This window comes from Vipera berus (genome assembly GCF_964194415.1).
Source record: "Vipera berus genome assembly, chromosome: 1".
NCBI classification, from domain to species: domain Eukaryota; kingdom Metazoa; phylum Chordata; class Lepidosauria; order Squamata; family Viperidae; genus Vipera; species Vipera berus.
Window position 1 is genome coordinate 157,859,747 of NC_138202.1, and position 222,850 is coordinate 158,082,596.

The 222,850-nt window shown below is 39.2% G+C and overlaps 6 protein-coding genes across 16 annotated transcripts; 4 read left to right on the top strand and 2 right to left on the bottom strand.

Moving 5' to 3' along the window:
- Nucleotides 1–4,998: 4,998 nt before the first annotated feature.
- Nucleotides 4,999–17,740, bottom strand: CFAP210 (cilia and flagella associated protein 210). 3 transcript variants are annotated; one of them, XM_081313589.1, is made up of 9 exons: nt 17,594–17,740; nt 15,606–15,823; nt 15,000–15,173; nt 14,709–14,902; nt 12,634–12,790; nt 10,317–10,456; nt 8,049–8,241; nt 7,591–7,755; nt 4,999–6,665 (listed from the first exon to the last, which is right to left on the bottom strand). In XM_081313589.1, the coding sequence occupies exons 2-9, from the start codon at nt 15,801–15,803 to the stop codon at nt 6,327–6,329; spliced, it is 1,560 nt and encodes a 519-aa protein (XP_081169715.1). In that variant the 5' UTR covers nt 15,804–15,823; nt 17,594–17,740; the 3' UTR covers nt 4,999–6,326. The 3 variants fall into 3 exon arrangements, with proteins under 3 accessions (XP_081169715.1, XP_081169714.1, XP_081169716.1); XM_081313588.1 differs by lacking the exon at nt 17,594–17,740 and adding an exon at nt 17,350–17,479; XM_081313590.1 differs by lacking the exon at nt 15,606–15,823 and having other exon boundaries at nt 17,594–17,710.
- A 113-nt stretch (nt 17,741–17,853) lies between these two features.
- PHOSPHO2 (phosphatase, orphan 2) lies at nt 17,854–22,817 on the top strand. 2 transcript variants are annotated; one of them, XM_081313591.1, is made up of 3 exons: nt 17,854–18,079; nt 19,441–19,531; nt 20,464–22,817. In XM_081313591.1, the coding sequence occupies exon 3, from the start codon at nt 20,486–20,488 to the stop codon at nt 21,209–21,211; it is 726 nt and encodes a 241-aa protein (XP_081169717.1). In that variant the 5' UTR covers nt 17,854–18,079; nt 19,441–19,531; nt 20,464–20,485; the 3' UTR covers nt 21,212–22,817. The 2 variants fall into 2 exon arrangements, with proteins under 2 accessions (XP_081169717.1, XP_081169718.1); XM_081313592.1 differs by lacking the exon at nt 17,854–18,079 and having other exon boundaries at nt 19,285–19,531.
- Nucleotides 22,818–28,955: 6,138 nt separating this feature from the next.
- On the top strand, nt 28,956–34,967 carry KLHL23 (kelch like family member 23; the record flags this gene model as incomplete). Its single annotated transcript, XM_081339877.1, has 3 exons — nt 28,956–30,168; nt 32,334–32,486; nt 34,615–34,967. 3 exons carry the CDS (start codon nt 28,956–28,958, stop codon nt 34,965–34,967), a joined length of 1,719 nt encoding a protein of 572 aa, XP_081196003.1.
- Nucleotides 34,968–40,291: 5,324 nt separating this feature from the next.
- Nucleotides 40,292–70,323, top strand: SSB (small RNA binding exonuclease protection factor La). The gene is made up of 12 exons (XM_081317417.1): nt 40,292–40,418; nt 46,521–46,595; nt 47,751–47,854; nt 50,102–50,276; nt 52,339–52,446; nt 52,534–52,634; nt 55,878–55,949; nt 56,036–56,078; nt 58,400–58,540; nt 59,333–59,519; nt 68,926–69,054; nt 69,789–70,323. The coding sequence occupies exons 2-12, from the start codon at nt 46,530–46,532 to the stop codon at nt 69,887–69,889; spliced, it is 1,227 nt and encodes a 408-aa protein (XP_081173543.1). The 5' UTR covers nt 40,292–40,418; nt 46,521–46,529; the 3' UTR covers nt 69,890–70,323.
- Nucleotides 69,909–79,229, bottom strand: METTL5 (methyltransferase 5, N6-adenosine). Of its 5 annotated transcripts, none has more exons than XM_081317434.1 (9): nt 78,766–79,229; nt 78,280–78,436; nt 77,311–77,420; nt 76,666–76,780; nt 75,137–75,318; nt 72,783–72,865; nt 72,402–72,453; nt 71,872–71,921; nt 69,909–70,542 (listed from the first exon to the last, which is right to left on the bottom strand). In XM_081317434.1, the coding sequence occupies exons 3-9, from the start codon at nt 77,417–77,419 to the stop codon at nt 70,438–70,440; spliced, it is 696 nt and encodes a 231-aa protein (XP_081173560.1). In that variant the 5' UTR covers nt 77,420; nt 78,280–78,436; nt 78,766–79,229; the 3' UTR covers nt 69,909–70,437. The 5 variants fall into 5 exon arrangements, 4 of the variants coding, with proteins under 4 accessions (XP_081173560.1, XP_081173559.1, XP_081173562.1 ...); XM_081317433.1 differs by having other exon boundaries at nt 77,956–78,436; nt 78,766–79,228; XR_014025082.1 differs by having other exon boundaries at nt 69,909–70,004; nt 71,872–71,948; nt 77,311–78,436; nt 78,766–78,976.
- Nucleotides 79,230–80,192: 963 nt separating this feature from the next.
- UBR3 (ubiquitin protein ligase E3 component n-recognin 3) lies at nt 80,193–199,446 on the top strand. Of its 4 annotated transcripts, none has more exons than XM_081317020.1 (40): nt 80,193–80,761; nt 89,680–89,819; nt 91,667–91,825; nt 93,200–93,343; nt 96,077–96,126; nt 104,079–104,145; nt 108,480–108,610; nt 109,504–109,732; nt 113,539–113,718; nt 114,125–114,258; nt 114,977–115,063; nt 116,359–116,424; nt 116,519–116,608; nt 117,281–117,409; nt 117,504–117,556; nt 117,677–117,810; nt 119,921–120,006; nt 120,768–120,909; nt 121,356–121,452; nt 122,437–122,578; nt 122,978–123,082; nt 124,912–125,085; nt 125,290–125,322; nt 127,673–128,133; nt 140,667–140,755; nt 152,606–152,755; nt 153,335–153,468; nt 156,531–156,641; nt 156,858–157,070; nt 158,027–158,163; nt 161,848–161,933; nt 187,797–187,902; nt 190,753–190,853; nt 193,433–193,557; nt 194,410–194,517; nt 194,663–194,788; nt 194,866–195,042; nt 195,847–196,056; nt 196,493–196,632; nt 197,000–199,446. In XM_081317020.1, exons 1-40 carry the CDS (start codon nt 80,295–80,297, stop codon nt 197,115–197,117), a joined length of 5,631 nt encoding a protein of 1,876 aa, XP_081173146.1. In that variant the 5' UTR covers nt 80,193–80,294; the 3' UTR covers nt 197,118–199,446. The 4 variants fall into 4 exon arrangements, with proteins under 4 accessions (XP_081173146.1, XP_081173147.1, XP_081173148.1 ...); XM_081317021.1 differs by having other exon boundaries at nt 156,858–157,058; XM_081317022.1 differs by lacking the exon at nt 125,290–125,322.
- The last annotated feature ends 23,404 nt before the right edge of the window (nt 199,447–222,850 follow it).

A 222,850-nucleotide genomic window follows, 5' to 3' on the forward strand; every position in this document is an offset into this window, starting at 1 on the left:
CGGTTCTGATCCAGCATAGGGTGCTTGCTAAACTTGTCTCACGCACTTGCTGGATTGGAAACGCCTTTCCTGCTATAGATTCAAATATTGTTCACCTCTTTGTTTTAACCAAATGCAACAGCATGTTTCTGCTAGTATTTATTTACTACCCAATATATCTGTATTCTTGTTTTCTTAGATTTTTCTTTGTCAGAAATAGGAATTAGATTTTTCCCCCCTTCCTAATGGAAAAAACGGATTCTGCAAAACTTTTACACATATCTTCTGTCATCACTCAGGCTTGCATAGGTCTCTTTTTTACGGCCATATTTACACATTGCAGAATATGTAGTATAGTGTTGATCACGGACTGTATTAATATCAAGCACAGTTAGATAATGCAAACTTGGAAAAGAATTTCCATGGTATTTGAAGACTGAATATTTACACTAAGATGATAACCTGTTTTAAAATTTGAGTTTTACTTTACCATACAGGCAGTTGCTATCTAAATTACTACAATAATGTTAAATACAAGACTAGATATTTTACTGTTTCAGTTGAGTTTTCTTATTACAAAAGTTCAAAGAATTAGTTTACTTGCCCAATAAAGAAGTGGATAAGAGACAATCGTAGAAATTTATTTTGAGATTAAATGCCATGTAATCAATCAAATAAAGGTCCTGTCAGATACATAATGGTAATATCTGTAGAGTAAAAATATTCTTATCATTTCAATAATCTTTTAGAGGAAGATACTGATATATTTACCATGTTCTTCCTTGTAAAAACCAAAATATTTAGGTTTTAAAGTGTTGGTGCATGATTATTTTCTATGATGAGGTACAAAATTATAGTTGCTAATTTTCATAAAAGGCCAATTAGTTTGAAGTGGTTGTTCCACAACTGAAATTCCTTCATACAGAGGTCAAAATGATACAATCAACATGCTATTAGGGTTAATTTTAAATTTTTTAAAAAAAATTAAACCAAATTTGTAGCTTAAATTTGTCACCAAAATCTTTTGGAAGAATACAATAGCAAACATTTCCGTCTGCTGCCTAGAAATTATGTGGTTATTTGGTCATTATATGCATGAAACTTCTAGATAACATTCCCTGGGTCTTCAACTTATTTTAAATTAATAGTCAAATATGTGTAGTCAAATATGTGTAAAACTTTATGAAGGTGCCCAGTATCTATGATAGAATAAAATTTAGTCTGATTTTATATCTGTATTTCTTTCTTGTATTTGAAAGGCCATAATTTACAATTTAATAGTCACTGCTAAGTATAATGTTTGATCCCAAATTTGGATTGGGACACCCTTATGACATTATTAGCAAGACTGATTGTCCTTTAAATTTGGTGGTTATTTCTTAGCTGTATGCAACGTCCATAAATATAACCAATCAATTATTCTTCAAAAAATGTCTATATAATCAATGTTTAATGCATTACATCAAGATCCCAACATTCACCTATATGTACTATAGTGCTTTATAAGAATGATGATGCAGGCCAAAAACAGCAAATAAGATGCAACCGAAGAAATGACATATTTGCTAAGTCTTTGAGATTAAAGAGTCTTTTATCCCATTTCTATATCAATTTGCACATTTTTAAAGTGTACTTGAAAACGTACACATTTTTCCTGATTATATATGTATTTTTGTAGTAGTTTTGCCTATATAAATATTTTTGCAAGCAATTTTACCTAATGTGCATTTTTGGTGTTTTCACAAATGCATATGCATTTTTGTATACTTACTTTATTATAGAACTGCGTTGCAGAATCCAACGAAGTACAGATAGAGAAGCAACTGCATTTTTTTTTCATATAATACTTTAGGAAAGCTTAATGCTGGTGTGTATTAAAATGTGAACTAAGGAAATTTCTTTGTCATACAATTCTGCAGTGCAACAGGAAAATCCTGACATTGTTTTTATGATAACATAGGGATCTGGAACAGCTTTATTAACTCTAATTGCAGCATCTTCGGCTATGCTTATATTGTGTTCATCAGTTTTACTCTAGCTAAGGGTTTTGGTTGCACCATAGTAACCTCCCCCCCAAAAAAAAAACAAATGGCAAGTTTTCTGGAACTGGTGCTGAAATCATGCAACCTAATACAGTGAACTGTTTCAGTGCAGCACTAATTCACAGGCTGAAGCTCAGAAGTAATTTGATGCTATTTCTTTCTGCAAAAAATCACATCATCTTGTAGAATCTTCCCTCAATTACTGAAGCCCTCCATATATGTGAAGTGTTTGTCTTACATTAGTCATGTCATTCACTAGTTGTGTATTTTAAAGTTACGTTGTTACTGATTAAGTGAAATCCTTGTGTACCACAAAGTTCCGACATCATTTATCAACAGATATTTTCTAGATTGCCCCTTCTCTAATAAGAGTTTGAAGTTTCGAGTAGAAAGCTGAGTCACTTGGCAAAGCACAAAAAGAAAAATAAATCTTATTTCCCAAAGCCAGTTTGGTGTTGCTATATATAGATCAGTCCAGGGATTAAGATACTTAATGGGTTAACAGGGGTCTCACTGGTAGCAACAACTTAGTGTCTTTACACCAGAGTTAAGGTGCTAGAGTTGTGAATGGGTAGCCGCAGATTCATTTCCATTTTTCACCTTGATAACTACTTACCTAAAGTCTACACTGGTGTTTTTGGCAATGATCTTAGAGGTGTCAAATTTCTGTTGCCTTCCATATTGTCATTGTCGTTGATTGATTTTCATAGATTGATGTGAAAGATGACCCCAGCTGTGATTCATATTCACCCATTCTGACTTTTCATCTGGAGCTGTTGGTTGCTTCCCAAAGATACAGTGAAAATCATTTTTTCATATCTTAAGATGGAATATATTTTCCATTTAAGTCACAGACTTGATGAGAATAGTATTCCTGTACATTCATTTGTAACAGGATGTCTGCATATTGGTAGGAAAGGGATTGATTGATTTGACTGAAGCCATCCAAACTGATCAGGCTTTACACTCTGCTAAAATGGGATGAGTTCTGCTTCTGGGTAAGTCTGCTTCCTGTTTTCCCATATGTTGGGATTGCACAGAAACCAGGAAGAATAAAGAGGTTACTTGTAGCTCGCCTAAGTAGCCACGTGATGCCTTCCCATTGCAGATGTCTTCTTGCTCAGTTTGTTAGACTAGAGCCTAGTCCAGGGGTAGGCAACCTCGGCTCTTTTATGACTCATGGACTTCAACTCCCAGAATTCCTGAGCCAGCTGGCTCAAGAATTCTGGGAGTTGAAGTCCATGAGTCATAAAAGAGCCAAGGTTGCCTACCTCTGGCCTAGTCTTTTCAGCATTCCTGATTGGGAGCTTAAAGGAAAGACCTTTCATCTTACAGGAAAATCCGAATGTGGTTTTGTGAAGGCACTTAACATAGATTACTTTCTTTTTTCTTATTCACATTTGCTACATTTTTTTTTCTTTGTATTTTTTTATTTATGTAAAATCTTTTAATAAAACTACTCTAACAATAGTTTACTGATGGAACAAATGCTTAATGTTCAGTTTTATAAGCAAATAAAGCACAGGCAAAAGGCTAGCATAAGAGTGACAATAAGTGTGCTTAAGTAAATAAATACATAAACAAATATTTAGAATTAAGAAAGCCAGTAACAAGCATTTTAGTTGTATGTCATAAAAAAACAATCTCTGCTTTCAGCAGAAGCAGATAGGTTTTCAAATAATTATTACAAATATTAGTTGGAAAAGCAGGCAATTTATTATATAGGGGACTTGCTTGCCTTCTCCGAGTTATTTCGTCATAGGATAGCAGCAAGACATGTCCACTGGACCTAGCGTCTGCCTAGATTTGCCATTTGTGTGTCTATATCTCAAAGGGATAAAGGTTTGCAGTCAGAGTTCTAAAGATGCAGAACACACGGGGGGGACTTTAAAATGATTGCAATAACATTAAAAAGTTGGTTATAGATTTTGCAACATGCAGTGCATGTTTGTAGCAGAGGTTTTGATTATTTTTAATTATATATAGCCCCTTTTGCATATACTTCTGTAAAATTGCAAAGAAGAAATGTATGTTAATTTTGGTGTGTTCACTTAAATGTATTTTTTACTGTAACTGAACCATGATGAGTTTGTATTTAGTCAACAGTGTACCAAGTGGCAGTCTGCAAGGCTATATGATCATTTTGTTGAAAGGTTCTTTTTCTGGATAACATAACTCTGTTGGTTTTGCCTGCAGAGTAATAAAATCATGCTTTTGGACCGTTTTATAGTTTGTAATTTTCATCTGGGAAAGATGTGAAAATGTGAATGCTTCATATGGAACACGTAACTTGTATATTAAAAGTATTTTGAGAATCTTAAAGCTGTTTTTATACTCTCTTTTATCATCATAGTTGATGTTTTTGAAGGAGAGGTGTGCTTCAGATATTTGCTCGTGAAGCAAGATCTATGTAGCAAAATGCTTGACATATCTATGCTCATTCTGCTTTTTTGTTTTATATTGCTTACAACTATCCATAATGTCAGACTTTTGCAGGTTAATTGTCAGGCTGGGGTTGCAGTCTAATAAGTAAAAAAAACACCTCTGAATTAAATGGGGCTTATTTTATAGGCATTAATAGGACTATACCAACATTCCTTAAACTGATCTTGAATTCACTCATCAGAAGGTCATTCTTACAGATGGACAATATCTTTCTCTTTTTCTGATTGGATTCTGGAGTCTTGTTGGCTGTGAGGAACTGGAATAGGTTAGCAGAAATTTGAAACATTTGAATGTAGTCTTTTTTCCCCCCAAGCTCAACTAGTCTTTAAAAAAGACCATAAATAAAATGGAAGATGGTAAGATTAATGAATACCCCAAGAACTCTTAATGTGAAAAAACAGCTGAAAGCCAACTGAAAGATCAGAGTACATTTTCTTCTAAATCTGATGTTAGCCAATGTCATCAAGGAGAGTTTATCTTGTAAGCTAGGAATTTCTGTTGCATAAATTATTTTGTTATACTGACAGAAAATGATCAAAGGACAACATACAGCATTAGTGGACATCCAATTTTACTCTCAAGTTTTAAAATCCAGCAGTTTCTCCCAGTACATTGCTTTCAACTTTTTTATTAACAATATTTTAATGGTTCAGATAACTTGGTATCATTGAGGTTGCCTAAGCTAAGAAATGGGTTGAATGAGGGAAAACATGCTAAAATTTGATTGAGGCAAGTTAGCAGTGCTATTGGACTTGGGGATTGAGGTTTAGCCTAGATTGTATTTGCTGCAAAAGAAAACATCATTTCGGACTACTTGATGCTCCACTGAAATGAAATTTACAGACCGTAGCTGTAGTTACTGTGATGCACAAGCTTCTGAGCTGGTCAAAGCTGACACGGTATCACATCCAAACTACTATAGTCCACTCTGCATGGGGCTACCCTTGGAAAACTTGCAAAATATTGCAATTAGCCTAACTATTGTGAGGCTCTGGGACAGGGGTGTCAAACTGCCGGCCCATGAGCCGGTTGCATCATATGGAGGCCGTGCCCAACCCAGCTCCAGCAATGCAAAAAAATGGTCACGATACGTCACGTGATATGACGAGTTTGACACCCATGCTCTAGGATCATATAATTTTACCAAAAGATCTGCACTGATGACCTACTGCTTACTCAACACTTTTTAAGGTAATGGTATTAAACATCAAGGCTTTTGGCTGTGCTGTTACAAATAGGTGCAGTTGTATGCAGGAGAGGACCTTTTGAAGCCACATTTTGTGGCATGAGAGAGACTGGAACACACTTCTGTATACTGTATCTCCCATGCAGTTGAATGCATTCTTTTGGGAGTTACATTAGTCCCACATCATTTAAAAAATATGTAGAATAATGTCTTTTTGCAGGTTTTTAATGACTGACGTACATTAGCATTTTGTTCCCTGTCCCGAGTGCTTGTTATAGTAGAAAATCAGGTACAAATCACACAGTAATACAAGGGAAGAATCAATGGAAGAACAAAAGATGCTAGTGAGGATCAACTACATTTTATTTCCAACCAAAAGGTTTAAAATAATTAGCAAGTAATTTCTTTCATAAGTTACAGATAAAATTTTAAGCTAGAATTGTGAATTGGAATTTCACTACAATTATATTCCTTCTTTTCAAACCTTGCATAGTTTTCATTCTGCTTGAAATTGTTGCACATTGTTTCACATCAATAGTTTTCCGAGCTTTTTGCAAAGACAGCCATATCAAGCTGCAATGTTTATTATAAACTTGTTTCTTTTTACTCTACTTTTTCACAATTTGGATTGTGATAAAGATATTACACTTCTATTTTATCCTTCCAAATGTTTTTTACCATGTAAATCCTAATCGTGCTTTAGTCTCATCATACTTTTGTTCATTTAACAGCTTCATTTCTTGAGCTGTTTCACCTGTGTAGGGTGGCTGAATAGCCTGCTTCTCACAGCACTGTTGACCTTCACTATAGCCTGGGCCACTGAAAGTAGGAATGCCTTCGGGCAGTCTTTTGTGAAGTGGGTAGAGATTCTGCGTGGTCTTAGATTGTTCATCAATTATTTTCTTTGCATATTTCTGGAACTCCTGCTCCCTACACAACGCAATCACTTCTTTCTGTCTAACATATTCAGCATCCTGCTGCTTCTCACTTTCTTCTCGTGCTATTTTTTCAGCCTGTATTGGGGGAAAATTAATTTTAAAAGTGTGTGTGCTAATCCTTGTGGAAATCTTGTTTTGCTTTGAACCCAAGCCCAACACATACCGTATAAAAAAAGAAATTAAGCAAAAGAATCAATCTGCATATGAAACATATCAGTGCAATTCATATTCTTACAAATAATTGCTTGTAAGCATTTGGAGATTAGCTTTATAGGCTGCAATTAAAATGTGTTCTTGCACAAATGAATGGAATTCAAGTTTTTTTTCCAAAATGAAAGTATTAAACTGCTAATTCTTCATGTCTTTCAGGATGCAAAATATGAGAAATTAAAGCTTCTGTATTAGGGTCTTAGATCTTGACATTTAAATCGCAAGGTTGTCCAAATTTGACTTCTGATGGATTGCCAGTAAAATTGTAAGCACTGTTAGTTTAAATAATGGGTATGCTTTGTTGTTTGTTTTAATGTCAGCCAAATTAATTCCCTTAAGATGATCAAAATATAATTTCAATATTTTAAAAATCTGTGTAATAACTAAATAATAAAAATGTATTGCTATTTAGAAATGATGTATGAATAATCTGCAAATATTTATAATGCTATAAAGATTACATGAAAAAGAGAACTCTTTATGGTAGATGGTTTGAATTAATTCAATCCTGGGATTCTTTGATGGGGAAGAAAAATATTTCTGCGATATCTTGCTCTGATATATGGAAGTGGTCTTTTTTACTGCATTGTACTATTGATGATTGTGGTCTTTTATAGCTATAATGTTCTCTGACAGGATGGGATGTTACCTTCTTTAATGTGTTTGCACAACCCAAACTGGAAATAAAACTTTCCTTGCTACAATACCCTGATACAGAAGTATCTTTTCACCCTTCTAGAACTGAACAGAAATTTTATAAGTTGAAATGCTTTCCAATATCTATACTTACTATCTGTGCGACATGAGCTTCTTGCAATTTTAAGCTTGCACAATAATTTCTATGTATTTTATCCTTCTCCAGTTCTTGATAGATCCGGTCTGCTTCCATCAGTTCAATAAGTGTTTTTTGACCTTCCAATCTCTCCTCTTTTTCTTTTTCCTCTTTCATTTTTATCTGAAATAATAGTTTTATCTGTAAGCCTTAATAATAAAATCTGAAATCTGATGACTGTGTAACTTGCTACAAAATAATTTACAGTTGCCCTGATTCTGTGATACCTTGGGCAACCCATTCTTAAGTACTTCTATTTGAAAGGAAATGCCATTATTTCAATTAAACTTGCTGCATACAAAGTGCTCAGAAGGACATGTCACTATACACTTGTAGAGTGTAATTTTAAAAGCTGATTACTATGAATAGTGGAACATGTCAAAAAGAATACAAGTAACCTGGATTTTTTTTCTTACCACATTGATTCTGTGTTCTGCAATGGATTTCAGATCGGCCTGGAGCTTTTCTTCTTTAGCTTTGAGCTCTTTAGCTTGCTCCTCTTCTATCTCTGCATTTTCTCTTGCAATACGCTCATCTTCATCACCCATCTTCTTTTTCATTTGTGCTAAAAGGCGGTTAGTAATCCTCTCCCTTTTCTCTTCCATTAATCTGTAACAGATCAGTATTTACTGCCTTGTATGCTAGCAGAGTCTGAAATATGACTTTGATTCTACACTGGATAGAAGGCAGTCGGAGATATACCTTAATTAAATTCCACACATAGAAGGCACTTCCTGTTAGAAGAGGGAAGCCCCATTTGACATAGACAGCTCCTCTCTCTTTCAAGAAATAGGGGTACACAAGGACACCATTCTGGGAATGACAATCCTTAGATACACAGGGATTCTTCACCCGCCAGTATAGATAACTGATGAAGTGCAGTCTATTATCTACAAAGCAGTCTCTTTTGTGAGTGCTTGCTTATTTTTACAATAATTATATATCAATGCAAATATCTCCAGTTTTAATCCAGAAATAAATTATGCTTCTACTGTACAAATCATGAAATGGCGCCGTAGAGCCTTTTGGATTTGAATCAGAAAATATGCTTTGGAATGTATGAATATTATAGCATCTTGTCTGAAACTCATTAAAGCAGCCATGTCTGTTTTCAGGCCTTCAAAGCTGCAATCCTAGAAATGTTCTTTCTTGTGTGCTCTGAAGCATGCATAGCTCAGATAGAAGAAACTGAATTAACAGTACAATTACTAAGAAGATAATGATTGGAAACTAATGGTTGAGAATATGAGCTTAACTAGTCCATTTTATTTTACTATCCCCACACAATTTTTTTATTATGAAGGTTGATCGTTGAGATACAACTTTACAGTTTACTTTGGGCATTTATTGGGCCAGCAAAGCCTTAGGATGGAAAGGAGTTCGCTTCCCTAATTTGATGTTCTTCAGAGATGTTCCCTGTGTACAGCAACTACCTTTCTTAGCCAATATCCAGGAGGATAAGGGTCATAATATATTGAAAGACCAAGGTTGAAGAAGAATCAGCTTAACAAAACAAATGATTCAGGAACTCCGTATTGATGCCCTAACTGAACAGAGCTTTTGTGCAACTCTCAATATTTATTTACTAGCATATACAATGCTATCCCCCTTCATGGATTACTGCCTTGTCGTGGCGAAGGGGCTTGCATAATTCAATGAAGCTATGAGCTATGCCGTGCAGGGCCACCCAAGACAGACAGGTCGTAGCAGAGAGTTCTGACAAAACGTGATCCACTGGAGAAGGAAATGGCAACCCACTCCAGTATCTTTGCCATGAAAACCCTATGGACAGTACCAAAAGGCAAAACGATATGACGCTGGAATTCAATGAAGGAACGTTGTCCATAGGGTCGCGATGGGTCGGACACGACTTCACAGCTAACAACAACAACAATGCTATCCCAATGCAGCTGATTTTGAATGGTATGTTTTTTGACTGCATGAGGTCCTTGCACCAATGAAATAAATTGCAATTCAATTTACATTTCTTCTGCAGTCCCTTATGCTATCACTACCATATTCCTTAGAGTTCCTCTATCATTCATAGACTTCCCAAAGGAGCAATAAGCAGGAGGGGAATCAATAATGCACTTAGTGAATGGAACTCCAAGGCAAAGGAATTTCTCAATGGAATCCAAGTCAATATCTGTATCATATCTTAAAAGGTTCAGAAAATTAATCTTTTATGTTTCATAAAATGAACTGAAAAGTAAAAACAACATTAGCTTCATTCCTGCCATGTTATTTTCTTTGCAACTGTAAAGAAAGAATTGGTCACTGCATTCTGGGACCACTTTTCAACTTCCCAGTCTAGTTTCCTGGTGTTCTCCCATCCCTGCTTAGGTTTTTCAACATTATCAAAGGTTGGCTACATGTGACCACCTTCAGTAAAAGAACCCTGTGTTCGGTATCCTTTGAAAGTCCAGATTTGCAGAAAACTCAACAGGTCCCCAGATAGCTACAAGAAGTATGGTGTGGAAGAAGAACAAAATGTTTTGAAACATCCTAGATGTTTTTTTCTCTAGTACAGAATATTTTATATAATTGTGGTCTTCAGTCTGCTAAAATGTTACATGTTTGTAATATCAAGGAGACTACAATAGAATCTCTATAGGTAGGTAATCTTGGAAAATGTATATTTATTTTTAGTCATGAATTTTAATTTAATCATTATTTTCATGTACCTGTGTAACTCTTCTTCTTTTGCTTTCTTCAACTTATCCATTGCTTGCTTTGCTCTAAAACATATCTGAATTCTCTCATCCTCTTCTTCTTGTTTTTGTGTTTCTATAGCTTTGAGAGTTACCTGGTCAGCAACGTATGCCTTTAAAATAATCAGACAAAACTGAACATTCACTTCATTGCCAAATTCTCTCTTTCCCAATTCTTAGGTAAAGACTTTCTGAATTGCAACTTCCAGTGGCATTGCTTTGTTGCTACATGCAGTTAGTTTATTCTTTGCTACTTCTTTAAGTCTTCCAGCACATTTAACCTAATCCTTCACTCTGACGGAGATAGAAAATTTGAATTCTTCTAAAACCAATAAGCAGAACTCAAAGACAAACTTCAGAGAAACGTTGCTGAACCAAAGTTGGAAACATTTTGGACAATCAAAGGAAAAGACAGGGAGGGGCAGAAAGAAGAAAGGATAAAGAATACTTGGGAGGGGAAAAATTGTAATTAAAAGACTTTTGGAGAGACTTAAAAAAATGTTATAATAGCAGAAGCCTAAAGGATAGAGAAGAGCTACAACAAACAGAGGAAAAGATTCTGGTCCTTAAAAATTTGTGCCAGAAAAAAAAAGATTTCTGCCCTGGTGAAGGGCAAAAAAGAACTGGAGATTGAGTCTATAAGAGCCATTGTGGTGCAGTAGTTAGAACGCCATATTGCAAGCTAATTCTGCCAGCTGCCAGCAGTTTGATTCTCATGAGCTCAAGGTTGGCTCAGCCTTCTATCCTTCCGAAGTCGGTGAAATGAGGACCCAGATTGTTGGGGGAAGAGGACTGTGAAGCAGTATCTAAGTCTAAGAGCTATTGCTATGGCCTCCACTATGATAATTGTTTTGATTAGGTGACCTTGCCTTGCTCAGCTAATGGTAATTTTTGTTATTCCGAGATCGAGGATGAGAAAAAAATTACCTTCTCACCCAGAAAATGAAATGGTACTAGGAGAAAAACTTGAATTTAGGAGCTGAAGGCAACAAGCAAATACATTTCTGAGGTATTCAGAACTAAAAGGCAGGACAGCAAACAAACTTAGCCTTTTATATGTGTAACAGGAGCTCTGAATGGGATCAAAAGGAAAAAAGCAGAATGCTTTACAATCTGATTAGCCCCATGCTGTGTCTCCACACTATTCTCACTTCTTAGAGTGTTTCCATGTCTGTACTTTCTTGGCCACAAGTTATTGGTACAGACCTTCACTAAGCCAGTATCTCTCCCTTTATGTTACATGCCTGCATACTGGTAAGATCAGATAGGCAGACCATTTCAGTCTGCCTACCTTTTCTGATTTCCATCTCACAACATGTTAAGAGATGTCAATTCAAATAAAATTCAGGAACATAAAACTGCTTGAAATAACTCTCCATGCTAGCTTAAGAATTAGGTAGAGTTCTTTTGGTGTACCAGAACAAAGAACCACGGTGATATAATGATGATACATTTTGTAGTTGGTAAAAACTGCTAACACTCCATGGCATTTGCTGATGCCCTTCTCAATTGTTCTTTTTGTTATGGAGGAAAAAACATGAAACATAGTATGCAGTTCTAAACTCAAACAGTTTAGAACTAAAAGCATGTGTGCTGCTTCAACAAAGTCTGCAAGGCATGCTGGCCCTGCAAGAAAGAAGCAAGAAGCAATAAATGTGCCATTTCACATATATATAAGATTTTTAGGAACTGCATTTGCAGGGCAAATCCCTGCAAAAATATAATTAAATGCTATTTTTCTCACTGGCAGCAAATCTAAAGCACCAGACAGTTCAGTCAGATGAAGAAACTATATTATCTTCTGGTCAAATTCCACATGAAGCAAACAGGTGGCAACATGAAGGTGAAACTACGTTTGCTAGCAGGGGATTGGATATTGTAGTTCAACGGCATTTCACACCACTTCATCTATAGCAGAAATTACTATTACTGTTAAAAGACACTCTGATTTTGAATCAGTGTCTGAAATTTCAAATTTCAAATCTTTCACTTGATCATGCACCATCAGCCCTTTCTCCAGTTCTAGAAACAAATGTCTGAATAACTTGAGAGTATTCAAAATCAGCACCCCTAAAATTCTTGAATATTTTAAAGATTGAGAAGTGTTCTTACACTTAGCACAGGGAGCCTATGATAACCAGATAATTTGGATTATGCTCCCATTATGCTCATCAAAGATTAACGAGGATTATGGGAATTGTCAGCCTAAATATCTGAAGGGCAGCAGCTTCTTATTTCTACTTTGGGTTTAACTTCCAAGTTATTTAGTTACCAGATTCTCAAAACATACCAGATGGGCTTGTCTTCGTTTAACCTTCGCTTCACGTTCTGCTTGCTCTTTTTCCTGCATTTCTGATTGATATAACTTGGTCAACGCCTGAATTTCTTCCCTTTCTTTTTTCTCTTCTAACTTGCTTTTGTTTGCTAAGCGTTCATGTTCCTTTATCCTAAAAACACATAAAGAGAATGAGCATTTATTGACTAAAGCAGGAGTGGAGAGTCTATATGATTCTCTAAATATTGCTGAACTTTCAGTCAAACTGTCACCAAGATTCCTTGTACTTCAAAAGACATCTCCAAAATTACTTAGTGCCAAATCTGTCCGATAGGCCAGAGCTTTTTCACTTCCTAGCAAGTTGTTTTTGGGAGAAAAATAATTTTTGGCAGGGAGAAAAAAGTGTGTGTGTGTGTGTGTATCAAAGTTGGCCAAAGCTATAATGAGCAGTTTATGTCATAATTCACTGACCTATCTGTAGATGTTCTGTAGAAGACTATAATTGGATATGTGAAAGGAATATAGAGTGAAGAGCATGAAGGCAAGGATGCAAGCAATCTGAATGAAGATGGGCTAATCTTTTGGAGTTGAGGAATGCAAGTATGGAGGTCAAAGTGTAGGTTAGTGAATGAAAAAGCTAAAATGTTTTAAACAAAATGAACTGGTATCATCTAGACTACTGTGTGTATATATATATGAAATAATGAAATTCATAGGCTGCTGATAACTGATTATTATGCTCCAGAGTATCATAATAACAACAGAATCAAAAATGAGTTTGGGGAACAACTATGCAACATTCTAAATGAATGTGATCCTGATGAGTCAGTTGCTGTGCAAGACAACATAATTAGATTGACGGAAACAAGGCCAGAATATAATAGTAATAATTGGGCCATTTGAAGATCCATTAATGAATGATGATTAATGAATATGTACTATTAAAAATAATTGTTCTGAATAAATGGATGAAGCATCAAACATACAAGAACACAGAATGAGTCTCGAAGCATAATTTGTTTATCACGAAAAACTGTTAGACTTAGAAGATGAGGGATCTGAATCTAAGAGTGATTAACCTGCCAGTGGTGAAACACTGAGAAAAAGGAAATTAAGGAGTTCTGAAGGAGAGGATCTTGGTGGAAAAATAAACAATATGTCAAGGGAAACAGAAAAGTAAACTGAATGCAGTGAGAATGGGATATGTAGGAAACATGTATGGTAAAAGAAAAGATGATATAGAAAAGAAAATTTAAAGAAAAGACAACATATAGAGCATTGTACAGGCATGGTGAAATTAAGCATGTTTTGCAAAGAGGGAAGACTAGGGATTGTTAATGATCTTAGATTTAATTAGCTAGATGTAATTAGTTTTCCTTTTCTCTCACATCCTGCCTTTAGTTTATTTACTATAGGTAGTCTTCAACTTACAACAGTTCATTTAGTGACTGTACAGTTACAATGGCACTGAAAGTGACTTATGACCATTTTTCACACTTACGACCCTTGCAGCATCCCCATGGTCATGTGATCAAAATTCAGATGCTTGGCAACCGACCCACATTTAAGACATGTACAGTGTCCCAGGGTCATGTGATCACCTTTTACAGCCTTCTGACAAGCAAAGTCAATGCAAAGAAAAGTCAATGGGAAGCCACATTCACTTAGCAACCGTGTTACTAACTTAACAAGTACAGTGCTTCACTTAATAAGTGAAAGGCAAGAAAGGTCGTAAAATGGGGCAAAATTCATTTAACAACTCTCACTTAGCAACAGAAATTTTGGGCTCAGTTGTGGTTGTAAGTCAAGTACTACCTGTACTTGTTAATTTTCTGCATTTCATCTAGTTACATACCCTGAAAGAGAGTGGTATGTACACAAGAGGAAGTTCCTGCTCACTGCAACAGCTGCTCCTTTAGAAGGTGCCCGAATGAAAGTTTGATTTAGTTTTTTTGTCATTAGAATTAGGAAAAAGGATATGCAGTCGTAAGGGGGGGGGAAACCTAAGTACTAAAACAGCTTATTTTTTATATATTTTTTGGGGGGGAAATAGTTTTACTTGGCAGATAATATATTTGTATTATATTTACTGTGCCAGTTGATCATTAGCAATCTGCAGTCTCTTCATGTGCTGCATTTTAGCTTTTTCTTCTTCTAACTGTACAGCTTTTAGACGTTCATGTTCTATTGCCTCATTCTTGCTTTTGTACAAATTCTTGTATTGCTTTTTAAATTCAATCTGAGCATCTCTTTCCTTTAAAACTTCAGAATGTAATAAGGCTCTCTGTAAAAAAATAAGTTTAATATTTAATAGTTTACACTTCTACACTACAATGTGGCCAAAAATTAAAAGGGAGGGGAAAAAATGTAATCTATATTACATGAAAATTTTTCACTCTATCATTTTCAAAATACTGTTGCAATTTGGCTTCTTCTATTTTCTCTTTTCGCTTCTGTGCTTGGTATTTTGCTTCTTCAAGGTCAGTCTTTCTTTTTTCTTCCTCCTCTCTCTCTTGCCGTACTTTCTTGGCTTTCAGTTTTTGTTGTGACATACCCTGTGATTAATGTATAAATAATCTTATTAGGCATATTGTTAAAAAAATAGGATAACTGGTACATTTTAAAGATGTGAACAATATTTATATAGTTTTAAATAAAATAACACCATTTTCCCTTGGAACTCTTTCTGAACTATTCCCTTCTCATGGGATAATTTTACTAGGATGTGGTGGGTTCTCTATTGTTCTGTTTCATAGAATGTTTGTCATCAGTTCTATTCCAACTTAGTATGTTACGTTCTACTTTAAAAAATTTCAACTCCCAAAAGGGCAGAGCTTGCTGTGAGATGCTGCTTTCGTCATTCTGATGAAAGTAGCAACAGCCCTCAGATGCCACTAGAGATAAACAGTAATATCCGTCAAAGCCCTGGTTGAACAGATATGTCTTAAGTGAAGTCGAAAGCATTGGCATTCACAAATTCTTCTTACTGCAATAGTGTGGGTCCAATTTTTCACAAGTGCTTGAGACTTTAAGTGCAAATCTTTTCGTGCTTTCTTTTCAGCAAGAATGCGGGCTGTTTCTCTTGCACGAGCAGTGAGGCTATCTTGAATTCTCTGCCATTCTGCTTTGGGCAAAATGGTTATATGGCGAAGATCTACTCCCACTGGAAGAAATATTCCTTCCATCACATCATCTTCATCATTTACTGGGCAAGAAAGAAAAATAAATTAAATAATGTGTTAGAATAGTGCCCAAACCTCTTGTAAGATGCTTAAGTTTATTAGGTGTTTATCTTTTTAAGCTAGACATATATTTGTTTTTAATTCTTATTTTATAGACTACTCAGCATTGTGACAGATTAGGTGGTTCATAAATTCCATACATATACATTAGAGCCAATTTGGTGCAGTGGTTAAGATGCTGGCCTAGAAACCAGCAGATTGTGAGTTCTTGTATTGCCTTATGCATGACAGCTGGCTGGGCAGGAGGTGAAAACTGTATTACATATGTTTGTCACCTTGAATTACTTAAAAAGAATCAAGGTGAGATAAAAATCAAGTGAACACATACATGCGTATGTATATAAATCCTTTGTTAACAATGGCTTTAATGAGCCTTCAACTATGCTTAAATTATGTATGTACTGCGTTTTAATTAAATATTAAATATTTTCATTCAGAAGCAACGATTTAATTTTTTGCCCCAAAAAATGTAATGAAAAACAGAATAGGAAAGGCTAGGACAGGTGACTGGGGAAAGAGAAATATGTCACGCTTTTCCACCCCAATGGACAAGGAAAATATAGAATCAACATAAAACAGAAATGGAATTACTTTCAGTGGCCTATTTTCTACACACTACAACAATTCTTCTCACTACTTACAACTGGGAGGCATGGCTGCAATATTATCTATTAGATGAAAAACCAAGCTTAATTCAACTGAGCTTACGCCAAAAAGGAGCTTATTCACTAACTCGTAGCTAAACAAAGTTGACTCACAACAGTGGTTTTCAAACTTGGCAACTTTAAGATGTGTGGACTTCAATTCCCAGAATTCCAAAGAAGGTAGGTTGAGAATTTCCCAGCTGACATGTAGGCTGGGGAAAACTGGGAATCGAAGTCCACACATCTCAAGTGGCCGAATTTTGAAAAACGCAGACTTAATCCCACGAACAGTATTAATTATCCGATATTCTGTGAAACAGTGTGTGAGCCTTTAAGACAGGGGTCTTCAAACTTGGCCCTTTTATGACTTGTGGACTTCAACTCCCATAATTCCTCAGCCAGACATGCTGGCTGAGGAATTATGGGAGTTGACGTCCACAAGTCATAAAAGGGCCAAGTTTGAAGACCCCTGCAGTTTAAGATCATCTTAAGGAAGTCTGACGGATCGTCGTTCTTTTTCTCACTCTGACAGAGCGAAGACTGAGGAAATCAATCAATCGGTGGACAGAGATATAACTGCGGCCGTTGAGCTCTGGCTCGCGCGCCCAGCAGTCCTCCCTCCAATAAAGGAGAATATTTGTAGCTCAGGCTTGAAATGAGGAATTCGAGCACTGCTTGAGCATTGATAACGTGACCCTGTTTGGGAAATGAGAGGTCTGCCAAAAAAAAACAAACCAACCAGGATCAGAGAGCACCAAGGACCCCTCGCTCCTCCCTCCCTCCCTCTCTCTCTCTCTCTCTCTCTCTCTCTCTCTCTCTCTCTGCTTCCCCCGCAAGCAACTCACGCGCAGCCTCTCGCATCTGCCCCTTGCGCCTGCCGAATCGCACCTCGGGCCGAAGCATCGCGCCCATAGCAGACGGGAGCGGGGAGGCCGCCGCGAGACGCCCTGACTAACCGAAGCAGCGCGAGGCACCAAGGGTGTTCGGCAGTTGCTAGGCGACCAGGGAACCGCTGCGCGGCGAAGTTACGCGAAGCTCTGCTGTCGGGTTCGGGGGTGGGGGTGGGGCGAGACTTGTTTGGGCGCTCACGTGATCTGGCTCGCAAAGACGTTGCGGGGCAGTCAGTCGGCTCTCGGGCGTTGAGCTAGGCGCCGGTAGGCCGCCTTCTCGGTTCCTCTCTCATTTGTGTTTTTTTTCGGGCTGCGGCCGGCTGGATTCTCTCTTCCGCCTACTCGCGTAGGCCGACAGCTTCTGCCCTCGCCGCCTTGCTCTCTCGCCCCGTCCCCAGGCTCGGGCCGAAGCCCGGGAGGGTGCACTGGGAAGACGGGCTGCCTCCGAGGGACGGGCTCGGTGCGGCGTCCCCAGGGCCGGCGGTGGCCCAGGCAAGTCCTCGGGCCGGCTTTGGCCTCCTGTCGGAGCTGTTCAGTTGCCTCGCGATGAGTGACTGCTGTGCACGCGAGGAGCCTTCGCGCGTCTTTCGCGGCTCGTTTTCCCACGGCGTCCCTGGCAGCTTGGCTTCCCTAAGACTCCCTGCGGAGGAGCGATCCGACGGGCTGATGGTTCGCCTTTATAGCGGTTGGTGGCTTTTGTAAAGATCCCGGTCGTACAAATAGAACCGTAAAACGTTTCCAGACTGCCGCGGGCAGTGGAAAAGCTTAGCGAAATGCGGGCTCCTTAATTAGCGTTTGCAAATGCGGCCTGTACTGCACAGATTCTCACCTGGCTGACCCCTTCTGTGCGCTAACGCTTGGCAAAAAGCTTTGAGCTATTTCTGACTTACATTCCGTTCTGGTCCCTAAGAGCAAGATGAATTGCTTCTCTGAGAGTTCATACTTGCCAGGCTGTCCGGGGCTTGCAAATAGAATGAGTACTTTTGTTGATCTTGTAACTAAACGTTTATTTTTAAATGGAAATGTATTTGCTCCGGTGACTGTAAATAATTTTATTTATTTTATTTTTATTCCATTTATATCCCGCCCTTCTCCGAAGACTCAGGGCGGCTTACAAGCTTAGCAGTAGCCTTCATTCTATGTATATGCCTGCTTGTTAGGGCTTTCACACACACCCCCAAGCGGCATTATTACAAAGTCACCTTAATTGCCCCCAACAATCTGGGTCTTCATTTTACCTACCTCAGGAGGATGGAAGGCTGAGTCAACCTTGAGCCTGGTGGGATGCGAACCTGCACTAATTGCAGGCAGCTGGTGTTACTTAAGGAGGCATTAGCCCACTGCTCCACCAATTACTCGGGAGAGTACAGATTTTTTATTCCGTTCTTTGCCTATTTCCAAAGAGAGCCGAAAGCAAGTCAGATTCAGTGCTACATTAATTGCCTGTACACTTCTTTTCAGGCATGCTTTGATCTTGTATGTTACAGTATTTTGAAAGTGATTCCATGACAGAATATGGAATTCACATGTTTGGTTAATTTCAAAGACAATTGAAGCTTTTCAGTCAAATCTTCTAGCCAAGATTTTTTTAAAAGTAAAATCCATACGAGATGTCTTCTAGCTCTAATAGTTGACATCCATTGTTATTCCAACTTATTTGGATGAAACCTGGTTGGAGGAAAGTACTAAGCTCTTTCATTTAAAATCCCATGCTACAAATGGATTCAAGGAGTTGATGTTTTGGAAATATCTGTAAAATCTATGTACTATATTCTTATGATGTGTAGAATCTGGCCTTTGTTTGATAATAAGAGTCCCCTTTGGTTCGTAGAGTTATCTCATTGTATTATTCTAAACTCTGAAATAACATGAGCTTTGTATTTTGTTTATCCATGAACTTCACAGGTTAAGATTAGCCTAATTTACGTTTAAGCCCAATCTTGTCTCACACAAGATTGTTGGTAAAATGCACAGGGAAAACCTCTGTGTCTTTCTGAGTTCAAGCCAGAACAGAATAAGACCATACATTTTCTTGTCTCTGTACAGTTAAGTGGCTTGCAGTCATTTTCTGGCAGAACTGAGATAAATTCACTCTATTTGATTTACTCCAATGAATTCAAGTTTCAAACATCATCCAGTGAGTATCATTGATGTATTGTTGATATTTTTTAAAAAAATTGCACATCTGTATAAATCTCTTTATCTGTGTCAGTTCTATACTTTTTGATAATGTAATCAAATATCCTGTCTTTGAATTTTTGTTTTGACTAATGATTACTTTATATGCTACATAGTCCTCACTTAATGACAACTGAGCCCAGAATTTTGGCCTTAAATTACTGTGATTGTTAAGCAAACCATATGACTTGTCTTGATTTTATGACCATTTTTACAATGGTCATAAAGTGAGTCACTGTAGTGGTTAATTAAGTGAACCACATGGTCATTAAGTGAATCCATTTTCCAAAATGGGCATTTTTTGCTGGAAACTGCAACTGGTCATAACTGTGAGATGGTTGTCAAGTATCTAAAATGCAATCACATGACCATGGTGTGCATGTGTTTGGGTGTGTGTTATTCATAACATCACGGATGGGTCATAATTAACTTTTTGGGAGTCATGATAACTTCAAATGGTTATTAAACTACTGGTCATTAAGTGAGACTACCTGTATTTTATAGTTTATTGTATATTCTTTGTTACTTAAGGTAAATCAATATAATATCACATACAGAGGACTAAAATGAAAACTTGAAATGCTTTGGGTAGCCTTAAATTCCTGCATTGTTTATAGTTTATACATTGTATAAAACATATTGTGGACATTATGTCTGAAACCTATGCCAGATTATGCTGCATGTAAATGATGCCCAGTTTAGATGCCACAACAAACTGATTTGGTATAACAGTATATAGCTTTGATTCTTATATTTTGAGAAGCATTCAGATGCATTTTTAGAAGTATCATGAATGATTTTTTTCTTGCTGAAAATTCTTTTTAAGACTATCAACATATGATTATATAAATGATTTTGTTCATAATTAAACTATTTTTTTCTCATTTTCAGGTTATACTTATATCCAACAACAATGAGATTTCTACTGGTTTTTGATTTTGATCATACAATTGTAGATGAGAACAGTGATACCTGGATTGTTAAATGTGTACCTGGTTCAAAACTTCCTGATGAAATAAAAAACTCCTATCAAAAGGGACACTGGACGGAATATATGGATAGAGTTTTTAAATATCTGGGAGATAATGGAGTAAGGGAAGAAGAGATGAAAAGGACTATGACAACAATCCCATTTACTTCAGGAATGATAGATCTTTTAGATTTTATTGGCAAACACAAAGGCTTTTTTGATTGCATAATTATATCAGATTCCAATACTGTCTTTATTGACTGGATTTTAAAAACAGCAAATGTTTTTCAACTATTTGATGAAGTGTTTACAAACCCTGCAAGTTTTGATAGCTTTGGCTATCTTTCTGTGCAGAATTGTCATATCCATGATTGCACAAAGTGCCCCATAAATTTGTGTAAGAGGAAAGTTTTAGAAGAATTTTTAGAAAGCAATTTAACATCAAGAGTTAAATACTCACAAATTGTATATATAGGTGATGGTGGGAATGATTTGTGTCCTGTAATGTGTTTAAAAAAGAGCGATGTTGTTATGCCACGCCATGGGTATATTTTGGAGAAAATGATTTCTCAATTAGCTCAGGATCTTGCTCCATTGGACGCATCAGTTCTTGTTTGGTCATCTGGTGTTGAGATTCTTGCCTACTTAGAATTGCTTATAAAAGAATAGTTCCCATTTAGCTTAAAAACACAGCAAATTGGTGCTACTGTCTTGACTTTCTCATAATAGAATCCTTTCTTTATAGATATTAGAAAAATCACATTTTGTTTACATAATTTTAATTGATTGTCTTCCCTTTCCTTGTACAAAATCAGTGTATGGTTAATTGAATAATTTAATGATGCAGATGCCAAAATTATTAAATATAATAGTCATCAATATCATTTCAGATGAGCTATTAAAGTCTGTTCTATGATATATGATAGTAGGTTCTGATTAATTATATATTGAGCAGCCATTTGACCTGTGGCTTGATAGCATACACTCAAATTAGCTCTTATTGGTAAAGAGGAAAAAGGCAAATCCCATTATGTGAGTGGAAATCTCACTCAAATAATTGCCAACATTTGCTGCTTTTTAGAAAAATAACATTATTTCTTAAAATTGAAAAATACTTTCATAGTCCTGTAAAAAAGTAGAGATCCAGATTATTTTCTGCTAACCAATTATAATACAACGGTTGCAGTTTAGTGGCATCAAATAAAAATAAGCTCATACCCATTTTTCTCCTATTTAACAAATATATTCTACATCAGTCAATCTGGTTAAAGGTAATGCACCGTTACAAATAAATGTGGGCAACACTGAATACTGTTTAATAATATCTGTCCATAAAAGTGTTGGTTTTATCTGCAAAAACTATAAGAATGCAAATGAGATGATGCAATGAAAGATACGTATTTCTTTTCATAAGCAAAATACATTCTGTGCATGTTTACTGAGAAATAATCCCTAATCTAGGCCAGTGGGATTTATTCCTAAATAAACTACCTAGAATTGAATCCTTTAAACAATTATGTAAAATGAAGAGTATAATGTCAGTGCAACAAATATAAAATTACTGCTTCAATCTATTACTAAGGCATCACATTTATCTTTGCAAATACCTGTGAGGTATGATCTTTCTTTTTATGTCATTTTGTTAGAAATATGAAGACACTGGAGGAGGAGGACTGTATTAGTCTATGTGCAAATAATAATTTTCCAACTAGTAAATGTTATTAAGAGGCATAAGCCTTCATAAGCTGAAACTCAGTTCATGACAATTTATGCCTTTTAATAAGATTGGTTAGTTAGAAAAGGTGCTGCCTAACTCCTCTTAATGTGAAAATTGTATCTGAAAGTTTTGAAAAAGGGCATAAATTGATAAGCAGTTTTGTGTTGACCTTTTAGCCTTTGCAAAAAGTGAATGTGTGAAAATTGGTTTAATATGTGGAATTGTATATATGGATAATGTATTTTTTTAGTTTAAAATTAGTGAAAGAAGATAAAGATTAGCTCAATATTAGCTTCCTCTCATATTAATTTATGTTGGTCTTAATGAGTAGATTATTTAACTATCTGCTAAAATTCAGATACTGAGTACATTTGATATAGTGAACAATGAATTTGCTTAGAAATCCGTATTTCACTTGTTATTCTTTGAAATACTATGTGCCTACTAGAACTTTTGGAATATGTGTGCTATTTAAAATAACAATGATTAATTTATCCCATTTGTAGTTTTTATTTATGTATGCTTATAAAGATAACAATTAAATATTTTATTACTGAATCTACCTGTTAAATATTTTGCCTTAACTGTAGAATATAGCGATTATATAAATCAACAGAAACAACATACTGTACTGGGACCTAACAGTTGTTTAGCTGATTAGTATAAAAAGAACATTGGTTTTCTATTTCTTCCTCTGATGGGGATACACTATATATTAAAGCTTTTTCTAACAAATTCTTCTCCCCTAGTTTTAATGAAGCTTAATTTGCATTCCTTCCCAACATAGATAGACCCTATTACATGGTCTAAAGATCTGCTTATTTGATAAATGTAAATGCTGATTTTAACAGTTATCTTGGCCCATGGATTATTGCTTATGCTTTCAACCATTGTGTTATCCATCTTGGGCTGATTTATAATTGAACTATCAGAGTTCTATGTATTATTTAAATAATTCATATGGCTGCCCTATCTCAGAGCAGTGACTGGATGGTGTAAAAGGTTAAAAACCAACAGTTATAAGTAATATCTAATGACTTGAGGGAAATAATACATTCTAATCTTAAAGTCATATCAGCAACAGTGCTTTCCTAGCCTTCTGGTCCAAATGTCTGAAGAAACAGCTGATCTTGAGAACCTTATGAAAGGCTAATAGGGTTGGGACCAACTATATCTCTGAGTATGCTGTTCCACGAGTGAGCACTGGCATTATGTTTTCAACAAGATGACATTGTTCAATAGAGGGGATCTGAAATATGCCCTCTTTGCCAGATCTAGTAGGATCAGCAAAAAAAAGGAAGAGATTGATACAATAGTATTATACAGAACAAAATCCAACCATCATTGTTTCTCTGGATGTTTTATATGATTTCTTGGAGATTTCTGAAACAAGTCTCAATCCAAAGGTGCTTTTTCAAAAGGCACTTTTGGGACAACCATGACCTGGATGACTGAGAATCTTCATAGACAAGTCTTAAGCTGCCATAGGTTTGTCCCAAATTTAATTCTTAGGTTCTTTTCAGTATTCATAGTATTTGGAATTTTTCAAGAATTATAGATTCTGATGATGGTGAAGATATGACAAAGAGAAGAAAAAAAGTTTCTTTGTGTTCTGCTCTTTTTATTACTATAATTAAAAAGCAAAAAAAATATGGATTCTGTGGAAAATAATGTTCCTACAACATTGAAGGAACAAATCTATGCCATATTTGCTAAGTGCATTTCTATTATATATACTATATGTTGCTTGTATTTTTTTCCAATTGTCTTTTCTGAAAAGAATGGCAAGGAACGGCTTTTCAGCAATATACTCAATTTTGTAAAGTACATTCTCCTGCTTATTTTTCACATTTCATCAGAGCTATATATTCATCTAGGACAGGGGTTGGCAACCGGAAAAAGCAAAAGAGCCACTCGGAACCAGTTCCATCACACACACAAAAAAGTGGGAGCCGCAAAAAGTGTGCGCGCGTGCGTCCACGCATGCGCAAAAAACAAAATGTTTTGCGCATTCAGGCACCTGCACGGTGACGGGTCTCCCTGGTGACGGGTGCTGGGTTGCGGTGCCGCCTTCAGCCCGGGCGCCACTGGAGCCACCCCTGGGACCTCCAAACCGCCGCCCGTTCGGGGAGGTGTGCGCGCAGCTCTCCAAACCTTTGGAGAGGTGCACACGCACCTCCACCCAAATGGGCGGTGGCGCCACCCATTTGCAGACGTGCTGCTGCCAGTTTGGAAAGCTGCCGCGGCCCATTTGCAAAGCTACCGCCTTCGGAGGAAGTCGGCAGCCTGCAAACGGGCCGCGGCAGCTTTCCAAAAGGGCGGCGCTTTGGAAAGCTGCCGCGGCCCATTTGCAGAGGTGCCGCCTTTGGAGGAAGGCAGCAGCTCTGCAAACGGGCTGCGGCAGCTTTCCAAACGGGCGGCGCCACTGCCCGTTCGGAGAGGTGTGCACGCAGCTCCGCCCTTTCGGAGAGGTGCATGCACACCGGGCGACTGGGAGCCGCAGGAGGCGGCTTAAAGAGCCGCATGCGGCTCCGGAGCCACGGGTTGCTGACCTGTGATCTAGGATGTGGGTGAGTGTGGGTCTAGTCTTCCTTGGACAGGAAAACCAGAAAAATAATGAATCGTGCCCTTCATTCTTGGTTGACAGACTCTACTTACCAAGGAAGGAGGCAATTAGGGGTGGTGATGGATCCAGGCCATTGCTTGGACTTTTTCTCAGCAAGATTTTTCAGAAGTGAGTCGCCATTGCCTCCTCTTTAGAGCTGAGAGAGAGTGAGTGGCCCAAGGTCATGCACCCAAACTGGCTAAAGACTATTCAGAAATGCTTTATAACCAGCATGTGATGCCCTCGACGTGATGTCCCGTTGTCTGGAAGCGGTACAGATTTGGATGGGAGAAAACAGGCTTCGACTCAACCCGGCCAAGACTGAGTGGCTGTACATACCGTCATCTCGTTTAGTCCAAGAGGTTCCATCTCTGACTATAGGAGGAGAGATGTTACCTCCCATTGATAAAGCACGCAATCTGGGCGTCCTCCTAGATTCACGACTCAGTTTTGAAGATCACATTGGAACCGTGGCTAGGGGGGCATTTGCCCAGATTCGTCTTATATACCAATTACGCCCCTTTTTGGACCGAGATGCCCTACGTACAGTCACCCACGCACTCGTTACCTCCCGTATTGATTACTGTAATGCTCTCTACATGGGGCTGCCCTTAAAGACCACCCGGAGGCTTCAGCTGGTGCAGAATGCAGCTGCGCAGGTTGTGATGGGAGCTTCCCGATACTCCCATATTACACCCCTCCTACGGGAGCTGCATTGGCTACCAGTTGCCCTCCGGGTGAGATTTAAGGTGCTGGTACTTACCTTTAAAGCCCTACATGGCTTAGGTCCGGGATACTTGCAGGACCATCTGCTGCCGGGAACAAATTCCCATCGTCCAGTACGCTCACACAGAGAAGGCCTCCTCAGGGTACCGTCAGCTAGGCAATGTCGGCTGGCGACCCCCAGGGGGAGGGCCTTCTCTGTGGGAGCACCAACCCTATGGAATCAGCTCCCCCCTGAGCTTCGGATAGCCCAAAACCTCCAATCCTTTCGCCGCGGCCTCAAAACACACCTGTTCCACCAAGCTGACCTAGACTGACAGGCATCTTAATTAATTTATATTTAGTATTTTTAATTCATTTTTAAATTCTCTAATTTTTTATTGCACTGATGTTCTCAATTTCATTTATCTTGATTTATGCACTTATTATATGTTTTATTGTGAGCCGCCCTGAGTCCTTCAGGAGATAGGGCGGGATATAAATCCCATCAATAAATAAATAAATAAATGTTGCTACCACGGCTTCTGCAGCATCTCTGGTAGCGGCTGGGCAGGGAGAGGAGATGGAGCAATTTTATACCCCACGAGTGTTCCCCAGCCCAGGCTGAGCTCTGGATAAGCAAAGCTATTGTTGCCACTTTAGATACCGCAAGCAAAGCGGCCACCATTCCTAGCCCAACAGACGCCTTTAAGGCAACCCTTCCTTTTGTCCCCCTGAGGCCCAGAAGCAGGAGGCAAAAGGTTTCTCTGGGGAGGAGAGGGAGGGGAGCTGAACGGCAGAAGCTGAGGATGGCCTTGTTGGGAGCAGAGGGGCCTGGCCGGAGGAGGAGGAGGGAGGAGGAGGAGGAGGAGGAGGAGGCGAGCCAGCTGAGGCACCAAAATAGGAACTCGGCTCTCCATCTGTTCCTTCTATAGCCTACAGCCGGTCAGCAGCGAATCTGAATTTCTTCTAAAGATAGTCAGCCGGGACGCCGAGCCCTTCCTCCCCTTTCCCTTCTAGAAAGGCTGGTGGAGGACTTTTATTCCTCTCACTTCTCTGAATAGTAATAAGCGGATTGCAGCCGACCTTGCCGGAGCCCGGGCGCGCGGCGAAGCTGCTTCCCTCAAAGTTTGCAACCTGCTCGAAAGGCCGCCCTCGCCCCCCCCCCGCCCCCGCGCTTTCTCTTTTGTTCCAAAGCCCGCATCGATTCGGACCGGGTTGGGCGGGCACGGAGTAGTTGGGCAGAAGGCGGGGAGGGGAGGGGAAACAAAACGAACACGAGCTTTGCGCCTCCTGGTCCCCGCTGCCCTGTTTAATAGGTTTTTTTCCCCCGCCCCCTTCATTTCCACGCGCGGGAAATAATAATAATAATAAAATGTCAAGGGTGCCGAGCGGCTAGGAAGGCGCTCCCACAATGCCCCACGACCAACCCTGGCCCGTGGGGGGCTTCGCTTCGGGCACTCGCCTTTTTATAGTGCCAAGGTCCTCCTCCTCCTCCTCCTCCTCCTCCCTCCTCCTCCCCTTTGTGTTCAGATTTTTGAAAGCGGCTCCTTTCCTTGCTCGAGCCCAGCTCTGCCTCTGCCTGTCACCCAGTTTGGAGAGCAGGTGGGTGAGTCTTTAGCAAATTCAGGGTGGCCGAACGACCCTTTGGAGAAAAGCATAGAGAGCATTGGTCGACGTAAATGACAGCCGCTGAAGAATGAGGACCTGCGGCTGACCGGACTCTTTTGGAATTGGGTGGTTGCAATTCCCAGGGCAAGATAACCGTGCTTAGAGCCTTATTAGGGTTAACCATAGTTTCTGGGCCGGCTCGATACGAGCCACAGAACTGGCTGGCGAACTTGGTGGCTCGCTAGGTCGGGCGACCACAGCTGCATAGAAGGCTTTTTAAAAGACAAGAATCTTTATCGTTTCGGATAACTACGCCGGTGTTGGTTTTTTTTATTATTATTATTCCCAAACGCAACATCGCCTCGCGAAATGACAGACAAATCGGTTGAGGGCATTTATTGTTCCTGCCGCTTTGGGGATACTTAATGTTCCAAATGTTGCTTTTCTGCTCTCAAACATATCTAATACCTACAAAGAGGTGGCACTGAACTACACTATTGTGTTTCTGTTGCGATAAATCTCCGGTGGGATTAGCGATGTGCCGCATGATCTAGTTTTATACCCCCTTTTTCCTGAAAATAAGGCTATTGAAGTCAGCGGAGCTTAATTTTGAGATGCATGAGAATATATTGTTACTCCTCAGAAGCAACATAATTAGGGCGCCTGTTTATCTGAAAGTAAACTGGACTGGACTACATGGTATCTACTCCTAGGTAAATGCATACCAGTAGTTAAATATATACATGGGAGAGAAGGGTTAATTTGTTCTTTTCACAGTCCTGCCTGATTGTTGGTTTTACAAGTCCTTTTATAGTGTATTTTAAATATTAGCACTAGAACCCCTTACATTGCTATATATTACTTTGAGGTTTGTGGAAGAATAATTGAATGAATAATGTTGATTAAAATGAGCAAATAAAATAGGATGACAATGATAAAGATGGAAAATACACTTTTCTTCTGGAACTCAAAATTAAAGTGCTTTTACATTCTTGCCGTTCCTGGATCTGATAATAGTGTGTTTTAACAAAATTACGAACAGTTTTACTAATAAGTCCAACTAAGTGGGATTTATATCTGCTTATTGTTCTGCTCAGAGGGATTTAAATACGATCACTATCTTGGTTTGCAAAATTTAAATTGAATTCTTTTGTACGGTAAGATGTTTGAAAGAAAAATCTTATATTAGAAATTGCTCACATAAATGTGTATTGTTTATAATAAGAAATCTGCACAGATCATGTACATGTAAAATATGATATACACATATGGGATCTGTGTAGAATTCTTATTATCAAAAAAATAAGAGGACTGATCTTTTCTCCAGTCCTGCAGGCTTCATTTAGGAAAGTTATGGAGACCAGTCATTGAAAATGTGAGCCTGACTGGAAGATAATTTGATGCTGGCGTCAAAGTCTGGGGGCAGATGAGGCACTGCTTGGGAGAGCAAGAAAGTTAGAGTTGTTTGAGGCAGTGAAAACCTTTGAAGAGCTGAGACCAGCAATGTTTAATAACTTAAAACAAATTATTTCTAGATGGTTTTATTTTAAGGGAGTATATTGCTGTCAGTGGCTTTGCATTTTCCTTTTTACCTGATGTGCTTCTTGATCTGATGTGCTGCATTTTTAAAATTGTTATCGTTATGTGAGCATTAGAGGTAAATTATTTACAAAAAGATTCCGCCATGGAAATCAGAAAGCCTTAGATCTGAATGGGTACTGATAGGAATGAGTACACGAACTTCACTGCCATGTTGTTTCTGATATTTTATTCCAGCGATGGCACTGACTGAGCAGGGGGACTATACCTATGGATACAAAGACCTCTGTCATCCTGTAGAGTTTTTGGATGCGTTCAGGATGTTCTATCTTGAAGGGTTATTCACTGATATTACCCTTCAGTGTGCACCCAATGTGCTATTCCGTTGCCATAAAGCTGTACTAGCTGCTTGTAGCAACTATTTCAAAGCCATGTTTACCTCTGACATGAAAGAAAAGTCAAAGGATCAGATTTATCTTTCTTTGTTCAGTCCTACAATACTAGAATCCCTGGTGATGTACACGTACACATCAGAGATCCAGATAACAAAACAAAATGTTCAAAGTCTCCTTCAAGCTGCTGATCATCTTCAGTTCACTTCTGTCAAAAAAGCCTGTGAGCAGTTTCTGATCAGACATTTAGACCCTGACAATTGTTTAGGAATGCACTCCTTTGCAGAATTCCATGTCTGCTCAGAGCTGGAGAAGGAATCCAGAAGGATAATATTGTCCAGATTTGAAGAAGTGTGGAGAAGGGAAGAATTTCTAGAGATTAGCAAGAAGAAACTCCAGTTCATTCTCTCCAGAAAGAAGCTTGATATACGGAAAGAAGAAGAAATGACAGAGCCCATTGCCAAATGGATTGCCTATGATGTGGACAGCAGGATCGAATACATTTATGATCTGTTGAGGTGTCTTGAAACTGATTTAGATGAAATGTACTTGAAATCAGCCCTCAGCTTGTACAAGAAATGCCAGTTAAAGGAAAATAAAATTAGATCTCTAATACGTAGTGTACTAAGCCCCAAGCCAAGAGCAGTTACAAAAAGATCTACCACTATTATGTATGTGATTGGCGGTTATTACTGGCACCCTTTGTCTGAAGTGCATATATGGGATTCAGTAAACAATGTTTGGGTCCAGGGAACAGATATGCCAGATCACACACGAGAAAGCTATGCAGTCACAAGCCTGGGACCCAATATTTATGTAACTGGAGGTTACAGAACAGACAATATAGAAGCCCTTGATTTAATGTGGATATACAATTTTGAAACTGATGAATGGACTGAAGGCTGCTCCATGCTTAATGCAAAATATTACCACTGTGCAGTTACCTTAAGTGGCTGTATCTATACTCTAGGAGGTTATCGAAAAGGGGCTCCAGCTGAAGAAGCGGAATTCTATGATCCTTTAAGAAAGAAGTGGTTCCCAATTGCAAACATGATTAAAGGTAATCAGCTTTCTGCATAACTTGTGAATTCAGTTCTGCATGTATCTTTAAATGAAATCGCATTGTTTCCCCGCTTCTATTTGGATAGGTGCTAATAAAATGTTAAGGTCTGGTTAGAATCAATCATTTGGGAGGCATGGTCACATTTGACATTTTGAAAACGATGTGAACAGCCTCAGAAAACGGATGTCACATCAAGTATAGTCAGACAGACGGTTCCAATGTCCTAGCATTTTTACAGTAGTTCATTCTCAAGGGATAAAAGCATTTCTTATAAGGAGAACAGGAAGTGAAAGTTCACTGCTTTGTCCTTCTGTATCCTGCCTCTATCTATTATCCATCCATCCGTCCATCCGTCTGTCCGTCCATCCATCTGTATCATGATTCTATCTAGGCAATGTGTAATTGTTAGAGAAAGTGTGAACTTTTTGACTTACAAGTTTTCTCTCCCTTCTCAAAATAACGTTTGTTTGTCTACCAAAGGAGGACACAAGAATAATTCAGGCTCCAAGCATTTTATGATAGGTTTACAAAGCCAGCTTAAGCACACCTGGACATGTTTAGTAACATCCCACGGCAAGACTCTTGACACCAATTCAATAGGTTGCATTTATAATTAAGCAACAAGAAATGCAGGCATCTAAAAATATGATTAGTTACACAGAAAAACCCAAAGACAAAGATAAGGTCTAACAACTTATATTCTGACTATGCTCAGTAGCTCCATGCTAAAACATTAATTAATTGCTTAAATTCTTCCACAATATATACCAGGAGCCAGGAAGTTATTATCTTCCCCTCCTCAGAAATCTCACCTCTGTCTTGTATCTCCTTTCTAAGGGATGTGGATACAATTACCACATCCAGTTCCACTGCTAATCACATCCAATGGTGAGGCTGGCATTTTCTTAAGATTTGCCTGTTTGCCTAAGTTAATATGCTTGCATTTAAACAATATGCTTAATCAGTTATGTTTAGTGTACCTTTGTGCCTAAATGATCATTGTTTTTATCAATTATATCTCTCCCATAAGAGCCAGTTTGGTGGTGTGGTTAACGCAGCAAGCGGGAGACTGTGTGATCAAGTTCTCCCCTTAGGTACAAAGCCAGGTGAGTGACCTTGCGCCAGTCAGTCAGTGACAAAGTCAATGAGAAAGCCAATAGGAGGTTGCAAGTCATGGTCACCAATGTCTCACTTAATGACTGTGGGTGATTCTTCTCTTAACAACCCCAACTGGGATTGTTGGAACTGCCATCACTAACGGATTGATGGTCACATGATATGTTACAAAATCGCTTCACTTAGAGATGGAGTTGCTGATCCCAGTTAGAAACATTAAATGAGGATACATATAAAGCACATGTGAGAATAAACAGAATGTTTAGGGAATAGTTCATCATTAATCAGGAAGTAAAACAAGGATATATTGATGCCTCCTTCACTGTTCATTATATTAATGTATTTCATATATGGCTAAAGGTATAAGAAATGCAGGCATTACATATTAGAGATATGAATGTTTGGGTACTTTGTATGCAGATCATGCTGTATTGATGGTTGAGACCTCACATTATTTGCAGCAATTAGTAAATAGATTATGCAATGCAACAAGAAGTATGGATCTGAAAAATAATGTATCCAAAAATGAATAAGGTGTTTTTGACACTAAAATTGCAAATTATATATGGCAAAAAACCCTGAGCAAATAGATAAATTAGTATACCATGATAGAATGTTTACTAAAAATGAAACATCTTAGGATGCACAAATGCTGGAAGATAGGTAATGCTTAGTGGTTGGCTGCAAAGAGTAAATATTGGAAGTGAAAGTAATTGTGTATAAGAACAAATGACAATGTGTTTGGATGTAGTGGACATAAGGCTGGTTGGCAAATAGAGAAAGATATGGGAAATTGTGTACATGCAAACTAAAATTAGTTCTTTTTCCTTTTCCTGTGTGTTTAATTTCTTTGGTTTACTATTTTTTACCCTTTCGCTGTGCTTTGCACAATATTGCTTATCTTAAAGGGTGGACATGTTGGATGATGGACATGTTTGTGCATGTATTATAATTGTGTGTATGTATCATATTAATGGCCTGTTGATGGAAATTAGGCTGAATATTATTTTTTAAAAGCCTTTTACAAATTTAGTATTACTAAATAGGTGTTGGAAATGCCACTGCTTGTGTCCTGAATGAAGTCATCTATGTCACCGGAGGCCATTATGGTTATCGGGGAAGTTGCACTTATGATAAAATACAACAGTATAACTCAGATATTGATGAGTGGAGTATAATCGCCACAAGTTCATATCCAGGTAAGTTTTGTTTCTACTAAACAACTTAAATAAATACTGTGCACTTGTTCTCCCATTGAAAGTATTTACATGTGAGTCATAGAGCTGGAAAAGGCCATTTAAGTAATTAGTCCAATTCCTACTCAGTTAATGCATTCCTGGACAGATGGCTGTCTAGTCTACACATAGAATAGCCAACCCCCCCCCCAATCCAAAATTCTGAAGCAAAATTCTTCCCCCTTCTAGTAAATCAATTTATTTATTTATTTACCCACTTATTATTTATTAACTTTAAAAGACATTCTGACTTCAGAATGTCTCTGGTGGCTTACACTTAAAATAGGAAAACCCATCTTTTTTGTTCCTTATTCTGTAAAAGGAATTATAACCACTCTACATCACTTTGGCACCTGTACAAAAAACTAGCATGCAGTACTGTGGACATGATTGTTGTTAGTTTTGACTCTCATACTTTCTTCTCTTCCAAAAGCCCATGACCTTAATATTAGTATTATTAATTTGATTAATATTAAAATTAATAATTAAAAACTGGCCTCAAGAATTAACATCTCCTGGCTATTAAGAAAGTCAATAGTTCCTCTGTGGGGGTCCTCCACTGACCTGAAATTTTCTTCCTTGCTAACATGCACATGATTCTGAAAGAGACATCCTTCTGGTGTTTTACAAGGGGAATCTGCCTAGATTTAGCTGGTATACTGGTTGCAAATCCTGCAGAAAAAGATCCTGATGACAGATACTGGTGTCCTCATTATCTCTTGTCTAGATTTCTGCAATGTGTTCTCCATGGGGCTCTTCTGAAGACTATCTAAACGTTTCCATGGACACAGAATGCAGCCATCCACATATTATTATGTGAAATTTGCTTCTCAAACCATACAGTAATGCTGAAAGGGTTCTGAGTACAGTTCGAAGTGTTAGTTTTGACCAATAAAGCCTTACGTAGCTTTGACCTGGCAACCTACAGAAGTTCCATTCCATCTGAAATCTACTTTTTCAATTCATGAGTTCTGTATGCGGTGGCTCAGTGGGTTAGGACACTGAGCTTGTCGATCAGATGGTTGGCAGTTTGGTGGGTTGAATCTCGAGTGCCACGTAACAGAGTGAGCGCCTGTTACTCGTCCCAGCTTCTGCCAACCTAGCAGTTCGAAAGCATGTAAAAATGCAAGTAGAAAAATAGGGACCACTACGGTGGGAAGGTAACAGTGTTCTGTGCGCCGTTGGCATCTATTCATGCCGGCCACATGACCACGGAGATGTCCTCGGAGAAGCGCTGGCTCTTCAGCATTGAAACAGAGATGAGCACCAGCCCCTAGAGTCGGAAATGACTAGCACGCATGTGCGGGGGAACCTTTACCTTTACCTTATAGGTATTTTGACAATTCCTCCCCTACATAGTATTCAGGAGTGCTAGAAATGGGTGCTTCCAGCTGTAGCACCAAGAAACACATCACACCCTTTTTTAAGTATTCAGAAGAGCTGTTTAGAAGAATTTTTAAGTGAAGATTTAGGTCATTTGGGGGAAGCTGTATAACAACTTTTCTGTGATTTTGAGGTTGATTATTTTAATATTTTAATATTGATAATCTGTTATTTTTTTCTTTTGTTTTCTGTTGTTTGGATGTGTTATGATGTTGCAAATCACTACATGTTCTTGGAATGTGGCAGGATAGAAACAGAGTAAATAAACATGCATATTTAAATTATTAGGATTTCTCATTATCACCATAGACGTAGATGTCCAACTTGTTTTTTCTGTTGTTTATTTCCCATTTTATTCTTTAGTTAGTAGTATTTGTACTGATGTTTCATTTTTTGTGCCCTCACTAATTATCATGTTCAACTTCTTTGCAATAACAAGTTATCCATGACTTTCCTGTACGATGCTGAAGAAGCCCTTTTTCTGAAGAATGTATCTGTACATAAGTAAATAGATAAACTTTCTTATCTCAGTTAAGCAAAATGTGGCTACAAATTATAATCTAAATCCAAAATTGTTGAAATCAACAGAGAACTTTATTAGAATGTTTAGATGATGATTCTATTTTTGTCAATTGGTAGGCCTTCTTTCTTTCTTTAAATTCTTCAAAATATAATGGACAATGTTAATAATTCATTTGTTTTTCTGTAGAATATGGATTATGTTCCATTGCACTGGGAAACAAGCTGTATCTTGTGGGCGGTCAGACAACAATCACAGATTGTTATGATCCAGACCAAAATGTGTGGACTCAAAAGGCTGATATGATAGAAAGAAGGATGGAAGGCAGTGCAGTCGTCATGAATGGATGTATCTATGTAACAGGAGGCTATTCCTCTTCCAGAGGGTCATACCTGCAGAACATTGAGAAATATGATCCTGAGTGTAATAAATGGGAAATTGTGGGGAATCTTCCTAGTGCTATGCGTTCCCATGGCTGTGTATGTGTATACACTGTGTATGATAAAGAATATGTCACTTCTGTGACTGGAACTACAAAATAAGCCACCACGTACAAAAAATTGCCTTACAGGAAACAAAAATGTCTTTCGGTAGCTTAGCAGTTACAGGTTAGAAGATCACTAACATCACAGTTCAATTTAATTAATATTACTAATTCACTCTGCTTTACATGTGACTCATATATCAGATTCAAAAATTGCCAAATGTTTATTGCCGCCCATCAAGGTGACTGTAGGTGGCTTATAATCAATCAGTAAAACATCAATGTAAAACATTAAAACAATAAATAGTAACATTAAATTTGATTTAAAATTGACAAAGATGGGGAGGGAGGGAGGGAGGGAGGAAGATACACACGGGGAAGAGGTGGGGTCTTGTCTTAGTCAATTAACCAACTCCAGAATGATATGCCCCCATTGGGGCCTCAAGCCAGTTGGCAGAGCCAGGTCTTCAGGTCCTTTTGGAAGGCCAAAACTGTGAGCATGGTGCAGATCTCACCTTGAGGAGCATGATGTTCCAGGGGTTATCCTTTCTGAGAAAAAGCTGCTATTGTTTGTTCCCCCCCCCCTGCAACGCAGTACCTTTTTGTAGGAGCACAATCTTTCTCAGCTTGGTCCTGTCTAGGTGTGATGGACCACAACATCTAAAATCCCTACTCTCTGGCTGTGGGTTCTTAAAGTGCATCACTCCTGGACAGCATCTACTTAGGAATATAGCTAGTCTACTCTAGTTAACTCTATGCAACAATGCTCACTTTCAACTTAGAATGGTAACAATTTTTATATTTTTTTTCTCCAGGAAAACACATATATAATTGTCCCATTCTTGAGTTACATTAAATCCTTTGAAGTTCTGATATTACAAGTTATGTGATGAAGCAGATATGGATTGATTTATGACCTGTGGTTCTATACCAATGCTAAAGAAGCACTAAAGAAGAACAGGAAGAGGGGAGAATCTTGTGTGTGTTTGTGTGTGTTCTTTTGTTGCTTCAAATATAGATATGAGGAGATACAAGCTATTCCCCTGTGAACATTTTGCCTTATCCTGCCTTTTAAACTTAAAGGAGATAAGTAGTAAATATCTCCTTGCCCTCCCCCCCACAATTAGTTATCCAGCTAAATCCTAGCCAGTGTAGAGTTTACTGGTTATTTTACTGAGGTTTTCACATGCTTGTGTTATTTAGAAGGCAACTTCAATCATAGCATGGGGCCAAATTGTTCTACCCTTTTTTTTACACCAATTTAATTCAGCGAATCCTGAGGAAATAGGAAATGTTCCTTCTGACATGTTATTTTGAGGATACCAAATTCAATTGGACAGGACTATTATTGGTCTAAATGGTAAGTTTATTTATTTATTTATTAAACAAACATATATATATATAGCTGCCGAACTCACACACACAGGTGACTCCGGGCAGCTTACAACAACACAATCAAATCAAGCACTTGATCTACGCCATCTCCATTGGTGGTGCCTAGGCCCTCTTGACAAAACCATGCTTTCAGGACCTTTCAGAAAAGCAACACAGTGGGGGCCAACCATGCCTTGGGTGGGGAACGATGCTACAGTATATAACTTAGATATGGGAATCCTAAATGGTTCTATAATAAGTGACCCATCTAGATTCTAAAGAACAATGTATTGTTTCAAAAGATGTGGTGAAACTGCGGGCTGAAAGGGAGGAAACCCCCACCACCACTAGGGGGAGTTAAGAGACATTCCCGCTTAGAATCTGTTTGGTGGAGGAAACATTGAGATCAAACCTTTAGGTCTATATTGCTGTTTCCCCAAGAAAAGTCAGACTGTCTGGCGAGATTCTTGTCATATAGATGGTCAACAATAAACTATATAATGTGGCCTTCTCACAGGTGGTTTTTATTGCTTGCGCCTGACAAGGTGCAGTTCTAATAACTTAAACTATATGATTATATTTAATCAATTTGGCCCTTGCATTTTAGGGTTTTGAAGTATGCATTAGGATGGATAATGACAATTTCCCTATTGTTTTATCTGTAAACGTAGGGCACCTAGAGGTATGCCATAGTGTACAATTGCAGAATGATAGGAAAACTGACTGCATGTCGCAGAAAACTAGTGGAGTAGATGAACTTGATTGGCTATTTACGAGGCATTTATGAGGCCTGGCAAAGTATGTGATCTTAAATTACTGACAATAATCCCAGCATTTAACGGAAAAGTAATTCCCCAGCTATTATATGGGGCACAACTACAATTTTGGAATTAATTCAAACTCAGTTCTTGCATGCTGTTTTGGGAGCCCCCAGGAGTATTTGCAATGTTGCCTTAAGTTAAGGATTGGGATTGCTAACAATGGATATTCAGGTTTAGTTAGTGAAAATTACACACAGTACTACCTCAGATTGAAATATCAACAGTCTGGCTTTATCCCTCTGGTTCTCCGAGTTGGTTATATGAAGTGGGGTAGAAGATGGTTATCATAGGCCTATCCTTACCAACTTTTGCTACTATCAGACTTTCAACGGTACCTATGGGACATTGCTGTCCAGACTGATAGACTTACAAAAGTATCATTAATCACTGACAATTTAGAGATGATGATAATCTGGCAAACTGTATTGAGTTGCTCAGGCCAAACAGAGGAGGGCAAGCACACTAGTGTGGTTTGATGTGATACCTTCAGCATTTTATAGGACCGATACACAAGCCTTCCTTTTTCAGAATTTCTTTCTCCATGTGGTCCGAAGAGATGGGATTAGATAACCGTGTCCTAATAGGCTGCCTATATTACAGGTAGGCCCATTTAGCATGTGTTATGCTGATTCTTGTATATTATCTGCCTCCTTTGCTACTGACTGGTATGAAAGAGGAAATTTTACATGGTTGCGAAATTTTGCTACCTTACTTACTACACAAGAAGATGTTAGGGGTTTAATTTGTATTGAGGATGTTCATTTATTTATGTTTTAATTTGAATTTTGTACAGAACTGTATTATTTTTGGCTGATCTTTGATTGTAATAAACCAAAACAAACTTTGTATGATTTATGTGTTGCTATTAATCACACAATAAAATATGAATATGGACAGTACACCAAGGCACTCTAGTTTTAGGTTTACATTTTCAGTTCTACCTGGAAAGGAATTCTTACTTATTACAAATAGTCCTTGATTTACGACCAAAATTAAGCCCAAAAATTTAGCTTGCTAAGTAAGACAGGTATTGAGTTTTGCCCCATTTTATGACCTTCTTACATTTGTTAAGTACCGGTAAATCATTTCTGTTATTAAGTTAGTAACACAGTTGTTAAGTGAATCTGGCTTCCCCATTGAGTTTGCTTGTCAAAAGGTCGCCAAATGGGATCACATGACCCCAGGACACAGCAATGGTAATAAGTATGAACCAGTTGCCAAACTTCTGAATTTTGTTCATGTGACCTTGTGGATGCTGCAAAGGTCATAAGTGTGAAAATCACAAGCCACTTATCCCAGTGATTTTGTAACTTCGGTCAGTAAGTGAACTGTTGTAAGTTGAGGACAGCCTGCATTTCTCATGGGATCATACAAGCAGAAGGATGCTCTCATTTTCAGACAATATTTTTGATAAAAAAAATATTTTCCATTGTTGTAATTATTTTTGCCATGCCAGCAGCCCCGACTAAAGGCCATGCACTCCAGCCTTGCACTACCAAGGAAGGGTGCGGTGGCCAAGGCTACAGCAGATCTGCAGCTTGTCAGCGGCGCTCAAAGGCTGCCCAACTTTACTCTGCAATTTCAGGGTTGGAAAGCGGAAGGGCAGTGCCGTGTTTGCAGGCCTGGTGGCACTTGCTGGAAAGCCTCCTGCTCCCCCCCCCCAGCTAGCTCCTTCGGAGCCATCCTGATGCTGACGGGTCTGCAGGCATAGATCCGCCAGCTTCGTCCTGCAAAGCGCAGCTCACTCAGTGCTCTTGCCTGCCACCATGCCGGCAGGCCCATTGGAATTAGGACGGCTCTGAAGGAGGTAGCTGCAGATCTGCTGTAGTCTCGGCTGCCATGGGCTGTTAGGCTCTTGAACAGGAAATAATTTTATAAACGTTATGTATGATTGACTTGCGAGGCCGGTGTGTTGTGCAATTAGCTCACATGGTGTAACAAGATGGAGGGTTTGTTGTCACTGTGAGTTGTGGTGGTGTGGGGGCACGAAGGGAGGCTCAGCCAATCTCAATGTATACACTGTTGTACTTTTGACAGTAAAGGTTCATTCATCTGTGGTGGACCACTAAAGTGGATGGTCTAACTTTTCATCAATCTGTAAACTGTTTAATCCTAGTTTATGATAATGGAAGTAGTCAAAATTAATCCAAGATGCTGAAGCCAGTTGTATAGCCTTATGCCAAGACATCAAGAGAAATAGAAACTGTTTATTGAAGGCAAAGTGCACATTTTCCCCTTCTAACAGAAAGGTTAAGCCATACTGCCTCACAAACTAGCTTGTACTTTAGAGCGGTGTGTTGGGAGAACTGATCTCAGTTTAGTTTGTAGCTCAGTGCCTAATGTGAGCCCAGATAACTGGGATAAGTAAAATATGCTTCACTACTTAAGTGCACGAAGCAGCTACTTAAAACTTTCAGTAGTTGAGCTCATACTAAATCACGATTTGTTTGACTATGATACACAGTATTGAATAAATCACAAATATCTGAACGTCTATGGAGATTCTCAAATCATCTGGGTCACGGTTGTGCCGAAGGTGCTTTCCCAAAAGGCAACTGGACTTTTGTCCCTTGGAAACTTTTCACTTTTCATCCAAGAACCTTCTTCAGTTCCACGAATAAGTCCCACAAATATCGGAGTACCTATAACATAGTCAGCCTTACATTGCTGTTTATACTCCGCAATGTAGGATTCACTCAGCACAGGAAAGGAAGGCAAACCTAACTAAATCGCATAGCGTCCATTGTCTTGATTCTGCAGCCTCTTTAATCGTGGCGCGATGACGGAATTAACTAATTGTGCGCGCGAGCCGTCCCTTAGAAGAGAAAGCAAAACTAAACATATGTGAATTCCCAGTTCAGAAGCTTCTTGGATGAGAAGCGAAACTTACGGTTGCCTCTGGAAAAAAGCACCTTGACCTGGATGACTGAGAATCTCCATAGACATTAAGATATGTGAACTTTCCCTCTCTCTCTCTCTCTCCATTCCTTCTTCCAAAAGAAGCCGGGCCTTTTCAAAAGTCCCGCGCGTGGCGGGAAGAACGCCGGCAGTGAATCCGGGGAGCGGAAGATTCGAGTGGGCGTTCACACGTTCCCCCGAAGGCGCCAACTCCTCCAGGAGGAGTAAAGGCGGAGACGAAACTCTACCCGCGTGGGTCCGGACGGGAAGGAGGTGTGGTTACTGCCGCACTGGCTGCTGGGCTGGCCGGCGAGGAAAGATCGGCGTTTAAAGATAGGAGCCTTAACTGCCGCCGCGGCCTGCCGCTGGAAGACGCGTGTTGGAGGAAGCAATCGCTCCTCCGACTCTGGGAGAAGGTTGGTTTGGGGGGGGGGGCACGCTGCAATTTTAGACCGTTTCCCGGCACGAGGCTTTCACCGCTACGTTGTCGTGTTGCACACCCTTCTCTTTCGAGGCTGCGGAGTTAACAAGATTTCCGCGTGCATCGTGGCGGTGCCTCTTGGTGTGAACGCGGAGGGGAACGGCTTGGAGGATTTTCGCCCGGGTGGTAGAGGGCAGCTCTCCCCAGTCATCGCGGTGGTAATATATAATTAGGGATATAGTCGTATGAGGTCCACCTGAATGAGATATCATCAGGGTAGCGATGGTAGGGGACGCCGTCGGTCGGTTTTTGCGGAAAGTCTCCCGGAATGTGGGGTTATGCAAAACGGGGAGTTTTCCCTAAGCATCGACCGCGTTCCTACGTTCCAAGGTGTATCTGAATGGATTCGCCAGTTTGCTCCTTTCCTTGGTTGGGGCCTGTACAGGCAGGGGGGCTGAAGGGAGGGTAACTGGAAAGGGAAGTTCATTGGAGTTGGCCGGCTAATAAAGTCAAATAAGTAAATAATAACTTTCGGGGTTCCTGAGATAATGGGATCCTCGGGTTCACAAATGACACTTAGTCTCCAGGCTCACGGCGTGATCGAGCTGCGCTAATACGGAGAGCCGAAGGAGGCGGTAGAATCCCGGCATAATTTTGGCCTCTACCACTTCAGATGGCAGGAGGCAACGGGATTGTTTTGGACCGTTCTGTGTTATTTGAGAGTATCTATCTCCAAGTAAGAGAAGGGAGGAATAAGGGCAACATTTTCCTCGGTTTAACTCTTTGTACACTCGGGGCATTCTCCACGGTAGAGAACGAGATCCACCTTGTTTGCATTGTGAGAACGTAGTTCTATGTCACATGGAGCGCCTAAGTGGCATATTAATCCCTTACTTGAAATGCTCATAGTTGTAGAGAACAGAGTACTAGCTCCTCTAGGTGCTGAGTTTTTTCTCTTTTTCAGTTCTGAGTAGTAATGAAGTGATAGCAAGTGTAGAAGATTTATTATAAAATGAACAGAAGTTAGTAACAGACTTTCTCTAACAGTAATACTAACAATCGCCCTTTTAAATAATTTTTCTTATGACAGCTGGTGGGTACCAGACTGGAACCTTGAGATAATCTTTGTAGCTAACTGGTAGGGGAATTCTGGGAGCTGTAATCCTACATTGGAGGAGAGTAAGCTGGGGGAAATTTTTTTCCAGACTTTTTCTGTTGGGTATGCAGGATTATTGTAATAGCAAAGAGTATTCAGAAACTTTATTAAAAGCTGTGTGTTGTTTGCAGAATTTTCTCTGCCACCTGCTGCTTTTGTAGATCCAACTTACATTGGAAATAATCAGTAATTTGCCTCAAAAACAGGTTGTACAGCTGACTTCTGTATGTTTTCAATTAAAACAATGATAAGGCCACACAATGAAAATAATAGCAGAATATCAGCAGATATGAGTTATTCCACTAATGTAATAGAAAATATGAAAAAATATCTACATGAATATTTGCATGTAAATTCTCTGTAGGGGAACAACCCTCACTTAGACAGGACTGTGAAGAGATCCTCTGAGTAGACTTAAGATGATAGTAGCAAGGTATTGGGCTAGGAGTGGGGAAACTCAGCCTGAAGTCCACTCTTAGCCATGGAAACTTATTGGTGATTTTGCCATGTCATATTCTCTTAGCTCACTTCTTACAGAGTAATTGAGGAAAAATGAGAAGAAGAAAAATGGTTTATGCCATGTTGAGTTCCTGATGAAAGACAAGTTATAAATCTAACAAACAATATAGGATTGGATTAAGTAGGTACTCTTCCACACGAGGAAAAAGAAGAACCTCATATGGAGGCCCCACAGCTTTAAGTGCTTTAATCAAGATCCAGGTTGCTTCCTCTGTGAGAATCAAAGTTCTGATGTTGATATATAGTTCAAAAGAATATGTATAGTGTTATAAATATGGGTAATCATAGTTTTTCAGTATTTTTTATATCTCATAGGTTCCATTATTATTTAAATGGTTGTAGTTGTAACTGATGGTGTTCTATACTGGTCTGACCAAAATAAAGATTTGAATTAATACTATTTTTAAATTTGTAGAAACATAATTTAACAGATGCCAATCTGACATTCTGTTAATGTGGATATGTTTGACATTCCATTTCTTATTCTGTGTCTTCCTATACTCTTGAATGTTAAACAATATAATTTAACACCTGTTTTATAAATAATGACAGGTTTATTTTTAGAAAGTTACTATATCTTTCATAAATAAGGAAAGTCTGAAGCCAGCTTTGTGGTCCAAGCTTCATTCCTCAAAGAGGATAATACATATATATGATTACAAATTATGCTGGAATGAGTTGGCTTCCCATCTCATGCAGTGTCATAGTTTATTGAGTTAGCCTCCAGGGAGTTTATACAATATAGTCAGACCATAGTTTACAAGCCATGGTGCCTGGTTTATACAACGTGACATGAAAACTGAACAGATTATACTTGTGTACCAAGAATCCTTTAGGATTGTGGCAGTCCATAAAAAAGATGAATAAATGGCTGTGTGTGATGTGTAAATTGTACAGTTCTTCCTGCTGGGCCTGTTTCATTCATTTTGAGGGCTGCCCATTGAGTGTTACCTCGCTTGCGTGTATCAAGTCTTTATTTAGTTTTTCTGGCCAAAGACCATTTGATCAGACACTGAGCTTTGCTCAAGGGACTTAGGAGAATGGAATAATAAGCATTTGTATTTCTAAAAAATCAATATCCCCTTGATTCCAGCTGAAAGATGTGACTGGGGAAATAGTCTTCTGGAAGGAAAAAAACAGATTTGAGTACTGCTTAATTGGGAATAAAACATAAGCTTTTAGTTTTAAATTTATAAAGCTTGCAAGGTGGGACTTAATGGAATGGCATGATTACTAATACAAAAAAAACAACAACAGAAGATGTAGCACGGTGTTCATATCAAAACATGATTAGCGAAAGCAAATAAAGGCATTATAACCCAAGCTTTTTTGTATATTGGTTGAATTCTAAACTGCTTTGAATATTATCTGTTAAAGACTTAATTCATTCTAAATTGAATAGCATTTTGTAAATTAAACTTTTTAATCAAAAAATATTTCATAGGTATCAGTCCGAGAGATCTGGTGATTCATTATCTTTTTGATGTCCTCCAGGGAAATGAAAGCCCTGCTTTTTGTACTGGTTAGATAAATATTGATCAGAGATGGGATAACTCTTAACAAAAATATGACATTCTGTTTATCCAGTTTTGTAAGGGAAACTGTGCTGCTTCCATTCTTTTTTAATTTACAACCCTTCTAACCATTTTCCCTTTTAGCATGTTTTCACAAGCAAATTTAATAGTTGCCAACTAGTTACAGTTAGAATGTGACAACAGACATGCAAAAAGTTAAATAGGCTGCAAACTTGGTTAGTATTTGGATGGAAGTTACCTAGAAATCCCACAGCTGCAGACTAGACTGGGAAGTTTAAAAAAATTCCAGAAGTTGGCAATGGCAAACTTTTTACTTCTGTCAGAAAACATGGATATATCCATGTAGCAATGAGTTAACTGAGTTAAATTTACTCATTCACATTGCATCTGAATGCTCAATTTGAAGCTATGCTTAGGTTATCTTTACCTATCTTATTCTGTGCAGCTGTGACAAACAAACATCATTACAAAACATTAAGATAACTGTGGTTCATAGTACAATAATGAAGTTAAGTAGATAAACTTGGCGCTGTTGGTTAATCCAGAATTCTGCAGCAAATATGTTAATATACAATTTTATCCGAGATTGTATTATTATGCTGGCGTAATACAATCTCATGCAACATATATTGTAACTATTGTGGTATGATGGTTATGGCTTAGATATGTCGTGGTTCAAGTCCCCCCTCAGCCGTGGAAACTGATTGAGAGATTTGGGGCCAGTTGTGTTCTTTCAGCCCAGTTTATCCTGTGGGATTGAGTAGAGAACCGTGGAGGAAGGAGTGCTGTGTAAGCTGCCTTGAACTCTTGGCAGAAAAAAAGGATATACAATGAACAAATAAATGTACATTCACCAATTACAGTTTTTGTTCCAATTACAGTGTAAACTATTGAGAATTGATTCCAGAATATCTTACAGATCATTGCCTCTAAAATTTGCCTGCCTGCATTTCCTATCCCTTGGAGAACCCTGCTAATACCATCCTGTAATCAGGTCTGAGCAAGAATTAGGACTTTCTCTGTCATAACAAATTGTTTGCCCCTGAAATTATTTTGCTCCAGTATCAGACCTGTAGGATACCGGTCCCTCCCTTTCTCCACTCCCTTTTTTATTATGTTATAAATCTTGATAACATTGCATAGTTTTAATACAGTGAGGTTTATAGACTATCGTTAAAGATGATTAACATTCTATTGTTTAGATTGCTTAGAATAATTTCCTCTATTCTAAATGCCATATCAATTATTTGTTATAATTTAGGATGTCAGATGTTATTGCTTGACAAGAGATGAAGTAGCCATTTCATATGTTAAACTTGTGTATTGCTTTAAGAGATTGAGATTAAGGTTGGGAGGGGGGAAGAGTAGGATTGTACCTTCAAGGCCATCTGAAATTAAAGAAGATAAGACCTCGGAGGGTTTTCTAATGGAAGGGAAACTGATTCTTTAACTTAATTGGAGAATATGATTGACAAAATTAGAAAGGTGGAGAATTGTGTTTTAATATATTGTGCAAGGAGCGGAGATTTCAGTTTCCAGCTTCCTTTGAGCAAGCATTTGCCGGTGTATTAGGCTAATAAAGGACTTTTAAGGTAAACAATGCCTCAGAGTCACTTGAAAAGCCCATACGTCGGAAACTTGACATCAGTATTACAAGCATAAAATTACTTGACTTTTTTTTATCCAAAGTTGAGTATAGCATTGAAGGAAAAAAAAATACTAAAATTCACCTCAAAAGTATTTGTTGTACAGGTAGTTCTCAACTTATGACCAAAATCGAGTCCAATATTTATGTTGGTGAGACATTAGTTAAGTGACTTTTGCCCCATTTTACAACTTTTTCTTGCCATAGTTAAGTGAATCACTTAACAATCACTTAAGCTACTAACCTGGTTGTCAAATGAATCTGGCTTCCCCACTTTGCTTGTCAGAAGGTTGCAAAAGGACACAGCAACAATCATAAATATGAACCATTTGCCAAGCATCTGAATTTTGATCACATGACCATGGGGATGCTGCAAAGGTTGTAACTATGAAAAATGGTCATAAGTCACATTTTTCAGTGCCATTGTAACTTTGAACAGTCACTAAATGAAATGTTGTAAATTGAGGACTATATAATAGAGATTTTGATCTTAAATTGATTATTTAATATTAAAGTTGCCATTGTATGGTCTCAGTCTCTAAATATACATGTTAATGAAGAAATATATAAACAAGCAAATTTAACAACATTTAAAATACCGTACTAAAAAGTAGAAAAAAAACCCCATTGGGTTTCTGACTCTTCCTTTTAATACATCTAATTTGTAATATTTTAGACATTTAGGCCACCTTAGAAGTCAGATTGCAAATGATTATATTTGTCATGTAGCATGTTTATTTTTTAACCAATGGTTTCATACTTTCCTGGGTCAGCAAACTGATTATTCTTGTGTGACAGTGTCTTAATTTTATATACCAAGGCTATTCTTATTTTTAGTTTTGCCTTAATGTGACTGGTTTGAGCAATGCAGGTATACTGGAAAATATCTTTCTAAAAGATTAAATATATACTAAAAAAGAGGGGTCTTATTGGTTTGAATGTGCAGTGTTTCCAGTGGTGGGATTCAGCCAGTTTGCACCAGTTCAGTAGAACCGGTGGCTAAATTTTGTTGAGTTCGGAGAACCGGCTGAACCTATGCTGCTTCGTGAAGTCCGTTCTGAGCCTTGGAGGCCTGGAGGAGGCCTCCCAGGCCTTGAACAGCCCACAGGAAGTGCATGGATGTCACTTCTGGAAGTCTATTCGAGGCCTCGGAGACCCAGTCCTGCATCCACGCAGAGAACTGGATGTTCAGGTATTTGAATCCCACTACTGAGTGTTTCTAATATATTGCTTTGATTGCAGGAAGTGAAAATGGCTGAAAACGGAGATAGTGAAAATATGTCTGATTTGGAAAAGAAAGTTTGTCAACAAATTGAGGTATGAATACTTCTGGTATGCATATTAAGATAATATGCAAATGTAAGGCTTTGGATAATAGGTCATATAATTCAATCTATCTGAAGTACATTAGACTGGGGCAGATTGATTTACACTACAGCTGAAGTGCTATAAAGGCAACTCTCTGGTAAAACTGTTAATATATGCACTATTTGATCAGAGGTGACTGTTGGGCACAATCTCAAAGCAGAATTTTCTATTTTAAAAAAGTGGAATTGATAATATAGCTCAATTTGTTATTCTCATACTTTTTATCATGTTTAAGTCTTCTAGTAGTGCTTTATAACAGTGGCCCCCAACCTTCATGGCTTGGCAGCCTGGCTTGGGAAGGGAGAAGGGAACTGGCATGTGCAAGTGGGGGCTGGTGCATCCGTGCATGCTGGCCCGCTGCTCGTGCGAGTCGAGCTGCACGTGCATGCACTCGCCCACCACTGACAGCCCACTTCCATACTGGCTACAGTCCAGTAGTGAGCTATGGCCCAAAGGTTGGAGACCCCTGCTTTATAATATAAAACAATCATTAGGAATAACTACTTCATGTCATTGTTTATATTTTAAGAACATGAATTTTTAAACTAGCCCAGAGTATCGGCCATCCAAACTTATTGATTGCAGTTGGGCCTGGCAAATCTGTCGTTAAATGGTAGCATTGTTAAGTGAAGCATTACACGACCGCACCTACATATATAACATCAGTTCTGGCGGTGGTCTTTATTCGAATCAGTGTGGGTTGTTAAGGGTGATGTCCATATGACAGTAACTTGCAGATTCCTGCCGGCTTCCGCATTGATTTTGCCTATTAGAAGCTGGCAGTGAAAGGCATAAATGACAATCAAATGACCACAGGACATGGGGACCATCGTAAATGCTTGCCTGTTGCCAAGTGCCTGAATCATGATCCTGGAGATGCTGTGATAGTTGCCCCTTTGTGGACAGGTCATAAAGTCTCCTTTTTCAGTGCTGTCATAACATTAATTGATGCTGAATGAGTTGTTAGTGAGGACTAGCTGGTACAGTCAAAAGATGCAATAAAAGCTTTTTACAGTAAGGGAACTGGAAGTGGATAATTGCTAAATGAAGCAGTAGAGTATCATAATTTGGGTTCTGATGTTTGTATTCTTATTTATTTCACAGTACTATTTTGGTGACCACAATTTACCCCGGGACAAGTTTCTTCAAGAGAAGATCAAATCGGATGATGGCTGGGTGACTTTAGAAACAATAATCAAATTCAATAGGTAATACTAATAGTGGGCTCATAGTTTCATAACAAAAAAGAACAGCTCCTCCTATTATAATAAACCTAAGTCCTAGGCTAGATTTGATTTTAAATCTCTGAAAAATAGCACTTTTCACTGTGTAAGTTTGATTATTGATTGATTCATGTTTATTGGTTGCCATAATGAAAATAGGCAATTTTTATTTTTGTGTGTGTTCTGCAGCATAATATGAAATATATGATCATGTATCCCCTGTGTCTTTTCTCCTTAAAAACAGTTATATCCACAGAGGAGAGTACTTGTTAAAGCAGATTTTTGTTCTGGCTTTTTTTTTTTTGGCACACACAAGAATAACTCTTTTCCCTCCATGGAATGAGGACATTTATTAAGACTTTATTAAGAATGCTATTCTATTTTATTTCAACACCCTATGATCTTTCAGGAAGCAAAAACATACTCAGTGGGTTTTTATATGGCATGGAAAAAAGTCCACATTTGATATATTTCTCATATTTCTACAACGATAAATACAGAAGTTTGACTTTGTAAATCTCAAAAGTTGTATGTCTTTCATTCTTTCGTATAAAAGTATAGGTTTTTACTTCTGTGCTTTTGATATTAAAATAAGCCTATTTAAGGAAACCTATGGAGGGAAAATGTGGCTTTCTGGAACAATTTGAAGTAGGACGTAGAAGGCTGCTGGTGGAAAGGTGAATGGCCTAATTCTGGGAAAGTTGGTAATAGCGGAGAAGAGGGCAACAGAATGTCAATCCATGAATGTTTTTAAACAGGATTTTTTTTGTCTATCAAATATTCTGATTTAATTTATGTTTGTGATTAGTTTACAATTTGGACACATAAATTGGAAGCTATAAAGAGACAAAGCCCCCCCCCTAGGTTTGTCACCTCTGAGGCTAGCAGAGAAAAATAATTAGGGATTGATAATTTCCCCCAACATTCATGCCTCCTGCAAAAGATTATATCAAATTCAAAATGGAATCCTAAAAATTCTGGGTCTGCTTGTTTTGGAGCCCCCTCAGCTCCAAGAAAAGTGACAGAGAGATCATTAGTAGGATATAGTTGTCAGTTTGCTGACAACCGGTTCTCTTAGAGTTTCTGGATAAGCATTCAGACAAAACAACACTTGGAAGGAGTAGATTGTGGACTGAGGAAGAAAATGGAGAGGAGACCTCCTGCTGCCCGTTAAGTGGCCAATATCCTGAATCTGGGGCAGTTCCCATGAGGGACAAGTAATTCCAGACGGGATAAGAACACGTTCAGGTCTGCTTTGAAAAGGGGTTCGCTTGTAAGGAGGAAAAACAAGTTGTAGACGGGGCATTCAGTAGATGAATAGAATCAGGGTCCATGCTGAGGCCAGTGTGGCAATAATTTCCCTAGTCTGCTCTTTAAAGTCCATTTGTGAGGAACTTCCACCTGCAGGATGAACATCTGGAGGGTTGTAAAGAGGTTGCGTTCCATCGATCAGCTTGGCGTTCCTTTCATTTGTTGGGATGAATTTTGGGCTTGAGCGCCTTTTTTGTTTTGTGGAAGTTAAGCACTCGGGAAGTGAACTTGTCAGCTTTTCAACAGGAGGACAGCTAGAGCATCGTAAAGTGTCAAGGGGTTCGTTTGCAGTAGTCTGCGTGTGATGGTTTCTTGGTCTGTAGGGAAGGTGCCAAATAACTGGACTAGTTCTTCCTCATCTTCCATAGGGTTGGCTGATGTCCGTATCTTCGCTTCAATTAAATCAAGGGCATTAATGCCTCCTGTGCTTCTCTGGACCTGATCTGGGAATATGGGCCCATTCTGCTGCATGGGTATTTGCCGGCGGATGTAATGAGCTCTGGAGCTTATACTATCCTTCCTTGGAGCTTGGCTCTCGTCCCGGAATTTAGCAGAGGCTATATACTGCTATTATGAAAGACACATACAGGTCTGCTTAGAAAACCCCTTAAGAAATGTTTACATTTCAAAACCATTGAAGGGAGTGAGAAATGGTTAAAAGTCAATGTTATTCTTTCATGACCTTGCCACCTGGGAAGCCAAGAGATTTTTTGGTAAGATTGCTGGAATGTTCTGATGAAGAAGCTGTGAGAGGGAATAGAGCACTACTGCTTTATTTTTCTACCTACCCGAATTGAGAGGATTAACTGCCGAGATTGCACAAATTTCATTTCAATGTCAGAAGATGTGTGACTATCAGAAGCCACACGTGACTCAGGCAACAAAAATAATAATAAAATCTTTTTACCTTCCATTTTGTAGGCTAAATCGCCTTACCAAAGACTTTGATGTAATTGTGGGGGCTTTAAAAAAATCAAAGACCGAACTTATGGAAGTGAGTGAAGATAGGACTAAAATCCGAAGATCTCCAAACAAACCGTTGCCTGAAGTTACTGAACAATATAAGAATGCAATTAAAAGCCGATCTGTATATATTGTAAGTGGAATGGCGATATCGGAATATTGTGAATTTCAGGTTTGAAATGACTGAATCTTGCCTTTTCCATCAGGGTTTTCTGTTTAATGGTCCCAAGAACATGCAAAAGATTCTAAATTCTATTTAGCTGACGTGGGGTGAAGCCCCTTATAAATTGAGAACACACTCCTTTGCTTTTTCAGTAACTCACATGACTTCTGGTTACTTGTTTGTTACCACAAAGCAATCCTGTCGTTCAGCAAAGAATATACTGTTTTTGACCTCAGGTTCTCAGTAATTCTATATACAATTACTACAATCATAATAATCTAAAATCATGCTAAAAAGAAATTTAAAATTTTATTTTTGGGGGGCTTCTCTATTATATATTAGGAAAAGGATCCAAATTGTTTAGCTTCATGTATGCACACACACATGCATACCTATCATTTCATTTCATTTCATTTCATTTATTATATTTGTATACCGCCCTTCTCCCGAAGGACTCAGGGTGGTGAACAGGGCACATATAAAAATACAGAATACAAAAAATAAAAAAGAATTAAATAAGAGCCCGAGCTAAAACAATAGAATAATATAAAAATCCACAATAAAAACCCCAGCACATCCCCCGTCAGGCCAGGCCGGCTTGCTCAAATAGATAGGTCTTCAGGCCGCGTTGGAAGGAGCGAAGGTCAGGTGCCATCCGGAGCTCAACCGGCAGCTGATTCCATAGTTCCGGGGCGCCCATAGAGAAGGCCCTCCCCCTGGGGGCCACCAGCCGACATTCTCTGACCGGAGGCACCCTGAGGAGGCCCTCTCTGTGGGAACGCACAGGGCGGAGGGAAGTTGACGCCGGCAGCAGGTGATCCCCGAGGTACTCCGGACCCATGCCATGTAGGGCCTTGAAAACCATTACCAAAACCTTGAACCTCATGCTATTCCTTGCAAGGTAAGTATGCAAAGTGCAGAAGGAGTGAGGAATTAAGGCACAACATAAGAAAAAGAAACATGGCTAACAAATTTTCTGACCCTATTCACTGTCTCTCTACCTTTTTTAAACGTATCTTTGCATTCACTTTCATACAGTGCTTTATATAGACTTTTGTTCTTTAAACCACATCTTGCTTTATTGGGGGGATTTCATCAAATCTAATCATTCTTAGTCTTCGCCTTCCTCATGACCCCTTCCTCTTTCAACTGCTTGTTTTGTTGGATTTTGATCTTTCATTTTCTGCAGCTGAACAAAAACGCCTCAAAACTATTTTTGCATGCATTCTGCACTCATTCATCAACCATTCATTTTCGACCTTATTTCTTCCTATTTGACCACATAAGGTTTATTAAGCTCCCCATTTCTCTCATATTCAACTTTTATGTTCCCCCTACCATAACCCAACTCTCATCGCCTTCTAAGAAAGTGGCAAGAAGCACGTTATTGCAAATAACCATTTTCACTTCTTGAAATAGGTACCCTAGTACCCTTTCACCGTTGTTTGCGTGTCTTAAAAGTTTTCCAGCTTTAATAAAGGTGTACCTTCTAGTACAGCAGCCCCCAACCTTTTGGGCACCAGGGACCGGAGAAAGGTTTTTCCACAGACCGGAGGGGGCCGTGGTTTTGCATGCTGCCTGCCTCCCATGGATGGGGCTTCGCTTGTTTGCACAGACCTGTTTCTGGCATGCCGTGGACTGGTGTTGGTCCACGGACCAGGAGTTGGGGACCCCTGTTCTAGAAAGATACGTACAATAAGTTTTTGGTCTAACTTGTAGCCCCTCCATTTTCCCTATCAAGCAGACCTATCTTGATCTTCAGTATACAGTATTTACTACCATTGTTGAGGAAGTTTTGTTTTTCTAAGCCGTGAGTTTTATTTAAATCTGAAGCCTTGCTGTAAGTTGCATGGTTTCTGCTCTTGCGTTAATTATTTACACACAAATTCGGTAATTGATTATGGAGGAACAAATCCCATTAAAAGAACTTAATTGCTCCCAAATAATAATAAAGCACTTTATTTCTGCATTGCCAAGATCTGTAAAACACTGAACTTAAAATATGAGAATTATCTAAACTTTCATTTTTCAGAAAGGTTTTCCAGTAGATACAACTTTAGATGATATCAAAGAATGGCTGGATTGTAAAGGCAAAGTAGAAAACATTCAGATGAGGAGAACTCTTCAGAAGACATTTAAGGTAATCCCTTTGAACAGAATAGCTCTAAACTTCCTAAGGCTGTATCGCATCCCAAGATAGATTCAATTCTACTTTTTCTTATTCCAGGGATCCATCTTTGCGGTATTTGATAGTGTTGAATCTGCCAAGGAGTTTGTTGGGACACCAAACCAAAGATACAAAGACACAGAGCTGATTGTGCTCTTCAAGTAAGTGTCACTTCAGTTGTGCATTTGAATTTTGACCTGAGCTTCATGCAAGGCTTCGGATGGGCAGCCAGCTTTTTTGTCTTCCAAGACTTGTTTTTAAATTCATGTTATTTATTTAAAACAACAGTTTTATTTTACAATGTTACTGTGTGGGTTTCGCGTACTTTCCTTCCCATAATAAGCTAGAGGGTTTTTTTTCCCTTGCATCAGAAGAAGACATGGCGATATTGATTCTATGGTGTCACAGTTCTTTCCGCTTATAAAGAGAACCACCGTAGCCCCCTTCCCCCTTTTAAACAAATAGAAAAGCATGTGGGAGAGAAAAATCAATAGAGTTGTGGGACCCAAGTCCCAAGAATTTACATTTGGGGGTGGGTGGGGGTTAGACAAAGTTTTAAAGAAGGAAATAGATAGCTTAAGCCAGTGATGGTGAACCTTTTAGAGGCCGAGTGCCCAAACTGCAACCCAAAACCCACTTGTGTATCGTCGGGTGCTGGGTGGGCTTGGCCCATTGGCTGGGTGTGGCCATTTGGCTGGGCGTGGCCCATTGGCTGGGTGTGGCTGCAGTAATAACAGCAGACTGGGTGGGACTAAAAAGTTCCATCAGTCAATTCCAACTTTGCAAGATCTTTCCCCCCCCCCCGTGAGAAGTTGAAATTGATTAATTGATTATTATTATTTTTTGCACACGGTGGTGGAGGCCTAAAGCGAAAAGGTTTTATAAAACCCAGCTGAAGGCCCAGGACTGGGGTGACAGTGCACGTGCCCACAGAGAGGTCTCTGCATGCTACCTGTGGCACACGTGCCATAGGTTCGCCACCACAGGCTTAAGCTTTGACCTGAATTTTGTCCCTGAAAATATAAAGAGGAGGATCTTGATTTGGGGGAAGGGATTTAGGGGGTGTAATGGGTGCCCTACATTTCTGCAAACCTTAAAGAACCTCCTTTCTTTCCACCAAGTATACGTACAAATGGGAGACAATTACACGAGACAGCCCATCATTTTATTCAATGGGGTTGGCCACCTTTTCTTCTTTTGAAGATCCTTTTCCCCTTGGAAGAATCTGTGGAAGACACGTAATAGACATGGATGGGGATATCTTATTTTTTCCCCCTCAACTTTTCTTTCTTTTGGACCTCCTCATCTCTAACTCGAGTTGTAGTAAAAGGAGAAGATCTAAATGGAAAGGCTTTGAATTAGTTGAGGTCATAAAATCTCTCCGGTTTTCTTTCAGATATTAATTTTTTTTGTTATTTGATCTTCATAGCAGATTCATCGCACGTGGGGGTCTTGAATGAACAAGTTATTCTGGGTCAGAATCATTTACTGAACAAGGGATACATTGAGTACTTTCTTATTTTACTTGCAGGTTAGGGCCAGACTGTCAGTAGCAATTGGCACTAGTTGCCAGTTGAGCTAAGATTGGGTATTAGAGCTCTGGTGGCGCAGTGGTTGGAATGCAGTTGTTGTTGTTGTTAGCTGTGAAGTCGTGTCTGACCCATCGCGACCCCATGGACGATGTTCCTCCAGGCCTTCCTGTCCTCTACCATCTTCTGGAGTCCATTTAAGCTCACACCTACTGCTTCAGTGACTCCATCCAGCCACCTCATTCTCTGTCGTCCCCTTCTCTTGCCCTCAACTTTTCCCAGCATTAGGCTCTTCTCCAGTGAGTCCTTCCTGCTCATTAGGTGGCCAGAGTATTTGAGTTTTAGCTTCAGGATCTGACCTACTAAAGAGCAGTCAGGGTTGATCTCCTCTAGGACTGACCGGTTTGATCACCTTGCAGTCCAAGGGACTCGCAGGAGTCTTCTCCAGCACCATAGTTGAAAGGCCTGAATTCTTTGGCGCTCAGCCTTTTTTATGGTCCAACTTTCACTGCCATACATTGCAACTGGGAAGACCATAGCCTTGACTATACGCACTTTTGTTGACAGGGTGATGTCTCTGCTTTTTAGTGTGCTGTCTAGATTTGCCATGGCTTTCCTCCCGAGGAGCAAGCGTCTTTTAATTTCTTGGCTACAGTCCCCATCTGCAGTGATCTTGGAGCCCAGGAAAATAAAATCTGTCACTACCTCCATTTCTTCCCCATCTATTTGCCAGGAATTGAGAGGGCTGGATGCCATGATCATGGTTTTCTTAATGTTAAGTTTCAACCCAGGTTTTGCACTCTCCTTCTTCACCCACAACAAGGGGCTCTTTAGTTCTTCTTCACTTTCTGCCGTTAGAGTGGTATCATCTGCATATCTTAGGTTGTTGATATTTCTTCCGGCAATCTTAATTCCAACTTTTGATTCATCTAGCCCTGCCTTTCTCATGATGTGCTCTGCATATAAGTTAAACAAGCAGGGCGACAGTATACAGCCTTGCCGGACTCCTTTCCCAATTTTGAACCAATCAGTGGTTCCGTGTCCAGTTCTCACTGTTGCTTCTTGGCCCACATATAGGTTTCTCAAGAGACAAATAAGATGGTCTGGTACGCCCATCTCTTTAAGAACTTGCCAGAGTTTGTTATGATCCACACAATCAAATGCTTTAGCATAGTCAATGAAGCAGAAGTAGATGTTTTTCTGGAACTCTAGCTTTTTCCATGATCCAGCGTACATTGGCAGTTTGATCTCTAGTTCCTCTGCCTCTTCGAAATCCTCCCTGTACTTCTGGTAGTTCTCGATCCATATACTGCTGAAGTCTAGCTTGTAGAATTTTAAGCATATCTTTACTAGCATGAGAAATGAGTGCAATGGTGCGATAGTTTGAACATTCTTTGGCACTGCCTTTCTTTGGAATTGGAATGTAAACTGATCTTTTCCAATCCTGTGGCCACTGTTGAGTTTTCCAAATTTGCTGGCAAATTGAGTGTAGCACTTTTACTGCATCGTCTTTTAACATTTTGAATAGCTCAGCTGGAATACTGTCACCTCCACTAGCTTTGCAGGCTAATTCTGCTGACTGGCAGCTGCCAGCAGTTTGGCAGTTCGATCCTGACCGGCTCAAAGTTGACTCAGCCTTCCATCCTTCTGGGGTCGGTAAAAGGAGGACCCAGATTGTTGGGAAGCAATAGGCTGGCTCTGTAAAACTGCTTGGAGTGGGCTGTAAAGCACTGTGAAGCGGTATATACGTCTTAAGTGCTATTGCTATTAATGCTGAGTAACATTTTCAGATCGTGACCTGAAGATTTGAATATTACCTTACATTTCAGTAGTAACCCCAAATGCATGTGCTTAACTGGGTTGTATTCTGTGCAGGGAGGATTACTTTGCCAAAAAGAATGATGAGAAGAAAAGGAATAAGCTGGAAGCAAAAGCAAAGGCCAAGCAGTAAGTGGCTGTGTGAACTTTGAAATTAACTTTTGGCTTTTGTGCCCAAGTTTTGTTGTCGTGACTTTCCCTCCTTTTTATGACAGGAAGAAGGAAGAGAAACAGAAGCATGCTGAAGAAGCTGAAATGGTACATTCCCTTTGATTTCACTGACCGTATAATCCATTCTGGTGGTGGCTACATTATTCCTTGCTGCAGTGGCTACATTTTAGGCTACGGTGGTAAAATAAAGAGGAAATTGCTGAGATGAACCTGAATCCGATTTCCTGAAAGTAAGGCAAATGAGAAAGCTTGAAGCTGGATACTTCAAATCAACAGCCTTTAATAGTGGTGTTTTTTACTCCTTACTGATACTAGGCACAGTCCTAAAACATATGCCCTGGAGGAAGTGAACCTCCTTGATAGACATGAACCTTGATAGATACTATTTTCTTTTAGAAATAGGGCTTTTTACTGGGCTTAAGATGAATCTAATGACTTATGTGAAAGAAGGACCTTAGAAGCAGCCCTGTGTTTTGTAGCTCACTCATTCTGTGGGAAAGGCTGTCCTGACAAAGGAAACCAAATTGCCTGCAGAAGGCTCATAGAATGTTTATAGGTAAATGAATAAGACCGTCTTCCCCAAATTAGCACCCAGAGACTGTTGAGCTACACTTTCCATGATGCATAGCTAGTATGTTGCATAAAACACTAATGAATGTTTTGCTACACTGTAATTTATCTGAAAAATGCCAGGTTGGGAAGCCATTTACTTCTTCAAATTTTAAAGACACTTAATGCAGAAAACTGTCTTCCCCGGCAACTACTAAAGTGCAAAATGTGCTCATTTTCATTTCTACCTTGGTATGACTTTGAGTAATAGCCGTATCTTCTGCTAAAAAAACCCCAAACCTATCAGTTCTCCTCCCACGCTGCCAAAACCTTGGAATATAAGAAGATGGTGTAAAAAATTTTTTTTTCAGTCTTTTAGAGCAATGGTTCCTAAGCTTAGGTCTTCAAATGTTGTGGGTCTTGAACTTATATCGTTAAGTTGGATGATCATCAGGATTCTACCCTAACAGTTGGAGATCCAAGGTTAAGAACTAAACCTTCAGGAAGAGGAATGTTTCATATAAGCCACGGGTCGGCTACCCACGGCTCTGGAGCCGCACGTGGCTCCCTTGCAGAGACAGATAGAGAGAGGCACTTGCACAGAAGATCGGAGAGAGGGAGAGAGCGGGGCGGGGAGAGAGAGAGAAGGAGAGCGAGGGAGAGCGAGAGAACTCATGCACAGCAGCCTCTTATTTCTTTTTAATTAAACTCTTCAGTCAAGCTTTCCCCCTTTGTGTGTGTGTGTGTGTGTGTGGGTGGGTGGGTATGGGTTTTGCAGCTCCCAGTGTTTTGTTTTTTTTCCCTCTGGGAAAGGAGTCCAAGTGGCTCTTTTGAGTATTTAAGGTTGCCAACCCCTGATATAAGCTATTAAATCATCATACGATGAACACAGAATTACTTCAGTGGATCTTCTGCATACAGTATTTTGTTTTCATTATAAAGGAAGGATGAAGTGTACCACCTAGAGGAAATAGCCATGTTGAATCACAAACGTATGGGAAATGGAAATATGCAGAAAAGCACTTTAGAACAGACTAGGGTTGTTCCTGCTACCTTCCATGGGATTTGGGGGGGGGGGAGAGAAACGAACCTACTCTGTGAGAATCTACTTCCACACATCTCCAGGCCACTTTCCCAGGAGGCAGACCGTATGAGAGAGTGTGGTCCCTAGGATTCAGCTCACATGGGAGGGAGCCCCTGAAGAGGGTATGTCTCGGGAACAAGACTATAAAAGATCTGTAAACGCAACCCTGGAAGAGAAGCCTGGAACTCTCTTTGGATTTTATTGATGCATCAAATTCAGATACCACCCATCTCGCGATCCGAATGGGCAGTTTACAGATACGATAGGACCATGTAAAAGAAATACAGTTAAAACAAGAATTAAAAGTGGTGAAAAAGTAAAATTAAAAAGACGAGTTAAAAAATGGCGAGAGCCCTCGCAAGGCACCAGCCAACCCCAGGGCTGCGGGCCACTCTTCGACCCCTGTGCCATTTGGCAAAGCCAGGTTTTCAAGTCCTTCCCGAAGGCTGAAATAGTTGGAGCCAACTTGACCTCTGAGAGCAAGGTATTCCATAGGGTGGAGAAAACAGCAGAGAAGGCCGTTTTCCTAGATTCCCCTCAATCAAAATTCTTGTAACAAAAGGGGTCTGCAACATAACACTCCCTGCCTGACTGGGTGGGCCAGGTCAATGTAATTGGGACAAGATGGTTCCTCGGGTGTACTTCTTGATTGGATACTTCTTTACTGATTAAGCACTGGAAAGATCTGAGGGCTTTCCTTTGACTGAAGTCCAGTAAATCATCTGGGATATAAATAAGTACCTTACCTGTTCTTTCCTCTTTTTGTATTCAAAAGAAATATCTGGCAGAGAAACAGGGATGCCTGCTGAAATTCTTTGGTGACTTGGAAGATCATACTTGTCGAGAAGACCTCCACGCTGTTTTTTCAGATCACGGTGAAATCAAGTGGATAGACTTTGTCAGGGGTGCAAAAGAGGTCAGAAGGGTTACTCTGATATTTCTAAATAATGAAATGTTAAGCAGATAGATGGCACGCTTTTCAGGACTAAATAGGCGTTATTTGAAGCAACGACTGTTGATTCTTTTACTCTTCTTGTTCATCTCCCTTAAATTTACTGGTAGAGTATGCATGAATGGCAAAAATCTTAATGGAAAAACTTGATACATTTTTCAACTCTTCTCTAGGGAAGTAATTCCTAGTAATATGGCAGAACACAAATGACATTCCTCCTTGTTAGAGTAAACAGTGATGGCCTTGAAAATCCTAGATTCCTCATAAGTTACTCCCTGCAACAATTTGTTCCCTGCCAATATATTCCTGGACGCCTAATTTCTTTCTGTAGTCCAAGAGAGGCAAGTGTCTTAAGGACAAGGGAGAAATGTGCAGATCGTGTGTTGCTTTCTTCAGCTTCTGGTTTCAGCTTTTGTCAGAAAATATCCTAAGACAGTTATCTATCCCCCAAATGAATTATACAGATATTCAGTTCTGTAGAATAGGATGAAGCTTATAGAAGACTTAATTCGCAGTGACTGTTTCTTCAAGCTGTGAGTCTCTGGGAAGATGCTGTTTCCTGGCTGATGGTTGGAAGCAGCCCAATAGGAGTTCAGAACTCTCCCATTGCCCAGGAAATTGATGATACAAATTTCTCTTCCCTCCAGTTCTTTCCCTGCATCACCCAAGATGAACCCATTTGCAAATATCCCATTGCGAGGATGAAAAATGGCTGGATGGTGCCTGCAGTGATTCAAATTATATTTCTGTGTACAGGGTACCATCCTGTTCAAGAGCAATGCCAAAAGTGCGCTGGATAAAGCCAAGGAAGCAAATGATGGGAAATTACAGTTGCGAGAGAAAGACGTCACGTGGGAAGTGCTTGAAGGAGATGTGGCCAAAGAAGCACTGAAGAAAATCATGGAGAGCCAGCAGGAGCTGTTAAACAGAAAAAGAGGAAAAGGTGATTTGTTCCTTTTAACTCATTTACGTATTCATTTAATCTTTCCTGGAAGTTGTACTTAAATTGTTGAAAAGGGCTGCTCTCTTCAGAGAGGAGTTCCAATCTAGCGAGGTGTTACACAGGAGTCATTGAAGGCTCCTTTCATCTTCAGCGGCTCTGGAAAGGTCCAGATTTAGATGCCTACAGAACAAACCATGAAGCCAGCCCGCCCACAGTGGTGCTCTCCAAGGAAAGGAAGGAGGGTGCTGGAAGACCAACTTTTATCGGGCTGAGGAAAAGGTTTGTGAATGCGATGAACTGAGCTCTGAGCCAAAGGCCTTGCTTTTGAGTAGCCTATGACTTTGTGGCATTGCAGGAGCTAATCCTTGACCAGCAAGCCAACTTTTTATGCTATATCAAGATATTAAAAAGCCTCTGATGGGCTTTTGGTTTTAAATGCCTCTTCCCTTCAGAAACACAGAAACGTTTCAGATACAGCCTTTTGATGATATCGTAGCTTGGCCCTCAGAGTATAATATTTTTTTTCTTAAACATATCCTCTGGCCAAAAAAAAAATGCCCATCTCTGTATTAGGAGAGTTCAGAAAAGTGAGGGGATGTATGCCAGGGTACGTTTGCATACTTAGAATCCTGGAACTCGTTCAGAATTGTGTGGGAACTTCTTGATCTTCTCTCTTTATAACCAAAAAATGGGCAAACTAACCCAAACACTCTTTTAAGTAGATGCTAAAGTTGAATGATATCTACTCCTTGCTTTGAAGACAGAATTCTGTATTTTACCTTTTTGTATTTTCTCCAGGAAGGCTTCCCTGGTGTTCTTTCCTTTCTTTTCTCAGTATGGCTAAAAAAAAGTCCTTTTGTCCCTCTAGAATTTTTCTTTTATCAAGCCTCTTTCTCTCAATAAACTATCCTAAAGTCTTTTTCCCCTTCATGGATTACTGCCTTGTAGTGGCTAAGGGGCTTGTGTAATTCGATGAAGCTATGAGCTATGCCGTGCAGGGCCCCCCAAGGCAGACAGGTCATACCAGGCAACCCACTCCAGTATCTTTGCCATGAAAACCCCATGGGCAGTACCAAAAAGCAAAATGATATGACACTGGAAGATGATCCCTCAGGTCGGAAGGCATCCAATATGCTACTGGGGAAGAGCAGAGGGCTAGTACTAGTAGCGCCAGAAAGAATGAAGCGACTGGGCCAAAGCCGAAAGGACGCTCAGCTGTGGATGTGTCTGGTGGTGAAAGGAAAGTCCGATGCTGTGAAGATTTTTTCTCCATAGGAACCTGGAATGTAAGATCCCTGAATCAAGGAAAGCTGGACGTGGTCAAACAAGAGATGACAAGACTGAACATCGACATCTTAGGTATTAGTGAACTAAAATGGACAGGAATGGGTGAATTTAATTCAGATGACCATCAGGTATACTACTGTGGGCAAGAATCCCTCAGACGAAATGGAGTAGCCTTCATAGTCAATAAAAGAGTAGGAAAAGGAATACTGGGATACAATCCCCAAAATGACAGAATGATCTCAGTTCGAATCCAAGGCAAACCATTCAGTATCACAGTAGACCAAGTCTATGCCCCAACCACCGGTGCTGAAGAGGATGAAATTGACCGGTTCTATGAAGCCCTACAGCACCTTATAGAACTAATACCAAAAAATGATTTCCTTATCTTCATGGGGGATTGGAATGCTAAAGTAGGAAGCCAAAAGATAACCGGAATAACAGGCAAGTTTGGCCTTGGGAGTACAAAATGAAGCAGGGCACAGGCTGACAGAATTTTGTCAAGAGAATACGATGGTCATAGCAAACACTCTTTTCCAACAACCCAAGAGACGGCTCTACACATGGACATCACCAGGTGGTCAACACAGAAATCAGATTGACTATGTGCTCTACAGCCAAAGATGGAGAAGCTCTACAGTCAGTAAAAACAAGACCAGGAGCTGACCGTGGCTCAGACCACGAGCTTCTCGTTGCAAAATTTAGGCTTAAACTGAAGAAAGTATGGAAAAGCACCAGACCTCTCAGGTATGAACAAAATCATATCGCTGACAAATATACAGTAGAAGTGACAAATAGATTTAAGGAATTAGATCTGATAGAGTGCCTGAAGAACTATGGACGGAGGTTTGCAACATTGTACAAGAGGTAACAACTAAAACCATCCCAAAGAAAAAGAAATGCAAGAAAGCAAAATGGCTGTCTGAGGAAGCTTTGCAAATAGCTGAGGAAAGAAGGGAAGCGAAAGGCAAGGGAGAAAAAGAAAGATACACCCAACTGAATGCAGAATTCCAGAGAATAGCTAGAAGAGATAAGAATGCCTTCTTAAATGAACAGTGCAAAGAAATAGAAGAAAACAATAGAATAGGGAGGACCAGAGATCTTTTCAAGAAAATTGGAGAGATGAAGGGAACGTTTAATGCAAAAATGGGCATGATAAAGGACCAAACTGGCAGGGACCTAACAGAGGTAGAAGAGATTAAGAAGAGGTGGCAAAATTACACAGAAGAATGTGCTTGATAACCACGATGAGGTGGTCACTGACCTTGAGCCAGACATCGTAGAATGTGAAGTGAAGTGGGCCTTAGGAAAGCTGAGCAACAACAAAGTTAGTAGAGGTGACAGTATTCCAGCTATTCAAAATCTTAAAAGATGCAGTAAAAGTGCTACACTCATTTTGCCAGCAAATTTGGAAAACTCAGCAGTGGCCACAGGATTGGAAAAGATCAGTTTACATTCCAATTCCAAAGAAAGGCAGTGCCAAAGAATGTTCAAACTATCGCACCATTTCACATGCTAGTAAAGTTATGCTTAAAATCCTACAAGCTAGACTCCAGCAGTATGTGGATCGAGAACTACCAGAAGTGCAGGCAGGATTTCGAAGAGGCAGAGGAACTAGAGATCAAATTGCCAACATACGCTGGATCACGGAGAAAGCTAGGGAGTTCCAGAAAAAGATCTACTTCTGCTTCATTGACTATGCTAAAGCATTTGATTTTGTGGATCACCACAAACTCTGGCAAGTTCTTAAAGAGATGGGAGTACCAGACCATCTTATTTGTCTCTTGAGAAACCTATATGCGGGTCAAGAAGCAACAGTAGGAACTGGACACAGAACCACTGATTGGTTCAAAATTGGAAAAGTAGTCTGGCAAGGCTGTATACTGTCGCCCTGCCTATTTAACTTATATGCAGAGCACATCGTGAGAAAGGCAGGGCTAGATGAATCAAAAGTTGGAATTAAGATTGCCGGGAGAAATATCAACAACCTAAGATATGCAGATGATACCACTCGTAACGGCAGAAAGTGAAGAGGAACTAAAGAGCCTCTTGTTTAGGGTGACTCGCTCACTTCTTAATCAGGAGGTGAGGGAGGATCCCTTGCAGGGTCGTGCCGAGGAATTTAGTCAACATCTGTCGGATAAAATCGCTCGGATTCGGACCGGTTTGGACTCCAGCTGGGCAGAGTCAGGCGGTCAGGACACGGGCGGTCTTGTCAACGTTACCTGGGAAGAGTTTGATTCTGTGACCCGATGAAGTGGACAGGATTATGGGGAGGCTGAGCTCCTCCACATGTTTGTTGGACCCGTGCCCTTCCTGGCTGGTTTATGCAGCTAGGGAGAGGACACGAGGCTGGCTCCAGGCGGTTATATCTGCTTCTTTGAGTGAGGGTTATTTCCCCACCGTCTTGAAGGAGGCGGTGGTGAGACCTCTGCTCAAGAAGCCTGCCTTGGACCCAGCTGTATTGAACAACTTTCGTCCAGTCTCCAACCTTCGCTTTCTTGCGAAGGTTGTCGAGAGTGTGGTGGCGCATCAGCTCCCTCTGGTCCTGGATGAAGCGGATTATCTGGACCCCTACCAATCGGGTTTCAGGCCTGGGTACAGCACAGAGACGGCATTGGTCGCTCTGGTGAATGATCTCTGGAGGGCTCGGGATAGGGGATATTCCTCTGTCCTAGTCCTATTAGACCTCTTGGCGGCTTTCGATACCATCGACCATGGTATCTTGCTGCGGCGTCTCAGGGGATTGGGAGTGGGAGGCACAGTTCTTCAGTGGTTCTCCTCCTATCTCCTGGGACGCTCGCAGTCGGTGTTGGCAGGGGGGCAGAGATCGGCCCCTAGGTCTCTCGTTTGTGGAGTTCCTCAGGGGTCGGTTCTCTCGCCTCTCCTGTTCAACATCTACATGAAACCGCTGGGTGAGATCATTCGTGGTTTTGGAGTTGGGTATCATCAATATGCCGATGATACCCAACTTTTCTTTTCGACCCCAAACCACCCCAGTGATGCCCTCGCTGTGATGTCCCGTTGCCTGGAGGCGGTTCGGGTCTGGATGGGGAGGAACAGACTTCAACTCAACCCTGACAAGACTGAGTGGCTGTACATTCCGGCATCCCGGGACATTCAAAATGTTCCATCTCTATCTATGGGGGGTGAGCTCTTACCCCCCGTGGATAGGGCTCGCAACTTGGGAGTCCTCCTAGATTCACGGCTTACCCTGGAAGATCATATAGTGGCCGTGACTAGGGGGGCTTTCGCCCAGGTCCGCCTGGTGCGCCAGTTGCGGCCCTATCTGGACCGGGATGCCCTGTGTACGGTCACTCATGCGCTCGTGACCTCTCGCCTTGACTACTGTAATGCTCTCTACATGGGGCTTCCCTTGAAGACCACTCGGAGGCTCCAACTGGTACAGAATGCGGCCGCGAGAGTTGTCTTGGGAGTTTCCCGGTACTCCCATGTTACACCTTTGCTCCGCGAGCTGCATTGGTTACCAGTTGTCTTCCGGGTGAGGTTCAAGGTTTTGGTTATGATCTTTAAGTCCTTACATGGCATGGGTCCGGGTTACCTCGGGGACCACCTGCTGCCGGCATCAACTCCCCTCCGCCCTGTGCGTTCCCACAGAGAGGGCCTCCTCAGGGTGCCGCCAGTCAGGGAATGCCGACTGGTGGCCCCCAGGGGGAGAGCCTTCTCTGTGGGCGCTCCGGCATTATGGAACCAACTGCCGGTGGAGCTCCGGACGGCATCAGATCTCCGAACTTTCCGTCGTGGCCTGAAGACCCACCTATTTGAATTAGCTGGTCTGGCCTGACGGGGGATTATGGGTTTTAAATTGTCGTTTTAGAATTGTATTACTGTTTTTAACTGGGCATTGGTTTAATCTTTTTTAATTTTTGTATTGTCTTTTTTATATATGCCCTGTGAACCGCCCTGAGTCCCTACCAAGGAGAAGGGCGGTATACAAATTAAATAAAACTTGAAACTTGAAACTTGTTGCGGGTGAAGAAAGAGAGTGCAAAACTTGGGTTGAAACTTAACATTAAGAAAACCAAGATCATGGCATCCGGCCCTCTCAATTCCTGGCAAATAGATGGGGAAGAAATGGAGGTAGTGACAGATTTTATTTTCCTGGGCTCCAAGATCACCGCAGACGGGGACTGTAGCCAAGAAATTAAAAGACGCTTGCTCCTGGGGAGGAAAGCCATGGTAAATCTACACAGCACACTAAAAATTAGAGACATCACTGTGCCAACAAAAGTGTGTATAGTCAAGACTATGGTCTTCCCAGTTGCAATGTATGGCTGTGAAAGTTGGACCATAAGAAAGGCTGAGTGCCAAAGAATTGAAGCCTTTGGATTATGGTGCTGGAGAAGACTCCTGCGAGTCCCTTGGACTGCAAGGCGATCAAACCGGTCAGTCCTAGAGGAGATCAACCGTGACTGCTCTTTAGAAGGCCAGATCCTGAAGTTGAAACTCAACTACTTTGGCCACTTAATGAGAAGGAAGGACTCACTGGAGAAGAGCCTAATACTGGGAAAGTTTGAGGGCAAGAGAAGAAGGGGATGACAGAGAATGAGGTGGCTGGATGGAGTCACTGAAGCAGTAGGCGTGTGCCTAAATGGACTCAAGAAGATGGTAGAGGACAGGAAGGCCTGGAGGAACGTTGTCCATGGGGTCGCGATGGGTCAGACACGAGTTTGCAACTAACAAGAACTTTTTAAAAATCGTGTTCAGATCCTTCTTTTGTTTTTGTTTTTTAAAAAAGAGGCTATTGGATTTTTCTTCCTTTGCCTGTACTTCTCATGCTACCAAGAAGAAATTCTGTTAGGCAAATTTGGGAAGATCCAAACATAGCATTCAGAATCAGGGGATACAATGACATTAGTAGTGCATTAATTTTTCCTGCCAGAGAGAGTTCTGTAGAGTAGCTATTTGAAGGAATTAACGTCTGACCTACGCTCACACCTTTCCAGGTTTCACAGCCTTGTGTTGTAAAGATAATAAAGGCAGAATACAAACAAACCAATAAAACATCTCAGGTTTTTACTAAAATGTTCCAGTTATGTGATTTAGCCTATTCTTGGAATTTTTTTTAAGAAAACATTCTTTGTAAAGGACCACCAGCGAACAGAAAAAAAAAATCATGGAAACACCTCTTATATTTTCAAAAATCTTTTTCTTTAGGCTGAAGATTATTAGTATCTTGCATTATTTAATTAAATAGTTATTATCACCAAGAATACCACCAAACTGCTGGATACCGAGAACAAGCATTTGCATAAAATGTCTGCTTCAGCTGAGTTTTTCTTTTATTTATTTAAGATGTGACATATCATACACGGACTAGCAATATAAAATAACATTTCAACTAGATTAGTAGAATGCAATAAAGCACAAATGTCAAAAGATCCACGTTCAAATTTCAATGTCTGGATCATCTAACCATTGAAGCGCAGCATTGTTTATATTAAAACAATCAGATACTGGAGTGTTGTATGTCCATGTGATCTATAATTTGATGTGGTGCCCTGAGTCACACTGAGGGGAGGATACTATGCCTTGCTTATACACAAGAGTCCCAGCAGGTGAGATGTGAATCTTACTGGATTATCCATTGCTGACAATGACCTTTTTGTCGGGTTATTTATATGTGTTCCTATAACTGGGTGTTCAGTGACCCATTTGGCTTTCCATTAAGATTTTCCTTTGGTTCAACCCTCTTGAGTACAATAAAACTAATTTGCTACCCATGTAGCTAATAGTTGCTCCTGCTAATTTGAATTGGGATGTGGTAACTATCCTTTGATCTAGTCTGCCCTCCATTCATTGCTAAACCTTTTCTAATAACCTGTGTATTAATAAATACACTAATAAAGGGCCAGAGAGGCTAACCTAACAAAAAAGGCTTAGATAGCAATCTTTTCAGGATGTTACTAAATTGCTTTATAGCTGTTTATAATTAAGGTATTGCAAGATTTAGTGTGTTCTCCATTATCAATGGAGTCTTTCAGTCTTTTCATGGGACAAATTTTAGTGCTATGGAACTTCCAATTGGATTAAGACTTTTTTCATCTGCCAATATAATATAGCATGAATGAAAGCTTCAGTGTAGGACATCCAATTCTTGGTAGTATCCTCATGCAGGAAAGAACTGTAGATTTTCTTTCACAAACTAGATAAGGACAAATGATTCACTTTTTTAAAAAAGAGCAGCCTAGCCCACACCCGATTCTTTGTGGCACTAGTGAGAAAAATGGATTTGTGGCTTGCCACTAATTCTGCACTGGTGACCCATATCTGCATTTTTGTACGGTGTTCTCCAATCATTGAAAATTGGTTGCTTCTTTACCAACAAAAGCTTTTTCATTACAGACACATCCCTTTTGGGTTTGTGAGTCTGGATTTTTTTCCAAGTTCTATATTTTCATCTTTCAAGGTTCCTTCCATTTCAGATACATTGCTGATCCAAGCATGTTCTTCAGTTGACCCAACAAAGATCTTGGAGCAATTGTTATTTACATCTAGGGCTTAGTTTTTTTCATACTAAAATGTGACCGTAACCACTCCTCTCTTTGTGGTTTCTAGAAATCTTTTGTTAGCAGTTCATGATAGCAATCAAATGCATTTGATTGAAATATAATTTGTTTACACACATCACCCAGAAAGTGGGGTTTTCCTATAAAACCTCTTCTATAAATCTCAGAATTGTTTAGTGCTGTGGTTCCCAACCTTTTCTATACCCTGCACCCCTAGAGCCCTTCTGATATATTCTCGTACCCCTTTACAAAAGTTCAAAATAACGGCAACTAATTATGCATATACACTATAATTTTGAAAACCCAAGTTTTTGCGCCCCTTGGAATATTGTCTCACACCCCCAGGGGGTTCAAGTACCCCCAGTTAGGAACCCCTAGTTTGGTAGTTTCAAAAGGGAAAAAACATGGCTACACTCACATCAACATGTCCACTAAACTGCCATAGTCCTGCCTCCTGCCAGAACCATTTTGTTGGTAGAATGCCTTGTGTAGGGTGTACATTGGAGTAGACTTGATTCATTCTAAAATTACTTCATTGATAATCCCAGTATCTTGCTAATAGTGCCCTGCATGTCACCAGCTGGAGCAATTAGAAATACACAAACCTTAGAGGAAAAATTCTGTTAACTCTAACCCATGCCAGATAGTGCATGCTTTTCATTGCCATAACATAGGAAAACATGTTTAGTATCTTAATATAAATTTATTCCTGTCAGAACTGCAGCTACCTCTGTAGTTAAATTAATAAATGAACTGGTTATAGGAAGAATCATTATATACACTAGGAGCTACAGTATACACTGGAGAAGAGCTTTCATGCATCTTGGATAATACACAAAATGAACAAATGGGAGTCAACCAAATCACCTAAAGCAGGGCTTTTCAACCAGTGGTACGGGTACCACCTGTGGTACATTGGCACCTGGCAGGTGGTACACGACCATCCTAGAAAAGTGGTAGTGGGGGAGGGGAATGAGCTGAACCGGTGGCAGCACCGCACAAGCCTAAGCGAGAGATGGCTGGAGCTGCAGGGCTGTCAGGGCTCAGCAGAAGCGCCAGGACCAGCGCTTCTTTGGGGCTGTCAGGGCTCAGTGGAAGCACCAGGATCAGCGCCAGGCTCCAGCTGGAGGTCTACCTGTACTTCATCACTTCCCCCCCCCCTTTTTTTGGGTCATCAAGTTTTTGACACCTTGCTAGGCAACTGGTGGTATTCGGATGTTGCCATATCCTAAAAGTGGTACAATGGGTGAAAAGGTTGCAAAGCCCTGATCTAAAGTAATAAACTAGTTCACAGAAAGCATCAGTGTTTCTTTATTATTCATGTATAATTGAAAATCACTAAATCCTTTTTTCCATGATGCACTGTGAGCACTTCCTTTTGATATAAAATAGACTAAGGGACTACTCTTTAAATTCAGCTATCATGGATACTGGCCACGTTGGCTGGGGATTGTGGAAACTAGTTCTATCTATGGTCCAAATTGAGAAGGGCTATTTTATGGCTATTTTATATGACTGCCTTCCCTCTTAATGTGAGGAATAAATTTCTAAAAGTGTGATGATCTTAATGATGTACATACCCTTTTTGCCAGGTCGCAAAGGCAAAGGTAAAGGTGGCAAGGGAGCACAAGACACACAAGACAAAAAAGTGAAATTCCAAGGCAAGAAAACAAAATTTGAAAGTGAAGATGAAGAGGAGGGTGAAGATGAAAATACCACAGGTGACTTATCTTTGTGGAGCAAGATACCAAAATGTTCATATGGTGTGCGGAAAAATTGCTATTAAGTTATTGTCAGAGCTTCTGTGTTAAATCTTTGTTAGCTGTTTGGAAATCTGCTCCCCCAAACAGAATTGTGCAGGCTATTGGAAATTTGCCAGCTAAAACTGTTTGTAGTATTCAGACCATTCTCTTTGGAGACCACATTCTGCATAAATGATGAATCAGAATGGAAACCTGAGTTTCACATCCATGGGTAGATTCACCATCCATTGGAGATTGGAGTGTCTTATCTACCCTGTTTCCCCGAAAATAAGACCTAACTGGAGAATAAACCCTATCATGGTTTTTCACAATGCCCGCAATATAAGCCCTATCCCCCCCCACAAATAAGCCCCAGTTAGGATTGTAAGCCAGACAGACCCATTTTGTACCATATTTACCCGAAAATAAGACCTAACCGGAAAATAAGCTCTAATGTGTCTTAGGAGCAAAAATTAATATAAAACCCAGTCTTATTTTTGGGGAAACATGGTAATAGTTACATTCCTTACTGGTTTTCTCAAGTTTGTTAATGTAACCAGTTTCGTAATCTGTTCTGAGAAACAGACCAAATTAAATGAGACTATAATGTCATTTAATATATAATATAAATTAGCTTGATATTACTTGGCTCATTACTGTAGGTCAGATTGTGATTGTTGTAGCCCACCATGACTGAAATGTCAATTTTACAGGGTCAGCAAGTCCCAAGAAAAGACCACTTGAAGAAGATAAGCAAGAAGAGCCTGCTGCCAAACAACTAAAAACAGAAAATGGTGCTGGAATTCAGTTGTAAAATTGCAAAAACCATTCAATGCTATTTTTATTATTTTAATACAGTTTTAAGTCATTCCTCCATCCATCTTTTTTTTTTCACAAGAGAATCTGATAAAATCTACTTTGATGTCTACCTGTAAGACAAAGAAGAAAATTACATTTTGAGATTCTTTCTTGGAATTGTGGCTGATTTAACATAGTTTTTTAAAAATATCTGATGAATGAGCCTATAATTAGGGTGAAAGGCTGAAAAACTGAACTATATCCTAATATCTGTTATGTACAAAACTTTTATTGAGTAGTGTATAACAAATAAGTATCAGTATCTTGTGTATTAAAGGTTTGTGAATCTTTGTGTTCGGTTACAGATGTATCAAATTGTATTGCTACTTTAGTTTATTGGAAGGAAAAAATCTATAAATAAAATAAAGCAACTATGTAGAGTTACCATGAGCACCTAGCTCCAATTTTGTACTTGTCTTCAATGCTGCATTAGAACTTTCTCAAAATATCTTTTCTTTGTACGGCAAGGACAGAAAGTGTCTTCTCCAATGAACAGATGTTGCTTTAGGTTTTAGTGCAAAGGTGACTGTAGCTTCTACAGAGGCTGCTTTTCATATAGCAAAATCCAATATAGATTATATTACATGATGAAGGAACAGGGGAATTGATCTAGTAAATAAATATACCCTGCTCATAACTTTTATTTCAGAGAGACTTAAAAAATAGTATTGTAATATATTATCAACAAAAGTTTTCCATCAATTCTGATTCTGTACATATGGAAAATCTCATTTAATTTTGATTTCTAACATGCACTCCCTGCACTAGTAAATGTGCTACTTTGAGAGTTTGTTATAATTGTGATCCAGCTTCTTAAATTTGTGGGCTGGATTTGTCTTAACCAAATAGCTAGATCCATATTATTCCTGTTTATCTTCTCCCCAACTATTCTACTAGCGGCAGACAAAAATCAAATTAAGACAGAACAGGTATAGAATTAGAAGGATATTTCTACAACAGAAGGTAGTCATCGGTCTGAAATATATTTTGTTTTGCTTGTTGACTGTTTTCAGCTAAAGAGTTAACGGTGACTTGAGAATTGCAGGTAGAATGGAACGTGTGTGTGCTAAACAGAAAGATTGCACGGCCCTTTCAATTTGAAGGCGACATGAATTTGGAGTTTGTACAGATGCTCAGTTTATACCTGTAGGCAGATGCTTAATATGGTTGTTGGCTTTCCTGTGATCACGTAGTTTCTTGGCACAAGATCCCAAGGATATGTGAGTTTGACTTAAGGAGTTTGAGACGCATACTAAATGTGCGTTCCTGTATACTCAGAAACAGTTTTTTTACTTTATGTACTAAAATCCTGCACAGCCCCAAACACAGAATTTTACAGTTTGTTTATGTGAACTGGTTTGATTCAGTCTAGTTGAACCAGTAGTGCCATTCTCTTTCAAGGGTGAATATCTGCCCTAGGCAAATAATACTGCGTTCTAATAATTCTGCTACCCATATGGATTTCACCACAGGGAAATTGCATGATTCTCCTCGTCGTTATTATGCACCTCTGCTTTGTGGTCCTTTTACAATATTCGTATAGTAGGTTTTATCTTTGATAAAACACCGTGATAACTTCAATCTTTTCTGAGTAGGAATTCTCACTTGTAAACCTTCCTTGTCTATCATACAACATATCAACCTGTCACTGAAAGGTTAGGAGCCACATTTGATTGCACCAGCCGGAGAATGGTGAATTGTTGTATGTAATAAAATAGGTCCCATGTTGTTGATTAGGATAAGGGACTCCTCTGGCTCTAGAAATTACATTTCTACGCCCTTTTGTTTAGATCTTCAATTTTGTTTTTAATACCAGATTATACTAGAGACCCAGCTCAAATGGAAACATTTTTGTCTACGATCATTTGCATACAGCTCAGTTATTCAGCAACACAATTAAATAGGTTTACTCCAAATTAAAAGCGGCCTAATACTTACCGATTTTTTCTTGTGGAATTTATATGATGCTGGTAGATCATATTTCAGTTCTAAAAGTGAATTAAAAAGAATTTAAGCTGTAATAGAAAATCATAAATATATTTGAGAAACGGTATATAACAGCTGGAAACAGTTAATGCACGTATGATCTGAATATCTGATACTGGGTAACTGGATATGCTTATGATTACATAAAAGTATCTTGTGTCTGGTTGAGTAGCAACAGTTCATTAGAGATCAACTTCTACAATGCAAATACTGCCTATATTTTGAGCATATTTAATTTAAGATAGCATTATAAAATAATTTTCACAATAGTTTTGGATCTGTGTATTTTAAAAAGCACAAGGGAAACAATTGCTATGAAACAATAGTATAAAATGATTAAAAGTAAAAAAACCCCCATATTTTATCATGCTATTTAAAGACAGCTTCTATAAAGGTATTTGGTATCCTATATAAAGAGAGACTAATATTTAAACGGGAACTCTGCCTTTAAATTGAATTCAACAATAACAACTTGTCCTTACCTGCTAAAACTTCCATCCCTATATTCCATTCATCTGCTTTTTTCTGAATATGCTGAGCATGGAAGGAATGTAAGATATTAGAGGTTCCCTTAATTTTGATCAATCTATATATCATCTGATGACAATGATTTTCCTGAACAAATTTTCACAAGGTTTTTCTGTTCCAAACACTGAAAACTAAACTACTACAGTAGATTTTGCACAAACTGATTGGTATTATAAAAATTTAATTCTGATATATATCTGGAATATGGTGTTAATAAAATGTCTCAGGCTATTCCAGGACACCTGATGTCAGCATCTTATGATTGTAGAACACCCAACATTTCTAATCTTACTGTTCCATACAAGAATGTGTATCAGCACAAACTTTAGACATACTTGTCGAGTTGATGTTTTATGTAAGGAATACACAGCTATTCTTGCCATTTGCACAGCTGTCTTGAGAAAAGCCACATCCATGCCTACAAAAATAAAAGTGTTGAGTTTTAAGCCTCTTTTACTCAGTCACAATTATCATCTGTCCTGCCTTTCTAATATCTCAGCAGCCTTGAGCAATGTCACCTACAGAAATAAAGCAGTCTTGCTGATGTTAAGAAAAGCTCAATAATGGTTAGCACTGTATATTATCTAGCTTTGAGAATACACCTTTTTCTTTCACTACTAGGTGCCCAACTGATTTGAATACTACAGGTAGTCCTCAACGTACGATCACAACTCAGCCCAAAATTTATGTTGCTAAGCAAGGCAGCGGTTAAGTGAGTTTTCCCCATTTTACGACCTTTCTTTCAACAGTTGTTAAGTGAACCACTGCTTAAGTTAGTACATGGCTGTAAGTGAATCTGGTTTCTCCATTGATTTTGCTTGTCAGAAGGTTACAAAAGGTGATAACATGACCCCAGGACACTGCAACCATCATAAATATGAGTCAGTTGCCAAGTGTCAAAATTTTGATCGTGTGACCATGGGGATGCTGTAATGGTCGTAAGTGGAAAACTGTCGTAAGTCACTTTTTTTCAGTGCTATTATAACTGAACAGTCACTAAATGAACTGTTGTAAGTTGAGGACTACCTGTATCAAATACTCAAGTGTTCCCCTGTTCTCAACAGACAGCAAATTGAATTTTATTTTTTAAACATTCCTGATTAGTATAATGTTTTAATGCTTAATCAGTTTAAACAATTCAATCATCTGTATTATGTAACCACCTTTGTTTAGATATATTGCTTCCAACTATTTCTTATATTGAATTAAAGTTCTAACATCAGAGTTTGTTTGATTTCTGTCAGATATTTTTGATTATCTCGCTAATAAATGTACTTATCAATAATAAACACATAATTGGTTAAATATCTGGTATGTGCTAAACTATCAAAAAAGCTTTTGCCTTAAATATAAAATGGAACGCACAGTCCACATTACACTAATGGTAGAAATGGTAGAAATACATTTATAAAATGAAAGCTATTTCTGGGTTATACTTGTTTCAAGACAGATTTATTTATTATTTATTTATTATTGGGACTTATATGCCGCCCTATCTCCCGAAGGACTCAGGGCGGCTAACAACAATAAAATACAATGATACAAAAGTTAAAAAAGAAATTAAATTAATAGCCCCAATAGAATAAGTTAAAATTAAAGTTAAAAATAAAAAACATTTTAAAATCCCTATCAGTCCAGGTCAGCCTGATGGAAAAGAAATGTTTTGAGGCCGTGGCGAAAGGACCGGAGGTCCAAGGCCATCCGAAGCTCAAGGGGAAGCTGGTTCCATAGGGCTGGCGCTCCCACAGAGAAGGCCCTCCCCCTGGGGGTCACCAGCCAACATTGTCTAGCCGACGGCACCCTGAGGAGGCCCTCTCTGTGTGAGCGTACTGGGTGATGGGAAATCGTTCCCGGCAGCAGATGGTCCTGCAAGTATCCTGGGCCTAAGCCATGTAGGGCTTTAAAGGTAAGTACCAGCACCTTAAATCTCACCTGGAGGACAACCGGTAACCAATGCAGCTCATGCAGGAGGGGTGTAATATGGGAGTATCGGGATAAAAGTAAGGATATGAAGGAATTGAATTTATGGACGATTGGTGGAATACAGGCTAACAAAAATTTCAGAGATAAGATATAAATTAACCTTGCTTACTACGAACCACAGAATGTAACAAATCCAGCACAAAGGTTTTAAGGTAGGGATGAAGAACTTTTAACTACAAAGGTAATATGGTACTGGAATACATGGCAGAGATACATGGTTACTTGGCAGGAATGGGCAAAACATCTTTTGCATGCAAGAGCTAAGTTTCAAATTTTCCATGAATTTAAACACCTGAATTCTGGTCAGATTGTTTGCAAGGAGACCAGAAAAAGCCAAGAACTTTGGTGGCAATGGCTAAGAGAAGGTAGGAAATAAAACGCTCTGGGGAGATTGGGTGAGGCTGACAGGGATTAGTTGGATATGTAGGATTGAAGTCAAATGATGCTGATGTCAAGAGCACACTAGACCAGTCTGCCCATCTATCTTCCATGACAAAAAGTGCCTACCTTTCCCTTAGCTGGGAAAGATGGGGTGGTGGTGGTCAGGGCAGTTTATATTATGTCTGAGGTGACAGACATCATGGCAGCTAAGAGAAGGTAAGAAAAGGAAGTATGGGTTTACTGGCATTATGGAAATGCTGTAAAATAAATAAAATTAGCAGCTTCTTCAGGAAGTTGATTCCCATTCAAGGAAAAAATGGCTAACCTTTATTGTGCTTAGTTCCAAAAGGAGGATTCATAATAACTGTATCAAATGTTTTGGACATTTTGTCAAGCAAAGAACATACGTTGCACTGAACCATGTCGACATTTGTGAGGTCAAATTCTTCAGTATTCCTGTTAAATACCTCCAGCGCATTGGCATCTATATCAAATCCTATACATAACCTGGGAAAAATAAAATTAAGAGAATTATAATAGCATATTACTATTACATATTACTTTTAAAATGTGTCAACTCCTACCGCTAATTTTAATACTACTGGCAGATCTGTTGTGATTTTTTTTTGCTAAAGGAAAAATGAACACTTAAGATTTCTAAATGACATATAAATTTTGAACGATTAGTCAATGTGATTTCATCTTCGAATGGTTTTTCAAGTGATGCTATTTCAGTAGCAGATGTTATTTATATAAAAGTTTGAAATATGGAGTGCGTATCCTATAATGTAGTCTCTGATGCAGTTTACTCATATGTAAACTACTAATTTATCACAAGCCTATCAATGTGTTTTAGATGCACATTTTGTTTAAAATAATGTGAGTACCTACACTGCATTCTTAAATTAGAAATATGTCTAATAAATCTGTATTTACAATACAGGTAGTCCTTGACTTACATCCAGAATTACAGTCTTAATTTGTTAAACTCATTAAATGTGATGTCAGTGTGAAGTGTGAAATCAGGCGCAGGAATGTGCCTGTGCCTGAATTCACAGCCTAAGTTGGTAAGCAAATGCCGCAGCCATTAACTGGTTTCTTCAATGGACATTTTTTGCCAAAATCCAGAAGTAAATATCAGAAAACAGCAAAATCCGCCAAAAATTGCAGTTGTGAGATGGAGGCATGATGCAGATGGCCATCAGGGCAAATCCAATAGTCAAAACACCCAAAATACAATCACTAGATGGAGATGTTTGTATATGGCCATCAGAACTCTGGAACTGGGTTGTAAGTAGCTCAGGGAGATCTGTCATAACTTTGAATAGTCACCAAGCAACCAGTTGTTAAGCAAGGACTACCTGTAGTTGGACTGAATGGCAAAGATCCAATTGGATTGCTGTAACCATATAGCTTTTCTTGGTGGCAATATAGTAGTGGCTTGTCATTACCTTTGTTTTATTTCAGGATGGTTGTTTTTTTTAACTTCGCAGTTTAGTTTACAGCCCAGGGATTTCCTAGTAATCTGATTCTGACTAGTTTTAACCATGACTAATTAAAAACATGCAACAAACATTTTCTAAAGCTACCAGGACCATTTAGATCAGACATGTCAAACTCACGACATCATGCAACATATCGGGACAGTTTTGCCATTGCCGGCAATGGGGTGGGTGCGGCTTCCGCATGATGCATCTGGTCCGCGGGCCGGCAGTTTGACACCCCTGATTTAGTTGGATTTATTTTGAGATAATATAGCTCGTTTTGACATTCTTGTTCTGAAGTACCTCTGGTTTTCAGCTTTCCTCATTTAGTTTAATATTAAAAGAGCAATAAGAAAATGAGATTCCTTACCCTGCTCCCAACATGGCACTTCCAATGCTCAGTATGCCACAACCACATCCAAGATCTGCCACAATCTTGTTTTCAATATCATCAAATGTATTATGAATTGTATAAAGCATACATGCTGGAGAATAAAGACATATAGGCAACAGGTTCAGAGCAAATACAAACTATACTAAAACTGGGATGAATAAAGGTCATCCGATCTGTTTCCTCATTCAAGCAACATTTTATTCATCCACAAATTAATACGTCAGCAAACTTTATAACAGTAATGAAGTATAACACCTATTAAGATGGCTACATACGTAAGGCAAATAGAAACTCACATAAGTGAAATACCAAAGTTTTCAAGGAAAAGCCCTCCTTAAATAAAAACATCTAGATTGAAAAAAGCACTGATATTTATAGGTAGAAAAAGTATAGGGGAGAATCTAATCAAGAAACAGGCATTAGTTACACAGGAGACTTTATCAGTTAAACTTAGCGAAATATTAACTTCCCAACTTCTAAGATTCTTGGAATTAAACAATCAGCATTATTATATTAGATAAAGAACATATAATTTAATGAAGATAATCTTTAGAATGAGCTGTTAGAATATGTACAATAGACCAACACTATATACATGACAAAGAGAAGAATAAAATTTACCTGCAATATGTGGCCGTGTCGGATATTGTTCAAGCAGGAGTTTTGGATTCTCAAAGACATCAACTTGTTGCAAACAACTCTCAAGTTCTTTAAGTTTTAACTTTTTCATGCTTAGAATTTAAGATTTATAATCAGTTATATAAAGGGAATGAATACATACAAATATTAATGCTTGTTTATACTGTCCTTTGTATAATCTCAATAAAAATGTTTTTTAAAAAAATCTGAGGCATACAATTTAAAATACAAGAAAACTCTAAATTTATTGACATTTATCTATATTTCATAATTCTTAGCCCCCCATCTCCCTTGAATGAAAAATGTTATCCAACAAATGAACTGGTTCATATTCCAACAGACTAATCCTCTGGATTTGCATTACATTAAGCCATAAATTATGCTTCACAAACCATAATGGCTGCACTAATACAGCAAACTAAACCAAATTTATACTAACAGATAGCATTTTGAAACGTAAAACCAGACTAGGAAAAAAACCTGTTAATTTTTATGCTCAAAATTTAGTGTTGCTTAACTTTAAACATGGCAGAAAAACTGATTACAAATCCAAAATAAATAAAAATGAAAGCATTATACAATGGAATATGTAGGGACATTTAAAATGTTCCAAAGTAACGACCTTACTTTTCTTCAGATGAACGTTAATGGAAAAAACTGGGGGAATGAGGTAGATACTTCTGAGCTTATGAACTGAAATTAATCCTGAGAAGCATTGTTGTATCCAAATCTTTTTCCAGTCGAGCTAGACTCCAAGTGTTTTAATTATTTTTCTTGCCTGTTTTTTCCCGAGTTTCCGTTAATTCTGGGATAAATTTGCAGAATATCCTTATACAGGAGGAAATGTGTTAACTATTTTATATGTTAATGCAAGTAGAGAAATTATTTATACAAATAATCGCAACATCTACTCTAACCTACACCTCCTAAAAACATAGAAAACGCTTTTACCTCTCTGCCCTTTCCTCAACGATCACGTATTTCCGCTTTGAGCAGCAACTTAAGCAACCCTCCAAACAAAGGAAACGAAGTTCCGTGCCTTCAGTTCCTATCCAGAAAACAGAACACAAGGAACCTTTTCTCCCCCATGTCCATTACTCTGGAAATCCTAGAAATAGAAAAGAAGCGAAGCTAATGGGATCTCAATTTGGACACGTCTATTCAAGAGAAAATAGTTTTAAAGTAAAGAAGTCCGGTTTTTGTTGATTGTTATGTAATGCTATTATCTATTTCCCCGGACTTTTAAAAAAAATAAATTCCGCAATGCCAAGCAGGAGAGTTTTACTTGCACATAAACGTAGAGTATACCATAAGGGGGTGAATACCTCACAGGTTTGATTCGATTCGGCTCAGTTCGATCCATCTCAATCCCTTGAAAATTTAAATGTGGTTCATTATGGCTCGTAAACTTATCTAAAAATACTAACAATACTTAACCTGCGTTAACTGCTGTTCCAGAGTTTAACGCCTCCTGTGCCATCAAGTCATTTTCGACTGCCAGCGATCACACAGACGAACGTCTTAGCAAACTCTTTATTTTTAATGGTTGCCTTTTCCACTTGAAGTAAAGATTATGCATTTTATTTCTGCTCACCTCATCAAGGCTTATGTTGCATTTCCACATTCTTTGGGTTCCCCCCCCCTGTGCATTTATGCACAGTATAAAGTAGAACTTGTCTTGCTCTGTGGGTATGTAACAGGCGCCTTTCTCCACCTTCGCTAGAAATTGATGACACTTGAGGACCCAGATTGTTGGGGGCAATTAAGCTGACTTTGTAATAATGCCGCTGGTGTGTGTGTGAAAGCCCTAATAAGCAGGCATATACATAGAATGAAGGCTACTGCTAAGCTTGTAAGCCGCCCTGAGTCTTCGGAGAAGGGCGGGATATAAATGGAATTAAAATAAATAAAAAAATAAAAAAATAAACCTTGGCTCTTTTATGACTCGTGGACTTCAACTCTCAGAATTCCTCAGCCAGCCATGCTGGCTGAGGAATTCTAGGAGTTGAAGTCCACGAGTCGTAAAAGAGCCAAGGTTGCTTACCACGGAGATAACCTTTCAGATCAGAAAGATCTTATTCTGGGGTGCCTGCTATTTGACTATTTAGCAACAGCTTTCTATGTAAGAAGACCGGGTAAGCGCCCTGCTTCATCCCCGATAGGTTTCTGGTCCTGCTTCCTTAAAGTTTCACCCAGCCATAATCAACGCCTAACCCAGGGGTAGGCAACCTCGGCTCTTTTATGACTCATGGACTTCAACTCCCAGAATTCCTGAGCCAGCCAAGCTGGCTCAGGAATTCTGGGAGTTGAAGTCCATGAGTCATAAAAGAGCCGAGGTTGCCTACCCCTGGCCTAACCGGATTCCGTTCGTTAAAGGAAGGCGGGCAAGAACTTGGTACCACGAGAAGAGTGCCGCTCGCTCCAAGTCCTAAGTGCGCGGGGGCGGGGCGATCTGAGCGGCCCCTTCCACGCGGACTAAAGTCTCCTCGGGGGCAGCTTCGGCCCCCGAGCAAGCACGCGGGGGTTGCAGCTCTTGGTTTTCCCCCCGAGGCCTTTCGCAGAAAGCGCCTTTTCAACCGGCTCTTCCAGCTGATGAGGGTCTCGTCCCGAGCCTTATACGGGCAGCGTTTATCAGCGCGGGCACCACCACCAGCGAGTCTCTTCACGGAGCGGGGTGGTTGGAGGGGAGACGGCGGGAGGCTCTCGGGAGAGCGCAAAGCAATAAAGGCGGCCTCAGCAGGCCGACCGCCCAGCGCTGCGGGCAGAAGGTGGAGGGGAGAGAGAGAGAGAGTACTGTAGGCGGCCCGGGTGCTGACTTTCCCGGCTATCGCGAGAGGCGCCGCTAGGAGGGAAGGGAGGGGAAAGGCGAGAGAGGGAGGCAGGTGAGGGAAGAAGCGCGGCGAGAGTCGGAGGGCTGCGCCGCCCTTAGCGGCTGCCTCGGGGGAGCGACGTCCTCGGCCGCCCTCATGGCCGGTGCGGGGGCTGGAGGGGGCGCCCAGGAGAAGCGGGCTACGGCGGCGCGCCTCAAAGCGGTCCTCGGCGCCGCCGCCGCCGCGGCCGAAGAGAGCGAGGCTGCCGGAGAACTCCAGGCGCTTCTGGAGCGGGTCTTGGGACCCCTGGCGGGCAGCGACGACGACACCGAGGCGGTGTCCGAAGCGTTGGGCTGGTGCCGCTCTTTGCTGGCGGGCGGCGAGCCGTGGGACGGCTTCGTGCAGGCGGTCAGGGCCTACGACCCGGCCACGCTCTGCGGCCTGGTGTGGACGGCCAACTTCGTGGCCTACCGCTGCCGGACTTGTGGGATCTCGCCTTGCATGAGCCTCTGCGCTGAGTGCTTTCACCAGGGCGAGCACGCCGGACACGACTACAACATGTTCCGCAGCCAGGCAGGGGGGGCCTGCGACTGCGGCGACGGCAACGTAATGCGGGAAGCCGGGTGAGTGGAAACAGCCCGCTGGCTGGCTAGCGAAGGGGAGGATCCCTGGGCCGCTCCAGCAAGTGGGGGGGGGTGTTTCAGAAAAGCCACGGATGGCCCGCTCGCTCTGTTCCCTTTCTCCCCAGTGGTTTTGAAGGGAGCACACGTGCCGAAATAAAAATAAAAATCCTGCATGACAGGGCTGTGATCCGGAAGGACAGGTGGATGCAAGCTCTGCGTAGAAGTTTGCCACCTAGGCTTGACGCCTCGTGCGATTTTATTGGCACTATAGTAACTCATCTTCATGGGCGTCTGCTTTTAGGATCCGTACTCGTAGTAGCAAAGACACAGTGCTTTTGTGTCCTGTCTAGTATGTGTTGAATCGGGGATAAGCCCCCTGGAATGCAGCACAACCTCCCGCGTACTCTATAGCAGTGTTTCCCAACCTTAGGAACTTGAAGATGCGTGGACTTCAACTCCCAGAATTCCCCAGCCAGCATAGCTGGCTGGGGAATTCTGGGAGTTGAAGTCCACGCATCTTCAAGTTCCTAAGGTTGGGAAACGCTGCTCTATAGCATCAATATGTCCTGCTCCCTAAATGTATGTAGAATCTGATATGTTGTGGCATAAATTTTTGTGAAGCAGGTTTTTAGCTTGTAGAAGCCATAATAAATTTGTCTTTAAAGAAAACTTACTCTTTATTATTTATTTATTTATTACATTTTTATACCGCCCTTCTCCCGAAGGACTCAGGGCGGTGTACAGGGCAATAAATATAAAAAAGCGGAATACAAAAGTTAAAAAAAAACCGATGAAATATTTAGCCCAGTTTAAAACAGTATTAAAACATATTAAAATCTTAAGCTTACACTTGTTCCACAAGCTGCATTCCTTTGCGAATTACAATCCTTCCTTCAAGAAGTCCTAAATTATTCTTAGAAGAGAAAATATCGGTTCTTGGACATGAAAGTTAGGTACCAATAATTCTGCCAGCCAGATTCAAACTCTTGGACATTTTCCTTGGCCCCTGGAGGCCTATAAGATTTCGCTGTTAAAATTCTGATAGGGTTAGTGTATCTATAAAAACAAAAGTACAAACATGGTAGAAGGCAGATTAATGTGGCTGCATATTTCCTGATTCCTACGTTTTAAGTATGAGATTGAAAACTATACTATTAATAAAAGATACAGTACTCCTCTGCTCATTACGTGTATTTATTTATTGATGTTTTACATTAAGTTGAAAGGAGTAATGTTGCAGGGCTCTGTATAAGTTAGAACTGTTAAGTTTGCATCTTACATATTCCAGGCAATACAGTACTTCTTTTTATTCTGCGTTTTTCCTGAAGTTAAAAACATTGGCTTGACTCACTACACTATGCCAGTATATTAATTCATGATTCTGTATAATAAAAACAGAAAATTGTAGGGAATTCATTCTAATGTGAATTCATATCTTATGTGTATTCATTCAGTAATATCCCTCTTGCTAGCTACAGGTCAGCAAGTTGTAGAAGATTCCATATAGTTTTCTATGTTTTCATCAAAATGGCCATGACATTATTACCCCATATCCTCTTAACACTGGTAGAGATTAATTATAACTATGTCTTTAGCCCTTCCATATGAATGTTTATATTATTAGGAGGCTTTTCAAAGTTGTCAATCGAAGGTTATGCAAGGGCTCATTTTTGACACTTGAGAAATAGAGAAATCCCACATACCAAATAGCTTGTCTATAGTAGAAAATATATGGCAGAAAGTGAAGAAGAACTAAAGAGCCTCTTGTTGCAGGTGAAGAAGGAGAGTGCAAAACTTGGGTTGAAACTTAACATTAAGAAAACCAAGATCATGGCATCTGGCCCTCTCAATTCCTGGCAAATAGATGGGGAAGAAATGGAGGTAGTGACAGATTTTATTTTCCTGGGCTCCAAGATCACTGCAGACGGGGACTGTAGCCAAGAAATTAAAAGACGCTTGCTCCTGGGGAGGAAAGCCATGGCAAATCTAGACAGCACACTAAAAAGCAGAGACATCACCCTGTCAACAAAAGTGCGTATAGTCAAGGCTATGGTCTTCCCAGTTGCAATGTATGGCAGTGAAAGTTGGACCATAAGAAAGGCTGAGCGCCAAAGAATTGAGGCCTTTGAACTGTGGTGCTGGAGAAGACTCCTGCGAGTCCCTTGGACTGCAAGGCGATCAAACCGGTCAGTCCTAGAGGAGATCAATCCTGACTGCTCTTTAGAAGGCCAGATTCTGAAGCTAAAACTCAAGTACTTTGGCCACCTAATGAGAAGGAAGGACTCACTGGAGAAGAGCCTAATGCTGGGAAAGATCGAGGGCAATAGAAGAAGGGGACGACAGAGAATGAGGTGGATGGATGGAGTCACTGAAGCAGTAGGCGCGAGCTTAAATGGACTCCAGAAGATGGTAGAGGACAGGACGGCCTGGAGGAATGTTGTCCATAGGGTCGCGATGGGTCGGACACGACTTCGCAGCTAACAACAACAACAACAAGTAGAAAATATAGGAGAAATGGGGCACAGGCTGTTGCACTGAAGACTTGTTTCTAATTTCGGTCCAGGTTAAATCCTTGGACCAAATAATATCCAAGCAAATTATCAAAATAAATTCCTGTACAACGTGCTTTTATTTTGTGGCAAAACAAAATGTTGACTTCTGAATTTGAATGCTAGTGATGGGAGAACGATCTTTGAAACATGGTTCAACTAATACAGTATAAAGAATAATAGAGGGCCACAGGGGTAAGGAAGTACTTGAAAAAGGTTAGAAAATATAATTACCTTAAAGAATGGAGTAAATAGTTGGAACAAAAAAGTAGCCTGAGAGAAGAGCTGACTGAGAAAATGATGCAGAGAACTATAATAAAAGACATGATACATGGGGCATATTTCCTTTTTGAAAGTCAATAATGCACTCAAATGTTGGGTAGAGCTGCTGCCAGTAGTGCCAAGGTAATAGTAGATGTAAAGTTGCTATGAGGCCATACTTTCAGTTCAGTACTTTTTTGACAGGATGAGATGATTGAATGCTGCCAAACTTTCCTGTCACAAAGAAAGCATGTGATAGTCATCCTATCCTCTGCCTCCATGTTAGTAGTTTGATACATGAACTTTGAAGTATGCCAGTATGTAAATAAGTCTCAAGTGTTGATTACTCAGTGTGATAATATGCTGCTCATTGTTATTAGTTTGAACTTAGAGAGAAAACAAAGATCTGTGGGCCCTAGTCATGTTTGTTTTCATGTGCGAACAGTTGCACATGGCAGCAGACAAGTTTTTTGTTTAAAATATTACTACATCTTATAATTTAGTGGTAATATAACAGTAGCCTTCAGCCTTTGTGGAAAAGGTTCACACAAGTCATAAAGTGATTGCTTTTAGTTTTGAATATTATATGAACCCAGTCATTGAGATTATAAGTAATAGTTTATGATATGTTCCCAGTTAAAGTAACAGTGATGTTTCCTGCATTGTATGTTGTTACCTGAATACAATATCTGAAGAATCCTGGAAGATAAAGCAGCATGATGAATCAGTGAATATTTTCTCCTGTATTTTAGCACTTTGGGGCAAAGGAACCAAGATTTCTACTTGAAGATGGCTTGCGCATTTAGAAAAAGACTTGCCACATTAAAATAAAAATTTGTTTAATGAGTGCCTGTGCATGCATGTGCACGCACACATGTGCACACGCGCGCGCACACACACACACCATTTTCTCTCACTGCCCATAGTACAAAATCTTTTTCAAAAGTTTTGGTCAAAAAGTCAGATATGATGTGGAGTGAAGTAGTGATCTGTATGTCATTGATATTGACATATATAGTGATTTTTTTTTGTTCAGTGGAACTTTTTGAATGGAGGATTATTCAGTCAGGAAAACAAAAATATTAATGAAATTACTTTTCCATGTGTCTTTAAAGAAACAGGTTTATCCCACTCCACAGATATTTATGAGAGTTAATCATTTATTGGACATAATTAATTGGAAATGTGTTCACTCCTATCCAACAAGTTCTTTCTAATGGTTCTTACCAGGGTTTTTTTTGTTGTTTATATTTTGGAAATGTAACTGGTTATTCTACTCCACTAACTGGAAGTATTCCTAAGCAAGAATGTAAATAGGGAAGTGATTGTGTGGCAAAGCTGAAGAACCAAGCCTTTTCTTTTTGGAGACATGGGGGATAATGGAAAGGATTATGGAAGATGACATACTTGAATACTTATTTACATGAAAATAAAATTTTATTGCATTCTAAAGATATTGTATACTAGCTTACACCTGAGATATTCTATACCAATGAAGTTTTTCATTTGCTCTTTATATCTGGAAAAGAACATATATGAAACATAAAATAAGTTTTGGTTTAAATTCAAAAATTGTACTGCTTCCAGAACTTCAAATAGAATCTGCCCACTTGTTTTGCTTAGGCTGGGAATGCTTTCTCTCAGGATGTTCTGGGAAAGTGATCAGTCATTCCTGTTTTATACTTCGTAGCTCAGAAATTCACTGTGTCAAACCCCTTATGTTGTTATGTTGTTGTTAGTTGCGAAGTTGTGTCCGACCCATCGCGACCCCATGGACAATGTTCCTCCAGGCCTTCCTCCAAACCCCTTATGGCAGCTCACAATCAAGGAAGTAGGGGTGAGATTGTAGAATCTTGTAAACTGTATAGCAAGTGTAGTTGAAGGGAAAAGAATTCAGACCCGGGTCGATAGAGATGCTCTGAACCAGCCAGGCAGCCTCGTCTCCAAAAAAACCTCTGGAGCAACTGCCCGCTGAACTTTTATTCATCTCCAACATTACAAAAAAACTCCATCAATCTCATACAACATAGGATACATAGATAATTGGATACATAGTGAGAACTTCTCAGGTGCCTATGAGATCATACAAAAACAAAATACTAAAAGATATATGTGAAAGCTTTATCATAGCATTTCCCGAACCTCCCACATGCCAGCCTGTGAGCCAGGAGAGTATGCTCTTCACTGTAACCCACGTGGAGGCCAATTAAGGGGTCTGGGAAAGCTGAAGGCTGAGAGGCCAAATTCTTGGGAGGCCAAATTCTGGCCGTTCCCACAGTAGTTACTGAGTATATTAGGGCTATGCTTTTATTGCCTTCTAGCAATCTTGATTTAATGGGAAGAATGCTAGTTGCTTATTTGAAATCACAAAATGTCCATCTGTCCTTGGTTTGCTGTATTTTAGAAGCATAGTTTTTATTTTCTGGTCAGATAATTCCATCACAACTGTCTCTCAAGGTTAAGATGGTTCTCCTGCTAATGTTTTGGAAGGCTGTGAGAATTACTCTTTTCCATTGAGCATTTAGCGGAAATATATTGTGGAAGGAAGGGCTGAAGAAAGGCAGGGGTAGGGCTGCGTGCATATGACCCCATTCTTCAACTTTGAGCTTTATCATCTGTAGTGCTTAATTACTGTGCACTCTTGCAACCTTTGGTGCTTTTTAAGATCAACAGGGGATAACGTCAAATGGAAAGACACATAGTCCTCAACTTACAACCAGTGATGGGATTCAGCCAGTTCGCACCACTTCAGCAGAAACGGTAGCTAATTTTTTGTTGCCCAGGCCCAGAATGGACTTCCAGAAGCGGCATCCACACAGAGAACCGGTTGTTAACATATTTGAATCACACCACTGCTTACAACTGTTTGCTTTATGACAGCTTGAATTAACGACAGCCTCAGAAAAAGTCAGTTATGACCTAAATTTGAACTTATGATGGACACCCCACTCCCACAGTGACATGATCGCAATTTGGGCACTTGGTAATGGACTCCCATTTATGTTCAGTTGCAGCATCCTGCAGCCACATAATAATCATTTGTGATATTTTTTTGCCAGTTTCCATCAGTAAATGTCACTGGTGAAGCTGGATTGGCATTTACAGTAGGGTGACTCTACTTCCAACCATGGAAAAAAATCATCAAAAAAGCAGATTCAGTCATGTAATGACCTGACTTATGAGTGCAATGACGTACAATGGAAATTCCGGGCCCAATTGTGATTGTAAATTGAGGGCTACTTGTAGCAGATCTGTGCATTCGTAAAAGAGGACAAACCTTGTCAACATTAGCACCTAGGCACCTAAAGAGTATGGTACAGGAAGAAGTATAGAACTAATCTATGCCCTCTCCTTACAAAGGAGAAGCTCACATGGTTTGCTTGCCATCTGTCTGTTATGGAACTTACAGGAACTCAAAAGTCAATTTGGGTAATCCTTAGTTGGTGAGGGACGAATGTGCAGTTGACTGTAATTGGTGTACAGAAGAGATAGGAGGGCTTGTAAGCTTTTTCCAAGTTTATTTGGGAAGTCATTATTGTGACATGAGCAGCTACATAAATGGAATAATATATTCATACAGTACACGTGACTTGTTCTTGGTAACTGCTCTTAACTTACACATTTTGCAGACATGTCACATCCAGCAAACCTGTATCATTCTGCATGATTTCCTCCTACCCAATTGCCTGTAGTTAATACTGTTGTGCCTGTTCCCTCCATAAATCACTGAGTGTACAAACTATTATCCCTGTGAAAATGTCATACAATTCATTGGGATACTTTGTGGTCGTGCCAAAGGCTGGACTGAGTTCTGCTAAGATTGTTAAAGATACCTTCCAACACTTTTTCACATCCTTAGACCTGCAGGAATTTTAGACTTCTCATTTATTCATTCATCTAAATAAAGTTTCTTTTTGTTTTTCGTGGTGGAAGGGCAAAAATAAAATAAAAACAATTCATTGATAACAGTATTGAGACAGCTTTGGTTGCACTTGTGGATGATCTGTATTAGGCTTGAAATGAAGGCAGTGCATCCACCCTAGGTCTCCTTGGTTTCTAAGTACTCTTTAATACATCAACCTTGGAGTCATTTTGGACCAGACAAGCAGTTAGGAATTGGAGGAGCACTCACTTTAGTGGTTCTCCTCCTTCCTCTCCTAGACCTTTGTTTTGTGGGGTGCTGCAAGGCTCTCTTCTTTCCTCTTGAACATACATGAAGTTTCTGGGAGAGGTCATCAGGGTACAGTATCATTAATCCCCAGTTGTATGTCTCTGCTTCTGGCTGTTAAACAAAATTGTCAAAATTCTGCCCCAATGTGGGTGGTATGCATTTTTTTCTGTTAACTTGTTTGATATAAAATATTTTTACCTTGCTTGAGAAAATGGGTTAGTCTTCTTTCAGGAAGTAATTCCTTATTTGAAGCCATGGCATAGAAAAACTCCTGTTCAGTGTTTGAATAATACAATTGAATTAGAAAGCGATCGCCAACTTTTATTGGTGTGTTAGTATTATAAAAAGATTTTTGTGTGATTTCATGCAAGTACACAGATTGGCTTATGTGTGGCATTAAGGTCCAGTGAACAATCATAGAATTAAAAAGGGCCATTGAAGCCATCCCTTACTCCATGCAGAAAACTAATTTTAAGGATCCTTAATAGTTCTAGCTTCCATCTGAGCACATGAGGTGAAGGAGAGCCACAGATAGTCTTTGGGTTATGTCCACTTGTTCAGTGACCAAAGTGACAACAACAATGAACGAGGGAGACTTATGACATTACAGCAAGGCACGATTTCTGACATTCCCTGCTGACTTCCCACATGCAAAGTCAACAGGAAAGCTGGCAGGAATCACAATAGCAATAGCGTTTTGACTTATATACCGCTCCATGGTGTTTTCCAGCACTGTCTGGGTAGTCAGGATCGAAGTCCAGACTCTGGGCAGAGTTTGCCTGCAAGACTGCACTGTAACCATTGCACCACCAGGAAGTCAAGTCACTCCGGTTCCTGCTGCTTTTTCACCCACCCTTGCTGTATAATGCCTACCCGTGGTAGCGTGACACTCTTTTGTTTACCCTCCTGTGCTCTGTAGGGTCTGCCTGCAGCACTCCCCCATGGCTTCCACCACTGGTCCTGTGGTACAGTAGAGACTGTCAAAATGCAATCACGGGACATTGCATTTTACAACTGCATTGCTTAGTGATGGAAATTCCAGTTCCAATTGCCATTGCAACTCTACTAATACCTGTGACTGGCTGCATTTGATCAATTTGTCATTATGGATAAGATCTTTTCCTAACATTACACTGGAATTTGCTTTCTTACAACTTAACTCCGTTGTGCTAAATTTTTGCATTCTGTGGCAATAGAGAACAGTTCCTTACTTTCTTCTGTGTGACATCCTTTTTGTTTATGAGTTGTTTTCCAACTACTGTACTGTATGTGCAAGGACCTTTCTTTATTTCATTCAGGAAGTTGTTGAAAACTTAGTTGTTCTCCCAGGCCTTGGGGATAGAAGAATTCTGGAGCCCCGCTTAGCTTTTATACTTTCCTTTTCTGGCATATATATATAATGCTGGAGAAGACTCCTGTGAGTCCCTTGAACTGCAAGGCGATCAAACCGGTCAGTCCTAGAGGAGATCAACACTGACTGCTCTTTAGAAGGCCAGATCCTGAAGTTGAAACTCAAATACTTTGGCCACCTAATGAGAAGGAAGGACTCACTGGAGAAGAGCCTAATGCTGGGAAAGGTTGAGGGCAAGAGAAGAAGGGGACGAGAGAGAATGAGGTGGCTGGATGGAGTCACTGAAGCAGTAGGTGTGAGCTGAAATGGACTCCAGAAGTTGGTAGAGGACAGGAAGGCCTGGAGGAACGTTGTCCATGGGGTCGCGATGGGTTGGACACGACTTTGCAGCTAACAACAACAAATACGTGTGTGTGTGTAGACACATGTGTGTATACACCTACATATACATACATACATAGATACATACATACAATTGATTTTTAGTTTAATCTGCCTAGAGTCATTTTGGGAGTCAGACAGCCTAAAAATAAAATATATATTTTTGTTAATTGTGATAATTTAATTTTGAATTACTTTATTACAGGTTCTGCAAAAGGCATCGAATAAAATCAAGCTCAGAAGTTCCATCTGTTCCAAAAGATTTGTTGATAATGTCAGAACTAGTTCTTCCACAATTCATCTTCTGTCTTATTCAGTACTTAAGAGAAGGTTATAATGAGCCAGGTAAACCTAATATTAATATTTGTGTTTTATGTCACAAGTCAAGTTCTTAACGCTACTAATAAATTTAGTTTTATTTGTTTTATTTTGATTTGGATGGGTTGAGGTTTATATTCCTTTTTATTTTCAGGATCATTGAAAATATCTATATAGTCATTAAGTGTCAACACCAACCTGATGGCGGTATCAATAATTTCTAGGAAATTTTAGTTTCAAGTAATTTGTGATTTGCAAATGAATGGTGTTTTGCCAAAGCTTGAAGAAAATATTTATATTATATATTACAAGTGAATTTAATTTCGCAAGATTCTATAGACTCCCTTGAAGCTATTTTTCCTTCTCTCCTATTTAAGCAACTCTTAATGTTTTTTGAAGAGCTGGAAGAAAAAAATGAATTCCATCTATTTCGAGATAGAAGAGAAGATGTTTGTATTCTATGTTGGTTTGAAGAGTAATTCTAAAAAAAACACATCACAACTAGTACACAGTGCCTTTCTTAATAAAATATAAATAGCAAAAGCCAAGCTTTAAGCACTAGATTACATTCAAGATATTGAATGGAGTGATGAGTGAAAGAAGGAAAAATACGTGGCTAATTAAAACTATCAAAAATCAAGAAAATGAGTCGGGTGAAAAAGTTATAAGAATAACCACAATTCTATGCCGAACACAGGAGGAAAGAAAATCAATTACTTAGTTAAAATGGTTTATTATTCTGCCACAGTCTGCTTGGAACATCTGTGTGAAAATGTATGTTATCTGCATATCAGTGTTACTTCAACTCAAATTTCTCATGGCTTCTGTAAATGGCTTCAAGTAGATGATGCAAAATACGCGGACCAAACAGAATATTGAGGTATCCCAGAAGTTATAGAATATAGAGGATAAATTCTCCAGTATCATTCTTTTGGCTTTGCCTTTTCAGAAAGGACTGAGACAAGAAGGATATAAATGGTGAATGGTGGAAAACCACTGAGGTCCAAGGAACTAGTAAGATCATATTGCCTATCCATTCCTTGATATCAGACATCAAGAAGACGGGCAAAATTAGTTCTGTCCCCAAACTAAGTAGGAATCCAAACTGTCCTACCTCCAAATAATCTTTGTTACCCAAAACCACTTTGAGTGAAGTCACCAATTCTAGTCACATAAAGACATTATGAAGCATGGTTCAATTTCATCAGGGACATGGTAGTCTTTGCACATTCCCAGGCCAGAGTCCAGTTGCCATTTTATTCCTACCTCCCTATGCTGACCAACAGGCCACTGGCAAGAGCTGGTTTACCATTGTGGTTCTGCTTCCCTATGCATGCTAAACAGTGGGTGAGAAGCTGCTCGTCACCTCAGCCCTGCCTCCTTTGCCCATTAACTGTCAGCCTTGAAAGTTCACTTGTTGCCTCAGCCGCACATGCCCCAATAGACACTGATTTGCTGAAGCATACAAGTAGTAAAAAAAGCTAGCAACGTCTGTACTAATATTCAGAAAACTGACAGTAGTGACTGTGGTTACCAACCCAGATTGCATACGCTTTGCTAAGAGGAACTGTGATCTTATACTGGTTACCCAAAAAGAAACATTTGAACATTAAATATATGTCTAAAACAATGACATCTCATTAGGCTGGAGACCTACATGCCTTTTTGTACTAAGAGATTTCTACTGAGGAAATTCTTGACCAGCAGGTTTGTGCTTAGAATTGTTATTATGGTATGTGGTGCATGTAAAATCTAAAGTTATGGTTGCAAGAGTGGTGTGTTCTGTTTGGCAAAATAATAACCAGTCAGTAGTTATTAAGCAATTCAAACCATGTATCTAATTTTGTGCAAAATTCTTGCTTGGCTTCTTTCAGTTCTTGATTTGCCATCAGAAAAAGAACTTCACAAAGTACTTCAGATGTTGGAACCCCACATTTCATTTCTGGAAGATCTGACAAAAATGGGAGGAGCAATGCGTTCAGTCCTTACTCAGGTTTTGACTAATCAACAGTACTATAAAAGTCATAGTTCTGGTGAGTTCTTGTTTTATTTTGCTTGAAGGAACGTTCATAATTAAACTTGTTTTTATGCTTTAGGATCAGGGTAGCTGCTAAAAGAGAAGCAGGCTTTACTTTGCTATGAACTTCACATTCTATTGATCTCTTTAAGCCTTACTGATGACAGTTTTTGCTATTAATTGTTGAAAAATATTATATATTTGAGTTGCTTTTAGGATTTGGTTTATGCTGCTAATATAGTTTAGAACAGGGGTAGGCAAACTCGGCTCTTTTATGATTCATGGACTTCAACTCCCAGAATTCATAGCTAAGTCAGGAATTCTGGGAGTTGAAGTCCATAAATCATAAAAGCCGAGGTTGCCTACCCCTGGTTTAGAAGTTTTAGAAACTGGTTCTTAAAAAGTTTTGTAAAGTACCTTCCACAAATGTTTGTACTGAAGAGCATATTTGAAATTCTTAAATAGAGAATATATGCTATATATTGCTTCTGTTCTTTTTCTTAGAGTAAATTGTGTCATTGTTTCCCTAGAATGGGGGTGTCAAACTGCCGGCCCATGGGCCGGCCGCATCATCCAGAAGCTGCACCCATCCCATTGCTGGCAATGGCAAAACCGGCCCGATACCTTGCGTGACGTCATGTGATGTTGCGAGTTTGACATGTCTGCCCTAGAATACTATATTATTCTTCCTTTTGCTCAAATTAACAAGTTCAGGTTTAAAGGTCCGTGAAGATAGAAGTAAAAGTAGTGATCTAGTTTCACACATTGCACTAAGCCATAATGTTCTTTGTTTTGTTTTGGCTTAAGAGTGTTAATGACCCACTGTTAAACCATGGATAATGCCTTAGTATGTAAACTAATCTGTCATAGCTTATTCAGGAAAGGATAAGCAAACCATGCCTTAAACATTTAAATAGAATTTGCACTAGTAAAGATATCACCGTGCTGGTATATTGGTGTTAATTTCAAGAGCCAAGTTTATAGTCCCCATTATGGAATGGTATCATGCAGAAATGTTCAACCTTTGATAATTAACCTGAAAAGTCACAATAAAAGGGTGGATGGGCTGCAGTCTGGCTGATTTTTAGTTCTGGTGTATTCATATGTCAGAAAGGTCTGTGGCCCTAGTAGTTCCTTTCTTGACTCACTGTGGATGAATGTGCTATCTACAAAGGAATTAAATTTTCTTTCTAAGTAAGCAGTACAGTCTAAACGCTGGAAAATATTTATGAATGGAAAGCATTATTTGAAGGTAAATGCACCAATCCATCCCATAGTTTCTGTAAAGTACTTATTATAATGTTTGTTAGCCAATTTTTTTGTTTTAGCCTATACCATTCTGTAAAGATTGGTCCTTGGAGTGAACTTGTATCTTTGAAATATATTTAAGGTGGTGGAGAAAATACATGTTCAAAGAAAAGCCATGAAAAATACCTAATAGCTTTGAAAGGTTCTGGACTGACATTTGCTGAAGATAAGCTTGCATGTGGAATGCAGGATCAAGCAGCTGGAGCTAGTGCTTCAGTAGTTCAAGGTTTGTGTAAAAAGTACTTTCTAATTGTAATTAGAAGAATTCCCATGTTTGATATGTTAACATATAGAACTTCTAAAGTGGCTTAGTACACGTTCTTGAAGCAGCACAAATGCAAGGAGAAAAAAGTGTGTCAGAATTCTTATTCAATTTTCAAATTTGGGGAATACCAGTTTAAATTATGGGAAACATTAGGATCCCTTTCCAATACATTTAGAAAATACAGCCTTTTGGATTACAAATAGTAATTGCGCTAAGATGACATTTCAACAGTAGCAACGTTTGTGTTCCATTCTAGAGACAGTAATAAATTACAAGTATCACTCCCCACCTGCCTCCTTTGCTCACAGCTCGGCAGATGCCTTAGTGGAAGCCTGGGAAAGGGCAGCCACTGAGGCTCTTGACCGAGTTGTACCCTTGCGGCCCCTGACCCGGTGCAGATCCCGTCGAGCTCCATGGTTTTCCGCGGAGCTCCGGGAGATGAAGCGTCGGAGACAGGGCCTAGAGAGCGGTTGGAGGTCCAGCCGATCCGAATCCGATCGATTGCAACTAAGAACCCATATTAGGTCTTATCTCGCTGCGATAAGGGTGGCGAGGTCTAATCACTTCGCTACCCTTATCGCGTCTGCAGATAATCGCCCGGCCGCCTTGTTTAGGGTGACTCGCTCCCTCCTTAATCAGGAGGTGAGGGAGGAACCCTTGCAGGGTTGTGCTGAGGAGTTTAACCAACATCTGTCGGACAAAATCGCTCGGATTCGGACCGGTTTGGACTCTGACTGGGCAGAGTCTGGCGATCAGGCCACGGGCGGTCTTGTCGATATTACCTGGGAGGAGTTTGATTCTGTGACTCCAGAGGAAGTGGACAGGATTATGGGGAGGCTGAGCTCCACCACATGTTTATTGGACCTGTGCCCTTCCTGGCTGGTTTATGCAGCCCGGGAGAGGACACGCAGCTGGTTCCAGGCAGTTATATCCGCTTCTTTGAGTGAGGGTAGCTTCCCTGCCGTCTTGAAAGAGGCGGTGGTGAGGCCTCTCCTCAAGAAGCCTGCCCTGGACCCAGCTGTATTGAACAACTTTCGTCCGGTCTCCAACCTTCGCTTTCTTGCGAAGGTTGTTGAGAGTGTGGTGGCGCATCAGCTCCCTTTGGTCCTGGATGAAGCGGATTATCTAGACCCGTACCAATCGGGTTTCAGGCCCGGGTACAGCACGGAGACGGCATTGGTCGCGCTGGTGAATGATCTCTGGAGGGCTCGGGACAGGGGACATTCCTCTGTTCTAGTCCTATTAGACCTCTCAGCGGCTTTCGATACCATCGACCATGGTATCCTGCTGCGGCGTCTCAGGGGATTAGGAGTGGGAGGCACGGTTTTACAGTGGTTCTCCTCCTATCTCCAGGGACGTTCGCAGTCGGTGTTGACAGGAGGGCAGAGGTCGACCGCGAGGTCTCTCGTTTGTGGAGTTCCTCAGGGGTCGGTCCTCTCGCCTCTCCTGTTCAACATCTCCATGAAACCGCTGGGTGAGATCATTCGTGGCTTTGGAGTTGGGTATCATCAGTACGCCGATGATACCCAGCTTTTCCTTTCGACCCCAAACCACCCCAGTGATGCCCTCAACGTGATGTCCCGTTGCCTGGAGGCGGTTCGGGTCTGGATGGGGAGGAACAGACTTCAGCTCAACCCCGACAAGACTGAGTGGCTTTGCATACCTTCATCCCGGGTTTATCCGGACATTCCACCTCTTGCTATGGGGGGTGAACTATTACCCCCCGTAGAGAGGGCTCGCAACTTGGGAGTCCTCCTAGATTCACGGCTCACTTTGGAAGACCATATAGGAGCTGTGACTAGGGGGGCTTTCGCCCAGGTTCGCCTGGTGCGCCAGTTGCGGCCCTATCTAAGCCGGGATGATTTATGCACGGTCACTCACGCGCTCGTGACCTCTCGTCTGGACTACTGCAACGCTCTCTACATGGGGCTGCCCTTGAGGACCACCCGGAGGCTCCAACTGGTACAGAATGCAGCCGTGAGAGTTGTGTTGGGAGTCTCCCGATACTCCCACGTTACACCTCTGCTCCGTGAGCTGCATTGGTTACCAGTTGTCTTCCGGGTGAGATTCAAGGTATTAGTAATGGTGTTTAAAGCCCTACATGGCAGGGGTCCGGAGTACCTTAGGGAACACCTGCTGCCGGCATCAACTTCCCTCCGCCCTGTGCGTTCCCACAGAGAGGGCCTCCTCAGGGTGCCACCGGTCAGAGAATGTCGATTGGTGGCCCCCAGGGGGAGATCTTTCTCTGTGGGCGCCCCGGAGCTATGGAACCAATTACCGGTTGAGCTCCGGACAGCGCCCGATCTTCGCTCCTTTCGCCGCGATCTGAAAACATACCTGTTCGAACAAGCCGGCCTGGCCTGAGGGGGGATTGGTGGGGTATTTTATTATTATTATTGGGGTTTTATTATGTATCAACTGTTTTTATGGGCATGTATTTAATTACCTTTTAATTTTTGTAACTCTGTGTTTTATTCTTGCCCTGTACACCGCCCTGAGTCCTTCGGGAGAAGGGCGGTATAGAAATATTAATAAATTAAATTAAATTAAATTAAAAGATTTAGCATTTTCTAGCTAAACTTTAATTCCAGATTCTAAATAATTAATTTAGGTTTATACTGTAGGTTTGTTTTTAAAGTATTTTTCCAGTTTTGTATGAATTACAAAGGATATTTTAATTTTTAATTTCACAAGGTTTTGCAGGTTCTACACCAGCTTCAGGGCAAGGTGATTCTTCAGATGAGGTGAGACTTTCAGAATAAAATAAAACGTAATCTTGTGTGACAGCAATTAAGATACCATGAGCCTCATCGTGTTTGTTTTTGCTAACAAATTTATTTAATAGGATTATTTATGCTGAAAATGCCTCCAGTAAGAAAATTGTGATTACTACTCTTGAATTAATTTTGTCAACAATCATAATGTAGATCAATTTTGTCAATTTTTAAAATTTGCCTTTGGTTTCATTAAGTGAAGAGGAATTGTCCCGGGTCACATATAAAATATATAATGTAGTTAATAAATAGAAATAACAAACTTCCTTTTTCTTTATTATCTTATGGAGCCCAAGGGTTGGATACCTCTGGTGTTAATACTGTAGTAACTTCTGAAAATAGGCTAGCTTAATATTATGTACGTTTACTTCTGTAAAACAGGTTTTAATCAGTGTTACTGAGAAGATGATATGCATACTTCTAAATCTTTGTGGTCTATTACATTTTTCCACATTTGACATTTATATTATAAATCAGATTTATCTTAAAATATGTGGTAAAGATAGGAGAGAAAAATGAATCCTGGCGTAAATATACATTCAGTTTTCTAAACCAGCAATTCTCCAAACAAGAAAAAGCCTTTAAAAAGAGATTGGACAACCATTCGTCTGAAATGCTATAGGATTTCCTACTTGGACTAGAAGACTTCCAAAGTCCCTTCCAACTGTGTTATTCTGAATAATTACTGGATTGGCTCTTTCCTCTTAACGACCAATCAATGTTGTACAGAAATAAAAGGGGAAATATGGGGAAAGGAACTGTTGAAGCTTCAGTCTTTTGGTAGTTGTGGTCTGGAAGTAGGCTTCTGGCTTAGAGTCAAGAAAGATTTAGCTGATGTAGCTTCTATATATGGAAGCAAACAGTGCCTTATGTTGCAACTATGTGCAGAGATCACCTTTTATTTTTTTTATTAAATGTTTTATTGATTTTCTGATTTTACATTTGAGTATTTAAAAAGCAACATGGCGGCTGAGTTAAGCAATAAATCAATGACATATAAGTGTCTTTAGTACAAGTCTCAAACTACTACATTAAATATTACCTCTCTTTTCCCCTTAGTATTTACTGTCTCATGTTTAAACTAATACAATTCTTATTATATCAATGAAATAAAAATAACATTCTTACATTTATGAATAATTTTTAGCTTATACATATCCTAGTTATTTTAACATTATAGACAATCAATGTCCTAATTAGTTTTTCCCAATTTTTAGTTTCCCATTAATATTTAAATTTAACATTTAATATTTATAATTTCCAAGTTTTAAGTAACCAGTTCCCTTTATCACAATTCATCACAAAGTCTAATGTTCAGAATGCATGTCTTATCTGTTTGAATATATTCTATTTCTCACCATCCTACATCATCTAATTAATAATACAGTATAACATTCTTATTTTCTATTAATTTACAAATGTCTTAAATTTAGTAACCAAAATTTCTCATTTCAACATCAAATACTTTCTCTTTTTCTCTTAATGTCTACTATCTCATATTTAAGTTAGTACAGTTCTTATATTAGCTAAGTAAAACATATTTATTACATTTATCAATAGATTTTTAGCTTATACATATCTTAATTACTTTTACATTTCAACCTTTATAAACAAATCAATATTCAAATTTAACTTTTAATATTTATACTTCCAAGTTTTAAATGACCAAAGTTTTCTTTATCTCAGTTCATAACAAAATCTAGTATTCAATGTACACATCTTATCTATTTGTGTATATTCTATTTTAATCCTCACTAATAAGTCAAACCCCCAATTTTCTTCAGCCTTATTCTAGCTTTTTTCTTTGCCAACTCACCTTCCATATCTGTACTTTTAAGTCATCAAATAGATCTCCCTCTGTTAATATATATATATTGTTTGAGATAAAAGGCCATCTAGTCACCATTTTTTTTGGAAGGGCTAACAAATCGTCTCTCTATTTTTCCATCTAAATGTAGTTGTCCTGAAGTCTTTATCTTCCCTTTGATCTGTTCTTCTTCTTGATCTTCAGGTTTCTTCTGGTTTATATAGAAAGTCTTTTCCATTTTCAGTGTTGCCAGTCGCTTTTCTGGGTTTTCTGTTAACTATGTTTGTTGATCAGTTGAATCTTCTATCATAATATTTGATTGTTCCACTTCTTTTATTATATTCTGTGTAGTTGATTCTTTAGTTGTAATCAAAGTTTGGGTTCGTATATCTAGGCTGACATCTCTTTTTTTCCTGTAGCTTCTTATTTCTTCAGAAGCTGTAAGAACAGTTTCATAAATTGCTTTCAACATAAAGAGAATCTGTTTCTGATCTTCATCCATGTTCTTTTAGTGATGTGTTAAAAACTTTACAATCAGAGAAATAAAATAATTTTGTCACTGAGTATAGAACACAGCTGGGCTTCTCACAGCTGATACCTGCCAAGATTGCAAAAGTCTTATCTATAGTCTGGGCTTCAAGCCAAGTCTCTTTTATATAATAACATGTTGTAATATCAGGTTTAGTCACAAGATGTCACCCATAATGTTTAAGATTTTTTAAGTCCAAAGTTTTTATAATCCTTTTTCCAATTTTACTTCTTTTTTGTAAGTAAAAACCCAAATCTTCAATAAGAATAAGAAATCTTCTAGTCCTCAAATTTTAGAAAGAGAGAAATCCAGTTAAAATCAGGTTATTCTTTCAGTGTTTTAAACTCCCCTGGATAGTTGTCAGTTTTTAGAGGGTGGGAAAAGAGTTTCCCTTCCCTCTCTCCACAGGAGGGAAAGTACTTTGGGCAGCTTATACAGGTAGAAAAAATAATTAGGGTTGAAGAGAGGTTCAGATTTCACCCCTTTTCATCTGTGCTGCTTTATAGGTGCCTGGTGGTAAGTGACTTTGTCTGTCTGCAGCCTAGTAATGGGCCATATTTCTATGGCCGGTCTTTTGTCCTTCGGTTTGGAGGGCTGCCCCAGATCAAGTGGAAGGGCTACCACCCTCCTGCGATCAAGTGGGGATCCCCTCCTTGCTTGTCGCCCCTACAGGGCGACTTTCAACCCTTTCCAAGGTCCCCCAGCGGTGCAAAATTGGACGTGGAAGATGGAGCTCGCCTTCCAGCGTCCGCTCCACGGTGGTTGCAGCAGCAAACCAGAAGTCAGATCATCTTATTCACATGGATGGTTAAGTACTTTTTAAACATGCATAAATGGAGAGTTAGTATGATAAGCTGAATTAAAATCTGTGAAGGAAAAAAAACAACATCTTAAATATCACATTTTATAATTTTATAAAAATATTTTTCTATTATATGTTCCTACTTAAATGTTATCTAAACTGAGAATAATAATATTTCAATGGAGAATCCACTCAATAAATGAATAATGTTAAATTCTGAAGAGACAGCCAAGAATTGGTTGCTTTTTTACTTTTCTTAAAAAAGGCAGGATTCCACCTTATGGAAGGTCTTTAAATTTATTACCTTCTTTCAGACCTTCTCTGTCTCTTGCCCAGGACAGAATATTTCCTTCTATTTTCACTATCTTGTTCTAGTTCTGAAGCTATTTATCTTTCAAAGGTTTTCTTATCATCATCATCATCATCATCATAAACCATATATGCTTGAAAGCTTGCTTGTCTTGTTCTATTTCATTTGAGTGTTCATTTTTACGAACAATTAGCCCCCTTTTTGACCCTGTCACAGACCTAAGTGAATACTTTGAAATCCTTGAGTAAAACTGAATGGCTCTTGATTATGCTTGTACCATTGCAGCACTTTTAGAAAATCTCTCGAGTCCATAAACAATAATTCCAGCTACTATTCAGACCTCTTAGAAACTATTTATATGAGTTATAACCAACAGTATTTTCCAACAATAACACAGGCTCAGCTATCCTATGTACTGCCACTGAGACCGTTCTTCAAGTTCTAGTGTTGGGCCCCATCTATCGTAGGAGCTTCTCAGGCAAGCATAATTTAGGGTGCTATTTTCCAGAATAAGTAAATCTGTTGAAATGTCTATATGGCATGGGGGTGGGGAAAGGGGCCAATTGACACTTCGTTGTCTCTCAGTCTTTTCTATCAAACCTTCATTTAGGTTTGATAGAATAAATAATCAGTGCAGGGAAAGACCAGATGAAAGCCTTAATCGATATGGAGGAAGGGATTAGATTTAATCCTGCATCCATGATACCCTCATTTTTGTTTAAATAAATTACTTGATACCAGGGTCCTAGGATTGCATCTGCTTCATTTAACACCTCTCCTTAAAAAGAAATACTGAAGACTTTGATCTCTTTAGCTAGGGCAGGGGTCAGCAACCTGAAACAGTGAAAGAGCCACTCAGAACCGGTTCCCTCACAAAAGGAAAAACTGGGAGCCGCAAAAAATGTGTGCGCATGTCCATACATGCGCGCATGTGCAGAACAGGGTTTGACTGAAGAGTGGAGCCAAGGCGAGATATGCACCTACCCTGCATATTTGAATTGATTGGTTGAACTTTTTTAGTCCCACTTTTTTTTTTTTGGACTGCACATGGCAGAGGACTGGGAGCCGCAGGAGACGGCTGAAAGAGCCGTATGGGGCTCCGGAGCCGCGGGTTGCAGACCTGTGAGCTAGGGCAATATTGTATTTATCCATGCACGCTTTATGTCTTCCTTCAGGTCTTCCACTTTTCAGTGTCCTGAAGCAAATTAAAATTAATATTTGAGAGCTAGTTGGGTCTAGTGGTTGAGGCAGCAGATAAGAAATCAGGAGTTCTAGTTCTGTCTTAAGCATGAAAGCTGGCTGGGTGATTTCAGGTCAGTTTCTCTTTCTGAGCAATAATTTCAGCCATGTTGAAGCCAGTTTATGCGCATCCCATTGTAGACAAGGTCTTTGCACAAAACTAAGAAAACTGCACCATGTATATTGTAAAGACTCCTCATAATTTTATACTACAGTGGCATTTTGAACCAAACCTGAATGAGTCAGAGGAATATAATGCAGTATTAGTCTTACAATACCTCAGTTTGCTGATATGTTTCTCATCTTCTAAGACCTAGTTGTAGTGGGGAAAAAGGAGAGGAGAATTGCTTTCAGAGTTAGATTTGCATATTCCTATCAGACCCAAATTAACCATTCCTGCCCCAGTTAAAGCCTCCCTACCATCTCATCTCAACAAATAGAAGCCTCCTTAACACTTCCATTATTCAAAATCTGTCTGAACCTTCAGGGTATGTAGTCCGTCTTCTCTTACTTTTTGCTTTCCTTTTCAAGTCAGTGGATTTTGTCATATTCTTTTTTTTTCAAATTTGTTTTTTTGTTGTTGTTCTTTTAGAAATAGACATGGCAGAAATTCAGCCAACAAAACGTTCCCTTTTGTATTGTTGAGATTGCCACATTTCTGCAGGTCACTTTATTATAAACAGTAAAACTAGTCAAAAACTATCTCTTCTTGAAAATCACAATTCATATCATTAGCAGTAATTCAAGTTCAGCTTTAGAATATGACTTTTTCTGACGCTATTTCAGAGTAGTTTTCAGCTGTGGTTGAAGAAATAAATGGGATAAATGTTTCTAATCTCAGTAAACGACCATACCAAACTGTAGTTATAGGAGAAACAGAATGAGGTCTTTAGGCCCACAACAAGGTAGAAAATATTAGTTGAATCACAGGATCTGTTACACCCCAGCACTACAATATTATTTATATTGGTATAATGTAGTGTACTGTGGCTTACTTTAATCTTTTTAACTCAAATAAAACCACTGAAGTTGAAATCAATTTCCTATATTAATGAAGCAAACCAGAAGGATGCCTCTATTTCCTAAGTCTCTATACAAAATTAGACACAAAGAAATAAGACTCTGAAAGCCTTGGATGTATCCCCCAGGATTAGTTTGGAAATTGCCACAAAATCATAATTTTTAATACGACACAAGAGAGAAAAAGTTCCCTAAGGGATAATCTTATTCATTAAAGTTAATTTATATATTGGCTGTTTTGTCCTAGTAATACCTGCCTTTGGAAAATGGCCTCTGCAATTTGGTCTGCAGACTATTGCATACCCCCAAATATATAGTAAGGGAATTTAGACGGATATTTGCTACCGGGATCTTTTCAGGTGGGGCTGGACAGAATAGGGCATCCAAAGGTATTGTTTGTTGTGTTGAAAATTGATTTTCTTGTTTCTGAGTAGGTAAAAAAGGAAATGAATGTTTAACACCAATATACGTGGGTTATTTAATTTTGCAATTTTAAGATATGTCACTAAATTCTTTATTAATCAATTTTTCTATGATAGAGAATTTTAAAATCCATATTGTTAGGGAATTTTTATATAAATGTAAATCTATACAAATAAGATTTAAAATCTTAAAAATCAATTCTGATTTTTCTACTCAGATGAAATTAAAGATAGCATATTTACTTCCAAGAAAATAATAAATCTAATGCCTTTTTTAATGATATTGGTATATTTCAACTGTTTTTGCTCCAGTATTTATTCCTATTTTTATATATCAGTTATATAGATATTATATATATATAACGTAGATATTATATATAGTATGTCATATGAGAGAATCGGTGGAGATCTCAAACAGTGAAAATGTTATCTCCTTTTCTAAAGTTAATGATTCTGCGTTTGATATTTATTTATGTATTGAATTTAAGTGAACATCATTAGGTTTCTCTGAATAATTAGATTTCCCTGTCTTGAAGGGAAGATAAATACTTAATTGGATTTTAATTCAGCAGAATGCCATTATACTATTTCAGTAGGTTTCCATTATATACAGTGGATATAAAATGTCTACGCACCCCTTTTAAAATGCCAGGTTCTTGAGATATAAAAAAATGAAACCAAGATAAATCACAACCTGGCATTTTAACAGGAGAGTGTAGACTTTTAATATCCACCCCATGTTTCTGATTGGTTGATGGGATGTGAGGGCGATCTGGCTGCGACATCTGTCACCCCATTGATCGCCAGGGTTGATTCGGCTGATCTGGCTGGCTAGGCGGGTGTCCCCTTCCTCCCTCACCGCTCCATGTGCGTCCCTCCCGAAGCTGCGCGCTCGGTGGAAGAGGACGACCATCCCAGATAGAAGGAGTGTACCGATCTTCGGTCAAGGGTATACGATAGCTGATTGGTTGATGGAAGAAATGTCTTGCACTATGTAATAATTAGATATTGGGAAATGCTTCAGATGTGAGAAAATACTTCAGATTCTTCTAATAGTACTGAAACTTTGAATGTTTCCAGTCATTTTCTAATAATTGTGGTCTTTTGCAAGTGTTTCTAATTGAGTGCATTGTAACCAAACAGTATTTGCTTCTAAACAAATATGCTTATAATTAAGTGACTCTTATATAGTATTTTTTATATAGTATTTTTCCCATTAATTGGCAAATTCCTCATTGATTATGTTTTCCAATCTTAGCTTAGAGCAGGGGTTCCAAACCAGGGGTGCTCGCACTCCCTGTGTGTGTGAGATGATATTCCAGGGGGTGCAAAAATTCGGGTTTTCAAAATTATAGTGTATATGCATAATTCATTGTGGTTATTTTGAACTTTTGTAAGGAGTGTGAGAATATATCAGAAGTAATCTAGGGGTGCGGGGTATGGAAAAGGTTGGGAGCCGCTGGCTTAGAGTTTTAGTAGTTCTTTAAAGACAGTTTATGTGGGATAAGATCCCCAAGTGATATAACCACAACAGAAGAACATTTAAACAAAAGGACATTTAAAAGAGACTATAAGAAGTTTTTTGATGAAGGATATATTTTAATAACCTATTTGTAATAAATAACATGCTAATATTTACCTTGAAATACTGGACACATTTCTGAATAACATATGGCGGTAAAATAATGTTCTTAGGGGGAGTCTGTTTTCATATCCCCCCCCCCGCCCAGCACAGTATAATAGATCTTATGTTAGATTTTTCTATTTATCCATTTTCAATCTCTTTATTTTAGGAAGATCAGGATGGTAACCAAGGTGTGGGAAAGTGCAAGAGAGTGAAACTAAGTACCACCACCAAAGGTATATAGTAAATAGTTTGTTGGATACTTTCTAGTTTATAACTAGTTTTATCCAATTGGTAGTTTTGAGCTTCCATGGATGAAGGTGAATGTGCTTTCAAGATCTGTAATGTGTATGATGTTATAGAAGCAAAAGTAAGTGCATATGTGTGTGTGATAGGTAGATGGATGGAGGGATGAATGATAGATAGGTTGGGTTAAATGTAATCTGGTTCAAGACACGAGCTCCATGCAATGGGGTGAGCTCCCGTTACTTGCCCTGACTCCTGCCTACCTAGAAGTTCGAAAGCATGCAAATGAGAGTTGATAACTAGGTACCACTTTGGTGGGAAGGTAACAACTTTCTGTGCACCTTTGACGTATAGCCATGCTGGCCACATAGCCATGGAAATTGTCTTAGACAATGCTGGCTCCCTTGGCCAAGAAACAGAGATGAGCATCATGCATTACTGACAGGAAAATCTTTACCTTTATTTATTTATACGCACACACTTTTGTTTGTATAGTATTGTATATGTGAGCAATATAAACAGACTACAAGACTTGGTCTTCCTAACTTAAGTAGAGTGCTATGCATTTTTGAATCCTAAGAGGAAAAATGGCTTATGGCATACAGTTGCAAGAAAAAGTATGCAAACCCTTTGGGATTACTTGGAGTTTTGCATGAATTGGCCATAAAATGCGCTCTAAGCGTCATGTAAGTGACAACAATAGAAAAAGACAGTCTGCTTAAAATAATGCTACACAAACATTAGCTGTTATCATGTTTTAATTGAACATAAGATGGAAACATTCACAGTGCAGGGTGGAAAAAGTATGTGAACCTTTGGACTTAATAACTGGTTGACCCTCCTTTGGCAGCAATAACCTCAACCAAATGTTTCCTGTAGTTGCAGATCAGACCTGCACAACGATCTGGAGTAATTTTGGACCACTGCTCTTCACAAAACTGTTTCAGTGTAGCAATATTCTTGGGATGTCTGGTGTGAATCGCTCTCTTAAGGTCATGCCACAGCATTTCAATCGGGTTGAGGTCAGGACTCTGACTGGGCCACTCCAGAAGGCGTATTCTGTTCTGTTGAAGCCATTGTTTTGTTGAATTACTTGTATGCTTTGGGTCATTGTCCTGTTGTATCAGCCATCCTCTGCGGAGCTTCAGTTGGCGGACAGATGGTCGTACGTTTTCCTGCAAAATGTCCTGATAAACTCTGGAATTCATTTTCCCATCAATGACAACAATCCGTCCAGGCCCTGAGGCAGCAAAGCAGCCCCAAACCATGATGCTCCCTCCACCATGTTTTACAGTGGGGATGAGGTTTTGATGTTGGTGTGCTGTGCCTTTTTTTCTCCACACATAGTGTTGTGTGTTTTTCCCAAACAACTCAATTTTGGTTTCATCTGTCCACAGTATATTTTGCCAGTAGTGTGTGGAACATCCAGGTGCTCTTTTGCAAACTTCAAGCGTGCTGCAATATTTTTTTTGGACAGCAATGGCTTCCTCCGTGGTGTCCTCCCATGTACTCCATTCTTGTTTAATGTTTTCCTTATTGTAGATGTGTCAACAAAAATGTTAGCATGTGCCAGAGATTTCTGTAGGTCTTTAGCTGACACTATAGGATTCTTCTTTACCTCATTAAGCATTATGCGCTGTGCTCTTGCAGTCATTTTTACAGGATGACCACGCCTAGGGAGAGTAGCAACAGTGCTAAACTTTCTCCATTTGTAGACAGTCTGTCTTACCGTGGACACATGAACATCAAGGCTTTTGGAGATACTTTTGTAACCCTTTCCAGCTTCATGCAAGTCAACAATTCTTGATCGTAGGTCTTCTGAGAGCTCTTTTCTGTGAGGCATGGTTCACATCAGACAGTGCTTCTTGAGACCAGTAAACCCAAAACAGGTGTGTGTTTTTAAAGGGCAGGACAGCTGTCAGCAACACATCCAATATCGTCACACTGATTGGAGTCAAGGTTGGCTCACTCCTGGCTCCAATTAGCTCTTGGAGAAGTCATTAGGCTAGGGGTTCACATACTTTTTCCACCCTGCACTGTGAATGTTTCCATCTTATGTTCAATTAAAACATGACAACAGCTAATGTTTGTGTAGTATTATTTTAAGCAGACTGTGTTTTTCTATTGTTGTGACTTACATGACGTTTAGAGCGCATTTTATGGCCAATTCATGCAAAACTCCACGTAATCCCAAAGGGTTCACATACTTTTTCTTGCAACTGTAGCTGGATAAATATTTGCCCATGTAAGGAAGATATTCCATGTACACAGTCTTAAACCACTAAAAAGTGATGTATATATGCAATCGATACATAAATAATTGGATGTAGGCATTTGCAGAAAAGAGCTCTCCCATCCATTAATTTCCTTCATATAAGACAGGGGTCCCCAACCCCGGGTCCGTGGACCAGCACTGGGCCACTGCATGCCAGAAACTGAGCCGCACAAACAAGCAAAGCCCCATCCACAGGATGCAGGCAGTATGTGAAACCAGGCCCCCTCTGGTCCATGGAAAAACCTCTCTCCAAGGAACCAGTCTGTGGTGCCCAAAAGGTTGGGGGCCACTGATACAAGACTTCCTGATCTCATTTCACACAACCAGACTTTAACTCCTAATATTCAGCTGGTGAAAAAAAATGTGAACAATGTCTACAAAAGAGGATCCCTTTTATTAGCCTTACTACACATCCTTCTTTAATTTGTATTTCCTTGAATGATGTTCCCAGTATATGGCTAAGAACGCAGAAAATAGTTCTAATTAAACTTGAACCCAAATTATTTATTTATTTATTTATTATTATTTATTTTATTAATTTAATTTATATACCGCCCTTCTCTCAAGAGACTCAGGGCGGTTAACAGGGCAATACGTAAAAAACAGATACAAAAGTTAAAATTATTAAAACATGATTAAACAATGCCCATAGTAAAATTTAAAATTAAAGTCATAATAACAAATAACAAACCCACCCCGTCCCATCAGGCCAGGCCCGCTTCCTTAAAGAGATGGGTTTTAAGGTCGCGCCGGAAGGAGCGGAGGTCGGGCGCCATCCGGAGCTCTACCGGAAGATGGTTCCATAAGTCCGGTGCACCCACAGAGAACGCTCTCCCCCTGGGGGCCACCAGTCGGCATTCTTTGACCGGCGGCACCCTGAAGAGGCCCTCTCTGTGGGAGCGTACTGGGCGGAGGGAAGTTGACGCCGGCTGCAGGTGCTCCCCAAGGTATTCTGGACCCATGCCATGGAGGGCTTTGTAGGTCATTACCAACACCTTGAACCTCACCCGGAAGACAACTGGTAACCAATGCAGCTCGCGGAGCAAAGGTGTAACACGGGAGTATCGGGAGACCCCCGACACAACTCTCGCGGCTGCATTCTGTACCAGTTACATACAGTAAAAGGTAGACTTTATTCAGAATGAACTATGGGTTTTCTCTACAGGGATATAAGGAAGTTGACTTAAGAGCAGAACGGGAGTAAAGGATAGAAGTATATCTGTTCTATTCTCAGTGGGAAGACTTTGACTTTGATTCAGGACATCGTGAATTATTATTCAGGTTTTTAGCTGTAGGTTTAAAAAATGTGGAAGCTTTTGGCTACTTATTCCTATTTCAGTGGAGAATTGCTGGATTTGTCAGTCATCTTAAGATGGTTTCCAATGAAATCATTTTCCACAAGCACTGATAGATTCAATCTGCTGGATCATGCAAGTACAACAATGACTGAATTCAGATATGTACTTTCTTCCTATGGCCTTGGGCCACCCGAAAACATGGTCCACAGGATTGGGTGACACTCTGTTAGCAAAGTGAAATGTAGAAAAAAAGGTGGGATTGATAGAAATAGCCTTTCTTAGAATGAAGATGTTTTGCTGAACTTTATACTCTTCTATAAACATACCCTTCATTCCCTTCTATAAACCTTTCAATTTATGGAATGGCTTCCCAAACCATTGTGATCTGTAACAACATAGACAATGTGTTGTACACACACTAATTTTTGATTATTTTTTATTTGCACATTCCTGATGACATTAACATCTTAACATGATTTTAAAATTAAAAGAAGAGTTGCACTATCCCATTAAATTAGCTAGTAAAATAGACACAGTCATGCACCATTTTGATATTTGTTACTAGAAGTAAATTATTTGCATTTATGATAAGAAAATCACTAACTCTAATCCTGTTAATTAATTTGAGAACATGATTTATGCTTAATATGTTGCTGGAATATATTAATTTGTTAAGATATCAATACTAGTAAAGCCAAAATATGTTTGCCTTGAACCTTTTCATCTAGCTTTTGTTTTCATTTTTGTACAGATCAGTCCATCATGGATGTTTTGAAGCATAAATGTTTTCTAGAAGAATTATTATTTTGGACAATAAAATATGAATTTCCTCAAAAAATGGTAACTTTTTTGCTCAACATGCTTCCAGATCAAGATTATAAGGTATTAGTGTATTTCTTCTTTCTTTTGTTCAGACAGCAATTTGTGTGAAATCATTTGTAGTAGTCTAAGGCCATTGTTAAGAGGAAAATGTCCAACAATTTAACACAATATTCAGTGTACTAATAGAAAGTAATATAGAAAATAATATGAACTAAATTGAGTTGGTGTTGATTCTTAGCAATAATATGGATAGACCTTAGGATTACTAATTCAAAATACATTAAAGTAAAGTTGCTGCTTAGTACCCTCACAAATACTTTTTTGCTTCTTTTTTTAAAAAAAACCTCAATATGTAACACACATAATGCATTGTAATTTATCACACTGGGAGCTAGATACTGGAAGTTCTGTTAGTCAGTTGAACTCATTCACTTATCTAGTGAACCATTTGACTTCCACTTTTGAGCAGTGATGTTTTTTCATTTGTCTTTTATGTTTTAACAATCAGATTTGATTTATTTTTAAAATTTATTTTTACTCATTAAATTTATATGCTGCTCATCTCGTTATCAAGCAATGTATTGTTTTTCCCTGACCATGTAACCATGAGAGAATTAGATATCATAGCTTCCTTTCTATGCAACAGGGTGGCCTTTGAGGTGAAGTTGGCCCCTTTTCTTATGACCATTTGAAAAGCTTGTCAAACCTGACTATTTTGAAGATAAGAATTGAAGGGTAGAATGAATTATAATTATGTGTTCTTCATTGAGAAATTGTGCTATGGATATTGTATTTTGAGTTATTGTTTTTATTATCGACATTTGATTGTACTGTTTGACTTTTGTAAACCTCTCAAAATCAGCCAGATTGAAATAATACACACAGTACATACATATTGTGACATATATGAAAAGAGCAAATTGTAATACTGATATTTGTTTTATACATTACAGATTGCTTTTACTAAAACATTTGTGCAGCATTATGCTTTTATTATGAAAACACTGAAGAAAAGCCATGAATCTGATACAATGTCTAACAGAATCGTACACATTAGCGTCCAGCTATTCAGCAATGAGGAATTAGCACGTCAAGTGACAGAAGAATGCCAGCTGCTTGATATTATGGTTACTGTCCTTCTATATATGATGGAGAGTTGCCTTATTAAAAGTGAGCTACAAGGTAAGTATGCATCTTGCTTTATGATAATTTTTCTCACAATGGTGTTCAAAATTGTTGGATTTTACTTCTAGTAAGTCCACGCTGGATGGAATTAAAGAAATTGAAACCCACCATTTGTTGAGGTCATCATGTTGCTTTCAGGTTATTTAAGAGACTTGGATACTGTTCTGTTGTAACACTTATACTTATAATCAAATGAGTTCTCCCCCGTGTGAAACAATTCATCCAACCTCTCTACCTAAATCATTTAAGCAGGTAAAAAGGACTCTTTTCTAGTCCACTGCACAAATACATGAAGGCACAGCATATTAACCCATGTCCTTTGTAAATCTTAAGCATCTGGTAGCTCTGGTTTCTATGAATAGGCGTCCAAGATAGGCTGGCAGCAGCTTTACTTCACCAAATTATTAAGATTTCCTTTGATGGGAAGGGACTTTCTTCTGTCAGAAGTCTGATATGCATAGGATTAAAAATGATTATGGCTAAGTATGGCTATAATCCAACATCATTCTGTTTAATCTTATTTCTCATATCTATAATGCCATGCCTTTTCACCTCTGATGAAGTTGCAATACCAGAAGCAGAACCATGTTTTACTAAAGTATTATCAATAGCAACTTCTGTCTCAGCATTGTCCACTTCACACTCTTTCAGATAGGAACATAGAAGGCCTGTGGACCTTTTCAGATGTTGCTTTTAGCTATTTACCTGTTACTATCACCAATGCTAATGTAGCTTTTGAGGACCATTTCAAGCTAGCTGAGTGCTAGCTTTTATTGGAGATGATGTCTGAATATTGGCCATCATTGAGCAAGGATAAGTCAGGTATTGCCACAAGCCCCTAAGGACTACTGTGGTTACTCCCTGTTTTCCCATTTGGGGTACTTCCATAATCTTGGAAAAGATGCTGTTAAATCTATCCCATTTGGTGATTGGTGCCAAGGGCATTTACTATTGCTCTTCTATCAATACTGAAGTACGATAACTGCATGTTTTCTATCCCCCTAGATATCCTTAATACATGGTTCACTTTTAGATCTTTCTAACATGCACTTCCATATTGCCATTCAGTGCAAACATTGTTAGTTTCTTTTATTCATATGTGAGGACCTTCATTACCAATTTTAGGTGCTTCATTTTGGAATTTTCATAGCAGCACATTTTCACAAAGAATCTAGGCTTCATTGTTATTTATATGTAGTTTTCAAGGAATTCTGGTGTTCCCATACATCAGTGATTGTCTCCTTTTGTCCTTTTCTGCTCTCCATTTCTGTTTCCATTACATCTTTGGCATCTAATTTCCATCAATGATCTGAAATGAAGAGATCCAGAGAAAATATTAAGTAGGGACCATCTCAGACTAAATAATACCACCTTACAATGCCTTGGTAAGGCCACACTTGGAATACTGCATCCAGTTTTGGTCACCACGATGTAAAAAAGATGTTGAGACTCTGGAAAGAGTACAGAGAAGAGCAGCAAAGATGATAGGGGACTGGAGACTAAAACATATAAGGAATGGCTGCTGGAGTTGGGTATTATTATTAGATTTATATACCGCCCTTTCCCGAAGGACTCAGGGCGGTTTACAGGGCATTTTAAAATCACATCAATATAAGATACAAAGTTAAAAGAGAATTAAAAGATTAAATTATCCCTGAAAATAAAACCCCAGTTAAAATTCTCAGCCTGGGTCAGAGAGTTCAAAGAGCCAAGTCTTCAGGTCCCGGCGGAATGAGCGTAGGTCAGGGGCAGTCCTGAGCTCCACGGGCAGCTGGTTCCAGAGGGTAGGCGCACGCACAGAAAAGGCCCTCTCCCTGGGTGTTATCCGCCGGCAATCTTTTACCGCCGGCACCCTGAGAAGACCCTCCCTCTGCGAGCGCACTGGACGAAGGGAACTTGATGCTGGCAGCAGGTGTTCCCTCAAATATGTCTAGTTTAATGAAGAGAAGGACGAGGGGGGACATGATAGCAGTGTCCCAATATCTCAGGGGCTGCAACAAAGAAGTGGGAGTCAAGCCATTCTCCAAAGCGCCCGAAGGCAGGACAAGAAGCAACAGATGGAAACTAATCAAGGAGAGAAGCAACCTAGAACTAAGGAGAAACTTCCTGACAGTTAGAACAGTTAATCAGTGGAACAACCTGCCTCCAGAAGCGGTGAATGCTCCAACACTGGAAGTCTTTAAGAAGAGACTGGACATCCATTTGTCCAAAATGGTATAGGGCACGGGTAGGCAACCTCGGCTCTTTTATGACTCATGGACTTCAACTCCCAGAATTCCTGAGTCAGCTGACTCAGGAATTCTGGGAGTTGAAGTCCATGAGTCATAAAAGAGCCGAGGTTGCCTACCCCTGGTATAAGGTTTCCTGCCTGAGCAGGGGGTTGGACTAGATGACCTCCAAGGTCCCTTCCAACTTTATTATTATAAATTAGGCAATGGAAGTGGATCAGCCACACATTGAGAATGTCTGACAACCGACTCCTAAAGCTGGCATTCACCAGCTTCAGTGAACATAACATGAAATACCTCCATGGTAAGGATTGCATTTCAGTAAAAAAAAGCTCATTTGAAAAGAAGCAGAAGACATTTTACTGAAGGCCCTAAACATTAGCAGTAAAGAGTGTCACTGAAACTGGCAAGTTCAACTAGCAATAAGTGGAAATTAATGGTAAAAGAAATAAGTAGTGAGATCAAGTGCCACTACACCAATGGATGGGTGTACTATCAATAAGCAAGTTAAGCAAGCCCCATCTGAGAAATTCCCATCTTTGGTGCCTGTCATACTTTTCTCTTTTTCAGGCAAATATGGATTTACATTCCTTAAATTTTTGCAGTCTGATATTTTTAAGTCTTTTATTTTATATTTCTGTAGTATATGCTTTGTTATCTTTTACAGTTATAAATAAATTTATATCATGTAGGGATTTTACACAGATAGCTTTCCTTATTTAGAATATGTAGCCTTCTTCTCTGCAGTCTTCCTCCTCGGCAGTTAGTAAATGGACACCAGGCTTCAGTCTACACATAAAAGTATTTCTTATACTCTATTTGGCTATATTTTGGGTGGTTTTCCACACACACAAAATGGCAGACAGGCTTTTGTACATATATAAATTATATTTTATAAGAATTAGTGTTAGATTACTACCCAGGTATTTCTCTGTGCTCCTTCTTCTCTTCCGTTGGGCATAATGTCTTTCTCTGGGTCCGCTCAGTCATGAGACTCCATGTAGCTTACTCGTGACGGTCTGAGGAAGGAGGAGTACTGCTGCTGTTGTGAGGAAGCCATATGGAGTTTCATGGCAAGGTTGGTACAGAAACATCCGCTGTGATTGAGTGAGGAGGGAAAACTACAAATACATTATGCAGATAACTCCTGTGGGAGAGAGTCTGAGGTAAACAAGCAGCTGACCATAGGCTCTGCAACCTAACCCTCCAGTTCCCACAGACCCAAAATTCTTTATTCATAGAATCTATGATTCTTTATCCATAGAATCTATGTATAACAGGTGGTTTCAGAGTTCATTATGTATAGAAAATAAATAAATATCCTTAAGCCTTTCCCATTGAACTATTCTTTGCATCCTAGAAGCCATAATACTAATCTTGTCTCCTTCTCTTTCGCTGAGGCTTGAAAAATCAAAATCTGCTTCTAATAAGAGAAAGACATTGTTATACAAGGTACTGGCTTGTATATGTAGAAATCCTATAATGCAGAGGTTTATTTCTGTGTTGTTGCTGGAGAAAGTCTTTTATCTAATTTTACGTCTTCAACACATTGTTAACATTTGTTTTTACTTTTAGATGAGGAAAACAGTTTACATGTAGTTGTGAACTGTGGGGAAGCACTGTTAAAAAACAATACTTACTGGCCACTTGTCAGTGACTTTATAAATATCCTTTCGCATCAAAGTGTGGCTAAGAAATTTTTAGAAGATCACAGGCTATTAGTAACATGGATGAACTTTGTATCATTTTTTCAAGGTATGTGATGCTTTCATTACTGATGCACTTTATTTTTGATTAGAGAAGCAGTTTGACAAAATATTTTAAAGCATATGGAGGGTGTTTATAATGATTATTTTTCAAAAACTCAGTTACAAATATTGAAATCGGTTATAGTTAATAGGATACTACTATTAGAACAGTATTCCAACTGTTGTAAGATCGGTTTGCAGTGAACAAAGGCTGTAAAGGGATTAAGTTTCTAATTTTTATTTTCTGCTTGGCCATTTTCCTTGCTTTTAATGCTTATCCCACACATGTTTGATAACTAACTTTGTTGTTTAAAACAGTTTTTGTAAATAGCTAACAATGGGAGTTATTGAATAGTGAGAAAATGCATTATCATTCATAGGTAAAATGTACACTGTTGTCTCAATCTTTTAAGGCATGAATTTAAATAAAAGAGAACTTAATGAACATGTTGAGTTTGAATCCCAGACGTACTACGCTGCTTTTGCTGCTGAACTTGAGGCTTGTGCTCAACCAATGTGGGGCTTACTGTCACACTGCAAAGTCAGGGTAAGTTGAACTACGTTTTTCTCTATCTTGTGGATCTTTATGATTGTATATTTAAAAAAGCAGTGTGTAGTGGTGTCAAATCAAACATCAATCTGTGTTAACTACTGTGTCTTGTGACCCGTTGGACCAATACAATATTTTATGCCAGTTGGCCTGAATACTTGGTCAGAACGAGGCATTCAGTCATTAGACCCAACCATAAGAAATTGAAGCCAAGAAAAGAGAGAATATAATTCATGGGAATACTGGCTAATTCCCAACGTGTGAAGAACAAGTCTGCAGTTTTCCTGAAAAATGCATAACTGTTTCTTATTTTTCCTGAATTCTATAATGCTTTCTTGCTTTCTTCCTTAATTCCAATATTAGCATTGGACTTTCCTTTAAATGCAAATCCTCTTTCTGTTCAGGAAGGATTTGAGAGAAGCAGGGAGGGTTTCCCCTTCCCCTTTTCGTGCAAGGCCCCTCTCCCCATCTGCAGTAGTGTAAAGAAGGTCCGTTGGGGGGCAGCCTTTCCAGCCACTGTTAGGTGAGAAGTAATGGCAAAAATCACCTCTCTGTTTAATCTTCCCATGATTGGAGCTCTGCAAATCCAAGGCACTTTAGGGGGAACAGAAAAGAAACACGGAAGCTGCAGCCTTCCCGTTTATCTTACTTCGTCTTTGAAGTGCTGCAAGCCTTTGTTTTTTTCAGTCTGTGCAACATTTGTAATTCACTTCAGGAGACGCAAGAGTACACACGAAATGTTGTTAGATACTGCCTCGAAGCACTTCAGGATTGGTTTGATGCAATCAACTTTGTAGATGAGGTGGGTATATCCTGTATACTTCATTTGATGTTGACTATTGTATCATACCATATAATGCTATCATATAATTTTGGAATTAAATGTACTGATTTTTTTCTTTAGCTTGCATTTCTTGGTTTGCCAGTTCACACTTGATATTTCTTCTGCTCAGTTCAGAATTTTCTGCCTTCATAAATATGTAAACATATATTTTCATTGGGATATGTTGAAATTTAGATGATTTTTATCAATATTCAATTAAAAACATAGACAAGCAATATTTCAGTAAACCAGTAATATGCTTGTAATTAGAATTGGTGGGCTGTCTATGCAGGGAGCAGTTACACATTGCAGGCCAAAGATTTTTTTAGAAGATGCTGTGACTCCTATGATTTGTAAAGGATCTTTGTTAATGAAATAACAAAAACACTTGCAAAGCTTTTTTTCCCCCCCAAATTCTTACATGGCATTTATCCTTACCTGCCCGCTATCAGATTTTCCCTTCAAATTCATTTTTATGTTACTGGGCACTTCAAAGACATATTTACTTTATGAATTGAATATTCCAGAAAATATTGATAAACGGACTCAGTGACCTTGATTTTCAGGGCAAAATTATTATAATACCCAAGCTGAATTTTTTATGAGTAGAGTAGAGTAGAGTAGAGTAGAATAGAATAGAATAGAATAGAATAGAATAGAATAGAATAGAATAATAGAATAGAATAGAATAGAATAGAATAGAATAGAATAGAATAGAGCTGGAAGGGACCTTGGAGGTCTTCTAGTCCAGTCCCCCCCTCAAGCAGAAGAACCTATACCATCTCAGACAAGTGACTGTCAAGTCTCTTCTTAAAAACCTCCAGTGATGGAGCACCCATCTGAAGGCAAGTTGTCCCACTGGTTAATTGTCCTTACTGTTAGGAACTTTCTCCTTAATTCTCTCTTTGATCAGTTTCCAACCATTGTTTCTTGTCCTGCCCTCTAGTGCTTTGGAGAATAATTTGACCCCATCTTCTTTGTGGCAGCCCCTCAAATACCGGAATACTGCTATCATGTCACCCCTATTTCTTCTTTTTTTTAGTCTAGCCAAACCCAAGTCCTGCAGCCGTTCTTCATATGTTTTTGTCTCCAGACTTTTGATCATCTTAGTTGCTCTTCTCTGAACTTTTTTCCAAGATCTCAACATCTTTTTTGTAGTATGGTGATCAAAATGGGTTGTGGTATTCCAGGTATGGTCTCACTAGGGTTTATATGTAGTCTAATATAATAGTCTAATAGTTCTTTTATAATAGTCTAATGTCCTTTTGTTGCAGCCTACTCCTAATCAGGTTACGTTTCATCTCCCATTGCATCGCTACTATGCTATGTTTCTGAGTAAGGTAGGTAAATCATTTTTGCAGAGTAAAATTGGGCATTCTACAGATAGATTTGTGGTTTACATCAGGATAAAATATGCACTTACTTTATTTATAGGCTGTTAAATGTCAAGAGCTAGATTTAGATTCACTTCTTCCAGACCAGGAGATGTTGATGAAACTAATGGTTCATCCACTTCAAATTCAGGTAAATTTTTGCTTATCTCAGCATATTATTACATAAACTATTGAGAGGTGTCAAATAGTGATCACTGATGAAATTTCATAGACAGTGTATTCAATTTACCTTAGATTTACTGGAAGCAATTGATTTATAGCTGAAAGTGTGACTCTAGCTGTCCAACTTGAATGTATTTTTCAAACTTGTCATTATGTCAAAGCATTTTATTTTATTATATTTCAATTTATATTTATGTTCATAAGGAACACAGTAAAGAAAGATGAATTGCTAGATAATGTGACTTTACAAAGAACAAAAGCAAGAGAAAATGTTCAAAGGAAGTTAAATACAAGAAAAATAGGCAAGATACTGTCAGGACTACTGCTTTATTTTATTGAATATTTAAATTTATTCTAGGAGCTGAAGATGACAGTCATTGAACCAAAGCATAAAAAGAAACTTAGATATGTTACTACTTTCTTGAGATAGCGTGTATATAATATGTGGTACTAAAAAGAACAAATATTTTGATAGGTTTCAATCCTGACGGAGGTCTGCTGCAAAAACTGTATAACTCAATATAAGAATGTATTTTCAGAAAATAAAAATAATAACGTGTAGTCAATAGATTATATGTTTATCTACAATTATAAAATACAATAATATGAAAATTATTTTCCTTTTTTTCACATTTGGTAGGCAAGCCTTTCTGAAATTCATAGTAATATGTGGGTAAGGAATGGCCTGCAGATTAAAGGACAAGCCATGACATATGTGCAGTCTCACTTCTGTAATTCTATGATTGATCCTGACATTTATCTGTTACAGGTAGGTCAATGCTGTCTTTGACTACATTGTTTCTTGTTAGTAGATAACTGAATGTGATAATTAACGTATGTGTATATGTGCTTTTTCTTTGAAGGTTTGTGCTTCTCGACTTGACCCCGATTATTTTATTTCCTCAGTTTTTGAAAGGTAAAATGGTATTGTATAAAAACAATCTGTTTATTCTGTTTATATGAATTCAAAGGTTTCTTTAAACCCATACACTCTGTGTTTCTGAATTTGATTTTGTTTTCTTTTTTATCCCTATAGGTTCAAAGTGGTCGATCTCTTAACAATGGCTTCCCAACATCAGAATACAGTGCTAGATTCGGAGCATGAGAGGTCAATGTTAGAAGGCGCTTTAACATTTCTTGTCATTCTTTTAAGTCTACGTTTACATTTAGGTGAACTTGCCATCTTTTCTTCTATGCTTTAGTTTTAGCAGTTTATCTATGTAGGTGTGTGTAACACAGACCTTAATGAATTTTGAATTATTGGGGTGAGGGCAGGTAATTCATAGTAACAAGAGGTACAAACTATTTGGTAACAATTTTATTTCTTGCAATCTGGTTAAATATGCACTCTCTTTTTTTTCTTTTTTTCTTTTTTACAAATGATTGCTATACTAAAGGCATAGTTAAGGAAGCCAACATGTAATTCTTAATTTGAGTGCCGCATTGGCAGAAGTTCAACAATGTTAGGGATAAAAATAGAAGTATGACTTGACCCTTGCTTGGACATCCTGGAAAAATAATCTGGTTCTCCTTACTTAGTTTGTTTTGTTACTGGTTGAGACTTCTGAAGTCTCTGGGATGCCTGCAACAAAACAGCCAACTTTTTTTCCCCACCTCTGGAAGAGAAGATGTTTATTTTATAGCAAGGTAGATAAATACTCTAGTTACCCCTGCTGTCCACAACAGAATTAGCCAGATCCAATATTTTTTTCTGGTTTGGCAATGGGTGTGTGTGTCTTTGCTCTGCTCTCCAAACTTTAGCTAGATTGTAGGGCTAAAGTTAGCATTAGGATTACTTCTGTTCTATCCCAGCCCCAAACTACAACTGCAAAAAAAGCTTTGGCTTTTCTTATCCTACTTATTTCCACGAAAGGGTGAAATCTAGAGTCAGTTGGAAATATGATCAATAATGGTTAGCATTTGCTCTTTGCTTGAGCTTTTGTCTTTCTTTATTAAGGAAATAGTTCATTTCTGATGGTTTAACTAAATTCAAGCTTGTATTGGGGCAAATGATCAGATGAATTTGCATCACTTTGTTCTTGTGTATGCACTGTATTCATAAAAGCTCTTTTCAGGTTTTCTGACTTATCTGGGGATTTATTGTTAATAGGTAAATTAATTGTTTTGATAGTTTATTATGGTCATGGACCACCATAATGAGGGTGGGATAGAAAGTATTTTTAAAAACTAAAATATATGTAAACAAAAAATTAACACAAAATTTAAAACATTTTAGTTGCCTATGTGATCAGTTTATTTATTCAATTTATATCACTACCCATCTGAAACCTATGAATCTTGGCCACTAACAAAGAATTAAAACAGGTAAAAAGCATCATAACAAAAGGAGCAATAAATATGGCAGCTGAGATCAATCTAATCAGCACAATCAATATACCTACGATACAGACTCAACTTCAGAGTCACAAAGACAGTCAAAGGCTTGGTAACAGTTGCTTTTTAAGTTTCTGTTTTTTTTAAAAAAATACTGTTTGTGAGGTTTTTAAAAAGTCAATAATTATATAATGTATGAACTAAACAGTACCTTAATAACCTGAAATTAAAATCTGGTGATAATTTCTCACTGGCTTAGTAGCTTCTCCTCTCCCCTGCTTTTTTTTTGGGGGGGGGGCGGGATGTTAGCATCAGATTGAGGATAATGTTAATCTACTATGCATTTTATATATGTATGTTACCCAGAAATAAGCCTAAATGACTCAGTGGGACTCAATATCGAATTAAGGTCTCTTACATAGGATTGGGCTTGTAACATCATACACATGTATTATACTTTGATTTCTTCAATATACTTTAGGCCAGGGGTGTCAAACTCAATTTCATTGAGGGCCGCATCAGCATTGCGGTTGCCCTCAGGGGGCCGGGTGGGTATGGCCTGGGTGGGCGTGGCCTACTGGGTGGGCGTGGCTAGAGTGCGTATGGCCTGCTGGGTGGGCGTGGCCAGCTCTACATCGTTCGCATCAAGGGTGCCTATGGGGGCCTGGGCAGAAGTGGGACAGATCTGAGGGTCTCTGGCAGAAGGAGGGTCTCTGGGCCGAGGCCAAGGCAGTGGGGGCCGTTCCCTCACTGTTTCCAGGATGGCTTCGCGGGCCACATGAAACCACTTTGCGGGCCGGATCCGGCCCCCGGGCCTTGTGTTTGACATGTCTGCTTTAGGCCATTTAAATAGGTTTATCATTTAGTTGGAAAGGTGTATAGTAAACATAAATCTTATTTCTTAAGTTTTTGATTATATTAATTTCCTTATCATTTTTTTTTCTAGGGATGACAGATGATGAGATTTTAAGAGCTGAAATGGTAGCTCAGCTCTGCATGAATGACAGAACTCATAGTTCTCTACTGGACCTTATATCCTTGTGTTATATGAAATTATTTGATTTATGATTCCAGGCATTCTGTTGCATTTTGCTTTCATTTCTTTTACAAATAAAAACTATTTGGAACTTGTGTTAGTTGCATCAGGCTAATCCTTATTTGTGGCTAAGCTTTGCATACAAACATCACCTTAACCTTGCAGTAAAGTTTAAAATTTGTGATATTACTAAAAGTTGGCAAAAATACTGTCAGCAAGACAAGTCTTTCTAACTTTGATGAAAGAAATCTATCATACTTTATCCTCACTTGTTTCACATTGTGTTTCTAAAGGAGCGACACAAGATTTAAAACCTGTGTGTATTTTGGCATTTAGGTAAAGTGCCTTGTCTTTGTTGGGCCTCAAATTCTGAGTAGGGATAGAGGGAGCCGGGAGAAAGAAGCAGATCTTATGTAATTGATTGTTTAAAACATAAATCTGTTTAAAAGTTATGTAATGTATACAAAGAACCAGAAGAGTGCAGTATACCATTATTCTTCTAGTGATCTAAATTTTGGTATTTAAAGATGTAGTACAAATTTAATTCCTCTAATCCCCAAAAGACTAAAATGTAAAATTAGAATGGGGTTCAAATTTTAATGATCTAATAGAGACATCTTGTGGTGAAATTTAGCATTTGCACAAGATAAGGGTGATAGGTTTTTCCCTCTAAACAGTTAAATACAATGCTTATAGGCAAATCTTGCTGCTGAAATGAGCTCCTTAATGATTCTTATTGTCTTAACCAAATAATAACATTCCAGAAAATCCTAATCCTAAAAGTGGTATTATTCCTGGAAGTTTAAGTTTTGAATCAATGCTGTCTGCTGTGGCTGATTTTAAAGCCCCTGTATTTGAACCAGGGGGTTCCATGCAGCAAGGAATGTATACACCTAAAGGTAGGATAAAATGTATTAATGTCCTGTACATTTGCAACTTATTTCAAGCACTCTAAAAAGTTCAGAAATACTACTATTTCATTTTTAACACCAGTTACATAGATTTAATTATATGAAGTATGTTTGAATGATATGTGCTTTTCCTTTCTCAATCACTTGATTTAAAGAAACAGTATGGTGGCTTTTGACATGTAAAAAAAAACAATATAAGGGATAATATTGCTCAGTTTTAATCTTAGAGAAGAAAGACTGTGATAATGGAGATTGTGATGAAAAACAAAGTGCATTCTGTTATTGATCTATCCATCTATATGTACATACATAGCTGTGTGTGTGTGTGTGTGTTTAAAATTACAAAATTAAATTGTGTACATTATGAATTATAAAATCAAGACAATAAAATATGAATAATTAAATATTAAATATATTCGGACTCTTTCTAACAGCTGAGGTCTGGGATGAGGAATTCGACCCAGTCATGGTAATTCTCCGAACTGTTTATCGTAGAGATGTACAGTCTGCAATGGATAGATATACAGCATTGTAAGTAAATATATTCTGAGTCATAAAAAAGGAAGCCTGTTATATAACAGAAATAGGAAGCTGTTGACTATTTGGAATCTCTTTCTCTCTCCCTCACCCTCTCTTTCTTTGTCTCTGAATTAATTAATTTTCTGTTTAAGTGCCTTACAGAAAAATTAAAGGAAGCAAAAAATAGCTTTCCTTTAATAAAGGCTTATCAATTAAAACTGGCCATCTTCAGCTAAAGGGTGATTTTTTTAATTTTAACACTGGTTTGTTGGCAGCAGTATCCTGCTTATTCAGGAAAATAAACACTGCATCAGAAATAGTAATAATTATGATTTTCTATGTTGGGTTTTATGTTAGGCCCAATCTGGGTGAATTGCAAGCTGCTTCTAAATATAATGGGATATTTCTTGTGTTCAAGCCAAGTACTAGAGAAATAATCTGTGAATATGCAGGACTCAGAATTGGATATTGAATCAATTGTGCATGGAATATAGTCAAGAGAAAATCCGTTAGTGTGGATAAGCTCTAAAATCTGATCAATATTTATATATGGTTTCAATTTAGCCAGGGAAAAACTGCTTTATTTACAGATTATGACAAGTTATCTCTTATTAGGATGCTACATAGCAGTTATATGTATATTTTTTGCATACTGCAAAAATTTTATGAAATGCATGGTTCTGAGCTAGATGTCTATGTTTTCATTGCTTTGGTTTTTAAAAATGATATGTCAGAATGATGTATCACCAGCCAAATTTCACAAATATATAACCTTTTCATTTTTTTAGTGAATTGAATAATGTGTTCCTTCAGGCGAAGTAAAATCAGATTGGAAGTCAACCTTTTGAGTTTCTTCTTTCCTCAGACTTCTATTCCTTTTTCTCCTCCAACTCTTATATCCTTAGGTTAAAAAGTTGTCCAAATTCAAGTATATAGTTAATCTTCATTTTTACAAGTAAAGAATATTCAGTGTAGAATTTCTGTCTGTTTTTACAGTTTAAAACAGAGTGGAAAAGTCCCTGGAAATCCTTGGCCACCCTATAAGAAACGAACACATTTGCACCCAAGTTATAAAGGACTCATGAAACTCTTGCACTGCAAAACTTTACACATTGTGCTGTTCACTCTACTCTACAAGGTAATTATTGGAAAGGCTGGGATCAAGAATTTGAAACTAAAAATGACTTTTGACATTGTTTTAAATTTTGCGTGAAAAATAATTGTTTTTATTACACATAATACAATGCAAGACAAGACTTTTTACACGTTTTCCTTTTTTCCATTGTATTTCCAAAGGAGAAACTAAACACAAGTACATATATTAGTATGCAGCTTATTAGTATGTATGTACTTTTTTCAGTTTGTTTGGTTTTTTTTTTTAAAAATAAAGGATAATATTCTTATGGTAAAAGGATTTTTCCAGTTGTAGCTGGCATTTCTTGTAACATTCATTTATATATGGGGGAGTTTTTATTTCCCTGAATTCTAAATTGGAAAAGTTTAGAGAGTAAAAAAAAATGTGTTTATTTTGTTATAGATATTGATGGATCATCAAAATTTGTCAGAACATGTCCTTTGCATGGTTTTATATTTGATTGAATTGGGACTAGAGAATTCTTCTGAGCAGGAATCTGATGAAGAAGTAAGTGCTAATTAAAGCATTTTTAGATAGAAAACAAATGGGTTTTGCATTGAAATGATGCGTCGTTGTGCTTTTTTCAGGCTTCTAGCTACTCCAGTTTTTCTCCAGTTTTCCCTTCATCTTATATTCTGCCATATTCCCTGCTTACTGAGTGTGTGTTTCTTTATCCATGTATAGGTTTTCTCTTGCACCTGTACTGAAGACTCAGTTTCATTTGTTGCAAGAGATGTAAATTCTCTGTTGAGAAATTAAACCTTCAATTGTGAAGGTATCTTAGAAATATTAAATATGACTGTGAAAGTGTCCTACTCAAATTTTACATTATTTTTTTCATTCATTTATATACACTTTCTTCTGTTCCAGCCATTCCATTCTGTTTTCTTCTGCCACTTTAGTTGATTATCCCCATTCAGGTCAACCTATATTCCGTATATGTTCTATATTCTTATGTTACTGAATTACTATGGCAGGGGTGTCAAACTCAATTTCATTGAGGGCTGCATCAGTATGGCGGTTGCCCTCAGGGGGCCGGGTGGGTATGGCCAGGGTGGGCGTGGCCTACTGGGTGGGCGTGGCTAGAGTGCGTATGGCCTACTGGGTGGGCATGGCCAGCTCTACATCGTTCGCATCAAGGGTGCCTATGGGGGCCTGGGCAGGAGTGGGACAGATCTGAGGGTCTCTGGCAGAAGGAGGGTCTCTGGGCCGGGGCCAAGGCAGTGGGGGCCGTTCCCTCACTGTTTCCAGGATGGCTTCGCGGGCCACATGAAACCACTTTGCGGGCCGGATCTGGCCCCCGGGCCTTGTGTTTGACATGTCTGTACTATGGGATAGTTTTTAATCATTCCTACAAAATTTTGCCATTTGCAAAGATTGGGGCTACCCCACATCTGCTAATATCTTTTTTGTATGGATGGATGACATGATTTTAGTTCTATTTCCACAACATGAGAAATCTCCAATATATACTAGTATATGCCCTTGTGATGCATTTTATTTTAGAGATTTATATGTTTCTCCTGGAGTAAAGATAGATGTATTTAAAAGGTGAAGGTAAGCTCGAAGGAAAAATAATATAGCATGTCAGCTAAAAATGAGCATTTTAGCCAAGCTAATCTTGTACAAGTTACCATTTCTTCTCCACTTACCAGGCATCGTATAGGAATAGCAGTAAATCACAAACCTCTTTGAAGAGTTACAAAAAAAAAGTATTGCTGATCTTGGCATATGGAAGTATGGATTCCATAGGATTGCTATCTTAATTTTGGGGGGTTGCATTTATGTATGAGGGTAGATTAGGATTTTTTAAAAAAATAGCGTATTGAACATGTCACAATAATCAGGGACTCATAAAATGCTAAAATGTTAAAAAGAAAAATCTATGATAATAATGTGACCCTGGAATGTAGTAAAAGTATTATGTGCCCAAGTTTTCTGAGTAATTTGTAAAGCGAGATAATACATGTTAGGGCTATGCAACCTATTCCATGAGACTCACATCCTGGACAATTCTTGAGACTTTTGAAGTTCCCCCGATAAGACCTGAGGTGACACAACCACTCTAAGAATGTCTCTCCAAATGTTTTTGCACAGCATGAATAAGTATAAATTCTGTTCTATCTTAAACATACTTCCCCCTCCCCCCCAAAAAGGAGATATCCTTAGAATTGGTCTATATTTTTATTGCTGTTAAACTAGTTACATGGCTAAATAGAGAACTAGGTATTTTTTTTGTACATGCTGAAGTTGATATTTTTATATATTTATTATTTGTGCTAATTGAATCCTAGAATGTTGATCATTGGTTTCATGTACTATGGTTGATATTCTAGGATTCCATGGGAGGCCATGAACGTTGCCATGATAGCTGGTTTCCAGGGAATAATTTGGTGTCAAACATGCGTCACTTTATTAACTATGTGCGGGTACGAGTACCAGAGACAGCACCAGAAGTGAAAAGAGAACCACCTGCGAGTACAAGCTCTGATGGCTTAGCAACCTGTCAGGTAAAGTTGTAACCTCTTTTTTTTTGTGTTACTGTGGTAATTTTAGATGTCTTAAGTTCAGTGTAGATTTTTAATCTTTTTATAGGGAGTTCAAGTAAGCTTTGCTTAAAATATATTTTTCTCTGTCACTGTGTACATATCTGGTATTTAGCAATATGGTTCTAAAGGATTGTTAACCTCCTCCTTTTTCCTCCAACTTATCAGAATCCAAGGCGCTCTAAAGGACTCCAGAGAGAGGTAGATTTGTGTGTATTTTGTAAGCCTAATGCAACGTTGCTTTAACTACGCTGGCCCTAACATTATTGCACTTCCACAGTCGTTTCAAAATACTGAGGAGCAATAGTCCTTAAAATATTCGTATGATTGTATTAAAAGATATATGAACATAGCCCTTTAGTTCGGTTCTAAATTCAATATGCGAGCTGCCATAAATAATAATTAACCTGTCAATGGAATACATGCCAGCTTGCTATGTTTGAGTATTTGTGATTTTTTTTGCTGGAAGTATTGTTAATTACGGTAATAATTTTGCTGTTTAGTTTCCTCTTTTCTCAGTAAACATAGGCCTTTGGTACTGTTAGAAATAATTTGAGTTGAAAAATTATTCAATTTTTAATATTTTATTTTATTTATTAATAATATAAACAAATTATTGCTTACATGCTTCATAACTAATTCACAATTGGGCTGCTACCTCTCAGATGGAAAATTTAAAAGATCCCTAGTCTGTTGTCTTATGTAAAATGAACGTGCATTCTTAGATTTTATTAGAATTGAGATTATGATGAAAAAAAACTCTACTAAATGGAAAGCAAGTATCCTACTTTAGTTTTTTTTTAAGGGTGGCAATAAGCTCATGTTATACTATGACCTACAGCTTCTTGTGAAATATATCACATGGTGTGGAGTTTGATTCTTCAGTTCATCACTAGAATTTCTCTTAAGCATTCTATATGTTTTGGAATATTAAATGTACAGTTTTAAGGAAGAAAAAATGTTACATGTACTCTCCTTCTACAAATGTTAGGCCACAAATCGATAAAAATGCCCACAATAAGAGAAGTTCCAGAATCTTACTTTGGATTTTAAAAAATTGATTAAATGTCCTTATATAAGAGTTTATTATTTCCCAAAAGTTCAGTTTGGGATGTGTTCCTATTCCATTGTTAATTTGACTTAACTTTTGCTTTTTATATTGCAACCTGCTGAAGTGTATTAACTTATATTGCCAGCAAACCTTAATTTGAAATCGTGGTTTGAAGTTGTCTTACGAATCTCCTTTTATAGTGTTTGTGGCCTCTTGTTCCATCCAAATTTCATTACTTTACTTAATTTTAGTTGATTATTTCATTTTGTTCTTTTCTTTGGTAGAAAGGAGAAAGACAGCTAGGGGAAAAAACCCTACAGAAGCATTTTAAGAACTTCTCACTCACAGTTCACAGACTTCTCTGTCCCTCTTTAGTTTGCCCATCATTCCTTTCCCAGATCCTTTTTGACAAGCATTCCTGTGCCTTCACAACTCTCCTCCATTTTACAAGGAGCGACAATGAACATTTACCTCTGTCTCATAAAAGATACATATTAAAAGTGCACAATTGCTATATGGTAAACTAAAGCTGTTCAACAGTTTGAATAATTTGTTTTAAAACCTACCAAGCCAATACTAAATACTGTTTCTGCTCCAATCCTTACAGTATTTACACTCAGGATCAAATTACTGTAAATAACTGTACTTCTTGTTCCCTACCACTAACATTTTAGTACTGAAAAAAGAAATAGAAATAGAAAATGTACCTCCTCCTCAAAATTCTGAGTGGTTTACAAGTTCTGTCTGTTGGTCTAACTGCCCCATGAAACATTTAAACATAAACCTGTCCATGCTGTCAAATCTAGGTTAAAAAAATAAAAGCGCCTTCAAAAAAGTATAGCTGAGTTTTACTACTCCAATTCAAAGGCTAGATAATTTTGGAATATCTTTCTGGTCCTGTAGTTTTGTAAAACAACCCATACATTGAGTAGGATTTTAGCTTCTTCAATGAACCATGTTTACCAATGCACACAAATGCAGCTAAAATTTTTAAATAATCAAAGCTTAGCTTATGGATTCAGTCAGCTTAAATGTACAAGAGGAAGATGGGATAAGGAGCATTTGATCCTTCTGATTGCATTATCTGGTGTAGCAGTTGAGAGACTTATGTACACTTTAGCCTTACAGAGCGTGTCGTTCGTTTAAGATGCATTTGCATATAATGCTTAGCTAGCATTTTTGGGGAAAAAAATGTTTAACAAGCTAACATGGCCTGATTTCACACACACTGCTAAACTGTTACAAATAAATTTCCATTCCACGCCAAACTAAGCGCATTATGGTTCAACATTATATATAAAGGTTAAAGGTTAAATACTGTAATATGAAATAAAATTTGTAATATAAAATCTTCCACGTTACAGTATTTTTCATTTGTCAGTTTCATTTTAGATTAAACTAAAAGAACACATAAGAATGCTTTTGATGATCTTTTGCTGTTGCTGCTAAAAAGTGGTTGTTGTGGTATCTAATGCAGTGCTCATATTCTTACTTTTTAAGAATTCAGGGACTGCACAAGTGTTCAGTTTGGTTGCAGAGCGTCGAAAGAAATTTCAGGAGATAATTAATCGCAATACTACTGAAGCCAGCCAGGCTGTTCGACCAAAGTCTTCAATGAAATGGTCTGCTCCTGGTGCAACACCTCAATTAACAACAGCTATTTTAGAAATCAAAGAAAGCATACTGTCTTTGCTCATTAAGCTTCATCATAAACTGTCAGGAAAGCAGAACTCCTACTATCCTCCTTGGTTGGACAACATGGATACTTTAATTCAGCATGAAAACCCAAAATATTTTCATGGCGATGGAATGACTGCTGTAGAAAGGATTTTATTAAAAGCTGCTTTTCAGAGTAGATTAAACAAACACATCATTGAAGAAATATGTAGAAGAGTAACTCCAACTGTGCCACCAAAAAAGATTAGTCCAGCAGAGAAGAAAACTTTGGACAAAGAAGAAAGGTAAGTTTTAAAGTGTTGACAAGAGAAGCATGGTGTTATTATTTTGTTCTTAAACTGTTAATGTTGCCTTATTTTGCATTTGAAAACTTACTGTAAAGAAGTGGGTTGCATGCAAAGACTTCCGTATGGGTAATACTGTACAAGCCAGGTTCTAATTTAATCCTTTATTTTATCTTATTTTACAGTTGTACAGTATGTTTTCTAGTAATTGGTGGGTTTGACTTGTTTAGATGATAACAAAATCTTAAGTTTTCTTAAAATATTTTAATGCATTTCTATCATTTTCCACAAAATATTAATGGCATATCTAGATTTGGATGGAATACAAATTCTTAAACCTAGCATGAGAGCAGAATACAAATTATCTCACTATGGTATTCTTTCAATGCCCCTGAACTCTGCCCTTCTGAACCTGGTGGTGAATGGATTCATTAATTAGGAGCAAAATTAAACATTATTTGAAATATTTTTTGTAGGAGATGAGAAGACTGAGCTGGAGGGCAGGTTTAAATGTGTAATTAGTTTGGAGTCATTTCACATCCACAGGAGATCCAAGTCCAGCCCCGCATGAATTCCATTGACCCCATTCTAGTTCCAAATTAGCTTGGACCACTAGTTCTCAGATTCTTGAGTACAGGTGAAGAAAGTCTTAGTGCTTTGCACACAATTCCTGCTCCAGATTATTTGTGCCTGACAATTTTGTAGTTTTGAATGACAGAATAAGATATAGTGAAGCTATAGTAAAAAAAAAGACAAGAAATTTGCCCCTACATAATGTTTCAGTTAAAGTTAATTCCTGTGTCTGTTCCAATTGCTAGCCACATTGTCAATGGGCATCTAGTAAAATGCAAGCATCTAGAAAAGCATGTGAACATCAGCGGAGACGGGCTGTGTGCTGTCAAGACTTGTGGAGCTGAATGTCTATGAACTGGAACAAAAGTAAATACATGGTGAATGCGAAGTTGGTCAGGGCGCAGTGAAGAATCAGATGAATCAGAAGCGGATATCTGGTTAAAATGGGCAAAGTACAAGAGCTTTTAAGATGGTTGCCTGTATATGAACATATAATACAAAATTGATGTTCTAAGGGATAGTGTCAGAATCCATTTATATCACATTTCATAATTGTATAGGTAGAACAACGTGCTATTTCTGGGGATTCTGCCATCTCTCCGAGGGGGGGGGGAGAGGATGGTTACTAAAGCGATTTTCAAACAACGGGATGTTTTACTGGGGAAGGGAGGGGGGACAGACAGGTCTGGATTGTATCTTCATTTACAACTGATAAGGAAAGCAATAACCATAAAACCAAGGAGAGTTCCCTTTCCCATGGAAGGACCTGACACCTAGCAACTGACAACAGCCTGACCAAATGGATGAGGGGAGGGGCTGGAATGGGAATGGTTTATATAGGATTGAAATGTAACTTTTCTCAGATTCCGTCTTGTATTCCCACAATCGATTCCATCCTAGTAAACATTTTCCTTTTGGACTAAACTTGCATCCAAGAGTTCTTATTTCCTAAGATGTGGATTGAGGTGGGTCCTGACAGTAGACGGAATCTGCTTTAAGAATCAACCTGGAAGGGAAAACCTTACCGGGGGACTTTGCAACAAATAAAATGTCTGGCGACGAAGCAAGAGAGGAGGGAAGCCCCACGGAGGGGGAGTCTTCCCCCCAAAGACAATGGGAAGCTTCCCCCAGAGACAATGGGAAGCTTCCCCCAGAGACAATGGGAAGCTGAAGCAGCATATTCCCCCGGGGAAGAAGCGGTGGAGCAGTACGACCGAAAACCCCGGTGGTCGATGGGCGTTGGAAGGAAAAGTGAGTGGGAAAAGGCTTCGGGAGAAACGACCCTGAGGCGTAGTAACCACCAACCGGAATGGAGGCAAGAGATGGAGAGTTCCCTGCACGCCAGCGAGGAGGAGCGGATCCTGGAAAAGGCCATTGATCTGATGAAAGCAACCCTGAGTTCACTGAGGGAGGAGAGAGCTGAAAATCGCAACTGAGGCAGCGCCTGGGGACGCAACTGGAAAGGTAATGGAGGGGATCCAACACCTGAAACCCCGGGGCCATCCAATGGAACAGGAATTGCTGCCTCAGCAGTACCCACCCACCCCAGAACCACAGATGGGGACCAGGATGAGGAGCGATACTGGCCACGGCGCAGACAACGCTCCAGCCAAAGACTCCCGCCCCTGGAAGTCAAATTCAAGGGGGAGCCATCACGACTGGGATTTTTCCTAACCCAAGTCCTCAGCTACATGGAAGAGTACGGACGGGACATCCCCAGTGACAAAACACGCATCCGAATTGTGCAATCTGCCCTGGACGGGACGGCTGCAGACTGGGTGGTGAACTTGCATGACTCCAACGCCCCAGAACTCAACGACTTCAACCGATTCATGTCATCCTTGAGGCGACGGTTCGAGGATCCTTTGGCTGACCGTAAGGCCCGGGAGAGAATCAAAACGGTGAGGCAGGGCAGGCGAGCAGTGGCTGATTATACCCAAGAATTCCGAGCCATTGCCAGCAAGCTGAACTGGCCAGAAGACATCCTCCTTAGCCACTTCAAAGACGGTCTGAACTACGACCTGTATGATGCTTGCCTGCCTCGAGGAGACCCACCCCACCTCGACGACTGGTACATCCTGGCAGAGGAAGTGGAAATAGACCTACTGAAGAGACACCGCAGAGGAAAACCATGGGGCCGCCTGCCACCCGAGCAAACACGCGAGGGGGAAAAACCACCAGCCACAGCCAAAAAATCAACAAGTTGCTTCAACTGCGGGAGAGAGGGCCACCGTGCTGCAGAATGTCGTTCAAAAGCCCCCCCACGAAAACCAGAGGCATCATCCTCCAAGAAGCCGGGGAAGCCCCAAGGCAACACAAAAGAATCTTCCATGAAGGGGACAGAGGCTGTAGAGTCCACAATTCCTGCCAGGAACTGGGACTGGACTCCGGCCTGCACCGCAGGGACGGTGGACAACTCGGAAGACAGCTCAGAGGGAGAACCATTGGTAAGTGGACCCCTTCCACCCATACTTAAGACAGTGACTATATTAGCTTCCCCTATGCCTGAAGCAGCCAAAATAAAAGCTCTGATAGACTCTGGGTGCATCCGCTGCCTTATCAGCCCAACGCTGGTGGAGAGATTGAGCATCCCAGTGAGGAGGCTAAAACAACCAATCTCTTTTAGTCAATTAGATGGGACAATAGCAGGGGGAGGACCAGCCACCCTAGCCACTTTACCAATCCACCTATCACTGGGGCCCCATGAGGAGGACATAACGTTTATAGTGGCCCCAGGCATGGAATGCCCAATGATCCTAGGACTGGAATGGCTGAAGAAATGGAACCCCGGGATAAACTGGAGGACAGCAGAACTCAATTTCCCAAAGGGGGGGCAGAAGAACTTAGACTCCAAAAGCACCCCCCCCAACCCAGAGGGAGGAGACAGCAGCAGTGGGGAAAGAGAAGGGATTACCAGAGATACCGGAGGAATACAGGGACCTGACTGAGGTTTTCAGTGAGGAAAGAGCAGATGAGCTTCCCCCCCACCGCCCCACAGACTGCACCATAGAATTCAAACCTGGGGCAAAACTCCCAAAACCCAGGATGTATGCCATGAGCCCAAGGGAAATGGCAGAAATGGAGAGATTCATAAAGAAAAACTTAGAAAGAGGATGTATTGAGCCTGCCAAACCCAAAGTGGCCGCCCCGGTTCTGTTCAGGGAGAAGAAGGATGGGTCCTTTCGTTTGGTTGTGGACTATAGAAATTTGAACACAATTAGTGAATGTAATCTGTACCCCCTTCCCCTAATGAAGGATATGTTATCCCACCTATCGAAAGGAAAGATTTTTACCAAACTAGACCTGAGGGAAGCATACTACCGTATTAGGATTAAGGAAGGAGACGAATGGAAGACTGCATTCAACTGCCCAATGGGGTGCTATCAATTCAAAGTATTGCCATTCGGACTGCAAGGGGCCCCCGCAGTCTTTATGCAATTAATTAATGACGTGCTGAGAGAGCACCTATATAAGGGGGTCCTGGTTTACCTCGATGACATCCTTATCTTTACAGAAACCAAAGAGGAACATATCAAACTAGTCAGAGCAGTCCTGAAGAAGTTGCGAGCTGCCCACTTATATGCTAAATTATCGAAGTGTGAATTCCATCAGGAAAAAATCGACTACCTGGGATATCGCATATCTCCAGAGGGCATCGAAATGGACCCTGAGAAGGTCAGGGCAGTACTAGAGTGGGCACCCCCCCGCACACGGAAGCAATTGCAAAGTTTCCTGGGGTTTGCAAACTTCTACCGCCAATTCATCCCCGCATTTGGCCAAATAGCCATGCCCCTCACAAATTTGTTGAAAACGAAGGGGGGGTCACCCGTGAAACCCAGCCAGCCTCTGAAATGGTCAATGGAATGTCAAGCAGCATTTGAGAGGCTAAAGAGACTTTTTTCTGCTGAACCTGTCCTAAAACACCCAGATCCCGACAAACTTTTTGTAATACAGGCAGATGCGAGTGATGTAGCGGTAGGAGCCGTACTATTACAAGAAAATGATGGGGGGATATTGCAACCATGCGCATACACATCCAGAAAACTCACAGAAACAGAACAACGCTGGCCAATATGGGAAAAAGAGGCATTCTCATTGAGGTGGGCATTACTAACATGGCGCCAATTTTTAGAAGGAAATAAAATACCTTTCCAGGTCTGGACAGACCACAAAAATTTGGAAGCACTAAAAACGCCCAGGAAGCTCACTCCTAAGCAAGCCCGCTGGTCCCAACATTTTCACCGATTCAATTTCACTCTCAAACACTTACCGGGGGGAAAGAACTTCCTGGCAGATGCATTATCCCGCATGCCCCAATATAACAGCACAAGAGTTACTGACTTTAAACCACTTGTACCGGAACAACAACTGGCAGCACCAGTCACCACCAGGGCACAAGAAAAAATGAAGCCGAAGGTAGATAGCCAAACTGGAATAGAATTCAGGAAATCTTTGGAAAGTGATGAATGGTTCCAGAAAAATAAACATGTGTGCACAATTAAAGATGGACTGCCGTGGGTGGGGGAGAAGCTATATATACCTGCCACACAGAGAATCAATTTCATGCAACTGTGCCATGATACAAAATCAGCAGGACACTTTGGCTTTGTAAAAACCTTACACTTAACTAAAAGGCAATTTTGGTGGCCATCTATGAAAAAGGACATAGAAAGCTATGTGGGTAGCTGTCAAATTTGCGCGATGGCCAAAAGACTGCAAGGGAAACCGCCAGGTCTGTTACAACCGGTGGCAAACCCCTCAGCCCCATGGAAAGAAATAGCCATGGATTTTATCGTAGAACTGCCAGAAAGTAATGGGAACACCGTAGTCTGGACTGCCACAGATCTGTTCTCTAAGCAAGTACATTTCATACCTTGCCAAAAAATCCCGACTGCAAAAGCATTAGCAAAACTTTTTGTACAGCATATTTACAGATTGCACGGGGTACCACAACGCATCATATCTGACAGAGGGGTGCAATTTAACGTCGGCATTTTGGAAAGAATTTTTATCCCTCTTAGGAACCACCCAAGGACTGTCATCTAGTCACCATCCTCAGACAGACGGAGCTTCTGAAAGACTTAATAATATACTTGAACAATATCTGAGATGCTATATTAATTTTCAGCAGTCCGACTGGACGGACCTACTGCCTTTTGCAGAAGTAGCATATAATAATGCAGTCCACTCAAGCACAGGTTACACTCCTTTTCAAGTAGCTACAGGCCAGAGTTTCAACCCAATACCAGAACTAACCCCAAAAGAACCGGTTATCCCTGATCTGAAGGAATGGATTGCTCAATTACAAAATACATGGCCAATCGTTAGGAAAGCGTTGGAAGATGCCAGAAAAGCATACAAGACACAGGCAGACAAAAAAAGAACCGATCCCACACCATTTAGGGTAGGAGAAATGGTATATTTATCCACAAAATACCTGAAATCACTCCAACCCTGTAAAAAACTAGGACCAAAATATATTGGACCTTTTCCAATTAAAAGAATCATAAACCCAGTAACAGTTGAATTAGAACTACCCAAAAATCTTAGACGAATACACCCAACCTTCCACTGCAGTCTATTAAAGAGAGGACAACAATCACCACTACGAGAAAAAATCCCACCACCACCACCCCCCATCATGGTGGAAGGAGAACAACATTTTGAAGTGAAAGAAATCTTAGATTCCAGAAAACACCATGGAACGATACAATATTTAGTGGCATGGAAACACCTCCCCTCCTCAGAAAATGAGTGGGTTAACAAACTCCATGTTAAAGCACCTAAGTTGCTTAAGAGGTTTCATACAGAATATCCAAACAAACCAGGCTAACATTTATATGTTTTCTTTCCCCACAGATGGACTCATCTTTTTTCTGAAAGGAGAGCCGAATGTCAGAATCCATTTATATCACATTTCATAATTGTATAGGTAGAACAACGTGCTATTTCTGGGGATTCTGCCATCTCTCCGAGGGGGGGGGAGAGGATGGTTACTAAAGCGATTTTCAAACAACAGGGGATGTTTTACTGGGGAAGGGAGGGGGGACAGACAGGTCTGGATTGTATCTTCATTTACAACTGAAAAGGAAAGCAATAACCATAAAACCAAGGAGAGTTCCCTTTCCCATGGAAGGACCTGACACCTAGCAACTGACGACAGCCTGACCAAATGGATAAGGGGAGGGGCTGGAATGGGAATGGTTTATATAGGATTGAAATGTAACTTTTCTCAGATTCCGTCTTGTATTCCCACAATCGATTCCATCCTAGTAAACATTTTCCTTTTGGACTAAACTTGCATCCAAGAGTTCTTATTTCCTAAGATGTGGATTGAGGTGGGTCCTGACAGATAGCTTTTGTGTGTTTGTGCCTTTGAGTCAGTCTTGACTCCCACCGATTCCATAGGAAAAGTCCTGCAGTTTTCTTGGGAAGGTTTTTTCAGCGGTGGTTTGCCTTCTTCATACAGCTGTGAGAGAGGTCCTAGCCCAAAGTCACCCAGCTGGCTTTGTTTCAATGGTAGGACTAGAAGTCTCCGAGTTTCCAGCCCAGTGCCTTTAATCACTGTACAAATCTGTCTCTCAAAGGAATAGTTACTGATTAGTTATTTGTTGCCTGTCTTTAGAGAGAAGAACTACAGAACCGAATTGAATCGAATATGCATATCCAGTGACAATATCTAAAGATTTGTTAAAAGAGTTTTCCCTTTCTCAGGAGTGAGGGTCATATGGCTGAGGCAAAAGGTCTTCTTTGTGGGAGCTCTCACGCTTTAGCCTACAAGTCTCTAAAGCTTCCTTGTGATTTTTAGACAGCTTAATTTTAGTGAGCCTTCAACTTTAAATAAATTTTATTGGTGTCCATCTTAGAGTAGTATTATTATTATTATTATTATTATTATTATTATTATTATTATTATTATTATTATTATTATTATTATTATTGCTGTTGTTTTTCATCATTTGGATGTATTTATGCTGTAGCTTTTACAATGTTAATGTGTTGTAAGCCTTACAGAATATACTGAGTTCAGTGAGCTATGAAACTGGTAAATATATAAATCTCAATCTCTTGTCTAGCAGTTTTCAGATGTATCAGTTGTTACTGTATCAGCAGCGATCTGAGGAACCTTCCATTTTAATGTAATTGTTTTTAATTTGTCATTACAACAGAGTATTCTCCAAAATTAAAAAACAACAACAACGAAAATGCCAGAGAGAAGAGCAGAGGAATTTTGTTGTTGTCATTGATTTGTTGAGTAGGTTAGGCCTTCAAACACTTACGCATACTTCTTTTATGTAAATAGTGCTCGGAGTGACAGAACATTTTACAAACATGGCACAACAATCTCGCGTTGCAATTTAAAAATTCTTCCCTACAGCAGGAATACATCTAGCATCTGCAACTCTGACAATATTCCCAGTAAAAATGAGTGCATGTGTAAGAACTTCAACTCTTTATAATGAGCGCAATCTAAATTTGTAAAAAGTATTTTTACAGTAGTATGGTAGAATAGTATGCCACTGCCATGTATTTTATTTTGGTAAATACTCACCTGAAAGGTTTAGTTTAGTTTATTATTAGACTTATATACTGCCCTTCTCCCATAGGACTCAGGGCAGTTCACAAGGTTTTTTAAAAGAAAACAATACAACAATTACAAAAATTAAAAACAATTAAAATGATTACATTAACCTTGAATATAAAAATCCCAATTAAAATCCAATTAAACCCCCAATTAATACTCTCAGTCCAGGCCAGAAAGCTCAAAGAGCAAGGTCTTCAGGTCCCGGCGGAATGAGCGGAGGTCAGGGGCAGTCCTAAGCTCTACAGGCAGCTGGTTCCAAAGGGCCGGCGCACCCACAGAGAAGGCCCTCCCCCTGGGTATTGTCCGTCGGCAATCTTTTACCAGCGGTACCCTGAGAAGACCTTCCCTATGGGAGTGCACAGGACGAAGGGAGCTTGATGCTGGCAGCAGGTGCTCCCTCAGATATCCCGGACCCATGCCATTTAGGGCTTTATAGGTCATCACCAGCACCTTGAATCTCACCCGGAGGGCAACCGGAAGCCAATGCAGCTCGCGGAGCAGAGGTGTTACGTGGGAGTATCAGGAAACCCCCATCACAAACCGCGCGGCTGCATTCTGCACCAGCTGAAGCCTCCGAGTGGTCCTCAAGGGCAACCCCATGTATAGAGCGTTGCAATAGTCCAATCGGGAGGTCACAAGCGCATGAGTAAACATCATACTATTTTGGTATAGATAAATTTGCATAAATTGGAAATTTTACAATGGAAAATTGAGTTTCCAGAACACAGAACCATATTTCTGATCTGAGTCATGTTGTACAGACATTCTTAGAAGACCTATGCCAATAGAGAACAGATTGTGGCAATGTTGTGTGCTAGATCTTTTATAGTATGTAAAATCATTGCACAGACATAAATATCCAATATGACTTGCTTTATTTCAACTGAACATGAATCACAATAAAGTTCTATCTGTCAGTGCTTCCTGCAACTGCCATCTCTCAGCCAGGATGTTGAGAAGCTCAGCTATTGCTGTTGGTGCTAGAAGAAAAACCAAGCATAAAGAGGCTGGATGACCTATTTTCTAGCTTATTCATCTTAGGCAAACTTGGCATCGCCGGCAGAATTTGTTGCTATAGGAACTAAGGCATAGAAAAGAATTTTGCTGGGTTGCTTTGTAATACTTTCAGTCTTTCTGCGTGGACCCCCTTGGGGCATTGCGGAAAATTACTGACTTGTACTGATTCTGTCAGTTTGTTTCTGTCTCCTTATTAAGGCTTTCTATTTACAGTTAGCCAGTTTAACAAAGACATAGTGGAGGGAGATATCTTGGGAAAATATGAGTTGCCACATATTCTTGATGTAAGTTTCTTTTGAGTGATTACAATTTACTTACGTGCTGAAAACATGTTTAGCCCCCTTCCAGTTTAATACCTCACGATGGTACTATTCCGTATTTGTGGGCACTGTTTTTTCAAATTTATATACAGCGTGTCCTTGTTTTATTTAATGTTTTGTTTTATTGTATTCTATACTGTTTCGAATTATATAACCTGCAATTACATAGTTGGAAGGGGCCGTTTAGATTTAGATTTTATTAGATTTATATACCGCCCTTTCCCGAAGGACTCAGGGCGGTTTACAGGGTATTTAAAATCAAACAGTACAAAATACAAAAGTTAAAAAACAATTTAAAAAGATTAAATTATCCCTTAACTAAAAACCTCAGTTAAAAATTCTCAGCCTGGGCCGAGTGAAATGAACGAAGGTCGGGGCCAGTCCTAAGCTCCGCGGGCAGCTGGTTCCAGAGGGCAGGCGCCCCCACAGAGAAGGCCCTCCCCCTGGGTGTTATCCGCCGGCAATCTTTTACCGGTGGCACCCTGAAAAGACCCTCCCTGTGGGAGCGCACTGGACGAAGGGAACTTGATGCTGGCAGCAGGTGTTCCCTCAAATATCCCGGACCCAAGCCATTTAGGGCTTTATAGGTCATCACCACCAGATCAGGGGTAGGCAATGTTGGCTCTTCAATTCTGGAAGTTGAAGTCCACGAGTCGTAAAAGAGCCAAGGTTGCCTACCCCTGGTTTAGATCAGTAAACTTATCCCTCTCAGTCACAAATTAAACAGTCACAATAGATCCCCATCCAGTCTCTATCTAACACATCCAGAGAAGGAGAATCCACTATATTGTCTCCTTTAGGATGAGACAACTTCAGCAGTCTTTCACATATTTCAAAGATGTAGCTATCAAGCTACCTTGTTCTTCTTTTTTTTCCTGGTCCTTGTAATGGTATTTGGGAGTGACCTTGGAAGTTAAGGGCAAGAGCTGCAGCAGACTACCAGCATGTAAAAGGTATTTCAGCCCACAGAAGGAGGGAGGGCATTGGAAACATTTCAGAAAGGACACCCCCCCATACCAGTTGCCCAGAGAGTAAAAGGAAAGGAGGAAAGAAATACTTTCTATCTTGCAAGATTAGGTTAATGTTTCCTTACAATAATGATAGTGCTAGCACACCTAGTTGTGCTTTTTGTCTGGGCTACCTTTATCATTCTCATTTGATTTTTTTTAAAGTTCTCTTGATAGTTTTGTAAAGCATATTTTTATGTGGACATAACCGTAAAGTTAGTAAAGGTTTGAGAAAATTTCTGATATCCTTTCAGGCAAAATAACTAATTGGCCTGGATGGTGTTGTGTTTTGATAGCATGCAGTCAGTTGAACAATTGCACCCAAAGGGTACTCATAAATCAGGCATGTCAAACTGCTGGCCCGTGGGCCGGATACGTCACGCCGAAACCGTGCCCACTCCATTGCCAGCAATGGGGGAAAAGTCCCGATACGTCACGAGTTTGACATGCCTGTCATAAATGATTTGACATTGCCGTGAGGTAGTCTCAGGTAGAACCCCACAGTTCTCCATCCTTAGCCCAGTACTGTTTGATATTTTTAAAATCATCCAGTGATGAAGCAGAAATTTGCAAGTGGTATTAGGTGTATTGGCTAGAATCCTAAAGAACAAAACCAGCATTTAAAATAGTCAGTGAGATAATGTTTATCTGTGACAAGTATAACATTCTGCACCTGGCTACAGGATGAGGAAACCTGGCTTCACAATAGTGTGTGATAAAATTCTAGGAGTAATATGAGCAAAAAAAGTCCAATGCAATTCTGGCCTGTATTAACAAAAACATCACATCCATTTCACAGGAGGAGGTATTATTTCCAGTTGTATTTTTTACTAGTTAGATTACAATTAGAATATTTTACCTGGTTCTGGACTCTGCACATTAAATAAATATGGAAAGGCTGCAGTTTGGTTCAAGGTGTTAAAAGAGAGAGGTATGTTTAACTTACAAAAGAGAAGACTAAATAGAAATACGATAGTGCTCTATAAGGGTCTAAAGTGACATAAGCAAGAGGTATTTATTCTTGTTGGAATTGAGAGCAGGAGGAAGATCAACAGATTGAATTGAAAAGAAAGATACAGGCTGAGCAGTAGGAAAAATTATTGATGGTAATACTTGTTAATAGAATACCTTGAATAGTAGAGTAGAAAACACACAGACACACTACTCGTGGGAACTTTTCCAATGGAGGCTGGATGGCCTCCTTTTCAGAATAATTTAAGGATTCTTGCGCTGGTGAAGATGTTGAATCTGATAACAGATGATGGTGATGATGATATCCCTTTAATTGTGTCTGATTCTCATCGATTCTGTGGACCAGCTTTTTCCACATTTTCCTATCTTGAACCACTTCCTTGTTTTATGATCTGGCTGGTGTTGCAGACCCTTTCAAAACAATATACTAGGATTCTAGGGTATTAGCTATTTTGTGTTGTCTGCAATTTTTATAATCAATGTCATTTACTTTTTCATCCAGTGGTATAAATGTTGAGGAATATAGGTCTCATGACCAGCTCCTGTGGCATTTTACTTGATGGCTGATTCCAGTTTGATAGGATACCATTGATTAGTGTCCTTGAATGCAGTTTTTAATCCACTTATGTATTCGTCTAATTGTATGTCTTTCGGCACGTATGCAAATAGCTTGCTAATCAAAATAGCATGCATTGATGTCTTTTGATCTGTTAGTCCTTGAGCTGCTAGTCTATTATTTGGAGCTAAGAACATTTGTCATCTTTCAGGATTTCTCAGAAGTAATGCACAGGTAATGAGTTATTTCTTAACTGAAACCATGAACCTTTCTTGTAATGATAAAGAAGCTCCCATTTTCTGCTTCTGACTTAGCAGGCTAGAAGAGAAAGCAATAAAAGAAAAGTTGAAACACTTGAAAGTGACTTTGGGGCAAAAATAACCTTTCAGATTTGAGCAGGAAAAAAATAATGCAAATTTCTTCCCATATCAATCTATAAATAGACCTTATAAATAAATGTCAACAATCACTTTATAATTATCCCCCCTTTTTTATTTCATTAGACGACAAAAGGCCAGGGAACGACAGCAGAAGCTTTTGGCTGAATTTGCATCAAGGCAGAAAAGTTTTATGGAAACTGCTATGGATGTTGGTAAGATGTGCAGTCTGTTTGCATCAGTCATTGTTCTTGACATTGGGAAATGAAGTTAAAAGTCAAATGAGGAAGACTAGAAACTCTTTTAGACTGAAAGGAACAAAGTAGTATCTCCTCTTTAGATTCCATTTTAGAACAAATAGGAAAGAGTAACTATGGAAATAATTGTTTACATTCAAAATGAAGTTCCAGACAAACAGTGATGATGAATCTCTGCTCTAAATATATAAGCAGTTTTGTTTCCATGTTAAACATACATTGAAAAAAGGAATAGGTCTTTATATTTGTTGTAGTAGTTGCATCTGAAGCAGACAAGGATACTTCAGTTTTAGCATGGGCACATTCATTACTGCTCAGCTATTCCTTAAAGGTCCCGCACTTTTCTTGAGATTTACACGGTATTGACATGGACTCAGGTAAATATACTTTTGAATTAAGATAGGTGGCAGGATGTGTGATGATGAGTCATCACTGAGGTGACATCTCCATAATGTTGCCAAAACTAAAACTTGTATTTTCCCGAGTCTTTCATTGCTCCTGTGCACAGTAACTGAGGTTGTTGGCTTTAAAATGTTATTTATTTATGTACAGGTAGTCCTCGAGTTACAACAGCAATTAGGACCAGAATTTCTGCCACTAAGCAGTGTAGTCATAAAGCATTATGTCCCATGACCACATGACTTAGCGATAAACAATCCCTGCAGTTCCCCGTCGTGGCTGTCATTAAGTGAGCACTGAGGGTCATTAGGTGAGCACCTCCTTGCAACTTCCTGCCAGCTTCCAAGATCCAAAGTCAGTAGGGAAGCCAACGGGAAGCTGCAAGTCCCCAGACAGCTTGCAAGCAGGCCAGCACCCAGGTAAGTGGCTACCGCTGGGTGGCAGAGCGGGGGAAGGGGTATGCAGGGCAAAGCAGGGTTGGGGTGGCTGCTGCTGGGTGGGGGAGGGTGTGCAAGGGTGTACAAGTGGCTGAGAGGGTGTGGACAAACGCAGCAAGGCTCAGGACTAGTGTATGGGTGGGGAAGATTTACCCAAGCAACTTGCAACCTTCCTTGCTAGCTTCCCTAGTGACTTTGATTGGGAGCAGTTGGCAGGGAAGGCTGCAAATCACAATCACATGACTGTGGGACGCTGCAACTTTTGTAATGGCAAGCCAGTTGCCAAGTGCACAGATCTCAACCACATAACCACGGGGTGCCGGAGCCATGGGAACTTTTGAGGACCTATCATAATCATTACTCATTCAGCACGGTCAAAACTTCGAATGGTGGTGAATCAGTGGCTGTTAATCAAGGATTACCTAAGTGTAATTTATATCTTTATATCTTTAATTCAAAATGAATTAATTAATTCAAAATATAAATTTATATCTTTAATTCAAAACCCATGATGATATTATGTGCACCATCCTGTTTTTCTCCATCACAGTAAACTTATGAAATTGGCTAGGCTTGACTCTCTACCAAAACCTTGAATTTAAGCTAAAAACATACAGGTAACCCATGTACCTGGTCACATGCATTCTGGGCCAGTGGTTTTCAAAGGCAGCTGTGTAGTCTTTTTGGAAAAGGGATTTTTCAATAAATTATGTATATTAGAAACTGAAGCTCTCAGTTATAAAAATGAACCCCTTCTTTCTTACTCCAGGCTATAGGAGAGTCTGGGGAGAAATGTATCACCTGTTTTGGACACTCAGTGTAACTATCGTCCAGACTTCTGAAGCATAAGGTTTCTTCTATTTAAATATCTCCCAATTGTCTGATACAATCCTGGGTTTGAACAAATTACAATGTGTAGCCCTCAGGATAATCTAAAGTATCTGAATCAATATTTTCCAGTCACTCTGAGGATTGTCTTAAAGGGTAGACAGGTAATCCTCGACTTACAACAATTCATTTAGTGACCATTCGAAATTACAACAGCACTGAAAAAAGTGACATGATATTTGTCACACTTAGTGTTGCAGCATCTCCTTGGTCATGTATTCAAAATTCAAATGCTTGGCAACTGACTCATATTTACAACTGTTGTAGTGTCCTGGGGTCATGTGATCACCTTTTGCTACTTTCTGATAAGCAAAGTCAAAGGGGAAGCCAGTAACAGTTGTGTTACTAACTTAACAACTGCGGTGATTCGCTTAACAACAGTCTTAAGAAAGGTCATAAAATGGGGCAAAATTCACTTAACGATTGTCTTAACAAGAGAAATTTTTGGCTTAATTGTGGTTGTAAGTCAAGACTACCTGTACTGTTGTCTTATTTCAAATTATTTGAAATTAAAGGTTTTCCTTGAATTATATTTCCCTTTATTTTAAATAAATCATTTAAAACTAAGTAAATACTTATATTTTAGCTAATTTAATTTACTTTTTAAATCAGTTTATTTAATAAACTTATTTTAAAGGTTTTTTTTTAGCTAATGACAAATAGAAGTGGTTAGGAGAATGAAATTGGCATTGAAAGAAGGTGGACATGTCTTTTTCTAGATTTCTTGATAATTGTTTTTTGTTTTTTGTAAATGCTCTGCTAACTGCAAATCTTCTTGAACTGATTACCGTATATACTTGAGTATAAGCCGAATTTTTCAGCCCACTTTTTGGGCTGAAAAATTCCACTTCGGCTTATACTCCAGTCAACAAAAAAACTTACCGAGGACTTGTGCGCGGCCGAGGCTTTGGTGCTTCCGGGATCGCGCGCACCTCTCCCAAGCCACCGCCGTCCGGAGACCTGCCGAAGTTTGGGGAGGTTTGGGGAGGTGCGCGCGCACCTCCCCAAACCTCCCCAAACGTCGGCAGGTCTCCGGACCTCCGCGCCCTGCCTGCCTGCTTCTTTCCGCTGCAGAAAGAAGCAGACCTCCGCGCCCTGCCTGCCTGCCTGCACCTCCCCAAACCTCCCCAAACGTCGGCAGGTCTCCGGAACTCCGCGCCCTGCCTGCCTGCTTCTTTCCGCTGCGGAAAGAAGCAGGCAGGCAGGGCGCGGAGGTCTGCTTCTTTCCGCTGCGGAAAGAAGCAGGCAGGCAGGGCGCGGAGGTCTGCTTCTTTCCGCAGCGGAAAGAAGCAGGCAGGCAGGGCGCGGAGGTCTGCTTCTTTCCGCTGCGGAAAGAAGCAGGCAGGCAGGGCGCGGAGGTCTGCTTCTTTCCGCAGCGGAAAGAAGCAGGCAGGCAGGGCGCGGAGGTCTGCTTCTTTCCGCAGCGGAAAGAAGCAGGCAGGCAGGGCGCGGAGGTCTGCTTCTTTCCGCTGCGGAAAGAAGCAGGCAGGCAGGGCGCGGAGGTCTGCTTCTTTCCGCAGCGGAAAGAAGCAGGCAGGCAGGGCGCGGAGTTCCGGAGACCTGCCGACGTTTGGGGAGGTTTGGGGAGGTGCGCGCGCACCTCCCCAAACCTCCCCAAACTTCGGCAGGTCTCCGGACGGCGGCGGCTTGGGAGAGGTGCGCGCGATCCTGGAAGCACCGAAGCCTCGGCCGCGTGCAAGTCTCCTCGGTAAGCTCCGGGCGGTCACTTGCTTCGCGTCTCCTGAGGGAAGGGGGGGCGACTGGAGCGGGCGTGTTTCCTCGCCTGCTGGGCGCCGCGATTTGCCCGGGGAACGCGCGGGCCCCGAATGGCAGCGTGGAGCGAGGAAGCGGACAGCCAGGGCTTCCCCGAGAGCCGCGGCCACACAGGGTATTCCTGTGTATTCAGGCTTGCAAAATGGCGGATCGAGCCTCTGCTGGCGGCAGAGGCTTGCAGAACGGCGGATCGGCTTATACTCGAGTCAACAACTTTTTCCAGTTTTGGGGGGTGAAATTGGGGGTCTCGGCTTATACTCGAGTCGGCTTATACTCAAGTATATACGGTATATATAGTATTATCTCTGCAGAAGGTCTGTGGGTAATTCCCTTGGTAGAGCAGGAAAAAATTTTGCCTGTAACTTCAAAAACTACTTATGGTCAAAGCCAATAAAACTGGATCAGGAGCCTTATTCAACATACAGCAATTTCCTATGTTCTTTCCTTAATCATGTTTGGTTTAGGTCAGGGGTAGGCAACCTTGGCTCTTTTATGACTCGTGGACTTCAACTCCCAGAATTCCTGAGCCAGCATGAGCTACCCCTGGTTTAGGTCTTTAGACAGGAAATTGATGAATTTCAAGTTGTTATAAGGCAAAACAACATGTACTGGTAATAATAATTCATGGCTGGCCAGTTTTTCATTGCTGCCATAAATGATGTCTGTAGAACAGCTGTTCTAAGGGAAAAATTGCATCATTTTGCATAAAACTGACCTTCAAATCTGACTAATATGATCGTATGTGATATATTCAGAAAACTGTAAAATTAATGTGTGAATTTTAGTTCTCTGAGAATTCACAAAGAGTATCCATTTAAACTGTACTGTAGGTAGAGTTGTTTTCCCCCCCAATCTTTTATTAATATTGCATCATTTAGCACACTCAGTTTCTGATGTAACGCTTTTTGAAAAGTTGAAGGTGAGAAAGAGAGAAACCACACGGCACTGTTTTAGAACATAAATAGCTTGCACTGGTCTTCTGAGAACACACATGCTATGTTAGACCAACCAATCATTATCCTGCTGATTCTGGGAATTATCTTGATGCTGCAGTTTCATAAGGGCAGCGCTGCTTCCAGTTACACATTGTAAACTCGTTTTTTTTATTGAAAAGTTTTACAGTACATTTTATCTTTAACAATCCCCCCCTCCCCCACCCCTACCTAACCCTCCCTGTCCCTCCCCCCCATTTCCCCCTCCCCCCCCCGACTTCCCAGAGCTAAGTACAAGGTATAAAAACAAAGAACAATCATAAACATCCATATGCTAACAACAATAAACTATTAAATCTATCGCTCTCTAGCTCATATAAGATAACTACAAGCAATATTAATATTACATATAAAAAGAAAAAGAAAAGAAAAAAGAAAGGAAGACTTATTCAAATGCTAAATGAAACTTTTTAGTCCCATATTTGTTCTGGATATAATCAATCCATTTTTTCCACTCCATAATATAACGTTCTTGCGAATGATCTTTCAAGTAAGCCGAGATCTTTGCCATTTCCGCCAGGTCAGAAACCTTTAGAGTCCATTCTTCTATAGTCGGCAGTTCCTCCTTCTTCCAATATTGACCTATTAAAAGTCTTGCTGCTGTAATTAAATTCAACATCAACTTAGTGTCCACAACAGTAGCATCTGTAATTATGCCCAACAAAAACAATTGCGGACAAAACTTTATCCTTTGCTTGAAGATCTTCTGCATATTCCACCAAATTTTTATCCAAAAAGCCTTAACCTTTTTGCAGGTCCACCATATGTGAAAATATGTTGCATCTTCGCCACCACACCTCCAACATTTTGGCTGACAGTTTGGATACATACTTGCAAGCTTTTTAGGATCTAAATGCCATCTATAAAACATTTTATAAAAGTTCTCTCTTAGATTTTGGGCTTGTGTAAATTTTACGTTCCTCACCCATATCTTTTCCCACGTGTCCATTGTAATAACTTCTTGGATATTCTGGGCCCATTTTATCATGCAATCTTTAACAAGTTCTATTTCTGAGTCAATTTCTATCAATGCAAGATATATCCGTTTAATATGTGCTGGACCCTGATTTCTAATTTGCTTTATCAAATTTTCGTCAGTCATTGCAAAACCAATTTTCTGATCTTCTTTCCACCTGGCCCGTAACTGAGTATATTGAAACCAAGTTTGAACAATCTTCTCATCTCGCAAGAGGTTGTACGGCTTTAAACACCAGACATTTCTTTCCAAACTTAAAATCTCCTTATACGTAGTCACATCATGTTTGAAGCCAACATTTATGTTTTCTATTGCGTGTTTTGGAATTGCCCACAACGGCATCTTATAATCTAGCTTATGTCTGTACTTCTTCCAAACTCTCAACAATGCCTGTCTTAAAATATGCACTTTAAACACATTATCTACCTTCTTATCATACAACAAATATGCATGCCAGCCAAATAACAAGTCATGGCCCTCAAGATTTAATAATCTCTCTTGTGTCAAATTAATCCAATCACTTATTCCTGATAACGCAGCAGCTTCATAATATAATTTAAGATTAGGCATTTTAAGACCACCTCTTTCACGAGTATCTTGCATAATCTTAAGTTTAACTCGTGGCCTTTTCCCTGCCCAAACAAATTTATTGATACCCCGTTGCCATTCTTCCAAATTAGAATCTTTTTTAAGGACCGGTATCATTTGAAATAAAAATAAAAATTTAGGCAGGACATTCATTTTCACTGCTGCAATTCTTCCCAGCAAAGACAATTGCAATTTTTCCCAGCTCTCCAATTCTTTTTGAATTTTTCCCCATAACTTTTCATAGTTATTTTTATATAACTTTGTATTAGAGGGTGACAAATACACCCCCAAATATTTGACCCTCTTAGCAATCTCAAATCCAGTTAATCCTTCTAAAAGGGCCTTTTGCGATACTGTCATATTTTTGGCCAAAATTTTGGTTTTTTGTGCGTTAACCTTAAATCCAGAAACCTTCCCATATTGCATTATTATCTCCATCAGGTCCACAACAGAGTTTTCTGGCTGAGTCACCGTAACAACCAGGTCGTCTGCAAACGCCCTCAGTCTATAATCCTGATCTCTAATTTGAATACCCTTAATTTTTTCCGAGTTCCGTATTTTTATCAATAATACCACCAATGTTAAAACAAATAATAAAGGTGATAACGGACACCCTTGTCTTGTGCCCTTCTCAATATTGCATACTTCAGTCAAACTATTGTTAACTATTATTCGGGCAGTTTGTTTTTGATATAATGCCCTAATTGGTTGCAAAAATTTATCCCCAAAATTCATTTTATCTAAAACTTTCATCAAAAATTGCCAATTCAATTGATCAAAAGCTTTTTCAGCATCTAAAAAGATTAGCGCCGCAGGGATCTGGTTGTTCCTTTCCAAATACTCCACCACATCAACTATATGCCTCACATTATTTTTCATTTGTCTACCACTTATAAACCCAGTTTGATCCCCATGAATCACCTGTTGCAGAACCCTCATCAATCTGTTAGCTAACACCTTGGCAAATATCTTGTAATCTGTATTTAAAAGTGATATCGGTCTATAGTTTTTTACTTGAGTAGCATCTTGATCTTCCTTCGGAATCAAAGAAATAAAAGCAATTCTCCAAGACGGAGGCACCTTTCCCCCTCTCTGAATTGTCTGGAACAGTTCCTTTAACGGCTTTATCAGCTCCAATTGTAAATTTTTGTAGTAAGCCGCAGTCAAACCATCCGTGCCTGGCGCTTTATCCACCTTCAGTTCCTTAATTGCTATAAGAATTTCTTCTTCTGTTATCAATTGATTAATCTCCTCCTTTTGTGCTTGCGTAAGAACCGGGATGCTAGCATTCTCCAAATATACGTCAATATCTTTTTCATTAATCTTCTCCTTAGCATATAATTTAGAATAAAAATCCACAAAGGCTTCCTTAATAAGATCCTGTTGAAACACAACCTTTCCCTTATATTCAATTTTATCTATATTAGAAGCCCTTTGCTTTTTCCTTAGTCTGTAAGCTAGCCATCTACCTGGCTTATTAGCATTGCAAAAAGTATTATGCCTAGCAAACCGTAAATTGGTTGCCACTTGATCAGCCATCAACTTATCAAATTGTCCTCTTAATAGGTTAATAACCTCCTTAATCTTCGCATCCAATGGGTTCAAAATTAGGGCCTTTTCTTTTTCCCTAATTTCATTCTCCAGTTCCCTCCTTCTAACTTCCAAGGTACGTCTGTATTTATTATTCATATATATCAACACCCCTCTCATGTAGGCCTTGCTAGCATCCCAAACCATGTCCATAGAGGTATCCTTATTCATATTAATTTCAAAGAAATCCTTCATCTGCTGTTTACATTCTTCCACATTTCTCTGATTTCTAAACAAATTCTCATTTACGCGCCAAGAGCACCTATCCCTATTGTCCCTATTGATCTCTAACCAAACTGGGCTATGGTCAGAAATAGTTCTTGCACAGATCTTTACCTTCTTAATCCTAGAAAAAAAGTCATTAGTCAGCAAAATAAAATCAATCCTGGAAAAAGATTGATGTCTATCAGAAAAAAAGTATAATCCTTTTCATGTAGATGTGTATCACGCCAAATATCTCGCAGTTCCAAATCGTCCTTCATTTCAAAAAAAGATTTAGGCAATCTAGCATGGCTCGGAACACGCTTAAAAGAACCAGCTTTGTCCATTTGTACGTCTAAGACACCATTCCAGTCTCCCATAAAAATAAAAGATTTATAATCCAATTGGGTAACCTTTGTGTAAAGTAGGTTAAAAAAGTCAGCTTGTTGTTGATTGGGAGCATACAGTCCAACTAGAAGCGTCTTTTTACCTTCTAACAGCAAATCTATCATGACATATCTTCCTTGCTTATCTACTTCAATTAGTTCCGCTGTTAGAGTACTTTTAACGTAGACAACCACTCCATTTTTCTTGTTGATCGCAGAAGCAACAAATTGCGTACCCAACCTTGAGTTCGATAAGTACTTTTGGTCCATAACCCTAATATGCGTTTCTTGCAAACAGATAACATCAGTCTTAAATTGTTTTAAATATTGAAAAATTTAGTCGCCATGCTTGGCGTCCCGAAGCTTTTGGAGCACATCTACAATGGCCCCTGTAGTTTCCTTGGGTCGCGCCCCTCCCACAGCTTCACTGTAAGTACGCTTTGGAAGTTCCATAACTTTCTGCTGGTCTTGCTCTTCTTGTCTCGCTCGTCTTAAAGCGGCACGCGTCATCCTCTGCTCTCCAGCAGCAGCTGATGAAACTGTAACTTGATCCCCTCCAGCACCATTCTCCTCTGTCTGTCTACCTTCAGCATCTTGAGGCTTTCCCTCTCCAAATCCCTTTACAGCTTCCAGAAGTGATAGAGGGGTTGCTTTTAACACATTGCTGTAAAAATCACGTGCCTGAGTCACGGTAACCAGACGATGTCTTTTACCTTCATGCATCACCACCATTCCGACTGGAATCTCCCATCTAAACTTGATATCACATTTCTTAAGTTCCTGTGCAAGGAATGCAAAATCTTTCCTTCTCCTTAAAATCTTTGGAGGAATCTCTTTTAGAACCAGGACTTCTTGCTCAGCAACCACAACCTTAGTATCATAAGCAGCTTGAATAACTTCATCTCTAGTTGCTCTCTTTATAAAATAGACCACCACATCTCTAGGTAACTTCCTCTGCCTTGCAATCCATGAATTTACACGAAAGATTTTATCCATACTTCCCTCTATTTCAGATGCTGGCTGGCCCAGTACTGCTTCCAAAGCCTCAGAGATCAGCTGCTTTAAGTCTTCTTTAGGATTCTCTTTTAAGCCCCTGATTCTAATAGCATACTGCATCTGATGGTACTGGACAAGGCTCAATTCTCCGTCCATTTTGTCCCTTATATTTTCATTCTCTAGTACCTTTACTTCTAATATAGAGTTCTTTTGACTAAGATCCTCCACGTTTTCATCCAAACGTTGCACACATTCAGCCACACTTTCAATTGTAGACAAAATGTCTACCCTCATTGCACTAAACTTCTCTTCCATCTTCTCCTCCAATTTCTCCAATTTCTCCTCCAGCTTTGCCATCTTATCATCCATCATATCTGACATTACTTGCGATTGCTTTGCAAAGGCATCTTGTAAATCCTTAAGCGTCAATGCCAGAGGAGGTGCAGGAGGAAGCAAAGCTTGCAACGAAGTCTGTTGCACCGGGGAAGTTCCCGCACTCCGAAGAACTTTAGAAGATTTAGCCGCCATCTTTCCCCACTTTCACTTGTTGCGTACTTTCACTTTAAAGCTATAAAATCCATTGAGCTAGGGAATAAAAATAAAAGTCCACTTCACCTTGACCTCCTGTACCGCTCTGCCTGCACCTTAATACTCGAGAGTCTTTCCTTCTGGCAGGGGTGGTTGCTAACGCCTGGCTCTGCTCCAAAAATCACGGAGCAGAGACGCTGCGCAGCTCGGAGCTAACCCAGGCTTCGGGGGGGCTCAATCCTTCAGCCGCCCAAACTTTCAGCTCAGGCGGCCCCGGAGAGCTCAACCCCTACCTGGGGCCTCACCCCCTCCTCTTCTCCCGAGGAGGGGGCTTCAAATCCACCTAAACAGCTGATCGGCGCTGTTTTAGATGGATAAACACAGCTGCGGAGCGGACAGCCCGGAGACGGCTGTCTTCGGCGCCGCGTCGCCACCGGAAGTATAAACTCTTTAACTTTTTGGAATATTAACTGTTTTTGGGTGTTTACATTTAAAAGATATGAAAACAGAAAACATTTAACTATCAAATTCTGGAGCAGAGGTATCAAACGCACAACATCATGTGACGTGTTGTAACGTATCGTGACTTTTTTTTCCATTGCCGGCACAGTTTCGGCATGACGCATCCGGCCCGCAGGCTGGCAGTTTGACACCCCTGTTCTGGAGGATCAGAAAGGTCTGTGTTTGTTCCAATAATCCAGGGCTGCCTGTTGTTGTTTCTAAACACACACACACACACACACACACACACACACACACAAACACACACACATGTTTGCTGAAAGTTCTCTTGATCTCCCAAACTGCAATAACTAGTAACTATTCTGTATATTTATTTTCTATTTATTTGAATACAAGGTAGACATTGGCGATATATTGTCTGGTCTGGTGCTAAAATGCCAAATAAGAGTAACTCTGGATTACTGAAAATGGGAACTTCTCAAAATAAATCAGTTCATAAAAACAATTAAGATTCATGCTGTGAATTTTGTTTTGGAGTTCTTCAGCTAATTAAGTAAATGTACACATGATCTTAAGTTTAGCTGAGCTAAACCTGAAAGATATTGGGCATTCAAAGCGTTAATTTAAATACAGGAGTATTATGGCTTATTTTTTAAAAAATGTATATTGTAAAATGAGAGCCACTTTGGCCCAGTGGTTAAGACACCATGCTAGAAAGCAGGAGACCATGAGTTCATGGTTTCAGTAGTCATCTTATTTCATTTCATTCTTTATCTATTCCGATGCACTGATGGCTCTTGTCGGATATAGTTTACAATAGTTCTCTTTTACTCTGCTGGCCTCAGCCATCTGTCTATCTTGGAAAGTTCTGTTCCACTAGTGCCAATACTTCAGCTCTATGGCTCAGATGGCTTTGTTATTTTGTCTTTGGGAAGGGTCACATAGTGGGCTCCTGCAAACATTGCCAGGCTTTTATTAAGCAGGCCTACTGTAGTTAGTCATTCCATTTGTTGGTCACTCTGTGAGAACAAATCCTAAGGGCAGCAGATCCCTGAAGCCACTAACAATGAGTCAGAGATATTAATTGAACTTTTGAAGATCTTCTCCAAGGTCATACTATCCAGGCTGTATCAAACAGCATGACTGTTACCCAATAAATAAGCAAACAAGATGAAATGAAGTCTATGCCACATTTGAATCTTATTTTTCAGCTTTGACATTAGCATTCAGTTGTCATCTTGGCGATTTGCGTGCTGAAACCTTCACAGTGTCCTGGTTGACCAACTCAGCTATATTTGGTTGACCACTCATGCTGTTTACTACAGTTACATATGAACCTAATAAGTCCAGTATGTTGCAAAATCTAATAAATAAATTTTCCAACATTGCAGAACTAAAATATACACCATGCTCCCAGGCTGTTCTTATAGCCTGTTACAACCAACACTTTTAAAAGCATGGAGATGATGTATTGCATCGGTAAGGTCTGACCGTAAAAAAACATCCTCCAGGGGAAAACAATAAACTTCACATTATAATAGTTCAAATTGCAATTAATTTTCCCTATTCAGTCTTATTTCTCCATTCTTTAGAATCACCAGATGCTGATATTGCTATGGAGATTGCAACAGCAGAAGAACATGTTTCTGAAGCCATCTATGATTGTGTTATTTGTGGCCAAAGTGGCCCTTCTACTGAAGAGCGACCAACAGGATTAGTTGTTCTCTTACAAGCTTCTTCAGGTATGGCTTCAAAATCAAACTCTAGTGGCACCCACAGATTAGTGAGATGAAGAATATATTTGTCTAAGAATATTTGCTACTGTACTGCAAAGGAACTAATAAGGAGAATGAGAGGGAAGGCACATACCTCTTTATACGCAGATATAAATTATCCAAGTTCTCACTTATTAGAGAATAGAAACATTAGGTTAAATAAAATGTAAGAGTACAATTAGGTTAAATAAAATTAAGAGTACAATTTATGTATGTGTGTGTGTGAATGAAGAGAAAGGCATTAATACAAATAATATTTTAACTGCTTGTTAAAATAAAATGTAACATTTTCTTGATCATATTTGCTTGATAATATAATATCCATACAACAAATAGTTATTGTTCAGTGCAAGTAATTTAATCAGTTCTGTGACTCTTAATTCACTTACCCTGCATGGATGGTCACTTTAATTCTGTTTTGTGATATGCTGTAAATATCTTCTCTCTTTCTCCCTCTCCTCTTCCTCCTCCTCCCCCCCTCTCTCTCTCCCTCTCTCCCTCTCCCTCTCCCTCTCCCTCTCCCTCTCTCTCTCTCTCCCTGTCTAGTTTTGGGGCAGTGCCGTAATACTACTGAGCCTAAGAAGTTACCAACATCTGAAAAGGAACAACTATATCCTAATGATACTTGTGCAGCAATATTTGAAACACGCCTTGCAACTTTACAGCAGTTCTTTAAAGATGTACGTAGATTTTGTAGCTGCATGGTGGAAGACTACTCCATTTGTTTTCTTGTAATGAATTTATTTAAAACTAGAGTTTATGTTATAAAAGTTTTGCAAGGATGATTTTATTGAAGGAAATCTTGTCACATTCCTTTCCTGATCTGGAACCATTCTGCTTCATTATGTTCTGCTCATATGCTGAATGTATGTTGAGACAAGCCAGTTTGGAAAAAGGTAACTGTGGTTTTAAAGTTAGAGGAACAAACATAAATAACCTGCACTATTCCGGGAACTCTCCTTTAATAGCGGAAAATGCAAAAAACTGCAAATGAGCAGGAAGCTCTAGTAATGAAAGTCAAGGAATATATTGAAAAAGTAGGACTACAACTAAATGACAGCAATACAACAAATAGCCATGGAACTGGTTAGAACAACATTAAAGTTGACATAGAATGGTGGATAACTTCTGCTTTTGGCGCTATGCTATCAACAGTAAGGGAATCAGTTGTCAAGAAATATACAACAGATTTGTAACCATAAAGGTCTTGGAAAAGATGCTCAGGAGTCTATATCAAATAGTTAGAACAGTGTAGATAATGGCTTTCTTGTGATGCAGCTATGCATGCAGAAGTTGGAATTTAAAGAAGCAGGATATAAAGTATAAATACTTCTGAACATTAGCGTTGGAGAATGGTCTTCAGAATACAACGGATAGCCAGGAACATAAATAAATGGATCATAAAATAAAGCAATCTAGAATTCTCAAGACACAAATGACAAAGTATTATATTTTGGATATTATGCAAAAGTTCTGTAATATTTAGTCTAAAGCAACAGACCAAAAGTTCAAGTCCCGCCTTGGCCATGAAAGTCAGCTGGGAGACCATGGGCCAGTCACTTTCAACCCAACTCATCTCACTGAGTTTTTGATATGGGGAAAATAAATGGAGAAAGGTGAGTGGGATATATTCACCACCTTGAATTATTTATAAAAACAAAGGTAGGAAATAAACAATCACCAGCAGCAGGGTGGGTGGACTCAATTACAACAGCAGTGAATACACTATTGAGAGATTTAAAAAGCTAGATGCAGGACAGATTATCTTGGAGAAATTTTATGTATGAAGAAACTATACTAAGAGTCAACATGTCAGCACTTAAATCAAGCTACATTAATTATTTCTTTAATGGAGTCTTGTGTAATTTCTTCAAAAACTTGAAACTAATCTATACATTAATATTTATGGACTCAAATGATTGTGCTTTCTAGAAAATTAGTTGCTAAAATAATTATAGCGGGAAAAATAAATAAATTTTGGTTAGAAGAAAAATGTATACCTCTGAAATCCTTTGAATTGTCTGCTGAAATGCTCTGAACAGTAAAAATAAATCCTGTTGCTAATTTCCTTAACAGTATATATAATTATAATAGTATATATAATTAAAATTATTAAGGAAGGTTTCAAGAGATAATTTTAATTAGTTACAAATTTGTTTTTAAAATGTTAAAGCTTTACTCTGTGTTGAAAATTGTATTCCAAATGCAACCACTATTACTCAGTGTATATAATAATAATGTTTTCTAGGCTAATTTCTGTAGTAATAACAACACTTATAACTGTAACAGTTCTGGGATTTCTGTGAGGGCATTTATGATGAGAATTGTGGCTGGATGCTGGACCCAGGTTGGCGAATCTCTCTAGAGGAAGGCAAGATTGTTGAGATTATTCAAGTGATTCCAGAAGCCACCATTCATGAGCAGATTATTTTGTGATCGGTTTATGAATTGAATGACTAGGAATCTGGATTCCATCAAGCTGACCCTTGTAATGTAGCCTTTTATGGACATTAAGCTCAACCAAGTCATGTTTGTTAATCACTCTTTGGATTTCTTTTTTTTATTGTACTAGAAAAATTAATACCTTTCAGACTGGCATTCATTACTGTATTTGTCAGCTGAAGGCCCTTCTCCTTAGAGGAAGGGTGTCAAACTTGCCATGTCACGTGACGAGTCACGACATATCACGACTTTTTCCCCAGTGCTGGAGCTGGGGTGGGTGCAGTTTTGGCATGATTCATCCGACCCGTGGGCGGGCTGTTTGACACCCCTGCCTTAGAGGAAAGTAGCATAAATGTGATTTTTAAAGTTTCGTAAATATATGGATTTTTTTTTATTATGCAGCAAAAGGGTGCTTAGAATGTGGATTTTGGAAAGTTAACAGATTTGGAATTATAGCTTTGAATTATTATTATTATTATTGTTGTTGTTGTTGTGTTGTAATGAAGTTGCCGAACTAGAACAAGTTGCAACGGATAATTTTGAAATTATTTTGAAGGAGGTTTTAAATATGATAAGCAATGAGAAGAAAATGGAGAAAGATATGGGCACACAAATGGAACTGACGGATAATTTACTCCTTATTGAACCAAGAAACTGACTTGGATAACTTTTTCTTACTGGAAAAAAGAGAGCTCTGTTATTTCTTGAAGGATTTTATTAGGTGACAAACAAAAAGAGAAACTTTAATTATTGGATATGCAAAAGAAATCTGTTATAAGTTGTGAAAGATTTCTGGTTTAAAAAAATGAAAACTAGTTCTGGGACTCATTTTGAAGGGGTTAAAATAAGATTCTTAAAACATAGGGAAGGAATATAAGAGTTAAAAGTAAAATAATGTGGTTTGCTGAACTTTTGTTGACAAAGCTTTGGGATTTTTTTTTACTGAAGAGATGAACTATGGGGCTGAAGACAAATTATATTGTATTTAGAAATTGATAAACTTTTAAAATTGTCTACTGAGCTAAAGGGATGTTACTTTATTTTCTTTTTTTTCTCCTTTTCTTTTTCAAACTTTTTTGTAATACTTTTTTTTTGGTAATTTGTATTTGTTTTTATTCTTTTCACTCATAATACAGTACAATTATTTAGTAACCACAGCAGTCCTTTTTAGATTTAACAGTGTCTATACCATTCTTGCTCATTAATAAAAATATGAATACCTTAATGAATTAGTGTCCTGTATTTTAAAGTAATGATGTATCCACGTGCATTATCTTAAACGTAATGCTTTACTGTTTAGAGTTCTTGTCTGCAATCAGTATCGATTGGCTGGGAAGGAGGTGTATATGTGCAAACATGTGGCCATACATTACACATAGATTGTCATAAATCCTACATGGAATCTCTACGGGTAAGATAAAATGAAAAGTTTCTTTTATAACATTTTTATTCATTATGAGAAGTTTCCAGTAGATATTGGTGAAACTTCGGTGAACTTTTAATGTATAAGAAACGAAATCCACATTTATAAACATGCTGCAGTACTTCATCCATTTAATAAACAACACAGTTACAATTATAAATGCTTGCCATTTCTGAAATTCACTTATTTTGTTGTTTCTTTTAGAATGATCAGGTTCTCCAGGGTTTTGCTGTGGACAAGGGAGAATTTACCTGTCCTCTGTGTAGGCAGTTTGCCAACAGTGTCCTTCCATGTTATCCTGGCAACAATGTAGAGCGAAACCTTTCTCAGTGTCACAGTACCAAGAATATGCAGGAGCTCATCAAGGAGGTGGAAGAACTTCAAGAGCAGCTGGGAACTTTCCCAGTAAGCATCAGTGTAAGGCAGAAAGATCCTTTGTTAATTTGTCTTTCCATCTTCTTTCTGTTTCTCTCCTCATAATTCATCACCTGTTTGGTAAAATTTCAAAAGTTGAACATTCTCTACCATTTCTCCATTAAATGCAAACGTTTCAGGAAAATTAAAGTTTCAAATAGATAGATTCAATTATATCACTTTTAAAATAAAGTTACGGTTATCTCAGCATTTTGCTGTTGAATTTTAATATAAGTATTTATTGATTATTAAAATTCATGCTTTCCAGCTTCTTTTTATAGAACTAAATCATATTTCAAGCAATGTTGTAATAGTGTAAAAATGACTGCATTTATGACTGAAAACTATTTAAAATCTTCCAGTTTAGAAGGTTTATCATTATGGATTATTCATTTTATCATAACTTTTTATATATAGTTTTATATTTTGAAGCTTTATAATGACATTCACTTTCGTTTATAAACTTTGGGCTCCAATTTACCCAAATCTGCCTGGAAATAAATTACAATTCTATACTTTTGAGCAGATATTACAATACTGATTAATATGTTCTAGTTAATATGTTTTAGTTTTTTCTATTTCTTCTTACTTTGTACTGCTTAGCTTTTAAAAGAATATAGCCTATTTTTTATTAAAGTGAAGTTTATGTTTTGTATTCAATCACATGTGCTGATTTCAAAAACAATAACACAACAAAAATATAAATTATGTCTAATCTTAATGAAAGGCTAGCAATTTGGAAGTGTTTGTTTAAAATATCTCTGTCAGTGAACTCCAGTGAATACTTTATTGAATAGCTAAGAGTTTGTTGAGCATCTCTGTGTTAAGGTTTAATGTAATATTGCAAAATTCTATTTAATGTTTCACCGTCTTATATTTGCAGAACTCTTTCTCTTGTGTTTTTTCTGTTACTGCTGCTGGTTTTGCTAAACATATTCAAGCCCTCTTTTCTTTAACAGTCAGAAACCAATTTAAGTAAAGAAATGGAGTCAGTGATGAAAGATATCAAAAATACTACCCAGAAAAAATATACTGACTACAGCAAGACTCCTGGATCACCAGACAATGATTTTCTTTTCATGTACTCTGTAGCCAGGTGGGTAAAGCACTGTTCTAAAGATTGCTTCTGTTTGTCACTCATTCGGGTTGCATTAATGAACAACCCTCAACTTACAAGTTTATGGTATGAGGAAATGTGGGTGCAACAATGAATAAACGGGGATTGATGAACTTACCAAGCATTTCCCACATAACCTTGGTAATAAAAACCAAAAACAATTCACATTTTTTTATCAGACCGTGTCTAATTTATTTACTTCAACAGATTTTATCCTCAAAGTATCGCTCAAACACTTCTTATATTTTTAATGATTTTATTGTTTTTTTGTGAGTCACCCAGGATTCTGGTAAATATGACGGAACGGCTATATAAGTTTTTAAATAAAATAAACATGTCCCAGAGGATTCTATTAAAGAGCCCTTTGACTTTGGAAAATCTTCACTGGGTAGATAGAGTTGCAGGGAAAATAGTATTGCCATCACAATTGTAGCTTGATAATATTCAGTTATTACAGAAGCATTACAAATTCCGATTTCTAGTAATTCTTATAGCCTGCCCCATGTGTTCAGAATAGATGCTTGGTTACTTTTTTGTAGCTTTTCTTGACATTGTGATTATTATTATTTTTTATTTTGACACCATTAGGTACTCTGAAAATCAGTAGAATTATCTCAGGGCATACTTGCACATGATACATCAGTTATTAATGCATGTGAGTATTTCAGGAAGATAGTAACCTTTTCTTGAGCCTTCAAGAAGACAGTAAAGCTATGAAGAACGGTGATTTTTCTAAGCTGATGAATGGTTGTATACTTTGACCTTTGTAAAAGTAATAAGAACTAAATTTAGTTTATGAGTTTTTTGGTTGTTACTTATTCGTACACTGGGATTTTTCTTAAAAGGTTTCAGAAAGTTCTTTTTTCGTGTTATTGGACTTTACATCTTTTAAAGGTCATATACTCCAACCGTTTGCAACAAGAAAAAATGATTTCTGCAAAACATATGTTAACCAAGAATGAGATTATAGTACTATAATATAAATATAAATTTTATATATATATGTAAAGGTAAAGGTTCCCCCGCACATGCGTGCTAGTCGTTTCCGACTCTAGGGGGCGGTGCTCATCTCCGTTTCAAAGCCGAAGAGCCAGCGCTTGTCTGAGGACGTCTCCGTGGTCATGTGGCTGGCATGACTAGATGCCAAAGGTGCACGGAACGCTGTTACCTTCCCACTGTAGTGGTCCCTATTTTTCTACTTGCATCTTTACGTGCTTTCGAACTGCTAGGTGGGCAGAAGCTGGGACGAGTAACAGGCACTCACTCGTGCTTTCGAACTGCTTGGTTGGCAGAAGATATATATATATATATATATGAAAAATATATATTTTATATTTATAAGAATGCTTCTAGAAATGTAAAAAGCCCAATAGATTGTTTACTTGTTTCTCTTACTAAAAGTGGTGGGCTGATCCCACTCATTCAAAATTATTATATAGATGTCACCCGATACCTGACAGGTAGTTTCACTGTATTGAAAAAAATTCTAGAAATGATCACGCAAATATGTTGCTTTGGTTAAAGAAGAAAGCTTTTTATTTGGAAGGTAGAATGACTGAAGAGGACAGAGGGCAAAATCCTAAGAGATTTAAGAGAAACCTTTGGGTTCTTCCCCAGTTAACATCTAATAGCCATTTCACCAGACCACAGCAGAGGGAGTGACAGGAAGCAGGGCCAATCTTACTAGCTCAGTTGAGAGAGCACAGCCCTGTTTATTTTTTCTTTGGGGCAGCTTTGTTTTCCTTTCCCTTCCTTACTCATCTCTTTCTGTGCAGTCTTTTTCAAGGACAGGTACCACCTTTTGTTATTTCTCAGGGATCAATAATGTCTTTGTTTTAGGGAACGGTTGCTGGAATTGGGTATGTGTAGTTTAACGAAGAGAAGAGTGAGGGGTGACATGATAGCAGTGTTCCAATATCTCAGGGGCTGCCACAAAGAAGAGGGAGTCAAGCTATTCTCCAAAGCACCTGAAAGCAGGACAAGAAGCAATGGATGGAAACTAGCCAAGGAGAGAAGCAACCTAGAACTAAGGAGAAACTTCCTGACAGTTAGAACAATTAACTAGTGGAACAACCTGCCTCCAGAGGTGGTGAATGCTCCAACACTGGAGGTTTTTAAGAAGAGACTGGACAGCCATTTGCCTGAAACGGTATAGGGTTTCCTGCCTGAGCAGGGGGTTGGACTAGATGACCTCCAAGGTCCCTTCCAACTTCTTCTTCTTCTTCTTCTTCTTCTTCTTCTTCTTCTTCTTCTTCTTCTTCTTCTTCTTCTTCTTCTTATTATTATTATTATTATTATTATTATTATTATTATTATTATTATTATTATTATTATTATTATTACTATTATTACTATTATTGTTATTGTTGTTGTTGTTGTTGTTGTTGTTATTATTATTATTATTATTATTATTATTATTATTATTATTATTATTATTATTATTATTATTATTATTATTAACAGTGGGTTACTACCATTCCTTTAAAGAAAACTGAAGAGATTTCAGGAAATAAGTATTTTAATATTCATCTAGTTATCTAAGGTGTGATTTGCATTTTTTTCCTGTTCACTAATATGAAATCTGTGTCACAGCTTTGCTGTTAAGTTTTTAGAAATTCAGCAAGTGCTGTAAATTGCCTGAAGAGTGGAAAATTCCCTAGTCATGTGGCTGGCCTTATCAGCAGCAACCAGATGGAGCTCAAAGCCCAAACATTTTCACTGTTAAATTGCTTTTTCTCAATGTAAGGAGGATTAAAGCCTTCCTTCAAAAAATGGTGACATAAGCTGCAAACTCAAATAATATTATTATTTGAAATGCTACTATTTTAGTAATGTGAATATGTTTTAACAAACATTTTGTACAAAAAGAGTTCTTTTCTGACATATGCCATTGGTATTTTTGCAAAATAGTTTATACTCGATGAAATCCTTCCAAGTGCTTTACATTATTTGGATTAGTTATGCTGTATCTCGGGGATGGGCAATCTGGTGCCCTGCAAATATTGCCGATTTCAATTACCATCTGCCGCACATTTGTACAGCAACTGGAGGAGTTAAAGTTCACCTTTGTAGGGTACCAAATTGCTTTTACCCTGATAGCAATAGCATTTAGATTTATATACCGCTCCATGGTACTTTACAGCACTCTCTGGGCAGTTTACAATACCGAAGCATTATTTACATATTTTCTCAAACAATCTGGGTCCTCATTTTACCGACCTCAGAAGAATGGAAGGCCGAGTTAATATTCAGCCTCATCAGGATCAAACTTCAAGCTGTGGACACAGTCTGCCTGCAATACTGCATTCTGACCACTTTAACCACTGCACCACCAGGGTTCCCTTTATCCTGATGCAGGGCAAAGCAGTAGTTTTGTAGTTCCAGACTGCCTTTTTTAATTTTTTGTTTTCAGTCAAGAGCTGTAGGAATCTGGGCAATATTTTAATTATACAACTGGCTGATGGGATGATGACCTTTTTGGCTGCACAAAACGGACTGGGAGAATTTACGCTTCAACGTAATACCACAGTTTAGTACGGCATGCATACTCTGTCATTTTCTTGCTCCCTTTCATTTGGGGGTACAATTTTACAGATAGATTGAACAATTGTTTTAGAGCTTGTAAATAATTGAAATAAGGCTATTCCCTTCCTGTTTATTCAGGACAAACTTGGAACTTGAACTGGTTCACCGGGGAGGCAACCTGTGCCTAGGGGGTGCAAGCACAGCTGGAAAGAGATCCTGTTTACGTATGTATATTTAGATTCTATATAATTTAGCTAGTTTAAGTAATTCATACTGGAGGCAACTTAAAATAATTCGAGCAACCTTTAAAGAGTTTGATTGTATTTTTTATCCATTAGTTTAATTGGTTAGACTTGTGTACAATTTCTTTGTCCTCAAGAATGTGGTCTCTGTACAAGTCAAGAACATTGCTGAATATAAATTACATATCAAATTTCCATTCCGAAATAATCCTTAGCAAAAACCACTCCTTGAATTACTGATCAAGAAGATGAGGTGATTTTTGTTTACCAGGCATTATTTGATCTCCAACCTGACTTTGAAATTGCTCACTGTTGGATAAGGAGACAACAGAATGGTAGCTGACTGACTCATCAATAGATGGATAAAAAAAACTTCCTTTAATTACCTACTTTTAAAAAAAATGTGTCACTCTCAATCTCCCTTTTTTAGCTTTTTCTTAACTGAACTGCACTTTTTTCGAAAGAGAAAAATCCAGTTTGATGTCTTGTCACATTTATGTGTCTCTTAATATGATAGCTAAGAGAAACAAATTTCTCTTCAGAGAAATTACATACAAACACACACACACTTCTGAAGTTTGCTGGGAAAGGGGATAACAATCTTAATATTGTTTATCTAATATAATTTTATTAAGCATATTAGGAGTATAAAATGAAAATGCAAATAGTGGAGAAAGGGGAAAGAGAGAAGTGAAGGATGAAGGGGAAAAAAGCATTAACTTTTCAGCAGTAGAATGAACAATTACATTACAGCCTCAACTTCTTACTTCTCATATACTAACAAAAAAACCTTGTCTAATCAATAAATCACAAAGTTAAGCAAGTTTCATTTTTTTTTCTATCTCAAGCCCAAAATCTAGAAGTGATTTCCAGATGGTTAGATGTATTTTAGTTGTTGATTAAAGCAGTTAATATGACCATCTCTCTTCTATTAATCTTCCATTGTGGGAATTAATATATCTTCATTTTTCTGCATAAAGCATTCCCGCTGTGATCAGTGGGTATAACAACAGTTCCATTTTTTCAGGTTAGGGTGGCATGGCTAACAAAATGATTCTTAAAGTCAACATTCATCTTAATTTTGTCATGCCATAAGTAGGTCTGCCATCCAAATCTTAATTCATGCCCCTCTAACTCAAGTAATCTTTGTTTTGGAGAGTCACCCACTTTTTCATCCAGATTAAAAAGCAAGCATCAAAGTACAATTTCAAATCTTGTAACCTAAATCATATCTCTTTTTTTGGCATCTTGCAATGATTTGTATCTAATTCTCAGTTTTTCCCTTGCAATATGAATTTAGAAATATCCTTTTGCCATTGCTTAAATGGTATGTCAGTTGTCAATACTGGTAAAATCTGAAATAAAAATACCATTTTTGCTAAAACATCTTAATTACAGAGATTTTACCCAATCTTGATATGTCTGTTTCAATGTCATTCCCTGCAGACACAATGGAGTTAAGACACTTAATCTTTTTCTCCACTTTAAAACCTGACTTTCTTGTCAATGTTTCATATTACTGAAACATTCATATTCGTATTATTTTCTGCTTATTTTGAAGCCTGGTAAAGGTCCAAAGTCATTTAGCTTCATCATCAAGTGTTCTATACCAGTTCTGGGTCTTGCAGGAATATAACTACATCGTCAGTGAAAACTCTTCGTTTATAAACTTTTTTTTTAACTTTTATGCCTGTTATCTTCTCATCCTAATATCTCTATTCAAAACTTCCAGCACTAATGATCTTGCCATACTATTTTATGTGGATATAAAGAAGCTAAATGCATTCTTATCACTGGCACAAGATTTTTTTTCCCTTCTGGGTATACAAGCAACATTTTTTTCATAATAAAAATTGGTTAAAGTTAAATGGTTCATCCAGACTGACTTTCACCAGAGGGGGAAAATGGTAATTCAAGAATCATTCATAGTTGCACAATGCCCAGATTACCTACATTTGGAGTTAGTTTGTAAGAAACTACTGATGTTATTTGTGATTCTAATGATTTAAGGGCTGGAGAGAGTGAGATTCTTCTTGGGGGTTTCATAAGGGGCCACGAATGCTATGCTTCCAACTCCTGATAAAAATATAGGAGTTAAAAGAGTTTGCTTTATTGCTTTAGTATTTTGATCTTTTATGAAAAGAAAAAAAACATGGTTAGTTAACTTAATTAGCAAGGGTTAGATGAGCAGATTGTAGCCCATATATATTCACAGATTTGAAGTCCACAGTGGACATTTCCCTTAGATATTTCTGAAGAATACTAAGATTCATGAAGGATTCAGTTATTTTAAACAGGTCCTTAATTCCTGTTGTGTTTACACCAGCTGGCATTCTAAAGCTGATCATGGCATCATCTGCCCATTTTAGAGCAGTGTTTTTCAACCACTGTTCCGTGGCACACTAGTGTGCCACGAGATGTTGCCTGGTGTGCCGTGGGAAAAATTGAAAAGTAATTATAAAATACTTTCTTTGTGTTTATTTGATTCCTATTCAAGATAATTACTTTATATATAGTCAATATAGGCACAGAGTTAAATTTTTTAACATTTTCTAATGGTGGAGTGCCTCGTGATTTTTTTCATGAAACAAGTGTGCCTTTGCCCAAAAAAGGTTGAAAAACACTGTTTTAGAGGAGCCGTGTAAAACCCATCTCCCGTATTCTAATAACACCCTATACCAGAACTAACAGAACCAACGCTATACCAGTTTAACATGGTCAGGTATCACCTGGATCAGGTCAACAGTTGTCATGAAATTTTAAGCTGGGCTTCAGTGTTTTAGCAGAATTTGCACTGAGTGGGAAGTTGGAGTGGTTCTTTACAACTCTTTGATTCTATGACTAAGTAGCCATTATTGACCTCAGCTAGCTCAGGAAGTGAAGCTATGTGTCCTTCTACACATCCAGGGTTCCTAAGTGCAGCAATATGGAGCCAAAATTGGCCAACTGACTGATAGAATACTTTGTCAGTGAGTATTGTATTCTCTCTATTTGTGGGGACTGTTTTGTTTTTCTTCAGAATCAAAGCAAAATCTTTAATTCTTTAACCTAGGAACATCTATAAAGGATCTGTTGGTTTTACTCTTGTTACCAAATTCTTCCCTTGTTTGAAATTCTGCCGTTTCTTTATAAATATATGAAGTAAAATGGCTATGTGGATCATGAGGAAAACTACAAATGCAGAAACATTTTCTTAATCTTTAAGTAATTGTATTAACTTTGAGACACAACTAGGAGAGATTATTTGTCTTTTGTCTGTACAAGGTTAGAACTTTGATCCAGGATTGTGTCATAGATAATATATTTTGCCAGTTCTTTTGATTGGAAAAACTACCTTCACTGTCATTCTGACTTCCTTGGTTAAATTGCACCCTGGAAGGAAGATTGTATAATCAAAATTTGTGGTTAACTGTATCATCCAGACTTCAAATTTATCCCATTTTGTGTATCTGGCAGTCAGCAATTAGAGACTTACATAGAGCTTAAGTACTGGACCCAGTTTCCAGAAATGCAAAATCTGTTAGTTCTTTTGGGCTCACAAGACATGAGAAAACATAGATTTTAAGTCAAAAGCCACATGTCCTCATTAACTGACATTTTTAACTTAATGTGCTGTATTTCAGAATACAATTCCTGTCATTCCCTTGGCATTAGTTTTGGTGGCTATTGCCACTGGGCACTATAGTCCAAAATATCTGGAAAAGGCCATAGGAACTGCTTTGTTGAAATAAGCCTATAATCATGATTAATGAATCTGAGGTATCTTAAACAGTTCTAGTACTTCAGATGTAATAGTACTAAAATTGATAATATCTCATCTTTTTGCAGCTCGATTAAAAGAAGGTGAACACATTGGCAGATACAGCTTGTTGGTTTATCTAAATAACATAATACTTTTGGTTCATCAACAATAAAAACATTGCTAAAACTTTGCATAACAACTACATATATTAATGTAGAATCTATTTTGCTCTCTACTTTCTCTATTGTAGCCTGACCTTCCACTGTATTGCTGTCTCCAGAACACTACCCGAAAGACCAAGTATGGCCTTTGGGTCAAATATAGTTATATATTTTGGGGGGGAAGTAGGAGGTTTTGGCATATTACTATCAACAGCAAATTTAGTTTTGTCCTGTCTCCATCTTTCCTTTGGGGAATACAGCTCTCAGCATACTCCTTAAAATCAATTGTAGCTCTTTGCTTGAGAAATACAGAAGACCCTCATACATGGAATCTTGATAGCTCTTCAGTCACAGGGCTATTCTTTCTAAAGCGTATCACATAATCACTCTATTACTGCTGCATCCAAAATAGGCTAATTTCCTTGCTTTGTTTTCTCCCTTCCTATTTACTCAAGGCACAGCCTGCCCAGAGCTTTTCAAAAATAATACAGGATGTCATTGGTATTAAAAAAATCTAGCACTTTGCTAAAATGTCTCTATAGTAGCTGTTTACCTCTCAGTATAGGAATAGAAACTCTAATTTTGATTTGGCAGATTCACCCCATCTTCGTCTAAGACTGAAAAATATTTATAGTGCATTTATGTTTTAGATCAATAAGAAGCACTACATGCAATTTATTGATATTTGGATTTTGTTGTTCTCCCTCGTGCAATTAAAAGTCTTATACCTTTTTATTCCCCCCACCTCTCTCAGTCTTTCCTTGAATTTTGGTTAATGAAGTGTCTGTCTTGTGACTGAACACAGTGTTGTTCTGTGTTAATTGTACAACTGCAAAATTTGTTGATTAGATAGGAAATAATGACCTTCCAGGTGAAGTTGTATAGCAGCAGGTGTCTTTGAAGATGTAGGAGCAAATAGGTCAAGTGTTGTTTTAGCAGATGCAAGAGGACAGCTGTGTGTGTTGGGAAGTAAAATTAGGAATGATTAATGCAACTACTGTTGCTGAGATGGTATGAAAAGGACAGGGAGCTAAATGTCAGTCTGAATGGTTCTATATAAAGCTTAACCCTTGAGTATTTTCAGTATTATCAGAGAAACAAGAAAAACAGAAGACATTGATTCTGAAGGGGCAGAAGATACTTCTGGAGATATTTCTGGATTCATCTTTCTTTCTGAATGCTTAAATGGTGGCTGTGGCTAGGAGTGTCCTTTACCAATTTCAGCATCTTTTCTTGGATCAGCTGGTTTTGAAGATATTTCAGCTTGGTGGAAATTGCCAGACTTTTAGGTGACATTTAGAGCAGATTCAATCCACCAGTCCTACAGCTGTATAAGCCATTAAATTGTTTCTAACGCAAGTTGTATTTTCTTATGTAGTAATCTCTAAAAGATTTGGGGTCATAGTTACAGTGGTGAATGTATTTGTAATTTATGTAATTGAAGCCCTATTTTACAACAGCAGTGTGGGTGGAATCATAGCACAGGATCAGTAATGTCACTTTTGAGTCTAATGCTGCCCATGAAAAACCAGAAGTAAAGCTTGACCGAAAAATGACTTTTTTAAAAATTTAGTATGGGTTTTACATTGTATTACATTTGTATATTTTAGGGTTTTACCTCTTGGGATTAAAGTAATATTTGAAAATAGCAAATAATTAAACTATGTAGGAATGATTGCAAAAATCAGAGTTGTTTTTGAATTTTGTCTATTTAGCTATTTAATGTTCAAAGAGCTGTTTTTTGTTTCATTTACAAGTATGAAGGAAGCAAATTAAAGAATAAAAGAATAAATTAATTACAATCAAAGGATAAAAATAGTCGACAGAAGCCAAAATATTAAATTTTTAAAAAGCTTTTTTGAAATTCAATACAATGATTGCAAATATTCATTAAAGGTTTCTAATTTGTTTTCTAATTTTGCTAAGTGGTGCTGCATCCATTTTTAAAAGTTCAAACATTGAAGTATACCTATGATGGTGTGTTTAGGTTGGAGTCAGACAACTTTTTTTTGACTTTTAAGCCTCCATAATTCCACTTTTAATCACTTTTTGCAATCACTCAGTAGTTGTTTTTAGAGCTTATATTATTAGGTCAAAGCTGATAATAGGTAAATGGTTTTTTCACAAAGCTGTGCTTGTCTCATGCTAATCTCAACTCCCTTGAAAATCCTTGTAAAGTCTGTAGCCCAAAGCTACAATCCTTCAAGTAAAATAGTGTTATTGAATTAGTTTTACATATGACTAAGTAACATAATTAAGACCACCCTCTAAATACCATGTGCATGAGCCAAAAATTATATCGGCTCATCCTCCTAAGTAACAACCTAATGCTACTATTGTGCTCTTGCTGGTGACTGAAACTCAAAGTCACCAAAATGTTGTTACTTCTGCCCTAGATAAAACTTGACATTAATTAAGCAGCATTGTCTTGTGTTGCATAAAATCTGCATGGATGCCTATTATCTAATCTTAATAGAAAAGGGATGGGAAGAAGAGAATTAAGAGTAAGAAGTGGATTATTTACAAGGATTCTGTTATATGTCACATTTAGAATTAATACTGACCAAAAATGCTAGATGGGTATTTGCTCATTTATACCGTATTATGTGGACTTTTTAATTAGATTTATTGATTGGTATATTTTATCACATTTGTTACTGTTTTGTCCCATTTTATAGAATGCTATGGACTTTTTCAGGGTACATCTTAACAGCTTTCAGGATTCTCCTAAAAACAATTTGTTCCCGCAACCATTTTAAGTTACTGAATGAACAGACTGTTAATATATTAATATAGGTGAAAGAGTCCCTGTGGATTTTACTCTGCTAGTTGTTGCTGACCAGAGGGAGCAGTATTCATCTCCATTTCAAGGCCATTGAGGCAACACTGTCTGAAGACATTTCACAGTCATGTGCCAGCATAATGTTATGGACAGTGCTTTTTTTCTAAAAAAAAAAAAAAGTGCTGGAACTCTCATCTTGGCGGGCGCAGGAGGCGGGGGGGTGAGGGTGGTAGTGCTGCTGCAGTCACAGGTGCGAAGGGTGTTGGCGGCGGGCTCCCCTCCCTGGGGCCGGAGCTGGCGCAGCTGGTGCTGTGGGAGCAGCAGAGCCCACTATATGGCGGGGCTGTGCAATGCGGGCAGCGGAGGCGGTGCGGGCCAGGCGATGTTTTAATCTTATGATTTTAAAAATATATTTTTTCTATTGTAAGTTTCCACAAACCTCGCCATGTGGATTGCATACAAATATTATATAATTGGTAAATAAAGGTAGAACATATGTTAAATATACATCAAATGATAATATGCTTCCCTACAAAGTCAATTCTTGCTCAATGACAGACCAAGGAGTTAACTCGGAAAGGCAAGAGGAAAATCTAGAAGAGGTCTGTGCAGCTCTTCAACATCTTCATCAACTATTTGGATGAGGGGATAGATGGGGAACTCATCAAATTTGCAGACACCAAGCTGGCAGAAATAGCCAATACTCCAGAAGATAGGCTTAAAATACAGGAGGATCTGGACAGACTCGAACACTGGGCACTATCTAACAAAATGAAATTCAATTGTGAAAAAAGTAAGGTTCTACATTTAGGCAGGAAAAATCAAATGCACAGGTATAGTATAGGTGGTACCTTGCTCAATAGTAGTAACTGTGAGAGAGATCTCGGAGTCCTAGTGGACAATCACTTAAATATGAGCCAGCAGTGTGCTGCAGCTGCCAAAAAAGCCAACACAGTGCTAGGCTGCATTAACAGAGGGATAGAATCAAGATCACATGAAGTACTAATACCACTTTACAATGCCTTGGTAAGGCCACACCTGGAATATTGCATCCAGTTTTGGTCACCATGATGTAAAAAAGATGTCGAGACTCTAGAAAGAGTACAAAGAAGAGCAACAAAGATGATTGGGGGACTGGAGGCTAAAACATATAGGGAACGGTTGCTGGAATTGGGTATGTGTAGTTTAATGAAGAGAAGGGTGAGGGGTGACATGATAGCAGTGTTCCAATATCTCAGAGGCTGCCACAAAGAAGAGGGAGTCAAGTTATTATCCAAGGCACCTGAAAGCAGGACAAGAAGCAACGGATGGAAACTAGACAAGGAGAGAAGCAACCTAGAACTAAGGAGAAACTTCCTGACAGTTAGAACAATTAACTAGTGGAACAACCTGCCTCCAGAAGTGGTGAATGCTCCAACACTGGAAGTTTTTAAGAAGAGACTGGCCAGCCATTTGACTGAAATGGTATAGGGTTTCCTGCTCTGAGCAGGGGGTTGGACTAGATGACCTCCAAGGTCCCTTCCAACTACTTCTTCTTCTTCTTCTTCTCCTTCTCCTTCTCCTTCTCCTTCTCCTTCTCCTTCTTCTCCTTCTCCTTCTCCTTCTTCTCCTTCTCCTTCTCCTTCTCCTTCTCCTTCTCCTTCTCCTTCTCCTTCTCCTTCTCCTTCTCCTTCTCCTTCTCCTTCTCCTTCTCCTTCTCCTTCTCCTTCTCCTTCTTCTTCTTCTTCTTCTTCTTCTTCTTCTTCTTCTTATTATTATTATTATTATTATTATTATTATTATTATTATTATTATTATTATTATTATTATTATTATTATTATTATTATTATTATTATTATTATTATCTTGTAGAAAGGAAAGGACCACACTGATAAATTAAAAATCTTTGTGGTCTGCAAAGGAATGCTGGTGGGCTAATCAATGATTTGGTGACTTGAGGAGCATCTACAGCAGACATGTCAAACACAAGGCCCGGGGGCCGGATTTGGCCCGCAAAGTGGTTTCATGTGGCCCGCGAAGCCATCCTGGAAACAATGAGGGAATGGCCTCACTGCCTTGGCCCTGGCCCAGAGACCCTCCTCCTGCCAGAAACCCTCAGATCTGTCCCACTCCCGGCCGGACCCCATAGGCACCCTTGATGCAAATGATGTAGAGCTGGCCACACCCACCCAGTAGGCCATACACACTCTAGCCACGCCTACCCAGTAGGCCACGCCCACCCTGGCCACACCCACCCGGCCCCCTGAGGGCAACCGCAATTCTGATGCGGCCCTCAATGAAATTGAGTTTGACACCCCTGATACAGTGTTGGAGCTTGTGGTCATGGTAAGCCATGAAGGCTGTAGGCAACATGACTTTCAGGGCAGTGGTGGTGATTTTGTTACTTTAAAAAAAAAGTCTGCTCTGTCCAAGGGTGCTTGGTAGGCTGCATGTACAGGCCTGGTCTAGAATTTATTTTGGAGCATTCAACTATCTAGAGTAGGCATGTCAAACTCATTTTGTTTGAGGCAACTTTTTATAAAAGAATTGCCATTAATTTGTTTTAATATAATTTAAATCAATTTTTCACTTGATTTCAAATTAAATGAATGAGATTTTTTTTGTACAATTGCCAAATGTAATAAACTGGTTTTAGGTATATGTTACTGGAAGGAAAAAGCAATCCCTGTTGCGTTGCTGATCCCAGAGAAACATTTGCATGTATGCAGGTATCCTTAGGGTGCCATAGTTATGGATGAGAAATATTGGTTGCAAAGTTGGCATTTCTGGATGTAATACAGATATTTTGGACTTATTTTTGTTTCTTTGCATGTTTGATATTTTTAAAAAGGTATATGCTACTGACTACGCTTATGCACAAATGTAACATGATCACTGCTTGTCCAAAATTTTACTATACAGATAATACCCCCAGAAATTATTTTAGCCTTTTTAATAAATGTTGTTATTGATGTTAAGCTCACCAGGGAAAACATCATATATTGTTATGTATATACTAGGTTAATTATTTAAAGACTGAAGTGCAACATAACTAGATACTAAATAATCTATTTTTCAAAACACACAACAGTCCAAACAGTAAAAGTAAAGTCCAAATTAAGAATATTTCATTCTTAAGAATTGTTTAGATTCAAAATAGTTTTCAAGAGTGTACAAAAGATACTATTTTTTCTAGAATCAGTTAAATTAGACATATTACATTAAGAAAAATGTTTCTCATTTCTTTCCTGTTACCTTTAATTTCATTGCAGAGATGTTAACATAAGAAATAGATTATTTTGTTATCTAATTTTACCTTCCAAAAGACAGAAGCAGATGAAAAATGTGAGGTTCTTTCCTGTTGGCTTTTCTGAATTAGCTGTTTTAGATTCTAAAAGTTTAGTTCCTAAAGAAGTAATCCTGTAAATAATTTTAATGTCCTCCTCTAGTGCTGGCTCTTTTATGACTCAAGGACTTCAACTCCCAGAATTCTTGAGCCAGTATGGCTCAGCTTGGAAACCTCTCCCTTTCCCCTCAGCATGGCTGGCTCAGGATTTCTGGGAGTTGAAGTCCACGAGTCATAAAAAAGAGCCAAGATTGCTAGCCCTGCAATAGGCTTAGGAAAACCAATAAGGGAGCTGGGTTGTTTGTTTGTTTGTTTGTTTGTTTGTTTGTTTGCAAAAAAAAAAGGTTCCGGAACACCATTCTGAGCGTTCTATGAGAAAAAAAGCCCTGGTTATGGAGCTCTGTTATCTTCCCACTGAAGTAGTACCTGTTTATCTACTGGCATTTGCATGCTTTCGAACTGCTAGGTTGACAGGAGCTGGGGCACGATGGGAATTCACCCTGTCACGTGGCACTCGGGCCTTGAACCTAGGCTGCTGGCTTTCTAGCCAACAAGCCCTTCTCTCTCTCTCTCTCTCTCTCTCTCTCTCTCTCTCTCTCTCTCTCTCTCTCTGTGTGTGTGTGTGTGTGTCATGGTGGCTCAGCGGTTACATATTAGTATAGATGTATCTAATTGGGCGATTATGTTGCTGTTTTTTTTTAACCTTTTGGCAAACTACTGGCTTGATTATAATTTTAAATGTGCAATAAAATCTCTATAGTAAAAGTACAGTTAAAAAAACACTACCATTTAAGCCTGCTTTGAAAAAAGGAGTTGTTGTTAGCTGCGAAGTCGTGTCCGACCCATCGCAACCCTATGGACAATGTTCCCCCAGGCCTTCCTGTCCTCTACCATCTTCTGGAGTCCATTTAAGCTCACGCCAACTGCTTCAGTAACTCCATCCAGCCACCTCATTCTCTGTCATCCCCTTCTTCTCTTGCCCTCAATCTTTCCCAGCATTAGGCTCTTCTCCAGTGAGTCCTTCCTTCTCATTAGGTGGCCAAAGTATTTTGAGTTTCAACTTCAGGATCTGGCCTTCTAAAGAGCAGTCAGGGTTGATCTCCTCTAGGACTGACCGGTTTGATCGCCTTGCAGTCCAAGGGACTCGCAGGAGTCTTCTCCAGCACCACAGTTCAAAGGCCTCAATTCTTTGGCACTCAGCCTTTCTTATGGTCCAACTTTCACAGCCATACATTGCAACTGGGAAGACCATAGTCTTGACTATACACACTTTTGTTGGCAGGGTGATGTCTCTGCTTTTTAGTGTGCTGTCTAAATTTGCCATGGCTTTCCTCCCCAGAAGCAAGCATCTTTTAATTTCTTGGCTACAGTCCCCATCTGCAGTGATCTTGGAGCCCAGGAAAATAAAATCTGTCACTACCTCCATTTCTTCCCCATCTATTTGCCAGGAATTGAGAAGGCCGGATGCCATGATCTTGGTTTTCTTAATGTTTAGTTTCAGCCCAAGTTTTGCACTCTCCTTCTTCACCCGCAACAAGAGGCTCTTTAGTTCTTCTTTTTTTTATTGAAAAGTTTTAAAATACATTTTATCTTTAACCATCCCTCCCTCCCCCCACCCCTACCTATCCCTCCCTACCCCTCCCCCCTTCCACCTCCCCCCCCCACTTCCCAGAGCTAAGTACAAGGTATAAAAACAAAGAACAATCATAAACATCCATATGCTACCAACAATAAATTCTTAAATCTATCACTCTCTAGCTCATATAAGATAACTACAAGCAATACTAATATTACATATAAAAAGAAAAGAGAATAGAAAGGAAGACTTATTCAAATGCTAAATGAAACTTTTTAGTCCCATATTTGTTCTGGATATATTCAATCCATTTTTTCCACTCCATAATATAACGTTCTTGCGAGTGATCTTTCAAATAAGCCGAGATCTTTGCCATTTCCGCCAGGTCAGAAACCTTTAAAGTCCATTCTTCTATAGTCGGCAGTTCCTCCTTCTTCCAATATTGACCTATTAAAAGTCTTGCTGCTGTAATTAAATTCAACATCAACTTAGTGTCCACAACAGTAGCATCTGTAATTATGCCCAACAAAAACAATTGCGGACAAAACTTTATCCTTTGCTTGAAGATCTTCTGCATATTCCACCAAATTTTTATCCAAAAAGCCTTAACCTTTTTGCAGGTCCACCATATGTGAAAATATGTTGCATCTTCGCCACCACACCTCCAGCATTTTGGCTGATAATTCGGATACATACTTGCAAGCTTTTTAGGATCTAAATGCCATCTATAAAACATTTTATAAAAATTCTCTCTTAGGTTTTGAGCTTGTGTAAATTTTACGTTCCTCACCCAGATCTTTTCCCATGTGTCCATTGTAATAACTTCTTGGATATTCTGGGCCCATTTTATCATACAATCTTTAACAAGTTCTGTTTCTGAGTCAATTTCTATCAATGCAAGATATATTCGTTTGATATGTGCTGGACCCTGATTTCTAATTTGCTTTATCAAATTTTCGTCAGTCATTGCAAAACCAGTTTTCTGATCTTCTTTCCACCTGGCCCGTAACTGAGTATATTGAAACCAAGTTTGAACAATCTTCTCATCTCGCAAGAGGTTATACGATTTTAAACACCAGACACTTCTTTCCAAGCATAAAATCTCCTTATACGTAGTCACATCATGCTTGAAACCAACGTTTATGTTTTCTATTGCGTGTTTTGGAATTGCCCACAATGGCATCTTGCAGTCTAACTTATGTCTATTCTTCTTCCAAACTCTCAACAATGCCTGTCTTACAATATGCACTTTAAATACATTATCTACCTTCTTATCATACAACAAATATGCATGCCAGCCAAATAACAAGTCGTGGCCCTCAAGATTTAATAATCTCTCTTGTGTCAAATTAATCCAATCACTTATTCCTGATAACGCAGCAGCTTCATAATATAATTTAAGATTAGGCATTTTGAGTCCACCTCTTTCACGAGTATCTTGCATAATCTTAAGTTTAACTCGTGGCCTTTTCCCTGCCCAAACAAATTTATTGATACCCCGTTGCCATTCTTCCAAATTAGAATCTTTTTTAAGAACCGGTATCATTTGAAATAAGAATAGAAATTTAGGCAGGACATTCATTTTCACTGCTGCGATTCTTCCCAGCAAAGACAATTGCAATTTTCCCCAACTCTCCATTTCTTTTTGAATTTTTCCCCATAATTTTTCATAGTTATTTTTATATAACTTTGTATTAGAGGGTGACAAAAACACCCCCAGATATTTGACCCTCTTAGCAATCTCAAATCCAGTTAATCCTTCTAAAAGAGCCTTTTGCGATACTGTCATATTTTTGGCCAGAATTTTAGTTTTTTGTGCATTAACTTTAAAACCAGAAACCTTCCCATATTGCATTATTATCTCCATCAGGTCCACAACAGAGTTCTCCGGCTGGGTCACCGTAACAACCAGATCATCTGCGAACGCTCTCAATCTGTAATCCTGATCTCTAATTTGTATACCCTTAATTCTTTCCGAATTCCGTATTTTTACCAATAATATCTCCAATGTTAACACAAATAATAAAGGCGATAACGGACACCCTTGCCTTGTGCCCTTCTCAATATTACATGCTTCAGTCAAACTATTGTTAACTATTATTCGGGCAGTTTGTTTTTGATATAATGCCCTAATTGGTTGCAAAAATTTATCCCCAAAATTCATTTTATCTAGAACTTTCAACAAAAATTGCCAATTCAATTGATCAAAAGCTTTTTCAGCATCTAGAAAAATTAGCGCCGCAGGGATCTGGTTGTTCCTCTCCAAAAACTCTATCACATCAACTATATGCCTCACATTATTTTTCATTTGCCTACCACTAATAAACCCAGTTTGATCCCCATGAATCACCTGTTGCAGAACCCTCATCAATCTGTTAGCCAACACCTTAGCAAATATCTTGTAATCAGTATTTAAAAGTGATATCGGTCTATAGTTTTTTACTTGAGTAGCATCTTGATCTTCCTTCGGAATCAAAGAGATAAAAGCAGTTCTCCAAGACGGAGGCACCTTTCCCCCTCTCTGAATTGTCTGGAACAGTTCCTTTAACGGCTTTATCAACTCCAGTTGTAAATTTTTGTAATAAGCCGCAGTCAAACCATCCGTACCTGGTGCTTTATCCACCTTCAATTCCTTAATTGCTATAAGAATTTCTTCTTCTGTTATCAATTGATTAATCTCCTCCTTTTGTGCTTGCGTAAGAACCGGGATGCTAGCATTCTCCAAATATACATCAATGTCTTTTTCATTAATCTTCTCCTTAGCATATAATTTAGAATAAAAATCCACAAAAGCTTCCTTAATAAGATCCTGTTGAAACACAACCTTTCCCTTATATTCAATTTTATCTATATTAGAAGCCCTTTGCTTTTTCCTTAGTCTGTAAGCTAGCCATCTACCTGGCTTATTAGCATTGCAAAAAGTATTATGCCTAGCAAACCGTAAATTGGTTGCCACTTGATCAGCCATCAACTTATCAAATTGTCCTCTTAATAGGTTAATAACCTCCTTAGTCTTCACATCCAATGGATTCACGATTAGGGCCTTTTCTTTTTCCCTAAGTTCATTCTCCAGTTCTTTCCTTCTAACTTCCAAAGTACGTCTGCATTTATTATTCATATATATCAACACCCCTCCTTGTAGGCCTTGCTAGCATCCCAAACCATATCCATAGAGGTATCCTTATTCATATTAATTTCAAAGAAATCCTTCATCTGCTGTTTACATTCTTCCACATTTCTCTGATTTCTAAACAAATTCTCATTTACGCGCCACGAGCGCCTATCCCTATTGTCCTTATTGATCTCTAACCAAACTGGACTATGGTCAGAAATAGTTCTTGCACAGATCTTTACCTTCTTAATCCTAGAAAAAAAATCATTAGTCAGCAAAATAAAATCAATCCTAGAAAAAGATTGATGTCTGTCAGAAAAAAAAGTATAATCCTTTTCATGTAGATGAGTGTCACGCCAAATATCTCGCAGTTCCAAATCATCCTTCATTTCGAAAAAAGATTTAGGCAATCTGGCATGACTCGGAACACGCTTAAAAGAACCAGCCTTATCCATCTGTACGTCCAAAACACCATTCCAGTCCCCCATAAAAATAAACGATTTGTAATCCAATTGGGTAACCTTTGTGTGAAGTAAACTAAAAAAATCAGCTTGTTGTTGATTAGGAGCATACAGTCCAACTAGAAGCGTTTTTTTACCTTCTAACAGCAAATCTATCATAACATATCTTCCTTGCTTATCTACTTCAATTAGTTCCGCTGTTAGAGTACTTTTAACGTAGACAACCACTCCATTTTTCTTATTCATCGCAGAGGCAACAAATTGCGTGCCCAACCTTGAGTTCGATAAATACTTTTGGTCCATAACCCTAATATGCGTTTCTTGCAAACATATAACATCAATCTTAAATTGCTTTAAATATTGAAAAACTTTCTTTCTTTTCTGTGGTGAGTTTAATCCATTAACATTCCAGGTTAGAAATTTAGTCGCCATGCTTGGCGCCCCGAAACTTTTGGAGCACATCTTCAATGGCCCCTGCAACTTCTTTGGGCCACGCTCCTCCCACAGCTTCACTGTAAGTACGCTTTGAAAGTTCCATAAACTTCTGCTGATCATGCTCTTGTACTTGTCTTGCTCGTCTTAAAGCGGCACGCGTCAACCTCTGCTCTCCAGCAACAGCCGATGAAACTGTAATTTGATCCCCTCCAGCACCGTTCTCCTCTGTCTGTCCCCCTTCAGCATCTTGAGATTTTCCCTCTCCAGATCCCTTTGCAGCTTCCAAGAGTGATAGAGGGGTTGCTTTTAAAACATTGCTGTAGAAATCACGCGCCTGAGCCACGGTAACCAGACAATATCTTTTACCTTCGTGCATCACCACCAATCCTACTGGAATCTCCCATCTAAACTTGATATCACGTTGCTTAAGTTCCTGTGCAAGAAATGCAAAATCTTTCCTTCTCCTTAAAATCTTTGGAGGAATCTCTTTTAGAACCAGGACTTCTTGCTCAGCAACCACAACCTTAGTATCATAAGCAGCTTGAATAACTTCATCTCTAGTTGCTCTCTTTGTAAAATAGACCACCACATCTCTAGGTAGCTTCCTCTGCCTTGCAATCCATGAATTAACACGAAAAATTTTATCCATGCTTGCCTCTATTTCAGATGCTGGCTGGCCCAATACTGCTTCCAAAGCCTCAGAAATCAGCTGCTTTAAGTCTTCTTTAGGATTCTCTTTTAAGCCCCTGATTCTAATAGCATACTGCATCTGATGGTACTGGACAAGGCTCAATTCTCCGTCCATTTTGTCCCTTATATTTTCATTCTCTAGTACCTTTACTTCTAATATAGAGTTCTTTTGACTAAGATCCTCCACTTTTTCATCCAAACGTTGCACACATTCCGCACTCCGAAGAACTTTAGAGGAAGATTTAGCCGCCATCTTGCCCAACTTTCACTTATTGCGTACTTTCACTTTAAAGCTAAAAAATCCATTGAGCCAGGGAGTAAAAGTAAAAGTCCACTTCACCTTGACCTCCTGTACCGCTCTGCCTGCACCTTGTTATTCAAAAGTCTTTCCTTCTGGCAGGGGTGGTTGCTAGCGCCTGGCTCCGCTCCAAAATTCACGGAGCAGAGACGCAGCGCAGCTCGGAGCAACCCAGGCTTCGGGGGGGCTCAATCCTTCAGCCGCCCAAACTTACAGCTCAGGCGGCCCCGGAGAGCTCAACCCCTACCTGGGGCCTCACCCCCTCCTCTTCTCCCGAGGAGGGGGCTTCAAATCCACCTAAACAGCTGATCGGCGCTGTTTTAGGTGGATAAACACAGCTGCGAAGCGGACAGCCCGGACCCGGCTGTCTTCGGCACGCGTCGCCACCGGAAGCCCGCTCTTTAGTTCTTCTTCACTTTCTGCCATTAGAGTGGTATCATCTGCATATCTTAGGTTGTTGATATTTCTCCCGGCAATCTTAATTCCAACTTTTGATTCATCTGGCCCTGCCTTTCTCATGATGTGCTCTTCATATAAGTTAAATAGGCAGGGCGACAGTATACAGCCTTGCCGGACTCCTTTCCCAATTTTGAACCAATCAGTGGTTCCGTGTCCAGTTCTCACTGTTCCTTCTTGACCCGCATGTAGGTTTCTCAAGAGACAAATAAGATGGTCTGGTACTCCCATCTCTTTAAGAACTTGCCACAGTTTGTTGTGATCCACACAATCAAAAGCTTTAGCATAGTCAATGTAGATCTTTTTCTGGAACTCCCTAGCTTTCTCCGTGATCCAGCGTATGTTGGCAATTTGATCTCTAGTTCCTCTGCCTCTTCAAAATCCTGCCTGCACTTCTGGCAGTTCTCGATCCACATACTGCTGGAGTCTAGCTTGTAGGATTTTAAGCATAACTTTACTAGCATGTGAAATGAGTGCAATGGTGCGATAGTTTGAACATTCTTTGGCACTGCCTTTCTTTGGAATTGGAATGTAAACTGATCTTTTCCAATCCTGTGGCCACTGTTGAGTTTTCCAAATTTGCTGGCAAATTGAGTGTAACACTTTTACTGCTTCGAAAAAAGCAGTAAGAGTACCTAAATTTCTATATGTTAGGTCTAGCTGAGTCCACCAAAGACCACATGGCTTTATGTATCCTGTTTTATATTCATCTAAAAATAGCAGAATCTAGCGATCTGGACACTGTTAAATTCCATCTAGCTGACTAGAAATGCTAGTGCTAACTGTTTAGTAAAAAGTATAGATGCATTTTTAGAATTGCAAATTCAGTACTTAAAAAGAAAGAAGACATATTTCTTTCCCTTTTTCTTTACAACCATCTTCCCATTAGAGGGCAATATTTGCCTCCCCCCCAGTTTAGTGGAAGGAAAAAATAAAATTACATAGTGTGTGAATCAATGTTATTAAAATTTTGTTTTAAATTACTATTTAAGTTTTTTTCTTTATTATAACATAATTACATGTATGGATTCTAGGTGAAGCTAATTTGGTACTAATAATCTAACCTGAGTAGTACTTGCTATCTTCTAAGTGTCACAACCAACATTTCCTGGTGTATTATGCTGCTTAGGGGTCACGTACAACTAAATATAGGTTTATTCTGAACCAGTATGTAGCGGGTGAAGTCCAAAATATGAAATGCCACCCTATGGTTACTGTCTTTATGCATTTGTACTTAGAAATAAGTGCCTTTGGATTTTACAAGTTGTTCCACCAATAAGTAATTAAGATTTCAACCTTAATATTAATTTGCAGATAATTTTCAGAAAAAGTAAATGCAATTTATACAGGAAATGAATGAATTTAAGTTTATTTCCATGTTTTCTTTATAACAATTTGGTTTTCTTTGATAGCTGCAGGACATGCTATTGAGGATAGCATATTTTACCTTGAAACAGGACAATATGTTTTTTTTCTTAGTATCCAGCAATGGAATGTTTGCTTAGAACAAAAGCATAATTATAATACAGATAGAAGTGATCCTGATCATTTTCCCCCTTTACAATGAAAACAGATAATATCAATCCACAAAAAGAAATATAAATGACTTATACTGTAAGTTTTTTGGTACTAGCTATGAATGGTATTGAGTGAACAAACATGTTTTTCCCTGGGTCTCAAGAAGTTCCCAGCCATATGCCAGAATTTCTGTACTGTTTCTACAAATCATGATATAGCTGTTTGTTAGATAAAAAGCAGACTATACATTGCTGGGAATTTATGTGTATAAAATTGTATTAGCATCAAATACCCAGAGAAAAGATGCGTGAATCTGTGATTATGCCAAACTGTGTTTTGAGGTACTACAATTGAACCAATACCAAGAGGTATATGTAATTGTGCCCCATCCAGTGACAGGTTTCGTGACTGGAAAACTGAAGCAGGCTGTTTTCCAGAGATTTGAAGAACCTTCTAGAACTTCGTTGGAGGTGGCAACAAGGTTCTGTAGAAGAGCATCAACAAAAACAGCAATCCTTATCTTTGCCTTTCGCAAACGGGATCTTCTAAATCTAAGAGCCTCCCCAATAAAAACACAGTTTTATGTTCCACAGCTACAACCCCACAACTCTTCATTTCCATAGGAGATTTTTTTTTAGCCTGGGTGGGTGGGGTTATTGCTTATGTAAACGTATACAAGTCAAAGAACAAAGGAATGAATGTTCACTAAACATCTCTTGCCAGTTTGAATGGGAGCTCATTTTGTCCTAATTCACTGCTGCCAATTCAGAAAACAGGTGACAGCACTTAGTTCCAATGTCATCTGTGCCTACAATTATTTGGCAAACCAAGAAGTTAATTACAGCCCTCAAGCTCTACATGAAGCAGCTGACTTCAGCATGAGCCTGTTTTGGCCTCCCAAGTGTCTATGAATAATCGTCTATTTGTAGAAAATAAATTAATTCCTTCTGTGATTTATATTTACACGTGGCATTTTTAGGAGCCCCTACAAGTGCTAGGGACAGTAGGCTAGAAACAGAAGTAATAAATCAAGTAAAGAGAAAATATAAATAAGTTTTTGGGTGGGACAAAAAAAAATTTGGAGCGCCTCTATACTGATACCAACTAAAAATTTCATTGTCTGCACTATTTTGAAAGGAACAGTCTAGTAAAATTGAATCAAAATATACATGGGAACATAGGGGAAAAAACTGAAAACAGTTGAAAACATGGGATTCCCAAATACGAAGTAATTCTGATTAAATCTATATTTGAAAGAGAAATTACCTAGTTTAAATAGAAGGGAAATAATATGAAGTATTGTTATTTCCCCGGGTTCATTTTGTGTAATTCTTATAGCAGCCTTGATCTGTAGATCCGAAAAAATTAAACCTCAAGTATCCTGTTTCATTTAGCTCCTCTTCGACCTCTTTATTCTGAACAGGGAAGAGATGTGGGCTTTGGTTGCATAAAAATTAACAGATAATCTAGATGTGCCTGTGGACGCAGCTGGACTATATTCTAGATATCAAAATGAATAACAGGATTTTGGCGGATCTGTTTGTCCATCCATCTGTATGTAGCAAAAGCAGTGATGGTAATAGTTTGGTTTTTTTATGGATGCATAACTAAGTGCAGTAAGAACATAGAATTCAAAAAATGCATATTACAATCAGTTATATCATAATGTAAAATAAACCTGTAAACTGAAATGTCTGGCATATATATTAACTTGGAATATATGAAGTATTAGATAAGAATGCATTGAATGACTGATTTTGAAGCAACTTTGCAGGGACCCATGGGGGGAAAAAGCATTTTTAATGCTTTTGAAACCTTCAGTGATTCAGTTCCAAATGTGGTCTTGAATGAAGCTTATTCCAAAAAAACAAGTCAAGTGAGAAAAAGTTCTTCGTTGGGATGTGACTGTTCCACAATGTGATAGTAGCAAAAGACTGATAATGGGAGTCAGGTGTGCAGGGATGTGAGCCAACAGCAGGTATTTCAAATGTATGTGTAATTCATCAACCCCCGTAATTTGTGTTACCATGTTTCCCCAAAAATAAGGCCAGGTCTTATATTTTTTTTGCCTCCAAAAGAGGCACCAGGTCTTATTTGGGGGGGGATGTCTTACCTTAGGACCACCACAGGCAGGCCTGCCACGCCCTAACACCTGTCATGCTGCTGCCTGCCTGTCTTCTGCAGCTGCTTGCAGCCACATGCCATGTGGCGCATCATGCTGCCATCGCTAGCAGCAGGCTGCACAGCGCATCACACTGATTGCACTGGTGCCACCACTTGCTGCAGGAGGCCGCAAGGTTTGTTGTGCTGATCGCAAGTGGATGTGATCGGCATGGCAAGCCTTGTGGCCTCCTGCTGTGAACGGCGGCACTGGTGCAATCGGCACAATGAGCCATGTGTCCTGCGAGTGGTGGCAGCGGTACAATCGGTGCAACAAGCCTCACGGCCTGCTGCTGCAATTGGCAGTGGTGTGATGTGCCACGTGGCATGAAAAACTCGGGCAGTGGTGCGACAGGTTTCTGGACGTTGGAGGCCCGGCTGCAGTGGTTCTAAGGTAAGCAGGTGTGAGGCGCCTGGGGCAGCTTCACCACCCCCGCCCTAGTTTGATTTTTTTTTTATGTGCACCTCGCCCCAAAACTAAGGCTTATTTTTGGGCGCACGTGTAAAAATCAAGCTAGGGTTTATTTTTGGGATAGTCCTTATTTTCGGGGAAACACGGCAGTATCTTACTTGAATTTCCAACTAATGCAATGATTAGCAATAAAAAGAGTTGAAGGCAATGTAAGGAAGGTCCAAAATAATATCACTAGCAACATCAAGGGCTGGAGTAAGCTCTTGAGTAACCTAGCTGTAAGCTTGCTACATTAATGCAAGCACAGAAAGTAAAGCATGAACTAAAAGCCTTGGCTAACCTAGTAGTGAGTTTCCGATTCTTAAAGCTTTTACTCCATGGACCTAGCAAAGGTATTTTTCAATTTGGATTGTTAGGTTCCTCACAAATGGGGGGGGAATCTGTAACTGGCAACCTTGAACCCCAGAGGAGGGATGAGATGAACAAAGTAAAGTACAATAATTTCTTATTCATTCTTCACTTAAAGGTGATACAGCACATTCAGTCTCAAATCCTGCCTAGGCAGTTGGAGAGCAATGCCAACATCATGTCATCCAAGGCAGTGACCGGCAAATCTCAAGGGTCTAGGACAGGGGTAGGCCTACCCCTGGTCTAGGAGAACTCGCCATAGGACAACTCACTTCAGGACAAGAGTTAGACTAATATCAAATAAATGGTAGAATAGAATCATTAAAGGAAGGTTTCCATAGGACAGAATCGGACGGTCTTGAGCATGTTATCTGGACTGAGTTCGATCCTGTTTCCCCTGATGATGTAGACAGGATTATGGGGAGGCTGAGCTCCACCACCTGTTTATTTGACTCATGCCCCTCCTTGCTTATTTATGCGGCTCGGGAGGAGACACGAAGCTGGTTCCAGGCAGTAATAACTGCCTATTTGAGAGAGGGTGTTTTCCCCGCCGCCTTGAAAGAGGCGGTGGTGAGGCCCCTTCTCAAGAAGCCTGCCCTGGACCCAGCGATTTTGAATGACTATCGTCCGGTCTCCAACCTTCGCTTTCTGGCAAAGGTTGTTGAGAGTGTGGTGGCGCATTAGCTTCCTCTGTTCCTGGAGAAAACTGATTATCTTGACCTGTATCAATCGGGCTTCAGGCCCAGGCACAGCACAGAGACGGCATTGGTCGTGCTGGGGAATGATCTCTGGCGGGCTCAGGACGGGTTGCTCCTCTGTCCTAGTCCTATTAGATCTCTCAGCGGCTTTTGATACCATCGACCATGGTATCCTACCGCGGTGTCTCGGGGTTGGGTGTGGGAGGCACTGTTTTACAGTGGTTCTCCTCCTATCTCCTGGGCCGCTCGCAATTGGTGTTTTTTTTTTAATTGAAAAGTTTTAACATACATTTTATCTTTAACAATCCCCCCTCCCCTCCCCAACCCTCCCTACCCCTCCCCCCTCCCCCCCGACTTCCCAGAGCTAAGTACAAGGTATAAAAACAAAAAAAAAACAATCATAAACATCCATATGCTAACAACCATAAACTCTAAAATCTATCACTCTCTAGCTCATATAAGATAACTAATTGGTGTTGACAGGAGGGCAGAGATCTGCCCCGAGGCCTCTCGTTTGTGGAGTTCTTCAGGGGTCAGTTCTGTCGCCCCTCCTGTTCAACATCTATATGAAGCCGCTGGGTGAGATCATTCATGGTTTCGGGGTGGGATATCATCAGTACGCTGATGATACCCAACTTTTTTTCTCCACCCCAAACCAACCCAGTGATGCCCTCACCATGATGTCCCGTTGCCTGGAGGCGGTCCGGGTCTGGATGGGGAGAAACAGGCTTCGTCTCAATCCTGCCAAGACTGAGTGGCTGTGCATACCGGCATCTCAGGTTAACCAATTTATTCCATCGTTAACGATGGGTTGAGGTGTTACCCCCCGTTGATAGGGCTCGCAACTTGGGCGTCCTGCATTCATGGCTCAATTTTGAAGATCACATAGGAGCTGTGACCAGAGGGGCCTTTGCCCAGGTTCGCCTGGTGCGCCAGTTGCGACCCTATCTGGACCAAGATGCCCTATGCACAGTCACTCATGCGCTCATGACCTCCTGGTTAGACTACTGCAACGCTTTCTACATGGGGCTGCCCTTGAGGACCACTCGGAGGCTTCAGCTGGTGCAGAATGCGGCCGTGCGAGTTGTGATGGGGGTTTCCCGATACTCCCATGTAACACCTCTACTCCGTGAGCTGCATTGGCTTCCGGTTGCCCTCCGGGTGAGATTCAAGGTGCTGGTGATGACCTATAAAGCCCTAAGTGGCTTGGGTCCGGGATATTTGAGGGAACACCTGCTGCCGGCATCAAGCTCCCTTCGTCCTGTGTGCTCCCACAGGGAGGGCTTTCTCAGGGTGCCGCCAGTAAAAGATTGCCGGCGGACAATACCCAGGGGGAGGGCCTTCTCTGTGGGTGCGCCAGCCCTTTGGAACCAGCTGCCCATGGAGCTTAGGACTGCCCCCAACCTTCGTTCATTTCGCCGGGACCTGAAGACCTGGCTCTTTGAGCTTTTCGGCCCAGGCTGAGAGTTTTTAATTGGGGTTTTTATATTTTTTCAGGGATCAAATTTAATTGTTTTTTAATTGTTTTTTAATTTTTGTATTGTATTGATGTTTTTAAACACCTTGTAAACCTATGGGGAAAGGGCGGTATATAAATCTAATAAACTTAAACTATAAATAAACTTAAATAATTAAATTTAATTATTGAGTTGTCCCGCAGCGAGTTGGCCATGGCAAGTTGTCCCATTCTGAATCTCAAAGATTAGCAAAAAACATAGTAGCAGAATTTGATATGTAAAATCAGAGAAGCTAGAGAAAGATTATACAAAGAGAATAAGAGATACCCGAGGTTGAGTTCTAAGGAGCTCTTGGTATTAATGAGAAAGATTGAAAAATGGAACCATTCCATGAAACTAAGAATATCTTCTACAGCTATTTCCAGCCTGTCCAGCTTGGCGGACAGGTGGAAGGGGTGATGGCAGCAGGGGGAAGAGAGGCGTTGATTTCACGCACATGCACACACTGCTTTCACAAACGCAGCTTTGTGCACGCTCTCGCACCACTTTCGTGGCTTGGTCCCAAACGGGCTGCAGCCCGTCAGTGGGCTGCGCACCAAGGGTTGGAGAACCTTGATCTTGTACATAGATCAGATTGAAATGTTCACCTGTAGCACCAAAGAAATTTGGTTGTGGCAGTAATATTTTATACTCCTGGCTATGACAAGTGGTCAGTATATCTGTCTAATACAGGGGTGTCAAACTCAATTTCATTGAGGGCCGCATCAGCATTGCGCTTTCCCTCAAGGGTCTGGGTGGGCGTGGCCTACTGGGTGGGCGTGGCTAGAGTGCGTATGGCCTACTGGGTGGGCATGGCCAGCTCTACATTGTTCGCATCAAGGGTGCCTATGGGGGCCTGGGCAGGAGTGGGACAGATCTGAGGGTCTCTGGCAGAAGGAGGGTCTCTGGGCCAGGGCCATGGCAGTGGGGGCCGTTCCTCACTGTTTCCAGGATGGCTTCGTGGGCCGCATGAAACCACTTTGCGGGCCGGATCCGGCCCCTGGGCCTTGTGTTTGACATGTCTGGTCTAATAGCACTAATTTTGAAGAAAGATGGTTCATCATAGTTATCAACAGGTCATTCAGGTGAACTACAAGAATATCTCACTAGAAAACATGATCGGAATAGGACCAAATGATTTGCAGAACCTCAGGTAAAAAGGGAAGGAGAGACATTGGAACAAACAAGAATCAATGGAAGACTTTTGAAATAAAGGGCATTCATGAGTATGAGCCTTTGCTTTGCGCTGCCTCTCTTGCGCTCTCTGCTTTTGAACTGTCTCTCAATCTCCTCCTACCCCTATATAGAATTCCTCTTCCAACTAACCCTTGATCACCACTTCTCCCATATTTTGTTGCAAAAGCTCCTCACATTTTTAAGTTATCTTTCCCCTCTCCCAATTTTGAGTTTATCTAGATCCATGTAAAGTAAAGGACAGTGTAGGAAAATGGAGATCAGAGCTTAGTTTGAGAATAAATATAAGTTTCAATGCGTAGAGCTTTTTTTAAAAAGGAAATCCGGAATAATGTATTGTTCTGAATTATAAATTTGGAAAGCAATTATAAATTGTAAATTCCAAAGGAAATGCAGAAAGTATAAGCAATTAACAAGTCTACACAAAAAGCTACTAGCACCTTCACTCTTCTTGTAGCTCCTTACCTGTTTTCAAAAAAAACGGTAAAGCAGAGGTTGTAAAAACAACTGTTGGCAGTTGGATATCCTTTAAAAGTCCAGGAAAAACAATTATATAGCAAAATCCTAATCAGAAAGCACCCTTCAATAAGCCTTTTTTAAAAAAACTATAATACAAATTCAAAAATCTGTGACTTGGCTATTCAGTTGTTTCTCAGCATGGTTTATAGGGAAGTATGTCTCATTTTATCTTTGAAACGGTGAATGAGCTCGATTAAATAACAATGAGTACTCAAAGTCATCCAGTGCACCTCATTGTTTTATTTAGGATTGGAATTTGAGTCTAGTTCCAGTGAACTATATCAGGGCTTAAGGAAGTCCTCTCAGACAGATATTTAAAAATGCTGAATAAACCTTTTCAAAGGGATATAAAATCGAGAAGTTTCATCTAAAAAAACCCCTCTTCATTTCTTTTTCTATAGATCAGCTGTTTCACGTGTTGGCTATGCACATGAGACTCTACAGCATTGATTCTGCTTACAATCCATGGAAGAAACTGACACGGTTGATACAGGATGAAGAATTGGAGTAAGTATAAAGATATTTTTAATGTTCACCATGTTTTAATCAATCCTGTTTAGGATAAACAACCACAGCCTCAAGCATTGCATGCAGTTTCTGAACTTTTTTTTTCTGGTGTCCAAATCCGCTCAACACATAATTATTCCAAAAATTAGTTTTTGCATTTTTTTGGCCTTGGGGGCAGGATGCATAAAACAGAAGTATAATCCCTAAAATAGCCTTCCAGACTTCAAAAAACCCTTATATCAGACAATATCAGATCTACCCAGTTAGCAATATTGTTTGTGTTCCTTGGTTAATTGAAGCATATTAAGTACACCTCTAGAAAAGTACATATTAGCCAAATGAGTGATAAACTTTATTTCAAAGAGTGATTGTGGCTTGTTCAGCAGGTCATTGTTTTATATATATATATATATATATATATATATGTATATATATATATATATGTGTGTGTGTGTAAATTACTAACAAGGAATTTAAAGGGAAACTGAGATGCATTTCTGACTCTTTAGTCTTCATCAGTCAGCTATACCCTTCTGAGATTCGAACCTGGGCTGATTGCATACAAGGCAGTGTTATTTGCCTCTAAGCCACAAGGTCTCTCTCGCTTTTGTTAGCTTTTTTTCTGCAAGGGAAGATATGTTTCAAATGTTAACTATTTAGATTACCTTGCTAGGCCCCAAACATGGAGCAAATCTTTATTTCCTGTTTTCAGCCTATCTTGAAGGCCATCGAACAGGCTGTAGTCACACTGGACAGTTCATATATTTGTGTAAATTACTAACAAAGAATTTAAAGGGAAACTGAGATGCATTTCTGACTCTCTCTATATCTATCTATCTATCTATCTATCTATCTATCTATCTATCTATCTATCTATATGTGTGTGTGTGTGTGTGTGTGTGTGTGTGTGTGTGTGTGTGTGTGTGTAGGTCTTGGTGTATTCGGGTCTTTTCCCGTGTAAGATTTTACACGGGAAAAGACCCGAATACGCCAAGACCTACATACCTGTACCCGTGAAAATCTACGAAAACATACATATGGTGTCCCTACCACCCTCCCTTTACTTTTGCCTTTCTTTCCTGAGTAGATGAGCATAGTTCTCAATCATTCCTTAAACTTCAGCCTCTCACTCTTTATGACCAAGAACATCTATGGGAAGCATGTGAGACTTAAGCTCATTAAATGAGGATGCCACTGTAGCCTGGCCCTTTAATTGCACCATACCAGCTTCCCATTTTTTTTTTACTTAAAAGAGGTTGCACCATTTCCCTCAGAAAGTCAGAAAAGACATGGAGTCTAGCATGTATGAAACAGACTGGGCACTTGGCTTGATGTTATTTATTATTTCTTTAATATTTATTTCCCACATTTTTATATAAATAACTCAAAGTGGTGAACACACACAATCTCCTTTAATCTCCAAGGACTCGGACCGAGAGAGAGTGAGTGAGTGACTGGCCCAGTTATCCAGCCAGCTTTCATGCTTAATTCAGGCTAGAACTCGCAGATTCCTGGCTTCTAGCCTAGTGCCTTAACCACTAAATCAAACTAGTCCTTATTAGCTTAGTGTAGCCATAGTTTATTTGTATAGATTGCATTTGGAAATCTGGGTCAGCAATGAGGAAACCCACCTTTTTTGTTCAGCCATGATTCCCAGCAATGTTGTCGATTTCTCTGAATTTGGAGTATGCAAGCTCTTAAACCAACTTGGCAAATTTTTGTTCAACATGCAATAATTGTGGTCTTTTCCCCTGGAAAATATTAGGGCTTTTTCCTCACTAACTGCTTCTGTGGGTGCATTGCAAAGCTATATTTATCAACTTGTCTCATAGGCATTGAAGGGATTAGTAGAGTGGATATTCTATACTGCAAACAGACTTTTAAAGGACAGTTCCATATCATGATGAAGTTGCTTAAGCTTTTAATATATGACAGCGTAGATTTAAGGCTTAATTTACTCTGGTGCTTGACATAAACTAAAGAAGCTTATCTAAAAGGCATTTTCTAGAATTTTACTCTTTCACTTCTAGTGAAGGAACTAAATGCATTATTTGTTTATGCAAAGATCAAATTCTATTTGATTTCTGAAAGTTTAGCAACCTGTTAAAATATACTTGAAAGAGAAATGAATGTTGCCAATTATTGAGAAGATTGAATACATGTAAAATATAAGTTGGGTTAGTTTTACTTGCAGTACTATAATAATCATTTTAAATGTGCTTATCAATTCCTATTTAGCATAACTATTTTATATCTCTCTGTTCACATTTACATAGCTATCCGCACATTTTTTTTTAAGTTCGGGAAGTTAGAATGCCAATTGGAGTTTCATATAACCATGAATTGAATTTTTTTATTGAATTTTTTTACAGTAAGTTTGGTGAATCAGCAGGGAAGCCATTTATAAGCTAAGCAAAGCTTTGCTTGTACAATTTGCTTCATGTGTTTGCTTTTGCTTCGGTTTGCTTCATGTGTTGGTTTTCCCATTTGTCCAATTTTCATTCTATAATTAAAAAACCCCTCAAAGTACTTACTTTGTGCTTTTGTACTGAATCTGCATTCATCTATTGCCAATTCATCCTTTTGATGAATTATCTTTTCTTGTTTTATCACACAAAAGTTCTTAAATACCGCTTTCCCACTGCATTCAACTTAATTTTGTTTCTTCACATGTCACAAATATGAGTAGATGATCAAGGTGAAATAAATTCAGTCTCAGTCCAAATATTTCCAATTTTACTTTTAAATTATGTTCCCTTTGCTACTTAGAATCAAATAGCAATGGATCAAGAAATGTATTTAAAGCTTGAGAAAATTAATATGGATTTTAATGACATGTATTTTTGTCAGGATGTGCAGTGAGGATCAGCCAGAGGTTCCGGTGCTTTATAAGGATGTCATATCTCTTTTGCTCATCCAGATCTTAACCATGCCTCAGCCACTGCGCAAAGGTACATTGCAAAAGTTTCAAAAATAATAGACAGAGGGCAGCAGTTATCTCTCTTGTGATTTTGAGAATTGCAGCAAATCAATCTTATTTTAGGAATGACTTTACCTTATCTTTAGAAGTTGGCAGCGGGCAGAATTTTTGTTGTGACTTTGGCAGCCATATCTGTAAGTTTTGTCTTCTCAGCTTTATCAAATAATAATGGAGGGAGACCAGGAGGCCGAAGAATTTCTTTAAATTCTTTGAGTTGCAGGAGCATGGAAAGTTTTTTTTTCCTCTTTGACCTTCTTTCATTTGTTTGCCGAATAAAAGTATTGAATATTTTACATTGCATTGTGAATGCTGGAGAGCGGAGGGGGATGAATAATTTATTTTTATTATGCAAACTAGCATTTTTGGCACAGAGGACAGTGGTAGTTGCTATAATACAGTTTGTGTAATGGTTGTTGCATGTACATATATTCAAGCATTTTATTGGAGTCTGAAGATCTCTTGGAAGCAGGAATTCTTTATTACTGTATGTTTTGAAATCTTTTAATTTTATCATTTTGAAAAGGCTAACCTAATTTCTTTTGCACAACTGTATTACAGGACACATTTTGTTATTTTATTACAGTATAAGCAAACATTTCACTTTTTATAAGGTCAATTGAAATGCTGTTGGCTGGCTGCACTCTAGTGATTTTTTTTATACCTCAGCTGAGTTCCTTTAAAGGCATAAACAGCTGTGCAAGAATTTTTTTCTCTGTGAATAAATGAAGATAAGGCTTGTCTAAAGTTAAAAAAATAAAGCCTTAAGGAGGCAGAAGATGGACACTGTAAGAGCTCATCAGAATTCTGAATATATTCTAAATTAACAATTTAAAAAAATCTGTTCATTATAGAGAAGTGGAGCTTTTGTTTTGTTTTTTTAACTTGAAAAGTATTTGTCATTGGTTTGCGGTTCTCATGAATTCTAAAAATACATGAAACGCAGCAGGTAAGCAATTTTTAGGGCTGTCTGGAATAAACAGTTAGGAGTAAGGTTAATGAAAGGTTTTCTCTCAGTGCTATGAGCACCTGCAGAGTAGAGCAACCTGCTTTAGGATTATGGGAGAAACAAAGGGATTTCTCCCTTGTCCTTCCTTCCATCCATTTCCATTCATAATTGCATCTCCTTGCAATTACTGTAGTTTTTGTTTGTCTCTCTGTGGGTATACACACCCACACCCACACCCACAAAAACATGCAGAGAGAGTCATACACATACATTTAGCATATATACAGGCTCACACTGTAAGTGTGAGTAGCATCCTATTTAATCTAGTTCTTATTTAGATCTGTTCATGGCAATGAATCTTCTGATACTTGTTAGCTTCTAGTATAGTGGCATGGTGTGTTCAGTTGCCTGGGAACTAAACAGGTCAATGAGGTAGTTAACATGATGGGATGAAAACCTCAACTTGGGCAATTTGAGAAATAAGAAATAAGAAAAAGTTAAGGCTATGTGGAAGCTTGTTCCTAAATTCTACATCTTGATAGGAGATGTAGAATTTAGGAAGAACTCTGGAATACAACATTCAAAGCATGGGTGGAGAACCTTTGCTCCTTCTGATGATGCCTAATTACAGCTCCATTTGTTTTGACCAGCATGGGCGAGGACTAATGATACCAGGGCTGTAGTTCAGCAAAGTGGAAGCACAAATACTTGTTCTTAAAGCAAGCTAGTTTAGCACAGATCCAGCATTATGCCATGGACTATTTGTGGAAGGAAGGCCAATCCTATTTAATTTAAATTATGACAAACATAGCATAGAATGCTATAGCAATAAGCGTAAAGTGTACTTGTAATGTCATTCAGTATTAGCAAGCACCCTTTCAGTTACGGCTACAGCGTTTCAAGAAATATGTTAAAATTAAAAAGTTGTATAGAAAAGTTCAAAACAATGTGTGGATTCTGTGAATATCTAGAAGACAAATTCGGAAAGATGTTTAGTTTTCTTGGCTTATCATGTAATTATATTTATAATTATATCTTTCTGCACATTACGAAGCTTAGGTGTTTCTGAGGGATAGACAGCAAAAAACTACACATTTTTGGTAGATCCAGTATCATTAAAATAACTCTAATTATGCGGTTTATTCATTGTGCTGCCTATTAGGAGAATCTTGGTCTAGTCTACCAATCTTGATTATTAGTGGCAAGAACTCATTATTGTGATCAGATAATGAATATTTTAGATTAGTGTATTTAAAAGGCAGTGATATCTTTTTTTAACATGGCTTTGACAAAAGTTTTGAGATTTGTTAAATTATTCACACAGCACAAGAACTATTGCCTCATTACTCACGTGACTTGCAGAATAAACGAAGAGTAGTACAGATTAGTAAATTTATAACATGAACTAACTAATAAAACATTGATTTAAACCAGGACGCTTAAAATTAGAATGGTTGTCTCAACAGTATAATCATCTTGATGTTTGATTGCTCATCTGGGAAAAATATTTGCAGATTTATAGACTGTACAACTGAGGGACCATATTTTAATATATAAAAATGTGAGGCCCAAGAATGTCTAATGATATTTTTGTATTGTTACAGAACACTTTGTCTGTATCGTAAAAGTGCTTTTCACATTGTTGTACATACAAGCTCTAGTCGCACTTTCTGTGAAATGCAGCCCTGATGACAAGATGACTTGGATGAATTCAGGAGCTCTGAAAAAGGTTGGTTTATTTAATAAAAATCTGAAGCAAGACTGCTAAGGAGGTAGTTGTCTCTTAGTTAAGCACCAGACGAATGCTTTTGTTGGAATGTAGCTGTAGGAATTTGCAGTGCTTTACACTTTACACTTTTCTGAGATAGGAAAATAGAAGGCTGCCCTACTGTGGTAGTGCTGAGAATCAGTGATATTCAGAGCCAATAAATCATCCTGTGACATGTGGCATGGAAGCTTCATTGCACAACTGTTAGTGCAACTTCACAACATTACTGCCATTTTTATTTTAAAATGTATTCATTATAGGAGTCAGTATTCAAGCAGAAGGTCTTGAAGGTCTGGTTTTATCCCAAGCCTGCTGATGCTACTCTGTGCAAGGGGTGGTTCTCTAATCTTGACGCTATTTTCCAGGTCGTGATGCTTCTTCCCGCCCAGGAAGTACATGCAAATGTTCTGACCTACAATCAGAATGTTGCTTTCCAATTAAATAAAAATAGGTTCCACATTTGAATTTTGTTTAAGAGCATTGTTCTTTTTTGTATGTTTGAATAAACAAGCCTCTGTTGACTTGTCCGTAAGACAGTTAGGATGTACAGCCCTCCCTCCCTCCCTCCCTGCCAATTTCTTACCCAGTCTAGAGCATTATGAGTGCTTTGATGTATAAACACTTGGGCTTCTCTGGTGGGGCCCATTTTTTACATATGCAGAAGATTTGCATTCCCTACTGAATAGAACCCTTCTTGGTGGGATTATTTATTAATGCATTGAAATGTTTATCTCCGTTGGAGGATCCTTTGTGGGAATGACTGCGTTTTATTTATTTTTCCTCGTTTGGTGATGAATTTCTTCTTAATTACAGAATGCCATCAATGCAGAAAAGCCTTGTCAGGTGTTGCTGAGCCACGTGATCAGGGAACTTCTGAAAGGGAAGGTTTATGAACAAGAACAAGAGGAAACTGAAGATATGGTATATAGTATATGCATATCGTTTGGTCAAGCTTTTTTTTTTTAGCGCCAGCTATGTCTCGCTGAGAAATTGCATGCGTGGTTATCAACTCGACAGCTAAATAGTTAGAGTAAAGTCCCTGTTTTGTTTGCTTCTATTAATTTAGGATAGCTCCAGTGCTTGGTGCTTACACTCCATAGAAACCTATTTGCAGCAATTCTGCCTGCCTTTCCTCAGGATAACCAGCCTTCTTCAGCATCACCTCTTTGGAGGGGAGCTACCCAGCTGCCAGGTCTTGTGAAATTTTATTTCTTTTTGAATATACTACATCTAGCTCTTTCCCTTTTGATGGTTTCGTTTCTTTCACAGGAGGATGAAGAATTTACTGTCCTTGCCAATTGCCTGGGTTTGCTACCATCTTCTTTTCAGTCGTCAGAGTTTCCTAGTGCCTCTTGCCTTGACTGGTCTGTGTCAGCCTTTGACATTGTATCCCAGTGGTGTTCGGAATTGGTCTCATTTGCCGACAAGCATCCTACGCAGATCAAGGTAAGTAAACCATTTTTCAGATTTTCATCAGGAGAAGGCCGATAGCACCTTTTCTGACTCCGTCACACTTCAAACTCATGAAAGCTCATGGCTTTTAATCGAATGCGTTAGTCAGGAAAAGGTGCTACTAGACTCCTTCTGATACTTTGCCACCATAGATTGGCAGGGCTCTCCTTTTACAGAGCCCGCAGTGGGAAACATCAAGTTTTAATGTAATACTTATCCAGTGGGCTAACGGTTGTACTCGTTACATGTATAGTGGATGGCCTTTTTTTAACAGATCAATTTTTGCTTTGAATGTGCTACAGTGTCACACTGTTTTCAACTACAGTTATTCACAATAGATGCGTAAAACAAAAGAGAAAATTAAGTTAACATATCATAAATTACTTTTGTGGGGAGGCGCTTTTTTTTAAAAAAAAATAGACCTACAAATCACAAAGCGATTTCAGTTGGGTTGAGTGAAAAGACAAAGCAACCAGAATCTTACTTTCCTGGAAGGTAAATGGTTCTGAGAAGAGCCCCATTTTGTTGCATGGGTGTCTCTGGAAAACCAAAGCAGGGACAGAGCTGGAAAAGTGTATTTGGCCTCCAATTTGCTGATCATTCAGATGGTTCATTCCAGTCTGGGTCATTTCTTCCTTTATCTATAGAAAAAATATTTGAAAGTGTTTTAACTTGACAAAGTCAACAGATGCCAACTTACTTTCACAAGGAAACAATTGCATATTCAGAGCACATAAAGATATTATTTAACTTTTTTGTGTGTTTGTTTGTTTTTTTTAAAAAAATCTTCTTTTTCAGGTCTTACTTATACAAAAACCTACCTGGGACTTACCACACCTCCTACAATTGCCTGAAAATTATAATACTGTTTTTCAGTACTATCACAGAAAGACTTGTTTCATCTGTTCCAAAGTTCCCAAAGATCCTGCAGTTTGTTTAGTTTGTGGTGCTTTTGTGTGTTTGAAAGGACTGTGCTGCAAACGGCAGAGCTTCTGTGAATGTGTCTTGGTAAGAGACTCTTAAAAGTTACTGTTCTGTTGCCAAAAAATATGTTAGAAAGGAAAATATTTTTAATAATGCATTAGATGAATTTCTTCTTTCAATTAAGCAATTATTGGAAAGAATGAAAAACAAATATTTTTTTGGTAAGCCTGGTTCCCAATTGCTAAAAGTCTAAAAGACGGTTGGTTGGAATCAGTTTCTCTTTTAATGCTAAATCATCTGTATACTGTGCATGCTTGCCTTTGATAATAAGGCAGATTTTGGCTCATAAATATGTTCATACTTTAAGTCAGAAAAGCTGTTCTGCAGATACAGAAGAGGCAAGGATAAGATTGTTCTAAGATGGTAGTTATTCATTAAAGCAAAAACATTTTCCTCTTCATTGTAATTGCACTCACAAAATGTCATCTCTTCTTCCTGCTGCTCTGTAATGAAACTTCAGCATTCGCAAAATTGTGGAGCTGGAACGGGTATTTTTCTTTTGATCAATGCATCTGTAATCATCATAATTCGTGGCCATCGGTTTTGCCTTTGGGGCTCCGTTTACCTGGATGCTCATGGTGAAGAGGACAGAGATCTCAGGTAATTTTTCAAACGTGGTTAATGGGCGTTTGTGCCTGTATTGGCCAGCTTTTATTTTTAAACAAGAGTTCTGTTGTAACAGTTTGGGTCTATTGCTAGCTGAAGAAATACTTGTGTGTGTAAATCTCATGGGTTCTGGGTAGCACCTGGGTGGGATTCTGTGGCGGCCGGTGGAAAATGGGGTGTGGGCCAAAGTAAAATGGTGCAAATGAACCAAGTGATAACTTGAGACAAAGATGCCAATGAAAGATAATGGATCTCCTGCAGAGCCCCAGACATACAATGTAGTTGAGGGTGTGTGTGTTTAAAATAGTCGATTACCTTGCATCAGCCTTGCTATTTTTCTGATTTTTTTTTTTCTTTACAGGCGTGGCAAACCACTCTATATATGTAAGGAAAGATACAAAATGCTGGAACAGCAGTGGGTATCACATACATTTGATCACATCAACAAACGATGGGGGCCACATTACAATGGTTTATAGGTCACTAACTGTTGTGCTGTCACGTCCCCTTCATTACATTTGCTCCTTGATTAGCTTTTGCTTTGAACCCAGTCCTTTTCTTTGCTGGGAAAGCATGAAGCCAGGTCATGAAATCAAGCCCTATATTAATTAGGTGCTGATAATTTTTAAAAAATACAAAGGAATTAGTTCTCCTGATTAGATATGGAATCTAAATTAATTTTATAGTTGTTGCTTTCTCATCCACTAATAAACAAGCACACGTTGTACTTTAAAAATGCCACTAAATGGCCATTGAGTCTTTTATTTTTCCCTGATTGGGGTGGTTTGATTGTGCTGATGAACTGTATATCTGTAGACACCTGCTAAATACGTTGCGCCTTTTTTCTTTCTCTTTTCTTTGTGTTTTAAGATTTTGCTCAATATGCATTTGTAAGTATGTAAGAGTTGTAACACTTTCAATTTGTGGAATTGTATAGAAATGTCTAAAAGATTTTTAGAAAATAATTCGCTTATTGCCAGAGAGCTATTGAAATAGTTTCAGGCATTGCTGAAAACCTTATTCATTCTCAGGAATTTCATAGATATACTCCAGAGATTAGTGAAATAGCTGTGTAAAATAAGTAGTTCAGCACTCTGAATATAATACAACATGTATACAATGTTGTGTCTGACATTTCAGTTAATTTAATTACAAAGAAATCCCAAAACATCTATTCAACTGCCTGTGTACCTGCAACAAATGCTCCACGTGGTCAGACAGTGGTCCAACCAAGCATGCCCTTTGTCTCATTCCCATTAGCTGACTTGTTTTGGGTGGGTTGTTGTGCAGGAGAAGGCTTCATTTTGCCAGTGGGTTGTTACTTGGACACTTAATTGAATTTCAAGCAGCTCAGGGTAAGGGATTGAGTTGCAGGATGGCAGTGCTCAAATGGTTCCTCTCCCTCACCCTACCCCCCCTTTGCAGCTCAAGTGAAGGATGCTTTGATCTAAAAGACAGTGGAGCAGTCAGGGCTTCAGAACAAACCCCCCCCCCTTACACACGCCATTGACTCCCTGATTACATGTATGTATCTGGTTGCATAAATTGATTTACAGACAGGCTGGGAGGATGTGAGCAGGCCTTTGTGCTCTAGAAATTATCAACAGAGCATTTTGGTTTTGAGGAATTTGAAATCAGCCAGGATAGGCATCCTTGCCAAAAATGAAGCACACAGGCAAGCAGTACTTTTCAGTACTAATACATTGCTGCCAAAATGCTTTTCTTCTTTTTTGCAGAGTTGACAATTTCAAACAATGCTTTTGAAGGCTTTTGTGACATTTACATACTTTAAACATAATTTCTTTCCTGGCGGGGAAAAAAAAGCCTTTACCTGGAAACTATTTTTTTAAGAAGTGTTTTAATTATAAAGCCTTGCATTTGATTGAAAGCTGCTTTCTCTTCAGCTATAGAAAAGCACATGGGCCAGGCTGTGGGATTATTTGTGTAAGGATCTTCAAGGCCCTTTCATTTTTTTTAAAAAAAAAATATATAATACACGGCAATATATTTTATCAAAAATTGTGTAGACAAAGACATGAATGCAAATATTTGGAGTATTCCTATAAGTCTGTATATTGTTCCAGCATTATTGGAAACATTATTATTTTTTTTGGTCTAAAACATGGCTTCATTTGTCAGTACATCAGAAGTTCTCCTGGCCCCCTCCTCTCTTCTTTTTGCATTGCTCACCAATGAGGAGAAGCCATTTTATGAGCATCGGGGATAAGACGAAATATCCTGGGCATCTCATGGCATAACACTATGACAGGGCTTCTCCTCTGTATAGTTTGAAACTTCACAAGAGATAATGTTTTCAGAAAATGACTAAAAAGTGTTATTTAAAATGGAATGTTTTTGATGGGTGTATATGGCTGCGAAGTAAAATTATTAGCCTTAACTTTAAAACCTTGGTATTTCACAATGTTCATTTTGATACTAGTGCGTTAGTCACTGGTCAGTTTAAAGACAAAAGACGAGACACTTGTTTGGAAATCCTACTTGAAATATGCCTGCATGCTGCTGAAACAGAAGTTGGATTCCTCCCATAACTTCTTGAAAAAATCTGCTTTATTAAACTTACTTGGAGAGCATAACAGGTCCAAGCTAGAACGGCGTGTGTGCTGCTGCTGCTGCTTCTGCTGCTATTATTCCTCCAGCGTCCTGGTGAGATAGCTTGTATGAATGGAAATCTAAGTACAGTACATTACTGTAGAAACAGAATTGACATGTAAAACTAAAACTACATAATCAATATTGTAAAATATGTTAATAAAAGTCTACTGTCATTATCTGTGTGTAAAGGCTCCTCTTTTTATCCTTTTCTTTTTTCGCATGAGTAGATTGAAGTAATTCAGAGGTCGATCAGTTTTAAGATTGTCCCCCCCCCCCCACACACACCCATTTCTGGTTTTGGTTTTTTTTTTGTGTTTTTGCATTTCAAATTATGAATTGTAGTCAATAAGAGTTGTGTCCATTTGTACCACAGGGACAATCATTCATTTTATATTGTAAGATGAGGTGAATGAAGAAAACACTTCGGTGCCAAATCATATACAGCAGGGATCCCCAACCCGCAGTCCACGGCCTGGTGCTGGGCCGTGGCCTGTTCAGAACTGGGCCGCAGAAGTGGTGGGTGAATGTGTGTGTGCAACTGCATTTGTCAAAGCAGTGTGCATCCGTGAAACTATCCCCTCCCCCCCACCGTCTCCACTCTCCCCCCCCCAAGCCAGAAAGGTTGGGGAATGCTGATATACAGTATCAGATGTTAGGATGTAATAAATAACATGCATGTATTATGTGAAGATACCAGTGCAACCCATCTGTGGCCAGTATTCCTCATCTAACTTCATTCCTTGCAGATATTCACACCACACTAGCAAAGCTAGGATCTTAATGGTGTCTTGCAAACTGACAAACCTGTCTGTTACCCATCACTTGGACGGTCTGTGCAACACCACCAGGATACTATTCCCAGTATTAATCGATCTTATTAGTCATTTTCAGTGTGTTTTCTAGGGTAATGTAAATTGGCAATTCAGTAATACTGAATAATGATGATTTATCCTGGAATGTTTGGATCAGAAATAACTTTTACTTACTTTGAACAGAACACTGATAAGTCCCTTTTACATTTTCCCCTTACTTACCCAAAGATTCCTGAAGGGAAAAATTTTGAACCAATGAACATAGGAAATGGGGGACATTCTTTAGACAATAGAAAAATTGAATATTTTTGTAATGTATGTTGTTAACAATTTTTGGGGGGGAATGTCAGGCAGTGTGGCATGAAAATGTCAAGTCAGGTGTGACGGTGTAGCCTGAAAGCTCACTCAATATTTACAATTCATTTTTGGTCCTAATAAAAGTATATTATTCAACTAAACTAGGTCTTAGCCAAGTGGTTTCTCTTAAGATCATATAAATCTTATCCAACTATTATTATTTTTTAAAAAAATCCTACGGAGCAAGCCCGTGTCTTCTGTTTCTAGATGAAAATGACCTCAGCTTTATTTAAAGCCTTATCTTTTTGCTGAGATGTAATGCAGTTGCTTGGTTCTAATGAAAGATATGAACCCCTCCAAATGAGATTCATTCAATACTTTGTGATATGTACATAAGCCATGCCTTAGTGCAAGATGTGAAACCCATCTCTTAAGAATAGATCTTGATTTTTCTCCCAATTGTCTTCTCCCTCCCCCTCCTCCCAATTTTATGTCACCTCAGCCCTTCCTTTCAGGTGGAGTAAAGGCTAATGTAATCATTGCAGCCTTCTCTTCCTTCAACATTCTGTGGCTAAGTAGGAGCCCCGTCGGTCCCAGAGCTGATGTCTTCATGTTTAAGGTGAACTATTGACACTTAGTGAGGCTCAACATTTCCTAGGTTGAGATTGCGTGCGTGCATGTGTGCGGGTATTTAACTGAATGCATACATTGCCTTACATTGTTGACCAAAAAGAAATCAACATTGTCGGGTAACCTCACTTTGCAAGTCAGATGCAAAATTGAGGAAGTCAGCAGACCTGCACTGCAGCATGCTTAACGGTATTCCAGGCAAGTCCGTGAGCTTCCTCCAGGAGTTTGAATAAGTCTCAGGTTGCAACGAGATGCAGAAAATGACCTGCAGAAAGCATTTTAATAACGTTATTAATAGTGAGGCAGTGAGGGGAGGTCACTGGGATCTATTAGCATTATTTTCTATTGCACGTGCATTTGGGTGGATTTCTTCCCTCTTCAACCTCTTTGACCTTCAGCTCCACCTCGTACAGTGCAATTTACTGCAGGGCATGCGTACTTTCATTCACAAAGCCCAGCTTGCTTCTGGAATGTTAAAATCTTGAATATGAAAGCCTGGTTGTCATAGCAACTATAAATGAGTGGGAGCTGTCCCAGTTTAGATGATTGGCCTTTTTAAGTTTTCTTGGGCAGTGTGTGTAGACTTATGTCACACAAGCCAACAAACCTACCCACATTTTCTGTAGCCACCAATCAGCTTTGGAGTGGATACCAGGATACTTTAATTTCAATAATTTATTTAATACAATTTCATTTCCATTACTGTCTTGTCAGATTTGGAATTCATTCCTAAATCATTTCAGATGTATGTAATCCATCCCATCCACCCATGGTAGGCTATTAATGTCTTTGTTTTATTGGGGGCTGTATACACTGTGTCACAAGCTATGGAATTTGTTTTGAATAAGTAAAGGAAGAAAACCTGGTTTAGCATTTGAACTACTAAGCAACCATCCCCAAAAGAGGAAACCAATGAAACTTCCAATAAAGCTGTCAGAGGTCCCAGCTACAGACCTAAGCCCAACAGAAGACAAGACATTGGGATCAAAGGAAACCAGGTTTATTTGGGTACAGCTCTGGCTTGCACACTAAATAGGCAGATTCCCCCCCACACCTAACCAGCATCCGGAACGATGAACGTGAGCGCCCAGCTCCCAGCAGCCGGCCCCTGCCCTCAATGGTCAGCCTGGCTTGGGCTCTGGTCCACGGCAGCAGCCTCCAGCCTCTCATGGCCTCTGGTCCATGGCAGCAAGGCAGCAAAGCAAGCAAGGGCTGACTTTAAAGTCCCCGCCATTTCTCTGCGCCAATCAGCTGTTCTGTGGAGTGCAGAACAGCTGAGCCGGCAAAACCCAGAAATCCACGACCGCCAGCAAGCCAGTGACAATCACTTCAAATGCCCCCCACCCCCGGTCAACAAGCAGGTACAGGGGAGAGGGCTGTCACTGCTGCTGCCTCCTTCAGCTGTCGCTGCCGGCCTCCGCCATCGCTCCGGATGCACACGTGTCCCTCTCCCCTCCTGGTTAGTGGCAAGCCCATGGGGCTTGACAAAAGCTGTTTCTCAACCTTCTTTCTTTGCTTGGCCTCTGGCTCACAAGCTGCAGGAAATAAAATCATTTTATAGCTAAATCACTTTATAGTTTCTATCTCAGTAAGGGCAAAAAGAAGAATTTTTGCACACATGCTATATTCACAAAGAACCATTGTCCATAGCTGGTAGTTGGTGCCTCACATTCATATACTGTGCTTCCCTGAAAACAAGACTGGGTCTTATATTAATTTTTGCTGCAAAGACGCATTAGGCCTTATTTTCCGGTTAAGGCTTATATTTGGGGAAATATGATAGTAAATGCATCCATCTGGCTGACGATCTTAACTGGGGCTTATTTTGGGGGTGGGGCTTATATTACAAGCATCCTGAAAAAAATCATGCTAGGGCTTATTTTCCGGTTGGGTCTGATATATGGAGAAACACGGTAGATACTGCATTCATATCCCCCTAATAAAAAGGAAGAGAGCCAGTTAGTGTAGTGTGAAGGCATCAGGCTAGAATCCGGGAGACCAGGAGTTCTAGTCCTACCTTAGGCACAAAGCTAGCTGGGTAACCTTGAGCCAGTCCCTCTCTCACTGCCCTAGGAAGCTGGCAAGGGCAAGCCACTTATAAACCCTGCCAAAAAAATTACAGGGACTAATCCAAACAATCACCAGGAGTCAGAAACTGACTCAAAGGCAGAAGCAAAAGAGAAGGAAATAAGCTATTTTTGTTTTGTTTTGTTTGTTTACTGTCAGATCATAATTGGTTAGACTCCATAAAACAGTGATTGTGAACCTTTTAGAGACCGAGTGCCCAAACTGCAACCCAAAACCCACTTATTTATCGCAAAGTGCCAGGGCTGCATCAGCACTGTGGTGCCCGCGCAGAGGGGGGGGGTGGCCCACTGGGTGGGCGTGGCTGTGGTGGGTGTAGCTGTAGTGGTCACAGCAGACTGAGCATGGCTGGGGTGGGCGTGCCCACCTCAATGTTGCTCGTGGGGGGATGCCTGTGGGGGCCGGGCAGGGTTGGGGGAGATCCAGAGAGTCTCTGGTAGGTTGGGCCTATTCCCTTCACACACACTTTGCCCCCATCTCAGGCCGCTGCCGCCAGCAGCTTGCACAGGTCCATTAGGCTGCCCCCGCCGCCCAGAGTGGCAGCCCCACCCAGCAAGCCAAAGGCCACCCCGAGTGGGGAAAGCCGGATCCCCATTGGTGCCATGGACCCCTGGTCCCAGTTAGGATTGCATGCCTCCTCCCATCTCTGCTGGGCCTGGGTGGCCTTTGGCTTGCTGACCGTGGGCATACGCTATCACTTCTACTCGAGCTTGCTAGCCAGCTGCTTTGCCTCCTTTGTGCTGGATGGGGCTGCCGCTCTGGGCGGCGACGGCCTAATGGACCTGCGCGAGCTGCTGGCAGCGATGCATGTGCCCCCAGAGAGGGCTCTGAGTGCCACCTCTGGCACACGTGCCATAGGTTCGCCACCACTGCCATAAAAGAAGTCTCTCTTGACTTCAGAAAATGTTTTTGGATCCAAAGACTGGCTATCTGTGGTATGTAAAGCAAATGTATTTGTTTTATGCACCTTAGAGCACATTAGCCACATAACAATATTTACATTGCATGCACATCCTCTACTGTTGCACAGAAAATTTTCAGAGAATTGTCACATTATTTTAGTTTCCAAAATTTATTTTTCTACTACTAGTATTTTCAGCTAAAGGTACAAAGAACTGTCATATGTGAAAGTTACTAATTATAGTTTGTTACAATCTTTAAAAGTTATAATCCATCATTCCATTTTTTTCCTTTTTATGACCTGTGAGCCCTTTATTTGGGGTAGGGTCGGGGCAACCGGATGGAGCCGAGCGAATGATAATCCATCATTCAATCAAATCCAGATTTTTTTTAAGACTTTCCTTTGACGTGCTATCCATTCTTAAAATGTGTGATGGAGAGGGAAGACACTGTGTCTTTCATTCCATGTCCCATTCAATATTGATTTTGTACTGGTTTGCTACATAAAAGGCAATAAATAGCTTGACAACCAGGAAAAGTGTTTGATCACAATGTACAGTGACAGGAAGAATGGAAATAAAATTGTTACTGAGAAATCTGGCTCAGAGGAAAGTGTTGGCAATTGTCCAAGGCTAAGAACAGCAAGCAGGCAGGGGGAAAAATCAAAGCAAGTAAGAAAATTGTCTTTCACAAAGTCATTGCAAGAAGTTACCATGGCAGCTCTAATCTTCTAAACTACATTCTGTGGACAACTCCCCTTAACGAACTAGATTCATCAACCCCTCCGTTCTTTTAAATTGATTTTAATATATAGGCTAGAAAATGTAGCCCATTTTTTTCTGAAACTTCAAAAAGTATAGGTTTTTAAGTAACAGATCTTGGGCTCATTTCTCAAATGATTGTGAAAAAGTCTTGAAAGCTGATGCTCCTCAGTGTAAATTCCAAGGAATGAGGGATTTGTACGGTAGTTCTCTAGACTTTGCTGAGCTCAGTCTAAATGTCTCTGGTAGCAGATTTCAGCAACTGGCCATCCCAATAGTTGATGGAAATTAACCTAGGTAAATTCCCAAATGCTATGAGGTATAAAAGCTGAGAAGCTTTAGGAGCAGAGTATCACATTTCAAATAGCTGAGAAGACTGAAATAGATTCATCTTAGATAAGAGAAATCTAAGGTTGACTCAGCCTTCCATCCTTCCGAGGTAGGTAAAATGAGGACCCAGATTGTTGGGGGCAATAAGCTGACTTTGTAATAATGCCGTTTGGGGGGGGGGTGAAAGCCCTAATAAAGCAGGCATATACATATACAATCCCGCCAAGACTGAGTGGCTGTGCATATCGGCGTCTCGGGATAACCATGTTATTCCACCTCTAATGATGGGGGGTGAGGTGTTACCCCCCGTTGATAGGGCTCGCAACTTGGGCGTCCTCCTGGATTCACGGCTCAATTTTGAAGATCACATAGGAGCCGTGACCAGGGGGGCTTTTGCACAGGTTCGCCTGGTGCGCCAGTTGCGTCCCTATCTGGACCGAGACGCCCTACGCACAGTCACTCATGCGCTTGTGACCTCCCGTTTGGACTACTGTAACGCTCTCTACATGGGGCTGCCCTTGAAGACCACTCGGAGGCTTCAACTGGTGCAGAATGCGGCCGCGCGAGTTGTAATGGGGGTTTCCCGATACTCCCATGTAACACCTCTACTCCGCGAGCTACATTGGCTTCCGGTTGCCCTCCGGGTGAAATTCAAGGTGCTGGTTATCACCTATAAAGCCCTACATGGCCTGGGTCCGGGATATTTGAGGGAACACCTGCTGCCGGCATCAAACGCCCTTCGCCCAGTGCGCTCCCACAGGGAGGGTCTGCTCAGGGTTCCGCCGGTGAGAGATTGCCGGCGGGTGACACCCAGGGATAGGGCCTTCTCAGTGGGAGTGCCTGCCCTCTGGAACCAGCTGCCGGTGGAGCTGAGGACTGCCCCCGACCTCCGATCATTCCGCCGGGGCCTGAAGACCTGGCTCTTCGAGCTCTCGGGCCCAGGCTGAGGAGAAAATTTTAACTGGGGTTTTTAAGTGTACAGGGTGAATTTAATATTTTTTAACTGGTTTTAACTTTTGTACGTTTTGATTTTTAATTCCCTGTAAACCGCCCTGAGTCCTCAGGGAAAGGGCGGTATATAAATATAATAAAAATAAATAAAATAAATAAATAAATACATAGAATGAAGGCTACTGCTAAGCACATTTGATTTGTGCTTAAATTGTAAGCTGCCCTGAGTCTTCGGAGAAGGGCGGGATATAAATGGGATTAAAAAATAATAATCAAATTGATGGATCTTGAAGAAGTTGCCTTGTCTAACATCTGAAAAAGCTGGCCCAAACTAGATATCCTCAACTGAATCTTTCTTAACCTGGAGAGAGTTCAGAGATTTCAAAGTTGCAAGGATCAGCAATATTAAATGCTGAAACTTTTATTTACTAACAAAAAAATTTGAAACTGAAAATATCTTATTTGCATGGCTAAACTACACTTCAGCCATTTCAATCAGATTTTAGAAGACATACTCTTAACAGTGTGGGTACTTGCAAAGGTGCCAGAAAAAAAATCTGTTTATTTGACTTGTGCCTTTGCCAAATGTAGACAACAGAAGAAAATGTCATTAGATAAAAATGAAGATGACAGTTTAAGAAAAGTGTGTTTAAAAGGGAGCCATGAAAGGGCGCTCCAAACTCGAAACTTGGGATGTTATAACAGAAATTGAGGACAAGGAAAATTATTTTTTATTCTAGTTCTCTTCAAAAACATCAAAAATAGATTTTAAGGGAGACAACAGATAATTTCCATCCTTCTATAAGGAGAAAGTCCTTGAGATTTTGTGTGCTGTGGATTTCCATCAAATGCAGAGAGACTATTAAAGATGTTTTGAAAATTGTTCCTAAATCAGAGGGAAGCTGTATCAATAGGTTACTAGTAAATGTTTTGGAAAGAGGATAATTAAAACAGAAATAGCAAACAGGATGCAGCTAAGAGAAGAACATAGAAAGAACTACGAAATGCAGCTTCGGTGTTTTAGGTTCATGCATGAGGAATCAAATATTACCAATATAATTTAATCTAGAGGTTAATTTTCAGTCACTTGCCAAAGATTTTCCATCTTTATAATGTATAATTAAACACATAATAAAGAATTGCCTAGTTTCAGCATAGTCTGCTTGCAAAACTATAATGTTATCTTTGGAAAGATTCTCCAATTTTCCCAACAGTTTAATTTTTTTTTATGTGGAAAAGTGATAGTCCCAAGGTTAGCTGCATAAAATCTAGTTGCATGGTGTCATGGGCCTGTTATGGGTTGCAGTATATCATGAGTAAAATCATTCTATTTACTGTCTCCATTTATCAGATTTTTACTAAATTTATTAATATCTATAAATTATCTGTTATCTAAAACTTCGTAAGTGTATTACATACTGCATGTACTATTATGAAGCCTATGCAAACCAACACCATCTACGGTAACTGTAGAATCCTAGGGTCAGCTGTTAAGTACCTAGATTCCTTCCTCTCCATAAGTGTTCTGAACTTTTTAAAAATGCTTACTCCAAAATAATCTTTTCCTTCTTAAAATGTGCTCAAATGCAAAAATTAAGAATATCTCATATTTTTGTAGTTTTGGCAAAAATGAACTGAAGTAGTTATGGCTCAATTACAAATTAGATGCGGTGTTCTCAGATATGTTAAAGATGTGCTTTAAAACTTAGACGAAGGTAAGTTCTTCTTTTCAACGTTGAGCATTTTTTTCAGATATAGTGATGGCCTGCTTCTAGAAGCAAGGTCCTATGTTCCATCCCATAATATCAAAATCCCACTATTTTATTCCTCTATGGAGAACTGAGAACGGAGGCCCATAGAATCATATGGAAGAAGCAATGTAGATCAGAGTTTCTCAACTTCAGTAAATTCTGGGAATATCTATATATCTTGAAATGGCAAAGGTTGAGAAACACTGATGTAGAAAAATGAATCAAAGCCCCAGCTCTACTCAGGACTCCAAATTACAGCATCAGTGAGGTATGTTTCTCCTAACCTTCAACAGATCGTATTCAGTAAGGACAATTGGTTCTACTACTAATTTTCTAACACTCAGTCAGAATCTGCCTTCTTTCATGATTTTTCAATGTTTCTCAACCTTGACAATTTCCATGATTACTGTTGAGAATTATGGGAGTTGAAGTCAATAGCTCTGGAAGTTGCCTAGGCAAGGAAACGGTATGTAACTCTCTTGAGTGACGTACATGGATAACCCTCATGCTATTCCATTTGAGAGTAAGGAAAGTTATAAAGTTAAATAAAAGAAGGAATGAAATAAGAGGGATAGAAAAATTAAACGGAATACTCTGTTTATCATCCTTTTATATTGCTTGAATGTATGGCTAAACATTTCTAATTCCTTCAGACTTTCTTCCCACTTTTCCTTATCGTCAGTGTTGCCTTTTCAAATTCTCTAGATTGAGATGCTGCAAACAGGAGACATCGAATTAACAGGGAATAAAATGTATTGATAATCTCCTGGACCTAGGGTTTGGAAATTGTCCTTTAGTTGATGTTATCTCAAATGGTGCTTGCCTTTTTTACATCCACATCTACTTCTGACTCTCTTTTTTTTGGCCATGGTATCCTGCTTATCCTTGCTCTTAGTTTATGAAAATCTTAATCTATGAAACTCCTAAGTGATTAGAATCAACTTTTGGTTGATGATAGATAGATAGATAGATAGATAGATAGATAGATAGATAGATAGATAGATAGATTGCATGCCATAGATACAGTAGATAGATAGATAGATAGATAGATAGATAGATAGATAGATAGATAGATAGATAGATGGATTACATGCCATAGATACAGTAGATACATAGATAGATAGATAGATAGATAGATAGATAGATAGATAGATAGATAGATAGATAGATGGATTACATGCCATCAAGTTGCTGTTGAATCTTAATGACCACATAGAGACAATCTGTCCTTTGATCTTTCAGATTTTCCAAGAGTGCACCCATTACTACTGTACAGGTAGTCCTCAATTTATGACCACAACTGAGCCCAAAATTTTTGTTGCTAAGTGAGAAATTTGTTAAGTGAGTCTTGCCCCATTTGTTAAGTGAATGACTACAGTTGTTAAATTAGCAACATGGTTGTTAAGTGAATACGACTTCCCCATTGACTTTGCTCGCCAGAGGGTTGCAAAAGTTGATCACATGACCCTGGGACACTGCAACCGTCATAAATATGAACCACTTGTCAAGCATCCGAATGTAAATCATGTGACCATGGGGATACTACAAAGCATAAGTGTGAACAATGGTCATAAGTCACTTTTTTCAGTGCCGTTGTAACTTTGAACAGTCACTAAATCAACTGTTCCCTGTAACAGGCTAGGTCCATCTTACTGCTGGTTGTTCTCTCCATCATTAGCGGTTTCTCCAGAGTGCTTTGCATAATAATAGTTATCTTTAGCTTCCTTTAAAAATGAAGAACTCCACGTTATACAGTCACTTTCCCTTAGTGTTCCTGCCACTTTTATCTCCGCAATTAAATTTTCACGATTGGTTAATATCAGCTCAATAATAATTGAACCTTTTGAGCTTTCCTCCACTCTCGTAAAGGAAAAGCAAAAAACTGTCAACAAGACAAGCCAGGGATTTCCTGGAAGGACATGCTTGGCATCGTTATTTCCCAACAGACGTCAGGATAATTAAAGTTCCACCTCACTACTGCTTCATGCTTCTTTGAAAGATCTTGAATTTGCCTTTGGAAAGCACCTTCCTCTTGACTGAGTGGACAACAATAGACACCAACAACAGCATTGCTTTTATTTGCTCCTTTGCTTACTTTCATCAGATGCTCTCTATGGCGTCAAGTATTTTGGGGAAAAGAAAAAAAACTTCCTCTTGTCCATTTTATCCACACAATCGCATCATACATAATTTTGCACACCTCAAATCATTACTCCCCTCATTCGCCTCCTTTCTGACTAAAAAGTCCCATCTGTCACCATCTTTCCTCCTAGAGAAGCTGCTCTAACTCCTTGATCGTTTAGAAACTACTCTTGCTCCACTATATCCTTTTTGAGGTGTAATGACAAGATCTGTCGACAGTATTCCAGATGTAGTCATAGCGTTGATTTATATTTATGATACTGACATCTCTGTTTTCAATAGTTTCCTATATTATCCCTAACATGCTGTTGCCACACTCTGTCGACACCTTCATTGAACTGTTAACCTTCGTGAAGAATCTCTTTCCATGTCAGTCACTAGTACTAACTCAGAACCCAATAGTATGAATAGTTAGGATGTTTGATAGTAATGTGCACTGCTTTACCCTTGCTGATGTTAAATAATATCTGTTGTTTTGACGCCCACTCCCCTAATATTTAGAGATCCTTTTAGAGTACTTCATGGCCCCTTACATTTTTTACACTCTAAACAACTTAGCATTGTCAGAAAACTAGACTATTCCACTAGTCACACCTGAGACAGTATAAATGTGGGTTGGCTTATGACCATTTATTCAGCCATAGTTCAAAGTTTCAGCATCGCTGAATAAGTGGTACTTACACCTGGTCGATGAAGTTCCAGCTATCTCGGTACCCCGTGGTGGAGTGATCATGATTTGGGTACTTGGCAATTGGCTCACATTTATGACGGTTGCAGTGTCCTTCAGGCACATGATGGCCATGTGTGACTTTCCCTCTTAGCTTTCCACAAGCAATAGGGAATTAATAGGTAAGCTGGCAGAGAAAGTGGCAAGTCACTCCTGTAAGTTGCTTCCACCAATTTTTCCTGCTAAGGAACCCAGTCTACATAGTATGAGATCCCAGGGATCTCATTTATTTGCTGTCTTCTGAAACTTCTCCCAGGGATCTCACACTCCATAGCAGCCGTCCCTCTTTCCACACTCCATAGTGTCCCCCTTCACCCAGCATCCCCTGCTCACCCACATTCCATAATCCCTGCCCACCAGCCTTCAGCCACTATTGGCCTGTGGCTTCTGAGGCCTGCCCATGTTTCATAATGCCTACTACAGTCCCTGCCAATCTGCCCACCGCACCCACCCCTCACAACCTTTGCCTGGGACTCCTGCCTCTTCCTACTTGATGTTCTATGTGGTCCTGGGGCTATGATAGCAACTGGGACTGCCAGGGTTACAATCACTAATCAATGTGGTGACACAATGTTGCACTTTAGGACTGCATTGCTTAAGAGCAGACATTTCAATCCCCCGTTGTTATTTCTACATGTTAAAAAGTACCGGTCCTAGGATAGAATCCTGAGGAACCTTACTAGTTACATATCCATTGTTACATATCCAAAGAGTCCATTTACTCTTAATTTTTTTTTCTTCTTCTTTAGCCACAAGAAAACCTGTCCTTCTATTCCCTGGCTGTTAAGCTTACTGAGAAGTCTTTGATCAGCGACTTTATCGAGGGCTTTTCTAAAATCTAAGTGGATGATGCCTACTGGCTCACCCTTTTCCACATGTTTATTAATACCCTCAAAAACTCCAGAAGCTGAAATAGGCAGGAGCTTGTTGGGTATCCTTGAGCAAGTCTTCCAAATGTCTTCAAATCTCCAGTAATTCTACCTTTAATAGCCATTTCTTCTATCTTCCTTGGAACAGATGTGTCAGGACCCACCCCAAACCACGTCTTAGGAAGACAAAAACTCTTAGAGTCAGTTCTAGTCCAAAAGGAATCTTTACTAGGACATGCTTGGTTGTGGGAATACAAGACAGGACTTAGTATTGTTTTACAAATTGAAATTTTATAAAGGGTACCCGGTTCAACCCCCCTTCCCTCAACCCCATTTGGTCAGCCCCCATCCTTCTACTTCGTGTCATCCCTTTCGTGGGAAAGAAAAAAAAGGAACTTCGAATCTTTATGGTTATTGCCTTCTTCCTCTCCAGAATTAAAAGAAGACACAAGCCAGATACCTTCCTCCCTTTTGATCCCCCCAGTTCAAAAGGTTTCCTTGGGCTTTGAAATAACCTAAGGCAGGCTGAATCCACATATGCTCCTCCTTCCTCGGGAGATGGCAGAATCCATATGGGGGGGGGAAATAATGTTTTAAACATACATTTATGAATGTGATATAAATGGATTCTGACAAGATGTTAAGTTGACAGACTTATAATTTTCTGGATCTCCCTGTGAACATTTCTAAAAAAATTGGAGTTATGTTAGCCTCCTCACCTACAGAGACTGAGCACAGAGGCATTGTTCCTGTAGCCAACTACCCATTTCCAGTATTCTTTCATTTTTCAGTTCATTTTCATGGACTGAAAACAATGGATGGGAAAATCATATAAAACTCCAGGTTCTTGAGCTTTCTTCCTAGACTAGAGCCTCAAAGTCCAATGGTGGTGCAATTGTAGCAGTTCTTTGCAACATCCATTATCTCTACATTGATTAGATGAAAGAGTGTATTGTCAGTGGATGAAGTTGTATCATATCCTTGTCTTGCATGCCTTTCCAACAGCAGACTCCATGTCCCATAGAGTCTGGCCGATATAGGTTATCTTCAACTTACAAACATTTGTTTAATGATAGTTCAAAGTTACAATAACTTTGGAAAAAGTGACATGATTTGTCCTTGGAGCTATGACTGTCATATCTCCCCACAGTCAAGTAATTACAATTCAAGCACTTGACAACTGGCTTGCACTGTAGACACATGAACACAATTTGCAATCTTCCCAGTTTGCTTCTGTCAAAGTCAATTGGGGAAGTCAGATTTGCTGAATGACCACATGGTTTACTTAAGAACCATCTGATTTGCTTCTTGATTAGGATAAAAATGGTCGTAAAATTGGCTCTGGTCACATGATGACTTGCTTAATGACCATATCACTTAGTGACTGAAATTATGATCCCAATTGTGATCATAAATTGAGGACTACCATGTATGCATTTGTATTTATTTATTTTTGTATTGAGTTGCCAGGCACCTAGACTCTTTCTGTTACCATGCTGGACAGAAGGACATCCCATCCTGGTTACCGTTCCACAGTTTCATCCCCTGAAAGCAAAATTCGCCTTTTCCAATGGTTTAAAAGCTATTTCTGAAATAGCTTTCATAGTATTGTTTGTGTCTTTTGTTTTTGACTGTCACTCCCACTCATTTGACTTGTCTCTTGTCTATCTTGTAGAGTATTACAGTATTTCCAAGGTCAGCCCCAGTTGTAGCACCTCTTTTATGTAGTCTGACATATTTTTATTTGTTCTTATCAGCTGAAGAATGGCCACTTGCTGCTCAAACGTTTCAACCCTTCTGAACTACTGCTATAAGCTTGCACATACTGAAAATGCCTGTCATACCATTTTTGATATCCCTATCATAAATCTGCCGCAGGTGCTGCAAGAACCAAGTGAACAAACCTGTATATTCATTTGTACTTTTGTTTTTTAAAAATCCGGCAGAAGAGGCATGCTGCGACCCTCGTCTGTTAGCAAACTGGTGATTGTGAAGAAGTGGGCCTTCTCTGTCATGGTGCCCACTTTATGAAACATTTCCCCCTCTCCCTGATGTCAGGTCAGCTCCATCCCTCTTTATTTTCTGAAAGTCACTCAGGACCAGGTTTTGTCATTAGGCCTTGTGTGTGTGTATGTGTGGGTGGGTGTCTTAGGGGACTAGTGAGATATCCACAATTCCATTCAGCTGTCTTGAAAATGGCAGGGATTGTGTCATGTGGCTCAGCAATGGAGCAGGTTGCTTCGCTTCCCTAATGTGACGTCTGGAGCTCTGGAAATCTTCAAAAGCTAAGTGTGTGATGGCAGACGCAGGATGAGCAGGAGGGGTGTGAGGTGTGAGGTGGGAAGCCTGTGGGGACGGGTGCCTCAGGGGATGGGGGGAGACCTGGGGAGACTGGGGCAAGGCCTGTGCTAAGCCTCCAGAGCCTCCCCAGGGCCCCCTGAGGCACCCTTTGTTCCACTGAATGACTCATACTTTTGTTTAACAACCATATCGGGGAGACCAAGGATTGGGAGGGGTCCTACATAATGGCCACCATGACTTTCAACTGTATGGCTCTATTACAGTCGTGAATTGAGGACTTTCTATACTGTTGTTGTAGAAGAAAGGATTAGAGAGTCTCTCACTAAACCCTCTTTACAAACCCTTGTATGTTGCAGTCAGCTGGCTGGCTTGTTTGTTCATGGACAAACATGATAGTGGCCTGTTTGATTTTCGCCTCAGAATGTTACATGAACTCAATAAGCAAAGCACACTTAACATGATGTGTGTGTCAGAGGTTCTGAATTCCTGAGCCTAAGTTTAACATTCCAATAATCTGACCACAATGAATTACAACTATATGTATGATGAGTTGATTTAAAAAAAAAAGAAAGAACAAAAGAGAAAACCAACGAAGAAGAACAATTTACAGAACCAATTCAAAGGAAGACATTTCTCAAGGCAATTTCTTTCTTTCTGATTAACCGCCTGCTTGTAATTTGATGTATTGTGCAAGGTCGCGTCGACCTTCCTTGCAGTGACAGCATTCTGGTGAAAACTGAGTCATGGCTTCCTACTAGGCTGACATGACACTGAGCTTTTCTTTTTGAATACTTTGCCGTATTTGGGAGGTACCATCGGAGGGTATTACTCAAGCTGCCAATGTGATGACAAAAGTCCAGCATCCTACTTTCCTCCACAGAGATAATCGTGGTAAATGCATCCAGAGTCTTATGCTGTTCAAATGACCTCTCCTTTGTGTGGAAGGCAAGATATCAGATACCCCATTCCTGCCACTTCCATCCTCTCAGCTGGTGTCCACTTACGTTTACCTGCACACAGATAATAACTCTCCCTCCAGGAAACAAAACTCAAGCTGGAAACTGAGGAAGACTGAGGGGGCAGAGTCGACAGGAACAGCCCCATCTTCCTTCTTGCATATCCCAACTTCCAACTCAGGCCTGTGTCTGAGCAAGACTGTTTGGACAGGCTGACCAAACAGCTGCTGACTCAATGATCAATAGAGAGAGATGGGCCAAGGCTTTATTATAACCCTTTCCAGGACGATGCAGTTGTGGGATGCCTGCCAAGATATTTACTCCTCAGTACTGGAATGACTATGCAAACTCAGATTTACTATCTTCTCTCAGCCATACCTGTTTGCATTCTTTTTTTTATGAGCTGGCTCCCTAGTAGTGTAATAGAAAGATTGATTGACATTATCTCATATAGTCAAGGCTTTCCATATCGGGCTGCAGAATTTCCTACAGGTAATGTAATATGCTTTTCTTGTTTCCTTTTCCCCTGTTGGCTTCTTTCTCTCTCCTCTTTCTTCCCCTCTCTCCTGTTTTATATATTAAACAAATAAATTTTTTTTTAAAAGGTCACTATCAGGCCTAGCCCAAGAACGACACAGAACAATTCAGCTAAAGTTCAGTCTTTTTTTTTTACACATGCTGTATAGACAGAACTTTGCCAGACTAAATTTATACTATCCTAACCTAACGGAAAAAAGGGACACGGTGGCTCAGTGGGTTAGGACGCTGAGCTTGTCGATCAGAAGGTCAGCAGTTTGGCGGGTCGAATCCCGAGTGCTGCGTAGCAGAGTGAGCGCCTGTTACTCATCCCAGCTTCTGCCAACCTAGCAGTTTGAAAGCATGTAAAAATGCAAGTAGAAAAATAGGGACCACTACGGTGGGAAGGTAACAGCATTCCGTGCGCCTTTGGCATCCCGTCATGCCGGCCACATGACCACGGAGACGTCCTCGGACAAGCGCTGGCTCTTCGGCTTTGAAACGGAGATGAGCACCGGCCCCTAGAGTTGGAAACGACTAGCACGCATGTGCGGGGGAACCTTTACCTTTACCTTTAACCTAACGGATCTGGGAAATTCTAGGAAGTGGCTATCCTAAATCTCTTCCTCTTCTTACAATCCGGCTCTGGACTGTGCTGTCTTTTGTCTCTGTCCTCTCCTTGGAATGTGCTCCCTCCTTGCTTGGAACCTGCAGCATTAATCTATCACATCACCTCCCCTTTCATAGACAATTCCATCACAGTCACACTATGGGGGGAAAAAAAGCGCTTTGGCTACAAGCTCTCACAAACAGGAACAGCAGGAACAACCAAGGAGAACTGGGACATTCCCAGAAATTCTCTTTCTTGCATTAGGAGTGGCCCCGTATATGAGAAACATCGTCAGACAATTGGAACACAATCAATCAATCAGAATAGAGCTGGAAGGGACCTGGGAGGTCTTCAAGTCCAGCCCACTGCTCAAGCAGGAGACCCTCTATCATTTCAGACAAGTGGCTTTCCAGTCTTTTCTTTAAAAAAGTCGATTGATGAAGAACCCACAACATCTGAAGGCAAGCTGTTCCCCTGGTTAATTGTCCTCATTGTTAGTTTCTTCTTAATTCCAGGTTGCTTCTCTCCTTGATTAGTTTCTGTTCATTGTTTCTTGTCTTGCCTTCTGGTGCTCTGAAAATAAATTGACCCCTTCCTCCTTGTGGCAGCTCCTTAAATACTGGAATACTGCTATCGTGTCCTCCTCCCTCCTCCCTCTTTTCTCTAAACTGGCCATTCCCAAATCCTGCAACCGTTCTTCATGTTTTAGTCTCCAGGCCTTTAATCATCATTGCAAACTTATCAGCCAGACAACACTATCATTTGCAGGCAACTCTTCTACTGAGTAGATCTGCACAACTCTGCAGGATACAATTAATTTAAATTTGGGGAAACAGTTGGAATCTGGATGGAGAACTTGGTGGAGTCATTCAAAAACTACACTTCTGCCACATGGGATGGCTTCAGCTTGCCTGCTTCCAGGCATCAAACTGAGACGAAAATGTTAGTGGCAGCAGCTGACTCCAGTATAGCAGTAGCATCCTTCCTTCCTTCCTCCCTCCCTCCCTCCCTCCCTCCCTCCCGTGTAACCAGATGTATTGAGGACATATCTTTGCTATTTGTACATACTGACTTTGAATTTAACAAAAGTTACTTGGGACAAAGTTATGTGAAAGTCCACTTTCTCCTACATCTTCTTAATTGACTAATAAGATCATTGTCTAATACTCCATGTCCTCTAATTAAATGGGAGTTAATTATCAGTCTCTTTCTCTTCACCAGCTCTTCTAAAACAATTTAGTTACTTTAAGCCTCTCCATTCTAACTTCTTTGTATTTGTCAGTTTTTACTGTGGTGTTGGAGCGCAGAGGTGTATATATAATGGTTTTGTGGGTTCCTTGGTGCTCTCTAAGCTTGGTGGTTTTCTTGCAGATGTTAAACATTATAGTTAAATAGATACAGACTAATATAAACTACAAAAGAACAAAAAAATAGGAAGTGCAGGAAAAAAGAATAATAAAGAAAAATAGAGAAAAAAGAAAAAAATAAGAATTTAGCAAAAAAGAGAGGAAAGAAATATAGAAAGAAGTGACTTTCCCCTTTGTCATAAGTATAAACAATGTTAACAACTTATCACCTTCTACATACAACAACCTCTTCAGTTCATATCTCATGTCTTATCTATAAACAGATCCTAAGTACCTCGTTATTCAATCCTGATCACAGCAAAAGTCCATTAAGAGTTACCATATATAACAACATATCTATTTTTACCTTGGTCAAATAAAACAACTTTATATTCCTTCCTTTTACTTTTAACAATCTTGAAATTTAACTACTTCAAATAAAAATCTATAACTTCTTTTCTTTCCATTTTTTTCTTTGTCCTTTCTCACAAAATCACAAAATCACAAAATCCTTCAGAATTAATATATCTTTTATAAACCCAATATAAGAAAGTTATCCAAGTTATTCTTTTGGTTTACCATTTCTATATCCCTTTTAATCATTAAAACATTATCCAGTCTCATTTGTACATCCAGTGTTGTTTACTATGTTGGCATATTGCTCCCAACAATTTGGGTCCTCATTTTACTGACCTCGGAAGGATGGAAGGCTGAGTCAACCAGTCAGGATCGAACTCTTGGCTATGGGCAGAGATTGCCTGCAATACTGCTCTTTAACCACTGCACCACCAGGGCTCCTGTAGAGCTCCACCCTAGTCCTAGTCTTGAGGGTAAGGTGCCTAGTGGCAAGGTCCTGGATTGGATGGTGTGGACTTGAATTGTCTCTTTTATTGTTATTATTCATAGTACCATTAATGTAGTATTTATTACATTATTTTCATATAATAAAAGTTTTAGGGGTGATGAATTGTCTGAAACCTCATGAAGGTGTTGATGAGCTGAAGAGTTTGGGAACCCCTCCTTTAAATGACAAGTTTCACTGTTATGGAATCAAAACCAACACTGACCTTTGTGTGACATTTCCTGACAGTATTTGAAGATTGATATCAAGTGCTTTTTCAGCCAGCTTCTCCCAAACTATATTTGCCTGGTTCCTTGTGGAATGTGTTTTCAGTATCATTAATCACCTTTATTGCCCTCCTCTGAACTGACTCCAGATGTGTGAAGAGTCTGGGAAATAACACTGAGGATAAATATGCCCACCACACAGAGAGAGAGAGAGGCATGTGTGCTCCTCAACTGGGAGACTCACTAAATCCATTCAAGCAGTTTTTAAAACTCTTTGGAGAATAGTTATTGGAAAGGCAAGTGCAAATGGAAGCCACACAGCAATATCAGAAAGGGCTGCACCAAATGTTCTTGAATGTTGATCATCACTTTACTGGGCAGGTACTGGAAACAATCAAATCTCAAGTTCACATCTCCAGCCATTTCATTAAATGTATGACTTTGACTCTCTTACAATTGCTCCATTTACATCCCTTCACAAGTTCATTTGCAACTGGAATGAGGCAGAAGCAGAGATATCTGGGATTTGTGTGTGTGTGTGTGTGTTGGGGGGTTTACTTGTCCATTTGTGGATTGCAGCTCTAGGACAAGGTGTGGCAAATTTTAGAGAACTTCGGTCATGCCCAGATTAATTTTAGTAAGCACACATATCTGTCTCCCTTTTCTCAGGAGAGGCACAAGAGTTGCATTTCCCCCCTCATATTATTATTTTGAAAGGCTCTTCATTTATATCTGCATACTTGTTTTCAAAAGCAGTTTAATGTATTCATTAAAATTTGTTGATAGGTATTAAAAGTTTAGAGGTTTTGTAAATGGCTTTGCTTAAAGCAGAATGAATTTTGGGGACTGAGACTTTTAATGCAGTCGAAATGGACCAACCTCTTATTTCAGCAGAGTATAATAAATGACACATTGATCCTAATGACTATCTATGCACTATGCAAGATATTTCTCTTGGGAATATTTGTGTGTCTCCAGTATGACTCTGCCAATGTGGTATGAAGTAGGATTAGAATGAGCAGATGTCTTCCATTTGTCAGGAATAACCTTAAAATGTCTTCTGGCTTTTTGAGGATCTTGGGTTTTTTTTTGGTTAATTTGGGACTATGGCTTTGTAAATGTTGCTTTCTTTCCCTTGTCCTTCAACAGTCTTGTCAACCTAGATTTACTTACTTACTTGTTTGTTTGTTTGTTGTTTGTTTCCTGATTCTAGCAAACGGCTTCAATCAGTGGTGGGATTCAGCCAGTTTACACCACTTCAGCAGAACCGGTAGCTAATTTTTTTGTTGCCCAGGGCCAGAATGGACTTCCGGAAGCGGCATCCACCCAGAGAACCGGTTGTTCACCTATTTGAATCCCACCACTGGCTTCAGTCCAGCTCCTTCAATCTAAGAACACTCAAGTCTGTAGATTGCATGATTCATCATATATTTCTATAGTGAAATTTGAAAACTATATCATCATAGTTTCTATATTAGCACTAGCATGTGTTCACGAAAATAAAGATTTGTTGAAAAATACTGTCGTTGAAAAAAACAGTCTTTGTGATGCTGGAAAAAATAATTTCATACACATGTAGGCCTAAGCATTTTTTTTTGCATTTTTTCACTGCAATGTTTGTTGCAGATGCCAAGAATGTTAAACAGTGAGTGTATCCTTCATTTGTCATTCTTTCCAATTGCCCATGACCTCTCCCTCTTCAGATATCCAATGTACCTTAAGTAGGATAGGTATTCCCTCTGTGGTATCTGTAGACACGTATGTTTGTAGAGAAGTTAGGGAACCCTTTCAGTACTAAACTGACAATAGGTAAATCCAGTACAACTGAAGGGGAATGATTCATTGATGTCATTTCTTTGAAAATAAAATGTTGGATCAATGAGCAAAACCAGTACAAAAAATTAAATAAGATTATAAGCATTCTGATTCCCTTTGCAACTCTGTTGGATTAGGATTTCCCGCAGGTGTTTCTGTAATGCCCAAATTTCAACCAGAAATAAAGATGGAAGAAATTACAGTGGCTGTCACGTGAAAAGAAAACCCAGATTTCAAGAACTATGGAGTAAGTAAGCAAGTTCATCTTCCCCATTATAAATGGCCCTAATTTAATTGCTTATTGCTTTTGTGGTTTGTTACCTACAAATTAACATTATAAATGTGCATGTTTATACCAGTTTGTGTACGTGTGTGTGTATACAATATACACATACCGTATACAGGTGTAAAAATAATATATAAATTGATGTACTTATTTCTTACTCAGCCCTAAATCCAATGAAATGATTTGGGCTTATTCATGGGAGAAGGAGTACAGTATATAAGTCTGGAATACTGCAAGTTTGAAAAAATATGTTCAAGGAAAGGAAGATATAATGGAATTAAATGTGCCTGTTTTATAAAATCACTAGAAATTGGAGGCCATTAATTCAAGAATATGAAACAAAGTTCCTTCAGAATTGAGTTTTGAGTTATCTTAAGCTGGACAATAATTAAAATAAAATAATATTTTTAAAAAGTCTGGGTTTGTGGCAGGAACCATTATGTCCTGCGTACATTGTTGTGACTGTAACAACAAATCTGAAATAGAAGCAATTTCCAAAAAATAAAATAAAGGCACATCTGATTTGGCAAAATGGCAGCTTCAGAATCAATGTGGATAAATAGCAATAAATGGTTTAGCTCTGGTAACATAAGTTGTAATTGTAGAGGGTCGGTAGCTACTAATCAGTTCAAAGAAGACAGCCCAATGAAATGAAAACCTGTAAAGAAAGAGAGGTCAAGTTTGTAAAAGGGGAAGTCTTCAGCATCATTTAAACTATGAAATGTCCTTAATGTTGGCTTGCCTGGTGTACATCACACCAGCAAAGAGTCAGAACATTTTTCTTGTACTTTGCCCACCAGTGTCAGATTTCAAAACAGAATAGAATAGAATTCTTTATTGGCCAGGTTTGAACACACAAGGAATTTGTCTTAGTCAGTGTACATAGAAGCAACAAGTGATAAATCATGACCATAATCATAAAATAAAATCATCATAAATCTTAAGATGCAACATTCAGTGATAGTCATAGAATACTAAATAAGCAATCAACAGAAATCATACTAGGATACCAATAAAAGCAATCGACATAAATCATAATATACAAACAACAAAGTTATAGTCATAAGAAGAAAGGAAATACTGTAGGTAATAGAAAAAGTGAGAAGAATAGAAGAATAGAATACAGCCCTACTTGGTGGTTTGACATCCCAGGGACATAAGACAGTATTGTAGGAATTAGTTGTTTAGCAGACGGATGGCATGGGGGAAAAACCTGTCCTTGGGTCCAGCTGTTTTGGTGTGCAATGCACTAGAGCAGTGGTGATGAACCTATGGCATGCGTGCCACAGGTGGGACACAGAGCTCTCTCTGTTGGCACAGACGTCGTTGCCCCAATCCTAGGCCTTCAGCTGGGTTTTAGAAAACCTTTTCGCTTTAGACTTCTGCCACTGTACAAAAAAAATAAAAATGACGATGTCCATTGTGCTGTATGAGTTCATGGTGACCTAACCCTAATCCTAAGTGGAATTTTCATCCAATGGGATTGTCCCATGTATTTTACCAGGAGAAATAGATTGGGCAGACTAAAAAGATAAGTGCCCCCTTAACCATACCCAAGCACTCTGAGTTTGTTGGCGATGTCCACTTTCTTGTACGAGTTCATGGTGACATAACCCTAACCCTAAGTGGAATTTTACTCCAATGGGATTTTCCCATGTATTTTACCACGAAACATAAATAGGCAAGCCTAGAAAGGGAAGTGCCCTCCTAACCATACCAAAGCACTCGGAATTTGTTGGCGATGTCCATTTTCCTAGAACAGTTCATGGTGACCTAACCCTAACCCAAAGTGGAATTTTCCTCCAACGGAATTTTCCCATGTATTTTACAAGGAAACATAGATAGGGCACCCTAGAAAGGAAAGTGCCCTCCTAACCATACCAAAGCACTCTGAGTTTGTTGGCAATGTCAATTTCTCCTATATGAGTTCATAGTGACCTAACCCAAACCCTAAGGGGAATTTTCCTCCAATGGGATTTTCCAATGAATTTTACCACGAAACATAGATAGGCCAGCCTAGAAAGGGAACCATACCAAGCACTCCAGGTTTGTTGGCGATGTCCATTTTCTTATATGAGTTCATGGTGACCTAACCCTACCCCTAACCCTAAGTGGAATTTTACTCCAATGGGATTTTCCAATGTATTTTACCAGGAAGCATAGATAGGGGAGCCTAGAAAGGGAAGTGCCCTCCTAACCATACCCAAGAACTCCGGGTTTGTTGGCGATGTCCATTTTCCTGTATGAGTTCATGGTGACATAACCCTAACTCTAAGTGGAATTTTACTCCAATTTTCTGGTGAATTTTACCAGAAAGCATAGATAGGGCAGCCTAGAAAGGAAAGTGCCCCCCTAACCAAACCAAGCACTCCAGGTTTGTTGGCGATGTCCATTTTCTTGTATGAGTTCATGGTGACCTAACCCTAACCCTAAGTGGAATTTTCCT

Coding starts and splice junctions, on each gene's coding strand:
- CFAP210 (XM_081313588.1), bottom strand. CDS start 17,416: ATGGGCGCGATGCTTCGGCCCGAGGTGCGATTCGGCAGGCGCAAGGGG. Junction 15,174..15,605: donor ATTGGACCCACACTATTGCA/GTAAGAAGAATT, acceptor CATTAATCACAG/GGTATGTCACAACAAAAACT. Junction 7,756..8,048: donor CAGAACACAGAATCAATGTG/GTAAGAAAAAAA, acceptor CTATTATTTCAG/ATAAAAATGAAAGAGGAAAA.
- PHOSPHO2 (XM_081313591.1), top strand. CDS start 20,486: ATGAGATTTCTACTGGTTTTTGATTTTGATCATACAATTGTAGATGAG.
- SSB (XM_081317417.1), top strand. CDS start 46,530: ATGGCTGAAAACGGAGATAGTGAAAATATGTCTGATTTGGAAAAGAAA. Junction 47,855..50,101: donor ACAATAATCAAATTCAATAG/GTAATACTAATA, acceptor TCCATTTTGTAG/GCTAAATCGCCTTACCAAAG. Junction 56,079..58,399: donor ATGCTGAAGAAGCTGAAATG/GTACATTCCCTT, acceptor TGTATTCAAAAG/AAATATCTGGCAGAGAAACA.
- METTL5 (XM_081317434.1), bottom strand. CDS start 77,419: ATGAAAAAGTTAAAACTTAAAGAACTTGAGAGTTGTTTGCAACAAGTT. Junction 72,454..72,782: donor ATAAAACATCAACTCGACAA/GTATGTCTAAAG, acceptor TTCCATGCTCAG/CATATTCAGAAAAAAGCAGA. Junction 70,543..71,871: donor AATTCCACAAGAAAAAATCG/GTAAGTATTAGG, acceptor TTTATTTACTAG/ATCAATTCCCCTGTTCCTTC.
- UBR3 (XM_081317020.1), top strand. CDS start 80,295: ATGGCCGGTGCGGGGGCTGGAGGGGGCGCCCAGGAGAAGCGGGCTACG. Junction 121,453..122,436: donor ATGGATAGATATACAGCATT/GTAAGTAAATAT, acceptor CTGTTTTTACAG/TTTAAAACAGAGTGGAAAAG. Junction 125,086..125,289: donor ATGGCTTAGCAACCTGTCAG/GTAAAGTTGTAA, acceptor CCAACTTATCAG/AATCCAAGGCGCTCTAAAGG.